This window comes from Anolis carolinensis, chromosome 4 (assembly GCF_035594765.1).
Source record: "Anolis carolinensis isolate JA03-04 chromosome 4, rAnoCar3.1.pri, whole genome shotgun sequence".
Taxonomy (NCBI): Eukaryota; Metazoa; Chordata; class Lepidosauria; order Squamata; family Dactyloidae; genus Anolis; species Anolis carolinensis.
Window position 1 is genome coordinate 144717917 of NC_085844.1, and position 288358 is coordinate 145006274.

The 288358-nt window shown below is 40.6% G+C and overlaps 1 protein-coding gene and 1 long non-coding RNA gene across 3 annotated transcripts; one reads left to right on the forward strand and one right to left on the reverse strand.

Moving 5' to 3' along the window:
* Positions 1 to 2232: 2232 nt before the first annotated feature.
* LOC103278637 (uncharacterized) lies at positions 2233 to 42001 on the reverse strand. Of its 2 annotated transcripts, none has more exons than XR_010005302.1 (5): positions 41857 to 42001; positions 40278 to 40483; positions 39776 to 39861; positions 39085 to 39140; positions 2233 to 3179 (listed from the first exon to the last, which is right to left on the reverse strand). It is a non-coding gene; the product is annotated as an uncharacterized LOC103278637 (long non-coding RNA). The 2 variants fall into 2 exon arrangements; XR_010005301.1 differs by lacking the exon at positions 2233 to 3179 and adding an exon at positions 26793 to 28263.
* A 9642-nt stretch (positions 42002 to 51643) lies between these two features.
* LOC103278639 (thioredoxin) lies at positions 51644 to 229481 on the forward strand. Its single transcript, XM_008109139.3, is given in 4 exon segments — positions 51644 to 51834; positions 139262 to 139334; positions 228740 to 229082; positions 229085 to 229481. Coding segments are annotated over 3 exon segments (510 nt in total). The 5' UTR covers positions 51644 to 51834; position 139262; the 3' UTR covers positions 229180 to 229481.
* Positions 229482 to 288358: the final 58877 nt, after the last annotated feature.

The following is a 288358-nucleotide window of genomic DNA, read 5'->3' on the forward strand; positions in this document are numbered from 1 at the left end:
ATATTATTAGCATAGCACAATATTAGCATTATATATTACTATATTTAACTATACCACTATACTGTAATATTATTAGTAATATTATATGTAATATAGAATATATAAGTAATATTATTATATGGTATTATTATTAGTGTTATATTGTATTACATTATAATATTATTATCAATATTATATGTATATACAATATATTATATTATAAAACTGAGGGCGGGGGCCAGGTAAATGACCTCGGAGGGCCGCATCCGGCCCCCGGGCCTTAGTTTGGGGACCCCTGATCTAGTTCCTCTTTTCATTTTCTTCTATTAAAGTTTATTGTCAGTTCTCTTTCATTGACTAACAAATCTCACTATTCTCTTTGTTTCTTTCTCATTGATTTCTATGGAAGATTCAGTTGATGTTCACCTGCCTGTGACTTTTGCATTTTCAATCTTATTGGCATGATATTTTCAGGCATTTTACTACCTGTCCAAGAGATGAGAACTGACGCATTTCAGACAGATGGGAAAAAAGTGGCTTTTTGCATTTAAAAAGGCAAACAAATATCATCTCTGTTATTTATAAACTAATAGGGAGGAAATGTGATAAAAGCCTGAGTGAATATAAAATGCTTGAAGGGTCTTTAAGGTCATGAGGAAGGTAAAATTGTGTTGTTGACTGTGACTGCATAAACAAAACATAAAGTCACCTGAAAGGGTCCTGTCTCCAAGGATATAAAAGAGATGGAAGCCCTTTTATACTAGATTAGTGATTCAAATATTGGTCCTTCACTTGCTTTGGACTTCAGCTCCCAGAATCCCCAATCAGCTTGCCCAATGGTCAGTAATTCTAAAAGCTGAAGGCCAAAACAATTAGAGGAAAAAAGTTTGATATGAAGATCCCACTAGTAGTCCTTTTCTTCCCAGATGTCATATGAAAGAAGTTCCCGGTGGCGCTATGGGTTAAACCCTTGTGCCAGCAGGACTGCTGACTTGAAGGCTGGGTTGCTGACCCTAAGGTTGTCAGTTCGAATCCAGGGAGAGCATGGAAGAGCTCCCTCTTTCAGCTCCAGCTCCCCATGCGGGGACGCAAGAGAAGCTTCCCACAAGGATGGTAAAAACATCAAACAATCGGGCATCCCTGGGTAATGCCCTTGCAGATGGCCAATTCTCTCACACCAGAAGTGACTTGCAGTCTCTCAAGTCATTCCTGACATGAAAAAAATGTGAAAGTTTTCCAGAGGAGTCATCTTGTTCAGTGATGGGATGAACAGGGAAAAAAAGATAGAAACATTGCAGGAGAAGAAAGAAGTGAGGAATGGGCAGCAAAGAATATATCAACATAAAAAGAGAACAAATGCAATGAAAAGTAGTGAACTGTTAGATCTAGAATAGACATATTCCTATTCATGTATATAATAGAGCAAACCACCACCAGTCTTTGTTCAATTATTCCATCCACAGAATCCTAGAGTTGGAAGAGAACCCAAAGTCCACCTAGTCCAACCAGTAGTACATAATAAACAAAACTCCTGAGAGACAACCATCCAGCCTCTGCTGAAAAACCTCCAGAGGAGCCTCCACCACACACCAAGGCAGCATATTCCACTGTCAAACAGCTCTTATCATCTGGAAGTTTCCTATTGTTTAAGGTGGAACCCATTGCTCCATGTCCTAGCCTCCAGAGAAGCAGAAAATAAGCTTGCCTCTTCCTTAACATGATACCTTTAAACATAGCTATCATGACCCCTCTTAACCAATTTCTTATTGTATCATTTAGATTATCAAACAAAAGGCAATAATTTAGTATTTATGTTTCTAAGCTTTCTGGATGCCTTTTTTGAGTTGAAAAGTGGGATGCCCAGGCTTGGTTAACTAAATCTGGACTGGGTGACCCATGCCTGCCATTTTCATTATGAGAAAAAGATCTGTTGAGATAAAAGCATCTTGGACATCTTGGATATCCAGGGTCCAAAGATAAATCAGGATTGATTTATCTTAAGATGCAAAATTAGGTACCACATATCTAACGAAGCTACCAATGAATAGATGAGGATGAAGACACATACCACAGGCAATGGTGCCACTGTCGTATTATAATCAGCTCTCTCCTCCCTCTCCAAACTTGGCAGAAACTCAGTCTATTTTCCTGTCCTTTTTTTGGAGGGACTCTTTATGAATCAAGAATTAATATGAGTTCCATTTTAGAGAGAAAATTCTATTTTGCTTCAGAGGAAATGAATACCCCCCCCCCCCCCCCCCACTGCTGCCTGTTCTTTGCCAGCTCCTTGGAGTCACACAAACATATTGACACACCATTCTGCCATTTCTGAAACAAAAAGAAATAGCTGGGGAAGCTGAGATTTTCCTTCCATTTGTTTTAGCTGTAAAAGAATACACAGCTTCACCTGGGGACTATGCATAATTTCAGCCAGCTCTACACTACTGTTAAAAGAGTGTACGTAATACCCCATAGAAGAGGCCACAGTGAATAAAGAATAGCGTTGGGGGCTGCAGTATTTCTTTTTTTTGAAATGATCAAGAGAAAGAAAAGGAACTCTGACAAAACAGAACAATAACCCAACAACTTCACTTCTTGTAATTATCTCTAACCAGATAAGATTACAGGTACAATCTTGTGTCTACTGAAAGTAAACCATATTTTGTTCAGTAGAATGTACTCCCAGGAATATGAGCATAATAGAATTCTAGCCTTATTTTTTTTTTAAACCTGCAGAAATTGTGGGGGCTCTTAATTCATTCCACTATCTTCTCTTGTCAGAATGATATAAGAAGAGCTCTTTAGATGGGCAGTTGCAAGCATTCAGCAAGACTGTTCAGCATTAGTCCCATCTTAAGACTGTCCTCAGAAATGGCCAATCAGATGTCTCTGGAATGTCATTAGCAGGACATAATAAAAAAAGAAAACTGAAAAAAAAGACTTTTGCTTCTCCTTCTCCTTTCCCCATTTGTCCTCAGCTTGCTTCAACTGATGCAAATGGAGTTTAAAGTGAAATAGCACTTTGCACTCAACCGATGTAGCAGAGAAAAAAGAGACGAGGGATAGTCCTTCCCAGTAGGCTTCAGAAAAAGGTAAACTTCTGCAGCCACTTCAAGTTTGTGTGTTCATTTCATTAATAACTTTTGACATCTTGATCATATTCTAATGTTGCTTGGTTAGATATATCCTGGATTTCACCACTGAAATGTTAGAAGGTTTAAAGTGTGAATATATGCATCTCTTGAACAGTTAAATTAAATTTAACATTAAGAAAAATAAAGGTGAGTGGGACTCTCTCCTAAATTATGTTTCATAAGCAGAGCCCATTAGCAGAACTGGAAAAATTCCCCGCTTTCCTAATTAAACAGCAGACAAATAAAATGCATGTAAAAAAGGTAAAGGTTTCCCCTGACATTAAGTCCAGTCATGACCGACTCTGGGGGTTGGTGCTCATCTCCATTTTTAAGCCGAAGAGCCTGCGTTGTCCATAGACACCTCCAAAGTCATGTGGCCGGCATGACTGCATGGAACGCCGTTACCTTCCCGTCGGAGCAGTACCTATTGATCTACTCACATTGGCATTTTTTCTAACTGCTAGGTTGGCAGGAGCTGGAGCTAACAGCGGCCGCTCACGCCGCTCCCGGGGTTTGAACCTGGGACCTTTCGGTCTCCAGCTCAGTGCTTTAATGCACTTCGCCACCGGGGTTGTAAAATGCATGTACAGACATAGAAAGTTCTCACATCTTCTTTTTAGACTCTCATTAGCCTTTCTCTTGCCCGGAACAGACCCTACACTAAATAAAAGCAGAAAAATGGAAAGAGAAGAATAATTTCAATGATATCACACAAAAATCCTTCCCACATATGTTAACAATACAACAGCGATGCTAGCAATTGGGGACCTGATGGAAAAATTTGTGGGAAGAGACATAGAATTCTTATTTGGGGGCAATGCCTTCATTTTTGCCTCTCCTTCCAATAGCTAACACTGAGGAAGGAAAGCTGTGGACCCTTGACTATTACTGGTTTGTAATTTCCGTCATCAGAAACCATTAGCTGCTGTCCGGTAATGAACCTCCAGATTTTTTTTTTTTGCTAGTGAGTCCAACAATTCAGAATTCTAGAAGCTTCCGTCTCAAACATCTGGATGCAGCTAGTCATTGCAGCCAAACATTGATGAAATTCAATAGGTCCTGTAAGATACTAGATTCCACCATTGTCCTCAGCTCTGTTATCAGTGGAGTGGGGAGAACAGCATTCAATTATAAGAACCTTTGCCTGAAATCTGACATTTTACAGTCCAAAAGGAGGTTTATCCCTCCCTGAGACGAAAGAGGCCTCTCTTCTGATTGTGCTTTAACACAAGAAAATTAGATCTGAAATCATAAGTGACCTTTATCCTCCCCACCAGTCACTTTTCACATTCACAGTGTTTTCCTTAAGGGATTGTTATTGGAGCCTTTTCCAACTCCAGGCGTTGTGCTGAATGCTTGATAGCCAGACCAAAATGCAAACTCAGAGGCTACTTGGACCTTAAAGATCAAGGTCAATAACAATTCACTGGTAAGTTACATTAAATTCCTATTACACATTCACTACTGTCATTTCAGCACATTTTTGATGAGGATGTGGAACTGCCTGCTATGAATGTCATTTCTGCTTGTTTTCTAATGGCTTGCCTCTTTCTATTTATAGCACATCAGAACTCAGAGCTAAACACAATCTGAAACCATTTTCATTTTTAAAAATACACTAGCTGTGCCCGGCCACGCGTTGCTGTGGCGAAGAATGGTGGTATGGGAAATAAAGTATTGAGGAATTGGTGGTAGTTAATGTCAAGGGTAAATGTTTTCCCCTGACGTTAAGTCCAGTCATGTCTGATTCTGGGGGTTGGTGCTCATCTCCATTTCTAAGCCGAAGAGCCGTCATTGTCTGTAGACTCCTCCAAGGTCATGTGGGATGACTGCATGGAGCGGCGTTACCTTCCCACCGGAGCAGTACCTATTCATGCACTCACATTTACATGTTTTTGAACTTCTGGGTTGGCAGAAGCTGGGGCTAACAGTGGGGGCTCTGTCAGTTCCCCCAATTCAAACCTGCGGCCTTTCGGTCCAGAAGTTCAGCAGCTCAGCGCTTTAACATGCTGTGACATCAGGGGATATTATTTCCTAAAGATTGTGAATATACAATATTTCTGATTGTTTTGTTTTGTTTTTTTTTGTCTGTTGGAGGCAAGTATGAATGCTGCAATTAGGAAAAATGATTAGGATGTAATGGCCTTGCAGATTTAAAGCCTAGCTGTTTCCTCCCTGAGTGATTTTTTTGTTGGGAGGTGTTAGCTGGCCCTGATTGTTTCCTGTCTGGAATTACCTTGTTTTCAGAGTGGTGTTGTTTGCGATATTTTATATGCTTCCACTGTCTGTGGCCCTGAGAAAACAGAGGATTGGCCAGACTTTGATGATGGGAATCCTTTGTTGGGAGGTGTTAGCTGGCCCTGATTGTTTTCTGTGTGGAATTCCCCTATTTTCAGAGTGTTGTTCTTTATTTAGTGTTCTGATTTTAGAGATTGTATTGTTCTGTTTTATTATACCACATTAATTTTTATATATTCTGATTTTAGTGTTTTTGAATACTTGGAGCCAGATTGTATTCATTTTCACGGTTGATCGCAACACAATAATAATAATAATAATAATAATAATAATAATAATAATAATAATAGTAAGGATAGTAATGATAGTAATAATAATGACTTTGGTAATACATAGTGCTTCACTGCCTTCTCAGCTTCCTTTCTGGAAGAATCCTTTCTTGGGAGGTGTTAGCTGGCCCTGATTGTTTCCTTTGTGGAATTTCCAATTTCCTTGCTTTATTTACTTTCATTATTTCTTTATTTCTTTATTACTGTCCTGGTTTTAGAGATTATATTGTTCTGCATTATTCTATCCTAGAAATTATTTTATATCAAAGTAGAATCTCACTTATCCAACATTCGCTTATACAATATTCTGGATTATCCAACACAGTCTGCCTTTTCATAATCAATGTTTTTGTAGTCAGTGTTTCAAATTCATTGTGATATTTTACTGGTAAATTTGTAAATACAGTATAGTAGAGTCTTACTTATCCAACATAAGTGGGCTGGCAAAATGTTGGGTTACCGAATATGTTGGATAATAAGGAGGCGTTAAGGAAAAGCCTATTAAATATCAAATTAGGTTATGATTTTACAAATGAAACACCAAAACATCATGTTAGACAACAAATTTGGCAGAAAAAGTAGTTCAATACGCAGTAATGCTATGTAGTAATTACTGTATTTATGAATTTAGCACCAAAATATCACGATATATTGAAAGCATTGACTACAAAAATGCGTTGGATAATCCAGAATGTTAGATAAGCGAGTGTTGGATAAGTGAGACTCTACTGTAATTACTACATAGCATTACTGCGCATGGAACTACCTTTTCTGTCAAATTTATTGTATAATATGATGTTTTGGTGCTTAATTTGTATAACGATTACCTAATTTGATGTTTAATCAGCTTTTCCTGAATCCCTTCTTATTATCCAATATATTTACTTATCCTGCCGGCCTGTTTATGTTGGATAAGTGAGAGTCTACTGTATATTGATCATCTTATATTATCTGCTTAGAACTGGATTATATGAGGCCCCTTCTTCACAGTTGTATAAAATGCACACTGAAGTGGATTATATGGCAGTGTGGAGTCAAGATAATCCAGTGCAAAGCAGATAATATAAGATTATAAATGGGTTATATAGCTGTGTGGAAGGACCTTGAGTCTACACTGCCATATAATCCAGTGCAAATTAGATAATCTGTGGAAGAAGTCTAAGTGAGGCCTAAATCTGCCTGTCCCCTAACTGAAACCTGGCTGTCCCATGGTTGCTAGGCAACGAAGTGGGCAGAGATTAGCCCTCTAAACTGGCAGCAATTGGATAAAAACAATTATTGCTCTCCCTCTAATTAGGACTTTATTTTTCTTTTCTTTTTGTTGTATCAACCTAGAGGCGTGGATGATGGGTTGTGTTGTCAAATTTCGAGGTTGGGGGGCCTGTAGTTTTGTTGTTTTGTCCACTGCCCTGATGCCATCACTCTTTTATATATATAGATTGTACTTGTCTTACTTTTACAGGCATTGATGAGAGATGCCTAGAGGATTAGAATGGACTAAGATCACACTGGATACTATTTTACAGTTGTCAGTAGAACCCATGTCCATGGGCAGTAATCCTACTCTTGGGTTTAGTTCTCAGTTTATAGGTTTGGCCCTATACCTAATTCATCCATTAAATAGATCTCACACCTAGGGTAGCTCATTTAAAATTTGGAACAAAACCCAAAGCAGATTCATTGTCACACTGACATAGAAGTCATCTGCTACCAGTGCATGGCTGGGAAGATGTAATTCCACATTATCTCCATAGGAAAATATGAATACCTTGTAAGCTTATATTAATCTCATCTTTCTTTTTCACATCTTTGAATCAAATACCCCCTCTTTTTCAGAAGTAATCATAGTTAGCTCCCATTGGAGCCAGCACAATACAGACAAGCTCCCGTGTTCTGGGGAAAGCTTACGGAGACTCTTTCACCCTGGTTGGGAGTGGGGCCTTTGCTGGAAGTCACACAATGTCATGAGGCTCTGTCCCAAGACAGGGTAGAAGCATTCTAGGATGCTAAATTTACCCCGTCTGATGAGAACCTAGTATACACAGTTCGGTCCTGCAACAGAAAGGAATAGTCAGGTGAGACAGGAAAAGCAGATAGGATAAAGCTGACTCCATATAAGTCCAGTTGCTTCATTTATGTCCCATGATACTGGCCTCCAACTGGCAAAAAATCTAGAAACTCCCTGCATTGCTTTGATGTGGAAATGAGGGGGCTGTTACGCTGAACTAAAAACCATGATTGTGAATTACATTCTTGATCGGAGTCATTTCTTCTGAGTCATGTGCTGGACAGTTGGTCTTTATATAACACATGGTGTCCCTTCTTGCTCTGCAGCAAAGTATGAGGAGAAGCTTCACATTGCTCCTGCAAATGAATTGGTTCTCTGTCTTTGGCAATCTTTTGGAAATACAACATTTGTTCCCATCTGTCAGGCTGGCAATCTCCCTGCTCCCAACTTCCTTGGACTTCCCTTGACATAGCAGTGCCAACGTTGAAGAAATCATGAGCTTAAACAAGAAGAAGACAAATTAGGAATGAACTGGCTGGAAGTCCTTTTCAGTAAAAAAAATAAAATAAACTAACAGCACATCAACAAGGGAAATCAAGGACAGACTGACACATTTAGTGGTTTGTGTCACCTCTCATGCATTGCCTGCCTTGCTTGTTAACCAGGCAATAAATAATGAAAATAAATATGCCTCTTCAGGATTCGACATTACTCTTCAACACTCCAATTAGGAGTGAAGCAGAATTTAATATGGGAGCTTACACAACTTTCAGAACCCGGCTCTTTTCTCTGCAGGAGTTTCCTAACATGCAGGGATACTGTAGAGATCAGCATCTGCTAAGTACAGATGGAGAGATTGGAATACCCTGGATGCCTTTATTATTTCAACTGGAGAGGAACAAAAACAAATCCTGAAGAAAAACTGCTGAGTTCTTCTAATGATTGCATACATATGAGTCTAGAGACAAAAACATAGATCTCTTACACTGTATTCATACTTAGATATATTTATTCAGCGATAAATCTCATTTAACTCTAGGGAAATTACTCTTTAGTAAACACTTGACTGCTTAGCACAATCCTATAGTTGTTGTCTTATAAATACATTCCACTGTGTGTTCAGTGGATATTACTCCAAGGACCGTGATGCAAAATTCGACCCTTAGTCAGAAATGACCTAACTCAGAAAATATTACTGACAATCCCACTAGTGTGTACAATGGATTCTAGATTGATCCTGATGACATCATCTGATCTTGTACAGTGATACAAAGCTGTAAATAAATTGCATGTAAATTCATTTCCTAATTTCTAAGGAAGCATTCACAGTCTAAGCTACATAGACCACAACAGGCTCTTTTGTTTTGTCAAGTGTTACACATCCAAATGACAATAATGAAGAAGCAGTTTTATTATGGAGCATGTGTCATTGCATTTAAAACTTGCTTGTGTTTCGATGTTTGTGTATAAACAGCCCCAGAAACATGAAATACTGTTGTTTAGATGGCATGGTTTAGAGCAGGGGTCCCCAAACTAAGGCCCGGGGGCCGGATGCGGCCCTCCAAGGTCATTTACCTGGCCCCTGCCCTCAGTTTTTATAATAGAATATTTTATATCAGTTTTAATAATATAATATTGTATATACATATAATATTGATAGAAATATTATAATGTAATACAATGTAATACTAATAATAATACCATATAATAATATTAATTATATACTATATATTACATGTAATATTACTAATAATATTACAATATAGTGGTATAATTCAATATAGTAATATATAATGCTAATATTGTTCTATGCTAATAATATAATATATTGTATATAGATATAAATTGTAAGCCGCTCTGAGTCTCCTTCGGGGTGAGAAAAACAGGATATAAATGTAGCAAGTAAATAAATAATAAATAAATAAAATTTTGACTTAGGTTCGCCCAAAATCTGAAATGACTTGGAAGGCACACAACAACAATAATCCTAATTAACTTGACTATCTTGTTGGCCAGAAGCAGGTCCACACTTCCCATTGAAATCCTGATTGGTTTGAGTTGGTTAAAATTGTTTTTATTTTTAAATGTTGTATTTTTCTTTCGTTGTTGTTGTTTTTGCACTACAAATAAAACATATGCAGTGTGCATAGGAATTTGTTCATTTTTTTTCTTCAAATGATCATTCAGCCCCTCAACAGTCTGAAGGATTGGGGAACCGGCCCTCTGCTTTAAAAGTTTGGGGACCCCTGGTTTAGAGAGAGCTATGAAGTGTTACAATTAGTTGGTTTGGGCTAGGATTTGCCACTGACCCTGAACTAGGTGACCTACGACCAGTCATTGTCTTTTTCTTGATGATATGGTTGTGTACCTTCAAGTCATTTCTGACCAATAGCAACATTAAGGTGAACCTATAACAGGGGTTTCTTGATGAGAGTTGTTCAGAGAGGCATTGTCTTTCCTTTCCTCTGAGGCTGAGTGTATGTGATTTGCCCAAAGTTTCCATAGCTGAGTGGGAATTTGATACTTGATCTTCAGAGTCATCGTCTAATATTTCAGCTGCCTCCATATGCAGGCTCTCTTAGCATGAGCCCTTTCACAGGTTTTCAATCTCACTAGAGCTGAAAAATTAGACAAAGTGTATGCATCCTACAGCGGGTTAAATCCTTGTGCCTGCAGGACTGATGACTTGAAGGTTGGGTTGCTGACCTGAAGGTTGTCAGTTCGATTCCAACCCAGGGAGAGAATGGATGAGCTCCCTCTATCAGCTCTAGCTTCATGCAGGGACATAAGAGAGGCCTCACCCAAGGATGGTAAAAAAATCAAAAACATCCAGGCATCTCCTGGGCAATATCCTTGTAGATGGCCAATTCCTGGCGGGGTAAGGGCGCGTGGGCCACAGCGGGAATGTCCAGCCAGCCTGGCTGGGCCTTCACCGCGGCCTAGAAGGACTTTCCTGCCGCGCGCCCTGGCCCCGCCTCTCATGCCGCCTTCACCACGGCCTAGAAGGCCTAGAAGGACTTTCCCGCCACCTCCCTGCCTCCCGTGCCATGCGCCCTGGCCCCACCTCTCGTGCTGCATAATCTAAAATTGAGTTGCCATCCCACCTAAAACAAGTGTGTTTAGTCATTTCCAAGTAAATGGGAAGCTCTGGACACAATTGCTCCTCAACTCCAAAAACCCTTTCTACACACTTCGGAAACGAAGTCCCAAGGGCATCTGATACAAAGTACTTTTGCGTAATTTGATGGGCTCTGTGGGACTCCATCTTTAAATATCATTAAAGTGTATAGAAATGGGGGAAAGCCAGTGTCTGATGAGGTCCTTACATCTATATAAAAATAGATTTCTTTGGGCCTCAACTTCTAACCCTCCTTAATAGTCAGTAGCTGTACCATATTAAAGAGGTTTGTTCAGCTGCTGATTGGGATGCTACATGATGTTTCTAGTTCCTCCCACCAGTGAATGATCTGTGATATGAAATAATCAGAAGGAAGACCCCTGATGCAATTCCTCATTGCAGCCTTGCTCCCCAGCAGGTGCTAGAAAAATAATCTTGCTTTGCCCTGATTGTCAGCAGAACAGATGTCCATTGCTTGGGGCAGCTGATGACTGTTAAGGAAAGTTTGGGAGGGGTAATTATGATCATGGCAATAGTGCCACAATTGTGAATTATTCCATCCTGGAGCCATAACTCCAGGATATGAATCCGTAACTGAAATACAAGATGCCAGCATATTTTAAAGCATAAACATTATTTGAAAAGGGTGCTAAAATGCTTCAAAAAGTGTTGTTTGTTTGTTTGTTTTTTAAAAAAATACCCTCCTTCATGCAAGTGCAACAGTTCCAGTTTGTGTGTGTGTGTGTTTGCATATAACAGTAAAGGAAGCCTAAGTGCACATTACATATTTAACACAGTGTGTAGTTTAGCTCTTAGGAGCACTTGCCCAGATGAATGAATGTAGAGTGCTCACTATGGGAACAGAAAATGGAGGGACATAAAATAAACATTTATTTTTAAAAGATCTGTTTAAAAAGCACCTGGTGGACCAGTACAATACACGCTTGGCTCATTTGGTACCTGAAACCAATACAGACTCTCTGTCTGCATTAACTTCACTCTCTGCCGTGCCCTGTGAAATGATAATTGGGTATAAAAACCAATGTAAAGTGACTGTCAGTATACTAATGTTGGGGGATTCGTGTACTCCTGAGCCCTTCCGTACTTGAGGAAAGCAGTTCTCCAAGGCCAACTGAGACTCACAGTCTATTTGCACAAGTTATACAGAGAGGGACATAAGTAAGAAAACAGATATGGAGAAGATGTACATATTTGTTCTATATTTTGCCATAGGGAAAATTCAAAGAAAGCACAATATAATGTTGAAACCATTAGCAATTCAGGGTTAGAAACTTGCTTTCCCTGTGGTTTCTGTACTGGTTTTATTTTTAAAATGGGTGATTTTTTAAAAAGTTTTTGAGATGTTTTACTATTTTTAAGAATGATGTCTGGGAAAGGTGGAATAAAATGGTTGAACCGCTGAGTAAATGAATGATTTAGCTCATTCTACTCAGGTTCAAGGTGTATGAATTACTAGCTGGTCTCTTCAAATGGTCTCTTCACATGCTCAGTGAGTGCATTTTTTAAACTGAAGGCATTGTTAACCCAAGCCTGGAACACATATTTTAGTTCATGCAGAGCTAGTATTTCCTCAAGGATAAGGTATCCCTCAAAAAGAATAGTTAAGACTGCAGGGATGGTTGGACAAGCCCTGTGGCATTTCTCAAGCATGGAGGAACTGGAGTTGAAGCAATTGAAAAAGGAGACTATACTTCTGGTTTTTAAATAGCTGTGTAGAATAGAATGCTTCTGTAGGGGTAGTTTGTAATGACATATCGCTCCTGCCAAAATACATTTTTTGCTCAACAGAGCAGCCCTGTCCTGTGTTTAACCCACTTCCCTGAGGGAAAAATCTGGGCATCTTCCCAATTCAATTCATACTCTCCAAAATTTCACAGATGGATTCCAGAACATGTGTGGCCAAGTAATATCAGAGTTTAGTCAAGATGGCAAAAGGAATTACTGTAATGATGAAAAACAAACAAGCTGAGAGAGGCTGCAGCAGACTGCTTCTGCCTGAGCCTTCAGGAAAGGGCAAGATATCATTCTTTCTTCTGTTTTTCTTCTTTTTTTTGGTGGAATTAACCAAATTTAAAGGGTTTTTGCACTTTGAACTCATGTACTTTGGGCCAAAGAGGAAGAGAGAAAAAAAATGGGACATTTGAAAAAGAGCAGAAAAGATGCCATAGTAAAGGTTGCATTAGGGTTGTCTATGTCAAATCGGGACAGTTGAAGATTATGTCAACTGCACACCTGAAAGCTTTCATAGCAAGCTACCATGGCTGACACTTAACATATCACAAGAAAGAAAGAAAGAAAGAAAGAAAGAAAGAAAGAAAGAAAGAAAGAAAGAAAGAAAGAAAGAAAGAAAGAAAGGGGAAAATCTCTTCATTTATTATTAATAAAATAAAAGATAACCATCACCAAATGTTTCAGCATTGCAACACTTACTATGTCCCTTTGCACACACTGAAAGTGTTTCCTTCCGCTTCATAGTATGAAAAGCAAGAGATCGAGCTTTAGCACAAAAGGAGAATCAAGGCATGGCCCAATTTTGCAGCAAGGGAAAACAAACCTGCTTATGTAAGCCTCTGAATGAAAATTGCACTCCAATGAGATGGTTTGGATAAGGATCAGCCAGTTGCATCTTTGCCTCCTTCCCAGCCTGGAAGCAATACGGTAGCAGCTCACACAGTCAGACACTTTGAGTTTCAAAGGCTTTATCCAGAGGGGTGCAGATGAACCATCCATATGTATTTTATGTCAAATGGTTTCAAAAATATAAACTAATAGAACCAACTTGGGATCTTGTACCTAAAAATAATTACAGAAATCATTCTCTCTGTCATCTGATGGGCCCTGAATTAAAAGAGCTGTCAGAAAGCATCCAGTCATGCTGCCACAGCTCCATCTCTCTCATAGAATTTGGGGCAATTTGCTTTGGCTTTCCCAAGGGATACAGTCGAAGGTGGCAGTTTTCTTCAGGGGGTTTATGCTGTCACTGGGAGAACTGTGGTATTCTGAAGAAAGGGAGACCTCTTGTTCACTCCAGCTCGTCCCTCTCTCTTAGGGAACGTAATGCCATAATATAGCACTGAGAATGTCTGTATCCATAGCATGACCTTCATGAAATATGTGTATTGTTGAATTCACTCTCTCATAAAGGCATGTAAATCAGTGCTGGTGCCAACCTTGTGTACCTCGGGCCTACACAATTCCTGCTCCAGCAATATAGAGACAGTGCTGTATCACTTCCACTTGCTAGGTACCTGCTTGGTACCTATCCTATTATCCCTTTTTCCCATCAAACTTACTTGAGAGGGTGGTAGGACAGAGAGAAGGACTTGCCTAGATGATCTTAGGGTTATAAAAAGCTCATAGAGAGAGATATGGTCCTTCAAATAACCTGGGCTCAGGAGCCCCCAGTGGTGCAATGGGTTAAACCCTTGTGCTGGCAGGACTGATGACTTGAAGGTTGGGTTGCTGACCTAAAGGTTGCTGGTTCAAATCCAACCCAGGGAGAGTACGGATGAGTTCCCTGTATCAGCTCCAGCTCCATGCGGGGACATGAGAGAAGTCTCCCACAAGGATGGTAAAAACATCAAAAACATTTGCTTGTCCCCTGGGCAATGTCCTTGCAGACAGCCAATTATCTCACACCAGAAGCAACTTGAAGTTTCTCAAGTCGCTCCTGACACAACAACAACAACAAAAACCCTGGGCTCAAGCCATATAGGATTGACGCAATGTGTTTTTGCTGCAGGAAGTAACATCCAACATGGTGTCCATGCTGACCCTGTTCTATATGAAAAATGGTTGAATTCTACATCACCACATAAAATGAGACAGTGTCCTCCAACATATCCAAGCTACCAGGCTAATTTAAAGTGACCAGGATAGTGACATATACAACTCCATCCTACAATAGAGAGGAACAGCTAAGGAGAACTCCTGTCCGGTACCGATGTCTTCTACATTTGGCTCTGTGACATTAGTATCACCCCAACTACCTCTAGGGCTAGCTGTGTTCATGGTTCCCCTTGTTTAATTTGTACCAAGTGAGCAATAAAAAGTAGTTTTCTCAGCCTTAGTCTGTATGCTGGGTTTTTTTCAGGGCAAGGCCATGTACCATTTTTGTTCCAGCCATAAGTGAACGTGTCTGTCAGAAACAGAGAGGCCTTCAACAGCCATATTAGGAAGGACTCCACAAACCTAAGGCTTCATCAGCTCCAGCTTGCTTTAGCTTGAGCATCATAACTTGGGTCACTGATGCATGTGCAGAGTCACAAACTATATATCTATATCTATATATCTCCAGAAAATTCATGTGTGTTCCATCTTCACATTTTATTTTAACATTTAGTTGAAGTCAGGCATTTAGAGAAGATGCTGTGGAGATCACTTGGAACATTTAAGTTAATACAGATATATGAAATCATATATGTTTCGCTATAGTTCAGAAAGAAGTCAGCACTATTGCTGGTATGTCAATTCAGCTATTGCTTCAGAAGGTTAATTTTTGTTAATTCATGCCTATGATTGACATTGCCCAGTATATAACTACCAATTGACAGTTCAATACCATTACAGAGACTGACATTTTTCAGTACTTGTGTTTGTGTTGATGAATTTGCTTTGGTGATTCAGAATCACCATTTTGCCTTGAAGGTAAACTGTAAATCCTTCATGTTTTACTAAACTTCTTTTGTTGTTGTTCAACCAGCCAACTATTAGCAGAGCCATTATGTTTCCTATTTAAATGCTATTGCATTTTATTGTTTACAGTCACAGTCACACCTTCAAGCATCATTTGATACACTTACTTATGCTTGAAATATATGACTTACAACATATTTTGTTTTACAGTCTCACTGTACACAGTGGAACTCATTTTTGTAGGAATAATTATCAGAATTTGAGAGATCTACAATATATCATCCCATTCCATTATTCTGTCTCCAAAGAAGCCTTTTTTGTCAGTTTGATATTACAACTTAGTGTCTGGTAAGATATTTTAAATTTATATTAAATGATGTAGTATAAGCCTAAATAAACATTGTTATTTTTTAAACTATTTTGAGATGTGCTTGCATACATCTTTGCAAATCAATAAAAATATTGCAGAGCATAAGTAATCTCCTCATTTCCTTTCCTATTTACCCTATCCCATATTATCCCAGTTGTCTCTCTGACACTTGTCCATGCACTTTATTAAAAAGCCTTGAAATCGTGTATTTTTATATGCCCGACCCCTTTTTATCTATAGCGGTTGATGTTTGTATCATTACCTCATTTGTCTTGGTTATTACATGTTTTTTGTATACTATGTTTTAATTGCTTATTTTATTTGATTGTTGTATCATTGTTTTTACTCTAGATCATTGTAACTGTTATAGTTTGTTTCTGTTTCGGGCTTGGCCCCATGTTAGCTGCCCCGAGTCCCTTCAGGGAGATGGTGGCGGGATAGAAAAATAACGTATTATTATTTTTTATTATTATCTCCCTTCACTGTTTACAGAAGTATAATAAGAACCCCTTATCAATAAACTCAATATCCACAGTTTCAGTTAAGTAAAGGTAAAGGTTTCCCCTGACGTTAAGTCCAGTCATGTCTGACTCTTGGGGTTGGTGCTCATCTCCATTTCTAAGCCAAAGAGCCGGCGTTGTCCGTAAACACCTCCAAGGTCATGTGGCCAGCATGACTGCATGGAACGCTGTTACCTTCCCGCTGGAGCAGTACCTATTGATCTACTCACATTGGCATGTTTTCAAACTGCTAGGTTGGCAGAAGCTGGAGCTAATAGCGGGCGCTCACTCCGCTCCTGGGATTTGAACCTGCGACCTTTCGGTCTGCAAGTTCAGCAGCTCAGTGCTTTAACACACTTCACCACAGGGGCTCACACTTAAAAAAATTCCTCTCCTTGAAAGTGTTTTAGTGCCTCTCTATATCCTCCAGTGTGATTCTATGTTTGTTTGTTTTTTGTACCAAGTAAACAATACAATGATATTGGAGGATCTAGAGAGGCCCATAAATGTGCTTCAAACAAAGCATAATCAAAACATAGACTCTATGTTTTGATTATAGTTTGTTTGAAACACATTTATGGGCCTCTCTAGGTCCTCCAGGATGTGAGCACATCTCAAAGTAGTTTCTATAATATACAATTTCAGGTATATATGGCAGCTCTTGGAATGTATCACCTGCAGATACAGGAGTCATACTGAACAGAGAACAAGGTATTATTTTTGAAAGTATAGGTGCTTTTCTCTCTGAAATATCTGGGGAATTCTGGAGAAGCCAGAAAGGTATGCCTTAAATGATGGCAGGACAATATTGCATGTCTGAGGGAAGAGGGAGAATTCTGTTCATGGCTTGGGGAGCTGTTAAACTTAATAAAATTATGTAGTTCCCCAATGTTGTTAAGTGCTCTAGCATAATCAGTGTTAAAGAATACTGGGAATTTCATCCCAATAATATCTGAAAGTTCATACAATTCTGGCCCTGATGTAATTTTGAGTTATTTCTTCAAAAAAATTTCACAACAAACCATGTTTGTTGTGAATTGGTTTGTCATTTCTTCTTTTTCTGAAGGCCTTTAACATCTGTGTGGCAGACAGGTACAACTGTGTTCTCACAACAGAGTAAATTCTTATGCCCATGGGATTTGGCCGGTTTGAATAAGAAAGAATGATTTTTTTTCTTGTCATTATCAAATGGTGGCTGTGAATAAAAGTCATAGATTTCTTCATAAACACAGCTGAAACAGTCTGAGAATTTAAATGAATAAAGGAAATTAAAATGAAACTGACAGATCTGCATTGCCCTAACATCGCCTCACTTACTTGAAATGTACATCAACTGATCAACACTGTAATTCGGAACAAGCAAGATCTTTATTTGATTTATTTATTGACAAAAATTGCCAACACTCAAACATTTCTCACACATGGGGCAGAGAGAACATGAAATAAAAAAGGAAATCAAAACTGAATTTACACATCCATAACAGTATTTCAGGGAAGAGCGTGCTAATGTTTCGCTGCTCCCCACTATTATGACTGCAATATACTTGTGCAAAAAAGTTGTCATCAGTTTGGTGGTCCTGACTTTTCGAACATTAAGGGTAGCAAATCCATTAAGCAAAGTTCCCTTCTTTTTCTCTAATGCTTGATGAATCAGTTCAGATAGCAGAAAGATAACATTAGCAGGTTATTACTTCCATACTTCACAGTTGCAAATTGGTCACTTACTCTTTTCTTTCAATTGCTTGGGCATAACAGCTCGCATGAAGGCAATGCAAGAAGAACCAGCAAAGTGACAGTAGTGATTAAACGGGAAAGTACTGATATATTCTAAAGCAGAATAATTGAGAAATTCAAGAGCTTTTCTCCTTTTCTTTTTCCCCAATCACTGTTCTCAAACTTCACTTTTGCTATCCAACTATCCAAGCTCAGTTAAGACTTTCAAGCTCTTCAAACTGCCCTTTTGGGCTGTGCCATTTTTCTAGCAGTTGCTGGCTAAAGGGAAAGTGAGTGGGGCAGCTCATTACACGCCATGTGCACGTCCCCATCAGATGGGAGAAAAGGCAGCAACATGTGGCAACGTGCATTGCTCAACCACTCTTTTCTCCATTATATGCAGAAAACATAGAATCATAGAATCATAGAATAGTAGAGTTGGAAGAGACCACATGGGCCATCTAGTCCAACCCCCTGCTAAGAAGCAGGAAATCGCATTCAAAGCACCCCCGACAGATGGCCATCCAGCCTCTGCTTAAAAGCCTCCAAGGAAGGAGCCTCCACCACGGCCCCGGGGAGAGAGTTCCACTGTCGAACAGCTCTCACAGTGAGGAAGTTCTTCCTGATGTTCAGGTGGAATCTCCTTTCCTGTAGTTTGAGACAACAAACGCGAGGAAAGTGTGGGTAGCTCCATTGAAGCTACGCAAAATACACTTTCCTCTCTGGAGTGGTGGAGGAAGCACATTTCAGCACTTCCCCTCCACTTTGGGAGGAATGTGGGTGGGGCCTGCCATGCATCATGTGATGGCCCATGGCAGGCCTCTTCCTTGCCATAATTAAAAGCAGCAAAACGGGGCAAAAATGCCCCATGTGAAGAAGTCCTTAGACAAGCTCCAACTAAAAACCAAGGTAATTCTGGCAGCACCCCCAGTCTACCCAACATCAACAAATGCAAAGGCACATCTTTCATGTGTTTTCCCCAGGAATTCAGCCAACAAGGTAATGCAAATTTTGATAATCCTAATAGTGTCTCCCAACATCTAGTGTAACCTGGGAGGGTATCATACAGAATGAAAGATAATTGAGATATCTACACATCTGAAGAGAAGCAGGTTCCAACTCTATAGATGCAATCATACTGACTTGGAGCCCTATTCGATGGCCTACAGGGGAATGAGGCCACCAGTGGGAGTTGGGCATAGGCTCCTGAGAGGGGAGGATGGACTGGGGGGAGCTATTTAAGAAAGGCAGCTCCCATTCCCTATCTCTCCAATCTTGCTGTTGACCCACTCACCTCTGCAGCAATGTAATTCTGACTAGTCACCTAGGGAATGGGTATGCATTTTTCCCTGTTAAAAGGGCTATTTTTGTCTATCCCACACTGTGAGCTGGGGACTGGGGAATTGGTTTTTGGTGTGATTTTTAATTAGGTTTGGGTAACTGGCAGGTTTTGGTGGTTATGGAAATTGGTGAACACCCATGTAGCCGCTTTAGGGCAGGAGTCCACTGAAATTGCCTCTTTGGTTCTTGGGACTAGGGAGGTGAGAATAGAGACCCTGAGACTTACTCTCCCAATTTTAGGGCTTGGGACATGGGAGTTGGGAAGGGGGAGACCTCTGGGAAACCTTCTAAGTGAGGGTGGTCTCGAAAACAGCGCAGGTTTGGCTTTACCTTGGAGCTCTGGTGTCTTTGCCCAGGGAGGTTAAGAGGATACCTGGGCAAATACCTGGGCAAAGACAGTAGGTATCCTCTACTGCTGGTACCTTCTTCATATCTGTTGTGGCTCAGCCATCATGGCCCAGGTTTCATCGAGAGTTAGAGTTAGAAACAGGCAATGGAGGCAATGGAATTTGAGGGCATTACTGCTTCAGTTCCAGGCCCCATGGCCTTGCAGGTGCCGGATATTGTGGAATCACAGGATCTGCTAATTGACCAACATTCCAAAATCTCTCCAGTGTTACCCATACCAGATGGTACAGACTTGGGGGAGAATGGAACTTTTAATCGGAGAGATTTTGTTACAAAAGACAGGAGCAGGAAACAAGGAGTAAGAAGAAGTCGGAGACTCACTCTCAAATTGGATAATGATTAAGTTTCCCATGGGAACTTTGTGGGTCCTGTACTTCCTAATTCTTGCAGATTTGGGATTCTGTTAAAAGTACTCCTCACGCTATTCTCATTGTGGTGTCAACTTTGCCTTTCCTCGGAAGAGGTTCCAGTTTCCAGTTCCTTGCCTTGTCTCCTGAATCCGTGCCGAGTTCCCAGTTCCAGGCGAGCCACGTTGAGCCACGACTCCTGAGTAGACCTTGCCTTGTTACTGTGACTTCCTTGTTCCTGAATCAAGATTGACTCTGCTTTGTTTACCTTGCTACCTTGATTTTGCTACAGAACTTTTCAAGTGGATTTGCAGCACTTTGTTCCTGCTATTGCTTCATGGACACACTTTGATCTTTTAAAGGAAGCTATCGAGCTTCACTTGTGGATTACAAACTGGACATTGATAAACTCTTTCTGAATTTTAATAGACTATATATTATGGACTGTTCCTAACTCTGACTTCCCACCTTAGCGCATATATATATATATATATATATATATATATATATATATATACTCTGCTTCAATAAACAGCTTGTGTGTTATATTGGTTCCTGCCTGGTTTTTGGGTGCTCGCACGATCTTGGGGTGCAACAATATCACTACATTCTCTCCCCCTTTTTGGTTATGGATATCTCTGGTTCACAGTTATAATAACTAGCTCAATGAAGATGGCCCAGTTCTCATATAGTTTCATTATTTCACTAGTGGATCATTAAAGATCAATGGCGGCATATACATTCCATGCTGATGACAAAGTAAATTCACCCCAAGCTTTAGTGTTTTAAAGAAGATTTTTAAAACAGGCTCAGCACTTTGGATAGCTCATTCAAAACCAAGAGTGACAAGCTAATCACTACTTTCAAGATCTGGCCTCAATAGAGGAGGTCCATTCTCAGATTATGTAAGTAAGTATATATGTAGTTCACAGAATGCTACAATTGGAAAACATAACAAGGGCCATCTAGTCCAACATATGCCACACAGCAATACACACTAGAGCAATCTTTGGGCCCTGTGCTGAGTCAAAGATCAAATTGACTAAATAATGGACAAATAATTGAGCAAATACATAAAATGTGGCTCCAAAATTTTATCTATGTCATCTCTTGAATACAAAAGACTATACTGCACTACTGTGGAACAATTGCTTTCTTTTTTTGTAAAATTAATTCTTCTTTTGCCATTCTGGCCATAACCACTGCTAACATGGTCTAGGGATCATGGAAGTTGTAGACAAAAGTATCTGGAAAATTGAGGCAGAGTGCTTTAAATACTTATTTTGACTGTGGCTTGTGGGATTCTGCCTCCCAAATTAAGTGGCATGGATGAGGTATTAAGGAGCTTTGGACCCAATTTATCTTAAGCCATGTTGTGTCAATCAATTAATGATGCAGCTAACCAATTTTAGACCCTATACTTTATTGTTCAAAAGTGTTTCCAACTGAGACAGTCATATCCATTACTCCACATAACTGTCAGTCTCTATTCCCAGTCACCCTGCAGAACATTGCCATTCCTTATTTCAACATTCCTAAAGAATCCAACAAAAATAGGCCAAGGTCCCACATTGTGTTTGCATCACATAATTCTACACTCACATGGTTACATTTTGGTAATGCTACACCATACTTCAACAGCATACTTAGCATTATGCAATTAATTGGTAACTACCAATGGGTTTGCTTATTGTTCTGTTATGTACTAGGGGATGTAAAAGAACCATGAATAAAGTGCTACAATGAAAGGCATTGGAACTATCCAAAACTGTGGAATATATGCCTGGAGTCCTGTTGCTTTGTTCATGTTTGCCATTGTGTGTGTGTTTAGTTATGACTAATAATTGCTCTATCATGGCATGATCTTAGCAAGGTTTATTAAGACAATTTTGCCATTGCATTTCTCAATGCCCCCATTTTATCCATTGATGGTGATCAGGGCCGGTCGGAGATAAATTTAAATATTAAGCGGGGGCGCTGAAAAGCGCCCCCCGCCGGCCCCGCCTCCTGCGCCCTGGCCCCGCCTCCCAACCAGCGTGCCCTGGCCCCGCCTCCCGCGCTGCGTGGGAGGCGGGGCCAGGGCACGCTGGGTGGAAGGCGGGGCCAGGGTTGGCCCCGCCTCCCATGCTATTCGCCCTGGCCCCGCCTCCCACGCAGCGTGGGAGGCGAGGCCAGGGTTGGAAAGAGGGAGGCTTCGCCGCCCGGGGAGGGGAGGAGGGATCGCCTCCTCCCCTCCCCGGGCGGCGAAAGAAGCAGGCTTCGCCGCCCGGGGAGGGAAGGAGGGATCGCCTCCTCCCCTCCCCGGGCGGCGAAAGAAGCAGGCTTCGCCGCCCGGGGAGGGAAGGAGGGATCGCCTCCTCCCCTCCCCGGGCGGCGAAAGAAGCAGGCTTCGCCGCCCGGGGAGGGGAGGAGGGATCGCCTCCTCCCCTCCCCGGGCGGCGAAAGGAGCAGGCTTCGCCGCCCGGGGAGGGAAGGAGGGATCGCCTCCTCCCCTCCCCGGGCGGCGAAAGGAGCAGGCTTCGCCGCCCGGGGAGGGAAGGAGGGATCGCCTCCTCCCCTCCCCGGGCGGCGAAAGGAGCAGGCTTCGCCACCCTGGGAGGGAAGGAGGGATCGCCTCCTCCCCTCCCCGGGCGGCGAAAGGAGCAGGCTTCGCCGCCCGGGGAGGGAAGGAGGGATCGCCTCCTCCCCTCCCCGGGCGGCGAAAGGAGCAGGCTTCGCCGCCCGGGGAGGGAAGGAGGGATCGCCTCCTCCCCTCCCCGGGCGGCGAAAGGAGCAGGCTTCGCCGCCCGGGGAGGGAAGGAGGGATCGCCTCCCCCCCCCCGGGCGGCGAAAGGAGCAGGCTTCGCCTCCCGGGGAGGGAAGGAGGGATCGCCTCCTCCCCTCCCCGGGCGGCGAAAGAAGCAGGCTTCGCCGCCCGGGGAGGGAAGGAGGGATCGCCTCCTCCCCTCCCCGGGCGGCGAAAGAAGCAGGCTTCGCCGCCCGGGGAGGGGAGGAGGGATCGCCTCCTCCCCTCCCCGGGCGGCGAAAGGAGCAGGCTTCGCCGCCCGGGGAGGGAAGGAGGGATCGCCTCCTCCCCTCCCCGGGCGGCGAAAGGAGCAGGCTTCGCCGCCCGGGGAGGGAAGGAGGGATCGCCTCCTCCCCTCCCCGGGCGGCGAAAGGAGCAGGCTTCGCCACCCTGGGAGGGAAGGAGGGATCGCCTCCTCCCCTCCCCGGGCGGCGAAAGGAGCAGGCTTCGCCGCCCGGGGAGGGAAGGAGGGATCGCCTCCTCCCCTCCCCGGGCGGCGAAAGGAGCAGGCTTCGCCGCCCGGGGAGGGAAGGAGGGATCGCCTCCTCCCCTCCCCGGGCGGCGAAAGGAGCAGGCTTCGCCGCCCGGGGAGGGAAGGAGGGATCGCCTCCCCCCCCCCGGGCGGCGAAAGGAGCAGGCTTCGCCTCCCGGGGAGGGAAGGAGGGATCGCCTCCCCCCCCCCGGGCGGCGAAAGGAGCAGGCTTCGCCTCCCGGGGAGGGAAGGAGGAATCGCCTCCTCCCCTCCCCGGGCGGCGAAAGGAGCAGGCTTCGCCTCCCGGGGAGGGAAGGAGGGATCGCCTCCTCCCCTCCCCGGGCGGCGAAAGGAGCAGGCTTCGCCTCCCGGGGAGGGAAGGAGGGATCGCCTCCTCCCCTCCCCGGGCGGCGAAAGGAGCAGGCTTCGCCTCCCGGGGAGGGAAGGAGGGATCGCCTCCTCCCCTCCCCGGGCGGCGAAAGGAGCAGGCTTCGCCGCCCGGGGAGGGAAGGAGGGATCGCCTCCTCCCCTCCCCGGGCGGCGAAAGGAGCAGGCTTCGCCGCCCGGGGAGGGAAGGAGGGATCGCCTCCTCCCCTCCCCGGGCGGCGAAAGGAGCAGGCTTCGCCTCCCGGGGAGGGAAGGAGGGATCGCCTCCTCCCCTCCCCGGGCGGCGAAAGGAGCAGGCTTCGCCTCCCGGGGAGGGAAGGAGGGATCGCCTCCTCCCCTCCCCGGGCGGCGAAAGGAGCAGGCTTCGCCGCCCGGGGAGGGAAGGAGGGATCGCCTCCTCCCCTCCCCGGGCGGCGAAAGGAGCAGGCTTCGCCGCCCGGGGAGGGAAGGAGGGATCGCCTCCTCCCCTCCCCGGGCGGCGAAAGGAGCAGGCTTCGCCTCCCGGGGAGGGAAGGAGGGATCGCCTCCTCCCCTCCCCGGGCGGCGAAAGGAGCAGGCTTCGCCTCCCGGGGAGGGAAGGAGGGATCGCCTCCTCCCCTCCCCGGGCGGCGAAAGGAGCAGGCTTCGCCGCCCGGGGAGGGAAGGAGGCGATCCCTCCTCCCCTCCCCGGGCGGCGAAAGAAGCAGGCTTCGCCGCCCGGGGAGGGAAGGAGGGATCGCCTCCTCCCCTCCCCGGGCGGCGAAAGGAGCAGGCTTCGCCGCCCGGGGAGGGAAGGAGGGATCGCCTCCTCCCCTCCCCGGGCGGCGAAAGGAGCAGGCTTCGCCGCCCGGGGAGGGAAGGAGGGATCGCCTCCTCCCCTCCCCGGGCGGCGAAAGGAGCAGGCTTCGCCGCCCGGGGAGGGAAGGAGGGATCGCCTCCTCCCCTCCCCGGGCGGCGAAAGGAGCAGGCTTCGCCGCCCGGGGAGGGAAGGAGGGATCGCCTCCCCCCCTCCCCGGGCGGCGAAAGGAGCAGGCTTCGCCTCCCGGGGAGGGAAGGAGGGATCGCCTCCTCCCCTCCCCGGGCGGCGAAAGGAGCAGGCTTCGCCTCCCGGGGAGGGAAGGAGGGATCGCCTCCTCCCCTCCCCGGGCGGCGAAAGGAGCAGGCTTCGCCGCCCGGGGAGGGAAGGAGGGATCGCCTCCTCCCCTCCCCGGGCGGCGAAAGGAGCAGGCTTCGCCTCCCGGGGAGGGAAGGAGGGATCGCCTCCTCCCCTCCCCGGGCGGCGAAAGGAGCAGGCTTCGCCGCCCGGGGAGGGAAGGAGGGATCGCCTCCTCCCCTCCCCGGGCGGCGAAAGGAGCAGGCTTCGCCGCCCGGGGAGGGAAGGAGGGATCGCCTCCTCCCCTCCCCGGGCGGCGAAAGGAGCAGGCTTCGCCTCCCGGGGAGGGAAGGAGGGATCGCCTCCTCCCCTCCCCGGGCGGCGAAAGGAGCAGGCTTCGCCTCCCGGGGAGGGAAGGAGGGATCGCCTCCTCCCCTCCCCGGGCGGCGAAAGGAGCAGGCTTCGCCTCCCGGGGAGGGAAGGAGGGATCGCCTCCTCCCCTCCCCGGGCGGCGAAAGGAGCAGGCTTCGCCGCCCGGGGAGGGAAGGAGGGATCGCCTCCTCCCCTCCCCGGGCGGCGAAAGGAGCAGGCTTCGCCGCCCGGGGAGGGAAGGAGGGATCGCCTCCTCCCCTCCCCGGGCGGCGAAAGGAGCAGGCTTCGCCTCCCGGGGAGGGAAGGAGGGATCGCCTCCTCCCCTCCCCGGGCGGCGAAAGGAGCAGGCTTCGCCTCCCGGGGAGGGAAGGAGGGATCGCCTCCTCCCCTCCCCGGGCGGCGAAAGGAGCAGGCTTCGCCGCCCGGGGAGGGAAGGAGGCGATCCCTCCTCCCCTCCCCGGGCGGCGAAAGAGGGAGCCACAAGGCCAGGGCGCACTGGTCGGGCGGCGGGGCACCGTCAGAGCGGTGCCCCGCCTCCCTCCCAGCCTGACGGCGCCCCCCGGGACCTGCGCCCGAGGCGGCGGCGTCACTGGCCTTTATGGTGGGGCCGGCCCTGATGGTGATGATGTTTTCACTACCTTCCCTATCGGGTCATTATGCTGTTTTTGTATTTTGTGTTTTTAATTTGTCTGTTATATCTGAGTGTTATGCTGATATTGTTTTTACTTACTTACATTGGTTTTAACTGTCATATTTTGTTTCTGTTTTGGGCTTGGCCCCCATGTTAGCCACCCCGAGTCCCTTTGGGGAGATGATGGCAGGATAGAAAAATAAATTATTATTATTATTATTATTATTATTATTATTATTATTATTATTAAACAAATGTGACTTGTTCAAATCATTAATTGAGTTTCTGGGCTGAGGAGTCATACTTGTTTAATCAATTGTTGAATGGTAACTCCACACATAGATTCAGTTGATTCTTAGGATTTCATCACATTGATGAGATCCTCCGTGCCAATTCACACCTCCACCAATGGGGCTGCGGGTCCTAGCCAACACCCTACAGGGCCAATTGGAAAACAGTGTGGCAATTTTCAGTTGTTCTGTACTGCTTCTTCTTTTTGTCAAATGTACTATATATAAGCCCATGTGTTCACCGTTGGGGTATGTCAAGTACTTTGAACACTAGCTCTGCTGATAATCTTTCTGGTCAGGAAGAATAAAAACCTCTGCTTTTGCCTTCATTCCCATCTGTGTCCTGATTTGATCTTCTGGCTGTTTAGGACTTCAGGCTTTGGAACATCATGATTTAGGGGAGCTGAAATCACACAACATTCAGACTATGAAATATCTGTCCATCAATCCATATCTGAAGTGTTTAGCCCTCATCTCATCCCACATCTGGCACAACCCAGGTCCCTGTCATTGACTTAGCAGTTATTTCAACCACTCCAGGTTGTGGGGCCTTAAATTTCACTCCCAAAGCCAAGCATTAGTTGCATGTTACCATTTACATCTTGTTTCAGCCTTTGTAACCATGGAAGAAACAACAGTGAGTTCAGAACAGACGCAGAACTTTATTTAGGTATAATAAAAAAGGGATCTGGGGGTAGGACACTTTTCACTTTGAGACCTTCCTCTCTTCATACAGAGATGGTGGCCCACAACATCTAACAACCCATAAGCAAGAAGTTTCTGATTCCCCTTCAGAAGTGAAGGAATTGTTCTTTAAGTGATGAAATTCCTTACGGCTCATTAAAGCTAATAAGTGAATGAGAGCATTAGGTTTTGATTCTGTGGGTTATTGTTTTCCTCGGCTTCCAAGAGGCTGAATAGTTTATGCAATTCACGAACAGTCAATAGTTATAGCAACTGTTAGAAATAGAGAAAGTGGGCAATGTTACATTATCTGGGGTTTTCAGTCCACCTTTGCAAGATGATGAGAACAGTGACTGCTTTGCTTATATCTGCTGAACAAGGATTAGAGAGAAAAATGTGGAATTGACTGGAATTACTGTCTCTCATTGTCATGTAGAATTGATAGACTACATTTTCAAAAGATGCAATCAACTGTAACCACTACTATATTCTCACTTAATTAGATTATGAATACTGGCAAACATAATTTTTAGAAATAAAATATGAGAGCTTTATGGATAATTTATGTAAATTGACATGAAAGCTCTAGCAATCAGCTTGACATTTTGAGCTGTATGTGTCGGTAGAGGACTTCCTTGGCTGATCTGCTTAGCTGGAAAGCAATCACATATGCAGCCCTCTATGTTCAGCTTGACTGGTTTATTCTCTGATAAGAACCTTTTATATGTCTTCTTTTTTCCTCCCTGCAATGACTGCTCTGATCATTTCTTAATAATGTATTAAAACACCATTTCATTCAAGGCATTTTTAATGGCTTAGGCTGGCTTCCTGCCCTGCCTTTACCAACTGGGTGTAGGTTCCCAAATGCTACAAAGATGTTCTCTGACTCAGTCATGAAATGTGCAAGTACTGAAGAAATCTGGTGCCTACAGGGCTAACCTAATCTGAGGGGCAAATTAAGCAGTTGCTTCTGATGCCAGCCTTTTAAAGATTCAGCTGTGTAAATGCCTCAGTAAAAGAATATCTGTGAATACATTTTTGAAGGGGAGACACAAAGGTAATTTATCTATTTCATTGACCAGATCAAGACTATCTCTAGTTTTTCTGAAACCCTCAGCAATGCAATAATATGTTTGTTCCCTTGCTTCATTTGTGGGACTTTGTTAGTAGGTAATGGCATCTTCTGAATCTGGTTGTCATTTGATGATCCCAAAATAGATATGCAGCAATTTAAACAATGAGAATTAAATCAGAACGCTGTGGTGGACACAATTATTGTGAAGGCAGTGATGAGCAGTAACTATTTCCACACCAGTCCCATTTCTGTACGAACTTCACCCTGGGTAGAGATTTCTAAGGACTTCATCAGACGGAGCTGGGGAAAATGGTGAAAAGCAGAGGAAACCGTCTTCTTTTCATGTTGTTCTCTCTTTAAAAGAAGAAAATTTACTTGCCCCCATTAGACAGGATCGCCTCCTCCCAAGTCAACCATCAGCTTAGAGGAGACAGAAAGTATCAATCTTTCCACGACACCACTTCTTTCCGTGGGCTCTTTTCCTTTCCCTCTCAATCTCCTTACTCTCAATTGTGGCAGTCCAAAACATACTAGGCACTACAATTCAACAAGGGTAAATTTGATAGATCTCATCCCATTTGCTTCCCCTCACTTCCTCCTATTTCCACTCACACCAAGACACTTTCTAACCAGCTCCAGTTCCCCCATTTCCCTACACTTCAGAGACAGTTCACAGACTAGGCAGCACAGACAAGAGGTGGAAGTCCCCTTGCATTGTATGATGGGATCTGTGTTTCTTCATCTATGAACTGCTTTAGAAGAGTGTGGAAACAGGGGCCTTCAGTATGATGAAGGACCTCGCCACACAGCTCTATCGAGCTGTGCCATTGTGCTGCAAAAAGGAAGGTCACAGGGCTACTCATGGCACTTCACACACACTTCCTCCTTCCTCCATCAAAGGATAGGGATGGGACAGGATGCATTGGCACCCTGTCCCTGTCCCTTGTTGGAGTATGGTTGTATTTGTATGAAATGTAAATCAAGTGTTTACTGCTGATGAGCTAGTGTGTGTATTTTCAGTAATGAAATAGTTAACAGCAGGCTAGTTTTGACTGACAGCCTGTTGTGATTGTTATGACCTATCAGGATTGATTTCCTGCCTTTGAGGGTTGGAACTTCCTCCGATCTGAGGAATGCTGTTTATCTTATCTTCTGTGTTCGGCGTGAGCTCTCTCGGAGGATGGACTGAGAACTGAATGGCTCCGTTGCCGAAGAGACACTGCCATGTGTCTGGGACTTATGGCAATTGACTTTGTTTATAGCTATGTAAATAAAGATTTATAACCGTTGTATTTCCAACTGAACCTCCGGCTGCTGGAATTCTGTTGGCCAGTGCTGTTTCTCCTCAAGAGAAGTCAGCCTGCAGAAGAAAGGGGGCGGTGAGACCAGAATGATGATTTTTGGAATCCACTCTGCTACCCATCATCCCCTGTCATCCCTACCAGATGGCAGAGAGGGCAGCAATGCACATTGCCACACCACCCTTTCTGCCATCATATGGCAGAAAGGGGAGGAAAATGCAGGTAGCTCAATTGGAGCTATCCAAACTACACTTTCCTCCCTGTAGTGGTGGAGAAAGTGCCTTTTGATGTTTGCCCTCCACTTTGTGAGGAATGTGGGTGGGGCATGCTGTACATCATGTGATGGTACACGGCAGGCCCTGTCCTTGCAGCAATTAAAAGCGGCAAAACAGGGCAAAAACGCCCATGTGAGGAGGTCCAAGGCCGTAAGTCTGTGCCCTGGTTCTTTTCTACTTTCTGTTTGCTCTTTTTCTCCACTAGCCTTGATTTTTTCTTTCTTTCGGGTATTTCCTTTCCTCCAGCATGGTTCTCATTTACACTTCCCAGGTGCTATGTACAGTACTCCTCTCCAGCTTTATCAAGCATCAAGTTTAAGTCTCATAGGAATGCCTATTCTCATCTTCCAAATCCAAACATGTTTCCATATTATACAAATAATCAAGTATGCTCCTGTTAATTTCCCACAGAGAATGCTCCTTTTAAAGTTGCTTTATACAGATAAAAGGAAAAAAAAGAATTGAGCTTTATTAAATATTCAGCCAGTTTTGAATATAGCCATGACCTCCTTCTTTATCATCATTTCACTATGATTTTGTTTTCCTCACAGAATTTTTATGCTCTTAACAGATGAGAGTAGATGTGGCTATTGATCTAGAACAGTTACAGGCAGTCCCTGAGTTACAAACAATAGTTAAAAACGGGGTGGGACAACAGGAAGTGAGAGAAATTACCCCTCAGAAGGGAAATTCACTCCTGAAAGTGTTATCACGGGGAAAAGGTATCTCCACTGAAGCTTTATCACTATCCTTGTTTTCACAACAAACCATAATCAAATTATCACAGGGACAGAAAGTGAAGTGAAATCCTCTGACAGGAGCACAGACAATAAAACAAAATTTGGCTGGAGTTAAAAATGTACCTGTTCTGACTTACATACAAATTCAACTTAAAAACAAACCTACAGAACCTGTATTGTTCATAACTTGGGGGCTGCCTATAATGGGAGGTCCACAGAGATCTTGCCTCAGACATGAATAATTGCCCAACTGCATCTATGTTAAACCTCATGCTCATAGCCTATCTACAAAATGGAAACAATCATATCGACCTAATGTAGGATGAAGGCTGATCTAAGGATTATTGAACTCATGCAGCAAGAGTGATGTGTATGCTTAAGAAAATACTTTTGAGGAACAAGTTAGTATTTGCAAATAGATCTAAGGGTTGCTTGTTTCTAAATGTGTGCAGAAGTCTATCATCTTTGACACAGATTTTTTCCCAAATAGTCACTTAAGAGTGCAGTGTTGCCTATTTCTTTTCAAACCTTATTGCTGAATGCAATGGGACTTATACTTGGTATGTGAATATAGTATGGACTGCAGATTGAAAGATGAAGTGACTCCAAGAGAGACTGTGTTTCCCTTCCAACTGCCTTTCTTTCCCCTTCCTTTCTCCTTCCATCTTCCCCCATCACACATGCAGACTTCCCTTCCTGCTCCCAATGCAAGGAAATGCAAGATCCAATTGCAGCAAAAAGCTACTTCCAGCCATGCTTGCTTGTGTTGTTCTAATCTTTTCATTTGAGAGCTGCCTCAGATCAAGATTGTCACTCTGATAAAAATGACATTTGATGTGGCAAACCTTGGTATGTATATGTGCAATTCAAAGATCAGTGCATTACTCTACAATACTGAATCAGTAAGGTTCATAATTTGATGCACAGGTTACAAAAATCATTAACTATGATTTGATTTGGTTTTAAAACATGCTCAGGATCCCTACACAAAGCATGTCAAATTTCAGGTGTCTAGATAATAATAATAATTATTATTATTATTATTATTATTTATTTATTTATTTATTTATACCCCGCCACCATCTCCCCACGGGGACTCGGGGCGGCTCACAATGTTACAGAAGTAACAACACAGAAACAATTAGCACAATATACACAGGTTAAAACTCAATAAGGTAATAAAACAAAAGTTAAAACAAAAGTTAATACAACAGTAATAATATCAAACAACCACCAATACAATTCAGTCAACCTCATAGGTGGGGGGACTGTAGCAACAATATAAAGATAGAACCATTAGATTAAAAAACCCAGATAAGAGGGACCTAGTAAATTCAGAATAGAATTATAATGAGGCTGGTCATCCATCATAGTCTTCAAGCTATGGTAGAATCTCTCAAGTAGACAGATGTCTCTATTGTGTCTTTCTCTGGTTCTTCTCTCCCTTTTGCATCTATCTACCTGTCTTTCATCCCAAGGTGCATCTATACTGTAGAATTAATGTAGTCTGGCACAATTTTAACTGCTATGGTTCAATACTATGTCATCATAGGCATTGTAGTTTGGTTAGGCACAAGAACTCATTGGCAGAGAAAGCAAAAGACCTTATCAAACTACAACTCCCATGATTTTATAACACTGAGCTCTGGCAGCTAAGTTGGAGTCAAACTGCACTAAGTCTGCAGTGTAGCTGGACCCCTCAGTTACATTTATAAGAACTGAATCCACAGTTCAGTATTTGGAATTCTATGAGTGTTACTCATTTTTACATATACACAGTAATTCAGGTCTGAGTGAAGCCCTATTTCTAATCATCCCATCACTTTCCATCATGTGCAAGTCCCTCAAGTTCAAGCATTTGCTTCAGTGCAAGATTGAGCCGTGCTGAAAAATATCCCTTAAAACAGTAACTCCAACTCTTCCTTCCAGTATTGCTTCTGTTTTAGGAAACTGGAAAGCAGACGAAGTAACTGGAAAATTGGAGTGAATCAGAAACTATGGGTAGACAAACTGAATAGAAATTGCAGGGCACTGGGGACTCAGTGACAGGAAAATTATGGAGAACTCAATAGAGGTCAGTGTTAGGATCCATTAACATAATTATTAATCACTTGGAAGAAGTAAGTTGAATTGCCATGTGCAGCCTATATGCAGCTAGACGATGGGGTAAGCTGACAATGTAATTTATGTAATATAACTGCTTCCATCATTTAAATAATGTAGAATTTAATGCATTTATTGAACCAGAGGTAACCCAGATTTGGGGGAGTGTACCAAAAGTTAAGACTAAAACTTTGAGCAGTGCTATCTGAGAACTGGGCTGTAGTTTTACTTCTACTCCTGTGAACTTAGAAATCAGTCACTACCCACTTGGACAGGTGATGGTAGGTGTCGTGGCCTGACTGTGGATGTTAACCAGAATCTTGCTTCCTTCTTCTCCTATAAAAAGTAACTGATATTTGCAGATTCCCTAGATTCAGCTAGCCATGGATTAAACCATTTGTAGTCACAGAATGGAATAACAATAGAGGTTTCCTATATACCAAAAAGAGCTTGGTCCAAATCCTTACTTAACAATGACTCTTTTAAAAAGTTTTTTATTGATACATCAATTTAAATAACAAACTTTTGCCATACAAGTCTTATCTTGATATACATTATTCCAAAAATAATTATATGTTACTTTATACAAAAAACTCTTAACAATGAAACTCATAATGCAACCATGAGATAGTTACTTTTTCTCAGTCTAACCTACTTCACATGGTTACTGTAGAAAAAAATTGGATAATTCTATTTATGGTGTTCACAGCTCCTGGAAAAACTTCAAAATATAAAGTGTTAAAGAAAAATACTGAGCACATTACTAATGAGCCATTAATTTCTAGTCCTTCTGCAATTAAAAATCAGAATGCTTTTTGAAAAGCATTTGTTGACGCTATATCTTTTACCTTATAATTGTAATGGAGATAAAAGCTTATGAGCTAACTGAGACACTAACTCAATCACAGGTGATTTTGAGCAGCATTTCCACATAGTATTATATTCAAGTACATGCAAGCTTCCCAAGATGATCTCTTTTTCCATGCAAAATTTTCAAAGTTATAAATCAAATTGTTTTCAGCAATGATTAGTCCAAGGCCAATTGCGTTGTAAAACCATTTTTAAGTATAGCAATTTATAGTTGATTTCAAAGAACACATCAACCCCTGAGTTGAGAATTTTTGTGAAGACAGTTTTCCTTTTGACTGCCCTGATCAAAGCTCCATTAAATAGCTTGGTGAGAAGACAGGAAAGCTTGGAGAAGATCATGATGCTGGGGCAAAAGGAAGGAAAAAGGAAGAGGGGCTGGCCAAGGGCAAGATGGATGGATGGTATCCTTGAAGTAACTGGCTTGACCTTGAAGGAGCTGGGGATGGTGATGGCCGACAGGAAGCTCTGGTGTGGACTGGTCCATGAGGTTACGAAAAGTCGGGAGCAACTGAACGAATGAACAACAAATACTTTGGTGTCCAAGGCAGAGCAACAAATGGCACATAAATACCCAAGCCAGTGCACAGTAGCAAGGCAGTTTATTTTAGCCAATGAAGCCAAAATATAAAAAATGCAAATAAATAAGAAAATATAAATGTAAAAAATACAAACAAGCAAGTAAATAAAAATACAAAGGAGCTCCATTTCATAGTTACCTACATCTGCTGCCTGAGAAGACCCTCCTCCTTTTCTAATGGTAGCTTGAGTGATACTCACAACTAGATTAAAGATTTCTATTTCTGCCTGTCAGTGGTGCATCTGATAAAGATACCATTTTACGCCCTCCATTTGTCAGCAGCAATATGCAATGAAACGAGAATATATGTGCCTGTGGATGGCTATCCAGCCTAGTATAAGTGCCTATACATCACATTAAGGAAAACACAAATGACACCTCGAAGTCAGCAGATACTATTTTCAGTGTTGCTAGATAAACTCACGAGAATGCCTCAACCTTCTGTTTGCTGACAAACATATCAAATCTGTGAGAAGATGTGGGGATTCTGTTGAAGTAGATTAGCATAATCATATCCTCCAATGGTGCCAATTTGACATGAACATTCCCAGTTAATACATCTCACTTTTTCAGTTATTTAATAAAGTCCCAGTATCTCTCTCTCCTTCAGTTCTTTGTCCTCAACAGTGGTGAACTGGGTCTAAAATATACTGGTAATATACATAAATACAAACTGTACTAAATGTAAAAATAGCTTGAATTGGGGATAGTGTGCACCTCTGAATGAATGGCTGAAGAATGAATGGGTTAGAAGACGAAAAGCAAATTGAACTGAATCCCGACCAAACAGAGAGGATTGCCAATAAGGGTCGTAATCTAGGGATAGAATTGTGTCAACCAGTCCATTCCCCCTGAAAGACTATATTCACAGTTTGGGAGTGCACCTGGATCTGTCTCTCCAAATGTCAGCCCAAGTTGATGTGACGGTCAGGAATGCTCACTACCAGCTTTGACTAATATGGAAGCTGTGCCCCTTCCTTGAATTGGAGGACCTAAAGATGGTAGTGCACACACTGGTAATCTCAAGGTTGGACTTTCCAATGCACTTTACATTGGGCTACCTTTATACTAAGTTCAAAAGATCCAATTAGATCAAAACACAGAAGCCAGATTGGTTAATTACATGGACATCCAGGATTGATTATATTAAACCTACACTAAAGTCACTCCACTACCTGCCAATTAGTTTCCAAAGTCTGAAATATTGGTGTTGACCTTTAAAGCCTAGTTGTTTACAAGATGACTTTCTCCTGTACAATCTACCCCAAACATTTAGTCCTCTGGCGGGCATTTACTCCAACAAGCCAGAACCCAACTGGCAATAGTCATCCAGGGGACATTTTAATCAATTGCCCCCAAGACTATGGAATGACCTGTCAGACGAGTTCTGTCAGCTAAATCATCTGTCAGAATTGAAGACACAATTGAAAACGCATCTCTTCCAGCAGGCCAGTGAATTTTAAGTTGTAAATTTTAATCTGGATTTTATTAGTAGATTTTAACTTGTATTTTAACTCTGTGTATTTGTGGTATGTTTTTAATGGTGTTTTATCTCTTGTTTTATTGATGTTGTATCCCATCTTGAGTTGCAAAGAGAGCAAGTAATAAATTTATAATAATAATAATAATTGAAATTGTAATTTTTTAAAAATTAAAATAGTGAATATTTTAAAATAGTTTACTCATACTGAACACTTTTCATGTAGTTCAAAGGCATATTTCATGCAGTCCACTAGATTAAGAGCAAAAGAGTAATCATTGCAAAGATGATTGTGCGATTTTTTTCAGTCATTGCTTCTACATCCGATTCTCCTAACAATTCTTTTTCAATGGATTGGACAGCAACATGTATGAGTTGCAAAACTATGGCCAATGCAATGAAAAGTATTCACTGTCTTTGAAATGTATGCAATAGTTCGATACAAAGTTCACTCTGGCTGCATGTCACAATACCAGCTGGGATGCCCCAGCTAAGCTTCATTACCCAGTCACAATAGTAAGAATCTAGGAGCCTCCGGTGGCCTAGGGGATAAAAGCCTTGTGACTTGAAGGTTGGGTTGCTGACCTGAAGGCTGCCAGGTTTGAATCCCACCCGGGGAGAGCGTGGATGAGCTCCCTCTATCAGCTCCAGCTCCATGCGGGGACATGAGAGAAGCCTCCCACAAGGATGGTAAAACATCAAAACATCCGGGCATCCCCTGGGCAATGTCCTTGCCAACAGCCAATTTTCTCACTTCAGAAGCAACTCCGGTTGCTCCTGACATGAAAAAAAGTAAGAATCTGAGACTATATAATGCATGCATTGGCATCACATAACAGAAATTAGAATTATTTATTTTGGAGTTACGTATTATATTCTTAAATATAAAGTATCAAAAATGATTTTTTAAAAATTAAAATAGTAATACAGCATAAATTGTAATTGTGTAAGTAGTAATATTAGCACTTCTATTATAGTTTCAAGATATTCAAAACTCATTAACATTTTTAACATATTGTCTAATGTTTATGGGGAACCATTTTTTATCAGGCAAGCTTTTTGTGTGTGTCAGGAGCAACTTGAGAAACTGAAAGTCACTTCTGGTGTGCGATAATTGACCGTCTGCAAGGACATTGCCCAGAGGACGCCCAGGTGTTTTGATGTTTTACAATCCTTGTGGGAGGCTTCTCTCATGTCCCCACATGGAGCTGGAGCTGATAAAGGGAGCACATCCGCACTCTCCTCAGGTTGGATTCGAACTGGTAACCTTCTGGTCAGTAACCCAAACATCAAGTCATCAGTCCTGCTGGCAGAAGGGTTTAACCCACTGCACCATTGGTGTTCCTTTCAGGCAAGCTGCAACTTTGGCAAGTCCACTACTGGTCCTCACGTTATTTAAATTGCTGCAAATTGAGCACTCAAGTTATTCAGTAGAGGGAGTTACTATTTGGGAATACAACTTCCCTGGAAGTATCCAGCATGGCCAGTTGTCACCAGGTATGTTGGGTAGTTTATAGGGAGTTTCTACACAAAAGGTCATTTTGGGCAGATTTGACTGAAACCACTGTCCAACAGCATCTGGCAGGGAACAGCTGCCATCCTGCACTCAACCAGCAGTGTTTACTTCTATCTATATATATATATAAGAGTGATGGCATCACGGCAATTCACAAAACAACAAAAGTACAGGCCCCCCAACCTCAAAATTTGACAACACAACCCATCATCCACGCCTCAAGGTTGATACAACAAAAAGAAAAGAAAAATAAAGTCCTAATTAGAAGGAGAGCAATACTTTTTTTTATCCAATTGCTGCCAGTTTAGAGGGCTAATCTCTGCCCACTTGGTTGCCTAGCAACCATGGGACAGCCAGGTTTCAGTTAGGGGACAGGCAGATTTAGGCCTCACTTAGAGTTCTTCCACAGATTATCTAATTTGCACTGGATTATATGGCAGTGTAGACTCAAGGCCCTTCAACACAGCTATATAACCCATTTATAATCTTATATTATCTGCTTTGCACTGGATTATCTTGACTCCACACTGCCCTATAATCCACTTCAGTGTGCATTTTATACAGCTGTGAAGAAGGAGCCTCATATAATCCAGTTCTGAGCAGATAATATAAGATTAGAAATATACAGTAGAGTCTCACTTATCCAACGTAAACAGGCTGGCAGGATAAGTGAATATGTTGGATAATAAGAAGGGATTCAGGAAAAGCCAATTAAACATCAAATTAGGTAATCGTTATACAAATTAAGCACCAAAACATCATATTATACAACAAATTTGACACAAAAAGTAGTTCCATGCGCAGTAATGCTATGTAGTATTTACAGTAGAGTCTCACTTATCCAACACTCGCTTATCCAACGTTCTGGATTATCCAACGCATTTTTGTAGTCAATGCTTTCAATATATCGTGATATTTTGGTGCTAAATTCATAAATACAGTAATTACTATATAGCATTACTGTGTACTGAACTACTTTTCTGACAAATTTGTTGTCTAACATGATGTTTTGGTGCTTAATTTGTAAAATCATAACTTAATTTGATGTTTAATAGGGTTATCCTTAATTCCTCATTATCCAACATATTCGCTTATCCAACGTTCTGCCGGCCCGTTTATGTTGGATAAGTGAGACTCTACTGTACTTTATTTACAAATTTACCACTAAAATATCACAATGAATTTAAAACACTGACTACAAAAACATTGATTATGAAAAGGCAGACTGCATTGGATAATCCAGAACATTGTATAAGCGAATGTTGGATAAGTGAGATTCTTCTTTAATATGAAATAATTACTGGGATAGAATAATGCAGAACAATATAATCTCTAAAACCAGGACAGTAAATAAACAGGGGAATTCCACACAGGAAACAATCAGGGCCAGCTAACACCTCCCAACAAAGTATTCCCATCATCAAAGTCTGGCAAATCCTGTTTTCTCAGGGCCACAGACAGTAGAAGCACATAAAATATCGCAAACAACACCACTCTGAAAACAAGGGAATTCCAGACAGGAAACAATCAGGGCCAGCTAACACCTCCCAACAAAGGATTCCCATCATCAAAGTCTGGAAAATCCTCTGTTTTCTCAGGGCCACAGACAGTAGAAGCACATAAAATATCGCAAACAACACCACTCTGAAAACAAGGGAATTCCAGACAGGAAACAATCAGGGCCAGCTAACACCTCCCAACAAAAAATTCACTCAGGGAGGAAACAGCCAGGCTTTAAAGCTGCAAGGCCATTACATCCTAATCATTTTTCCTAATTGCAACATTCATACTTGCCTCCAACAAACAAAAAAAACCAATCAGAAATATTGTATATTTACAATCTTTAGGAAATAATATCCCCTGATGGCGCAGCGTATTAAAGCGCTGAACTGCTGAACTTCTGGACCGAAAGGCCACAGGTTTGAATTGGGGGAGCGGAGAGAGCCCCCACTGTTAGCCCCAGCTTCTGCCAACCCAGAAGTTCGAAAACATGCAAATGTGAGTGCATCAATAGGTACTGCTCCGGCGGGAAGGTAACGCCGCTCCATGTAGTCATCCCACATGACCTTGGAGGAGTCTACGGACAACGCCGGCTCTTCGGCTTAGAAATGGAAATGAGCACCAACCTCCAGAGTCAGACACGACTGGACTTAATGTCTGGGGAAAACCTTTACCCTTTACCTTAACTACCACCAATTCCTCAATACTTTATTTCCCATACCACCATATTTCGCCACAGCAACGTGTGGCCGAGCACAGCTAGTTATATAATAAGTGAAGACTTGTATATGCTATTTTTTTCGGCAGCCTTACCTTCCCATCTTGTTCATCCCTTCCTTCTGCTCTCTTCTGGCAGTCAGCCTTACACACTGTTAAAAAGGGGTTGATGCCCAGAAAACAAAACAAAGAGATAAATACCTGCAATTTAGGCACACACAAATGGTGAAAGTGGTTCCTCATGGAGCTCTTTTGCAATTAACTCAAAACTGAAAGTGGAGCTGATTGCAGTACAGTTGTGGCATTCCTGAGAACACTTGCCTTCAAGTTGTGTGAGAATATGCCAATTTCAAACCACAAAGGGAGTGGATGTATAACAGGAGGAAATATGGCACAAGTAACATAAAAGGAAGCAGACAAAATCAATGCTTAATTTTCAAAAAAAATATTTGTTAAGGCTCATAACTAGCTTTTTGTTGTTGATGATGGGAATGGGTGATTAATGAAGAGAGGATGTGCACTGGCAGCTACCGGCTTGATGGAATCTGATGGACTATTGAGTACATCTGATGACCATAGAACAAGCCTGTCCAACCTGTGGCCTTCAGGATGTTTGGGACTCCAACTCGCAGAAGCCCTAGCCAGCCTGTCCAGTCATCAGGAATTCTGAGAAGTGAAGTCCAAAAAAACCTGGAGGGCCACAGATGGCAAACCAAATGTCTTATGCCTCCTTGAAAATCAGCATCATTATTTAGTACATCCAATGGCCAGAAATTCTAACACTTACTCTTTGAGTCATGACTTCCAGAACATTCCAGCAAGCATAGTCAGTAGCTCTAGCATTTCTACTCCAAAAATAAAACTTCTCTAGATCTGCAAATGACTCAATAGAAAAACAGAGAGACACCTGTTATTATCATAAAATTGGGTTTCCTCATTTACTCCTGATTTCAGTTTTGCACTTTTTAAGTCTCAGTTACTAAGCATTCAAATACATATGCTGCTACATTGATGAAAAATGATGAACAAGCCTGATGAAGGAATAGCACGTGCATATTAATGGGCACTTGGGGAATCACCACATTGGGCTAGAAACTTCTGGGATGGTGGGAATAAAAAAGTGGCTTCCACAAGGTCATCAGTTTTCTAGCCTGGCAATTTGATATACACACAATAGAGAATGAGTGGCATTCTGCATTGCAGTTATGGGTTCCTAATCTAGAACCATGATTCAAATTCTACCCTGCTAAGTATTCATGATTGTGGAGCCATTGATATCCACAACTCACCTTATCTTCCAAGGAACTTTTTCAGCGGATGGAGATCTTATCTTCCTTACACCATGTCTTCAGTTCATGAGGGGCTATTTGAGGCATCCTGAATAACTGTACTTGATTATACCAGAGACCATCACTCAAAGTGATTCCCTGGGCTTAAGGTAATTTTTTTTAGTGGATCAGTTCCTTAGGTCAAGAATGTGATGCACTGGTGATATCTACAAAACAAAGTTGTAAAATATGTATGTAAGCTCACATCTCCCCTGGGGATTTGAGTACTCTAGGGTTGCAAAGAGGGTTGGACCTAGGAAGGCAAAGCCATTGGCAGATTATGTCCCCTTCATTTTAAGACAGTAAACATTGCCATGTACAACAAGCTTAAATCCTGTGATCACTGGTTCACAAGTAAATCCCACAGACACCCAATAAGGATTCCGCCTGAGTGGATGCATGCAATCTCTGTTTGGACAAGCCTGAGCTCAGTTCCAAGAAAAAATGTTTATGGGATACAATCTGGGTCTCAATTTCCTAATCTATATATATAAAAGGGTAATGAAATTTTGGCCTAGGACAAAACAACAAAACTACACATCCCAGAAACACTAAACTTGGCAGCACAACCCCTCATCCATGCCTCTATGTTCATACAACAAAAAGAAAAGAAAAATAAAGTCCTAATTAGAGGGAGAGGAATAATTGTTTTTATCCAATTGCTGCCAGTTAAAAGGCTAAGCTCCGCCCACTTAGTCTCCTAACAACCCACTCAGCCCAGGGGACAGGCAGAATTAGGCCTCACTTAGGCCTCTTCCCCACTGCCTATAAAATACAGATTAGCATATTTGAACTGGATTATATGGCAGTGTAGACTCAAGGCCCTTCCACACAGCTATATAACCCATTTATAATCTTATATTATCTGCTTTGAACTGGATTATCTTGACTCCACACTGCCATATAATCCACTTCAGTATGCAGTCGGACACAACTGGACTTAATGTCAGGAGAAAACCTTTACCCTTTACCTTAACTACCACCAATTCCTCAATACTTTCTCTCTCATACCACCATACTTCGCCACAGCAACGCGTGGCCGGGTACAGCTAGTATTAATATATATTTTATTCTCCAAGAAGGAGTAGAGACAACAGCAAAAGAAGCCATGAGCCAGATAATTAACCCTTGTGAATCTAATTTTGTCCATGACCTAGAGAGTCTCCATCCCTAATACATCAGTTTGCTCTGAATCATTAGGAAAAAAATAGCTGTTGTAAATCAAGGCTATGAAATAAGTAAAGAAATTCAGAGTCAGCTCCAATCTCAAATTCATTTGCTTTGAGGCTAGATCTGATTATTTTGTCTATGTGGGAGGGGGAAAAATATATCTCCTTGCCTATGTTTATTCATCTCTGCTCTACTCAGGGCAGTTTCACACAGCTCTTTAAAAATGTGATTGTTCCTGAGTCCTAGTCCATGCCCCCCCCCCAGAAAGTGCTTGCTTTTCTCTGGGGGGGGGGGTTCACATGCTCTGCAGGGCACCAGAACACAAAAGAAAACCCTTTTAAAAAGCCTTTAGGAAAGGAAAATAACTCACTCTGCAGCCATGTCCCCTTTTCCAGCATCCTCCTGGCTTGAACCGATGACGCACCAAGAGAAGGGGGGAGGAAAATTACTTTGGGCCCCCCTTCTCTTGGTGCATCATTGGTATGAGCCAGAAGAGCTCCGGAGAAAGGGAAATGGCTGCCGGGTGAATTATTTTCCTTTTTAAAAGACTTTTTAAGGGGTTTTGGGAGCAGATGAGAGCTGTCTTGGGTTTCTTGGGCTCCAGCAGCCCAAGAAACTCAAGACAGATGTGTAGATGGCCACCGGAGGTTATACAGCACAATCCCTGGTCCCATCTACACAGTGCCTACAGCTGGAAAGACACAGGTCTTCTGAAAGACCTGAGTCTTTCTAGCAGACAAATTACCTTGGCACAAAGCAGGGTTTTCCTGCTTTGTGCCGAAACTATTAGTTTTTCTCTGCAATATCATCTGGATACCCCAAGGGGAAATGCAAGACAGCACATGTTTTGTGCCCTGTCTGGATGGGCCCTCAGACTGTCTCACTACCAACGTGGGATTACTCTATGAATTAAATGTCTAGACAGTGAAAAATTTCATTTGCATATCATGTAATAAAAACAACTACTGAACTTGAAAGTGAAAGCCATAGCCACTTCCAATTCTGCACCAGCACTACTAGATAGAATGGGGAGAAAAATACTTGATGCATTGACAGAGTATCCAACTGTTTTCAGCTCAGTCACACTGGTTTTTCACAATTTGAGAATAGACTTTGCCCCATATATCTAAGTTTCCTGAGGGCAAGCAGCTGTTGCAGCAGGTCATACAAAAGCTTCTGCTGCTGAAAATAGCAGGGAAATGTCACAGAAAAGTCACTGTTGATGGATGAACACTCTTCATTTGCCAAGCAAAAAGAAATGAGATTTTCCTCAGTCTCCAGAGGCCAGGCGATATGATGTACGCAGACACTGACCATCAAGAATATTGCCTATAAAGCAAGTTGAGTGGGACAAAAATACCTCTGGGGACAGAATTGGTTTAAGATATCATAACCCAATATGTCTGAATATCTATTCACTGAACATGTCCTGCCTTTCTACCAGGATAGGGACCTAAGGCAGTGTGCAACACAGCTAACAACCAACCATAGAAGTAAAAAAATAGTTTTATAAAATTTAAAAACTATCAGATCAAAAAAGCACTGTATCTTCCAATAGGGGAAAATCCTGTATAAGCAATAATAATAATAATCTTCATTTGCCATTAGAAGGACAACCAGGGTAGGAGTGAGTGGGTAAGCCAACTTCCCATTTGAAGAAGTTCCACTACTTGGGAACAGGTACCAAAATGGCCGTTTCCTGCATTTTCGCCAAAGATATATGTGCTTTTTGTTTTGGTTACATTAAGACCTAGTTTATAAGGCCTGTAGTGTGGTACCATCTGAAAAGATGCTTTCTGGTATCCAGCTTCATGTGATGTAGGCAAGGTTACATCATGTAATATCATGGCAACCAGATGAAGCCCCTGGTGGCGCAATGGGTTAAACCCTTGTGCCAGCAGGACTGCTTACCAAAAGGTTGGCGGTTCAAATCTGGGGAGCAGGGTGAGCTTCGTCATGAGAGAAGCCTCCCACATTCAGGCATCCCTTGGGCAATGCCCTGCAGACAGACAATTCTCTCACACCACAAGCGATTTGCAGTTTCTCAAGTTGCTCGTTACACACAAAAAAGGCAACCAGATTGCTCGTTGTAGAGGTGGCATGCTTTTTCTCTTGTTATTTTATATTGTACTAGCTGTGCCCGGCCACGCGTTGCTGTGGCAAAGTGGTGGTGGTATTGGTTAAAAATTGTTGTGTAATTTTTATTTGACGTTATTTGTATTTTTTAATTAATTTTATTGTAAGTTATCTTTTTATTTATTATATTTTATTATTTTCTTGTCTAATTTTTAGTTATTTTTGTTATTATGGTATTTTATTGTATTAATTTTTTAGTGTTTTTAATTTTTTTTAGTGTTTTTTATTATTTTTTATTGGGTTGCTAGGAGACGAAGCTGGAGGAGCTTAGCCTTTTAACTGGCAGCAATTGGATAAAAGCAATTATTCCTCTCTCTCTAATTAGGACTTTATTTTTCTTTTCTTTTTGTTGTATCAACCTAGAGGCGTGGATGATGGGTTGTGTAGTCAAATTTCGAGGTTGGGGGACCTGTAGTTTTGTTGTTTTGTGGGTGGCCGTGATGCCATCACTCTTTTATATATATAGATTAGATTGGGTTTTAAAAATATATACAATCTATCACCCAGGATTTCTTGTGTATGAGAGGCAGTGAGAGGAAGGAAGGAAGGAAGGAAGGAAGGAAGGAAGGAAGGAAGGAAGGAAGGAAGGAAGGAAGGAAGGAAGGAAGGAAGGAAGGAAGGAAGGGAAGAAAGGAAATGTTCCTCATGCCACCACCACTTTCCAATTGCCAGAATAATTTTTGAAAAGTAAGACTAAGCATAGATTACATCCAACATGAATGAATCAGGCTCAAATCCAAAGCAGTGAACTGGGAGAATCTTGGAAATAAATCTCAAGGAATACTAAGGGACTGAGAAGCGGAGTGGGCAGATCAAAAGACAATCTGGCAAGATGGCACTACCTGGAGGAATCCTCCACCTTGTGTGACTGTGGAGCAGAACAAACAACTCCGCATATGTATGCTTGCCCACAATGCCCTGCCTCATGTACGGAGGAGGAGTTGTTTAAAGCTACGGACAATGCGGTTGCTGTTGCCCGTTTTTGGTCCAAAACTATTTAGTTGCTTGTGATTTCCTTTTTTCCCCCCATCATTTTGAAATGTATTTGTCGTGCAATGCTTTTGACACGAAATAAATAAATAAACTAAGGGACCACCATATTATCAAATGAACAAATAAAAAAAAAACAGGATCCTGTGTCCCAGGATGAAACCCCCCTCTGCACCATCATTTCTTCTAAATATAAATAATATCTTTCAAATATAGATCGAGGGTTTGATATCAATTTAATTCCCATGACCAAATGCTATGGAATTCTGGGAATTGTAGTTTGATGAGGCATCAGCGCTCTTTGGCAAAAAAGGCTAAGATACCTTGAAAAACAACAATTCCCTTGATTCTATAGCATTGAGCCATGGTAGTTAAAGTGATGTCAAACTGCATTATTTACTTCTATAGTGTAGATGCAGAGAAGGAAAGAGAGGCTGGGGGGAAAGAATGAGTTGGGAGGGAGCCATTTTCCAAACTGTGAGCAACATGATGATGATGATGATGATGATGATGATGATGATGATGATATTTATTATCTGCCCCTCCTTTTGGATTGAGGCAGAGTACAACATAGTTAAATACATCTATAAAATCACATATTAAACATATTAAAAGCATATATTAAAACATACGCACATGTTTAAAAACCTGAGACAAAAGTTAAAACACACTCACCATATTAGTAGGATCAGTAGGAGCCCCTAGTGGTGCAATGGGTTAATCCTGTGTGATGGCAGAACTGCTGACCTGAAGGTTGCCTGTTCGAATCTGGGGAGAGCGTGGATGAGCTCCCTCTGTCAGCTCCAGCTCCCCATGCGAGGACATGAGAGAAGCTTCCCACAAGGATGGTAAAACATGAAACATCCAGGTGTCCCCTGGGCAATGTCCTTGCAGACAGCCAATTCTCTCATACCAGTAGTGACTTGCAGTTTCTCAAGTTGCTCCTGACATGAAAAAAAGGAGGAACTGAAAACTACCAACTAATTTTCAATTCGGTGCCTGGATTCATTTTTACTTCCAAATAATGATCTGTATTTATTTGAAGCGGATGTTTCTTTCTGCTGTCCAGAAGAAATACTTCCAACAAATGCCTTAGCTGAGTACAGTGGAGTGTTCTTGTTATGTTGTCAGATTAACAAGTAACAAGGAAATTGTATGGAACATCCAAGTTGTTTCCAAGCAATTTCATCATTATTTTCCAATACAATCCACAAACTAAGGGGGGGGGGGGGGAGCAAAATCAAAACCAAACAGTAATTCTGGGTAGAGTGCAACTGTTAACACTAATTCTGATCTGAAAAAAGAGTATTCTGGCAAGCTACATTTGTGTCCTGCTTCAGTTCAGAAAAGATGGATTATTTTTGTTCCAGTCCATGCTGCCATTTCTCTTACCAATCCATATAACTATTCCATCTATTGTCTATGTTGATCTATTTATATAAAGAAATAAAATCCTGTTTGTTTGCTTGCTTGCTTGTTACCTACTTTTCCTCACAGCTCAAGGTGGGGTACTACATGGTTAAAACACACATATAGAATGCAATGCTATTAAAATGCATATATTAAAATACACAGAACAAAGATTCACTAATAATACTAATAAAATGTAAAGTTAAAGTTCACAGCTTTAAATTGACTATTTGCATTTAAATTCACATTCAAATGCTTTTTTCCCTAACATTTTTCACTGAATCTATTTTTTTAAAAACAGTTTGAACTACAGCCTTCAGAGAAGTGCAAAATCTAACAAATGTTAGACACCACCACAAGTTCCTCTGAAAGAAATGGGGTCATACTGAAAATTACAAAAAGGTAGTTCTTCAGCTTAAAGGGCCTCTTCTAGGTAAGATCATTTGACAATGTTAGAATACTACTTAGATCAAGGCAGGTTTCAGATGTCCCATTTGTGGATGGCATGTGTCGAAAGATTTTCTAAATATGATTGACCTTGTTAAGGAAAGCATAGTCAAGCATTTCATGTATATAAGAGAAGTGCAGAGAGTCTTTTATATCAATACTTGCATCTTGCACTGTTGTCAAACCATTTCAACATATAGTTTCATGTGAAGAATCAATTGTACAGCCAGTCCAACCTTCCAGTGATCATCCTCCATCTTGGTCACAGGTATGGAAACTATACAAGGTCAAATTTCCAGTGGAAAACTGACAGGAAATACCAGGTGTTATGGTCTATTTTCAGAGGCAAACCTCACTGAAGACTAATAATTGCCAGGATCCTATAGTAGGATGGTCATATGTTGATGATGACTTGGAGAGACTGGATTTCTTCACATGGGGAGGCGTTTGAAGGCTTCTGTGGGTATAAGACCTGCAGGGACAGTCTATCTTCAACACTTGTCACATGTACAGCCTCTTCACGAATTTTGTTTGCAACATCGGTGAGGATGCGGAGCTGATTATGAGCCTCCATGATCCTGACCAACCCAAGTTCATTAGGGGCTGTCTGGATAGAGTATTTCAGGAAGTCTGCCCCCCCCCCCCACTCCACTTCTTTGGATATTTGCAACATACCCTCCCATCGCCTGAAGTTAAACCAGATAGGAATCCCCCCCAGTAAGTGCGATTTTTTTTGCCTAGCCCATATTGTGGATTTGAGATATTAACTCAGGATTGTGTCTATAATGTAAGGTCTCACTGGCAGATTATGAAGGAGCAGGTGATCAGTGGGCATCTTGGCAACCCCTTTGTGGGTGAAGGGTGGGCCTCTGGAACAGCCCCTTGAGCAGCTGAATCTAGCCTGGGCAGCTTTCTTTCGCTTGTAGAGTTCTGAGGCTTGGGAGGGAGCCTGAGATTGGTGTCAAGGTTAGTGCTGACACAATAAGGATGTGGATGAATGTTTATTTCTCCCAACATTCAAGTTGGGTTCAAATACAGAATGTGTTGACCTCAGACTGCCCCTAGACTATGTTTGTGTGCTTGGCTGATTTACAGAGACTCATTTGGCAGGACAACAGACTAGACTTCCAGTAAAGGCCTACCGGGGTGAGCAACTCAGTTGGATTGCACTCAGGGTCAAGTACATGCCCATGGATAGCCGGAGCCTGGAGGTGGTGATCATGAAGCGATACTTGTCCCTCAGATTAGACCCACACCAAGTTGCTCCCCCCAATCAACTTGGTAAGATCTCCCAGGAATTATTCAATAAAGTTGGCCGTAAATGGCATTTACTTATCCAGTCTTCTGTGTCTTGTCTCATGGGTTTCAAAAGGTCATCTTCTACAATATTTTTAAAATATTTTTTGCATGAAACTAAGGTTGTATACACTGAACCATCAAAAAGCAAATGTACCATTTTCTCAAGCACCCATTTGGTCAATTTTGAATTTTTGAATATTTTGAAATTCTGGATCAGGGATGTTCAATCTGTGTGTGTATGTATGCGTATACAAAACTCCACAATAAATTTGACAGATATGTACTATTCCAAAGGTGCCACACATCTAATCCAGTACCAGTGCAGGTCGTGAATGCAGGACTTTGATGGATAAGCTATCTATGACATACCCCACCCTCTGCATGTTCAAATAATGTATATGGAATTCCAAGAGAAGGAATACATAGTAGTAAGAGCAATATGAAAAAAATTACAAGGAGTTGTTGGAAGTATGAACAGTGCTCTGAATTCATACACCTATCCTGTTTTCATATTAGGCCTTTTTCCAGCTGCACTAAAGCAGAATTAAAATATGATTTAGCATTATTGAGGCGGGAGGTTAAAGAACCCCAGGAAATACCATATATGGGCAGAGATGGCGAGGGCTAGCGACCCGGGTGCATAAACTCACAGAAACATGTGATTTCTAGGAAATCATGTGTTTCTGAAGAAATGAAAGCTAAAGATAAACAAACAGCGCATGCGTACGCAGGCGCTCTGAATGATTGTGAACACGGCACAGAAAGAGTGCGGCCGGACCGCTGGTCAGCGCTGATTGGGTCCAAGTCAAGCAGCGTCACAACTCTAAGCCAATGAATTTGCTTGTGGGCGGGCATAACCCGAACCCTGTAGTGTGTATAAATATTTACTCAGCCCGCCGCTGGGGGTTCTCCCTGGGAAAAGCACTTATTTTGTGCGAGGGGGAACCCTAGTGGCCATTAGCCAAATAAAACTGCTTTCTTGGAATTATTCCAGTTGTTCGTCTCCAATCCCTCCACTGCGCTCAACAAGGACCGTAGCACAAAGGTTCCGCTACATTATTATTATTGTAAGTACTATACCTGCTGGGATTTTGTTCTAGCCCCTCCCCCAAATTTGTGGATGCTTAGGTCTAGTTATATATAATGATGTAGTAAAACAGTGTCCTGTATATAAAATGACAAATTGGATTTAAGTGTGTGTGTGTGTGTACAGAATCAGTTAAAAGGAAGGGCTTATTGTATGTGTTTGAAAGCTGATACCATTTTCCTTCTGTTATTTATAAACATACATCTACAAGGGCACCCATTTCACTCTTTGTTTTCTTAAAGAAACTTCTGTATATCTATGACAAAAGAGTTACATAGGATTTCGGAGGAATGGTATCAATCCCCATGGTATGTTATTGTAATATGTTCAGTTCTTAGAGTCAAAACTAACTGCAAATTGCAGCAACATGAGTAAAATGTAATTTAGGAAACTTTGTCCTCTCTTGCAACTCTTGTCAGTAAGATACATCTGGCAAGTTCCTAAGCAGTTCTGTGATTTCCACACAATTTAAAAATTATTGGATTTTTTTTAAAGAAAGAGGACAGTATAACTGCTCTTGTATCACTACTCTTGTGGACTTGTTTCTCCCTCCTCCTCTTCCTTCCCTCCCTCCCTCCCTCTTTCTCTATACTTTAAGTTACATATTTAAGTTTCATTTTCTCTTCTAAAAATTCAACAGCCTCCTTAAGGCAAGTGATATTTCATCTCTGCCATATACAGGTTTTTTTCTTCCTCTTATTTTAATGGTCTACTTTGGAAATCTTTTAAGCAAAAAGATCAATTATCTGAACAGTTGGTACTTGTAAGTAGTTTTAGGATACTGGCTGTTCTTTTTCATGAACTGAATGCTCAAATTAAAGAAACCTGTGCTAGCAAGCAATCTATGGAAATATAACTAACTTTTTACAGGTGTTACTGTTGGCTATTTCCTCCCCAGCTTTAAGAGATCGTATTTCTTTCTCTTTTTTTGCCTCATTAAGCCTGACAACTAACTTTTAACTTGGCATGTGTTGTGTTTTCTTCCAACTGTATGGTTCTATGATTCACTTGCAGTATTCAGATTAACTTCCAGTTTCCAAAACAATTAATGTATGTTTTAGAATAATAAGGTATTTGTCTTTTTAAAAAAAATATTGAAGTTTTACATATATACTTTAAAAAAGAAACTCTGATAGTGGGTAAAGATTTGTGGGAGAAGGGATAGGGAGATGTAGGGAAGAGGAAAAGTGAAAAAAAAAAACCCAAAAATTAAAAAATGAATTTTTGTCTTTAACTTCCAATCTTCCTTCTCATGGATTTATTTCTGTTACATCACTTATTTACTTTGTTGATATGAGCTTCTCCTATATCTGAGCCTCTGGTGGCTCAGTGTGTTAAAGCGCTGAGCTGCTGAATTTGCAGACCGAAAGGTCCCAAGTTCAAACCCAGGGAGCAGAGTAAGCGCCCACTGTTAGCTCCAGCTTCTGCCAACCTAGCAGTTCGAAAACATGCAAATGTGAGCAGATCAATAGGTATTGCTCTGGCAGGAAGGTAACGGGGTTCCATGCAGTCATGCCAGCCACATGACCTTGGAAGTGTCTATGGACAACGCCGGCTCTTCGGCTTAGAAATGGAGATGAGCACCAACAACCAGGGTCGGATACGACTAGACTTAACGTCAGGGGAACCTTTACCATATATATATATATATATATATATATATATATATATATAGAGAGAGAGAGAGAGAGAGAGAGAGAGAGAGAGAGAGAAATGCAACTGACTTATAATCCAAACACAATTCGCTATAAACTATTTAGTGTATCCAGATGCAAGATGGCAAAATTAAAGTACATAAAGCAGTGGTTCTCAACCTGTGGGTCCACAGGTATTTTGGCCTACAACTCCCAGAAATCCCAGCCAATTTACCAGCTGTTAGGACTTCTGGGAGTTGAAGGCCAAAACATCTAGGGACCCACAAGCTGAGAACCACTGACATAGAAGATATGTAGTTCCTAATTACTGCATTTTCCAAAAAGCCAGATCATTGTGTATATTAGCCACACCAAAAATGTAATTATTAGGCAAACGTGTGCTATATTATTGCCAAGTCCTGCTTTCAGCAAATGCACACCTTTATGTTAGAACTGTAACTAAGGAATGAAAGTGTTAGGATAAATCAAAACAGAAGATGGGAATCTGTTCTGGGTTGGTCAGGGAGATTTTATCTCAGCACAATAAGCCAAGACTTAAGCATCTGCTACTGCTTCAAGAAAGTACAAATCTCAGGATTCCATAGCTGGAACCATAAGAAACAGCAGACCAGCTCTGTGGCTGTGGATTCTAATTTCCCTTTCCTAAACTGTAAATTCCAGAATTCTCTAGGATGGTGTGAAGACGTGCCTCTTCAACTGCAGGCAGAGGATAATCTTGTCATCCCAATCACTGCCATTAATAGATATATGGAGGTCCCTCTTCACAGATTAATCTGTGAGATTCTCTTCACAGAGGTTTCTTCACACTCAAAGGAAAAACTTCTGTTTAACTCTCACCCAGTGTTTTAGAGTCACAGTCTTTCTCTTGAATGAAACAGTAACAAAGTTTATTTTATTGTTGTCTGGCACAGAAGCATGTTGGTTACATTGGAGCTTTGCTTTCTTAGTTGAAATACAATGTTACAGTATTGCTTTCTCTCACACAGCCTTGCAAACACAACAAGGAACACTTCTTAATTTGCAGAGGCAGAACTTTGACTATTCTCAACTTATTATATTAGTTATCCCAGCAAATATCTTCTGTTAACACATTCCTTAACCTATCTTCACTGACAACTAACTATCCTGTCCTCTCAGATAGCTTTCCCCAACCTAATTGCTTTAGAATGTTCAGCTGCTTCTCTAACTGCCAATTACACTTTTAAACTCTGGCACATGCTCATTTACATATGACCAATCCGGTCGCTGCTATGTAAATCAGCTCCTCTCTTAATATCAGATTCTGAGTGCTACAAAATGGCGGTTCACACACCAACCCTGCAAGGTAAGCTATGTCTTAACTATTACAACAAGTTCTAAATCTCCCATATAATTACGCATTTCGCTACAGATGGAATCAGAGTACTTAAGGTAGAATCATATTGCTATAGCTGTATAGTATGAATGAACTCATATAAAGCGGCTCTATGTGTGGCCAAAATACTTTGTCACCTTTAGGTTTACTACACCAAGATATGTTTATTTCACATATATGTGCCTATAGTAAGGTAAAGGTTTTCCCCTGACGTTAAGTCCAGTCATGTCTGACTCTGGGGGTTGGTGCTCATCTCCATTTCTAAGCCAAAGAGCCGGCGTTGTCCGTAAACACCTCCAAGGTCATGTGGCTGACATGACTGCAACGAGTGCCGTATATGTGCCTATACAGAGATATATTATAGTCAATTCTATGGATGAGAGGTGCACATTTATCCTTGGGGTCCAAGAGTACATCTTCCCCAAATATCCTTTCTCAAAACAGCCAGAAAATGTTCACTAGCAAACCAAAGTTTCTGAGGGGTACAATTTGTCACTGCAGATCATTTTTGTCACCATGCCTGTGTTAAGCCTGTGGGGTCTTTTTTTTCCCCCAAACCAAAGTGAGTTGATACAAAAATGCAAAAAGGATTGGGTCCTGTGGGTACTTTCAGAGACTAACTAAATACCTGGAGGGAGGCCCATGGGCTACATTTTGCTATCATAATGTTCAGAATAATAAAAAAATGTTACAATCAAAAGCAACAGCCCTGTATCCATATCCAGGATAAATTAGATTAGAGGCTGATCTGTGAAATATTTGATTCATGATGAATGATGTACTGCAGTGGGAGCTTCTCCTGAGATGAGGCATGTGTTTGCTTCTATCCTTTAAGACAGATAAAAAAGCACATCCGCATTAATGTCATAATGTAGATATTCATCTAGGTCTGCTCTAGTGGGCTTAGGCACAACTCACTATTAATGACATTGGATCTGATTTAGTCTGGGCCACATCACTACTCTTTGTTGAATGTTCTTGGGTAGCTGTCCTCCTTTTGCAATCCCCTCATCAGTAGGGAAGATGAATAGTAAAGTAAAGGTTTCCCCTGACGTTAAGTCCAGTCATGTCTGACTCTGGGGGTTGGTGCTCATCTCCATTTCTAAGCCAAGGAGCCAGTGTTGTCTGTAGACACCTCCAAGGTCATGTGGCCGGCATGACTGCATGGAGTGCTGTTACATTCCCGGCAGAGCGGTACCTATTGATCTACTCACATTTGCATGTTTTCGAACTGCTAGGTTGGCAGAAGCTGGAGCAACAGCGGGTGCTTACTCCGCTCCTGGGATTTGAACCTGGGACCTTTCAGTCTGCAAGTTCAGCAGCTCAGTGCTTTAACACACTTCGCCACCGGGGCTCCTTAGATGAGTAGTAGTCAATGAGGAATTGTGAAGATGACCAAGTAGTGTATTTAAGAGGCCACAAAATGTGGGAGGAAGAATTCCAGGAGACAAGGATAAATTACAAGATAAAAGGTCTATTACATGGAAAGATGGAGTCAACCCAGAGAAAAAGGGGCTTTCAATGGAGGACATGGTTTTATATCAGGAAAAAAATGTAGGACCATATACTCATTAATAGCCAAGGCATTCTACCTTATTCAAACTTTTAGCTAGCTTGGACACACAGACTCTACACCAGGGGTCCCCAAACTAAGGCCCGGGGGCCGGATGCGGCCCTCCAAGGTCATATACCTGGCCCCCACTCTCAATTTTAGACATAGGCTTGCCCGAAGTCTGAAGTGACTTGAAGGCACACAACAACAACAATCCTACTTAACTTGACTATCTCATTGGCCAGAAGCAGTCCCACACTTCCCATGGAAATCCTGATAGGTTTATGTTGGTTAAAATTGTTTTTATTTTAAATATTGTATTCTTTCATTTACTAATATTGTGCAATGGTAATAATATATTGTGTATACATATAATATTAATAATATTATAATGTAATACAATATCATATTAATTTATTTATTACAGTATTTCTATCCTGCTCTTCTCACCCAATAGAGGACTCGGGGCGGCTAATAATAATAATACAATGTAATAATATTGTATAATATAATATTAATTATATATTATATATTACATGTAATATTACTAATAATATTATAGTATATTGGTATAGTACAATATAGTAATATATAATGCTGATATTGTGCTCTGCTAATAATATATTGTATGTACATAAAACTTGTAAGCTGCTCTGAGTCACCTTCGTGGTGAGAGGGGGTGGGGTATAAATAAATAAATGTTGTTGGGGGAGGGTTTGCACTACAAATAAGGCATGTACAGTGTGCATAGGATTTGTTTTGGGTTTTTTTTTCAAATGATAATTTGGTCCCTCAACATCTGAGAGACCATGAACCGGCCCTCCACTTAAAAAGTTTGAGGACCCCTGCTCTACACTATTTGTTGAAGCCTTCCTCACCAAGACTGCTGAGGAAAAACTATCACTTAACCCATGGTAATTGCATGACTATCTTTCATAAAGACTAATCTATTGGGAAGTGATGAGGGGAGGAGAAATCCAGGTGAAAACATGATTGGAAAGAAGACAAAGTTCAGCTGGGAATGCTTATTTCCTTAAGTGAGGGAAAAGCTGCTTAATATACTCACCTGGTTCCAGAGGTGCAAACAGGTAGGAAATTGAAAATAAAAGCACTCTCGGGCTTATTCTGTGACCCATGTCATTATGGGTCTCAGTGGGAAGGATTTATTATGCTTCCCCTATCAGACAACCTGCCCACAACTATTCCAATTTTTTTTAAAAATCCACATGACAAAGTTATTTCCATCCATATAGCTGACTTTGCAGATGAAACAAAGTATTTATTGCTTGCATGTAAAAAGAAAGATGAAAACCTTCTAGGAAACTCTCTATTCCATCAATCAATGAATAGTTAATGTGCAGCAATAATAGTAAAACTGAGAAGGGGTTTGAGGGGAAATTCTCCCTCTTTATAGTTGACAGGGATAGAAAATATAGACCCAATGTTTTCTTTACACATTTCACGTTGCTATAAAAGTTGTTAGTATGATATAGGTAATCTGGCATTGTAAAAGTTACTCAAATGTCTCTCAGCTTGTACTCTTTTTTATATGCATTTTATTCATTCCTTTTATGATCAAAATAAAGCCAGCAACATGTAATTCAAAATGAGAAACCAACATTTTTTCTACAAGGAAAATGAACATTCTCCATTATAAGATGTACAAAGGAAAGCAAGGGGACTTCACTTTCTTCTGACTATATGTGAGAAAGAAGAGGTGGGCCCAAAAGCAATATCCTGGCCCAAAAGACCACAAACATCAAGCACATCACAGTTAGACATGGTTTCCAGCACTGCCTCCCTCTCATTCTAAATAGTTGTTTTGTTTTTGTTTTTTAAAAGAAAGAGTTAAATACATCCTGCAACCATCAAATACTATGGTGGCAGGATATCCTTTTGGATATTTGATGCTTACCTAAGTACTACATCAAAATTTGGCAACATTATTTTTGGGGACTATGGGTACATCTACACACTGAAGATGAAATGCAGTTTGACACCACATTTACTGCCATAGCTCAGTGTTATGGAATCCTGGGAGTTGTGGTTTGGTGAGTCACCAGTACTCTTTGGCAGAGGAGACTAAAGACCCTACAAAACTACAACTCCAATTAATCTTTAGCATTGAACCATGGCAGTTAAAGTGGGGCAAAACTGCATTAATTCTATAGTATAGATGTACCCTATACCACCTAGAACACTTTTTAAACAGAAGGCCATTTCCCGCCCCTTCAGACTGTTGGGGGGCAGGATTATAGTTTTTTAAAAATACGAACAATTATTTTGCACACTACAGACATCTTATTTGTGGTACCAAAAATGAAAGACCAATATAATTAAAATGGAAAAACAATTTTAACCAACATAAACTTACCAGTACTTCCATGAGAAGTGTGGGCCTGCTTTTGACTGATGAGATGCTGAAGTTAATTAGGATTGTTGTTTTGTGCCTTCAAGACATTTCAGACTGTGACCTTAAGCCTAAAGTTTAGGGCAGGGGGCAAGATAAATTAGCTTGGAGGGCTGCAACCGGCCCCATTAGATTTGGGGCCCCTGACTGACAGACAACCTTTCAGTAGACTTGTCAGTTGGGGAACTTTGAGGGTTGTAGTCCAAAATCGACTTTGCAATCTTTGGTTTCAGCTTAAGGAACTTGAGCAGCACAAAACTTCACAGCAAACACTTGGCATACAGGCAGGCATCGGTCCTGCCTTTAAAAAACACTTGTGCAAACTGAGCAATTTGCAACACTTTCCCACAAAGACTAATTTGATGTGATCATCACAATTCTCTTTTGGTGAATCGCCAAGGATGAAAAAACAATTGGAGACGGAGATCCATCAGGAATTTGAAGTGATTTTTTAACATTCATTGCAATCAGTAATGCACCCACTTATTCTGTCCTCATGCACTTTCTCTTCATCAGATACATCTAGATTACCTTCTTTAGATTGATTCGCCCCATAGCAGTATTGTTTCCAAAAAGAATATTTCAAAGTAAGCACATAGAAGGGGAAAAATGAAACCGGTTTCACATTTCAAATAACTTCAAAGTGAAACGGCTCATTTTCCCAAGCTATACTTTATGTGATCAATCATAGCACAAGAGCATAAACCCCTATTCAATATTCCTTCACAAACAACAAATGGTATCTAAGCTATCTAAATTGTTTCTGACGAGGTTTCTTTGTACATAGAATTCCCAATCCTCCATGTATTTTCTGAAAGTATTGACATTACAATTATCTTGTTAATCAGGAGTAGAAACAATTTTGTCAATCTCTCTGGCAAATAAAGTTGGCTCACCACATTCATGGGTTTCACTTTCATTGATTTGAATGATACTATTGCAGTATCATTAAGATTTTGAACTTCTTCCTTCATTTCTCCCTCTTCATTTTCCCATCGATACAACACCCAGATCTGAAACCATTTTCTCCATTGTTTCCTCCTCACTTTCCAATCAAATGAATCCGGCTTTTAAACCATTTCCAGCATTATTCCCTCCCCACTTTTCCATCAAAGCAATATCCATATTTGAAACAATTTCCTCTGTCACTCCCCCACCATCTTATCAAAATATTTGTTTCTAGAATAGTAGTTCCCTCTACACCTTCCCATTAAAACATCTAGTTTTTAAGCATTTCCTCTATTGTATCCTCCTCCACATCAAACAACCTCCAGTTTTTAAACCCTTTCTTTCTTGCTCTCTTTTCACTTTCCCATCGAACAACATTCAGTTTTGAAATACTTTCCTTCCATGCTCCCTCCTAACCTTTCTATTAAATCAAAATCCAGATTGGAAACTCTTTCTTCCCTCCACACTATACCATCAACGTGTCATTTGGTTTTTAAACGCTGTCATTGTTCCCACTTTACATTTCCATCAATACAACATCCAGTTTTTAAAATTTTTCCTCCTTGCTCCCTCTTTCTATTCAAAAACATATAAAAATTTTAAACATTTTCCTCTATTGCTCCCTCTCACTTCCCACCTAAGCAGCAATGAGATTTCCTCCCATGCTGCCTTCCCACCTTCCCATCAAAACAACACCCATCTCTTAAACCCTTTCCTCCATGGCTCTATCCCCACTATAACCTATGAAGAACCATGTTTTAAAACTCTTTCTTCTCTTGCTACTTCCACACTATCTTGTCATCTAAAATCTCAGGTTCTTCCTGGTATGTGGCTACAATGGATCAGCCCAAACAGATTCACAAGGCAGGAGTCAAAGGTAGGACAGAAAACCAGTTTATTCATCTCTGGCCAGAGTGGACACTAGAGCTAGAAGTGTGTGCAGTACCCATTTTTCCCATTTCATCTGTTCGTTTTGGGCAGAAGCATGAAATGGAAACCCCTCCCCGGAATGAAAATAAGCTCAAAACGAAAGAAAGCGGGAGTAGGAACTCATTCCTTGCCTGCTTTTCATGTCATGTGGCCCTGCTGAGAACTGCTGCCTACTCTTTACCTCAGAGCCCTGCCTCTTGGGCTAACTGTCTCCTCGCCTGCTGCCTGCCTCACCTCGCCCAACGTTGCTCGTCTCCCCTGCAGACCAAGGGGAAAGCATTATAGAAATAATGGTCTCTTAAGCTCTGTCTTTAAACCTAGTTATCTTCTGCAGACCAAAAGGAAAGCATCACAGGAGGAGTGGTATCTTAAGTATAACTCTGATGCTTTTAATCCAGGTCAGATTGCCAAAAATGATGGGAAGGAGAGGGGAATTCTCCCCCATTGCACAAGTTAATGAAGAAGTGGAGTAGTGGGGCTGGGCTCTGGACTGTCTATGTGTGGTGCGTGGAGCATCTTTGACATTTAGCAGGAAAGAATGGTGCCCTGCCCTGCCTCCCTCCTGCTGTTGCTCCTGGAGAAGTTAGAGGGTGGGGCCAGCAGAGGAAAGAGGAAATGTTTTTAAGGAGATTTAATTTATAGAAAGAAAAAGAATCCCTAAAAATCGGGGGATTGCACAAATGTTATAAAACTTGGTGGGCTAAAAGTGGTAGATGTGCCCTCCATATTTGGTGATTTTCAGCCACCTGGCCCTAGAACCGAGGGGAAGGGGAGCCTGGGGAAGCCCACCCATAGTGGCCAATTGGTTGAAAATTTTCAGAACAAAAACATTCATTCGGAAAAGAACCCGTTTTTGGGAGGAGCATGAAAGGAGGGGGGGCTTGCGAATGAAAAAACAGAAACAGAAATGGATAGCAATTCTATACAATTGCACAAGACTACTGGGGACTGATTTCCAAATTTAGCATGTCCCTCAAGCCCAAACATAAGAATTGTATAGAAAAATTACATGCATTTAGAAACCTGAAGAATGGAGGCAATTGGCAAAGTTTCAAGATGCATGGTCTCATTCGATATGGAGGCTCATCTGTGCCTGTCAATGGATTGGCTGCAAATTTTAAGAAGTGTCAATCTCAGTTGCTGATTGGCTGAGTGATCTGGTGAGGATTTCAAAAAAGCTGTCACTAGTTGAATTTGAAGCTTGTCTGGTGTGTCCGCCTCCCTGGGAAGATCTTAGAATGGTATTTGGTCATGGATAGGAGATAATGGGTGCTTGAGAGGATGATCCCTGAGGACACAGTTCCCAAGTCTGGGATAATGGGATTACCAGGCACCCTGATCTGTCCTGGGATTTTGATACAATGGGTGCTTAGGCACTCTAATAAGCTTTGCTGATGTGGCAAGGAGTGAGGAGTGGGTAAATGGGGTTATTTTTTGGGGGGGGGGGGGTTGGTTCCTGCTGGGCTTGGACCCTTTGTGATGCAGGAGGAATGGTTGAGACTGATTTCTGCTTATAGTGATGATTCAAGTATGGGGAAATGTTTGGTGCTTATGCAAACTTGGGGCCAGACCCCTGAGGCAGGTTCTATGTGATTTTTGGATTTGGTAGAAAGAGCAGAGTGGAGTTTTTTGAAGCAATTCATCCTTTTCTTATTTTTGGAGTCCATTTTCAATAATTGCAAGAAAACATCATTTTTTAAAAAATTTTAAATGCTTTCTTCCATTGATGCCTCCACACCTAACCATCAAAACAACATTCAACTTTTAAACACGTTCCTCTATTGTTTTCTTCCAATCTTCCATCCAAGCACAAACCAGATTTGAAACCCTTTCCTCTATTGCTCTGCTCTCTGTCCAACTTCCCATCAAAAGAACATCAAGTTCCTCCTCACCTAACATTAAAACAACATCTTATTTTGGATCCCTTTCCTCCCTTGCTTCTTCCTCACCTTCTCATCAAAGCAGCATCCAGTAGGGTTGTGCAATCTGGGTAAACTGCTATCAGTTTCAGTGTCCTGGATTTTGGTGGGCGTCCCAATCCGTTTTTTGAGAACTTCCAAAATTCGGGAGGTCAGTAATCCATTTTCAATCTGCAAAGCTGAAAGATTTGTTTTCTATCCGGGCCATTATGGGGGAGATTTCCCATGCTCTCTTTCCCGTCATTTATGAATTGTTTGGCCTTATATTCATAACTAAGACCAGGTTTAAAAACACCAGAGATAAGATACCACTCTTTCTGCAATCCTTTTCTGTCTGTAAAGAAGATCTGGATTTAATGCTTTGTTAAAACTGTTTCTACTCTAGAGGAGGCAGGAGCTGCAGATGCACACACCTCACAGCTCTCTCCCTGAAGGAGGAAGTTTTCCAAGGCCTTTAACAGAGGCTTCCCATTTCCCAGGGAAGGAAGCGGGATCAACCTGGAGGTATCCTGCCCTGGGCTTCCTTTAAAAAGCCCTCCCTTCTCTTGATCTGGAGGCCCTGGAAAGGAGACCTGCCATTGCCTTAGAATGCCTCTGAATTTAAAGCTGTTATCTTCAGATCTTCTTCTTTCCTCATAGACTCCACCAGCTCCTCACTACTATCTTATGCCCCTTCTACAGTGCCATATAAAATCCAGTGTAGTGTATATTTGACATACTTTCAGTTTTTTCACATTTGTTAGGAGTGCTGAATTCTTAATCCACCCTAGTTCAAATCTTTTCTCTGCCATGATGGCCTGAATTAATATATTTTCTAACCATCAGTCCATTTGTATTATGGGTAGGCTAATACTGGCCTATCTCACCATGTCATTTAAGGCATTGGAACAATATGTGAAGAGCTTTAACCATTAAAACTTTGCCTAACCTAAGTTTATAACCTTCACTGTAATGAGTACAAGCAAATTGCCCAAATGCTTCCCTTGCCATCATGTTCACTTTTCTTTCCACTCTGCCAATAGAGAGAATTTCATGGGAGGGAGATGAAAATATTAGCAATGGAGATGTTCATAGCTGCATGGACTGAGAGAATGAGAGTAACATAAGACAAGAGTAGTAATCAGAGCCGGTCCAACAATGAGGCGAATTAAGCGGTCGCTTGGGGTGTAAAACATATGGGGGCGCAGTTGAGACTGCTTTTCCTGTTGATTTCTTGTAAAACATGATGTTTTGGTGCTTAATTTGTAAAATCTTAATGTAATTTGATGTTTAATAGGCTTTTCCATATTATCCAACATTTTTGCTTATCCAATGCTTTTATTTTTCAGTGATTGGTTTGGGGGGGGGGGGCGCCAAAATTCTGTTCGCCTACACTTGAAAAATACCTAGGGCCGGCTCTGGTAGTAATATAGACAGCTGGTCTCACATCAGGTAGTAAAGCAAACAGAATGGCAATCCGTTCCCGACAGAGCCACTAAATAGTTTCTTCTGATCTGCACTGAGTTACAATCATGTGTAAACATTGGTTTGTTTGTTCACAGGCCTTGTGCCAGGATGTGGCACATTGTGCTGGTCTCAGGAGACTTTTTTAGGTTTACTGTTCAGGGCTAGCCCAAGATATTTTGCTGCCTAACTAAACAGATTGGATCTCCATACTGAGAAACACACAGCTTCAACAATAGTGAGGGGCTAGTCTACCACACCTGAAGCCATCAGGCTAGTCTAATCCATATGGACTACACAAGTCTATATTCCAACATAAGAAAATAAGAGGCTCAGGAGCAACAGTCAAGGGAATTGCTTCACTAGTCCATATTATAGGCTGTTCAAAGTGATTTCTTCACTATGCTTAATGAGGCTGACCATGCCATTCAACAAGTTGTCTGCCCAGAACAAATGAAAAAAACTTGATAGGAGCAACACTACATGGAGCTGCAGACCATGCATCAAAGGTCACTGGTCTGCCATCTTAATTACATCAATAGTCCCTGAGGATGAACTTGAAAAAAAATGTTTTTACAATTTTGAGAATCTCCCAATGACCATTCTGTTAGGAAAATTGTAGGTGTTGTAATTCAAGGAAGTAACTTGTCCAACTCTGGTCCTGGTCCAACTTTTATACTTCATGAGCAGTCTAAATAAGAAGTCTCAGAGTTGTATACTACAGCTCACTTCTTGTTCCACGGTTTCCTATCTGTTACTATATTTTGCTACTTGTGTACAATCTAGATCAAGGTAACTTCAGGGGGCTGGGAGTGGGACAGTTTGCCATGATGGCAGGAGTCACCATTTTTTGTTTACATGTCCTGTGCTACTTAATGGGACATATGCTTTGTAACATTACAAGTCCATTTATTTTTTTAAATACCATTATCTCTGCTCAGGGTAGAAGGTCATTGAATTACTCATGAGTAAGTGAGTGGAGGATCCTTCCTTCTCTTTGCTTAGACCAGAGTTTCTCAAACAGATGTTTTGGACTTCAGCTCCCACAATTCCTAACAGCTGGTAAACTAGCTGGAATTTCTGAAATGTCCCAAACACCCAGAGGAGCATAGTTTGAGAAATACTGGCCTAGACTGACTGCAATCTCATTCACTGCTGTCTCGCCTGCAGACTGCTTAACCACTGACATCATGCCCTCCCTGCCAGGTAAAACTCCATGCTCGTGCTCCTGTTCAAACTCCTTGTCTACATCCAGTGGCGGTGCATCAATCTTGTGACACAATGTTCATGGTGGGCCCAAGAGCTGGTGGCAATGGCTATGTTCCTTAGCCTGGAAGTCAGGGAAGATGAATATACCACCATCACGAGGAGGAAAGTATAAACCACTTATTTCTAAATAAACTGCTGAATATGGTGCTCATTTGAATTTGCGGTATTGAAAGCAAAACAATTAGTATATAGTAAGTGTGGTGCTAATGAAGTGAATTTGTAGCACCTTTGGAGCTGAATGGAAACTTCTTTTGCATTTTGAACCTGATTTGCATGAATTGCAGTTGGCTCAAGACCATGGTATCTGAAGTGCAAGCTACATTTAAGCAAGGACTTTTGACAACTAAGCTTTCCCCCCTTGCTTTTATTTAGGTTTGAGCTTTGACCTTCACAAAAGAAAAAGTATCCATATAGCGCACTTATTCTGTTGGGTTTTGATGGTTGTGCCAATTAGTTTCTTTCAAACTTCAGCATCTGAAAGTTCAGCAGCCATTGTGAACTCATTATTGTCATTCTTATATGGACTTCAAAGATTTACATGCTTGTGTAATATTGGCTCAAGCTCTCTGAGTGTAGTGGATACCTTGATGAATTACAAACAAGGAAGGTGATGGGCTTTCAGCAATTTCCCATGATCCTTGAGCACTAGAAGTAAGATACGGGATTAATCAATATTTTTAATCAAAGACTGTCATAGTTCATTGATGCACTTGTTTTTGACAAGTGTTAGGTCTCTGAGCTGTTGAAACCTGCTTTGCTACCATTTCATCATGCTCCTGCCACACCGATTACAGGGGATTGCTTTTTAGGCAGTATTGCATGTATACCGAGTGTCATTTTTGATATCAAGTGTGATTTATCTTATTTCACCGAAGGTACAACAATCTGTCCAAAATTATGTATTTATTTATTTATTTTGGGGATGGGAGATAAAAGGGCAGTAAATGATGAAAAATAACTAAACCTAAGAAAGGTCTCCAGTCAGAGAATTGCTTTTTTAAAAGGTTGAGGCTTTGCAAAGGGTTATTTTATTATTTGTTTTGAGAATGGAACCTCTTTTTCTTTGACAGTTTGTGTTTGTGTGTACAGAAAGATAGACCTACAGACAGGCAGGCAGGTAGAGACTCAATAGAACTTTCAAGAAAGCCCTATCAATTTCTGAAAGGTACAATTGAACCCAGCTTACATGAGAATGCAAGATGATCTCATGGGGAACAAATAGGTTAAAGTCATTTAAACAATATGAAATAAGGTAAAAGATCTTCTAACACTTGCTGATAGCACTAGATTAAGGTTGAATTACTAAGCATATGATTTTAGTTTGTGCTTTAGATATGTGTTAGGCTCCCACTTCGTTGTCCTGATTTGTAAGTTTCAAAGGACACAAAAAATAGGGGCCTGATGAACTGGCATGGTGTAGCAGGTTGAAGAGTGAAGTATAACTCCTCACACCAAGGTTCAAATCTCTGCTTGGCCATAGAAACCCATGGTATGACCATGGACAAGTCACACACTCTCAGTCTCTGAAGAGGGCAAAGAGGCCAACCTCTGAGTTAACAAGAAAACCAATAATAAATTCATCTGAGGGTGGCCATATGTTGGAAATGACTTCACTCAACAACAGTCACAATGACATCATAGAATCATAGAATCATAGAGTTGGAAGAGACTTAATGGGCCATCCAGTCCATCCCCCTGCCAAGAAGCAGGAAAATCACATTCAAAGCACCCCTGACAGATGGCCACCCAGCCTCTGCTTAAAAGCCTCCAAAGAAGGAGCCTCCACCACACTCCAAGGCAGAGGGTTCCACTGCGGAACAGCTCTCACAGTTAGGAAGTTCTTCTTGATGTTCAGGTGAAATCTCCTTTTTTGAAGTTTGAAAGGAATCTCCAAGTCTCCAAGGAGACTGCCTCATCTCCAAGGCAGCAGAAAACAAGCTTGCTCCCTCCTCCCTATGACTTCCCCTCACCTATTTATACATGGCTAGTATGTCTCCTCTCAGCCTTCTCTTCTGCAGGCTAAACATGCCCAGCTCTTTAAGCCGCTCGTCATAGGGCTTGTTCTCCAGACCTTTGATCATTTTAGTCGCCCTCCTCTGGACACTTTCCAGCTTGTCAACATCTCCCTTCAATTGCGGTGCCCAGAATTGGACACAGTATTCTAGATGTGGTCTGACCAAGGCAGAATAGTGGGGTAGCGTGACTTCCCTGGATCTAGACACTATACTCCTATTTATGGAGGCCAAAATCCCATTGGCTTTTTTATCTGTCGCATCACATTGTTAGCTCATGTTTAACTTGTTGTCCACAAGGACTCCAAAGTCTTTTTCACATGTACTGCTGTCGAGCCAGGCGTCCCCCATTCTATATCTTTGCATTCCATTTTTTCTGCCTAAGTGGAGTATCTTGCATTTATCCCTGTTGAACTTCATTTTGTTAGTTTCAGCCCAACTCGCTAGTCTGTTAAAATCGTTTTGAATTCTGCTCCTGTCTTCTGGAGTATTAACTATCCCTCCCAGTTTGGTGTCATCTACAAACTTGATGATCGTGCCTTCTAACCCTTCATCTAAGTTGTTAATAAAGATGTTGAACAGAACCTGGCCCAGGACAGAACCCTGCGGCACTCCACTCATGACTTCTTTCCAAGATGAAGACGACGCATTGGTGAGCACCCTTTGGGTTCATTCACTTAGCCAATTACAGATCCACCTAACTGTAGTTTTGTCTAGCCCACACTTTACTAGTTTGTTTGCCAGAAGGTCATGGGGGACTTTGTAGAAGGCCTTACTGAAATCCAGGTACTCTACATCCATGGCATTCCCTGTATCGACCCAGCTTGTGACTCTATCGAAAAAAGAGATCAGATTAATCTGGCATGACTTGTTTTTGATCATAAACACTCTGTAAAAGTTTGAGGGCTAATGCGGGCACCACCCTTAAGGGAACGAAAGCATACTCTTTAATTTAATGGAAAGATATACAAGTTGTGGTTAAGACATGTTGATGATCATCATCTGAGGAGGTGTGTGTCAAGGATGGGGCTGGGAAAATATCAAAAGGAAATATGCAGAAAACGATGGGGAGGAGAAAGACAAGAAAGAATGGGAGGAGGTGCCTTTGGATATTTTTGTGAAGAGAGTGCAATAAAATAATTATTTTGAGTACCTTGACCAGCTTGCCTGCGTTTGCTTGAAGACTGTTACACTGTGTTTACATACCCAAATTGCAGAGGAAAAGCTTTCAACATGAATGCCAAAGCTTATGCTGTTTCTCTCCCAATAGAAGAACAACAAAATGCTACACACACCACTTGAGTTACTTTTTCTCCACAGGAGTATGGAAAGTGATAAACTATAGGCCATATATATACCTTTTGGGCTCTTAGCATGTGCCACACCACAAGAGTTTTTTTTTAACAGTTGACTTTTTAGCCCCCAAGGGCCTAGAATACTATAAAATAAAACAATTAAGCCATGACCCTCATGGCTTTTTGATATTTCAAAAATTAGCACATTTATGCAAGAGTAAGAATCCTGCCTGTCTCGTGTGCAACTGATACCCAAGACTAGCAGTCCAGCTGTCTTTCTGGGTTAACATGAGGGTGGTGTTCAGTACAGCAAAAAAAAACTGACACATTCAGTTATGTAACAGGTTGTGAACATATTTGTGCACCTGGTAGAATACTTGCTTGCACAATCTCTTGCTAGACTCCTTTAACAAACACCTAGTACAATAGTACAATCCATGGGAATTGTATTTCTCAGAATATACGTGTACAACTCTGAATGGGTAGTAACATGTTTTAGTGTTCATATATTTGAAAGGAAAAAAATCACTAGAATACATAAGAATTTCTATATGGAAAAATAGAAAAGTCAAGACTGATAAAATGATCCCTGAGGTCAAAATCAGAGAGACTTAATAAGATGGACTTTTAAAAATTAAAGCAACCCATAAAGAGGTAGAAATTGAGATTAGTAATATCTTATAACTGCAAGATTGTGGCTAGCTGATTATAGAGAAAAGTCTTGGTAATGGTAAATGGGAAGACAATTTTAACTTTTTATTTTTGGAGGGAGTGGTAAGGGTTTTGTTGTTGTTGTTTTTTGTCTAAGGAGGGTGCCATTCTAAAAACTTTCTAGGAAGGAATTCCATAGCCTGAGGACGGTCACTGAACAGGTCTCCTCTGGATTTCCTGCCAGATGTACCCGTGAAGGTAGTAGGACAAAGAGAAGGGTCTCCCCATACAATCTTGAAGCTTGGGCCAGTTCATAAGGAAGAATATGATTCTTCAAATAACCTGGACCAGAGCCATATCAGCCTTTATAGATTAAAACTAAATTGTTTTGCCTGGAAATGGACTGGTAGCCAGTGGAGTTGTATTCTCCCTATAGCCAGCCTTAGTTATAATCTGGCCACAATTACACAATGATATGCATTGAAACAGAATACCAAGGACAATTGCTAAATTTGCGAACCAGAATCCAGGAACAAAGGCTTTGATAGAGATAGAAATGTAAGGCAGGAAATTACCAATATATGCAATGTATTAAAACTTACTATTTCATGAAGTGCATAAATATTTTAATATTTCATCAGGTTTATGGTCATTATTCCTTTCTGAATTTTGTAGCTTCCCTTTTCTACACTGCAACAACTGAAACAGAACAATCAGAAAGTCTGATTTCATTAGAAATATAATCTATAATTTTGTTACAAAGAATTGCGGAACAAAGCACTCTGTCTAGAAAATAGAGCAGTACCCTGCATATGTTTTTCAAAGCCACGCAAACTATTTATCAAGCAAAAATACTTGAACATAATAGTTCTTTCTTTTCTCTGTAATATAATTTAAAGTACCTTCAACAGCAAAAAGAAAAGCGTTCACAAATAATGTTGATTTTAAATATCAAAAATATGGACTATTAAGGAATGGACTTAGTGAAAGGATTTGTGGAAAGGACTTGAAAGAAAAATGGCATGTTTGTAATCTGTAATGAAGTGGGAGAAGAAACAATAACCACTGGTTATTGCAGGACAGAAATAGATGTAATTACAATAAAGTCCATCACAGTCTATTGTTTCTTCACAGATTGCTATTAACTTGGTTCTTTGTCTCCTCTTTATGAGATCTGGACATGGTAAAAATATGACAATATGGCTTAAAATTAATTGTTCTAAAAGTACATTTGGATTCCTGTAATTATCCAATATTGCCACAAAATAAACGTGAAGCTGATTTATACATTTCTTTTCAAGGGAAATGTCTGAAGAAGTCCAGGAGAAGCCAAACAGCTGCAGAGAAACAATGGAAGTTATTCTATATATAATCAGACGATTGATATATTCTAACTCATTGCATGCAGCAATGTTTTCAGGGCTACAACATGGAGTCTTTCCCAGAGTTCCTCAGATGGAAATTGGGACCTCATTCATTTAAAACATGTGCTCTAACTTTGAACTATGGCTATTTCCTTAGATGCATAACCATCCTAGGCAGGACTTGTCCAGGATTTAACCTAGGACTTTTTATGACCTAAGCAAGGACCATTGTTCTTGTGTGCTTTCAAATTGTTTTTGACTTTTGGCAAACCTATCACAAGATTTTATTGGCAAGATTTGTTCATAGGGCAGTTGCCTTTGCCTTCATCTAAGAGAATGTGACTTACACCTAGGACCTCATCACAAAGGCCCATGGAATCGCCATGCACCATAGCAAATCCATGTGCTACTGGCAGGGGCGTAGAGAATCCATCACTCCTTACCCCACATTGCACAACTTGCTTTTGCCCCTATCCTATTGGAAGAAACATTGCTGACAGGCTTCCCCCATTGCTGGTAAGGTAATACAGGAAGGATCTCATGTTACCACGATGGTGGCATATGCTGCTTGCTCTCCCCTTTCTGGACGGAGCGTGGCTGGAAGTATGTGTGTGCTGTGTAAAGGGCTCCATCCTGAAAGGGGAGAACAAGTGGCATATGATAGGCCAAGTAGCCTGTCTGATGAAGTAGTAGTCACCTAATGGATTTCCATGGCTGAGTGAGGATTTGAGCCCTATTCTCCAGAGTCCAATGCTCAAACCAATGTATCATTCTGGTTCTAGGAAGAATCATATACTCAGACAAATAGATCAGAAGGATGGAGCACATACTCTTTATAAGGCCTAAATTTCTTGAAGGCAGTGGCCAGTAGTACTTAAAATGAGCAGCTAAACCAAACTTGGTACATTTATAGCAGGGATGCAAAACATATTGACCTCCATATCCAATAAACTGCAATTCCCAGCAGCCTTTACTATTGGAATGCTGACTAAGACTGCTGCAAGTTGGAGACCAACAGCATGTAGAAGACTGCATGATTTTCTTCTTTGCTATTGTATGTTGTGTACACATTTTATCATGTGACGGTGCTGATGCTAAATATCAGGTCAGCTTATGGAAAGACAGCAGCCATGAAAGATGTGATGCAGGACGAAGAGCTCAGTCTGATTCACTTTCTTGACACTTGGGCAAAAATATTCCAAGTAGGATTTTCTTCCACTGGTAGTTTCACAGGAGCAATTTTTAAAATTATCATAATAAGGGAAGAAAGGGTCTATCTTAAATATACCTATTGCAGACCCAGTAATTATCTTGTTCTCTCATTCATGCTACTCTCTAAAATTGTTATTTGCATATTCACAAAGCAACAATGATATATTTAATGGCATGCGTAGATAAGCTTTCAGTCAGTTGGCTCCAATCCAATTCCGCTAGACCCAATAAAGGCAACTTCTGAGCTCTCAATGCTTGGCTGGATATCTAAAAGGAAGTCTGCAGTTGCAGGACAAGCTATATATTTAGGCAAAATGAGAGGACTACATTAGGCAGCGGATTCTGGGAGATACCAGTGACAACTCAACATCGTTCCTAATGAACTCTAACCTATTCCATGATATCCTTCTGTCTCAGGTATTTCTAAGGACATTATGCTATCAATAATTTGAAGTAAGATTTATTTATTTCGTGTCAAAAGCATTGCATAACAAATGCATTTTAAAACGATGAAAAAAAGGAAATCACAAGCAACTAAATAGTTTTAGACCAAAACCGGGCAGCAGCAACCGCATTGTCCCTAGCTTTAAACAGCTCCTCCTCCGTACATGAGGCAGGACATTGTGGGCAAGCATACTATGTGGAGTTGTTTGTTCTGCTCCACAGTCACACAAGGTGGAGGATTCCTCCAGGTAGTGCCACCTTGCCAAGTTGTCTTTAGATCTGCCCACTCCACTTCTCAGTCTGTTCAGGGACTTCTAAGTTGCCCCATTCTTGGTTTGCCCCTGGAGGAGGACCCTCATGGGGGGCCATCCAGTTGGAATTGTCTGGTTTATCTGCCCAGAGGGACACCCTTGCTGTTGCTGGAGGGACATCAAGAGGAGTGGTGGTTCTCATGAAGCCCTTCCTTGATTTGAGTCTGGTGGGAGGAGGCTGATAGTCATGCAGTGGATGGCTTTCACAATGTTCGACCTTATTTCTCTCAGTTAGCAGCAACTTCCCGTTGCACGTCAGGAGGGGCAATGCCAGCTAACTTGTAGAGTTTATCAACAGGTGTAGGTTTAAGGCATCCTGTGAGTTTCTGCATGTTTCGTTTAATGCTATGTCCACCTGCTTCGCATGGGCAGACTTTTGCCAGACAGGACCGGAGTACTCAGCAGTTGAGTAAGACAAGGCCAGGGCTGATGTTCTTATTGCTTGTGGGTCTGCACCCCATGCGCTGCCAGTCAGTTTCTGCAGGATATTGTTGCGTGCATCTACTTTGTGCTTGGTGTTCATGCGGTGTTTCCTATATGTTAGTGTTCAATCTAAGGTAACACCAAGATGTTTAGGATGGAAACACTGTTTGAGTTCTTGGCCTTCCCAAGTAACTTTCAGTTTCCTGTTGGCTTCACGGTTACGTAGGTGGAAAGCACACACTTGTGTCTTGGCAGGGTTAGGCTTCAGGTGGTTCTCTTTGTAGTAGCTGGAAAGATCTTTCAAGGCATTAGTGAGTTGGTTTTCAACTGTTTCAAAATCTTTTGCTTGTGTTGTAAGGTCAAGGTCATCAGCATATATAAAGCTCTTTGTGAGTGGTGGTAGTGGCTGATCGTTTGTGAAGATGTTAAATAAGGTCGGGGCAAGAACGTTGCCTTAGGTAAACCATTCTTTTGCCTCCTCCATCTGCTTCTCTGGCCCTAAAACTCCACATAGAAGCTGTGGTTTTCTAGGAGGGTCTGGACAGTTTTTGTAAAGTCAAAGTCCTAGGTGATATGGTAGACTTTTTGCAGCATTTTTCTATGTTGCACCGTGTCATAGGCTACCATAAGGTCCACAAAAACTGTTCCTGTAGTGCAGTCTTTCTCATAGCCTTCCTCGATATGCTCAGTCAGATGAAGAATTTGACCTGTACAGATTTTCCCTGCTTGTTGTAGTAAGATACAATGATCCCTCTTTCCAAAATCTGTACCTAGCCTGTGGAGAACCACCCTCTTATTCAATGTACTGTTCCCCTTGGGTAGTGAAGACAAGGTTGTTGTGCTCTGACTTGATCTACACACAAACTCTGGTTTAGCCTTCAGTATAAGCACTATTAGTATGAGAGGGTTATATCAGAATAAGGGTTTTATCTCTTTTTTTACCTACCTGGCAATAGAAGAACCCTTACTCTAGCACTTCTGAGCTTTAGTTACCTTTTTTGAAACTCAACCATTTCTTACCTCTTTCCACATTACTCAGCACTGGTTCGACCAGATTCTTTCTTCCACTGCTGACAAAGAAACAGGTTGCTTGACCCTAACTTGCCCTCAGTAGGCAGTCTTTTGGGGGAAGTTTACCTCCATCATATCTCAAGAAGATGGGTTAGGGTGCTTGTTCCTCTTCAGTATCCACCCTGGAATATCAGTAACACCAACATCATGACAGGTACAGGCAATCTTTATTTTCTTAAGGAGAATAGTTCGTTGTGGGTAATTTCTTGAAAGCTATATGCTGAAGGTTGGAACTTCCTTTATAAGCAGTAAGGGTGGGGTAATAATGGCCAATGAGCATCCAAGAGAAAAAAAATCAGAATTGTTATTTCCAGAAGGATGAATATGTGATGGCAAAATCATCCATAATGGAGCAGCCATTGGATGATATTTTGGGACTTCTGCTCAAAATAACTTCAAAATGACCATATACTGTACTCACTTTTCTGAAAAGTAATTTTCCAGCTTATAGCTGGGAGACCAGCAGAAAGCTGTTTCCACCAGAAGTCTGACTGCTCACTATAAGCAGGCTTCAAAGTTTGAAGCCCACTGCTTGTAAAGGAGAAATATGAGGAGACATGTGGCAACCTAATGCTCTCCTCCTGCAGTGGCTATGTATGAAGGGATAAGAAAAAATCAAATTGCAAATATTTAAATAGAAACTACATGCTTAGTAAATAGATGTTATTATAACTATCTCCATAGTCCTCTTCCCACAAAAGGAATTATTAGTGTCAAAGTCTTTAAAAAAAGATGCCATCTAACCTTTAGCTAATTTACACATGTAAAATATTCTGACTCAATTTGTACAAAAATGATAGGACAAAGCTGCCACTTTCATTATACAGATCATAACAACTACTCTCAAATGTTCTCTTGGCATGGTAATGAATGGCATTTAAAACAAAGATTCCTTAAGGTCATTTTCGGTTTAGTGGAGAATTAAATTAAGTTACCTTGACAGATCTCTGAGCAGCCAGTGAAGGTAACCCCAGTGGTAATTAGAAAGAGGTCAGATTCACTGAGGTCCCTTCATTGATCTTGTGTTTTGTGGAGGCTCAGCAAACCTTTGAAACAAATAATCACTTTAGCTGTCTTAATAAATATGCTCGGTGCATGCTTTATGTATCAGCCTCTCTCTCCAGCTCCATCCTATAGATCCGAAGATTAAAAACTGTAATAAAACATATAGACGAGTAGTAACATCCTCTGCCAGTTGCAAACTATCACAGTGAAAACAGGATTTCACTGACTCCAGTTGTTCAGTTGAGAATCCCAAGTGGTTCACTAGAGTACCAGTGGATGGTGCATTCATTAGGATGACAGTAAAAGAAATCAATAGCGTTTCTTTCCTTGGCTAATCTTCTGAAAACATTCATTGGATATAAGCCTATATTTCTTCTGAATAGACATGCTACCCCCTCCCCAACAAAACGGTCTCAGGTTATCGTGATGCTGGATCTTACGTCAGTATTGGAGTGCAGCTTGGGACTGCTCCCGGATCTGTCTTTCCAAATGTCAGTTGAAATAAATGTAGCTGTCAGGAGTGCTTATTACCAGCTGATATGCCAGCTGCGCTCCTTCATGAAATTGGAATTCCTAAAGATGGTAGTGCACACACTAGTAACCTCAACATTGGACTTCTGCAATGCAATGTACATTGGGCTACCTCTGTACCAATTTCAGAAACTCTAATTACTTCAAAACATGGTGGCCAGGTTGTTCTCAAGGACCATCTAGGAGTGAGCATTTTGCACCTATTAATACTAAAATCACTCCACTGGTTGCCAATTAGTTTCCAGGTAAAGCACAATGTGTTGGTTATAACATTTAAAGCCCTACATGATTTGGGTCCAGGTGATTTACAAAATTTCCTTCTTCCATGTAATCCACTCTATATACCTAGGTCCTCTGAGGGATGTTTACTTTAACTAGTCAGAACCCAACTAGCATCTGTTACCCAGTGGATCTTTTCATTGGCTGCCCCTAGAATATGGAATGGCTAGTCGGAAGAGATCTGGCAGTTAAATGATCTGTCAAAATTTAAGACACAATTAAAGATATATCTCTTCCTTAGGTCTACCCAGTCTATTTTAAACTATGAATGATAAATCTGAATTCTATTAGTATTCATTTTAATCGTTGTACTTTGTATTTGAATATATGTATTTTATGGGAATGTTTTATTTGGGTATTTTAATGTTGCCCCTGCCCCTCAAGTAATGAGGAGAGGTGGGTAACAAATAACATTTATTATTGTTGTTATTATTCATGTTCACAGCTTCTTCAGCATCCTGGACAGAACCCAGGCATACACTTGAACGTCCTGTAGTTACCAGTACAGTAGAGTCTCACTTATCCAACACTCACTTATCCAACGTTCTGGATTATCCAACGCATTTTGTGGTCAATGTTTTCAATATATCATGATATTTTGGTGCTAAATCCATAAATACAGTAATTACTACATAGCATTACTGTGTATTGAACTACTTTTCTGTCAAATTTGTTGTATAACATGATGTTTTGGTGCTTAATTTGTAAAATCATAACCTAATTTAATGTTTAATAGGCTTTTCCTTAATCTCTCCTTATTATCCAACGTATTCGCTTATCCAACGTTCTACTGGCCCGTTTACGTTGGATAAGCGAGACTCTACTGTACTTGAATCTCAACTCTTTCAACTTAGGTTTCCTCAACCTAGTGCTGCTGTATGCCTTCTAAGTTGCCCACAATGAGGTTCTCCTTCCATCCTTCTTCTGTTCTCTTTCATTTACACTTTCCCCACTGAGGATGAAACTCTTTTGGGGCACCTCACAAGTGCGTTGTGTTAAAATAATGTAATCCAATCACTTTTGACTTGGGATGATATATTTTGAGATAGGGTATAATGGAATGGGATTTTCATTTTGTCTTTTCCATTAGAATGCTAAAAAAATTATGTCTCTCTTCCTACACACACACACACACACACACACACACACACACACACACACACACAAGGAAAAAGACTCAATAATAATATCCCCACAAATAACATGATTTACACTGCAAAATACAAATACCGAAGTGGGAGTCAAGGTCTTTGCACTGACGCAATGAAGTATAAAAACATATCTATCTATTTTAACAGAAAAGCATAGTTACTTAGTACATGCTGTCAGGAAAATCAATGAGAAGGAAAGGAAATATTGCAGATACCAAATAATAATGCCACTCAACCTAATCATAACCCATAAAACATATGTGAACAAACCCAGAGAATATGGACAGTGTATTATTGCTCTGCTATAAACATTGTGTTTATATAAAAAGTACAGCATTTTATATATCTAATTATCTGCAAATGCATTCTGTTACATGCATCTACATTTTATTTAACACATTTCATAATTTTGCATTATTTGCATCCTTTGAAAGGCAGCATGATGATTACCACTCAAACTCTGTGCGAATTTAATTTTTTGGGACATCAAAGATAGGATACTACCTAGCATTAAAACAACCCCAAGTTTTATCTCAGTCTTGTTGGCATGCAGATAGTCAAAGGATAATTGGTAATAAATTGAAGTTAGTATCCTGGTTGGAATTATTTTGGGTAGTTGCAGCTAGACTTGCCTCATTCAATCAGCTGTGAAATGATAGCTCAACAAGTATATAAATCAATACCCTTCTCTCAATGGAACTAATAACAGCATTTAGGCCAACATAGGTAAAGGTAAAGGTTTCCCCTGATGTTAAGTCCAGTCATGTCTGGCTCTGGGGGTTGGTGCTCATCTCCATTTCTAAGCCGAAGAGCCGGCATTGTCCGTAGACACCTCCAAGGTCATGTGGCTGGTATGACTGCATGGAGCTCCGTTACCTTCCCGCCAGAGCGGTACCTATTGATCTACTCACATTGGCATGTTTTTGAACTGTTAGGTTGGCAGGAGCTGGAGCTAACAGCGGCCGCTCACGCTGCTCCCGGGGTTTGAACCTGGGACCTTTCAGTCTCCAGCTCAGTCATAATCCATTCTCAATGTCATTCTGAAAGGGAATAAGCTTCAGAGATTCCTTACCAATTGTCTCTTAAAGTTTCATTTCTAAATACTGCTCTTTTCTCTTATGCTCAGAATATTTGTTTGTTTTTGCAAGTATTTTGAGGAAAGTCATGGGACCCAGATGATACACCACTATTTTTCTAACTCCCCTTTATTCCATATACAGTGATTTAAAACTGGTTGTCCTCTTTACCATCAATTTTGGGAGGAATGTGTTTCTTACTGCCAGCAAGTATTCAGAAAGTTGAGGTTGAAGTACAATGGCTCAAGAGAAAGTCAGGAAACAAATTTCAAATACCAAGTGTTTGTTTTTTTAAAAAAACAAACAAACATTCTGTTGATGAAGGCTAACTGCAAACAATCTGGGAATCTGTTGTCGGGCTGTGTGGCCATGTTCCAGAAGTATTCTCTCCTGATGTTTCGCCCACATCTATGGCAGGCATCCTGGGAATCTATTTTTTTAGGGTTTTTAGATTTGTTTCTGAGAAGTTCTGGGAGTTGTTAGTGAAAAAGTAACTTTTCCAAGATCCCTATGACAATCTAATGAGTGAGAATCTATGCCAAATGCTAGGTCTTTGGCCTGAATCCTATGAATTTATACTAAGATGGTGTGAATGTATACTAATGTATGGTTAGAGACAATGTGCCTTCACCAGGGACCTCATCATACTGATGCCCCCCCCCCCTCCCAGTTCTGTTTTGCTGGCAATCACTGGTGAAACGGAAGGTGCACGTGGTGCTTCGCAGTGATCCTTACCTCATCACATGGGGGCACTGGGGCAAGGCACGTTGATGCCCTGTCCCTGATCCCATCAGATCAGGAAAGGGTGACAATATACATCGCCACATCACCCTTTCCCCCATTAGATGAGGAAAAGGCCAAAAATAGTGGGTAGTTCTGTTGGAGCTGCCCAAAACTTGACTTACCTCTCATTGTTGGCAAGGAAGTGTCTTGCAACGCTTCCTCGCCACTTCAGTCATCAATGGAGTGGAGTCATGGTTGAAGAGGAGCAAGGGGCCAAAAACTCTTTGTGTGATGAGGTGGCAGGTTAACTCTCCTCACAGAGCAACTGTTACTGGAGGAATCATGTATGCTCATAAACAATGACATTATATTTTCTTCAGTGGCAGCTTGCAATGCAATATATCAATTCCAGGATTTTTTTAAATTTGTTTTTATTAATTTATCAATCCAAATGTACAAGCTCACATTTTCCTCATTCTGCAATATCTCAAACAAATCACGTTGCCTACAATCCGACAGCAAAAAAAATAAAAATCAAGAACATCCCCAAGCATATTTCTTTTAACTTTTCCATTACAACTTCACTATACATCTCTCCTCTACACACTCTTCATCTACCTATACATTTTTTATTTTCAATATTATTATTATTAATTTATAATTCAAAATGTATAAGTATACATTCTTTCCTCATTTTACAATATCCCAGACATATCACATTGTATGCAATCCAACAATAAAGAAAAATCAGAATCAAAGCATCTTTATGCATATTTCTTATCAGTTTTAGACTTTACTACATATCTCTCTACTACACCTTTTTATCTACTTATACATGTTTTATTTATTATTATTATCATTATTATTGTTATACCTTTTTCCCCTCTTCCCTTCCCCTTATTTTGTGCCAGGATTTAATTCCAGGATTTAATCCAGACTTCAAAGGAGACATCAAAGGTTCTCAACATCCCCCCACACACACACACACGCACACACCAAAAAAAGATTTGCATGTTTACATTTTGAACTAAAATTCAGAGCAAATTCACTGCCCCAGTGACACAGGAAAACCCCTCACAACCTCTGAGGATACCTGCCACAGATGTGGGAAAAATGTCAGGAGAGAATACTAATGGAACATGGGCATACAGCCCAAAAACACACACAACCACCCTGTGATTCTGGCCATGAAAGCCTTCGACAGCACATTGGACATCCCTTTGGGCTTACTTATCCAGACCATTTTCACAAAAGCAGAGACAGGACACTGATATATTTTGCAGGCTTTTATCTGGGAAGCTAAATTTGTAAAATAGTGGTAGGGTTCTCCAAAATATAGCCAACAGGATACTAAACATAATTTGGTCATCATCCTCATAAAAATAAACTCAGATCATTAAATCACTAAATTCAGTAGATACCATACAAAACACAGTATAAAAACACAAATAGCAATGCCCCCATTTTAACTAAGTGTTCAACCTTTAGTATAACACTGCAAAATGGATTTCTAAAAGATAATTAGATTCTGTAACTATTTAGTTGTCTTTGAACTCCTTGCAGAAGCCTACATTGATTCCAATGATGATTGTGTCTCATGTCATAGTTGACAATCTGAAAGCAAAACCGTGTTGAAATCCTTATGCAAAAAGAGAGCGAAAATCAAAGGCATATTATTATGTTCTGATACTCCTCCTGAGTTTCTCCTGAAGCAGATCAAATTTTCTAGATCCTCAATTTCTTCCTTTCTGTTTTTACAGAGGATTTTTTAAAAAATAGAATGAATACATTTTGTGGATTAAAGCCTTAATCATACCACCACTTACATTCATCTTTTCTTCTTCCTGCCTTTCTTCCACCTCTAGAAGACTCCTTCTTTAATATCATTTCTAATCACTGTACTTAATGACTGCTAGAAGATTTTGATCACATCAAACAATTAGTATCTTTGCATTTTTCAGTACCTTCTGGAAATAATTACTCAGGTTGCCAATTTGATTCATGGCATTCGGCAGAATGTCTCTCTGACTTAATTTTCAGTCTGAAATGATTGCTTCTCTTCCGCCTCACATGCGCTAATGCTATTCAAATACTTTATTCTCTTGGGAACCAAAGTTCCGCATCAGGATGAGAAACGGAATCAATTACTCCTACCAGGCTGTATATTCTGGGTTTTTTCTGTGTGATGAATGAACTGTAAATAATCATCAGCAATCTGCTCCTTGTGAAAATGATTATCCAAATAAGGAAAAAAAACTCCCTGATAATGTTGCATCTCTTTAAAAGAGGGTCCATACGTTCATGAATATGCAGTGCTGATCTCATGCTACCTACATGTCAAGGAAGAAAATTAAAGGATTTGTACCATCTACATTTCACAAGTTTGGATTTAGGGGGTATATAGAGGCATTGAGCTAACTAGGAGTCATGTACATATGGAATCGGGATCCATTTATATATATAAAACATACAGCAAAGACCAACCAGAACCCTTGAGTCCTGCACCTAGAGAAAGATAGAAAGCTAAGGTTCCCTCTAGGATCCCCTCTACATCATGGAAATCCACTTGGTGAAGTCACATTATCTCAATTTTAAATTGAGGCCAAAAGCAGCCCCCCTCTAAATAAATCTTGTCAAGACATCTCCTTAATAGATTGATCTGACTTGAAGATTTACATCAATGAAAACCTGGGTTATCTCCACTCAAGCAGGAAATCCTCTGAACTCTGAGGGACCTCTCCAAGGTGCTGATTCTACTTTAGGCCTGGATTTCAGATCTTGAGGTAGTTCTTTTAGCATGCAGATGGAAACCTCAGGCAGATCTAGGCCCCATGTACACTGACCATTTAATGCAGTTAGAAACTAGCTTCAAACTGAAGCAGCTGGACAACAAACACTCAGGAAAGTACATGAAAAAACCCTTAATGCACATAAGTGTTCTGTGGTTTGTGTAATTATCATCCAGGCCTCAAACTGGTTCCATGTTTTCTTATGTAATCATCTGCACAACAAAAACCATTAAATAGTGTAAATGGGGCCTTAGTACTTCACTAGCATGGAAATCATCAGACACTGCTAAGATGTAGCTAATGTCTTTCTGGTATTTTCTGTCATGGGTTGACAATAGAGCATGTATATGTGTGTGTGTGTGTGTGTGTGTGTGTATTTTCAAGTAATCTGTCAGTTTATGGTGACTCAATGGATTTCAGCTCCATTAATTTCTTAGTCTCAAAATATTCAGAGGTGGTTTTGCAGGTTACTTTCTTTGTGATTCCTCACCTTTGTTGGCAGTCATCCCACCTAAGGACTAACCAGGGCTGAACCAGTTTATCTTCTAAAATCAAACAGAATCACACTGCTGAAGATTAAGGATTTTCACTTGATGGAGCTTTTTCAAACTTCTGCTATTAAATGATGACCTATTAGGAATATGTCAGTAACATATTTCCTGCACCAGTGGGTCAGACTAGGTGATCTATGGAGTACTTTCCAATATCTAAAAGAATTTCAAGCTATGGGGCAAAGTATTGCTATTTCTGAGTTTACCAATGCAATTATTTTTTTTAAGGACCACAAAGATGACATGAGTTACAAGACAATTCCAGGCTGTTCCGAAGTAGATTAGAGCTAGAAACAGCACAAGGCTGAGCCTGTCAGTTTTCAGAATAGATTGTGTCTTTCAAAATCACCTCCGAATCATCATGTGGATTATCGCGAACAAAAGCCATTGCAGAGTCAGAGTATCTATTTTCACAAAGGGGAATATTTGTACAGAGTAATGACTACTGGGAGGATAGAGGTCAAAAGACCTTTAGCTGAATATATGAATTACCACTTTCTGCAAATATTTATCTGAATGACATTTTATATTATATGCTACTCCTGGGAGAAACGGTGGGCTGTTTTGCTCAGTTGGATGGACACATACACATAACCACATCAAGATGAGATAAAATGCCTTGGTTTGGCACACACAGAGAAACATTGATAACATACAGCTTATTTCTTTTCAAACTTATATGAGCAGATGAGATAAGAAATGTAGAGTGTGTCATATCCTAGAAAGACCAATAGACATGATAAATTAGAAATGCTGTTCATGGCATCAGCAAACCTGTGGGTCTCTATCAACTTCTGATTAAGACTACTCATTTGGTTTATGTACCATGTTGTTATACTATTTTTCAATCAGCTAATTTGAAAAGCCGTTTGTTACATAAAAAGCCAAGTGCAATCCATTTAAAGCAACAAAACCAATAAATTCTAAAACAATTTATTGATCAATAGGTCAACAGCATGATCTTTTTTACTTGCTGTACATTCAAGATACTTTTTAATAACTTATGCCATCCTGGTGATTTTCTTGCCAAAATAATTTCATATAGTCACAGGCCGGGCTGTGGTGCAGGCTGATTAGCAGTCAGCTGCAACAAATCACTCTTATGGCATTGAATGTTTGCCTTATATGTGCAATGTGATCCGCCCTGAGTCTCCTTTGGGGTGAGAAGGGCAGAATATAAATACTGTAAATAAATAAATAGTCACATGGCTTTCCAACATAGTCTTACTGATCCATAGGAAGATAATATGTAACATATAGTACACATTATTCTCTTAACTTGGTTATGTTTTATTCTAAAGTAGGGATAGGGAATATACAACCTAGATAAGTTTTCTTATGAACAAGCATTCTGATATTGTAATCTCAGTGTTTGTACTGTAGTGTTTTTTAAAGTATTTGTTTGATTGCCTATTTGTTGGATAATGTTTACTTGTACAGATCCATGAAAATACCACATGATGTGTTGAGAGTGACTACTGTCTTATTCACAGGGGAAATGCAGAGGAAAGTAAGGAAAAAATGATAAATCATATATCCTTCTTTTGCACTTTGCCCCAACTTGTACCCACCTCTCTTACTCCTTCCTTTCTGCAACTCACCTGGTGACATTCTTTGGACAGACAACCACAAGTTCTGGCAACCCTACTGTGAGGCTGTGGGGCAAGTGAAACTTCGCAGACATATACAAACTTTCAGGAGAGTTTCTGCAGCTGGCATCATTATGTGATAGCTTCACTTAGCTGGGAAAAGCTTATGCCCACAGAAACTAACCCCCTACACACATGCCCTGCTTTAGCTACCACACAAAGTTTCATTCAGAGTTCTTCCAATGGCAGAGTCAAATAGTGTTCATCATTCTTGGCCTAAATAAAGTGTATATGGATCCAGTCTATACTTATGTGGGAGAGAAGCTAAACTTCTTCCCTTCACAGTCATTTTTCTCCTGAAACCCCTCTTGCCCAATATGTTTTCCTTTCTTTAATGGAGGTACAATGGTCTAGATCAGTGGTTCCCAAACTTATTTGGCCTACCGCCCCCTTTCCAGAAAAAATATGACTTAGCGCCCCCTGGAAAGGGGGCGTGGCTTAGAGGGGTGGGCGTGGCTCCTTCTCAAGAGGGCGGGGCTGAGCTTCTCCCCTAGTCCAAGATGCAGGGCTGGGAGGAGGAGTTGGGCAGGGCCACAAATGGGTGGCCAGGACTGGGATGGGCGGAGTTACGAGCTCTGAGGGAGGGCTGAGCTTCTATCCCTGTCCTGTGGTGCCTGCCAGGACACAGGGTGGAGCTAGAGGAGGGGGCGTGGCCTCTTCTCAAGTGCCTGACAGGGCTGAACCTCTATACCCTGCCCCCATGTTCTAACAAGTGCCTCAGGGGAGGTATACAGAGGCTCAGTCCTGTCTTGAGCCCTTGGGAAGAGGCCCCGCTTCCACCCCAGCCCCGCCCTGTAGTCCTAAAAGGCCTCTCAGGAGAGGTATAGAGTCTCAGCCCTGTCTCAGGCTCTTGGAAGGAGGCCCCGCCCCTTCCCTAGCTCCGCCCTCTGTGTCCCAACGAGCACCTCAGGAGAGGTATAGATTCTCAGCCCTGTCTCGGGCTCTTGGGAAGAAGCCACGCCCACTCCTCTAGCTCCGCCCCCTGTGTCCTAACAGGCACCTCAGGTGCTCAGCCCTGTCTCCGGCACTTTCGAGGAGGCCCCTCCCCTCCCCTGGCCCTGCCCCACCCCTCCCCTGGCCCCACCCCTCCCCTGGCCCCACCCCATGTCCTAATAGGTGCCATCACCGCCCCCCTGGATTGCTGCAGTTCTAGATATAGTCTAGGACCCTGTGTCGTTATTTTAGAGCAAATAAAAACCTGAAAAGAAGGAGCACAATATGAAAATGAAGTCATGTGCCAATTGATATAATGACCAAGACTCACTCATCTAGATTAGATAACCTATGATTGAACCCCTTTCCAATTTGGCCTCACAGTTCTAACCCTTGGGGCCCTATCACTCATATATTGCCCTTTCCCCCTCAGGATCTCTCCTTATATCTGATATTCAGCCCTCCAGGTGAAGAAGAGGCTGTGATGATAATGAGGTTCAGTATAGTAAGGCATGACCCACTCTTTCTTGTTTTTCTTTAACAAAAGGTCAGGCGTGTTTTTAGAAAACAAAACTAGTAAAGATTTATTATACGACAGCTAAGATGAATGTGAACTCCATGAACTTGGACCATTTTCCCAGCTCCCAAATCCCTATTCAGATCTTCTGCATTCATTTATTTCTAACCAGCCTTCACTTTCTCTCTGACTGACCTCATGAACTCTTTTACAGGCAAGTTTCTAGATTATAGCCTCTATGCATCTGACAGGACTCTGAAGACTGTGATTCATTGGTTATAACCAGGTTTGCTCAGCTTCCTTTTCTACAACTTGCATTCAATCCACACAGGCATTTTGCATGTTCACAATTGTACATGATAGGAGAGGTGGTTATCTCTAATGTCACTGGAGCAGTGAATTAACCCCAGGTTTTAGGGTGAATCTACACTGTTGAATTAATGCAGCTTGACACAGCTTTAAATGCCATGATTCACAGCTATGAAATCACAGGAGCTATAGTTTTACAAGGTCTTTAGTCTTCTCTGCCAAAGAGTGATAAGGTGTCACAAAACGACAACTCTTAGGATTCCATGGCATCGATCCATGGTGGTTACTTAGATCAGACTGCATTCATTCTACAGTGTAGATGGACCCTAAATCTAAACAGGAAAGGATCTATCCAAGGTTCTGAACCTGTCTTGAGGCTAAGCTTCACAGGCATGAATAACACTATGTAACACCATTTTTGTTCCTGGGTTATAAATGCCATTTCCTAATTGGCTCTATCATAAAAACATGCAACAAGTTTATTAAACTGCAAAAACTTTGTTTCTGCAAAACATCTAGCCGCAAATTTTGTTACTGTTTTTCAATGAATATCTTATAGAGTCTCAATCAGTTCAACATAAGTACTGCACAATTAAAAAGAAAATAACACTTCCAAGCCAGGAACAGATTTTTTTTCCCAAATTTTGTAACATTCCTTTAAAGCCTGGAGGAAACCGCAGAAACTATTCACCACCCTATTGAGATACAAATACAAGGGAATGTCTCTTTTGCAAGGTACTTCCTAATGGAAGTATCCAGTGCACATTGTTTTTACAAGCCCAAACAGACGACCAGCATGCAAAGAGTCAAGTTCAGGAGGATCATGAGATTGCACAGGAAATATGAGCTTCTTTTAAACAGACTTGGTTAACATGAGACAGATGTTCTATGCACTAATCCCTCCCCCTCACATAGGCATGAATATCCAGGGAGAAAGCTACAAGAATAAACTCACTTAAATGAACATACAAAATGATTTGGCTTTATAATGGATTAGCAGCCATCGGCACAATGCCAATTTCTTTCAGAAAACAGAATCATCTTTGTAAAAATAACTCTCGCTAATGCAATCCTCTTTTGTTTGCTTTGGTTTCTGTCTTCCAAGTAGCCTACAATAAAGCTCTGAGGAGGAGAAAAATAAACGGTTTAGTTACCATGAATAAGTATCACCACCTTGATTATAGTGCTGGAAACAAAACATTTTCTTAACCAATCCATGTCCATATGCAAATATCTCATTCCACATATGCCAATCACTCTGCAGCAGTATTTGCTAGAAGTCACGTGTCATAGGGCAATTAATCTGCTTCCTGATGTATTTCACATTGTCATGAAGCTATCCAAGGTGCTGATTCCTGTAATTGGCTAAGTGAACGAACCCAAAGGGTGCTCACCAATGCGTCGTCTTCATCTTGGAAAGAAGTCATGAGTGGAGTGCCGCAGGGTTCCGTCCTGGGCCCGGTTCTGTTTAACATCTTTATTAACGACTTAGACAAAGGGTTAGAAGGCATGATCATCAAGTTTGCAGATGACACCAAACTGGGAGGGATAGCCAACACTCCAGAAGACAGGAGCAGAATTCAAAACGATCTTGACAGACTAGAGAGATGGGCTGAAACTAACAAAATGAAGTTCAACAGGGATAAATGCAAGATACTTCATCTCGGCAGATAAAATGGAGTGCAAAGATACAGAATGGGGGACGCCTGGCTAGACAGCAGTACATGTGAAAAAGATCTTGGAGTCCTTGTGGACAACAAGTTAAACATGAGCCAGCAATGTGATGCGGCTGCTAAGAAAGCCAATGGGATTCTGGCCTGCATCAATAGGGGTATAGCGTCTAGATCCAGGGAAGTCATGCTACCCCTCTATTCTGCCTTGGTCAGACCACACCTGGAATACTGTGTCCAACTCTGGGCACCACAATTGAAGGGAGATGTTGACAAGCTGGAAAGTGTCCAGAGGAGGGCAACTAAAATGGAATGTGATCAAAGGTCTGGCGAATAAGCCCTATGAGGAGAGGCTTAAAGAACTGGGCATGTTATTCTGCAGAAGAGAAGGCTGAGAGGAGACATGATAGCCATGTACAAATATGTGAGGGGAAGTCATAGGGAGGAGGAAGCAAGCTTGTTTTCTGCTGCCCTAGAGACTAGGACACAGAACAATGGCTTCAAACTACAGGGAAGGAGATTCCACCTAAACATCAGGAAGAACTTACTGAATGTGAGAGCTGTTCGGCAGTGGAACTCTCTCCCCCAGACTGTGGTGGAGGCTCCTTCTTTGGAGGCTTTTAAACAGAGGCTGGATGGCCATCTGTCGGGGGTGCTTTGAATGCGATTTCCTGCTTCTTGGCAGGGGGTTGGACTAGATGGCCCATGAGGTCTCTTCCAACTCTACTATTCTATGATTCTATGATCGCCAAAATAAATTGAGTGTCTTAGAGAGCTCCTTTAACATTTGGACTGTAATCCAGAAGAGATTTACTCTTTCACTGGTGTGGATACATCACAACTGCTCAACACATACTGCCAAACCACTTATAATATTTGATGACCAGACACAGAAAGTTGAGTTAAATAGAGCTATTTTATTTTCTCTATATCCTATTTAGGTTAATAGGACCCAAAAGAAGCAAGACCTGGTCCAATTGTGTAGACATTTCCCCTAAACCACCACCTCAGCCTTTCCTTTGGAAATACACCTAAGCCTCAAGGAAAATCCAAGAGTTGGGTTGCTCTCCAGTTGGGTATTTACTAGGCTTGAGCGATCCATGAAAAAATTGATTCTAAACTCGCTTCAAAAGTAGGGGGCACTAGCGTTTCGTTTCTGATGTCATTTCCGAATTTTGCCCCTCAAAAATTTCGAAATTTAACGAAAATTCGTTAATTGCAAAAGTAATTCGTTAATGGTGGACGCGCATGCGCAGTGGCAAAAAAAGCAGGGGGGGAGACTTTACAGGTCTCTCCCGCCCTCATTTTTTGAGCTATCTTCTTCAAACCTGGTACAGTGGTAGAACACATTTAACACTGATAGCTCACCAGGACGCCCAGACCTCTCTCCGCTCATTCTGCAAAGCGGATTAAAGCGCCCCATTGCAAACAGCCAAGCACTCGAGAACGCCCAGACCTCTCTCCGCGCCCCATTGCAAACAGCCAAGCACTCGAGGACGCCCAGACCTCTCTCCGCTCGTTCTGCAAAGCATATTAAAGCCCCCCATTGCAAACAGCCAAGCACTCGAGGACGCCCAGACCTCTCTCCGCTCGTTCTGCAAAGCGGATTAAAGCGCCCCATTGCAAACAGCCAAGCACTCCAGGACGCCCAGACCTCTCTCCGCTCGTTCTGCAAAGCGGATTAAAGTGCCCCATAAGCAGTCAAGTAGTCCAGGAGCCCTTTGCAAATGCTTGCCCCCTCCGAAACATTCAACACCATTCGAAAAATTGGCAATCAAGGGTTCGATATCATGGGATACATACGACAGGATAACCTTTTTCTAAACACAGTTCAAAAGTGACAAAACATACAAATTGGATACGACATCAGAAGGATTCGAATTTTTTGCCCAACCCTAGTATTTACTAGAGTACTTTCACCCAAGTCCTACGAGCTTATGAGTGAAAGTAAGATCCTCATGTCAGCCTAAAGGATAAACCCCTTCCCATCCTACTGGTTCCTGACGTGTAGAAGCCATTCCAGAGCTCTGCCCTTCATCAGTATATGCCAAGGCATATACTGAACTCTTAATTTTTTTTCCCTCACTGCCTGCCAAATCGCGGCCTATTGAGAAAGCCGATCATGAAAATCTCTTAGATATAGCATAGTGTATGCAAAAGAAAATAAATAATAACATTTAAAAACAGGTAAGAGGTTTACTAACCTGAAGCAACCAGAAAACTCACACTGCATCAAGGGCCAGGCAGAGTTTGGGCTGTGATTCAATAATTCAAAAAGGCATGTGAAGCCCAGTCTTAAACAGCTTATGATCCTACTTCATCATGTGAGCATTCTGGTACACACACATAGAATCATAGAGTTGGAAGAGACCTCACGGACCATCCAGTCCAACCCCCCTGCCAAGAAGCAGGAAAATCTCATTCAAAGCACCCCCGACAGATGGCCATCCAGCCTCTGCCTAAGAACCTCCAAAGAAGGAGCCTCCACCACACTCCAGGGCAGAGAGTTCCACTGCCAAACAGCTCTCACAGTAAGTTCTTCCTAATGTTCAGGTGGAATCTCCTTTCCTGTAGTTTGAAGCCATTGTTCCTCATCCTAGTCTCCAGGGCAGCAAAAAAACAAGTTTCCTCCTCCTCCCTATGACTTCCCCTCACATATTTATACATGGCTATCATGTCTCCTCACAGTCTTCTCTTCTGCAGGCTAAACATGCCCAGCTCTTTCAGCCACTCCTCATAGGGGTTGTTCTCCAGACCCTTGATCATTTTAGTCACCCACCTCTGGACACATTCCAGCTTGTCAGCATCTCCCTTCAATTGCGGTGTTCAGAATTGGACACAGTATTGCAGGTGTGGTCTGACTAAGACAGAATAGAGGGGTAGCATGACTTCCCTGGATCTAGACACTATACTCTTATTTATGCAGGCCAAAATCCCATTGGCTTTTTTTTTGATGTGAGGCTGACTGGACAGTAATTGTTGGGGTCATCCTTTTTTCCCTCCTTGAAGATAGGGACCACATTTACCCACCTCCAATCTGCTGGGACTTCTTCCGTTCTCCAAGAACTCTCAAAGATGATTGCTAGTGGTTCCAAAATAACTTCCACTAGTTCCTTCAATACTCTTGGATGTAGTTGATCTGGCCGTGGAGACTTGAATTCACTTAGAGCAGTCAGGTATTCATAGACGACTTGTTTCCCTATTTGGGGTTGGATTTCCCCCAATCCTTCATCCACTCCATTTTGCTGAGGTTGAGGACTGCTTTCTTTTTGTGAGAAGACTGAGGCAAAGAAGGCATTAAGTAGTTCTGCTTTTTCCCTATTCCCTGTCAGCATAAACCCATCTCCTCACAGAGGCCCTATCGCCTCCTTGTTCTTCCTTTTCCTACTGACATAAGCAAAGAAGCTCTTTTTATTGTTTTTAATGTCTCTTGCAAGCCTGAGCTCATTTTCCTCTTTAGCCTTGTGAACCTTTTCCCTACAGGAGTTGGCTATTCATTTGAATTCTTCTCTTGTGATTTCTCCCTTTTTCCACTTCTTGTGCATGTCTCTTTTGAGTCTTAGCCTGGTTAGAAGTTCTTTGGATATCAATTCTGGCTTCTTTGCACTTGTCTTATTTTTATTCTTTGTTGGCACGAAATGAACTAGTCTGTGACCATGATGAGCATAAAAATACCCTTCACCACAACAATTTTTGCCATGTTTGTCCAAAATTATTTGACACTGATACAAAAACTATTTTCTATTGCATCATACCTTACATTGCATTGTACCAACTTTATTGAAGCATCTGTGGGCAATAATGTTGTAGTGTGTATCACATCTGCCTAGGAGAATATTCTTATATTTCCAAGGTGTTCCTTATATAGCACTGCTCTCAGGCATTATGAGAAATTAATGTAGCAGCTTGCAGATGTTCCTTAAAGTATCAAACCACTTTTCCCAAAGGACAACCTGAGAGTGATGTCAGTCATTGTTATTAGACCTTACATAGTCTCCAGAAGTGCTGTATTCTCCAACTCTTTTGATTTGCCTAGGAGAAAATATCACCAAATCATTAAAATTGTTGAGTTTATGGAAGATATATTCTCAAACAATAACACATTTCAAATTCTGAATAGAATTAAGGAAGGGGACATTTAATCTTTTCTTCTTCTACCATTTCCCTCACTTAAATAACTCCCTCCATTCCTGTTAGCCTTGTGGTTGAACTACTGCTCCAATCGAAATTGAAGAAGTAGTCAACACTTGAGTTTATTGAAACCAAAAGTGCTTTGAAACAAGATTGTTTGTACAGTATGCATTTTGAGCAGAAGAGTAAAGGGAAAAACATATTTTCAGAAAATTAATTGGGTAGCCATAGTTATAATATCTTTTACAGAAAACATTATCAAGAGACTGGAATGTATAACAGAAGATTTTTCATTCAACTGTTCATGTCTTACAACACAGGAAAGGATAGTGTTATTTGGACTGTATGTGGGTTCCAAGGCTTTTTTGTAGCCTCCCAGGAAGGCAGGCTGGTGGGCTAGCAGGCAAGTAAACAAGGAAAGAAGAAGGAAACAAAAGAAAAAAAATGAAAAGTGTCAATGCATCTTGTAATTTGGTTGTAGGAATCCTCTGCACCAGTAATCATTTCAAGAACAGAAATTGAACAAAACTGACTTCTATCCATTTTGGTCTCACTATTACTTTGACAATTTTTGAGGCTATTGAGGTCCCTGGTAGATCACAGAAACAGATAACTAGACCCTCTGCCCACTTCATTATAACTTAGCAAGGGCTAGGGAAGAAGGACACTTCTGGAATTAGCATTCTCTTGTTTTAGTTGGTGTAGGAATTTTTAGTGTGTAGATATTTCATGATTGCATTTTCTACTACGAACCTGCACAAACTTTAAGGTCTACTGGGGAGGCCCTTCTCTCACTCCCACCAATGTCTCAAACATGGTTGGTGGGGATGAGGGAGAGGGCCTTCTCAATGGTGGCCCCCTCGGCTCTGGAACTCTCTCCCAAGGTAAATTAGATTAGCCCCCACCTTGGCCACTTTCTGGACAGACCTGAAAACTTGGTTATTTCAGTGTGCTTTTGACTAAATCAGTCACGACTTGACTGACTCCTTCTACCTCCATCTTATACTCAGCTTCTGCACTTTATTACTGGCCCATCCAACCAGTGACCTTGCAATATATTGCACATGTATCATTATTGCTCTGCCTCCAACTCTGAACATGCCCATTGCGCTGGACTGTTGGTTACTTGTTGTTGTTGAGCTTATGCTTTTATAATATTTTATATGCTTTTATGTATTTATTCATTGCAATTGAAATGTATTTAACATTTTAATTACCTTGAGAAGTCTGACCTGGCCACCGTAGTCCATGCTCTGGTTACATCTCAAATAGATTACTGCAATGCGCTCTATGTGGGGTTACCTTTGAAGACTGTTTGGAAGCTGCAACTGGTCCAAAAAGTGGCAGTCAGATTGATCACTGGAGCTGCATACAGGGGGCATACAACCTCCCTGTTGCACCAGCTCCACTGGCTACCAATCTACTATCAAGCACAATTCAAAGTGCTGGCTTTACCCTATAAAGCACTAAATGGTTCTGGCCCAGCTTACTTGTCCAAACATATCTCCCTCTATGAACCATCTCGGAGTTTAAGATCATCTGGAGAGATCCTCCTCTCAGCTCTGCCTTCTTCGCAGGCGCAATTGGCAGAGACGAGACAGAGCCTTCTCGGTGGTGGCCCCTCAGCTGTGGAACTCCCTCCCTAGAGAGATTAGATCAGCTCCCTCCTTCCTGAACTTTCGCAAAAAAGTAAAGACATGTCTCTTTGACCAACCCTTCAAAAATCTAGTGCAATAATTAGATACAAAAGATGTGTAAATGACCTATGGAACAGCCCCAGACTATGCCAATAGATCACATGATTTTAACTTGTATGGATTCAAATGCTTTAATTGTTTTAATGGTGTGGTTTATTTTTATTGTACTATGTTTTTCAAGGCATTGCCGGTGTTGTGAAGCTGCCTTGAGTCCTCTCTGGGGTTGAGAAAGGCAGGATAAAAGATATATATATATATATATATATATATATATATATATATATATATATATATCTGATATATTTTATTGCTGTATTACCGGGCTTGTTTCCCATGTAAGCTGCCCCGAGTCCCTTCAGGGAAATTGGGTGGGATATAAGAAGAAAATTGTTCTTATTGTTGTTGTTGTTAATGATGATGATGATGATGATTATTATTATTATTTCACTACATCCACCCACACAGTCAAGCTTTCCATTGTCAAGTGCCCATTTTGGTAACACCAACACATCACAATTCAACCAAAACAGCTGCCTTACTGAGGACAAGCAACAAAAGCAAGGGTATGGTAGACCCACAGCCAAAACTCACAAGTGTGTGCAAGATCAAAGGTATTTTGTTGCTTGCGGCAAAAGACACCATGAACTGAGAGAATGTAACTGGACTAGCAATTAAATCTTATTGCAGAATTAGAGATAGGATAGCATTCCCCACAGCACACTGGTTTAGGGAAATATGGATAAGCCATGCAGCATTTACAAAACTGTCCTTCAACAAAGGGCAATGTCTGGAAGGTTCATGTAGGGCAGCCAGAATAATAGTGCTGCCCCTCTACAGGCATTGCCTCCTGCAGTAATCATCTCAGTTTGCCTATTGGAAGGACTGTGCATGAGGGCGAGAGAGCTGATTCATTTCCTGGCTGCCTATTTCTGTTGCATATATGCTTTAGAAACTGAGCAATCTTAACCCCATATCAATCTGGGATAGTTTTCAAACACAATTTCTCAAGATCTGAGACAATTGTCCATTGTTCTCTGTAGAGATATTGAACATGAAATACATGGGAAATTAAATCTGAATATATATATGGATTGAAACTGGGGAAATAAGTGAACTAAAGGAAAAGCTTCTCACTAGGCAGCTCCTGTGTTTAGGGGAAGAGACCAAAAGTACCAACCAATGCTACTTTAAAGGTGGTGTAATCAGATTCCCAATTTCAAAGGATTAATATAGGCAAGTAATGTCTTTTAAAGCCTTTCATGATTTAAAGAGAATGACTTTTCCACCTCTGTTGTTTTGAAAATGCTTCGCTATGAATTTTCCTTAGACAAAGCAAAATTTTGCAATGAAGCATCTCTTAACATTTTCTCACATTTCTTTTCTCCATCTCTCTCTCACACACATACACATTTTTTTATTTCCCACACAGAGAAGTGACATCTACTTGTTCATTTCAGTGGCCAACTATATAGAACAATTTCTTATATATAAAAAAGTTATTAGCATGAAATACTGTGACAGATGACTTGATCCTCAAACGTGCCATGTAAAAGGATCATTTTCTGCTGTGATCATAGAATTAGATATGTTATAAAAGCTATGAAGCTGCTGATAAACATGTTGATTGCCTGTTTCTTTTCTGCTATATGAGGTTCAATTTATTTGTGTCATAGCATTGATATGAGTATTAAATATTTCTCTTCCCCAACACAACCCCAGAGGACACTGATAATAGACTGGCAATACAATTTTCCCCAAACTGAAGGAAATACAGGTAGACTAGAAGGCTTGTGCTTCTTTTTCATAGAATCATAGAATAGTAGAGTTGGAAGAGACCACATGGGCCATCCAGTCCAACCCCCTGCTAAGAAGCAGGAAATCGCATTCAAAGCACCCCCGACAGATGGCCATCCAGCCTCTGCTTAAAAGCCTCCAAAGAAGGAGCCTCCACCACGGCCCCGGGGAGAGAGTTCCACTGTCGAACAGCCCTCACAGTGAGGAAGTTCTTCCTGATGTTCAAGTGGAATCTCCTTTCCTGTAGTTTGAAGCCATTGTTCCGTGTCCTAGTCTGCAGGGCAGCAGAAAACAAGCTTGCTCCCTCCTCCCTATGACTTCCCTTCACGTATTTGTACATGGCTATCATGTCTCCTCTCAGCCTTCTCTTCTGCAGGCTAAACATGCCCAGCTCTTTAAGCCGCTCCTCATAGGGCTTGTTCTCCAGACCCTTAATCATTTTAGTCGCCCTCCTCTGGACGCTTTCCAGCTTGTCAACATCTCCCTTCAACTGTGGTGCCCAAAATTGGACACAGTATTCCAGGTGTGGTCTGACCAAGGCAGAATAGAGGGGGAGCATAACTTCCCTGGATCTAGACGCTATTCCCCTATTGATGCAGGCCAGAATCCCATTGGCTTTTTTAGCAGCCGCATCACATTGTTGGCTCATGTTTAACTTGTTATCCACAAGGACTCCAAGGTCTTTTTCGCACACACTGCTGTCAAGCCAGGCGTCCCCCATTCTGTATCTTTGATTTCCATTTTTTCTGCCGAAGTGAAGTATCTTGCATTTGTCCCTGTTGAACTTCATTTTGTTAGTTTTGGCCCATCTCTCTAGTCTGTCAAGATCGTTTTGAATTCTGCTCCTGTCTTCTGGAGTGTTAGCTATCCCTCCCAGTTTTGTGTCGTCTGCAAACTTGATGATCGTGCCTTCTAACCCTTCGTCTAAGTCGTTAATAAAGATGTTGAACAGAACCGGGCCCAGGACGGAGCCCTGCGGCACTACACTTGTCACTTCTTTCCATGATGAAGACGACGCATTGGTGAGCACCCTTTGGGTTCGTTCGCTTAGCCAATTACAGATCCACCTAACCGTAGTTTTGTCTAGCCCACATTTTACTAGTTTGTTTGCCAGAAGGTCGTGGGGGACTTTATCGAAGGCCTTACTGAAATCCAGGTACGCTACATCCACGGCATTCCCTGTATCGACCCAACTCGTAACTCTATCGAAAAAAGAGATCAGATTAGTCTGGCATGACTTGTTTTTGGTAAATCCGTGTTGACTATTAGCAATGACCGCATTTGTTTCTAAGTGTTCGCAGACCACTTCCTTAATGATCTTTTCCAGAATTTTGCCTGGTATTGATGTGAGGCTGACCGGACGGTAATTGTTTGGGTCTTTCTTTTTTCCCTTCTTGAAGATAGGGACCATATTCGCCCTCCTCCAATCTGCTGGGACTTCTCCCGTTCTCCAAGAACTCTCGAAGATAATTGCCAGTGGTTCTGAAATAACTTCCGCTAGTTCCTTCAGTACTCTTGGATGTAGCTGGTCTGGCCCTGGGGACTTGAATTCGTTTAGAGTGGCCAGGTGTTCCTGGACAACTTGTTTCCCTATTTGGGGTTGGATTTCCCCCAATCCTTCGTCCATTCCATGTTGCTGAGGTTGAAGATGGCTTTCTTTTTGTGAGAAGACCGAGGCAAAGAAGGCATTAAGTAGTTCTGCCTTTTCCCTGTCCCCTTTCGCCATCACCCCATCTTCTCCTTGCAATGGCCCTATCGCCTCCTTTTTCTTCCTTTTTCTACCAACGTAAGCAAAAAAGCCTTTTTTGTTGTTTTTTATGTCCCTGGCAAGCCTGAGCTCATTTTGCGCTTTAGCCTTGCGAACCTTTTCCCTACAGGTGTTGGCTATACGTTTGAATTCTTCTTTGGTGATTTCTCCCCTTTTCCACTTCTTGTGCATGTCACTTTTGAGCTTTAGCTCAGTTAGAAGTTCTTTGGACATCCATTCTGGCTTCTTTGCACTTGTCTTATTTTTCTTCTTTGTTGGCACTGTTTGCATTTGCGCCTTGAGTATTTCACTTTTGAAAAACTCCCATCCATCCTTAACTCCCTTGTTTTTTAATATCGGCGTCCATGGAATGCCGCTCAGTAATTCCTTCATTTTTTGGAAGTCAGCTCTCTTAAAGTCCAGAAAGCGTGTTTGACTTGTCTTAGTTTCAGCATTCCTTTGTATTGTATTTTTGCTCTCTTCCACTGTTACAAAGTGGATGATTTTTCTTTCACTGCCTGTTTTCACGAAATTATTCTCAAACTTTTTAGGTCTCACATATTTACTTTATGGTGTGGCTCTTAAATGTAAGTCAGGTGGTGATATTCAAAAGACAGCTATAACAGTATACCTAGAGAAACAAGGTCTAACACTAACATGTCAACATTTCATGACTGGCCTGGAACAATACTTCCTTCACTCTTACACCTATGGACTCCCCTCTACCTAAGAGACATTGGTGATCTTTTTCTAATTTGAACTCATGGAGAGGATTCATGGTATTCCACCAGAACTTCAGTAACTTTCACACGGCAATCAATCATATAATGGGCATCAAAGCAGCATGCAATATTACAAACTCATTGGCCACTACATGTACTTACATGCCTCCAGTCTCCACCAAATAAATTATCAACTCCATTGTTCTTTGACAAGTTCTCCCCAACTCAATAACTAGATGGGCTTGCTGAAACTTTAAAGAGCCTTTTGGAAGAAAATTTTAAAGGGGTATGAAAATCTTATGGGGAGATGGAGAATTACAACATGGTTACTATGATATTGGATTTAGACCTGTGTTCTTCTTTTACTCAGGTCTCTCATGCATCAAATATTTTGAAAAAATCAAAATAGTAAAATTAAAGAATACATGTAAGAAGCAGTACACCATGTCTTTCATGATTTGCTGAGCACATATTTTTAGCAAATAGTTAAAAACATATCTATTTTCTCCATCCGTCTGAATAAATCTTTCCGGGCAAAACTTATGATAAGGACACCATAAGTCATAGTCAACCTGAAGGCACATAGCAATAAATGTAGCTTGTATCTAACATCATCTGTTTTGTGACAATAGGGACAGAATTGATTTCCATATCCAATTCCTGGTGCAATCCCAGTACACGAAAATAAATTTATGAACTGTAGGAAATTTGGATTACCAAACCATTTGATTGGCTTTCATCATGTATTGCTCTCTAAGTTTGTGGTCTGACCAGTACTGGTGCACCACCAAAATTCAGGCAAGCTGTTGAACTAAAAATAATTACTATACAGCATAAAAAGAGCAAGTCTAATCACTAGAACTCTATAATAGTAAATTTTCCAATGTGTTATGTCCTTCATAAAGCCAATACCATAAAAGCACAGTATAATGATTTGTTAGTTTTGTCCCTTTGGTATGAAACCAGTTAATTCTAGAGGAACATAGGAAGCTAACTTCTATCCAATCAATCTATTTTTCCATTTAGTCTAGGTTTGTTTACTTGGATTTGTAGCACTTCTTCATATCCTCTCCCAGGCATATATCTTCCCTTCACTGGTAGCCTCAGTTTTTAAAACCAGGACATTAACTGTTGAAGATTGAGCAAGACACATTTTTCACACCTTCCAGCACATTTGAGACCCAGGAGAAGCCTTTTTTTCTAACATGTGGTGACTCAGAAACCTGGGAAGATGTAAGGGAACGTTAAGGCCACAAAAATGGCAGCAGGACCACACTTTCTCAATTCCTGTTTTAAGTGAAGATTCAAGGGTTTGAACATTGAGTTTTCTACAGTCTTAAGCACATGCCTCCACTAATCAGTACTCCATCATCTTCTCAAGTACAGTACTAGGAAAGCAGTAAAGGTACTCAGCTGGTGATTCTCATGCAAAAGAGACTAGGTTTATTCCACTTTTTGTACCAATATGAGGGAGCTATCTAATATGCTACATCTGTTAGAGAAATAGGGATATGGTTCAGGACTCTGATTAATTACTGTAAAGGCTAGAGTAAAATCTAGTGTAAATTTGCCACATCATTGACATAGAATCATAATATCATATTATCTTAGAGTTTAAAGGGATAATCAATCTTCCCCCCTGTTTTGTAGAAATACATGACTAAAACATTCATGAAAAATTCCCATCGAGCCTGTTTAAAGACATTCAGGCATGGAGCTTCTGCCAGCCTCAAAGATAATCTATTCTACTGTCAGACAGCTCTTACAGTAAAACAGTCTGCCTAATGTTGAGATAGAATCTCTTTTCTTGTAATTTGAATTCACTGGTTCATGTTCCAGTTTGTGGAGCAGCAGAAAACAAGCTTGCTCCATGTTCTACATGAGATCACATTATATATTTAAAGATGATTGTCATGGTGTCTCTCAGTCTTCTCTTCTCCAAGATAAATCTATCTAGCTCCCCAAATCATTCATCATAAGGCTTGGTTTTTAGAATCATGATCATCTTGGTCACCCATCTCTGAACACATTCTAGCTTGTCAATATCCTTTTTAAACTGTGGCCAGGACTGTACACAGTATTCCAGTTGAAGTATAACCAAAGCAGAATCAAATGATGTCATTTTTGCATGTATTGAGTTGACGATGAACTTGAGATTGAGTGGACAGCTCACATTTCAACAAACAACTAGAAAGGGTATTCATTTTAGTGAGTTGTTATATTTTCCATAATAATGTGGCACGTTTTGGCACCACATTTAGTGACAAAATGTAGCTTCTGATCAACATACTTATTTGCTCAAGATATCAGCAAAATACTGAAAGTCTTTTTGAAAATCTGTTTTAATTTCTGCCCTCACCAGGAAAAACTTAATTTTGTTTTAAGCGCAGCAAGATATCAAAAGTATGTGGATTATTTTGTCCACTTTGTGTTTTATTTCTAGTTATCCAAGGAACTAATTGCCTGTGATACTTCTACAGATTGAGATCAAACATGTGTGCAAAAGAATATGAAAAACACAACTGGAGATACAGAGCTCTGACTTTGGTAATTCCCCAGTACTTTATGTGGGTTTTTGGTCCAATACTTCTAAATTGGATACAATGAAGAAGGAAAAGTAAAAGAAGCATTTATCTCCCCTTGGGGACTATCAGGAACTATTGACTTTTTCTCTTCCACTTATGATTCATTAGTGGCTATCCCACAGAGAATACATTCAATAAACAGACACTTGTATTGAACATAAAGATGTTAGATGCACCACAGTTTTGCAATGTCACTTATTTACTGCTTGCTTCTCCCATTGAAAACAGTAATGAAGGAATATCTCCTGCTGCTTAGCAGCAATGTATGTTACCTTTGTCATTTAAGAACACAAGGGGTTTTGCAGGCGGAATGGAGAAGTGAACAGGATCAATGACATAAAAGCAACAGAGTTCAAGGTAGCAACTACCGAAGGACTCCCCTTGAGACTTTTCTAGAAGATGAATGGGATGAAAAGTATGCTTGTTGAAAAGAACTCTCCATAGCCTCGTTTCACTGAAACGTGAAAGCTGTGTTTGGACTCTACAGCTTACAAATAGGGGTTCGCTTTAGTGAATACACTTCTTTACAGAAACAAAATAAACCCCAAGCATTTCAGATAGGAGACCAGCAAAGACTTCTTCTCCAAGATAATCTAGCTTTCTATGCAAATAGAAATCTTATAGCCCTGTAAAACCATTACTTCAATGAAACCTAGGCCTAAATGTTATAAGATATACTGATCTTCCACTACATATTGTACTCACAAAATCAGGGTTTGTGTTGGTCCATCCACTGCATGATACTAAATAATGAGGCAAGGAACAGGGCTATGATGTCACACCACTGGGTGGAATTTTATTGGTTAATCTCAATCAGAGAAGATCTAGTGAATAAATTGTCAAATGGCAAGTCAACATATGGCAAACCCACTTGATTCAGTGGATCTATTTTAGTTGGGACTAAAAATGGAATGTTGGCCATTACAACTAGAATGTACTGGGTGGATATGAACAAGTGATCTTTCAAAACTTGCCATAGATGTTTCAATAAAGGACTGCATTACGTTGACGTGCTTTGTGTAAAACTCACTGATCTTTGAATTTGAGTAAAGCTCCAAAGGTTTCCTCATTGACTGTAATGGAGGAATGAACAAAAGTCTTACGGTTTCAAAGACTAGCTGGTTCAATGAAAGTTTTCTTATTTGTTCTATTTTTCTGATGACTGATTTCTTGGGAAACACTTATTATGGATAGATTCAATTAGGTCACAGTTGCATATTATATGTTTGTATAACTTTTTGTGTGAATTTTCCTTTTTTGCATTCTACAGTATGTACTGGCTGAGTTTCTTTTGTGTTTCTAACACCACATATGTATGCAACTCATTTTAGCCTAAAAGTCAATGATGTAAATTTATTGTGACTACTGATTCTTAAAATTGTATACTTTCCCCACATCTTCCAGGTTTTCCACCTTCTGACTGTAATTGAAACTGACAGGGAAAAGAGAGAGAAACAATAGATAAAGATGCAGAGAAAGATTGTTTCATTTTCTTGCCTGTGAGCACTTTGAATGATAACCCATCTGTTTATGCATTTCTAAAAACCTATCTTATCTATCTTTTCTACACATTATTTTATATTTTGCAATGCTCTGAATTGCCTATAACATTGTAAATGGTTTTGGTGATGATGACTGTGACTTGGGGTCCTTTCAGTGTTGAAATGTAGGCACTCTTTCCAGTTCTTGTTTTAGTTCAATGATGCTGAAGGAAAACCCTACCAATTGCAATGTCACTATAACATGAAAAAAAAAGCTCTGCATTGATTTTCTTGCATGATTATCACTTGAAAATAGCAATATCTGACTTACTTTGGTATTTACCAACTTATTTATTTACATAGGGTGTCATATGAAGATGTTTGTCCAACTTTTGTCTATGTATATCTTTTCTTGGTTATTGCAGAGGCTGGTGTTCCTTTCCTTCATTTACAATAATGGCTTAGTGATGAGATGTTACAGGAAACCCTTTCCCATTCACTGTCTTATGGAGCAAGGGAAAGGATCAGATGAACATCTGGCTATGCTCTCTCCAGATGTGAAAAACTTACATCATCCAATAATAATAATAATAATAATAATAATAATAATAATAATAATAATAATAATAATAATAATTTTATTACCTGGAACATCTCAACAATCTCAGCAAATGTAGCCTTTTCATATCTGGCTACAGAAACATAACCAAATGTTTGGTTTTATTTTACCCATCCACCCCAGACAAGTCACAAAGCAGCCATGGAGTGGAAGAGATTCAATGGTAAGGCAAGGGATGCTGAATGGCCACAGAAGGCTCTTGATAAAGCCACACCAAAAATGTAAAACTTCAGTATTTACTCCAAAGATAACACTTGAAATACAACAAAATAAATTCTTAGGTTTACAATTGACCCATTACATTTGGTTTTGCCTTTTGCAGATTTGATGATTTCTGGATTTGATTAAAATATTTCTCTGGGACTCTCTAGATCTTCCAGTGAAATTCTATGGCAATTGTTTGCTAGAGATTGCTGGAGGTTGACTACAAAGTTTATTTATTTATTTATTTATTTATTTATTTCCCATATTTGTATCCTGCCCTTCTCACCCCAAAGGGGACTCAGGGTGGCCTCACAACTGGCTAGTTATCCTGGAAGATCCAGGGATTCTTAGAGAAGTGTTCTCTTTGATGAAAAAACAGTGTGCATTTTTCTTTATCCTAAACTTAATGCTGAAATTCTAGAGTATATTCCCATTACATAGTTGCAGTGGTATATTATTCCATATTGACTGCCATAGCAACATCCTTTGGAATTATGAGGCTTGTCATTTGGTGAAGCACTGGTGTGTTCAGGATGAGTATTCCAATGGACTCTCCTTACTGCCAATTCCAGGATTCCATAGGATGAAACCCTGATTTTGAAAGTGGAATAATAGTGCTGTTACTGTGTAGTATGAATATATCCCTAGTTTAGGAGAGAAAGAAGATGTTCTCATTGATCACTGTCTTCATATTGCTCATTTATTTACCAAAGTTGTTACCATCAGAAACCCAAAAACTCCTAATCACCCAGCCAAACAAGATAATCAGTTTTGAACAAGGAGTTTGACCATTCCACTACTTTCTGTTGATTTTTTTCACTACAAATGAGCAGCTCAGATTGAGTCTTCCATCTTTCATCTGAGCATTTCAGTTGCACATTGTCTACTCTTTTTCTGCCTTCTTTTTGTAAAGGGGTAAATGCATTCATTTTATGCCTGACTTCTTTTCCTTTCTCTGTGTAAGATATGAACTGTCGATACCCATTTGTGAGTTAATACAAGACTAGATGTTAAGAATACTTCACTGTGGCTTGTTATGTTCACAGGGTGTAATGTATAGATATCTGTAAGAAAATGGGCAGATCATTAAAATATATATAGAATAATATACAGCAAGAAGTGTAACAAAAATAATTAGAGATAAAAATGTGTTAACATCTGCAAGAGAAAATTACCAAGATATGTTAACCCAAGGAGCTTTGAGAAATTGAACAAAATAGGATTAATAACCCATCCAAAAATAATGAGACCAGATACAATTAGGACATGAATGGTTCCCTTTATTTAAATTATTTAAACTTATGATTTCATTTTAACTATTAAAGAGACAAAATTTAGTCAACCATCCAATTTCCTCCTCAATCACCCCTTGCCAAAGTACCTGAAACCCAAAAACTCTGCATCAAATGATGTTGTTGCTCATCCTGCCCCCTTTTTAAGGAAAGGCCACCTGAGGATCCCCCTTCCCTAAGTCCTATGCTTTAAAGTGGGAAGAAACCTCAAGTAAATCCCAGGAGTTAGGCTCCTTAGTCATATCCCAGGTCTTGTAGCCAAAAGGGTGATTCCAGAAGCCACCTTTTTACCAAGTGCTTACCTTTGATACTTACCAGTGTACCAATACCTCCCCATTCATCCAGTCACCCACCCACCATATCATTTATATATCACCTTTCTCCTAGGCTGGATCTCAAGGAGAATCAAGATTAAAACAGCATTAAATAACACCAGAATTAAAACAAATTAAAGCTTACTTTAAAACAGATTTTTCTTAAGTTGTCATTTTTGTTGTTGTTACGTGCCTTCAAGTTGTTTCTGGCTTATGGTGATCCTAAGGTGAATCTATCACAGGATTTTCTGTGTGACTACCTGGGATTGTTTAGAGCAAGGGCTTGCAAACTTTTAAAGCCACAGAGCGCTTTATGAAGGAAATGTTTCTCGTAAGTCTGAAGAAGGTTTTGGATACAGGGGCTTCATTCCATTTTAAAATTTGACAGATGAACCGGGCCAGTCACAGATGGATGGAGAATGTTTGTGTGAACTAATTGAAAAAACATGAACAAATTCTTATGCATACTGTACATGTTTGTAGTACGAAAGAAAGAATATTTAAAATAAAGAACAATTTTAACCAAGATACACTTCAGAGTATTTCAGTGGAAGACACCAGGGGCCATATAGCCTTTGCAATAATAATAATAGTAGCAGCAGCAGCAGCAACAGCAACAACAACAACAGGAGGAGGAAGGGGTGGAGGAGGAGGAACCCCAGGGGCCACACAGTCCAACCTGTTTATGCCTTGCAGTAAAAGCACAGATCAAAACACCCCTAACAGATGAATATCCAGCCTTTGAAATAATAATAGTAATAGTAATAACAATAGTAATAATAGTAATAGGTGCAACTCCAGGGGCCACCTAGTCCAATCTTTCTGCCTTGCAGGAAAATCACAGATCAAAGTGGAGGTGGGAAGACCCCCCCCCCCCAGGCCACAGCACCATCAGGAAGGTCCTGCATGCTGCACCAACAGCAGTAGAGAGGCCCTGCCAACAGTGGCAGAGAGGCCCCACAAACTGCAGCATCATCAGGAAGGCCTCACAGGCTGCACCAACAGCAGCAGAGAGGCCCCATCAACAGCAGCAGAGAGGCCCCATAGGCTGCACCGGTGGCAGCAGGGCTCCACAAACTGCATGCTTCCCAGGTAGGGGGACACAGAGGGGTGAGGCCCCTCCACAGAGCCTCTGACTGTGCTTCGAAGAGCCCTAAGGGCTCCGCAGGGCACAGTTTTAAAACCACTGGTGTAGAGGGCTTCCATGGCCAAGCGGGGATGCATGCCTGGTAAAGTCCACCACTATACCACACTGTCTTTCAGCAGTGTAGAACCACAAAATCCATTTAAAAATAGTTTCCAAAATCTTGCTGGAGAAGAAAATTCTCAATCAAACTATGGGAGAAAGGAAACAGCCCCTTCGACCTCACTGTCAGAATGATCCCACCAGAGGGAATGAGTTTAATTGGATACATTTCTGGTGGGAATGCATGACTCACAAGCCCAGACTATTAGGACAACTGAGGATATTTTTCTTACAGAGGAGGATAATGACTCATTCTGTGTCATTTTATGTTTCAAGTGCCAAAATAAGGTTATGGACCAGGACTCTGAGAGGTCATTGGATGCTCTATCTCCAAAATGTATTGCAAGATGGAGGAACATTTCTTATCTTTGAAACTGTGGCCTATCTTTCTTATTACACAGCTTTCTCCATCTGTCTGCCTTTAAGGCTTTGTGCTTCCAAATTGCATTAAAGGCGTAGTCTCAAGAAACTCTTTTGCATGTACACATGGCCTAACCCCATTAGGCTCTCTCTGGTAATTCACATTAAAAGTACATACAAATTCACTGCACTGATGCTCTAAGCTTTGAGTGTGTGAGTGTCAGCACAGCAGCTAAAATAATAATAAGTATGGATTTTCCTTTCTGAATAATGAAGTCAGTAAAGCACTCATAAACTCCTGAATATAAATTACCACTGCCTAAGGCTACAGTGGCTTAATCCCTTTTCTGTACAGGGGAAATAGAGAGAGAGAGAGAGAGAGATCCTCTTTGTGTGTATGTGTGTGTGTTTCATTTTGGCTTCATTGTTCTGTGTGCCTCTTAGAGGTTGGAGTTCACTATGCCCCCATCCAACATTGCTCAAGGCAAATGAAACACTCAAGCCAAGCTCCAACATAATGCCAGTGGAATGAAAAATCCTGCTGTCTCTTATGTTGAACCTTGGCTTGAAAAGAAAGATGGAGCCATCCAATGATAGTAAAAAAAACCAAAAAAAAAAAACAACAACGAAGTTCTGGATTAATTTGTCTTTTGATTTCTGTTCTTCTAGCTAAGCAGCCTTTGCCACTCCTAGCTCTAGACTGCCATATAATGCATTTTCAGAGTGCAGATTAGCTGCATTGAACTGGAATACATGGCAGTGTGGACTCATATAATCCAGGTCAGTGCAGTTAATCTGAATTCTGAAACTGTCTATGTTGAGCCTGAATTGCAGTGGAAGTCATATCCTTCCCCGAAGTCATCTTGAGAAAGTCCCTCAGAAAATGGAGATACAGAAGTGAAAGAAGGAAGGGGAAAGGGGTGTTTTAGTCATAGTGTTTAGAATCTCTTCCAATAGTTTTAAGTAAGGTAATGTCCATCAAGGTTGAGGCAGTGGATTTCATAATGAGGACACAGAATTGCTCATGCAAGGAGATCTCAGATACTACTCTGTGTGACTTTAAAGTAAAGCCACCTGCATCAGTGAGGGTTGTGGAAGCGTAGTGCAAATTACATTGACCTGACTTCCAGTCCTTACATACCATAAAATTGCAATGGAGGACCTGGAAATTCCTGGAAGGGTTTCTTCTTTGGGAATTTACTAGGTCTTCCGATTCAATTCTGTGGGAAGGATACCATAGAATTTCCTGAAGGACCTAGCAAATTCCCAGAGAGACAATTTTTCCACTATGGAACTATCATAAACATCTCAATCAAGGGACTATATTTGGTGTATTATAAAACATAGGGTGTTAATGTAAGGGCATTGTATGCATACCTATTGCCTTATGTAAACATGTGTAAGCCAAATGTAAGATGGGAGTTAGAATGCTGTTAGATTGTGAGAACAATTAAAGGAGTCTGCTATGCAAGTCTGATAAGCATTTGGGAGGAGGGGACAGTGGAGAGATGATACCAAGGTCATTTTCCCAAGCAAGTTAGTCTGAATACCATGATGTAATGTTTTGATTAACAAACCAATGGATATAGTATATACAGGTGGGCATATACAATGCTTGAAATGACATTATCCAATAACGTTTCTTTATAAACTTTTATAAAGTCATGAACTGGAGCTAATCCCATAGTCCTGACAATGAATAGTGTGAATAGTCCTCTGAAAAAGCAAGTGCATGATGCAATTTCTTGGTTAAAGGGCATACTGGAATACAATGTTATAACTATGGTTTTCATTAGGCAAGAGATACAGCCAAGGACCTAACAAGATGTTCTAGAGGTCATGTGGCTGTAGGATTGCATATGAATTCATCAAATTTGACAGTCATAATGAAAGTAGCCCTTTATACTTGCTTAAAACTAGTTGAGAGAAGAAATTCACCTTGCCTCAAGAATCTGAAATATGGAGCATTTCATACAAGGGAACAGCCCACAAGTATTTTTAAACTGAAAGAACTAAAATATGTGCAGTTGAAAATATATTCACAAACACACTTCAGTAAATGGGTAATTAGTACATTAAGTAAAATGAATTAATAGATGCATAGATTAGAAGGGGAAAGATACATAAATATACATATTAAACCAAATGCATTTAAAATGCACCCAGTGGGAAAAATATGTAGACATGTGCATACATTTCGATGCACAACTCAAAAACAAAGTCTCACAGCTCAAATTGAATTAAGGACCAGAAGGAAAAACGGGGGAGATACAGAGAAATGCAGCAACTGAGAGCCCTTTTACACAGCCATATAGCCCAAAAGGTAGATAATCCACAATGCCATTTAATCCTGTTCAATGTGAATTTTATACAGCTGTATGAAAGGGATCTGAGACTCTGGACTTGACTACACTGGACAAAAAACCCAGACTTACCGCAAATCTACTACTGTTTCCATGATGCACAGTGACTTCCAGCAAGTATCCTTTAGGCAAATCCAGGAGATACTCTGAAGTTTTCTGGAAACTCTGGAATATCCTATGGAATACCCCATGGCAGTATACACAGATGAATCAAGTGTATTTTGGTGTGATTCTTCTGTCTAGACAGACTCTGCTGCCATCACCTTTTTTTCCCTTTGCTGATCAAAACAAGGAATGATAATGGATTGCCCTCTGTCACTGTCACCTCTCACTGCTGGCCATGGACCTCTATCTGAGCTCTTGGGTATTAGGTCACATCCTCATCAGTAGAAAAAAGGAAGGGGTCCATTGATTTCAAAGCTGCCTATATTCTTACAGCCTCATCACATGGGGCTAAAGTCAGCTGGATGTGCTGATTTAATCCCAGTCACCCATGGTGCTGGCGGGCTCACATCGACATTGTGACCACCATGGAAATATGGCAGAGTTAGCATGTTGTCATTTATTTTAACGGAGGGAAGCCATGTGCTCCACACGTGCACTATGCTTCCCCCCGTGGGATCAGCTGTCGAAGGAGTCCAGTGATGCAGGGCATAGGTCAGCATCTTCCCCATGCCCTGTGGCAAAGTGAAGTGACCTTGGACACTTTTGGCAGCCATGTGATGAGGTGGATAGACTTGATCTATACTGCCATATTATCCAGTTTCAAAATTCAGAATAACTGCTTTGAGCTGGATTACATGAGTTTACACTTCCATATAATCCAGTTCAATGCAGTGAATCTGCATTTTGAAACTGAATTATATGGTAGTGTAGATCCCTTAGTTGGAGAAATCAGCCATAGCAGAGCACTTGATGAACCAACCTGGACACAGTATATTATTTGAGAACACAGAAATGCTTGACCACTCCAACAACTATCATGTCAGACTACACAGAGAAGCCACTGAAATCCACAAGCATGTGGACAACTTCAACAGGAAGGAGGAAGCCATGAAAATGAACAAAATCTGGCTACCAGTATTAAAAAACTCAAAAATCAGAACAGATGGGAAGAAACACTCTGAGGGCAGAGGAGCCCCAAGGACGGCTAATGACTCTGAACAAAGGATGTCCCCCAGGCAAGAGACAATCCTTTCCAATGCTAATTAGGGTGATTAACTGAAACATTAACACTGGCTTCCAAATGACAAAGGACTCTTGTCACACCCTGGACTCTCCACAGATATATATTTTTACCTTCCTTGCTTAGTTTTTCCATGCCTTACAACCTCTGAGGATGCCTGCCATAGATGTGGGCGAAACGTCAGGAGAGAATACTTCTGGAACATAGCCACACAGCTCGAAAGACATACAACAACCCTGTTTTCCCGGCCATGAAAGCCTTCGACAACACATTGATCCCTTAGTTGACATCCACCACAACATAACTCCTGCATGTGAATGCATAAATGTGAGTGGAATGGGGAAGACCATTTCTTTTCAAATGAACGTACAGCTACCAACTTCTTTTTTGAATGGACCTAACTGAATTTGGCTCAACCATTCCACTTTCTTCCCCCTTCACTTTGGGTACAACTCAGGTTACTCCCTATAGTTGTATCAAAAAGTGTCTTCTTGCACTTCTAGATAATCTCTAGTATTTCTAGGTTTCACCAGTACACTTCATGGTCAACTTCTGGTGGAAGCATGCTGCATAATTGCCCTGGATAACCTACACATTGCTTAGAAAGAATATTGGGGGGGGGGAGTAAAACTGTAGTCACTGTTACTACAAATATTGGGGTTATATTGTATATGCCTGCATAAAAACCAGAGTTTACTGAAAGGGGTCCCTTCTATGCCCCATTAAGGAGGTCAGTACACTGTGTGAAAATAGAAGAGACGGTCTTCCCAACTTTGGTAGCATGGTTGTGGAATTCCCTCTTCTTAAGGTGCTTTCAGATGGCAATTTATTGTGGGCGAAAACAGGTTAAAGTAGCCCATTCTTGCCTGTGTTGCTGTCTGCGTGGGCACCCAAAAGAAGTGGGCTTTCCCATCGCTTGTCCCCATTGCAACGCGGTAACTACTACTCTGCAATGAGGACAAGCCAAATCCCCCCCTAAAACGTTTAAAATAAAAGAAAAACTTAGCAAGCCACCATTATGCCTCTCTACATGCTTCCTAGCACACACCAAGGTTCTGCCAGGAAGTGGTGGAGGGGCCATAAGCATGCAGAGAGGCATAATGGTGGCTCGGTAAGCCTTTATTTTATTTTAAAGGTTTAGGGGGATTTGGGGAAGGGGGTGGGTTTCCTCTTTGCTTGTCCTGGTCCATGGGGCCCAAAGAAGTGAATTGGGCTGTGCTGATGGACCCTTCAGTAGTCCCAAGACTACTCGGGGGTCAGTCCCCACAGGGCCCATACTCCATTAGACCTGGGTCTTTCAGGAAGACCCGGATCTAGTGGAGTATCAAAATAATTCACAGCAAAGCAGAGTTTTGCTGCGTTATCATGAATTCTTCCTCTTTTACCCAATGCATTGTTTGAACACCTCAGATAAAAGTCTGACAGGGCCACATTTTGCACCCTGTCTGGATGGGCCCTCAGAGGGCATTCCACAACTGATACAGTTATACTGAATTATATGAGTCTACACTGACTAGTTTAATCCAGTTTGAAACCTACACTAATCCTGTTTGAAACCACATTATACGACAAGGTAGATGGGGCCTCAGCCTCAAAGGAAGGGAAAGGTAACGTCCCTCTGAACAAATTTTGCCAACAAAATCCTGTTACAGGTTTCTTTTAGAGTCACCATGTGCTGAAAATGGTTTGAAGGCAAACAAAAATAACTATGGATCACCCTTTTTTTTCTTCGTACAGCTCCATGCAATAGGTTAGAAAAAGGCATTTTGACTGGTTCAAGGTACCACAATGAACAAACTTATCCAAAGTAATGTTTAGTAAAATATATGTTGTGTTACTGTGTCACAATGAGTTTTTCTGGCCAAATCGTAGTTTTGATTTGCTTTCATTTCTCTTGCAATGGGTAGGAAACATTGAATATCATAATGATGCCATCTTCTCTTTCTCTGCCTCTCATACGGATAGTGCCATCATTATTAAATGATTACAGGGTTGTCACAACAAACAATATATCTTCATTGTAAAATCAAATAAATCCAAAATCAGTCAGTGTCAAATTCAATATACTGTGCCTTTTCACTATTTGGCTCCAATACATAGGGTCAGCTATTAATCAAAGGACAGGGTGAAAAAGAGTTTGTTTGTTCAAATATTTATATCATGTCCTGCATCATCAGATCTCAGGGTGGCTAACAAGTAATTTTGACATAAACATTAAAACCATTAAATAGAGTACAACATATTAAACAAGCTGACAAATTAAAAGCAAGTTAACATCATGTGTACAAACATTTTGAGGCATTTTTAGGTTCCAAGGGCTTTACGAAACAACAGTGTTTTAATTTGCAGCACCAAATAATGCAGTGCAATGCAGTTTAATGTACAGTTTAATATGATTATACATTGACCACACTGCATTATATGGCAGTGTAGATGGGGCCTAGGAGAATGCCACTTGCCTAAGGTCACCCAGTGGGTTTTCACGGCAGAGCAAATATTCAAACCCTTGTCTCTAGAGCCAGAGCCCAATGTTCAAATCACTACACCACACTGGCATTTTGGTGATGGGCAGCATATCCTAAAAGTTCAGCAAGGAAGGAAAGGGATTAGGAAGAAAAGCAATGAATATTTCTATTTGTGTCTGTCATTAGCAAATGTAGGAAGAATAGGGAGAGCTAGCATTGTAACCCTGTCCTGTCCTAACGTCAAGAGTCAGACGCCAATTAGCGAACAAAAATAGAGTTTATTCAGCAGATAAGCCAAAAAGTAATGTTAACACAGAAAAAACCTTGAAACACTTCACTATCAGTGCTTCAAGAGCAGTTCAAACAAAAATATAATTCAGCAACACAAGCAGGTAAAAACAAGCTAAACAAACTTAGTGCAAACTGCACTTTCTGAGTCCAAGCCCTGCCAGCCGGCTCTGTAGTTTTCAAAGGAACAGTTCCCAAAAGAAAACACCAAATTGGTCAGGAAACAAACAAACAAACTAAGAATGCAGTAGGCTGCTTCCACAATGTGGATAAAGCCGAAGGCTCCAAAAGGATGGTGAAAAGACGTCGTCCGGGATTCCAAGGTCAGGTCAGGAGATAACAGCGGTGTCCAAAGAGCAAGTCAGGAGTCAAAAGCCGATAGTAGTCATCAATCACAGGGCGAAGGCAGTAGCAAGGTCAAATTCCGATCCAAGGTCTGAAGAGGGTGCAGTCATCCAAAACAGGTCCACGATAAGACACAGCGAGAGCCAAGCTAGGTGATAACAGCAGATTCAAATCATAGTCCAAGTCCAGTCTTCATGGAAACACAGAGATCCCAATGGCGCCTCAGCAACACCTTGCCACACGCAAAGTGCAGTGGCCAAACATTCCCATTTTATTCCCCTTCCTCCTGGGTGACCAAACACTCACACCCAACATCAGGTGTCCCAAATCTACTCAGAGTCTGAACTCCACACAGCTAGAGCTCGTGGATCTGGAGTACCTAGCAATTCGTCGGAGTCCCAATCATCCTGCCCACACTTAGCCCCATGAACACTTAAAGAACCATCCTCCTTTCTCCAAGCATCCCAATTGGGATCAGCTCCTGCAGAAACCCCAGGTTCAGAAGTATCCATAAGCCCCAAATCCCCAGACATCTCCGGTGGCTGTGCCCATTCAGTGCCCGCTTCCCCAGCCACCACCTGTTCCTCAGCATCCATCTCCCCATCTGAATCTTCCTCAGAAGATCCCCCATATAGCTCTCTAAGTCGCTTCCTGCGCAACTCCTCCAGTGAACCCTCATCACGAGGGTTTTTTCTTCCTCTTCAAATTCCATCCCCATCAACCATAATCCCCGAAGGCACAGTCACAACACCTAATTTCTGGTTAGCTAGGTTTTACCTGGATTCCCCTCATGTCCATTTCCACATTCAACTGGTCCAGAAGCAGTTCTGATTCCTCTTTCAACTCTTGCCTCATGACCTTACAAGAATTTGTCCCCTGGCCTCATGCTTTGGCCCTGAAATCTCAAGGAATGGTACATTGCTGACATGGCAACCCAAGTCATAAGGCTCTCTGCAGGTGCTTATGTAAGCATTGCTGGGATTTGACTTTCAAGTGTCTCAGTTCCAGAGAAAAGGAAAGTGGATGAAGGTGAAAACATAGAAGAGTTAGAACAATGCTGCTTGACTTAGTATTTCATCTGAACAAGAAATAAAATAGATTCCCCAAATCTGGCTATTCCTTTGGTTAAGTCCCCAGTGTCTGTTCTATAAGGTTGGGTTAACAAAACCTAGTTGAGTCACCCAAATAAGGATAGAAGTCAATTTTTATCCTGGCAAGGCAAGACTGAGTACCATTAGGGAGACTTAAGACAGCCATCGCAGGAAGCAGGGTTGTCATGAAAGAGCAATTATGGGTTTGATATAATTTATCATTATTGAATAGTTGCTGCCAAAGGTGTGGAGAAGTGCTTCTGGGATATTATATCTCATAAGACAGAATAGCCTGCATGGTTTTCTATATCATAAAACATAACTTGTGTGTGAAATATGTGATGTATAGCTTAACCCCGGCAGCAAAATGTCTTGAGCAGTGTCAAGAACTAGTGAAGTTACCATTGACTGTAATCCCTTGGTTTGAATATTTAAATATGAGGAGGGTAATGCTCAGTAAGGTTTGAGGCAGTGGAAAAAAGAAATACAACATTGCAGATAAATTGATTCAATAAAAGAGGGCCATGGACCTGAATTTGCAAAATCTGAACAAGGCTGTTGATAACTGTGTCTCTTGGAGATCTTTCATTTATTGGATCGCCATAAATTGAAGCTGACTTAATGGCAAATGAAAATATCAACTAAACCCAATTTAATTCTGAAGGAGAGGACACCTATTGAAAGCCATGAAACTTACATTGATGTCAACTGACTAACTGGAACTAAAATTGATTTCCCTAAGGTGGTGTTACAATCCCAAAGTTCTTCTCGGGCTTGGATTCTGATATTACAATTGTTTGACAACATACACTGATCAATAATATTTTTATGTCTGCAGCTGAGGCTATCATTATCACCATTAGTAGAGTCATGGGGAAGTCCATAATCACAGAATGCTGGACCATTGCTGAACCTCTTTATCCTAGAGTTGAATCAAAATACGCCTTTCTTTTTCTTAATTGTTATGGGAGAGACTGGTTTTGTTGTCAATACTTATCTCTCTTCTCAACACCCTGGCCTTATTTTGGGCCAGGTTTTGATATTAGGCAGAATGAGGAATCTGTATGTGGAGTTCCAGCATGGATCAGGAAATTGATTATTTGATTAATCATTATTTTCACCACTAAGAGAAAGGGACACAAACTCTTGGGATGTTGTTTTAGGTGGCCAAATAATAACACACCTGGCCTTTGGTGCATCTTGACTTAAGTCATGGTGTTACTTGTGCTACTGCCTCAGACAGCAGAACATGGTAGGCCAGCCATGCTCTGAAAGCATAAACAAACTAATTTCCCACACAAAGGGTATGAAAGTTATTTCAAGTGATCATATGTTATTTTCTTTCTCTGTTCGAGTATTTTGGCATAAACTGTATACTACAGTGAGCTTCTGCACACTTCAAATTACATTTTCCCCAGCTTTCCTCTCCCCCAAATTGGCGTTCAGTGACCTGACATTGCCAAAAAGCCACATAGTTTATGTATATGTCTTAACAAACAGCAAAGAATAGTGAGGAAGGGCTACGACAATAAAGCTTGACAGAAAGATTGTATTAAGTATGGAACTTTCCCTAGGCAGAAAACAATGTTTTCCCATACAATGGTCCAATCATGCAAACTCCTAAGAGTAAAACAAATGCTGTTTGTAGTTGAACTTGAGGCCTCCTTGAAGGCATCACTGGCTTATTGCAGGGGCATAGCCAGTCAGTTCAGTTATGTTCAGCCCAATGATCACACATCATATTCCTAGCAGGCTTTGTCATGAACCTCCTTCAGACAAGCCAATGTATCGCTTGGCTTAAGTGTATAGAAAAGCTGACCTTACCGAAAGGAGAGGACAGGACCTGTCATGAGAGCTGGCTATTTATATAGAAAATGATTTTGACAGTTCTTTTAATAATCATTTTAAAAACAGAGTCTCTGCTAGCTACTTGCCACAGTATTTATATTAAAGTGAAAATCCAGAGTAGCCTTCCATTCCAATAGCCCACTTGTAAGTACAGTAGAGTCTCACTTATCCAAGCCTCGCTTATCCAAGTTTCTGGATTATCCAAGCCATTTTTGTAGTCAATGTTTTCAATATATTGTGATATTTTGGCGTTAAATTCGTAAATACAGTAATTACAACATAGCATTACTGCATATTGAACTTTCTTTTCTGTCAAATTTGTTGTAAAACATGATGTTCTGGTGCTTAATTTGTCAAATCATAACCTAATTTGATGTTTAATAGGTTTTTCCTTAATCCCTCCTTATTATCCAAGATATTCACTTATCCAAGCTTCTGCCAGCCCGTTTAGCTTGGATAAGTGAGACTTTACTGTAAACCAATTCAGCTGTATTTGATAGTGTTGCATGTTTGCTTTAAGCTTTCTCATTCCTGAATATGACATACTTTCACATAATTAAACATTGCTATTGTGGCACCTCTTAACCTTCATTTATCAAAGGCCAACCTAGTGGGAGAAAGAGGTTAAGTAAACAGTTGCCCCTTATGCATACTGGTGGGGTCAGAGGGAGCGGATTTTAGTGAATACCGATAGCACTCGTTTGGTGAAGAAGAATACTCTGGATCTGTCTCTTTAAGTCATGAAACCCAGGGAGCAGAAAAGATGGATTTCCTTGGGGTTGGCCTGCTGATTGAGCTCTCACTTTTGTCCTCATGTCTGGGATTCTTAAGTTGGCCAAGTAACAGACTGACCAGGGAGCAACTCAGCTTTGGGTTCTACTTAGTTGAGAAGGAAATTTGGGAAGAGACCACATGCCTCAGCTGATCAAACACTATGTGTTTCCACTCTTTTGCATATCTCATAATTTTTAGTTTAAGTAGGTTAATAGTTAAATAAACTGCCCTATATCCAAGCCAGCATTTCTGTCTGGTCACTTTATTTCCATGGTAGATCAGAAAAAAAGGTTTAATTGCATTTGCTTTCATTTTATGTTGTTTTTATTTTGGATTTTGGGGAAAGATCGGGGCAATGCTGCTACTGCTGCAGCTGATAATGATAATGATGACAGCTAGGCTTGCTCAAGGCTAATTAGAGCTGCAGTACAAAAACAACTGTAGGACCACAAGCTGGATTTGCTCATATATACAGTACATATATGCCCTTTCATCTGCAACAGAGATGTCTTGAAGGTGAATGCAGGGCCGGCCGGAGATATTTTTTGATGTAAAGCGGGGGTGCTGAAAAGCGCCCCCGCCACCGGCGCCCTGGCCCCGCCCAGCGTGCCCTGGCCCCGCCTCCCACGCTGCGTGGGAGGCGGGGCCAGGGCGAATAGTGAGGGGGCGGGGCCAGAGTTGGCCCCGCCCCCCGTGCCCTGGCCCCGCCTCCCACGCAGCGTGGGAGGCGGGGCCAGGGCACGCTGGGCGGGGGGGCGGGGCCAGAGTTGGCCCCGCCTCCCACGCTACCCCCGCTCGCCCGTCTGGCCTTTTGTAGCAGGCCAGACTCAGCGGAGGTTTCTCCAGGCCGCGATTGCGGCCTGGAGGAACCTCCGCTGAGTCTGGCCTGCTACAAAAGGCCAGACGGGCGAGCGGGGGTAACGTGGGAGGCGGGGCCAGCTCTGACGCCGCTCCCCCCCCCCCGCCCAGCGTGCCTTGGCCCTGCCTCCCACGCAACGTGGGAGGCGGGGCCAGGGCACGCTGGGCGGGGGGGGCGGCGTCAGAGCTGGCCCCGCCTCCCACGTTACCCCCGCTCGCCCGTCTGGCCTTGTGTAGCAGGCCAGACTTAGCGGAGGTTTCTCCAGGCCGCGATTGCGGCCTGGAGGAACCTCCGCTGAGTCTGGCCTGCTACACAAGGCCAGACGGGCGAGCGGGGGTAACGTGGGAGGCGGGGCCAGCTCTGACGCCGCTCCCCCCCCCCCCGGCCCAGCGTGCCTTGGCCCTGCCTCCCACGCAACGTGGGAGGCGGGGCCAGGGCACGCTGGGCGGGGGGGCGGCGTCAGAGCTGGCCCCGCCTCCTACGTTACCCCCGCTCGCCCGTCTGGCCTTGTGTAGCAGGCCAGACTCAGCGGAGGTTCCTCCAGGCCGCAATCGCGGCCTGGAGAAACCTCCGCTGAGTCTGGCCTGCTAGAAAAGGCCAGACGGGCGAGCGGGAGTAGCGTGGGAGGCGGGGCCAGCTCTGACGCCGCTCCCCCCCCCGCCCAGCGTGCCTTGGCCCCGCCTCCCACGCTGCGTGGGAGGCAGGGCCAAGGCACGCTGGGCGGGGGGGGGGGAGCGGCGTCAGAGCTGGCCCCGCCTCCCACGCTACTCCCGCTCGCCCGTCTGGCCTTTTCTAGCAGGCCAGACGGGCCAGGGCGCACTGGGCGGGAGGCGGGGCACCGTCAGGGCGGTGCCCCGCCTCCCGCCCAGCCTGACGGCGCCCCCCCGGGCCTGCGCCCGAGGCGGCGGCGTCAGCTGCCGCATGAGTGGGGCCGGCCCTGGGTGAATGTGTAAGCAGAAAAACTAACTGAACATTAGGAGAGGAGAGGACATTAGATTTTCAGTGATGTTCTTCTTTATAGGAAAACTGTTTCAGTGGAAAACTATCAGGAACAAGGTACAGAAATGTTAATGACAGAAATGTTGTCCTTTCATTTTGCACAGAATGTGTCATAAACTAAGAATAGCTTCAAAATAGTCTTCAGAAAGGTATCAATTGCATGGGGGAAAATGTTCTCACTGCATCTTCTATCTCCCACCTCTTCTTGAATCTGTAGGTAGGTAGGTAGGTAGGAAGGAAGGAAGGAAGGAAGGAAGGGAGGGAGGGAGGGAGGGAGGGAGGGAAGAAGGAAGGGAGGGAGGGAGAAAGGAAGGCTCAAACTAATTGTGTGCATATTTGCATCCAGTACTTAGAAGAGCCCTATTTTCATTCATTGAACAGGGGTAATATGAAAGTCTCAAGAACAAGAGAGTTTCTCCTTAGAGTTTCCAAATAGCTGGCAAGAAATAAAAAAAGCAGATACCTGGAATCAGCCCTAAAGCACCAACTATCAAGTCAAAAGGAAAAGGCAGAAAAGGATTTGTCCTATGTAAAGAAGGAAATGTATAGAAAATCATTTGTTAAGCTATTTCAGGTAAATTGGCATGCATCCTAGAAAAATCGTAGCAACCTAATATTAGATGAGACTCGGAAGAATGATCACATTTTCTGTCTGGAGCCAGTGCTTCAGTTATGTGTTTTCTATGCTTTGAGCTGATTCTGGCTCAGTAATTGGAAATATTGCAAAGCACTCTGACTAATATATTTATAAAGGAAGGAATGAAGTTTCACAAAGTCCCAATGGAAACAAATAGTCTTCACCTGGTGCTAAGAAGACCTCCCCCACAAAATGGAGCCAGGGAAGTGTCTCCTCTTTCATAAGGTACAAGAGTATCCAATGCCTCATTGGAACAAGGGCAATTTCCATCTAGCCTGAAACAGGCAACTATTAGACCGATTCTAAAAAAGGCATCCCTTGATTCCTCGATTCTATCTAACTACCGACCAATTTCAAACCTTCCATTTTTAGGCAAGGTTCTGGAGCGAGTGGTGGCCTCTCAACTCCAGGGATTCTTGGATAACACCGATTATCTTGACCCATTCCAGTCTAGCTTCAGGCCTGGTCATAGCACTGAGACAGCTTTGGTCGCCTTGGTGGATGACCTCCACAGAGAACTTGACAGGGGGAGTGTGTCCCTGTTGGTTCTCCTGGACATCTCAGCGGCTTTCGATACCATCGACCATGGTATCATTCTGGGGCGGCTCTCAGGAATGGGCCTTGGGGGCACTGCTCTACAGTGGCTCCAGTCCTTCCTGGAGGGTCACACCCAGATGGTGAAGCTGGGGGACACCTGCTCGGACCCCTGGCCTTTGACCTGTGGGTCCCGCAAGGTTCTATTCTTTCCCCCATGCTTTTTAACATCTACATGAAACCGCTGGGCAAGGTCATCCGGGGTTTTGGAGTTCGGTGCCATCTCTACACAGATGACACACAACTCCACTACTCCTTTCCACCTACTTCCAAGGAAGCCCCTTGGATCCTAGACCAGTGCCTGGCCACTGTAATGGGTTGGATGAGGGCCAACAAGCTGAAGCTCACTCCTGACAAGACAGAGGTCCTCCAGGTCAGTCGTAAGGCCGATCGGGGCATAGGGTGGCTACCTGTGTTTGAAGGGGTCACACTCCCCCTGAAGGTGCAGGTCCACAGCTTGGGGGTCCTCCTGGAGAAGGCCAGCTCATCAAATCAGTAAATAAGTAGAAGTGGTCAAGCAACCTGTCCCAAGACCTCGAAACTTCAGTAGGTAAAAGCACCAACATTGAGGCGGATAGGGTTTAGACACTTTCATTAATCTTGGAATCTGAGTAGTGACAGATTCAGTTGGCTTTTCCTTCATAGGACAAATATTTCATTCATAGGCTAATATGTACATGAGACGGGGAATTCTCAATAGTAAGGCCTTAGCTGTGGAACTCCTGTCTTCATCTCCTTTGAGCTTATGGGAGACTGGTGAGGTACCAGCACTCTATGGCAGAGGAGGCTAAAGAACTCATAAAACTACAGCTCCCATGATTCTATAGCATTGCACCATGCCATTTAAAGCAGTGTCAAACTACATTAAGTCTGTGGTGTAGATGCACTTTTAGAAAAGCTGTAGCAGATAGTACTGAAAAGATCTAACAGATCATTGTTTATTCTGACTTTACACAAATAAAATCAGCATTTCTACACATTTTAGAAATGGCAACCAACTGTGCCCTTCACATGACACAAGCTTCAACTGTGGCAGTGAGGTATTTTGCCGTTTCTAAAATGTTGGTGTTTCCAATGATTCCTAAGCCTGTTGGCAATCGACTTATTTTTAAATTCCCCATGTAGAGATGGGCAAAATGACAAATTTCTCCATATGATGTTAATCCCTGTTGTTAGCTTTTGTTGCCCGATTGTAAGTAAAACAATGACACTGTGTGTCAGAGGAGCTGAAATGCCAATTTCCCCAGATCACCAATCCAAAGGCTTGGGGAAAGATGAGGGTTAATTTAAAACCACTTCCTACAATCTGGGCTGATTAAAAAAAAAAGATAAATAATCAAACTCCTGGAGGGACAATGGGAGGATATCTCAGTGCAAACGACCCCCTTAAGAAAGATTCCTTAAATCTGCTTCAATGGAAGGAGCTTGAAGCAAAGGACCCCAGAGAAAGTGACGCCTTAAGGAAGGTGCTTAACTCTGTTTCAGTGGAAGGGTCTTGAGTGCAAATGACCCCGAGGAAAGTGCCACCTTAAAAATGTTGTAAATTTGCTTCAGTGAAAGGATCTTGAAGGCAGTGCTGCCTTAAAGGATACCCGTTTTAAAAAGTGTGCTGGTATCCTTGAAATAGGGAGGAGTCATCATCTGCCCATGTGATGGGAATTAAGTGGATGGTTGAGTTAGGAGCTCGAGGAGACAATCTTAGTGTGATGGGAGTGAGTAAATTACTTTTCTTTAAAGACAGAACACAATGAAACCCCACCCTTTCCCCCACTTTCCCTTGTTTCCTTCACTTGTGATGAAGTCCTTCATCTCCATCATCACAGAATCAGTCCCCAAAGGATAAAGCCATCGCCCAGATCATTTCTGTTCTTCACATGGATTTGCAAGATTTTCCAAAGTAAATATAGAAGATTCATTGGAAAGGATATTTCTTCAATGGCCTTAGTACAAACAAGCTATGAACCAAAAACGAAACCCAACACTTTGAGACTTTTTAAAAACAATATTGGAACTTGATTAGTGTTAAAGCAATACATTTTGAATTGTTGTTTCTATCACAGTCCTCATAACCATGTTCCAATGAAAGTTCAGAATATGCAAATAGACATATTGCTATAGAGCAACAAACTAGTTCAATAATTTCCATCTTTATTAGGATTCCATCTACACTGACTATTTAATGTAGTTTCGAACCGATGATGAAGAAATTGGTTTTGCTGTGCAAATGATTACTGGCTATACGGAACCAATTTGAGACCCAGATGGTGATTACACAAACCCCAGAGCATCAATGCACATTAAGGATATTCTTGCACACACTTTTTGTGGGAGTATGTTGTCTGGCTGCCACAGTTTGAAGCTAGCTTTGAACTACATTAAATTGTCAGTGTAGATGAAGTCTAGGAGTGGGTCTTTTGTAAAACTAATTGCCCATTCAAGAGTAACCACCTCATTATACAGGGCTTTTTCTGGTGGCTTATGCCGGTTAAGCCCTAGGTCATCCATGGAGCCTGCCGGCTCCCATCAAACTGTGATGACTCATGGGCCATGTAGTCCCGTTCCTAGCACTGTTGTGACAGATGAAGAGGAAAACTTAGGTTTCCCACCGTTTCAGCCAGAATTGGAGCTTTTTCAGCCAGAATTGGAGCCCTTGCACCTGCAGGAGATTTGCCTTCCAGAAGTCTGCCAAACAAGCCTTGAGCAGAAATCTCCCCCATTTTCTCGCCGTGATTATTATAAACAACAGAAAGGCGCTCAGGAGGCGTCTCGCAGGAGCGCTAGGATTGCTGTCAGGCATTCAGCTGATTAAGCCTGCTTCCCATGGGAAACTTTAGGGAGTCATGCATCTGGACACAGAGAATGGCTTTCGGTTCTGGTTCCCCAGAGAAATGTTCTTTGGCGGGAAAACGAGACCCTATTTAGGTGTTTTGCCCACGTAGGAATCTTGCGGAGTCAATTCGTCAGCTTCGGGAGTAGGTTGTGTGTGGACTACGCTACTCCCGCGACCAAGTCCTTTGCTCCCGTTTCCAGCCTTGCCTTGCTTCCCAGGACCTTGCCTTGCTCCACGGACCTTGCCTTGCTTCCCGGACCTCGCCACGAATTTACCACGGATCCTGTTCTTGCTCCTCGTTTCTTGTTGCCTTGAATTAAGCCTAGTGTTCCAAGAATCAAGTTTACTTCCTAGCCTTGCTTAAGTTTCATGGACTAAAGGACCTTGTCATCTCCCCTCACTTTGCTTGGCAAAGTGAGTGTTTCGGTTACTGGATTACAACTTTGGACCTTAATATTTCATATTGGACATTGTTTCTTTGGACTAATTTTGACCTTTCCTGAAAGGTCTACTTCTGGACTATTTTCTACACTTGTTTTTATTAACTTTATATATTTCCACAATAAAGATGTTAGATAGATTCTGGCCTCTGTGTATGGTTATTGGTGCTCTGCAGCCTGGGTCCTGACAGTTTGACTCTGCCACCTTAAGCACCAATCAACCTAGGCCAGAATGTCTACCGGAGCCGGGCCGGGAGACCAGCCACTCAGCTACACCATCGCCAAGGACGAAGTGGACAGAATCCGTGATATGATCCATGCGCAGGAGGGAAAAATACGGGGCTTGAAGGAACGCGGAATCCGTCTCCCTGCCCTGGCATTGCCAACCAAGTTTTCTGGAGAAGCTTCCAAGGTTCACGTTTTCCGTCGTCAATGCCAGGCATACCTAGAAGCCCGTCATGCCGAGTTTCCCCAAGAAGACATCAAGGTGGCGTGGATTTACAGTCTCCTGGACGGCCCCGCGGCCAATTGGGCCACGGCGCTGTTCGATGAAGCCTCCCCACACCTAAGTTCCGCGCATAACTTCCTAAATCACCTTAAGGCGACTTGGGGGATCGAGGACAATTTAGAGGCAGCCGGCCACAAACTCCGGCGCCTTTCTCAAGGGGACAGGCCCTTGTCCCAGTACATAGCCGAGTTCCGAGTGCTGGCTCAAAGCACCGGTTGGAATGACATAGCCCTCAGAGGACAGTTTCGGGAGGGTCTCAATATCGAGATGTTGGAAGAAATCTCCAAGGTGGATCCTCCGAACTCTCTTGAAAGACTTATTGACCAATGTTTACGAGCCGAAGTCATGCTTGCCAACAGAAAATAATGGCTCCGAGGCCAGAGTGGGAGAGCTGGGGCAAAACCTCCCGCTCCCGCCGGCGTCCAACCACGTCCAGTGTGGAGACCCCTGCCACCAGCCCCATACCCCAGAGAAAGCGGGGAGGTGCCAATGCAATTGGGCAATGTGCGTCCCAGGTTAGACGTTGCCGAGAAGGCCCGCCGCCAACGTTTAAACCTCTGTTGGTACTGCGGAGACGGGGGCCACTTTGCCAGAGAGTGCCCAGCCAAAAGAAAGCCCGCCGCTCGTTTGGCGGCGGCGTCCTCCGTGGAGTCGGAGACGGCCGAGGCGGCTGGCGCAAAGCCGGCGGGGGAAGCCAACGACCGGGCGTAGAGAGGCTCGCCAACCCGGTCAGAAACCCCACTCAAGAGCCACCAACCGGGGTCCTATTTCTCCTAGTGGTCACCTTGTGGTCAGCGAAAAAAGGACCCGTCATGATCCATGCCATGATATACTCAGGAGCAACAAACAATTTCATTGATAGAGAGTATGCCGACTCTCTGGGAATACAATATCACGATTTCAAGAACGCCCGGGTGGTGCAAGCCATAGATGGCCGCCCCCTAAAGACAGGTCCAGTAAGCCAATGGACTGAACCCACCAGAATGTGGATAAGGGAACATATGGAAGAGATTTCCTTCTTTGTTACCGAGGTTCCTCATTTCCCTGTGATTCTAGGGATTCCATGGCTGACACTCCACGACCCCAGCATCTCTTGGACCAACAGAGAACTGCAGTTTGCTTCTAAATATTGCCAAAACCATTGTCTTGTAGCCAAGGTCTGCCATGCCACAGACGCTGAATCCATCATCACCTTGCCCAAGAAATACTCAGACTTTTGGGATGTTTTCAATGAGAAGGAAGCCGAGAAACTGCCCCCGCATAGGCCTTATGATTGTGCCATTGACTTGGTGGAGGGGGCCCCGATCCCGCGAGGACACCTCTACTCCCTGACTGAACCAGAGCAAGATGCTCTCAGGGAGTTCATAGAGTCAAACCTCCGCAAGGGGTTCATCAGACCCTCTCAATCCCCAGCCGCTTCCCCAGTGATGTTTGTGAAAAAGAAGTCAGGGGACCTACGCTTGGTGGTGGACTATAGAGCATTGAACAATATCACTAAGCGGAACCGCTATCCCCTGCCTTTGATCTCGGACCTATTAGACCGGCTTCGAGGGGCCAAGGTTTACACCAAGCTGGATCTTCGGGGGGCTTACAATCTAGTTCGCATCAGGGAGGGGGACGAGTGGAAAACCGCCTTCCAGACTAAATTCGGATTATTCGAGTCCCTGGTCATGAATTTCGGTTTATGTGGAGCTCCCGCAACATTCCAGTATTTTGTCAATGATATCTTTCAGGATTATCTAGATCGGTTCTTGATCATCTACTTGGACGATTTTTTGGTGTTTTCTAGATCACAATCAGAACATGAGAAACACGTCAGAATGGTGTTACAACGATTGCGGGATCATGGACTTTATGCCAAGCTGGAAAAATGCGCTTTTGATCTACAAGAGGTAGATTTCCTGGGATACCGTGTCTCGCCACTAGGGCTCTCCATGGACCCGGCAAAGGTTTCAGCAGTATTGGAATGGCGGGCGCCAACCAACAAGAAAGAGGTGCAGCGTTTCTTGGGGTTCGCGAACTATTACCGCAAGTTCATTCCAGACTTTGCCCGCTGGTCTGATCCAATCACCAGCTGCATCTGTGGGAAACAGCCTTTCCGCTGGACGGAGCAAGCAGAGAAAGGGTTCCAGCAACTAAAGAAATTATTCACGTCCCAGCCAATCCTTCAGCACCCTGATCCTAAAACCCCTTTTGTTGTGCAGGCTGACGCCTCCGATGTGGCAACTGGGGCTGTACTCTTGCAACCAGTGGGAGATCATCTTCACCCTTGTGCTTTTTACTCCCGTCAACTAACAGCCCCAGAGAGAAATTACACTATTTGGGAAAAAGAACTTTTGGCCATAAAGGCAGCCTTTGAAACTTGGAGACATTGGTTAGAAGGGGCCAAATTTCCCATTGAGGTCCATACTGATCATCGGAATCTAGAACATCTAAGAACTGCCCGCAAGTTAAATCAGAGGCAGCAGCGCTGGGCTTTATTCTTTGAGCGTTTTGACTTCCAGATCCATTATGTAACCCCAGCTCAGACCAAGCAAGCAGATGCTCTGTCATGGAAACCAGAATATGCTGCAGGGCGCAGAGAGACCTTTGAATCCCAATTGCTGCAGCCCGAGAACTTTGCCACGCTCACAGTGGGGAACACCAAATCCACTCCAATTGAATCTACTTCCTCTACCCCAGGGCCCCTTTGCGCTCAGGAAATCAGGGCCAGTCAACAGGCGGATGCCTGGGCTCAAGACCAACTTCGCCAAGGACTACATTTTCTCTTCTCGCTTAAGGATGGGTTGCTTTGCTATAGAAATCACGTCTACATCCCTCCAGGACCAGGCAGGGAAAAGGCACTTCGTCTGTGTCATGACTGCAAGCCAGCAGGGCATTTCGGATTATTTAAAACCATGCACTTAATCCTACGAGATTTTTGGTGGCCCAAGATCCGCAAGGATGTAGAAAAATATGTCAACTCCTGCCCGGTATGCCAGCGTTCCAAGACAAGAAGGGAGAAGCCCTCAGGGCTACTGCATCCCCTTCCTACACCATCTCGTCCATGGGAAATAATTTCCGCAGATTTCATCACTGACCTACCACCTTCCTTTGGATTTACCACGATCCTAGTGGTGGTGGACCTTTTTACCAAACTGGCCCATTTCATTCCCTGCGATGGCCTCCCCACGGCCAAAGAGACTGCAGATTTATTCCTTCAGCATATTTTCCGGTTACATGGATTGCCCAAGAGTTTGGTCACAGACCGTGGATCTCAATTCACCTCTCGTTTCTGGAAAGCACTACAGGAACTATTGGGCATAGACTCTCGTTTATCTTCAGCTCACCATCCCCAAACGGATGGGCAAACTGAGCGCACCAATGCCACCTTGGAACAATACCTTCGCTGTTATGTAAACTATCAGCAGGACAATTGGGCTTCCCTGTTGCCGCTGTCGGAGTTTGCCTACAACAATGGTGTCCAGGCTTCTACTAAGGAAACCCCGTTCTTTGCAAACTACGGATTTCATCCATGTTTCTTTCCTCCTGTCATTGAAACCTCAGAAGTCCCTGCAGCGGAGGACTGGCTGCAGGAACTCACAGCGGTGCAACAACTTTTGCTCCAGCAACTAGACCAAGCCAAGGAGGACTATAAACGCCACGTTGACACTCATCGCCAGCCGGGCCCCGAGATCAAGGTAGGAGATCGGGTTCTTTTGTCCACTCGCTTTTTGCCCTCCCACCGTCCCTGCCGGAAGCTAGATGCCCGTTTCATTGGTCCTTATCCAGTGGTGGCGCAACTTAACCCCATGACTTTCAAACTTCAACTTCCGCGCTCCATGCGCATTCATCCAGTGTTTCATCGCTCCCTGCTCCTTCCGGCGGAAGGTGTGCGCCCTGATGCAGACCGGCCGGCCCCCACTCCTGTTTTGGTGGACGGGGAGGAGGAATTCGAGGTTCAGGACATTTTGGATTCTCGCTTCCACCGCCGCCGCCTTCAGTATCTCATTGACTGGGTGGGTTTTGGCCCTGAAGAACGCTCTTGGGAAGACGCTTCCACGGTCCATGCCCCCGACTTAGTCCGCCGCTTCCACCAGGCCTACTCCGCCAAGCCGCGGCCCTGCACCTTGGGAAGAGGGCCCATTTTGGAGAGGGGCCTTGAGGAGGGGGATAGTGTGATGACTCATGGGCCATGTAGTCCCGTTCCTAGCACTGTTGTGACAGATGAAGAGGAAAACTTAGGTTTCCCACCGTTTCAGCCAGAATTGGAGCTTTTTCAGCCAGAATTGGAGCCCTTGCACCTGCAGGAGATTTGCCTTCCAGAAGTCTGCCAAACAAGCCTTGAGCAGAAATCTCCCCCATTTTCTCGCCGTGATTATTATAAACAACAGAAAGGCGCTCAGGAGGCGTCTCGCAGGAGCGCTAGGATTGCTGCCAGGCATTCAGCTGATTAAGCCTGCTTCCCATGGGAAACTTTAGGGAGTCATGCATCTGGACACAGAGAATGGCTTTCGGTTCTGGTTCCCCAGAGAAATGTTCTTTGGCGGGAAAACGAGACCCTATTTAGGTGTTTTGCCCACGTAGGAATCTTGCGGAGTCAATTCGTCAGCTTCGGGAGTAGGTTGTGTGTGGACTACGCTACTCCCGCGTCCAAGTCCTTTGCTCTCGTTTCCAGCCTTGCCTTGCTTCCCAGGACCTTGCCTTGCTCCACGGACCTTGCCTTGCTTCCCGGACCTCGCCACGAATTTACCACGGATCCTGTTCTTGCTCCTCGTTTCTTGTTGCCTTGAATTAAGCCTAGTGTTCCAAGAATCAAGTTTACTTCCTAGCCTTGCTTAAGTTTCATGGACTAAAGGACCTTGTCATCTCCCCTCACTTTGCTTGGCAAAGTGAGTGTTTCGGTTACTGGATTACAACTTTGGACCTTAATATTTCATATTGGACATTGTTTCTTTGGACTAATTTTGACCTTTCCTGAAAGGTCTACTTCTGGACTATTTTCTACACTTGTTTTTATTAACTTTATATATTTCCACAATAAAGATATTAGATAGATTCTGGCCTCTGTGTATGGTTATTGGTGCTCTGCAGCCTGGGTCCTGACACAAACAACACAGAGAAACTTCCAACAGGACTCTGTGGTTGATCTAGAGTGGAGCCAGAACATGCCACCGCCGTGGCAACATGGAAGGCTTCCCGTGTTGCCTAGGAAGCAATGGGGGGAAGCTGTGCAGTCGGCACTTCCCCTATAGGATCAACGTCCTCAGGAGCTGGGAGATGTGGGGCGTGGGGTGGTGGGTTCCCCCTGCCCCCTGACAAGAGTCACCAAATTTGCCATGACTCGTGGCAATTCCAGCAGCCATTTGATGAGGTTGATAGTCAATCCCAAATTCTCTAGATTGTAACTCTGACAGCACATAATAGCAAGTCATTATTGATATACTAAAAGTAATCTGTGAGAACTGCAGCTAAACTCAGAGGTGACCAGAATTTTGAGAGTGAAGCTGTCAGGACCCAGGCTGCAGAGCACCAATAACCTTACACAGAGGCCAGATTCTATCTAATATCTTTATTATAGAAATATATAAAGTCAATAAAAACAAGTGAAGAATAAAGTTCAGAAGCAGACCTTCCGGATGAGGTCAAATATAGTCCAGAAATGTATTGTCCAATATAAGATATTAGAGTCCAAAGTTATAATCCACTTGACCGAAACACACACTTTGCCGAGCAATAGTGTGGGGAATGACAGAGTCTTTAAGGTCCAATGTAGCTTGACAACTAGGCTAGAAAATAACTTGATTCTTGGCTAGATCAAAGGCTTGGAACGAGGCAAACACGAAACATGAATAGAGTCCAAGGAAGTCCGTGAAAACAAGGCAAGGCTGGAAACTTGATCCGGGAAACAAGGAATTGGGGTTACGAAGTCCACACACGATCTCTCTCCTCAAGCTGAACAATTGACTCCGCAAGGTTCCCCTTGCGAGCAGCACCTATATTGGGTCTCGTTTTCCCGCTGACAGAACACTTTCCCTAGAGAACGAGAAGCGAAACCCAACTCTGTCCAGATGCATGACTCCTTAGAATTTCCCAAGGGAAGCAGACCTAATCATCTAATTGTTTGGCAGCGATTCTCAGGCTCCGGCGATTTGCCTCCCTGGCTCCCCTATCTCTATTATAATTGTCCCTCCGGGAAAACGGGGGGGAATTCTGCCCAAGGCCTGTTTGGCTACATTCTTGAGGACAAACATCCTCCAGGTGGAGAGGCTCCGATTCTGACTGAAACGGCGGAAATCCCATGTTTTCCTCTTCGTCTGCCACAATAGTACTAGGAACAGGACTACAAGGCCCATGAGTCATCACAGAAGCAGATGATATAAGCATCATAAAGTCTCAGAGCTTTTATGTTATGATCCATGATTCAATTATATCATTGGTCATGACATTGCAAAGACACAAGGCACTCATTCCCTCCCTAAAGCATCTAGGAATTTTAGAATTTTGTAAATTCACGCATTTGGAACTTTGTATGTAACCACCCCTCCCCCTCAATACAGCATATACACAGGGCCATTCATAATATGAAGTGGGAGCAGGTGGTTATTATTGCCCTGTTATAGAACTGACTCGTCCCTAAAGCATATTTGAAAATGTGCACATTTTGGAATTTTGTAAATGCATCCAGTTGGAGCTTTGTACATGAATCCCACCCCTACCCCACATAAATTCAGCATATGCATAGGGCCATTCATAATATGAACTGGGAGAAGGTTGTTATTATTGCCCTGTTATAGAACTGATACTTTTAAAAAAAATATTTATCTGCAAAATAAAATTGTATGTCAAATATATTCACTGAAGTCTTTATACAATGAGCCCTTGGTATGTGATAGGGTTTGGTTCCTCCCCGCCTTAAGTGGCTATCAAAACCCATGGATGCTGAAGTCCCATTATATACAATGCCCTAGTGAAATGGCAGTCTTTATCTTAAATAGCAAAATCAAGGTTTGTTCATAGATTTTTTTTTTGTTGGAATATTTTCAAGCTGTGGGTGGTTGAATCCATGGATACAGAATCGGTGGATACAGAGAGCCAGCTCTGCTTCATTCTGTATAACTGATGGTGACAAATTGCAAGGACACCTAATATTAAACCTCACTTTAATCAAGTGTATATGTAAATGTAATGTTACCTGGCTCATTCCTTCTATTAATGTGGATTATATTATCCTTCTTACAGTCTTGAGAGATGTGAACTTTCTATGAAGATTAATGCTACGTTCACTTCACTGCACATTAATGTAGAAGACACTATTACTCTGAGCTCCAGGAATCCCCAGTAGTAAAGGGCATTAAATCAAAACATCCATACAGAACCTTGCGAGCTATCCTAGCATGTTAGCCTTCATGCTGCTTCAAATTCTCCACTGATATTGCATTACTGCTCCATACCAGCAGTCTGATGGGCTTGTGTGTGATGGTCACATTTTTTTCCTACAGGGACTAAACAATAGAGAAACACTTCAAAGCTGAACCTGTTTTATTTTCATTTCATTATAGTGTTTCTATGGAAACCCACTGATACTACAATGCTCCATATTGAAACGACAGACAAAAGAGGATGATTAGTGTTATCCAGTCTCCTTATTTTAATACACTATTATTTTTGTTATAGCATATTGATCTGATTAACATACACATGCAGGCACTGGATATAAAGAGTGCATTAGTATTTTTAATGCATTCTGGATTTCCCTGAAATTATTTCATCCAATATTTGCTAAGTGTTCCTATATGTTGTTTATAAGTGGATAGAAGGTAAACATTGAGTGATTAATTGTGGACTGATGAGATGCTAAGCATAAGGGGTGGCATAATATGGAGAAACATCACTAGACTTCACTGGAATATTATTTAGAACAAAGATGCAAAATGTATGACATTCCAGATGTTAAGGGCTTCAGGTCGCATGTTCTGCACTATTGTCTGCAATGGCTATCATTGGAGTTGCAATTATAACATATTTAGGGCACTACATATCCCAGTCCTGAGCATTACAAAAATACATTCCTGAAGTGTCGGCAGGGATGTGAATTAATGAGAAGCATCATGCATATGTGGTAGAATTGTATTGTTGTCTCAACATTGTGGAGGGATATCTTTCAAGAAACATTACCAGTCAACAAGTTCTATTCATTCCAGACTGCTGAACATTTTCTCTGGTTTCTCAGTTATCACATAGGAAACCAATCATGTTTTTACTTTTAGCCACAAGACAGTTAATAGCATCACAGTGGTAATCAGGAAATGCCATGAACATCACCTCATGCTATGCAAAAATATAGCTTTCTCATAAAAGTGAACACAAAGAGTCGAGGAACCAAATAAAGAGATGAGGTGGATCTGCACTGACCCATTATCCCAGAGCCAGGTAGATCAACCCCAGGAAGGTGTTCACAGCCATCATCTGGCCATTGTGGAAGCAGGGGGGAGTTCAAACTCTTCAGTGGCACCATATCTGGTTCAACACCACTACCCAAGGTGTCAAGGGGGGAGGGGGAGACAAGTAATTGCCCTTTCTTCTTACCCTTTCCTACCTTGATTGTTCTGTCTCCTCGGCCAATATCATGGAAGGCAACATCTTACCAGCAGTGCCCATATTGCACCAGAGACCAATGGAAGGGGATGGCAGTGTAAATAGTTGTGGCTAGTTCTGCCTCAGAATTGGCCCAACTATTTACATGGACCCAAATTCTGAGCCAAAATTCAGAGTATCCCATGACTTTGGTTAATGCCGGTCAAGGCCACATTAAGATGGCCTTGCCTCGCATAATTCCAGATCAGCATTTGGCTTTTGGCTCTCTTTTATTTGTTAAGCTAATCAATCAACATATCCAAGAAGCTAGACCCAAAGCGCTCACTCATGCCCATATAATATAATGATTTACTTGGTTAAATTAGGCAATAACTCTGGGGATCAGATTATGTTAGGGATCCTCAAATCTTTTAATTGGAGGGCCGGTTCACATTCCCTCAGACTGTTGGAGGCCGGACTATGATGAAATAGTCCAAAATTAGGATTGTTGTTGCTGTGTGCCTTCAAGTCGTTTCAGACTTAAGTCAACACTAAGTCTAAAGTTTAGGACAGGGACCAGGTAAATGACTTTGGAGGGCCACATCCAGCCCATGGACCTTAGTTTGGGGACCCCTGGATTATGTACTATGCATTGTATTAATGCTTTGCAATGGGACTTGATTATATGTAAATTTTGTTTCTTTCATACATTGTATTTCATATTTATTTTCTTCAATAGAAAACAACATTTTTAAAGTTAGGTATAATTGTGTGCATCTGTCTTTGTCTTGTATGTCTAAAAACGGCACATCTATCTGTGTATTGTGATCTGCCCTGAGTCCCCTTCAAGGTGAGAAGGGCGGAATATAAATACTGTAAATAAATAAGTTTCCAAAGTAACCATCTGGCTTATAGGGCTCCACCCAACAATATGTGAGTGGACATCTTATCTGCACAACGGGACTGATTCTGTTGCCCACACACACTCCTTTGTGTCCTTGTTCTCCAGAAAAGGTTTGGGGAGCAAGGTTTGCTGCCCTGCAGACTAGGACACGGAACAATGGCTTCAAACTACAGGAAAGGAGATTCCACCTGAACATCAGGAAGAACTTCCTCACTGTGAGGGCTGTTCGGCAGTGGAACTCTCTCCCCCGGACTGTGGTGGAGGCTCCTTCTTTGGAAGCTTTTAAGCAGAGGCTGGATGGCCATCTGTCGGGGGTGCTTTGAATGCAATTTCCTGCTTCTTAGCAGGGGGTTGGACTGGATGGCCCATGAGGTCTCTTCCAACTCTACTATTCTATGATTCTATGAGCACAGGGAGGCTTACAAGAAGAGGAAAAATCCATAATAACAGCAAATTCTATGCTGATAGTACACAGATAACTTTAGGTTTAAGCATAGTAGTGGGTTTTTTCACCTACATTCATATTAAGTCACCACTTTCTAATATAGAAAACCGTGGGAAGGGCTCATAATTAAGTTATGAAAGACATGCTTTCATTCAAATGCAAAGCTCTTGGTTCAGTCCTTGGCAGCTTCAGTTAAAACACATCAAGCCTGAAAATGATCTCTTGGAGCTTTACTAACAACCAGAACTATTTTAGGCAATGTGCATTCATATGGTCAACACAGCCAATGGAGAGAGGGGGAGTAAGTTATCAGTCAACAGCGTCATTGAAATAACAATGTTCACTTGGTTATCTAGACAGACATTTAATTCAGCAGTAGAGTGTTGCAGTGGATAGAATGTCAGTTTTGGACCGAGGGATCAGATCCTTGCTTGTCTTGACCCAACCACAATCTCTCAGCTTAGATCAGTTGTTCTCAACCTGTGGATCTCCAGGTGTTTGGGCCTACAACTCCCAGAAATCCCAGCTGTTAGGATTTCTGGGAGTTGAAGGTCAAAACATCTGGGAACTCGCAGGTTGAGAACCACTGGCTTAGATTCTTGTATGGATACAATAAAAACAGCCTCTGTGGACTAGAAACAAATGTGAAGAATTGATTTGTTAATACTGGAAAGTGCATCACTAATTGATAGTGATCATTATAACAAAACTCCTTTCCTATAAGGACTAGGATGACTCCCTTGATCTCTTTTTGCCAGCAAGTCAGAACATTTGTATACCAACCAAGAGGATTCTAGCATGAAATTGTTGTTGTTGTTGCTTATTTTTATTGTCTGCTATTAATTGGTGTTTTAATTATATAGATTAATTACCTTTAAAAATAACAAATATTTCTACTGATGTATTTCTATATATTTTAATTTGTTTTTGTTTTACATTTTGTAAAACTCCTTGAATCCTAGTTTTGGGAAAAAGACAGGCTATCAATGAATAAACAGCAGTAGCAACAGCATTAGATTATCTTATTAAGGGTAGTGTCCTCTCTCAACACAGCAATTCTTGTTTGTAAAACAACTGGAGTGGGTGCATCTTTGCTTTGTTTCTTTGTGAAAGTGGAGCAAACAAAACTTTCTTGCCAGACAGAATCAAACTGACACCATTCAAATTGCCTGCTAATCCATTTGGGGTTTTGTTTACTATGAGTCAGCATTTGGAAACATGAGCAGATATGAGTGCTAACAGCACTACTCATCTGGATATATTGAAAATACCAGGCAGAGAGGGGAAAGCACCAACAACCCTTCAAGAGCCCATTATCTTTTTCCTGTATTGGTCATTCAAAAAGGCCAGTAGCAGTACAGCGGCAGAGAGAGTAAAGGTGATTAGGTTTTCTTTTAGCATCACCTGAGATACATTAAATTTTCATCTTTATCCATTTTATTCAAATAAAGGGATGGTGTATTTTTTATAAAAGCTAAGAAGGTACAGTAGTCACACTGACCTGTAAATAAGTTGACCCAGGTTTTTTGGGAGCTGTCTTTTTGACTAACATTTCTAAACTTATACATGGGTATATGTAGTAATTCCAGCCCAGATATTCTCCTTATCTGCCAGTTTCTTGTTGTTCCTGTAACATCTAAACTTGTTTAGGAGATAGGAAAGAGGTACACACATTGTTGAACATCTTGCAATCCCAAGCAAGTTTCAGTAAACTTTTTTCTGTATCTTGACTCCATCTTTTCTTCAATTATACTTTTAAATTAAACTTTGCCAAATGTTAATCCCCCATGAAAATATCCAGGAGGGCCATGAAATGCATCATTTGAGATGGTAGCATAGAACTATAAAATGGGCCATGGTCTTACATTGATTTGATGGAATGTAAAGTTCCCATGATGCCACCCACCTCCCTGCACACATAACCTCCCCCCCCCCCCCCCCCCCGCAATGGCCTCCAAATGCTTGGGAGCATTCAGCTATGTCTCTATTGCTGGATATACAGAGGCAGCATCCTCTAGAAAACCCTGAGAGGTCCCTCTCCACTGAGAAAAACACAGCTGAACATTGCTTCTTTGACTGTTGATCTCCCACTGTTGACCACAGGCCAGGATCATTGTGGAGTAGTGGTTCACAATGTGATAATCCCAGATGTTTTTGGCCTTCAACTTCCAGAAATCCTAACAGCTGGTAAACTGGCTTGGATTTCTGGAAGTTGTACGCCAAAAACATCTGAGGACCCCAGGTTGAGAACTACGGTTGTAGAGTGAAATGTGGACTCCTCCATCGATTCCAATTCTAAAAGACAGGTGTGAGTACAATGATTTTACATGTACCTTTGTGACTAAGGATTCCAACAAACATCTGCTTTAGTTCGCCTCAGCTTGGATTTCTTTCCAGACTACAAAAAGCCTGTATATCCCATACAAACCTGCCAGAGTTCTAAGATCTTCAGAGGAAGGCCGTCTCTCGGTCCCTCCACCAACCTAGTCTCATTTGGTGAGGACACGGAAGAGAGAAAGAGAGATGGCTGTTCCCACTCTCTGGAATAAACTTCTGGTAGAGGCTAGTCTGCATCCCTCTCTGTTTTCCTTTCATCAGCAAAGACATTTTTGTTAGCTTTCAATGCTGAAGCAGTGGAATATCTTATTGAGTTGTTTTATTTCTTTTCTCATTGTTTTTAAAATAATTTTCTATTGTGATTTTAACTGTCCTTTTAAAAAAATTAATTAATTTTTAAAATTGAGCAGCCTTAGATCCTACTCCGGGACAAAAATAAGAATAAATATATACATTCTAGTTAATTCTCTTTCTGCAGGATCTACCAGGGTTTATATACCTCTGGAGATGTTTTGTTACCATAGATGGGACTGAAGAGGGAAAGAGACTTCTCCCACTTGAAACCTGCCCAATACCATGTTCTTCTACAATTTATTCTATCAGATTCAAAGAATTAACTATGTGCTTCAATATTTTTGAGAGGTCTATTTATTTTTTGATTTATCAGATTAAAACAACTTAAATGGTTTCTATGTTATATGAATGGCATAGAGGCTTCCAGTTTTGACACTATTTAAGTATGTATTTTCCTCTGCAGTTTGATTAACGTTCACATATTGTCAACAAAGCTAAAATGCAGTCATAAAATCTGCATAATACATACTTCTATGTTGTTGTATAAGTAAATTATTGGATTTCAAGATGGTGTTTTATACACAGAAATGTTCCTGCAATTTCTTTTTGAAGTTAAACCAAATATATAAAATGCTAGGCATATGGATTTTTTTAAAAAAACAATTCACTTCCCTGGTAATTGAAACATTTTTCTTTTATTAAAATTAAGTCACATTAAATGCCAAACTTTTACTAAGTAAAAATCTCAAACCAAATAGCATTTTACCTAAAAAGTATGTATACCAAGTTGACACGAAATAGAGAATAGGGAAAGCTGTTCTTCTATGGATCTCTTGAGAGCTAGTAAACAAGGAGAAATATGATTCATAATATGTTGTTTAATGCCATTTCTCTTCAAAATGTAAAAGCACACTATTCTCCAATGTGTTTCATGTAGCCATTTGTCATCAGGCCAATACAGAACATGCCCTGAATGCAAATAATGAAGCAAACTCGCTAAAGCTGAGCTAAAGATGCTAGTTAGATTACAGACAGCTAAACATTTGAAAATTTATTTGAAAATATGAACCCAGTGTTTAAATGCTTTCAATTCACCACCATCCTGGACACTCTGTGGAAATAATATTTTGACTTATTCACCTATTACACCTTCTGCAAAAGCGGTTTTAACCTCAGAGATGCATGCCCTCAACAAGTAAATTTGTAAATCAAGCCCTTTTTTAAACCTTTCAGTGTCCCATTACAAAAGAAAGCAAGATATGTGGTCAAGTAAAGTCATGTGTTATGACAAACAGGCATCATTCAGTTCCTAAAGGAACATCACTTTTAAATATCTTCTAAATACAGTATATTGCCAAGGCTTGGAAGCAACTTATTACTTCAATGTGTTACTTTGGTAATGAGTTGCTTTTTTTCAGTAACGAACTGTCTTATTTTTCCCACTCCAATGGCCAGGACTATAATTCACTACTTTTCAGAGTAACACAGTGGGCTTTTTGTGTTTACGGATTTCTCAGTGCATTCTGGTTCTGTCTAAGCAATAAAAGAGGCAGGAATAAATTATATTTTTGTACTGAGCTGGTCAGCTAAGAAGGAGGAAAGAAAACATCTACATCTACAAAGGAGGAACACTTATTTTACATAAATGTTATGTGTTATGTTCCACTTTTTCGTATCTGCAAATCTGCTTGAAGGAATTCTGAATAGTTCAGATCCTCAAATTAACACCCATCTTCTCACCAGCTATTCTTGGGCTATAGGCTATTTAAAACTGCCTACTGAAATCAATGAAGCTTCTTATCTCCACTGTTTCAACCCTAAATATCTCAGTGTAATCTTAGACTGAATGCTAGGAAACACTGTGTGAACACTAAGCACAAAGTAGTTGCATGCATTAACATCCTGCAGAAACTTACTAATAGCGAATGGGGTGCAGACTCGAAAGTAAAAAGATCATCGGCCTTAGCCTTGTCTTACTCAACTGCTGAGTATGCCTGCCCCCTTTCGCATAGGTCTGCCCACGCAAAGCAGGTGAGTATAACATTGAATGAGACATATAGAATAATCACATGATGTCTTAAACTTACACCTGTTGATAGACTCTATAAGCTAGTTGGCATTGCCCCCCTGATGTGCAACAAGAAGTTGCTGCGAATTGTAAGAATATTAAGGTTGAACACTGTGAAAGCCACCCACTGTATGGCTACTAGCCTCCTTCCAGTAGACTTAAATCTAGGAAAAGATTTATGAGAAACATCACTCCTCTAAATGTTCCTCCAGAAACAGCAAAAATATCCCTGTGGGCAGCAAAATCAGGCAATTCCAACTGGATGGAATTGCAACTTGTAAGTCCCTGAAGAGACTCAGAAGTGGAGTGCGCAGGTCAAAAGACAATCTGGCAAAATGACACTGCCTAAAAGAATCCTCCACCTTGTGCAACTGTGGAGCAGAACAAACACCTCTGTATCTGTATGCTTGCCCACAATGCCCAGACACATGTACAGAGGAAGAACTGATTAAAGCTACAGACAATGCAGTCGCTGTTGCCCGTTTTTGGTCTAAATCTATTTAGCAGCTTGTGATACTTTTATTTTATCAGTTTTGAACATATTTATTATGCAATGCTTTTGACATGAAATAAATAAATAAATAAATCTCCCCTGGCTTTAATAATCAAATAAATAAAGGGAAATTGGATTTAAAATATCTGCTAGTGATGAAAGCCTGCTACTGTAAATCATTTTAGGAGATACATGGAACAGAAAATAAATAAATGCACTGCTGAACAGAAATCATCTATATGTACAGAGACAAGCAAAAATGGTATTGTCCTGTTCTATCTTCAGAAGTCTTTTAAGGTTGAGTGCACAACAGCATCATATAGAGAAAATAACCTGTTCTAATACTGAGAGCAATAGTGATATTTTGTTCATACAAAGTTTCCAATATTTTCAGAAACCCACTTTTTGTATCTGCAAAACTTAGCTCTTACTTATGCAAGCCTTTGCAAAAGCCATTGCACACAGATACTGTACTGGCAAGTTTTGTGTTTCTGTTAATTTGTTTCATATGCCATTGTAAAATCTGACTTATTGACCAGTGTATGAACAATTTCACAAACCAGTGTACTACACCTTTTTCCTCCTCCACATCTTTCCTATGAAACTATTTTAAACAGAAATACATTTTCTGTTACCTTGTACACTTTTTTGAAATGCATGAATTAAACATGAAATGCAGGTACCAGATCACATTGCTCTTGGAAGCTAAGCAGGGTCAGCTCTGCTTAGTTCTCGGATGGGAGATTGCTAACAAAATAAGATTGCTAACAAAATACCAGGTACTACAGGCTATATTTCAGAGAAAGAAACTGACAAAGCCATCTCTGATTATTCCTTGCCTTAGACTAGTGATTCCCAAAGTGGGCACTGCAGCTATCCAGGGGGCGGTGATGGCACCTATTAGGACACGGAGCCGGGGCTTGGGGAGGGGTGGGGACTCTTCCCAAGTGCCGGAGACAGGGATGAGCACCTGAGGTGCCTGTTAAGACACAGAGGGCGGAGCTGGAGGAGTGGGCATGGCTTCTTCCCAAGAGCCCAAGACAGGGCTGAGAATCTATACCTCTCCTGAGATGCTTGTTGGGACACAGAGGGCGGAGCTAGGGAAGGGGGCGGGGGCCTCTTCCAAGAGCCCGAGACAGGGCTGAGCCTCTATACCTCTCCTGAGAGGCCTTTTAGGACTAAAGGGTGGGGCTGGGGGGGGCGAAGCCTCTTCCCGAGACAGGGCTAAGCCTCTGTATACTTCCTCTGAAGCGCTTGTTAGAATAAGGAGGTGGGGTACAGAGGTTCAGCCCCGTCAGGCAGTTGGGAAGAAGCCCCCTCCTCTAGCCCTGCCCCCTGTGTCCTGGCAGGCACTGCAGGACAGGGATAGAAGCTCAGCCCTGCCTCAGAGCTCGTAACTCTGCCTATCCCAGTCCTGGTCGCCCATTTGTAGCCCCGTCCACCTCCACCTCCCCCTTCCAGCCCTGCATCTTGAACTAAGGGAGAGGCTCTTGAGCAGGAGTCATGCCCACCCCTCTAAGCCATGCCCCCCTTTCCAGGGGGCGTTGAGTAATTTTTTTTTTCTGGAAAGGGGGCGGTAGGCCAAATAAGTTTGCGAACCACTGCCTTAGACACTCATGGGATCACCGTAAGTTCATAGGCAACATTGAAGACATAGACACACACTCTCTCTCATGGACCAAAACATTTATGCACATCTTATTGAAATATATGCTAGGTTGGGATTTATTTATTTATTTTGCATATGTTCACATACATATCCCCCCTCCTTTTTTTAGAATTCACTACAAGCTCAGAAAGGTACCGATTCCTAGGCAGAAATAGCATCTAATTCCCTGTGGTATGGATCAAACAAATTTATTTTCTTTTTCATGAAATCCTCAAGGTGTCTCACATGTTCCTAAAAATTTCATACAAATTTAAATCTCTTGATGTTTTGAAAGACTCTCAGCTTCAGCTATCCATTGGGAATTATTTTTATTTGAAAGGGGGCATTTTTAAACTTTGTAGAACATGCAGAAACTGAAGCTGTGGATGTCTAATAAGGAAGAAAGGGAAAGAAAAAGAAAGGAGAGGTAAGAAAAGTTACAGTTATGGGTAGGATATAAAATAGCTGTATATTTAGAAGTATATTCTAAAATAGTATATATCTTAAAGGTTGGACAGGGGGGAGCAATGTCATTTGCCTGAATAGAAATGATTGATCTTTTTCAGCTATGTTATGATGGGACTACAGAAATCTATTTTAAATCTCTAAACCCGCTGATTCCACCCATGGCTGTGACTAACAGAGATGTCATGCTTATTATCTGTGCCAGATGTAGAAGCTTAAATTGAGCTCATTAGAACACACACTATGCAAGAGATATCATCCAATAATCATGGCAACAAATGACTGGGATACTAGTAAAGTTTAGCTGGCTGAAAATCTAAGTTGCAAAAACAGCAACAGACAATCAGCCACAAAGTAATAATTTCCAGCAAACCTACAAAAGCTAGATATTGAGATTTGCAGAAGTGACAGAGTTGTCAGGAAGACCAGATGAGAGTGCCAGCTTTGCTGCTTGACAAATTGGAGATAAAAATAACTATTCATGAGAAACCGAGTGCAGGAGGAGCTGGGAATGGCACAGGATAAGCAAAGATCTGATAGTAATGAAAGCTGAGGCAAATCCCACAGCACATCCAAAACACAATCCTATAAGTGCCAATGTCATATCACTCCATATATAATCTAGCCTTGGAGAATATATTTTAGCTTGCTTATCAAAGCTCTTATTATACTGAAGAAAGAAGCTCGGATAGCCATCTTCTCCTGTCTCATCATTCACCTTTTCCCTTCCTGAAAGGGAAATGCGATTGAATCCTAACTCTTTGGAAATTAAAATAACTGAGTGAGAAATTAAAATATGCTTCATCATTTTGAGTCTGTCAAAAAAACATGGCAAGATAAAAAGAACAGCCCAAAAAACTCAAAACAACCCTTAAATTATGCTGTTTGGTTTTAACCAGTGTTCATTTGGATTGACACAGCTATAAATTCCCTCCTATGTCACCAGAATGGATCCAATAAATAATACGAGTTAGTTAGGCATGGGGCAGAGAATCAGATCATTTCAGCATTAACTGAAATGTCTTGCAAGTTCTTTTTCTTTGGGTTTTGTCACATCCATAAAAAAGACATCATGCTTCCTACTTCTATTGTACTGTGCACAAACCACATTATTCAGTCACTCATTCTTTTTATCTTGCCATGTTTATTTGACAGACTCAAAATGATGAAGCAAATATAGACTTGCCCTGAGTTTTTTTCTTCTACATGCAGTCTACAATTTCTTATATTTGTGGTTTTATGTACTATGTAAGTATTGTATTTTCTACACTCTGTGTATTTGGGGAAAGTAATCACGCTGTTTTAAGGTAGGCAAGGCATGTAAATATTTATTTTATTCTCACACACAAAATTCAAAAATAAAAACATTTCTCCTTGCCAGGCAAGATTACCAGAATTTTTTTTTTTGCATATTTTTCAATCACTTTTTCTTATTTAAGGATTTTTGGTGAAAAGTTCAGAAAAGTTTTTTGCATATCTTTTTTGCTCAAAATATACTTTTATATACAAAAATATCTTTAAAATGTTTTTCAGTTAAAAGTGGCACATTTCCACAAATAATCCCTAAATGCTGTGTGTGCACATATTCATACACACATAGCAGCTGATCTTTGTGATACAGTAGAGTCTCACTTATCCAAGCCTCGCTTATCCAAGTTTCTGGATTATCCAAGCCATTTTTGTAGTCAATGTTTTCAATATATCATGATATTTTGGTGCTAAATTCGTAAATACAGTAATAACAACATCACATTGCTGCGTATTGAACTACTTTTTCTGTCAAATTTGTTGTATAACATGATGTTTTGGTGCTTAATTTGTAAAATCATAACCTAATTTGATGTTAGTATGCTTTTCCTTAATCCCTCCTTATTATCCAAGATACTTGCTCATCCAAGCTTCTGCCGGCCCGTTTAGCTTGGATAAGTGAGACTCCACTGTATGTGTTATTTTTAAAAAGAGAGAGATAGATAAGCATGTGAGGCCTCTTCCACACAGCTGAATAAAATCCCACATTTTCTGCTTTGAACTGGAATATATGGCAGTGTGGATTCAGAAAACCCAGTTCAAATCAGATATTGTGGGATTTTCTGCCTTGATATTCTGGGTTATATAGCTATGTGGAAAGGCCCTGAGTCTCTTTCAGCATAAAAAGAAAGGAATAAAGAAAAACGGTAAGAGAAGAAGAATCTAGTAGCATTTCTGAGACTGATTTATTTTAATAAGAAATCAGTTTCCGAGAAGAAACATTTCGTTTCACAAACTCTGAGTGACAGGTCTGTAATTGCTTATAGATATCTTCCAAACTAAACAACTATTCACTTACAACAGGATGAATAACATGGACATAACTACTAGGACAAGATTTTTCTACAAACCTTGCTGCCAACTCTGTTCTAGCCAGGTAACAATAGCATATTATTATTATTATTATTATTATTATTATTATTATTATTATTACCCCACTTTATCTCTTCTGAAGGAGACTCAAAGCAGCTTGACATAAAAGCATTAGCATACAATTAAAAATATACAAATATGAAAACAGAATTAAACATAAACAGTGTTTTAAAATCATTTAAAATCCATTAAAGCACATTCAAAGTTAAAAACCACAGCACCTCCTAACTAGATTTTATCATGCCACCTACAGCATCAGAGTTATACTCCCATATTCTTAAATGTGCTAGATGCCATCTTCTGTCAACAATAACCCTCTGTGCTCTCTGTTGGACAAAAGGCCAGTCTCTATGCAAATGTCTTTATGGCCCCAAATCCAACATTAGAATTGACAGTATTCCAAAACTGGCAGCAAAGCATTTCGACCTCCCTTGAAATCCAATCTCTCACTGAAAAGTAGCAATTTGTGAACAAAAGCACTTAAAGAAACTTTGGAATGAAAAAATTATTATTATTTACTTTATTTCTATTCTGCTCTTTTCACATTTGTAAGGGATAGAAATAAAACAAAACAACTGCACGGGGTATATTGACACATTCCAAATCATTAGTAGAGATGTGAACAGAGATAATGGCTTCTTGAGACACTTTGTACACTAATATCAGAGTCCTCATAATGGCACATATAAGAAAAAGATATATCCTCTGAGAAGGTTTCTACCACAAGGAAATGGACTGTTTGGCAAGCAGATTTACTGCTTTTGTATGTCAGTACCAACAGACCAGCTACTTGAAAGATTTGTAATATCTTTCAAAACACACTGAACATGTTTGACTAGTTTAAAATTTGCATCTATCTTCATCCTTTCTATCCTACTTCTTACCAACACATAATTGTGCTTACACAACTGTGATTTCAATATCACTCCTTCAATACATCTAAAAAATTGAAGTAATACTCCATCAAAATTCATGCTAACATGAATCACTTTGCCTCAAAGGTGTTTATAGAGTCTTTTCTTCCATGCCCTTTCTCTTTATTTTCCTTTCCCACTCTTTATGTTGACATGTTAAAAAACTTATCAAAGCAAATCTGTGAATATTTTTACATCCCACCTTTTTTTGGGGGGGGGGGGGGGAACAAAAGGATCAGATGCCACATCTTTGTTTCAGACCACAATTTATTAATCTTCAGGAGCACTCCTGTTTCTGGGAAGACATAGTTTTATGTTCATATGTGGTTAGCACGGAAGACTGTACATTATCTACTGTTGGGCAGCAGAAAGAGATGATCACTTCATACTCCTGATGTTATGTTTAAAGGAAGGAGATAAAATTGCTAATAATTTCTTGATTATTATTTCATTCTTACTCTCAGGTGAGAGAAGATGGGTCTTTTGCTTTTGTTTTTTGATGTTGTTTTGGTTTTGGTTTTTTGCTTTAGCTACAAAAGGGTGGCTATTACGCACATGGATTATGATTTCCGAAGAGTTTTCTCTTTGTTGCTGGCCATGGTGCTGAGCAAAAAAAAAAAAAATTAAACACAAACAATTTTATGATTTCCCCATTGATAACACAGTTGTGTCACCAACTTTTCAGAATTAGAACAATCTAGTGTTCAGATACATTTGCCTATATTTATAGAAATCATATTCCTTAAATGACCAATAATTTCATTAAAGGTGTATCTACATTCTGTCATTTCAGTAGTCTCCCTAGGAGTCCCCGGTGCTGCAATGGGTTAAACCCTTGTGCCTGCTCGGTGGTCTGAATCCAGGGAGTGGGGTGAACTCCTGTCTGGCAGCTCCAGCTCCATGCGGGAATATGAGAGAAGCCTCCCACAGGATGGTAAAACATCAAACATCTGGACATCCCCTGGGCAACGTCCTTGCAGACAGCCAATTCTCTCACACCAGAAGCAACATGCAGTTTTTCAAGTCACTCCTGACATGAAAAAAAGTAGTTTCCTTGAAATCCAGGAGTAGGCATAGTTCAGTGTAACTCATATCCTATAATGGTGCTTCTGGAAATCTGCTTTCTTTTCTCTCCCTGAAATTTGTCACTGTGGACCAAGGAGAAATAAGAAAAGGTTCACACAGGGATTAGGTTTTCTTCATCATCTTAGAAGCTCTTCTTCATTACTTTCATTGCACCTAAACCACAAGGGTGAGAAGATATCACACAGTGTGAAATACCCAGCTACACAGGATAGCTGTGTTCACATTCCCTTTGTCACTTTTACCATTATTTTCTGTAGATGTCTAAAGAAGAGCATTATGCATTAAAATACTGCAATGCTGTAAATATGGAGTGAAGGAAAAATTCAGAATTTCTAGATGGGGACAATGCTCTCATTCCCCTGTTGCTGTAGTCATACCCGTCATACTTTTAGTGTTGCTTTAAATGTTCCTCTCCAGTTTCCCCAGCGCAATTCAGTATGCAACCTAATGTCAGCCCCACCACACACACACACCTACCTATATTTTCTAATAAAAACAGTTTCAGTTATTTTTTTCCCTATTTGCCCTTCTACTTTGGAAGTATGCACATTGCTTGGAGTATAAGAGGTTTCTGCATATACACAGAATATTTCCTCTATCAATATAACTATATTGACATTCAGCAGGAAGGGTATTGAACAGGTGGACTGTTTTTAGACTTGACTATGTTTCTGGATCCAGGATTTTATACTGGGAATTGAGTTCATAAGGGCTTTCATGGACAAGTCTTTTGTTCTCATTCATGTTTAAAAATCATTTCTACATGGATCAGGAGTAATCAGTTCCAGAAAACTGTCTAACCAGGGATTGTTTGATTGATTAATTTCTCATTTTTATCCCAATAAGGGACCCAAAGCAGCGAACATTATAAGTTTAACAAAGGCCAGCAAAATAGCTTAAATGATATGATGTTGCAAATGTTTTGAAAGCATTAAACAATCAGTTTCATTAAAATATTAATTGAAAACCACTCAAGACACATTAAGAACACATTATACATTAAAAACAACACACCCATTGCACACTGTGGAAGCAGGGACAGGAAGGCAAGTGCCTACCTCTCTTGAATGAGCAGCAGACACAAAAGAAAGAGGAGAGATAGCATATTAAAAAGTGTGAGTCTGGGTATGAATCAACTCTTTTCCCCCCACCTCCTCCTTTGCTGATCTCATTTTCTTGAGTCCTCCATTTTCTGTACAATGAATGCATTTTTTCTGACAAAGAATGGTGTGGGTTTGTTAATTTTATAACACCATTTCTATGCAGTTCTTTAAGATTTAAAATTGTTGAGCATCCCTTTAAAAAACTAAAAAGACAAGACCTATAAGCCAAATGAACCAGATCTATGCCATGGTCAGAGGTGCCTCAAAGCATGGGGGAATAATTACATTTTAACTTAATGTCAATGTCATAACCATTCAGAGTTTCCAAAGGGAGGTCGCTCCACAGCTAGGATACCCTAGCAGAAAAAACTTCCTCCCAGGTCTTCACATAATGTATCACTTCCATGAATTCAACCGATGGCTTTGGATTCATGTTATCTTTGGATTCATTATCTTCTAGTACTCTTCCACAATCTCACATTTGTATGCAGTGGGATTCTTGATGCTGTAGATTCAAAAGATAGCTTTTTTTCCGCTTGGCTGTGATGTTTCCCTCCTCACTTCAACTTCCAGATATGCTGTTAAAGTTTATGGCTGAGATCCTGTGTTGTCATTATAACTATGATGATAGAGTTTCTTCTCCATAGGCATGACTGATGATACCTCTGCTCAAAACCTGTCTTTGCAGCCTGGCAGAAGAGATTCTCGGGCTCTGGAGAAGGGAAGAATGTCTGCATCACAAAGTACTTTACAACAGGCAACTTAGGAGACCCCTTAGAATCAAAGAATCATAGAATCATAGAGTTGGAAGAAACCTTGTGGGCCATCCAATCCAACCCCCTGCCAAGAAGCAGGAAAACTGCATTCAAAACACCCCCAACAGATGGCCATATAGCCTCTACCTAAAAGCCTCCAAAGGATGAGCCTCTACCACACTCTGAGGCAGAGAGTTCCACTGCTAAATAGCTATCACAGTGAGGAAGTTCTTCCTAATGTTCAGGTAGATTCTCCTTTCCTGCAGTTTGAAGCCATTGTTCCACATCCTTGAGGGCCTACTTCCAATAAACCCAGGAGCAAGCTGCTGATGTCATTTATCAGTCCTCCAATCTCCAGGATATCAGAAACACTTCAGTTGGAATGCTGCCAAGCTGCAAGTTTGGTTTTTGTGATCACATTTGATTGCTTATTTCTGTAAATACAAACAAGTCCCCAGCAACTGGGATATTGTAATGCCTGCTTGTGATATTTTAACTAATGATTTCTGATTGTCATGGATTCAATGGTGCCCACCAGTTTCACTGGTATTAATCCAACCAGTAGCATCTTCACCACTATAGTTGATGTAGGAGTCACTGGACATTAATAATAATAATAATAATAATAATAATAATAATAATAACAACAACAACAACGAGCCAGCTTAGCCTAGCGGTTTCTTCGCTTTCTCCGCAAGAAGCCACTTTGATATTCGATGTTCAAGTCCTGCGGGCGCTGTCTGGTCTTTTTTTTTATCCAGCATATCTATCCTGTTTGCTGTGTCATACAATATAATGATAATAATAATAATAATAATAACAACAACAACAAAAACAATGACAACAACAACTTTATTCTTATAATCTGCCTCCATCTCCCTGAAGGGACTTGGGGTGACTTACATGGGAGCCAAGCCCGAAAGACAAGTATTCAAGATACAAAAATTTAAACACATGAACAAACAATATAGTTAAAACCAATTAAACCATAGAATAAAAACATCATACAAAACATCTAGGATCAAGAGGAAACTGAAAGTGGAACTATTAAGAATTGCAAGGGAAAGGCAGGGCTTGTGCAGAAACGCAAGACAACAGGACCAGGAGTGGGAATAAAGTGCTGGAAACTGGAACAGTAAACAATTAGGACTGGGCAGTGATAATTACAGGCTGCCTGTTATTCAAGGCACATGGAAACATCCATGCCTTCAAGTCTTTATGGAATGTGGACAGGGTGGGGGCTAATCTGATTTCTCTAGGAAGAGAGTTCCAGAACCGGGAGGCCACCACTGAGAAGGCCCTCTCCATCGTCCCCACCAACTGTGCTTGTGACAGAGGTGGGAGTGAGAGAAGGGCCTTCCTGGCCAATCATAGAGTCCATGCTGGTTTGTAAGGGGAGATACGGTCACGAAGATAAGCATAAAGTGTGTTTGTCTCATAATGGCTGTTGCACCCCAAGGCAGCATGAGCACCCGAAAACCTGACCTGAGCTAATATAACACACACACACACACATATACACATTTATGGTGGAAAGTCAGAGTAAGAAATAGTCCATAATATATAGTCTATTGCAATTCAGAAAGAGTTTATCAATGTCCAAATTGTAATCCACTAGTGAAGCTCGATAGCTTCCTTTAGAAATCAAAGTTTGTCCATGAAGCAATAGCGGAAACAAAGCACTGCAAGTCTGCTTGAAAAGTCCTGTAGCAAAGTCAAAGAAGCAAGGTAAACAAAGCAAAGTCAGTCTCGATTCAGGAACAAGAAAGTCGCAGTAACAAGGCAAGGTCTACTCGGGAGTGCGGCTCGGCGCGGCTCTCCTGGAACTGGAAACTCAGCACGGATTCAGAAGACAAGGCGAGGAGCTGGAAACTGGAACCTCTTCCGAGGAAAGGCAAAGTTGACACCGCAACAAGAATACATTTAGGGCCACTTTTAAGGAGTCCCAAGCCTGTAAGATTAAGGAGTACAGGACCCCCAAAAACTTCCCTTGGGAAAGTTAGCCATCCGACTTGTGAGCTAATCTTCGAGACCTTCTCACTCCCTCTTTCTTGCTTCTATCTCTAGTAACAAATTCCTTCCGATTAAACATCTCATCTTTACCCAGGTCAACACCATCTGGTGTAGGTAATGATGAAGAGACTTCGAAATGTCTGCCAATTAGTGGTTCTTCTGAAATCACCATATCAGGCATTTGCAAGGTCATGGGACCTCAGCTTGAAGCAGAATTGCCTGCAAAATCCTCAGCCTCATCTGTTTCCAACTCCATCTCTTGATGGAATACAGGCCATGATGGCTGATCTACAACACTGGCATTAGTTGAATACTGGATTAAGAAGAGCAAATTATCTGAATTCCACATTGGTTATATTATCTAAATTCTACATTGTAGGATAAACTGAACAGTGACGACATCACCCAGCTTTTCCATTAAACTCTAACAAAATGCCGGGACTCCCACCTAGTCATGAACAAAGATATGCTGCTGATCCAGCATCTCGTAAAGAAATACTTTCTTTTCAGAAGTAATAGAAGGAGCTGCTTTTGTTATTAGAAGGAAATCCAAACCATTCATTACACTAATCATTTCCTTTCACTGAACTGTTTACCCTTCAATAAAGTGGTGAGCAGATTAAGGGACCTCTTTGGCTTCATTATGGTTGAACAAGGAAATCAATGCTGACAAAAGAGAGTGTGCTGTTTTGCAAAGAGCCAAAAACCAAACATTTAGGATGGAAGTTGTACTCTACAATCCTTCCATGACTGCTGTATAATTAGAAGAAAAAGCAATCGTGAAAACTGTAAATGTGCAATAGAGCTTAGTAGATAAGCATGTTTTTTATATAAACAGGCCACAAAGTGCTCCTTTTGTGGCAAGGCAGGATTGGTGAAAGGACTGTAATTCAGAGGTTTTGATCAGCTCTATTTGGATTGGATTGACGTTGCCCAAATTCTTTCATATCCAAGCAGATCCATGCCCTGAATACGAATCAAGATTGAGAATCTGGGTCCTATGTCTTGCTCTTTTGACTTACACCAGAAAGTCTCAAAGACTAAGTTTTTTTAATTATTTACATAACATTTGAGGGTCTAATGACTTCTAAAGAAAGGAATCAGAAAACTCAATTTCATATAGGTTGGTCCATGAAATTTTGTCCTAGGTGTTAAAATTTTAAGTACTGTAGTTCATCATTCAGTTACAGCAATTCATTCCATACTCTTCCTTCTCAGTACTGTTCCCTAGGAAATTAATATGCTAAGTCTCTTACAGATCACTAAACAGAAATATATGATATTCAGTCATCATATACTGAAAAAATGTGATGTTCAATTGGCAAGATCCAGTCATGCAACGTCAGAAATTGAATCAAGAAAAGATCATGCTCTATTGCCAGTGATTGAACTGGGAAGATTCCCCTTCTCTTGCTGATGGCAGACATGGGAATCTTCCCCCAACCCATTTATTTAAGAATTGCCTGTCCAAGGGCTCATCCATAAATACATTGAAAGCTGGGTCAGCTGGAGAGGAAACGGAAAACTATTTAGATATTCTGCTCCTGATCCACAGCAATGGCAGGAGTAGAGTCCAGACCATCCAGCTTTGCTAGATTGTTATGGTTACTGGACATTTCTTCATTGCCCAACTTTTACAGCTATAGATAAAAATGAGAAATATGGTGACAGAAACCTTCCTGTTACTATGAGATATTGCTTTAGTCTGAAAGGGAGAAAAATAAAATAAAACTGTAAGCAACCAACTTTAAAAAGGTAAAGGCTTCCCCTGATGTTAAGTCCAGTCGTGACCGACTCTGGGGGTTGGTGTCCATCTCCATTTCTAAGCCGAAGAGCCGCCGTTGTCCATAGACATCTCCAGGTCATGTGGCCAGCATGACTGCATGGAGTGCTGTTACCTTCCCACCGGAGCGGTATCTATTGATTTACTCACATTTGCATGTTTACGAACTGCTAGGTTGGCAGGAGCTGGGGCTAACAGTGGGCGCTCATTCTGCTCCCGGGATTTGAACCTGGGACCTTTTGGTCCGCAAGTTCAGCAGCTCAGCGCTTTAACACACTGTGCCACCAGGGGCCCAACTTTACATAGAACAATTTGTTCAGATGGTTACATAGACCTGTATGTTGCCTTTTGCCCCACTGTTATATGTATAAAAGGTAAAGGTTTTCCTTGACATTAAGTCTAGTCGTGTCCGTCTCTGGTGGTTGATGATCATATCCATTTCTAAGCCGAAAAGCCAGCATTGTCCATAGACACCTCCAAGTTCATGTGGCTGGCATGACTGCATGGAGTGGCGTTACCTCCCCACCAGAGCGGTACCTATTGATCTACTCACATTTGCATGTTTCAAACTGCTAGGTTGGCAAAAGCTTGGGCTAACAGTGGGAGCTCACTCCGTTCCACAGATTTGAACTACTGGCCTTTTGGTCAACAAGTCCAGCAGCTCAGAGGTTTAATGTTATATGTATACTACTTTAAAATGCTAAGTTACTGCTCTCGAAAAAGGACACAGGCTATAAGAGTCTACTTCCATAAATTGTGATGCACTGGCTGTCAACCTAGAAAGCTTAATACAAGTATCCCAAGACAAGTATTTTCACCACAAGCCACAATTGTGCAAGAAAGGATAAGATAATTAGATCTTTTGTCATGCTAGTTAAGGGTCTTCTGGCATTTGTTGTGCCATTATAAGAGTGTGATGTGTAATTTAATATCCCAAGTTAAAGTTAGAAAAATTAGGGATTTTCTAGTTCATAACCATTTATATGTGGCAAGCTATAATAGTTTTTAGATTGCTATTAAGACCTTTGTGCTTCTTTGCCCTGTAATGGTGCTGAAATTATTAGGGCTTGACAGCTCTAAATAAAGTTAAAATAATAGGCTTTGGCATCTCAGAGCTCCCTACTCCTTTTTCATCAACACCATTGCAATAATTCATAATGCCAGGCAAAAATAACTGCAATATCCTGGGATCTGTCACTTAGAGTTGCAAGAAAGGAGGAGTAAGCTATATTGTATGAGATGCTCACATCAGACAGAAAGTGAATGTTCAAGTTCAAGTTATCTTATTTCAGTATATTTCTCCATAAGAATTCACCCAAATTCAAGTATTTCTTTGTGTTGAAGATAGAAAGGATCTGATTTCTTTCTTTTTTTTAAAAAAAAATGGATATGGGAGAGAACAGCACTGACAGATTTGTCCACCCAGATTCAAATATTTTATCTTAAAAATCTGAGTTTTTAACTCTATGTATTCAATCAAAGTTCTTTCCTGTCTGAATAGCTTCACATTTACAACTCATTTAAATACAACATGGCACTTTCTGTGCTGTGGATAGCTGTACGTTTTGTAAATTTGGGGGAAGGGGTGTTACTTCATAAACCACTCCTTTGGAATAGAAAGACCGGGAGGGTTTTAAAAAAAAAAAAACATGAATATGAGAGAAATCAAAACTGGTAGTTTCCTCATCCTCTCAATAAACCTGTCTGGCATAACATTATCCCTGCAGAGCATCACAGCTGAGCAGTGGTGCCATTTCAGATTTAAGTGTTAGAAACATATTTGGAGTAATCAGAATTTACAGCAATGTTAAAATATACATGAGCAGGGGTGATAGTATATAATCCATTTCTCTCAGATTTGCCAGGCAGCAGGCTGGAACTGTCCTACTGTTATTTTTAAAGTGCTCTGGGAACCTTCTCATTTAATTGTAAAAAATCGAATGTGCCTCAATTTTCAAAACCCTGAAACTCAAAAAAGTATTTACCATATTATGCAACTCTAATGCGCACTTTAATTTTGGGAAGGTAATTTAATCAAAAAAGGTGAGCATTAGAATCTAGTAAATATGATAAATACAGTGTAGATCTTTGTGTATCAATGTGACAAATAAGTAAATGTTTCAATCGATGGGGATATCATTTTAACTATGTCTGTATGTGATTTTTTTTTAAAAAACAGCACTTCTCATAAGTTTGTCCAAGATTCCAGAAGGATTCCATTAATAATAATATATACAAGAATTTTTCTTTTTATCTTTATTATTTATTATTATTATTTGTGGTATTTATATATTGCCCTTCTCAATCAGAAGGGGACTCAGCGTGGTTCACAGTATTGGCAACAATTCAATGCACTCGATAAAAAACAGCACAAAACATCAAAGTTGACCCTCCTCTGATAAAACATTAAACATTATTAAATACATCACATAAAATAACATCATATATCACACAAAGCCATTATTTTCCATGACTTCAAAAAATATTTTGCAGTTAACCACTGCAAAATATTTCATCTTGTGGGCCTTTCTATGAAAATGCCATTTGTACAAGAATATTATTTTCTGTCCAAAACATTTTTTCAGACAAAACAAAAAGTGCATGCAGATAAAATTTTAACTCCAAAGCCTCAAAATATGAAATAAAACCCATTAAAATGTGTAAATGTTTACATAACTACACTCTGTGGGGACAGCATTTTAATAATCGTTTGTTTCAGCATAAGAAAATAAGCAAATATATGTTCCCCTAGCACAGAAATACATGGAAATAAAAAAGAAAAGGGATTTTTGAAGAGCATTTGTTACGACTATACCTGTATACTTCATAAAATTAACAACCAGAGGGCTAAGTACAGATAATGGTGTTTGAAATGTAAGAACAGCTATTCTTCTTGTCTGTCTGTCTTCTTTACATCATCTGCGTTTCTTGGTTAAATGGATCGGGAACACAAGCCAGCCATGACTCCTCATCCTTGCCTATTTTACAAATTTGTAGTGAGGATTGATGAAGATCAGTATGACAGATGAATCTGCAAATGCTACAGTAAATGCAGTCTTTTTAATCATGTTTTAACATGGCACCAAAACAATACTGGAGATGTATTATCTCAGAGGATTCTATATCCCAAGTAATTTTTTTATCATCCTTCACTAACTTATTTGGACAAATGTATAAGGCCTTTGTTCTTCTAGCACGGATCAGTATTTCTTGCCCATCTTGGTATTTGTGATCACTTGTCTTATTCACCAACTGTTCCTCAAAGACAATCCAGAATTTCCTTTAACTTCACTCTGAGCTTAATTTTCAACAGAACTACATTTTTTAAAAATACAGTCCTTTCCTGTTTCTCAGAAGTAACTGCAATAACTATTTAATTACTTTAAAAAAAACTAAAGCCTGCAAACTTCAGCACACTTGTATCCATTTCACATCATTTTCACTTTAAAATCCACAAGAGATGATGAAGTGTCAGCATAGAAAATGGTGGAAGATAGCATTTGAACATGTTGAAGTTGTATCCATATTAGTCTATTTCAGCATAAAAAGGTGCAAAAGAGTCCTGTAGACTGAGAAAAAAAAGCTATTTCTAGCAAAACATTTGTGGGCTCCAGTTGCATCTGATGAAATGAACTGAAGTCCACAACAGCTTATTCTAGAAATTACTTTTTCTCAAGTCATTTTCAAGGGTACTACAGGATTCTTTTATATCTTTCTTCATAAGCATGGCATAATGGTTTAAGTGTAGGACTATGACTTCTGGAGACCAGGGTTCGATTCCTCGCTCAGCCACGGAATCCATTGAATAGTCTTTGGTAAATCATACACTTTGAACCCTATAAAACCCAGTGATGGGTCCCCTTAAGGTTGCCATAAGCTGTAAACAACTTGAAGGCACACAACAACAAAAGCCTTTCATAGCTATAACAAGTAACTAAACCAGGTGCTATTCTACTGCAAAATAAGGGATTTGATCCCTTTCTTATTTTACATCTAACATGCAATGCAGATATTATATCTTTTCTAACTGAAAAAATAATTGATTATGAACTTGGCCAAGGAGCAATTCTGGCAGTTGCAGTTCATACAAAAAAATTGGAGTGTGGCATTTTGGGGGAAATAGCTATATATGAAGGAGACAGGTATTTCTTCAAAGAGGTTCCCTCTCTAATCAAGCTGACCACAAAAGCCTTTAATTTACTTTTGTGTAAAATTGAAGGTAGTCCAAAATAGAAATACAATGGGCATGCTAACAATTTCACAGCTGTGATAAAATAATTCTATTTTATTAGTAGATATCTACCCCCATTTCTTCTTAATATTATGTCCTTTCTGTCTTGTTAATATTGATGTGCTTATATATTCCAATAAGGGATCACTCTTTTTTAATAATTATTTCTGTATCAAGGCAACATTAACATACATTTATGAACAAAGTATTACATACAGTTGTGAGCAATGTATTACATAATAAAGAGATCCCAGACTCATGGAGGGAAGCTGATATAATTACTATCCCAAGAGAGAACATGGAAAAAACAGATGTGAGGAGTTATCGTCCCATTTTTCTCCTAAATGCAGACTACAAAATTTTTAAGAGCATTCTAACAGATTAAAATATTTTTTAAACAATTGGATTGGATCAGAACAAATGGGCTTCCTACCAGGAAGGAAAATGAAAGACAATGTTAGATGCATTTTAGATATAATCGAATACTATGAAACCAGTCACCAAAAAGAATTAGCGTTACTTTCCCTAGACACCAAGAAAGTGTTTGATAATCTAAACTGGACTTTTTTCAAACTGCTATTTAAAGAAATTGATATCGGCTACCAATTTATGAATGCTGTGAACACTATTTATGATTAACAAAGAGCCAAAATAATGATTAATGGCCAATACACACAAAGTATTAAGATTGGTAAAGGAACACGGCAAGGTTTCCCGCTATCCCTTCTAATTTTTATCTTTGCTATAGAGATTTTATTTAAAAATATATAAATCAAGACAAAAGACCAAAAGGGACTAAAATTACTAATAAGGAATTCAAACTGAGAGCATTCGCAGACGATATTATATGCATTATAGAGGAACCAAGATCACATATACAAAAATGGATAAGCAAAATTGAAGAATTTGGTGAATTGGTGGGTTTCTACCTAAATAAAAAGAAGACAAAAATCTTAACAAAAAGTATGACAAAGAAAAACAAAGAGGCGTTGAAAGAGAAGACAGGAATTACAGTAACATCTAAAAACAAATATTTGACAACATGGTTAACGGCAAAGAATGCACAATTACTGGAGAATAATTACAACACGAAGTGGAGGGAAATAAGAAATGACTTACAGAAATGGAATTTAAATATATCATTATTGGGAAGAATAGCAGTTATCAAGATGAATATATTACCAAAAATGCTATATTTGTTTCAAAATCTGCCAATAATTAGGAAATCTAAGGTGTTTGATGACTGGAATAAAGACCTCTCAAAATGTATATGGAAAGTTAAAAAGCCAAGAATTAAATATGTATTAATGACTGACACTAAAAACAGGGGAGGCTTTGGTCTCCCAAATCTCAAACTATATTTCGAAGTCTGTGTGGTAGCATGGCTGAAGGACTGTCAACCTTAAAGAAAATATCTTGAACTTAGAGGGCTTTGACTTGAGATGGGGCTGGCATGACAAAAGAAAGGTGGAAAAATTTTGGAGATCATTTTGTCAGATCGTTTCCAAGTAAAATATGGGAAAATATAAAATATATATTTATGAAAAAACACCATTATGGATTTCCCCTCTTGAAGTCAACAACAGTAAATTCATGAGCTGGTCGAAATGGCCCACCTATAAAGAAATTCTGACTAAAAAGAATGGTGGATACCAACTAAAAAGCCAAGAAGAAATAAAACAAAAATACAAAAAATCTCCCATGGTTCCAGTATGCTCAAATAAAGGAATTATATATGAAAGACAGTAAATTTGGATTTAACAGCACAGAAAATTTTGGGATAAGATTCTTCAAAATGAGAAAAAGGAGATAACAAAAATGTATAACAAATTGTTAGAATGGTCAACGGAAACAGAAGAGATTTAAAAATGCATGATAAAATGGGCAAAAAATATTGGATGCACAATACATCTGGAAGAATGGGGAAAAAATTGGAAGAAAAAAAATAAAATACACATACACAATGGACCTGAAGGAAAATTGGATAAAAATGTTCCGCATGTGGTATATTACACCAAAAAAAAATAGCAATCATGTATAAAAATACACAAAACACCTGTTGGAAATGTAATAGTCATGTTGGATCATACTTCCACACATGGTGGACATGTAATGAAACTACAAAGTTTTGGAAAACAGTACACACAGAATCTCAAAAAATACTCAAAAAATCTTTCCCAATGAAACTAGAATATTATTTATTAGGATTAACAGACATGGAAATAAACTTTAACCTTAACAGCAGCAAGAATAATTTTTGCTAGACAATGGAAAACAAAAGAGATACCAACAAAGGAACAATGGCAAGAAAAAATGGAGGAAATCTACGACATGGACAGACTAACCTTTTTGCTGAAGGAGCAAAGAGGACAACCTATAAAGAAGATGGACTGGACACAGTTTGAAGAATACATGAAAAAATTTAAGGAAGAAGTATAAGAGGAGGAGACCAGGAATGGTAACTAATGGAACCAACCAGGATAAAAAGAATAAAAGATTATGAATGAAAGAAACCCCCCAACGATAAGGATGGAAGACCAAACAATTCCCTACCCCCTTCCCTCCCCCCTCCACTACCCCCCACATCACTCTTCCCATTCCCCCCTCACTTTCTTCCTTAAACACCTCCCCTTCACCTCCCCCCTTTATATTCATTTTATGTATATTTTTTGAAAATCTTAATAACATTTTTTTTAAAAAAAACATACATTCTTTCACGTTCTTAAAATTTCAAGCAATCTTAATTTTTTAAACTCCTAAAATGCTTTTCTTCAAAGGAAATTAAAAATCAGGTTTCAGCCTACTAACTTTTCCAGAATCCAGCTTTTCCTTTTGCCTTCATTGGCTTGAGGCTCCTTGGAATATGCACGACATCCCATCAATTCAAGAGAATATGACAAATGCATCATCAGAGCAATAGAAATTTAATGAACTATGTTATAATACTTCATCAAAACATCGCTGATGGCCTTCAGTTGATATATTGTATTCAAGTTGTGGCAGCCGCTTCTCCTGTAATGAAGAAGTGGAGGTCGAGTTGATGACTGCTTTCCAGAAAGAAAGAATGATAAAAGCAAGCTAGAAGAGACCATGATGATTAAAGTTGGGTCAGATGTATTAGTTTTACAGTGTAGATGCCAATCCCCTATTTTTAGCCATGTGAGGGTCATGTGACTCTTTAAAGGCTTATTACACATTTTATTGCCAGTCTTTTACTGCCACTTGTCTGTAATCACCCCATGGCTATGAAGAAGATTAGCCTCTCTTCTGATCCCTCCAAACCATATTAACTGACAAAAAGGTTACATCAAAGGCAAGAACCAAGGTCAAAGAAACTGGTTATTTCTTCTGTTTGAATTGTGCATCACTAAAAATGCCAGTAAGTGCTTGTGTCTTTGCTGATGCCTGAGTCAAAGTTACTTGAAAATTTCCATTTCCTTTTCATTCACATTGGAAAATTTCTGGTGTCTTTTCATTACCTTTTTTCAAACACATAAATCACATATTAAATGCAATCTTCTAAAAGAACATTAAAATATATTCCTGAAAGGTTCTCTTTATGGCTAAACCCTTTGAAATCAATTGGGTGTGCATATATTTCTATGCTTTCTTGAACAATGATTTCCTCAAATGAAATAATATGGTTTTGTACTCTCAGAGGCAAACACATGCCAAATGGTCCTGATCATGGCACAGGCTCTTCAGGGAGGAGGATGAATATTTCCTGGCCATTCTGCCTTCTCATAGCTGTTGCTGCAAATTCACTGCCACATATCCAAGCGAGTTTTGTAGTTGTAAAAACACGTGAAAATTCTATCTGTACATAAATGTGTGTCATGCCTCCATGCATGTAGACCCATGGGATGAACATACTTGTGTTCACCAACCTTAAATGGGAATACTCTATTGGCTCGTATGAAGTCTAATGCTTTGTTTGCTATCAGTTTTTTTTTGGGGGGGGGGGGGGAGATCACTCTCCATTTATTTCTGGTACATAAAGGTCAGCTTGACCAAATTGACAGAGTCGGTTATTCTGAAATGGCAGTCGGGTACACTGGATTATTGAAGAACTAAGCATTTTACACTCAAGCTTTCTCCATAGAGATCTCCAGAGACAAATTTTAAACCAGTTAGCAAATCAACCTGTATAATACAATTACAAATGTGCAGAAGTTACAATGTCTATTTTATCTTTCTTTTTTCCATTTTTCTAAATGAGCAACATTAACATATGGAACCAGTAAGAGGGGGAAGGTTCAAATTGTGTTTCTTAGTTTTATGTACGAAGACAGCAAATACAGATCAGAGATAATGAAAATGTAAATAGAACCTCTATTGGACAGGGGCAAAGATACAGCCAGTGTAAAATGACAAATAGTAGGTGACCATCTTTGGTCCACAGTTTGCTATCAGTACTTGATGATACTATATCAGTATGACACTACTAATGATCATCTGATATATGACAGCTTATTTTATAAGAAAATTCCTAGCATAACAAAAAAAACAAACACATGATTGGCATTGGATATCCTCAATGAGTTTCAAAGAAATTACTTTCTAATATAAAGTGCAGCTTGTAGACCACATGTAATCCCCAGATACCACATCTGTGGACTCCTCAAGCCCATTTCCATTCCACCTGGCTCCCATTTTTAAAGAGCTGTTTTTCACATTAAAATCATATAAAAAGCTCCCAAAATGTGAAAATATTCCCCTGGACCCACACAGGAAGCCCCTTCAAACTTTCAGCACTTCTATTTTTATTACAGTTCTTCTCAAAATGACAGAAGGATGTGAGGAGACATTGTTCTGGTTGCCATGTGCAGGGCTGGAAAAGATAAAGGTGTTCAGGAGCACTGTTGGATGAAGTATGGCCCACAAGGAATCAACAGAAAATGGTCCCTGATCAGTTGTCTATCCTTACTCTCAGGAGTGTATGCTATGGTCCTCACCATCTTGCATGACTGGCTTATTTGTATCCAAGGAAGTTCTTACTGATTTTTTCAACACTAAATGGCCAAATGGTGTGGTTGAACTACATTTTCCACCATCCCTGACCATTAGGGGTGCTGTGATGGAAGCTGGTGTTCTGCAGTATCTTGGATTGAAAGGTGAGATTGAAAGGTGTGAAAGACTGTAGTGGTATTTAAAAGGCAAAAATAAAGAACTTGCCTCACTTCTAATTTGAAGGTTTTCATAAGTGTAGCAGCCAAGTCAGGTACATCAAGGAGCAGCTGCCATAGAATCATAGAATCATAGAATCATAGAATAGTAGAGTTGGAAGAGACCACATGGGCCATCCAGTCCAACCCCCTGCTAAGAAGCAGGAAATCGCATTCAAAGCACCCCCGACAGATGGCCATCCAGCCTATCAACATCAATAAAAACAATCATTAAAATCAACAAGCAGGATACAGTGTTAAAAACAGGAGACTAATTCGTAGATCCCAGGCGAAATGCAGAGTGATATGAAATGGGAAAAGGAAATTTCACAGTTGGACAATAAAGTGCAGTATAAAATGGCAAGACAACAACAATGGGACTATTATGGAATGGACAGATAGATCAATCCAGCAACAACTAAACATCGAAGGTCTTTTGAAACAGCCAGGTTTTTAAGCTCTTCCGGAAGGAGAGGAGGGTAGGGGCCTGCCTGATCTCTCTAGGTAGAGAGTTCCAAAGCCGGGGGGCCACGACGGAGAAGGCCCTCTCTCTCGTCCCCACCAACAGTGACTGTGAGGGTGGTGGGAGCGAGAGAAGGGCCTCCCCCGACGAGCGAAGAGAACGTGTGGGTTCATAGAGGGAGATGCGGTCTCTAAGGTAGGTGGGTCCCAAACCGTTTAGGGCTTTGTAGGTGATAACCTGCACCTTGAATTTGGGAACTGTCTTCCCAAATGATTGTGGTGTCCTCCTTAGTTGTTCACATTGCCTCTTTGGTTTAATTGGGAATGGCAGGTCACAGCAATTCATTGCATCTGTTGCTCCTTGGAAGATGGATAACAGGAAAGGCTATATTTGAAAAAGAAAATGATTGATTTTTTTGCAATTTAAACATGAAGCAAACATTCAATGACATGAATATCTGATGTTATATATGTCTTGGATTATTCCTACCATTGGATCACATCTGTTCACAAAACTTATATACATGTAAGTATGAGATTGCCCAGAAAAAGAAAAATTGCTAGATTTTTTCCCTTTCTGTTTTCCCCCTCACAACTGTTGCTACTCCTGAATAATTAAAGTCAGACATCATTAAGGTTGTAACCTCCATTAAGAAGCCATTGTTGTTGGATAGGAATGCTGCCACTAATTGCTTCTTAAGCCATTCTTTCTATTTTGTTGGTGTATGGAAGCCAAGGATCTGGCAATTCTCCAGAGTTCTGTATGGATAATTTCCTCTAAATGATTACTTGGATCTATTTTTATCTACTTCACCCTTTGTATTCTATGGCACTAGCCCCCTTTTTATTGTTGTTGATAATGGGGAACCATTTATTCCATTTAAGCAAGGTGGTTGTCAGATTTTTTGCTGTAAATATCTATATGTTCAGTCAATAAAATAGCTCAGCAAAGGAAAGTGAACACTGATTCTAAACATTTTAAGCTAAGAAACCCCTAAAGGCACCATTATAGCTGAGATCTGCTCGAGCATTTACCCTACAAAGAAAGTTCAGAAACGTTTCCTGGCATGCCTTGTAATTGAATTAGGAACAGAGTTATGATTTTCTAACACTCTTCATAAAACAGATTATTAACCATAGATAGGTAAACAGACAGATAACGTTATTTAGATATACACTTGGCTAATGTTTGGCTTCAATGCTCTTAATAATTGTATTCAATACGCTAGATCTTAACTAGAGCCCCTATATATGATATTATGGAAGATATCTCTGGGATCTCTTCTCTGGGGTCTGGGGAAAAATTTCTCCTCTCAGATTTCTCTCATCCTGAAATCACTGCCTATTAGCTTCTTCTTGTGGCTGAAGTCATCCCTCTGCCTATCACAAGTCATATTTTCAAGCAAAGCTCATAACAGAGGTGGGATAATATGCCATTGACAGACATTCACAAGGAGTCACAACTTCCTGGTAATACTGCTATGCAAGGGCTCTCACCAGGATTTTATGACATATAAATGTATTCTGAAAAGGTCACTGCATTGGTCAAGAACAATGGTACAGTTAGGTTAACTCCTAGACATAGTGGTCATATTAAGCTCCACTTTAGAGTGCCATGGTACAGAGAAGTAACCCTCTCTCAATATCTCATGTTTTGCAACTGATTCCATATTTCTGGTAAAAGTTAGAAAGTTAAAAAAACACCTGTTGTCTAATCTGTTCTCTTTTAAGGTTTATCTTTGAAACCACTCAACAGCTGCAAGATTAAAATAGATTGTTCTGCCAATGTACTTTAAAAACAAAAATCAGACCACGGGCAACTGTAATAAAATAGCTGCTGGGTGCCCACAACTAAACATTTTTAAAAAATGAGAAAGAAATGGTGCTGCAGTTTGCAACATCAGCCTTGCTGAGGCCCAAAACTTACTCATGGGCCTGTTTGTCATTGCCCCATCATCCAACTGAGTGGACAGTTGGGAGGATGCTGGGCTGTGAGGTCCAGGATGCTGGCCCTGAAACCCAGTCCTAGCTATTCCACTGGTCCGGAGAATATCTAATTTATATCTGTGCTATAAAAATGCATGTTGAGATATTTGCAGACCAGATATCTACAGACTGGAACAAGATGAAGTTCCTCTTCAAATTCCTCTAGCAAATATGCTCATTACCTTCAGAACTGTCACTGTACCTTTTGTCATTGCTTAATTGCCAATGATAATCTATAGGTTAATAATTAGGTGAATGACCCAGTCAATTGAAGTTCCATCATCTTCAGTGAGATAATTAGAGGTCCCAACTGGAAAATATATATGTGAAAGAATGTGAAGTAGTTGGCATTAGCACTGCTTGTGACATGCTGAAGCATTCTACCCTTATCACCATCCAAATTAGAATGTTCCTAACATGCTGCTGCTGGTGGTAAAATTATTATGCAATATTTTATGATGGAACTGTTAATGTGGGATTTGTGTATTGGTAGTGTTTAAATGCAATTTGTGTCTTGCCTGTATTGCATACTGATTGCATCATCCAGAGTGTACTATAGTCTGGAAAGAGTTAATTACTAAGAAGCTGTGATGACCTTCATGTGTGGCTGGAACTGGGGAGTGTCCAGACACAAGTGTGTGTGCATTGCTGATCTGATTTGTTCTGTTCTGAGTTGAGTCGAGTTCTGTCTGCCTGGAGTGAGAGTCCTGTGTTCGTCCATTGTCTGCAAACCTGTTTGTCTTGATTATTACTGAAGTCAGTAAAACTCTGTATATAGTTTTACTAAAGTCTTGGTGTCTCTTCGTTCTGCGTTCCACTGACTCCATCCAACTACTGCTGCGCTGCAAATTACTCTGACAGGAACATGGTCTGGTACCACATTGCTCAAAAATGCTAGAGGAGGAAAATGGGGATCTTGAAGCAACACACGGGAAATTATAAAAAGGACTATCAGACTAAATTGTTGATTTCAGATTCTGGTTATGATTGAACTACAGAGACATACACTAATGAAACATTTATCCAAGAGTTCAGGAAGAACTTCAGATCCATTTAGCTGGGCTTGTGTATTTGTGTGTGTGACTGATACTAGAAACCTAATGAAGTCTTATAAAATGGTACACTAAGCTCTAGAATTTTTTAGTTGTGAGAATTTCTCAAATAATGCACGCTGCCGAAATTTCTGCAGAGATCACCAGGGGTTCCATGGCATTCATTTGTTTCATTTTGTCAAAAAGTTTCATCCAAACCCAAATTTTAAAATCATCATGGGATTTTTCATAGTCATAAATTATCCTTTATCCTTTTTCCAGAATACATGGTTGTACTAACATGTGCTCTATTTATATGACACTGTCTCAGACTGCATGCAAGCCTTTACTTGTAAAGAAAAATATTTAAAATTTTGTTTCCCTGCATCAGTGGTTCCCAACCTTTGGGACTCCAGGTGATTTGGACTTCAACCCCCAGAATTTCCAGCCAGGTTACCAGCTGTTAGGAACTGTGGGAGTTGAAGTCCGAAACACCTGGAGGCCCAAAGGTTGGGAACCACTGCCCTACATGCATGCTGGAGAATACTAAAGAAGCCTCAGATCTATAGGCACATTTATGCAATCATGGAGATAGAATCATATGCTATCAATTACTAACAAATGCTAGCACCTACTCATAATTATTATCATATACAAATGTGATGTGCTTGTGGAGGTTCTGACAACACATATGAAAACACTATATTTTGGAATACTTGGGAGACTTGTTACAGTTTTGTATTTTTAAAGTTGCTTGTTCTTGGTTGTAAGGGTCCCTGTCACCTTCTCTTTTAGCAACAAATCTATTTTTAAATCAAACTTGTAATGATTGCATCCTTCATTCTTGACCTTAGCAGACATTTCTCTAGTGGTATACCATTCTGCTGCCTAGCATCAAAAACTGTTGTGAAGCTACTTTTGGCAGGATGTATTTTGCACCATCAGCAGACTCGGAGAGTGATCCCTTTTAGTGCCCCATCAACTGCCACCCTCTCTTGTTCAAACCAAACCTGACAGATTTAATTTATTACAAAAGGAGCATTGTTCTTATAAGTTACAGCTTCAATGAAGTGAACATATACAAAGCCACTGCATCACTGATAATGGAGGAAATAAACTCTTACAGTTCAGTCATTTTTAAGTCTTATTTGTGCACATAGTATTGGATATTAGATATCCTGACAGCGGGTGGTTGCACAGAGAGGAAATAAGAGAAATTCTGCTTGGATTTGGAAGAACCCCTGAACCAAGAAACCAATGAAACAGACTTGGACTTAAAGGGAAGTATCTTGCTGATGATATATTTACACATCAATGTGGTTAATGTATTGCTTCTGAGGCGGCACACAGTGCTATTCTCAAACCTCTCCCTTAAAAGTTTCTACAGTAGGGGAGGAAGAGATACTTCTGATGAGGAAGATTCAACTGCTCTGGGCTTTGAAATAAAATAAGGCTGCATCTAAATGTAAATACTCTGTCATTTTGTCCCAACTTTAAGTTAATTTCAGTAGCGTTTTTAACATTATCTTTTCAATTTTCTTTCCTATGGCCAGGGTTAGTGGCAAGCAACACTTCCAGGACTTAACAGCTGGCAGGGAAGAGGGAAGACCCAAAACTATGCACTTTATCAACTCCATACATTCACAGAATCATAGCAATAGGAGAGACCACAAGAGCCATCCAGCCCAGTCCATCAAGTCTAACCTGGTACCATGCAGGAACACACAATCAAAGCACCCTCAACAGATGCATAAGTCTAGACATTTTAATAAAAAGTCAACCCAAAAAAACTTGCATCACCTTGTCCATGGGTCAATGTAAGTACTGTAAATTAACTCTTATCATAAAGGGAATCCTCCCCTTCTCTGAGTAGAGTGGTAAAAGGTTAAAGTTGAGCCCATCCCAGAAGAATATAAATGACCCCCTCTACTCTATCCACTATGGGAGCACCCACGGACAGCTGCACCCCTGAGGTGGCATTAGTACTTTCCCCTCTCTGTAGAATGACCCTCAACTTGTCCATGGGTCATAGTATCCAAATCCATAACTTTCACCCTGAAACCTTGACTTATACATGAGATCAACGTATACATGTTATTTATGGCCATTAAGTGAAAAAATATTTTTGTTCAATACTCTGTACTACCCTCACCCCACCCCCTGCCATACCCTGCCAAACAATTTGTTTGGTTGAAAGAGCTTTTCTTTATTCCCATGTCAAAACATAGTATCTAGCCATTTTCTATAGGGCTTTTCTCCAAACTACACACTTTTTTTTACACTTTTTGTTTGTTGGTTAAGGTGTGTTTGTAATTATTATTTTTAGTTGTACATATGTTTTCCCTTCTACATTTTAGGGGGGCAAGATGCACTTTGTCTCACAAAGACTTCCAGAAGGCGAGAAATGGCATTCTCTCCATTTCTAGTTTGGACAGATTGTGGGAAATATCTCAAAGGAAGTGAAAATCCACCAAAGCATACTAAATCTGAATCTGCAAACAGTTTTGAAGATTTGTTTGTTTGCAAATCTGTGGAGAGGCATAGCATGTCGTGTTTCCAAAGTCGGATATTTTTCTTCTCCGTACAAAGAAAACATCAAGAGGGAGGAAGAAGGATGCAATTTTGTCACTGGCAACTCTTGCTACTGATCACAATTAACAAATTGATCAAAGATCTCCAGTCCTGCTGCTTTGAGGGAGTAATGTTACAGTAATATATTGTATAAATGATTCAGTGCTGTTTTTTTCCCGTTATTTTTCCCATGAGTGGGAATGTTAAGTGGTTTGATGTAGTCTATGACCATTATGCATCTCATCTTCACAACAAGTTCCTACTAAAGGCCTAGGGAACCAATATATCCTTTGTTTACCCCCCTGCAAACTGTTTTTGCATATAAGTCCCTGAAGCTCCTCTTTTTACAACTGACAGTCTTGATCTCCTTAGTATTCCTGCCAAGAAATAAAAAAACATGAATGGCAGTTTCAAGTTGACAGACAATGTTAATGTCACATGGCACATAAATTGCTCCATATATTTGTCTAAATTTTGGAAAATATAACTCATTCCTAAGGGCTGTTATACTTGAACCTTTCATCAGCTTCTTACAAAAAGCAAAAATCTTTGTTCCTCATTTTTCATTCATCATACATATCATTCTTAATTTATTTCCAGTGCAGGGCAAAGGAGGACACAAACATTTGAAACCCCAGACTGTGATTCCAAGATCAAGATTGAGTTGAGCAGCCTCTTAACACACAAATCAGTATATTTTCCAAATCATCAAGGTATCAGAGTCTGAAGCGAATTGTGTTGTTAGTATACCATAAATAAATGACGTAAATAAATAAATAGTTATTTCTATCTTGCCTTTCTCACCCAAGGGGACTCAAGGCAGCTTACAGATCTGGCAAAGATTCAATGCCAATAAAACATTACAGTAAAACATAAAGCAATTAAAAACAATTTACATTAGGCATTAAAATATATGAAACAATATACAAAACTTAAAACATATAAAGTGTCGAAGCTGTGAAAAATTTATTCGTTAAAATAGTAGTGTTGTGCTTTTGTATGGAATTGCTGTTCGTTTTGTGTAGTTTCATTGTCTTGTCTCATTTTCATATTTGTTCCCACTAACGAAAATGGGGCACTTATACGAACAGAATTTTTGTCTGGCTTATGAAAAAAGCGGAAATATTTGGACCATTGGCTGTAATGGGAGGGCTTCCAAGGCTCCCCCCCTTTGGTTTTTGGGCTATAGGGGTGAAAATTGCCACACACAGAGGGAATTTCGACCCCTTTTAGCCCACCAACTTATAAAATATTTGGGTCTTCCCCAGAGTACTATTGTTATTAATAATATTGTTATTATTAACACCCATTGGCACACATCAGCTGTCATGAGGAGTCACTTCTCTTTCAGACTCAGCTTAGGGTCCCAGAGTAACTATCATTATTAATATATATGATTAAGACCCATTGATACACATCAGCTGTAATGGGAAAGCAGCCCTCAGTTAGAACCTGCTTATTGTTACAGGGCCGAAATGAAAGGAAAACGAAAGCAAGCATGATGACTGTGTGGCTTTCATTTTCGTGTCACCTCTCATTTCCTGTTGTCTTTTGTTTTGTGTAGAAGAACAGCCAAAACAAAACAATAGCACGTAGGAAAAATTTTCATGCGCATCTCTAATAACTAGCTATATCATCTTGGTATACTAGCTTTGGAAATCCTCAAAACAAAGCAGAATAAAATCTAGCCCATAATGTAATCATGTCACAGTGCAGATTCTTGAAATAAGGCTTCAGAATTAATTGCAATCATACCTTTTACTTTTCATGTTCACTATTGCCATTTTGTCTTAGAATAACTTTAAGAATGCAGGTCTTAGATTCTGCCTAATTTCCGAAAGAAGCTGTCTGTACAAAGACTAAAGACTCCAATGTTCTCCTTATTTCTATTCTGTTCATTGATAAAATTGAATCTTCATTTTAACCTAAGTGAGAATATCTATCACAAACATCCTAAAGGCTATGTCAGGACCCAGGCTGCAGAGCACCAATAACCATGCGCAGAGACCAGAATCTATCTAATATCTTTATTAAAGGAATAAATAAAGTCAATAAAAACAAGTGAAGAATATAGTTCAGAAGTAGACCTCTCAGGAAAGGTCAAATATAGTCCAGGAAAACAATGTCCAATATGAGATATTAGAGTCCAAAGTTATAATCCAATAACCGAAACACACACTTTGCCAAGCAAAGTGTGGGGAAATGACAAGGTCCTTTAGTCCAATGGAGCTTGACAACAAGGCTGGAAAACAAACTAGATTCTTGGCATACAAGACTTGATACGAGGCAACAAGAAGCAAGAAGCAAGAACAAGGTCCGTGGCGAGGTCCGGGGAACAAGGCAGGCTTGGAACTTGGTCCTGGAACAAGGAACTGGAGTTGCGTAGTCCACACACGATCTCACTCCTGAAGCTGACGAATTGACTCCGCAAGGATATCCTTGCGGTAAAACACCTATATAGGATCTTGTTTTCCTGCCAAGGAACACTTTCCCTGGAGAACAAGAAGTGAAACCCAAACTGTGTCCAGATGCATGACTCCTTAGAATTTCCCAAGGGAAACAGGCTTAATCAGCTAATTGTCTGGCAGTGATTCTGAGAGAGCGGCGATTAGCCTCCCTCGCCCCTCTATCTCTATTATAGTTGTCTTTTCGAGAAAACGGGGGAGAATTCTGCCCAAGGCTTGTTTGGCTGGATTCTTGAGGGCAAACATCCTGCAGGTGCAGGGGCTCCGTTTCTGGCTGAAACGGTGTAAATCCCATGTTTTCCTCTTCGTCTGCCACCATAGTACTAGGAACGGGACTACAAGGCCCATGAGACATCACAGGCTACTAGAATAAAGACAGGAATAATCAACAGTTCTCAAGTAAGTTCTCAGGGATTTCCAGTATTAACCCAGCATTGCTAGTATATGAAACCAAAGACAAATAGACACACAACCTTAAATATCTCATCCATTATTCCTTCAGTCAGTCAGGATCCTTTTACACTGGTAAAAATCTTAGATTTTGTCCCCATCCTCAATCCGAACCCCTTTGGTTGACCCAAGATGGCATCCAGCCCCCCACCCCTATTTTCACGTGACAGGAGTACTCTGCAGAGGAGCCTGCACTGCCAGAAGGCCCTTCGGGTAACTTTAGGGGGAGGGATGTGGGGCCGCCATTCCATTCCTTTGTGCTCCAGGAGTCTGAAGAACTTGGATAGTTATAGGGATTGACCCTAGGTACTCTATCCCCACAGGACCCACACCTGGAAAGAGCCAGACTTTAGGTTAAGGTCTGGTTCTTTCCATTTGTTTTTTTTAGTCCAGAGCAAACTGGGACATCCCAATTTTCTTCAGATTAATTCAGTTTTATCTCAGTTAAAACCGAGACAGGCCCCGGGATATGGATTTGTTTGGAAGGGCCCACTGTCAAATATCCTAATTTTAACAAGTCATTTCCAATGCATGGTGACCTTAAGGAGAATCTACCACAGGCTTCTCTTGGCAACATTTGTTCCTAGAGCAGGGCAGTAGCTGGAGGGGGAGCAGGTTAAGGGTTCAACCCCCCCCCTCCTGAAATGTGTCAGATTTAAAAAAAACCTGGTTTGCTCATGAATTTTAACTGGTTGACCAATTCACGAGTACCCCCCCCCCCCCAGCTATGGCCCTGTCCTAGAGGGTTTGCATTTGCCTTCCTTTGAGGCTGTGATAGTATTTTTTTGCCCAAGTTCCCTAGTGGGTTTCCATGACTGAGCAGAGATTCAAATCTTGTTTTATAAGATCTTAGTGCAGCACTCAAACTACTATAACGTGCTGGCTTTCACAGTTGTGGTGTTAGTAGAGGTTATTGTTTATTTATGGGATATGTTTGAAAATTTTCAGGCTAAAATGGTCCAGAGGGTCACAAAATGGTGACAAAAATGCCCCCACACCTGCAGTGAATGCTTAGGGACATTTGGAGATATTTGTCCATACCTTGGTAACTTTGGGAACCAGCTCTGAGATAGGAGGAAGAAACCAGTAGCTAAATGAAACCTCTTCTCATGAACCATACAGCTTGGGGAATGAATGTTCTCCATCATGGATATATCCCACCCTTTGATAACAAGCTGAAAAAGCACTCATACAAAAATTATTTTTTTGTTGTTGCCCATCTTTTGCCTATTTTGCAAATCAAGGCAGCTTACATTGCACAGCAGCTGATTCCTCACTTATTTGAGCCAAATCAAAAGGGACTGTGAGTGGATACATAAGGGAATCATTTTGCCAGTGTCACTTCTATTATTCTCTCTATAGTAGAAATATGTTTAAAACAGCATAGGTGGATACCCACAGGTGAACAGAGATCGAGATTGCTAAATCTATGCAGTATTTCATTTAATCTTTCCTGCTGATACACCAGTGGGTACAAAATAGAGTGGGAATGGGAATAAATAAATATCTATAATTAAAGAACAGGAACTTTGGGAACATATAATTTTCCAAAGAATCCATTTTGAATCTCACAATTGAATTCACAAACATGTAATTTGCAGAAGAGAAAGAGAAAGAAGCATGCATTGTTGGCACAGTTACCTAAATCATGTTTTCTCCCATCATTCTGAACACATTTCAAGTGCATGCTTTCCTCTTGACACGTTTCTCCCTTTTGCCCTCCATTTGTGCCTCTTTGACTTCCACAGCACTGTTGGTAACAGTTGACCTCCAGCAAGACCGTTCAAGGGCCAGGGCTTCCCACTTCTCTGTGTCTATGCCACAGTTTTTAAGGTTAGCTTTAAGCCCATCTTTAAATCTCTTTTCCTGTCCAGCAACATTCTGTTTTCCATCCATGAGTTGTCTAGTAGGGTTCTTTTAGTCTACCAAGGTAGTTCCTAGAATACCTGGAAACCCTTAACATTCTGCAAGTGTTAGAGGTTTTTTATGACAATAAACAAAGATATCATGCCAGTGGAAACCTCCAAGGCATATGATTCTTGGGTAATATAAAGGATTGGCCACTGCATTCATTTTAACTCCCAAAGATCTTAAAACAAATCCAGAAGCATCCTTCTTGTCGCCTCCAGTTTCAGTAGGAAATGGAAGTCCAGACCACAGAAGATCACGGTGAGTAGGAAACAGAATAAAAGGAATCTCCCCACTTGGCTTCTTATTTCTGACACAGAAAATCCATCAGAGGTGAGTCTTCAAACATCCCAATTTACAAATCCCTAGAAGGATTTAGTTGAAAGTGGAATAGACCAGTGTTCTGATACCACATCTCTTTTGTTACTATAGCTCACAGATGTATCCTAGGCACTGCCACAACACATTTCATAGAATTGGGTTTTTTCCCCTCCAAACATGAAGCAGGAAAGAATTTCTCTAAATCTGTCCCCTTTATTTCTGAAATCATTAAGTTTCATCAGGCTGTTTCACAGCTTTTTTGATTGACAAAGATGGGTTTGCCACAAGACAGATCTGAACTTTGCTCCTGCCTATTGTCCAGCATCTTCTCAAAGTTCATTTTGATGAAAGGCTTTCTTCATTTGCCTCTTTCGTTGTCTCTCCCAGTCTGTTTTTAACTACCTCATAGAAGTCTTTCTGCACAAATTAGAGGCATTGTCTGACTACTGTCAAGTGTACTCTTAGTTTAATAACAGGGTGTCATGAGAAAATGCATAATGCTGAAATGGTGCAATTAGAGGAACATAATTATTTCTGGCTTGAAAACATATTCCCTCTGTAAAAAAAATGGGATTGCAAATAAGCACAAAAGGGCTGTCGGTACTAGCTAGTTCTGAGGGATCTAAGCAAAGTTGTTTGTATTCCACAAGTATGAGATTTCTATTGGATAAAGAGTTTACTGTCTTCAGAATCTTAGCATACATATTTGTTAGCTTGTATATTCTAGTCCTGAAGGATGAAAAAACAGATGTGATAATGTTTAAACAAAATATGTTGAAATCCCAAAATAAGGGAAGACGGAGCTGAACAAGATTTCTGGCCAATGGGAACAGAAACATAATCAAATACCTGAGGCTCCACAGCTCAGGGACAGAGCAGATGTTTACTCTGTTATTCCCACTCCTATCCAGGCTCATTTGTTTTGGAGGGAAGGAAAGATGCACGTGTTTTAACCAAAAAAAAAAAACCATTTTCACTAGCCTACATGGACTCCTTTTATTTTATTTCCTTTCTCTCCTTAGTTTACAGCATCCCACATAGGTCAGAAAAATGTCTCCTGCTTCAAAGCTTCCCTGGAGTGTGTGATGTAGAACTTGGGAAAATTTGGAGGTGAAGAAAATATCCTCCAAAACACTTTGTGGGATTTCTGATCTTTCAATAATTTTGCTATCATACTTCAATCATAGAGTGCCAAAGGAATTTGGGGACTAACACAAAACAAGGAACAATATTAACACACCCAAGAAGCAGGCCTTTCTTTTTAAACCTAGTTGGAGAATGTACATTTTGTTAGCTCTTTAGCATTACTTCTTTTTTAAAAATTCCATCCAATTAATGATGTAATTATGTAACTTTTGACTCTATAATTCTAGGTTTCAAATTCAAAATTGTGAGCCTAGGGTGGCGATAACATGAGTACAACAATGGATGGTATTTCTCAGGTACACTCTTGTCAGGCTTCTTGTACATGCATAAAACTTAAATTTAAGTAGCAATACATTCAAGTGAATTAGATTTTTAAAACTTAATAATGATTAGCTAAATGCATTCACCACTTTTACCACCGTTCCTGTCTCTGTGCCCCCTGGAAATTGTCTATTCATCCCTACTATTTAAGAGTCACAAGGATTGCCATCATAAAGAAAAAAATGTAGTAAATTTCTAATGTTGTGGGATTCATGCTTTCATTCAAGCCATCCTTCTCCATGTCTTAAGATCTATGAAAGCAAAATTGGAATACACAGATAGATAGATACATAAATGAAATAGCCTTTGATATAAGGAATGAACAATAAAAGAGCCAGTCTCATACCAAGCAAGGTGCGGTGAGTACAGCTTTCTCTGGGAGAAGCAACAAGCAATAATATCCGTGCACACTACTGTCTAAATGGAGTTTTTTTTAAAAAAAAAAATTAAAGACTTTTTACAATAGGATAAAAGTATTTAAAGAATATGCAAAAATAAAATAAAAATAGAATAAAAAGGAAAAAAGGAGAAAAGAAAAAGAAGAAAAAAGAAAAAAGTGTAGGTTGTTGAGATCTTCCAATCCTCTTTGTCGTCGTTGTGGTTCTTTCTCTGTTTCTATCTTCCTTTCTTCGCTTCCCTTGTTGCTGTCATGCTGGCTATATGAGAATATTTCTTTTTTTGGAAATCAAAAAGTCAGTACTGTAAGTGTTTGCCAGTACATTGCTTTTTCCAGTCTTCCATTATGTTTCTTTAGTAGTTGTGTTAATTTATCCATATTCATTACTTCTATGACTTTAAGTAGCCATTCGTCTGTGGAGGGTATTATTTTAGTTCTCCAATGTCTTGCATATACAATCCTTGCTGCCGTTGCCAGATAGTTTAGAATTACTTCTCTGTTCGATTCCATTTTCATGTCCAATATACCTAGCAAAAAATGTTCTTGTTTCAATTCTATTTAAACATCTATTATTTTTTATGTAATCCATGTATTTGCTTCTAATACTTCTTTGCATGTGGTGGAACAAGCCTACTTGTTTTTCACATTTTGTTTTGTGCAGCTCCATCATAAGCATCTTAATTCATTAAGACACTCCCCATTCATGATTACTCTCAGGTTGATGTGTGTGGTAATCGGTGAGCAAAACCAGAATAAAAAGAGCCAGAGCTTATAATGAGGAAAGAGAGGTACAATATAGACCAAAATTAGATTAGAAATCACAACACATCTTCACATTGCAAAACCTCGATGCAGTCAGAAAGAGAAGGTAGATACACTGGGAGTGGGGAGGGGCTATACATGAAAATTAAATTGGTTTAAAGATGCTATTATTGGAACTTCATCATGTAGTTATTCACAAGCTGGCAAGGCGGATTTATTTTTGTTATAATTCATAGCAGGATATTATTATTATTATTATTATTATTATTATTATTATTATTATTATTATTATTATTATATTAGCGTGAGGCCATAAACCTTTCTTGGAAGGGAGTCCAATATTGGAGTAGGACTCTGAAATCCCTATGCAAATTCTATTCATCCCTTGCTGGAACTGAGATGGACAATCGAAATCCTCCAGATGTTAAAGGCTTAGATCGACCATCAGCCCCTGCCAGCATAAACAACTGAAAGTAATGGAATTTCTCCCTCCCCTTTGAAAGCAATCCAATATAGGACTGTGCTCAAACATCTAAGGATTCTTTGATATAATTTTACCTGCAGCTACGCCTGTCCAGATTTCAAGACAGTTGAAGCCTGTATTCCTGTGCACATCTGGGTAGTACTAAGTTCAGACGGACTAACACAAAGCACTTCTAAGTATCAAAAGTAAGTGCATAACAACTTGGAAGTAGGTTTCACTGTACTACAAAGGGCAAAGCGTTTCTTTTAAGTGGTTTAGCTTACTCTTAGGATACTATGTGCACTGCAGTCTTAACTATATTTGCCTGGAAATAATCTGTACCCTGAACTAGGGTACAGATCGCTCGACCGCTCTGTTCATTGGCCATGGACTTCTGTGTGCTGTATTCCTTTTCCAAACTGATTGCACTCAGACATGTGAGGCATCTTTTCAGTAAACGTGATCAGCCTGTAACTCCTATACAATGTTGCATGGGATGGTAAAACAAACATAAATCCTGCTTTCACAAGTGGTTGCATTTTCTTAAATGATCAAATGAGGCCAAAGTCCTCACACACACACAAACACACACACACACACACACTTGAATAGTCAACATGGCATGGTTGGTTGGTGTGTGTGTAATTTCTTTGAACTTTCTAACTTGAGAGAGGTATGCAAAGGTATCTTGTAGCACCTTTGAGACTAATTCAGAGAAAGAACTTGTAGCTTAAGTTTTTCTGTAGTCTTAGACCACCCACAGTGCCGAATTAAATTCCAATGCAGTCTGAAGATTTGTACTTTGTTGTGGCACCAGAGCTCGCTGAAGATCAGGGAAAATATCTAGCAAAACTACAGCTCACAGTCAATTCCATAGCACTAAGCAAGTTTGTACTTCCTCAGATGCATAAAGTCATCTGAGAAAAGTGGGGAAGCCAATTGTTAATAATGGAGAGAAAGAAACTATGGAAGTCATCCAGCACATGGTGAATGACAGAAATTTGTGCTCAATATTCATATTTCCAAAATATCAACACGTTAGCACAACCTATGATTTTTTAGGGGACATTATCAGGTGTGTTGTCCCTTTCCCCGGGGATGCTAAAAATGATACACTCAAGATGTCCAATGCACTATGTACACCACTGAAGACAATCTCAAGGCACCATCATCACTGACCTGTGAAAAAGAGGATATCTAGCAGCATAATATATGTAGGATCATAAAAATGTCATATAGGAAATTTAAAATCAATACAGTATTGAGTGCATTTAGCTGGACTTCCTAATTCTACTTCAGCGATTTAAAAGCTATGATCATATTTTAAACACACTGCTTGTATTGTATATCCCTAAATGTACTTCCTACCATAGCTATGAATCCACTGATATTATAGAACTTGTCCAAACTCCCAAAGAGGTCAATGAGTCTGATTTCATAGCTTCAGACCAGTCCTCTAATGAAGTGTGTATAATTCATGTACAGAGCATTATATAGGATATTCCATCTTCCCTTGTCATATTACTGTAATGGATTATACCTTATTAATCCTTCCTGCATTCCAGTTGATGAGCCTAATGGATAGCCTTTTCAGTTTAGTTGCCAAGTTTACCTTTCTTCACTGGGCAAAAGTTCAGAACGGTTTTGTGAGTCTTTTAGTCTATATCAGGACATTGTAATTCAGACTGAATTTCCAGGCTTAAGGCCAGCCTCTATATCTCAGACTAACCTGTCTTGCAGGTTATTGGGCTAACGTAATAAGGGTGAACAATCATATATAGCCAAACCTTTTTCTTTTCCACAACTGTGATGTCTGGTGTGTTGTGTTCCAGAACTTTGTCAATCTGGATTCGGAAGCCCCACAGTATTTTTGCGTGCTCATTTTCCAATACTTTTGCAGGTTTGTGATCCCACCAGTTCTTTATTGCTGGGAGATGGTACTTGAGGCATAAGTTCCACTGAATCATTTGGGCCACATAGTTGTGCCTCTGTTTGTAGTCTGTCTGTGTGAGTTTCTTACAGCAGCTGACGATATTATCAATGGTTTCATCGGTTTCCTTGGACAGTCTGCATTTTGGGTTATCAGCTGATTTTTCGATCTTGGCCTTAATTGCATTTGTTCTGATAGCTTGTTCCTGGGCTGCAAAGATCAGGCCTTCTGTCTCCTTCTTCAGTGTCCCATTTGTGAGCCATAGCCAGGTCTTCTCCTTTTCAGCTTTTCCTTCAATTTTGTCAAGGAACTTTCCATGCAATGTTTTGTTGTGCCAGCTGTCAGCTCTAGTTTGTGGTGCAGTTTTCTTGTACTGATTTTTTGTCTGCTGTGCTTTGAGGAGTTTCTGATTTTTGACTTCAATCAAAGCAAGTTCTTCACTTTGCTTTACATATTCTGCCAGGGCATGTTCTTCTTCTTTGACTGCTTGTTTTACTTGTAAGAGTCCCCTGCCACCTGATTTTCTAGGCAGAAACGAGGGTGCAGTGAATGATGAATGGTCATGAGTTTTCTTGTTTTTCTGTCCAAATTGTCCAGTTCCGCCTGTGTCCAATTTATAATGCCAGCAGTATATCTTATGACAGGTATGGCCCAGGTGTTTATGGCCTTGATGGTGTTGCCTCCATTGAGCTTGCTTTTGAGAATTTTTCTGACCCTTTGTGTGTACTCTTTGCTGACCACAGTTTTGACATGTTCATGCTTGATGTTGTCCAGCTGTAATATGCCCACATATTTATACGCCTCTGGCTGGTGACACTTTATTGTTTGGCCATTAAGTATACTTATGCCCTCACTTTCAATGATTTTTCCCTTCTTCAGTGCCACTGTTGAACATTTGTCCAAACCAAACTCCATGCTAATATCAGTGCTAAAAATTTGGACAGTGTTAGTCAGAGACTGGATTTCAGTTTCCGTTTTCCCATACAGCTTCAGGTTATCCATGTTCATCAGATGCGAAATTTTGTGAAATTTTGTCAATTAATAACCGGTCTTTTATGCCCCTGCTTTTCCATTTGTTGCCTTTCTGTTCATCTGGCAAGATGTTTTTTTCTTCAAGATAGTCTTGAATTCTGTCAGCTATGATGCCAGTCAGTAGTTTAAACATAGTGGGAAGATACGTTATTGGCCTGTAGTTTCCTGGTGCTGCTCCTTTTGCTGGATCATTTCGTATCAGGTATGTTCTTCCAGTTGCATTCACTGATACTTCCTTTCTGCAGCATCTCACTGAATTGCTGGGCCATTTTTCCATGTAAACTAATTAGATATTTGAGCCAAAATCCATGAAGTTGATCACTACCAGGTGATGTCCAGTTCTTGACTACTACTACTACTACTACTTATTATTATTATTATTATTATTATTATTATTATTATTATTATTATTTGGGATAGAAATCTCTGTAAAATTTGGATGTGGCATGGGGATTTTCTACCATATACTGAAAGTACATTGTGAAGAATCAAACAACTATGGCAAGTTTTATCCAACTCACATCCATTTACATAAGTGCAATGTCACACAAAAAAACCCTTGAAAATCTCTCATTGTGCTTCTCCAAATCCACCCAGACTTTCTCCCTGTTTCATATGTGGTTACAAGACTGCTCTATCTTCCCACATCAAGGTTCTTATGGAAGTTTTAAATGCATTTTTCATAGACATTCACATTTTAAAATACCTGCACATTTAATAAATGCTTGTTACATTCCCCTCAAAAGTACCCCCAAGCCTCACTAATATGGTAATTCTTGAGCGGAAGCACATTTCTTCCTCTAGTTTTGGGATGTGTGAAAAGCCTGTTGAGTATGAAAATCTTCACTCATTTCATTTTCACATACAAGTCTTGATTTGATTTTCACATACAAGACCTGATTTTCACATACAAGACTGTAGAATTTCAGAAGTTTTCTCTCTCATGACAAAAGGTTTCACGCAGTCTGTGAATTGTTTTGCCTTATTTCTGGACATTTTAGCCAAAGAAAAGTTCAAAAAGGAATAAAATATTTGAGCAATTCCTCATAGGATCCATTAAAGATTACTTTCCCTTGAGATCTTGAAAGAAAAAAAGCATTACCTAATACTTAACTATAGATATGAATGCCAGCAAAAGGGCAAGGTGATAGACTTCTGTCTTTTGGGTTTATTAAGCCCTCATAATCTGTGGCAGGCATAGCCTTGGTTTACATCCTTCTAATGATGGATATATGGTATGTTTTGGTGAGTTAATGGTAAAAAAAAAATGATGAAAGTACTTCTGTCCCTTCTGTCCTTTAGCCCAATACTTGTCAATGTATAACTAAGCTATTCAAAAGAGTGTGTAGCCCAGTAAAGATAAACTGGATACTTTTTCATATACTTTCATATATGGTGGACTTGTGAGAGAACAAAGGCATTTTGGTATGAGATACACTGCATAATAAAGTTTGAATCTGCAGATTAAGGAAAAACCAGAATTTTATTTCTTGGGACTGTTAGATGATTAACATGAAAAATATGGAAAAAAATCCTGCAATATATTATTTATTTACAGCATTTATATTCCGCCCTTCTCACCCTGAAGGGGACTTAGGGCGGATCACATTACACATATAGGCAAACATTCAATGCTTTTTAACATAGAACAAAGACAAGATAAACATAGGCTCTGAGTGGGCTTCGAACTCATGACCTCCTGGTCAGAGTGATTCATTGCAGTTAATTGCAGCTGGCTTGCTCTCCCGCCTGCGCCACAGCCTGGGCCCTATTTATCCCAGATTTTTGTCTCTGATTTTCTTGTTCCATGGTTAGTGATCAATGTTTTTTTCCCCATTGAGATATGTACCTAGTAGGAGCAGCAGTCACCACATTTCCTGTTTCTGGTACTCCTGCTGCTGCTGTATTCAGTTCTTTTGTACAGCATCGCTGACTGAACTGGTGACTTCTGTAGCATGCTGGGGTATATGAAGAGCAAAAAGGCTGAAGGCAAAGCAACAACTATGATCCATCCACATAGGCTCCGAGCGGGCCTCGAACTCATGACCTCCTGGTCAGAGTGATTCATTGCAGTTAATTGCAGCTGGCTTGCTCTCCCGCCTGCACCACAGCCCAAGAACTGGACATTATTGCATTTACCAGACAATTCTATGCACAAAAACGGAGCAATACAAAAAATTGTCAGCAGAAAACTGGTTGATGAAGATATATAATTTAGCCAAGATGGACAAAATAACTATTTTTATAAAGGAAGAAAAAAATAAGCAGAATTGACAACCTTTTGTTACCTATTTCCGAGACCACTGGATGGAGTAATTACTTAGTAGTTACTTTTGAATATTAGTAGATATTAGAAGTAGAAACAAGCTTATGTTATCTAAGTATGAAGGATAAATAAAACGATAATAACGTATTAGAGCAGTGGTTCTCAACCTGGGTCCCCAGATGTATTGGCCTTCAACTCCCAGAAATCCTAACAACTGGTAAACTGACTAGGATTTCTGGAAGTTGTAGGCCAAAACACCTGGGGACCCAGGTTGAGAACCACTGTATTAGAGGATGCTGCGTTTTTGCTTTTGTTTATTCTATCAGTTGCTTCCAGATCTTCGTAACCTCATGGACCAGCCCACGCCAGAGCTCCCTGTCGGCCGTCGCTACCCAAAGCTCCTTCAAGATCAAGCCAGTTGCTTCAAGGATGACATCCATCCATCTTGCCCTTGGTGAGCCCCTCTTCCCTTTTCCTTCCATTTTCCCCAGCATCATTCTCTTCTCCAAGCCTTCCTGTCTTCTCATTGTGTGAATGTTAAGAAAATATATATTGCAATTATATGGCTGGTTGGTAGTCATGCCCTATTTTTATTCCGTGTTTTGTCTATTTTTAGTATATGTTTGAAGTTTTTTGTTATTTAGTATGTAGTGTGTTGGTATTGTTTGTACTATCCTATATGTGTGTTTTATAAATTATTAAAAATGGGAGATGGGTGTGTGTGCATGTTTAATAGTGATATTTTAAAAAGAAAATGAGTAGGTAGCACTTGTAAAGAGAAAGGAAGACAAAAACTATGTTTGATGGAATGTAACAATCTGCTAGTGTGATGCAGGATCTCAGCCTTATGTTCAGAAGTAGTAGTAGCATGTTTACTATATCTTTATTTGTAGCACCAGCAATGTCGACATTGAATAATCCAGGTTACTAACAGAAACTGAGGACTATAAGCAATAACCACTTAGACTTTAATTAGAACCTCTATAAGTCCACCAGAGAGATCAATTCCACTTACTCCAGACTGAATATTTGTTATCTCCTATGGCAGCATTACAATTTTGTCTCTTGCTGCTATATCAAGGGACAATTGCTGTATTTACTGCTAAGCAGTAGCTTAGAGAAAGTTCAATAGATTTTATTTAAACTAGGAATGGACTAGCTTGTCTGTCCTGCTTAGTATAATGTTCAGATTTCTCAAGCATAAGTGAAAAAACAGGTTTGTATGTTTATACAAATCTTCATATGAATTCTTGAATAGAACACCTTTTTGGAAAGAGTTTTTCACTGAAATGAGGGCGGGAGTCAGGACTTCCCTCCAAAAGTTATTGGAATATCCACATCCCTGTTGTTTGAGTTGTTTCCCCTAGTGCAGAGTTGTCAAACATGTGGGCTTCCAGATGTTTGGGCCTCTAACTCCCAGAAGCATTAGCCATATTGTCCAATGGCCACGAATTCTGGGAGCTGAAGTCCAAAACACCTGGAGGGCCACATGTTTGACATCATTGCTTGCTTATGGGGTGAGGGTTGTGGCGAATCATTTCTGAAGTGTTTTTCAATATCGAAAGAGGTCCATACCATAACTATAACAATATAACACATTTTTTTTTACTTTTTAATTTAGCCTCCGGTGGCTCAATGTGTTAAAGCACTGAGCTGCTGAATTTGCAGACCAAAAGGTCCCAGGTTCAAATCCTGGGAGTGGAGTGAGCGCCCGCTGTTGCTCCAGCTTCTGCCAACCTAGCAGTTTGAAAACATGCCAATGTGAGTAGATCAATAGGTACCGCTCTGGCAGGAAGGTAACGGCACTCCATGCAGTCATACCGGCCACATGACCTTGGAGGTGTCTATGGACAATGCTTAGAAATGGAGATGAGCACCGACCCCCAGAGTCAGACATGACTGGACTTAACGTCAGGGGAAACCTTTACCTTTTTACTAATTTAGTAAGTATGCCAATACGGAAACTTCAGGGGCTCCTTTTTTGCTCATTGTTAGAGCTAGCAGTATGAAACTTGCTACATTTGTAGAACACATGTACCACTGTCCCCCTCCCCCCCAGATTCAGAACATTTTACTCATCCACTGATTTTGAGGGATTTTAAAATGTTTTTACAAACAATATTTAAAAAATAAAATAAAAGCTATCTCTTTCCTTTTGTCTACAATGACACAAGATAACCAGGACATTATTTTCCCCAAATTTCATAAAGATTGGCACATCTACTGATTTTTGGGTAATTTTTTAAAAATTGACATTTTTTTTAAAAGCCACAACAGCTATCCCCTTGAATGTCTCTATATGATACACAACACATACCATATAACTTCAATTTAGGGATTTTCCTCCCAATCCAGCACAGATTTACTATTAGTCCTCTTTGCAGATTCAATAATTTCTTGGAACACTAAATTCAAAAACTGCATGGATGGCTGCTGCTACGGATGAACAATAGTTCTCCTCTATCTCATTGGGGTTTTCTGATGCGAGCAGAATTCTGGGAAATGTCATTTAGGGCAGACCTTTTGAATTCTCTGCTACAGGGGGTCTTCTCCTCCCAAACTATATTTCCCAGTATTACCAGCTCTATTGTCCACCATATGGCAACAGGCAACCTGTCTCTTCTTAATTTAAAGAGGAATGGCCTCTTTGGCTTTGCACCACTGGTACAGTTTGTTGCTTGTGCTGAAAAGGAAACTGACTTTGGGAGAGTTATGAGGTTTACTGAACCTTAACTAAAATTCATAGGTGAGTGGTTTGTTTCTTAATTTTTTGTGTGAGCACCCCTCGCATTTTTTAATATCATCTCATATGTCTGAATCTTACAAAATAAATACGACAAGTACGGTACCAATAAATTTTTGCACATCCCTAGTAGGTACGGTTGGATCATAACGCTATACCAGTATATTTTTGCTTTTAGGTCCCATAGGACCATTACTGGTGATAAATGCTGATTGGGAAGATTCAAAACATAACCCATTTGCAATTTTGCAGCCTGTAGGGGGGGAAAAAACCCGTCTTCCTACTAGACTTCTGAAAGTACCCTGGAGACCTGAGCCCCAACTACACAGTTCTAAAACGTGGACTAGAAAATGGATTAGCCTGAAGTGTACAGATGACGTTTCAAGCTAATCTGCTTCAAACTGGAGCAAACCAGATTTACTAGGTTTAATCCAGGTTTTAAAAATTCCTCTAAAGATCCAGGCCTTATTTGAAGGTCTGGACCTTTGAAGGTATAGGGCCTGTGGAAGCAAACACCCAGGATTACCTTCTGGGACCCCAGTGTCCACAGCCCTTTCTTCTCCCTAGACTTGGCCAGCCTGGAGAGGCGGGATGGCACTGCCAGTCTCACCTCCCCACCCCTCATTTCCCCCTCAATTTAGCGGAGGAAGTCTCTGATTGAGGCCTCAATACTGTTGTTACAGTAAATCTATTGAATCAATAGATTCAATAGATTTGCCTAACTTTTAACTTCCTGCTCAAAAATTGATTCATTCGGGAGGGTTTTAGTTGGGAGTAACCAAATAAATTCAGGCCATTGTTTTCTTCTGCTAATGTTATTTTTTTCTTTAGGCTAAGTTAAGATAAGGCTAAACATCCTGGTATGCATACTAGAAAGGGCATGCAGTGCCCTCTCTCCTGGCATGGGTGCTATCACCTGCTCCCTGATAACTATCTCACCTCCTGCTTGCCCACCTGCCCACTTGCCATCCTGCCCCCACCCCCCACCCCAGTTTGGGCACTCAGTTTTTAAAGGGTTCACCATCACTGCCCTAAAGGCATCAGATCCCATCTGATCTTGGAAACTAAGCAAGGTCAGTATTTGTTACCACTTGGATGGGAGACCACCAAGGAATGCCAGATGCTGTGGGTTATCTTTCAGAGAAAGGATATGGCAAACCAACTCAGAGATTTCTTGCCAAAGGAAATCTTATGCAATTGATAGGGTCATCATAACTTCGCACCTCCATAAAGGTACATATAGTCAAGGTAAGGTTTCTCCTTGACATTGCGTCTAGTCAAGCCCAACTCTTAGGGTGATGCTTATCTCCATTTCTAAGCTGAAGAGCCAGTGTTGTCTGTAGATGCCTCCAAGTTCATGTGGCTGGCATGACTGCATGGAGTATCATTACTTTCCCGCCCAAGCGGTACCTATTGATGTACTCACATTTGCATGCTTTCAAACTGCTAGGTTGATAGAAGCTGGGGCTAACAATGGGGTCTCACCCCGTCCATGGATTTGAACCACTGACCTTTTGGTCACCAAGTTCTGCAGCTTAGCAATTTAACCCGCTGCACCACCACGACTCCCAAAAGGTACATATAAATACACAAAATATGATAATTCAAGAAAATGAAGTAAACCAGAAGAAAAGAAAATGGCCAAGAACTACTGTCCTAACAATATAACAAGGAACTAACTCTACTTGTTCACAATTACAAACTCTACTTGTTTACAATAACAAATTCTACTTGTTTATAATACATACAAAAAATACTACAGGGAATAGGGGCCCTCTCTGATTCAGGATCATTTTTTTAATGAATAACTTGAATAAGAGCAGGTAAGATAATTACGCATACTCTTTTCCTTGGCTGCCTTGATGTAATAATACCTTGAAAGCACCGTAATCCATTAATGCATACTTTAATCATCACATATTCAGAATTAAGGAAGGAAAACTACTAATTTTACAAGATCTCTACAAATTAGGTGCTTCAAATTAATATTATTAGCATTCCCTTGGTGTCAATAGGGTGATAGCTAAAATTTCTAGGCCTGATCTCAATGCATAATTGCAACACTTTTAAAATGTAATTAAAATATTAAATATTATTAAAAATCACTAAATATCACAAGTATGTATGAATTGTTTGAGAATCATTACATTTATTTAAAAATAAATATATCTTATCTTTTTTTTTTAAATGATCTTTATTAGAGATTTTCATAACATAAAAACAGCTGTGATTTGTGGGGAAGGGGTGGAGTGAGTTGGGGGATGATGGGAGGGAGGGGACTGTGAGGTTGGAGGGGGGAAGGAAGGAATTGGGGAAGGAGGGAGGGGGGTTGGTCTTCCGTTGTCTTCCATATCGGTTAGTATTATCTAGAATTTATAATTGTTCTTTCTGAGTTTATTGTGAAATATAATTTCTAAACTTTTCCCAGTTTGTATGTTTAAAAAATAAATATATCTTATCTATCAGCCAAACTATGTATGTATGTATGTTCGTTGATTTGTACTACAAAGGCTCCTACGTGGCTTGATGTGTCTGAACTGAACATGGCATACATACCCTTAAAAAAGACACATTTGAGGCCAAGATCAGAGGAGGGGAAAGGAACAAAGTGAATTGGCTGTGGCTAGGAGACATGTGTTGAGGTTTATAAATACACCGTTATGGATGGGTTAACTGGAGAAGCATGTGTAAGAAGCTGATTGGCTGAGTCTGTGAACAGCTAGGAATCTGATTGGTCAATTTCTTTGCCATGCTACTGGGGAACCGGTTTGAGCAGATTTTACCTCAGTGTGTGTATGCTGACTGGAAACAGCCAGGAGAGAAGATAACTGCCGGCTCTCAGAGGCCCTGTTATTTCCAAGGCACTGAGGCAATTCTATGGATTTTAAAAGGACTATTTATTCCTACTGTTCTCTGTAAGCTATCAGAGAGACTATTGTAAATATTATTGCTCTGTTTGATCATTTTTAAGTCATTAACGTTCCTGTTAATTGTTCTACAAAGCTAAGTGGCACATCATTACCCCGCAGGATGACTTTGGTTCACAGGTGGATGTAAGAGCTTCTATTTAACATCATCTACGATCTTTAACAACAACATGAGACTGGGAAATAAGGGAGTAAAGCTGATTGGCTGTTGCTAGATTACATTTGAAAACAGGGAGGGAAGAAAAGGGGGAAAGGAAAGAGAGGGAGGGAGGGAAAAGGGAAAATGATATGAGAAGAGGGAAGAAAAAGAGAAAAGGGGGAAGAGAAAAGAAGGGGACAAGGAAGGGAAGAAAGAAAAAGAAGGTAGGAGAAGGAGGAAGAGGAAGGAAAGGAAAGGAGGGAAGAAGAGGGGGAAGGTGTATGGGGGAAAACTAGGGAGGGAGGGAGGGAGGGAGGAAAGAGAGTGAGAAGAGGAGATGTATGAGGGAAATGGAGGAAGGAAAGAAACAAAGACAGCATGCTCAAAATTGCCAGAACATTGCCATGGAGACATTGTGATGTAGGCTTTCTCAGAGCTGGAGAAGGGAGAAAGCAGGCAGACATCACCAACACTAGGACAACACCAGGTATATACACTAGTCTTCTCTCTATATATATAAAAGTCAAGAAATGTATTCATGTATGTATCTAAAGCCTTCAGTGGCACAGCAGGTTAATCCGCTGAGCTGCTGAACTTGCTGACCAAAAGGTCTGCAGTTCAAATCCAGGGAGAGGGGTGAGCTCCCCTAGTTAGCCTCAGCTTCTGCCAACCTAGCAGTTCAAAAACATGCAAATGTAAGAAGATCAATAGGTACCTCTCAGGAGGGAAGGTAACAGTGCTCCATGCACTTCTGCCTCTCTTCAACCACAGAGATCTATGCATGACAGCCAGAAGTAGTTTAACTCATTTGATGAGCTCATATGCTGAGCTCCCCATGCTTGAAAAGAGGCTGAAGTGTCCTGCGACTGGGAAATTTGTCCATGGGATAAGGTGGTTAGATGCAAAGCCTCTTAAATATAATTAGTGAAAATAAACATATTTGTCAAAACTGTCATTTCATTTTCTCTATGCTTTTCTTTTGTCTTATATGCTCAAAAGGCTTAAAAGAGAGATACATTGCTATTGCTCCATGTAAATGATATTTACTTGTTTTGGAACAGAACTGGCCGAAGGTGGTTTTCAAAGACAATAGGTGATAATTGCATGGGATTCTGAGAATTATAATTATAATCTTGACCTCCGGATTCCGTGCTTCTTTTACTTCATTGCTGGATGTTATTGACCACCACATGGTTAAAGCTACCTTGTTTGGTTTTTCTAAAGGGTATACCATTTTACATAGGATTATGGACCATTGCAGATTACAAATAGAAGCATTCTCCTGACTCTTTCTCAGGTTATGAACTTCATTCCCTTTGGCGTTATGAGTCCTTACTCTTGCTGCTTTTAGAAAACATGGGAAAATTTGGCTTTGAATATAATTTTATAGACTTATATTGCATGATTTGCTGTTTGAAAACTTTCCTATTCTTGTGGGATTGAGTGATCATGCTCTTATTAAAATGAAATCTTTTTGAGTATGCCTGCATGGATTTTATCCCCACCTTCCTTTAGTAACAGTTTCTTGCTAAACCAGTGGTTCTCAACCTGTGGGTCCCCAGGTGTTTTGGCCTACAAATCCCAGAAATCCCAGCAAGTTTCCCAGCTGTTAGGATTTATGAGAGTTGAAGGCCAAAAACATCTGGGGACCCACAGGTTGAGAACCACTGCACTAAGCCAATATGCAACAGAAAAGGCTTCTTGAATCCTAAAATCAAGTCAAATATGTGATAGTATAAAAGAGAGATCTCACAACATAGCACCATAGTTTTCCTGAGTATTGCTAGTTTTTACATTTGCTTCTTATTCTGCATTTTCCCCTTTTCTTTTTTTAAAGAAAAACAGGGGAAATGCAATTTCATTTGCAATTTGGGAGAGGGGTCTCCAGAGGAGAGTCCGGAGTAAACAGAGACACCTGTTTTCTGTTTGTTTGCAATGTTTTTCAAAGTTTAAAAGTGCATATTCTCTTGATGGGAATAAAAAAATTGCAGCTGGTGCCAGGAATTGCTAGCAAGTAGTCTGGGATAACAAAACACATCACCTGTTTATTTTTTTAAAAAAGCCCCCAAAATTAGAACTAGAACTATGGCTTCAAATAGTACAAACTTCAACAACAGACTGCTTTACATAGGATGTAACTGCTCTACATCATTACAGCAGCTTGATGCCACTTTTAACCAACATGGCTCCTATCCTAGAATTTGTAATTAGATAAAATACTTAGAATTCCCTACTAGAAAACTCTAGCAAATTTCCTTAGCATTACTGGAACATTTCTGCTAGAGAATTTTAAGTATTCAATCAAACTAAAAAATCCAAGGATTCATTAGGGTAGACCATGATTGTTAGGGCGGTACAACACAACTACAACAATGCAATGCACATACATATGCAGGGAGCAGCATGGGTGGAATGTCCTGTTCCATTTCAGATCGCAGGTGAAGACAGGGGTCACATTATACCTATGGACGTTATCCTATTTGGGGGTGGGGGGTTGGCCGATTCTTATCCCATGAGCGAGTACAGTTCCTTCCTACTCCATTTATTTTAAAAGTTGGGAAAAATTGGGATATTGGACTATGCCTCCAATCCTGCTGCTCTAGACATTATATTGAGAATACTGGGCATTCCCTTCTAATCCTGCTGCTCTGGAGTAAACCCTAGGCACTAATCTTAACTAGATACCACTTTGGGAATACTAGACTTTCTTCCCATTGTGGAAGTCTGAAACTTAAAAAAACTAGCAGTGCCGCAATTTCAAAAGCCAAGAATACTATGAAGGAGAAATGACAAGAAAAACAAAGATAATTTGAAATTTTGGTATGTCTAATGATGAAATTATATTTTTAAAAATACCATACCATGCTCATGAAGCAGAATTTTAGGAGAGAAATGTCAATGCTTGGTAGGTGATTGCCCATAGGAATTCCTTTTACTCCATGTCACAGAAGCAATTCAACATGGGCAAATTTGACAGATCCCATCCAACATGTTTTTTTACTGTTTTCTTCAGTTATATACTGAATTCTGAACTCAGAAGATGATCTTTGATCATCTTCTCCCTCCACTCCCATTTTCAAGAATTTCTGAGATACTTGCATAACTATTTTTGTAATATAATTTTATTGATAAGATATAAGAAATACGAAGGGGTACAGGAATAAATAGAGTAAGGACTACTTTAAAAAGTCTTATTTTATTGGCTCCTTCCATTGTCGTCTAATACAAAAAAGGTTTCTATGATGTTAAAATGAAGAAAAGAAGACAAAAATTCTTATAAAGTATCTCCCCCTCCCCCCAACCAAAAAAATTCTATGAAATTGAGTCCCATTCATCCACCTTCTCCTCTTGTCTTTGTCGGTCCACTTTGAGAGTTTTGCAATTAACAAAGATGGGTGAAAGGGGGATTTTGCAATTACTTACATCATGGGAAGCCTCCTTGTCAATATGATTAACTGGATACCTGAATTCCTGGAAGCAGAGAAACTAGCAAAAAGCTATCAAGCTCCTTACTTCAAGGTTTTTTTGGGGGGGTAGACATTCCCCCATGTTCCTTTATAATTATTTTAGGTTTTGCAGAACAGCTTGACCAATTTTAAAGGAGAAAAAAGTGACTCACAATGGCCTGCCCTCTTCTAAAACCACACATTTCTCCTTTGTGGATGCTCAATCATTTCTTCTGCATCCTGTCAAAGATTTGTTTCTGCGAGGTTTGTTCAAGATAGGGCATTATCTTTTAATTAGCCTTGTATACAACCCCAAGGAACTTCTTCCCCATCATCCGTTCCCAGGCACCATGTGAAATAGCCCCGCGCCTTCAGTTGGGTAATAAATACCAACACTTTTGCATGCACAGTGCTCCTCACCAATGGATCATAAATCTTCATTTATTGGATGAGAAAGCAGTAGAGGGAGCACATTCCTATACTTAAAACAGAGACTCTCATCCACATTAAGCCATGTAATCAGGAACTATTCTTTATATAGCTCTATGCCCATGCCACATTTATTAGATCTGTTCAAAACAGAAGCTCACAGTTATCTTACATATAAATTATAAGCTGAAGTATTATATGAGCTGGTATGGGTACCTTGAACAAGTCCACATCAACCTATGGACATCCGTCATTCTTGTCTGTTTCACAGGGCTGTTGTGAAGATAAAGCAGGCCACAAGAGAGGCATGTTTTAACTCCAGTGGGGAAAGGTTAGGATATACATGCAAAACATAAATAAAATTAAGTATAAAGTAATGGCACTTGGCTATCCAGGCAGCTTTGACATTATGTGAAATGATGGGAAAGTATTATGGTTTATTGTTTCTTTATGTGATGTATGTATTTGTGGTGGGAGAAAGCCTAAGCCACTTGACTTGCAATGGCAATCTAACACCCACTGTATACACAAGTAATAAATTTGCCATTTGATCTTCCCATGGAGATCAGCTGCAAATGTTCAGGAATTTGGAGCAGTCGTAAATGCATTCCCTAAGAGAAAGGATTACACAACAGAGGCATAGTGATGCTCTGATTTCATTCGCAAATTCTGAAACAAATAATTTTAAACATTTTCTTCCTGTTGTGAGAAAATCTTAAAAACCATCCAGTTTTCAAATGCCATTCACAGTTCATTGCTTATGTTGTGCAAAATTCTCACATAGGGGTTTTGCACAGCAAACAGCATTTTCTGCATAAAAAATAGTAAGGCTAGGCAGACATATTACTTTCAGTGCTGAAGTAACTGTTTTCAGCTCAGAAAAATCTCCCTTTCTGTACAAATTCTGTACAAAAAAGTCATATGAGAATTTTGCCCAAAAGAACTCTCAAATTTGAAAATATTATTGATAGTTCAGGATTCTCCTCATTAGGATTTCTGAACATTTTCAAGCATTCTTTCCATCCCTATGGTAATGTAATTAATTCCTGTAACTTTAATGTTTTAAAAGTAAGTCATGGTCCTTGATTGTCATAGCTCCTGACAGACCCGAAAAGGGGGCCATTTGTTGCATTGCTCATTTTTTCTTATTATTTTTCATTAGTTAGGAGAAAACACTGGTGCTAACAAGAGAATGGACTAGCCACTGAAAAATATTGTAAAACTGCCCCATGCTCCTATGAAATGTGATATTGTGATAGTTTGATTAACACCATAATTAACTAATTACATTTATCTATTTGTATCTCATTGCTTCTATTATCTGAAAGTCTAAGCTCCTTGCTATACATAGCATTTTTGCATTCATACAATACCCTGGAATACTTAACAAATACATAGAGAGAAGACTCATAATGAAAGACAAAATCAATGCAAAGTAGTGTTGAGTCTCAGATGCGATACCCCTTTTTAAAGAAGGCAAACCTTATAGAACCCCCCTAGTGCCGGTTTTCCAATAAAGGAACTAGGAGGCAGAGGAGATAGAAATACACAGATTTATTTGCAAATAGAGCTGTGGGTGACCATCATGAAAACGAGTGGCACACCGACTGATAGTTCACATAGGGTATTTATAATATTCTTGCAGGTACAATTCACTTCACAAACATCCTTGTTCTTACACACACACACACACACACCTCCTTCTTTCATCTTGTTTCATCCTGTACATAGCACCATTTGGTCAGACGTTTATCAAAACAACCAACAACAAATGTCCATCTATCAAAATCAAACTGAAATAAAACACCATCTCTGACCCTCACATCTATGGCTGTTGTTCCTCAGGCTTTTATTGCCCTGTCTGTATGTGTGAGTTCTGGATCAATTGATTCCCTTTGCATTCTCAAGGAAGGCAATGGGCTTGTTTATTGCTGCTATTCAGTGGCGTTTGTGGCAAACCCCTCTTCTAACACTCAAGAAGACTATTTAATCAAACTATTCTTAATATACCATTGCTATTTATGAATCAGATTGAATCAAATTAAATCAGGCCCCTTGTGTCCCTTCAGTAGTTACCACTGACATAGCTTACTCTGGCTGAAGGGAAGGGAAGTTTCAACATGATTACACTATGTATCATGATGTTTGTTCCTGGGTTATAAATGTCATTTCTTAATTGGTTCAATCATAAAAACACGGAAAAGGTTTATTAAACTGCAAAAACTTTGTTTTGCAGGACATCCTGCTGCACATTTTGATATAGTTTTTAATGAATATTTCAGAGAACCGTATTGCATTGACTACTATAATTGCCACACATCGTGGTGAATAGGTGAGGTCCTGACAGGGGGCCTGGAGCACCCATTGCCCTGTACCCTGAATTGCTCGACTCACGGCTGGCCCCATCTCACAGGGGAAAGTGTTTGCCACCCAGCTTCCCCCCACTATTTCAAAGGCGTATGCAGCTTGCTCTACCAGAAGTAGATGTGTGTCATGTAATGGTCTCCATGGCGAAATGGGGGAGCAAGCAGCGTATTACAGGCAAATTGTCCCATCTGATAAGGTCGATAGAGTTTCAACCAATTCAACATAGTTTGTGGCAGCCACAAAATGAAGTTTCTGGAGTATAACAATTACTTCCAAAGTAAGTATCCCAGAACTAAACTGGAAATAACACTTTCAAACCAGGAACAGATTTTTTTTTTTCAAATTTCCAAGTGAGTGAGCACAGAATTATAGCCATTTTTTAACTCATTTTATTGGGATAACATCTCCTGGTGTGGGGGGATAGTTAAGGGTGGTTGCATCATGCCCCTTTCATTTGCTAGAATATACCTGAAATTATCTTGACAGGCACTGATGCCATCTGGTAAGGCACAAATTTTCCATCCTTTTGATGACAAAAGGCGGTGTTCCTTGTTTCTGAAAGCCCACACATGTATTACAAATGCAGTCATTTGAAGTGGACATCTGGGCTCTATTTGTGCCAGCAAATATACCTAAGAAACTTCCAGAAAAAGATAATGGGATCTGTGCATGAATAACAGAAGATGGATTTGATGCCTTTAGGAAACACAGCTAGGGCTTGGGGCATTTCATCTTTCAATACCCAGGAGAAAAAACAGAATTATATCCACCCCACTGGCTGAAATCTCCATCAACATGATGAAAATGCGGTGGCTTGCTGGCTTCAATGAGTGTATTGAGCCATTTTCACAAATAGAAACAAGAAAACACTACCATGTTTTTTTGGTTACATTACAAAGAGAAGTGCCACCAATTGCCATTTGATTACTCAATAGTGGATAATGTACCATCTCTCGATAGATGATAGATAGATAGATAGATAGATAGATAGATAGATAGATAGATAGATAGATAGATAGATAGATGCTAAAGTCTGTATGCCTAGTTCCAAACCTGCAATTAACCCTACAAGAAAACATATGACTATGGTTCACAAAATGGAAAAACTTGGCTGTAGTTCTGTGCTCTACATGGGGGCTGCTCCTGAAAAAAACTTGAAAAACAACAACATGATAGATTTCTGGCTCAAAGGAGAAAATAATTTCCCTCTCTTTCCATATAAAGAGGCTGACCAGCCCAGACCATCAATAGATTAGCTGGTGAGACTAGGACAGCCCATGTGAAACATATATCTCTGTTTTCCAAAAAGTAGTACTTATTCTGGTTCCAAAGAACCTGCCAATTAAGAGTGATTGTATCACTGCATATATATGTATAATGTTAGAATCACTCCTGCTGTTACAAAACAGAGATCCCTGCTCACAGGTTTATGATATAAAAAAATAATAATTCAATATTGTAGCTGTTTTTAATGTATTTTTGAATGCTGAGTTCATAAAGCATAATAAAAATGTCACATAGTTCTTTCACAAATTTCATCATTCATTTCAATACTAATTTCATTCAGACACATTTTACAACCCAGAAACGTCAAAGCAAGTTGGGAAAAAGCTGTACATGATGAAGCAAATCTGATTGGATTTAGAAGACCAAATTCCAACAAAAGCGGCATACAGTTTTGAAATAGTTTTTACGGCCTGTGTTGCAAGCCTGTGTTATTAATTGGACAAAAACATTGCAAGGTAATGAGCTGAAAGCCATGGCATTTATTTCAAGTGCATTTCAATATGTGTCCTTTAAATATGATTCACCCACACATTTTGTAGTTCAAAAGTTGACTTAAGTTGCACTGAGGATGGTGCTGGTTGAGTATCCAAAATGCACAAGACCAAAAGTACTTTGGATTTTACATTCCCCCCCTCCATTTTTGGAATACCTATATTTGCATAATCTTGAAGATGGGACCTAAGTCTAAAAATGAAATTAACTGATGTTTTAAATACCAATATTTTAAATTGAGTGACAAAGGGTATGTATAGTGTACCAAATTTGGTCCAGATCTGTTATGATTGAGCCTCATGGCTCTGTTACTGACAGACGTGGGCGTAAGACTCCTCGAGAGTCAGATACTCTCGAGGAGCGAGAGAGAAAAAGACTGCGAGACATATTTGCAGCACCATCTGACGAGGAGTCTTTCGAAGGGTTTACGGAGAGAATGGAGGAGGGGCTGGTTAGCTCAGAGGAGGATGAGATGGATTGGACTCGGGTAAGGGAGGAAGTGGGTGCCACTGGCCATGATGGGACAGAAGATGAATGGGGACCTTCAGGATTAGACCCATGGTTTAGCTGGAGGGATGGGACGGGATCCACAGCTGGAGATGCTGTTGGGCGTAGTCAGAGGTGTTCCAGCTCTGACGAGGAAAGTGATGAGGAAACGCCCGGGTTAAGGAGGACAGCTGACAGTGATGAAGATTTGTAACTGGCATAAAATGGGGCTTGGGAGCAATTGCAAATTGCGTTGGGCAAGGTAATCTGGGCAAACGCTTGGGATCCGTGTGTGTGTGGGACGCTTCCCTGAAGACTTGTGTGCTTTCCTGTGCTGTGACCTTGACCCTCCGTCGTCTTCTTGACGGACGCCATCTCCTGCTTTGAGAACTCGGACTGAACTGACCACGGCTTGTCTTCCCCCCTTCTTGGACTTGGAAAAACTACAAACGTCTGCTTCTGGCTTTGATCTACGGAACGGAACTGGTCTACTCAACTGCTACAATCCTTGGCTGTTTTACTCGTGTTGGAGATCCTGTCTGCTGTGTGTGTGGGGGAGCGACGCAAGTTACTCTAAGCACAGTGTTGGCAGCAGAGAGGAATCTGCTGCCAATTAGTTGCATTCTTTGTATCTTTTGTTCCTTGGCTTTCGTTTCGTTTATACCCAGGCTGACGCAAGCAGTTTATTTTTACCCGGATTAAACTCCGGTTTAATCCGGTTAATCTTTTGAACATTTACTTTTGCCCCTTTTTGCTCCTAAAGGCAAAAACTGCCTGGCCCTTGTGTTTTACGGGCATTTTTGAGTTCTGTAATCTAATAAACTCTGTTACTTTGAATCTTGTGGCGTTCTGTCCTTGACAGATTGCCCAACGCCCATAAAAAGTTTATTGCAGCAATAAACCCGTCAGGAAGACGATGGATGAGTTAAGGGTCAAAGTAGACCAATTGCAAACGGCTTTTACCGTTAGCCAAACAGCTCAGGCTGTGAAAGGACATGTTTTGACTCCTGAACGCTTTGACGGAACCAGGTGCAAGTTGCCAACCTTTTTGGCACAAGTGGAGCTTTATTTTTCTCAGCTCAGTGCTCATGCTTTTCCTACAGACACTAGCAAGGTGGCCTTTATTTTGAGTTTGTTGACCGGTCCCGCAGGACAATGGGCCACTAATTTAATTTTGGGAAATGACCCAGTCAAGGACAATTTGAATAATTTCAAAAAGTTGTTAACTGATACTTTTGGGGATCCTCTCCGCACGGAGAACGCTGGGTGGGCTCTGTATCGGTTGAAACAGGGAAAGGGGACTGTTTTGGATTACTTAAATAAGTTTAACCTGTATCGCCACCAGCTGGATTGGGGGGAAAATGCATTCATGCTTTTATTTACTGCCGGGTTAAGTGATATGCTCCAGGATGAATTAGCACGCTTGGAGCCGGCTGAAAGCTGGGACGCCTTAGTAGCTAAGGTGCTGCGTTTAGACGCAAGGTTCGAGGCTCGTAAACACTCAAAAACAATGTGTGCGCCACCCATGCATGTAACCAGGGCACCTGTGGTGATGGGGGAAGAGCCCATGGAGCTTGGGGTCTTTAAAAAGCTGTCTACAGAGGAAAAGAGCCGTAGGAGGCAGCTGGGCTTGTGTTTGTACTGTGGGAATGCTGGGCATTTTGCCAAAAATTGTAATGTGAAACCTTCCCAGCTTTCGGGAAAAGGCCAGCCCTAGTGCGACGTGAGTCCAACGCACTAGGGCTCCTCAAGCAGTCAACTGAGGGGAGGAAGCATGTTTTCGTACCCATTACATTATCTGTTGGGGGAAGGGAACTTGTTTCTACTTTGGCACTGCTGGACTCAGGGGCTACGGTCTCCTATGTAGATATTGAGTTTGCTAAGAAGCATGGCATTCCTAGAGTGCGCAAGGCATGCGACGTGTGGGTGGAAGGAGCAGATGGGAGACTGCTGGAGACTGGGGTGGTTAACCATGAAACCTCAGCAGTAACGTGGGAGGTGCAGGGAGTAACGGGAACGTTTGTGTGGGATATTACGAGCTTGCCTAGATATGATGTGATCCTGGGGATGGATTGGCTAGCTGTAGTAAACCCACAAGTAGATTGGGCAACACGTAAAGTGATCTTAAAGAGGCAGGATTGTTGCACTCTAAATGTTACTCATTCTGATATGGAGGGAGTGCCTGCTGAGTATGGGGAGTTCTCTGATGTATTTTGTAAAAGAGAAGCGGACAAATTACCACCGCACAGGCCATATGATTGCGCCATCAAGTTGGCAGAAGGTGCGAAACTGCCAGCAGGGAGGCTGTATGCCTTGACTGTACCGGAAAGGCAAGCTTTGCGGGAGTTTCTAGATGAAAATTTAGCCAAGGGGTTTATTCGCCCATCTAGTTCTCCAACTGCGGCACCAGTATTCTTTGTAGCCAAAAAGACTGGGGAACTTAGGCTGGTCTGTGACTATCGGATCCTAAACAAATACACCATTCGGGATAGGTACCCGCTCCCTTTAATCTCGGAACTGTTATCAAGGGTGCAAGGGGCTAAGGTCTTTACCAAGCTTGACCTGCGGGGGGCCTATAACTTAATCCGTATACGGGAAGGGGATGAATGGAAGACGGCATTTAACACGTGTTTCGGATGCCACGAGTTCCGAGTCATGCCTTTTGGGCTTTGTAATGCTCCTGCGGTATTCCAGAGGTTCATGAACGATGTGTTCAGGGACCTAATTGACCAATTTTTAGTGATTTATTTGGATGATATCTTGATTTTTTCTAAGGACGAGAAAGAACATCGTCAACATGTCAAGCAGGTTCTGCACCGACTGCGGGCTAATGGGCTTTTCGCCAAGGCTTCCAAGTGCGTCTTTCATGTGCCTGAAGTGGAGTTCCTAGGTCATGTAGTGTCAGGTAGGGAACTTAAAATGGACCCACATAAGGTTGACGCCGTCAACTCATGGCAGGAGCTGAAGACTAAGAAGGATGTACAAAGGTTCTTGGGTTTCGCTAATTACTACCGGGAGTTTATTCCGAATTTTGCAAAGCTCACGGTACCTTTGACGCAGCTTCTGCGCAAGAAACAGCCATTTGTGTGGGGGCGGGAAGCTCACGAGGCGTTTCTACAACTAAAGTCTAGTTTTCAATCGGACAACATACTAACCCATCCTGATGTTGACAGACCGTTCGTGGTAGAAGCGGACGCTTCTAGCTACGCGTTGGGGGCTGTATTGTCTCAGAAGGATTCCTCAGGGACCTTGCGTCCCTGTGGATTTTACTCGCGGCAACTAACACCCTTCGAGCAGAACTATACCATATGGGAGAAGGAGTTGTTGGCGATTAAGGTGGCGTTTGAGGTGTGGCGGCACTGGCTTGAAGGGGCACGGCACCAGATCGTGGTCAGATCTGATCACAAGAACTTAGAGCACTTGCAAACAGCAAAGAAGTTAAACCAGCGTCAAATCCGCTGGGCTTTGTTTTTCTCCAGGTTTAACTTCAAGGTGCAGTTCGTGGAGGGGAAGGCAAACTTGCGGGCCGATGCTTTATCCCGCAAGCCGGAATTTAAGACCAATGAGCAGGTAGTATGTCAGACCATCTTGCCTACTGCCTCTCTGTGTGTTGTAGATAATGAGCTTGGGTTACATGACCAGATCCTTGAGGCTCAGAAGGATGATGTGTGGACTCAGGAGCAACTGATGCTGCTCTCTGCAGGTAACCGTACCATACTGCCGCATCTCCAGGATCAAGACGGGGTATTGGTGCGTAGGGGGCAGGTTTACGTACCAGTAGGGACCCTCAGGTTGGAGGTGATTAGAGCCCACCATGACGAACCCATGGCTGGGCACTTTGGCAGGTTCAAGACCGTACAGCTTATCACCAGGAGCTACTGGTGGCCAAAGATGCGGCAAGACATTCTGCGCTTTTGTGACAGCTGCGCCGTTTGTCAGCAGAGTAAGACGCCTGTTGGGCGCCCTAGAGGGTTGTTATCGTCTTTACCTGTTCCGGAGAGGCCATGGCAAATCATTTCCATGGATTTTATTTCAGATTTGCCTAAGTCTGGGGGTTATACTTGTATTTGGGTGGTGGTGGATTTATTTAGTAAACTGGCTCATTTTATTCCTTGTTCAACCATTCCGGCGGCCCCTACGTTGGCCTTACTATTTACAAAGCACATCTATCGTTTGCACGGAGCACCCGAGGTGATTATTTCAGATAGGGCTCCGCAATTTGTGTCACGCTTTTGGAAACACTTCCATGAGTGTTTGGGGACTAAGTTAAACGTGTCTTCAGCTTTCCATCCGCAAACGGATGGACAGTCGGAACGGGTTAATGGGCTCTTAGAGCAGTATCTGCGTTGTTTTTGTTTAGATCAACCCACGGCTTGGGTAAAGTGGTTACCGGTGGCGGAATTTGCTTACAACAATGCGGTGCACACGTCTAGTCAGCATACGCCATTTGAGCTAACTTATGGTTTTCACCCACGGGGAGGTGTGGCGCCGTCGACCAATGTGGTCTCTTCGGACCCTGTGTACCGCTCTTCGGAAATGGCTGCATTGCATGATGTTGCCCGTCGCTTACTGTTGGAAGCTAAGGCAACGCAGAAGACTCAGGCTGACCGCCACAGGCAGGCAGGGGAGGAGTTGGAAGAAGGGGATTTGGTGTGGTTATCTTCCAAACATATTAAACAGGCTGGGGGAAAGTTTGCGCCTCGGTATTTGGGTCCCTTTCCTATCGTTAAAAAGATTTCTTCTGTTGCGTTTCGTTTGCGTTTACCGTCTAGTTTAAAGGTCCATCCAGTCTTTCATCGTTCACTGTTGAAACTTGATACCTCTAGTCGTCGTGGTGCTATAGCGGAGGGTATCACTGCCACTTCTCCGCCATCGGGGGAGGAGGCCTTTGTGAGAGGGGATAGTGTTATGATTGAGCCTCATGGCTCTGTTACTGACAGACGTGGGCGTAAGACTCCTCGAGAGTCAGATACTCTCGAGGAGCGAGAGAGAAAAAGACTGCGAGACATATTTGCAGCACCATCTGACGAGGAGTCTTTCGAAGGGTTTACGGAGAGAATGGAGGAGGGGCTGGTTAGCTCAGAGGAGGATGAGATGGATTGGACTCGGGTAAGGGAGGAAGTGGGTGCCACTGGCCATGATGGGACAGAAGATGAATGGGGACCTTCAGGATTAGACCCATGGTTTAGCTGGAGGGATGGGACGGGATCCACAGCTGGAGATGCTGTTGGGCGTAGTCAGAGGTGTTCCAGCTCTGACGAGGAAAGTGATGAGGAAACGCCCGGGTTAAGGAGGACAGCTGACAGTGATGAAGATTTGTAACTGGCATAAAATGGGGCTTGGGAGCAATTGCAAATTGCGTTGGGCAAGGTAATCTGGGCAAACGCTTGGGATCCGTGTGTGTGTGGGACGCTTCCCTGAAGACTTGTGTGCTTTCCTGTGCTGTGACCTTGACCCTCCGTCGTCTTCTTGACGGACGCCATCTCCTGCTTTGAGAACTCGGACTGAACTGACCACGGCTTGTCTTCCCCCCTTCTTGGACTTGGAAAAACTACAAACGTCTGCTTCTGGCTTTGATCTACGGAACGGAACTGGTCTACTCAACTGCTACAATCCTTGGCTGTTTTACTCGTGTTGGAGATCCTGTCTGCTGTGTGTGTGGGGGAGCGACGCAAGTTACTCTAAGCACAGTGTTGGCAGCAGAGAGGAATCTGCTGCCAATTAGTTGCATTCTTTGTATCTTTTGTTCCTTGGCTTTCGTTTCGTTTATACCCAGGCTGACGCAAGCAGTTTATTTTTACCCGGATTAAACTCCGGTTTAATCCGGTTAATCTTTTGAACATTTACTTTTGCCCCTTTTTGCTCCTAAAGGCAAAAACTGCCTGGCCCTTGTGTTTTACGGGCATTTTTGAGTTCTGTAATCTAATAAACTCTGTTACTTTGAATCTTGTGGCGTTCTGTCCTTGACAAGATCCATCAAGTCATGTAGGTACCTTTGAGGTATACATAGACATACATATATATTTTCACTTTTATAAACAGTATATAGATAGATTTATTGAAAAACTTCATGTAACCATTCTCAATCAAATAAAACAGGCCTTGACGAACTGTTGTGAATGAATAACAAGTAAGTAGCATCAGATCCAGAGTGATCTTGGAAGATAAGCAGGCTCAACTCCAATTAGTACATGGATAGGAGACAACCAACAGATATCAAATGCTTTAGGCCAGAGTTTTTCAAGCTGTGCTTTTCCAGATGTTTTGAACTTCAGCTTCCACATTTCCTAACAGCTGGTAAGCCTGCTGGAATTTCTGGGAGCTGAAGTCCAAAACACTTGGAGGAGCACAGTTTGAGAAACACTGCTTTTGGGCCCTTCCACACAGCCATATAACTCAGAATATCAAGGCGGATAATCCAAAATGTCTAATTTGAACTGGGTTATCTGAGTCCACACTGCAATATAATCCAGTGCAGTGTAAATTTTATTTAGCTGTGTGGAAGGGGCCGTCGGCTATATTTCAAAGAAAAGAACTGGCAAAACCATTGCTGAGCATTCCTTGCCTCAAACATTTTGCCATAACTCAACAGGCCATTTGAACAAACACATAGCATTTAACCATCCAGATCAGCCAGCTACTGCTCATACTCATCTTTTTGATCACATTTATTTTTAGATGCAATCCTAAATTATGAGGGACATATTGTTAATGATAAGAGTTCTTTGGAAAAAATAAAGCTTACCATTATGGTCCTTTTCTACCTGGCTTCTCTATTTTTTTTTCTTGAACCAATTCTATAGGCAGTGCCATAATGAATATCTTTGCAATATCTAGGACTTAACAGTGAGTGGAGAGGGATTCGCACATCTTTGAGAAGTCAAAAGGCATGCAATCAAATCCTGACTTTACAGCACCAGTGGGCTATTACTTGTGTCCTTTTTATGAATTATGTATATTGTGTTTGAGAATACTATGAATGGGAAAGTAACTGCTCTACATGATGCTTTTAAGATGCAGAGTGCAAGAGGAACGGGGGGGGGGGAGAGAATGGTACCACATGCAATTTGATATTACTTCAAAGCAACAACTTACAAAATATGAAGAATTGTGGCTAAGACAGGATGGAACAGATAATACATTTTAAACCTCAGACATGAAACCTGAAAGCCAGTGTGAGATGGTGGCTAAAAACTTTTGCTTAGGAAGAGAAGCAGAAAACATAGGTTCAGTTCTTTACTTGGATATGTTGTTTATCTTTTCATTCTAACATATCACACAAAAGTATTGTGGAGAAGGAAAGGTAAGATTAAAAAGCCACAGATCATACATTTTAGTGACATCCCAGATTCACAAAAGATGCATTCAGTTCACAGTCCATTCACTTCTATAACATGTTAAACTGGTAAATATTGTTGAATGAAGAAAAATTATTCTATTGATCTTTGCTATCTATCTAGTTGCTGTTTAAACAAACAGCATGGAGAGATCCATAATCATAAACAAGATTACAATTTTCCTTCTCAATTCTAGAACAACTAAACTATAGGACCCATGGACATGTGTGTACATTTAATAATATCTTCAAGATCACAAGAATATCTAAGCTAACCAACTTGGTTATTTAACTCCTAGGTGTATATGTATGTTAAACTAAAAACACATCCCAAAATCACTTAGCACACATTAAGTCAGACTTTGTTGGAAACCCAAAGGTAACCTGGATGAGTTAGTGGAGATGCAATTAATTAAAAAAAATTGATTCTCTGTTGTTTAACCAAATATTAGAGTAGAGTGTGCATCTGTTTTCCTTTGTTACCTTTGGGAGCAAGTAATGGTAAGGGCCCTCCTGGCACGAAAACCCAGCTGCAACAAAAGCAAGTGGGAGCCGATCTCGGCTCCTCTTCCCCTATTTGGCATCACAGTTGAATCTTTTTTTGATTTCTGGACACCATTGCTGTCATTTTCCCATCCAGGCATTCCAAAAGGCTAGAAGAGACATTGCAGAAAAGAGAGTTGAGGCGGTCAACACTTCTATTAGGGTCTCCGGGGATAGACTAGCACCTTTTGTCATTCTACTCAGAGAAGGGTCTAGTTCTTTTATGAAAATAAAGTACCCACATTATGAAAAGAAGTACTCATATTGACCCATAGATAAGTTGACTGGGGGTTTTTTTTGCCGTTTTTGACTAAAAATTTCTAGAGTTATACACGTGTTTATAAAGTGGCAATGTTAGAAGACAGGAGGGAACAAAATGTGCAGAAGTTATTTGTAAAACTAACCTGTCCTCTCTTGTTTGCTGCCATAAATGAATTTGGGAACATGATAAAGCTACTAATTCGATACTGCAAAATGAAACATTTTGGAAAGGTGAAATATGTTAAATGGTTGAAGGTATTTTAATAGGCAACCAGATGCGATGGATCGTGGAGCTCTGGGACCTTTCATAATTTGATAGGATACCTATTGTCAGATGCAGCTTTTTTTCACTCCTATACACCCCATCTGGGAAATTTCCTATTATGCCCAGTCTTTGTCACCCTGTTGTTATTTCTTCTTAACTAGGATGCCCTGAGAAATTCAATCTATGCAAATTGCCAGAGATCTGCACTTTTTCAACTAATTTGCAGATTGGAAATTAGATGATGCCTGAATCTATCTGACAGATGCTGTCTTTCTCCAAGTACTGTTGTTTTGGGAACATTCATTAAAGACATTAAAGTTCTCAGATTAATGTGAAAATGGAATAGAGCTGGAGGTAAAAATGCATAAAAATAACACAGATTGGAAATAGATTCTTCTGTCACAAATCTTGACTCTGAATGTCTTTGTAAGCCTCTGAGGGTCACCAAGTTACCTTGAAGCTTTCAATAAAAAGAAGCAAATATTATACACCCATCTGTGTCCCCTCAGAAAACTGTATTGTGATGCCAAGTCATCAGTATCCCATTCTATGAGATTTCAGGGTCAAAACCTGAGACCAGGGGCATATCCCTAGGAACTAACAAAGGAGAGATACAGAAAGGAGTTGGGAGGGATGAAACATCGACAGGCCTTCCTCGACTTACAAACTTGCAACATCCGATTTACAAATGACTCATAGTTAAGAACAGGGATGAGACAACAGGAAATTAGAGAAATCTTGTGCCTCAGAAAGGAATTTCACTCTTGGAAGAGTTCGCATGTGGAAAACATATCTCCACTGAAACTTTCTCACCAATTCTTGTTTCCATAACAAGTCAATTTTTTTTCAAAATCCAATTATCACAGGGACAGAAAATGATATGAAATCTTCTGAACAGGGGCACAGACCACAAAACGAAAGAAAAAAGACAGACTGCCTGCATAACTGAATAGGGGTGAGAGGTTGTTGTTGTTGTTTTTCAGGATGACTGGAGATGGGAGACATTTGTCACAAAATCATGAGTAATCTTTCCCTTCCTGGCATCACAAAGTAGATCTATAAGTTACAAGAATTAGAGAGCTCCTCCTGCTTCTTCACTTGTTCTCACCTGTTACCTCCAATGTCTTATACATGCACATAACTGATGATGTGCATGTATAAGAACACTACACTGGGCATTTCTTTGCCCTGTATAATTATCTGGGAAGAAGAGGGAATTGAATGATGTAACAATACCATGACACACATGGAAAAGGGGCAAACAAATACAGAACAGCAAAGTGGTGTTCTTTTTTGCTACTTTACCCCCCCCCCCTCAAAAAAAATACAATCATATTTCAGAACCTCAGGGCAACATGCATTACATATTTTATACTAACAAAAAATTGGTGAGAATAAATTAGACTGACAGATAATATATACATGAGACACACTGAATCTCAGGACCTAGGACCTCATCACATTGAAGTCCCAAACATGAGCGACAGCATGGGGATTCGCTGGGCAACATCTATATATATAATAAAAGTGAAATCGGAGTATGTATCAGCGTTTTGATTGGCCTGGCGGAATATGTGCTCGCGTTTTGATTGGCCTCGCAGAATATGGATCAGCTTTCTAATTGGCCAGCCGGAATATGGGCCAGCTCTGATTGGCTGCCACTTTCACAGGCCACTGGGATCGCTGAGGGAAAAACTACTACCAACTGGCTTCGTTCGGCCTACTTCTCTCCTCAGAACGATGCTAGCTTTGGGACAGTTAACAGCCTCGGCTTACACTTTGGTAATTCAAAACACCACTGCCACCACCAGAAAGGCCGGACCTGGACCAAACCTGACACACATCACCCCATGAACCCACTGACAACGGATGGCCCCCTTTGGCCCCTCTGCTGACATGTTTAAGGCCTTCCAGGCTGGCCCCTCGCTGCTAGGCCGAAAAGGAAGACGCCATCTTGCCTCAGCTGTCAACTTCTTTGTAAGGCCCTACTTGCCTCAAAAGACAGCAGAGAACATTGTTATTATCTTTTTAACGATATGCTTATGAACACTTCTAGCCCCCAAAGCCCCAATCCAAGCCTCCTTTGATCATTTTGCTAACACGTTTCAGGCCTTGCAGCCTGGCTCCATTGTGCTAGGCCGCAAAAGAGGCAGCCATCTTCCCTGTTCCTCATGGTTCCAAACAGAGCAGCTTTTGCCTGTGTCTTTTGGATACAGCACTCTCCTTCAACAAGGTAAGGCGGCAGTATGTAAATACTATTCACAGCAGACTAAAGAGAAAATAATGACTATCTTTTTATTCTTTCCTTTTAAGGATCGTTCACTCCCCCCCCCCCCCAGTTTTTACTGAGGCAAAAAACTACCACAGAGCAGGCTTTGGCCTACTCACTCTAACAGGCCTGACACATACAGTCCCCATGGCCTACTATACATCCGGGCCCTGTTTGGAGTGGGATGGACCATGGATGATGGACTTGCATATGGGAGTTGTAGTTCACCTGCCCCCACTGAACCCAGCTGTCTTATTTATACTACTATTGCTTGACATTACTTTTATGTTTTATTTATATGGTGGATGTTAGCACGTGGCTTAATGACCTTGCAAGCCACTTTGGGTCCATTGCAGAAAGGTGGGGGAGAAATATCAGAATTAAATAAATACATAAATAAATAAATGTCTCAATGGTATGTATGGTTGGAATGACCTTCTGTCGGGAGGGCTTGAATGGTCTCTTCCTTTGTGGCAGAAGGGGCTGGACTGGATGACCTTCAAAGACCCCTTTCAAATCTAGGACTCTATCTATCTCCCAATCGTATGTATGACTGGATGGCCATCTGTCAGGAGGACTTGGATGGTGTCTTCCTTTACAGCAGAAGGGGCTGGACTGGATGACCTTCAGAGACCCCTTTCAAATCTAGGACTCTCTCTATCTCCCAATCGTATTTATGACTGGATGGCCATCTGTCGGGAAGGCTTGGATGGTGTCTTCCTCCATGGCAGAAAGGGGTTCAACTAGATGGCCTTTGTGGCCCCCTTCTAACTCTAGGATTGTATGGAAGCCTTTAAACCAGGCATGGGCCAACTTGGGCAGGTGTTTTGGACTCCAACTCCCACAATTCCAGAGAGCCTACCCCATGATGCGCTTTATGTCCTGGTGCCGTTTGCAGGATGATGGACCATGGGTGATGGGATATGTAGTACTTTCAATCGCTACGATTCCCACAGACCACTGCGATGCCCACCAGTGATGGAACTGGACCAAATTTGGCACACAGATGGGACATGCAGTACCTTCACTCGCTTCTTGAGACCACAGCAACTGCTACATATGACAGAACTGAACCAAATCTGGTATATATATCCCAAATGACACACTTTATATGTTGCAGCAGTTTGGGGGAGGATGGACCAAGGACGATGGGATTTGCAGTACCTTCATCCAATTCACCTCCCACAGGCCACTGTGATTCCCATGAATGATGAAACTGTACCATACTTGACACACAGGTGCAATGTGGCCCCCTTTACGCCCTGGTCCAGTTTGGCGCAGGGTGGGCCATGGATGATGGGATTTGCAGTACCCTCACCCAATTCACCTCCCATGGACCACTGTGATACCCATGAAAGATGAAACAGTACCATACTTGACACACAGGTGCAATGTGACACAATTTATGTCCTGGTGTGGTTTGCAGAAGAATGCACCAAGGATGATGGGATTTCCAGTACCTTCATCCAATTCACCTCCCACAGACCACTGTGATGCCCATGAATGATGAAACTGTACCAAACTTGACACACAAGTGCAATGTGGCCAGCTTTAAGTCCTCCTGCCGTTTGAGGAAACAACTGACCAGGGAAGATGGGATTTACAGTACCTTCACTCACTTCCTCAGACCACTGCAACCCACACCAATGACTGATCAAGATCAAACTTGACACATTGCGTCCCCATGACCTACTTTACATCCTGGCGCTATTTGGAGGGGCATGGACCATGGACTTACATATGGGAGTTGTAGTTCACCCATACCAATTGAAGACAACTGACACTAGATCGAGACTAAACTTGGAACAAAGGCAAACAATTCCATTCTCAAATAACCCGGGCACCGCCGGGCCCCCAAGCTAGTAATATATAAAAATTAATGTGGCATAATAAAACAAACAATATAATCTTTAAAATCAGGACAGTAAATAAAGAACAACACTCTGAAAACAGGGGAATTCCAGACAGAAAACAATCAGGGCCAGAAAACACCTCCCAACAAAGGATTCCCCCAGGCAGGAAACTGAGGAGGGAGAGAAGTAGAGTGTATTATCAGAGTTATTATTATTACTATTATTGTTAATATCATCATTATTATGTTCCTGTGAACCATGAAAATAAACACTATCTGGCTCCCAGTATTAAAAAAACTCTAAAATCAGAACAGTAAATAAAGAACAACACTCTGAAAACAGGAGAACTCCAGACAGCAATCAATCAGGGCCAGCTAACACCTCCCAACAAAAGATTCCCCCAGGGAGAAAGGAGCCAAGCTTTGAAGCTGAAAGGCCATTACATGCTAATCATTCTGTCTAATTATAGCATTCATACTTGCCTCCAACAGACAAAATAAAGTAACAACCAGAAATACTACATATTCACAAGCTTTAGGAAATAACATATGCTAACTACCACCAATTCCTCAATACTTTATTTCCCGTATCACCACACTTCACCACAGCATGTGTGGCTGAGCTCAGCTAGTAATAAATAAAATAAATGTTGCCCAGCGAATCCCCATGCTGTCGCTCATGTTGAGAAGGGCGGGATATAAATGTTATAATAAATAAAATAAATAACATTTATATCCCGCCCTTCTCACCCAACAGGGGACTCAGGGCGGCAAATCCATGGGGCAGCAGGGGAAACTGTTGCTCTGCACCCTGCATCACCCGCATCACCGCTTTCCCCATCACATAGGGGAAAGCGTCACTACCCAGATTTCCCCCACATTGGCCCCATTCTAAGTAATGAGAACACAGGAAGCCTCACATTTTCTTTGGGCTCCATCGTAGGATGTTTCCAGGATGGAGCCAAGATGGAGCCCTGCACAGTGTGAAGGGTTCTGATGGTCTGCATCCTGGCTCCATCCTGGAAGCATCCTAGGACAGAGTAAGAAGTCAATGTGGTGAGATCCCATGTTAGCAACCAACGCCTTGGTTCAAGTTCCACATGCTATACTTAACATGCTCAGCTTGAACATTACTGGACTGAATGACATATTGTTGATAGGATCACTTTGTTTTAAGTCAAAACCACTAATAGCCTCAATGTAAGTACTTTATAGAATTTTGAACATAAATATTTTCAGACTTGGCTTCCCATCTACTGCATCATACCCACCAACATTTCACAGATGAAAACTGGAACAGCAGTCCAAGTAATGTCAGAGTGTGGTCAAAGTGGGAAAAGTTATTAAATGTGGAAGCACACCCAAGCCAGGATAGGCTGTAGCAGTTTGTTTTTGCTTAAATCTATACTGAAAAATGAGATTTATCCCACTCCTCTCCCCTTCTTCCTCTGGGGACCTCATCATATTGATGCCCCACCCCTTCCATTTAGTTCCATTTTGTTGACAATTGCCAGCGAAACAGATGGCACCTCACAGTGACCCACACACATTCCATCACATTAGCACCCTGTCCCTGCCCCCATCAGATGAGTGAAAGGCCTGAAAAATGCAGGTAGCTCCATTGGAACTACCCAAAAGTCAACTTACCTTCCATTGTGAGGAGGAAGCATCTTGCAACACATCCTCTCTACTTCAACCATCAATGGGGTGGAGCCATGGAGTATAATGTAATTTTGCATTTTGGATTGAGTTTCCAGCTATTGAAGTTGGCTGAGTTTGAAGAGAAAGATGGGAGGAAGAGAGAGAAACTGGGATCTTAAAAGGAACTGAAAAGGTGGGACAACAGAGGATTAATCAGGACTGTCCCTGCCAAATCACAACACTTGGAGGGTATGCTTCAATTGACATGGCCAAGGATTGTGGGAACTGTAGTCCAGCAACAACAGTGAGACCACACATTCTCATTAATGAACTTAAAGGATAAATGTTTTTAAAGCATTCAGATATAAAATGTACCATCATTGTCATTTCTTGATAGTTCTCCCTGCCTCCTATCTGGCTAGCAGAACATTTAGTGAAATTATTGATTTGAGGCAGGTATAGTATAGGCTGACAGTTTCCAATCAGCCCTGAGGAACTCGATCAATGCAGTCTGTACTTTGACCATGACATGCACTCAATTTCCAGGGAGATGAGAGTTAGCAGTACACCAACTTCATACTGACAGTCCTCTCCATTTAATCAACATTCATAGCACTTCTAGTCCTGTGTGTGTGTGTGTGTGTGTGTATGTGTGTGTGTGTGTGTGTGTATATATTTTCAAGTGGCTATGAGCAATAATGAAAAGAGGGAAGAAGGAGGGAAATCCAGATGGGAAATGATTGATCCCTTTTGTGCCATACTGAAATAGGGACTGAGATTAAATTATCAAAGCCATTTTCACTTATGATCCATCCTAAGCTTAGATGTCAACTAGTGTATCTAAAGATGGAAAGCAAAGGCACTAATGCACCGGCTGAGGCACTCGCCATGAGCAAAGTGCTTTGGTTCAGCTGACAGTCACTAATCATAAGAAAACAAGGCTTTGAATCAGCCAGGATGGCAGCTAGCTTTACAAAGGCCAAAGAGAACCAAGGCTCACAAGATCTCTTGAGAAAAAATGGCTTTCAAGTACTGCAAACAGAATCAAGGAGTTAAAACCCCATGAAAGCAATAAATAGAAAAAAAAACAGACCAATGAGACCATACCATTAGCCAGAGTATGGGGAGTAAACTTAAGGAGTAGATTTGGGACTAAATCATGGGGAAAGATTTTTCACAGTTGGGAATGCTGTGCAAATAAAATAAAATAAAATGACAAAAGTGGGCAGTGATTTTCATTGGATATTCATGTACATGGGTCTAATCATGGGTAGGCAAAGGCTCTCCAGTTCCCTCCAAATGTTTTTTAATAGCAGAATTACTTTTAAATGTAGAAAATAGCTAAATGAAAACAAATAGAACAAGGCAGAACTTATCTTGCTTTCTGCTCATTACAGTACAGAGACATTTTGCCTAACAATAGAATGTGGGATGTGTATTTTAAAACTGCACCCACCTTACTTTCTGTTAAAGTACCATACAACCCTCATCTCCACAGGGGATACATTCCTGAACTTTCATTGCAAATAGGAAACAGCCAATAATAATGAACCCAATTGAAATGAACAACTTCAATTGGAAGTTCCCATACAATTATCCTGGAGGACCTAGAACATTTCAGAGAGGTAATTCCATTGTAAATTCTAACAGATGAAATACAAGGGAAGGACATTCCACTATACTAGACAAGAGGATGTGTGCTGCAGTCCTCCAGAGCCTCACTCTGTTTTAAGCTTGATCTTTCTGTGAGTAGACAGCGTTTTTTAGTGGTCTCCAGCACTGTTAAGGCCATGAGAGACAATGTGGCATACTAGTTTGAATGTCAACGAAGTACTCTGGAAGACCAGCATTCACATCCCTTCTCAGTCATGGAAATCTGCTTTGTGATCTCAGGCAAGTTGCAACATGTCAGACTATGAACTAATTCAGCACAATTTGACGGAGTCCTTATACCTCCACCTGTACCCAGCCACTGCACTTTATTACTGGCTCATCTTATTAGTGATCTTGCAATATTTTGCACATATATAATTTATTGTCTTGCTCCAATTTTTGAATACAACCATTACACCCAGCTATTTGTTATTGGTTATTGGTTGTTGTTGAGTTTATGCATTTATGATTTTTATAAGTTTTTATGTATTCATTCATTGTAATTGAATGTATCTTATGTTGTATTTTATTGTTGCATTACTAGGCTTGATCCCCATGTAAGCTGCCCCGAGTCCCTTTGGGGAGATGGGGTGGAATATAAAAATAAAGTTATTATTATTATTACTGTGGGCCTTTCCACATTGTCCCTATATCTCAGGATCTGATCCCAGATTATCTGTTTATCCCAGGTTATCTGGCAGTGGGGACTCATGTATTCCAGTTTAAAGCAGATAATCTGGGATCAGATCCCGGAATAAAAGGCAGTGTGAAAGGGATCTATGAGGAAAGCAATAGCAAACCTCCTCTAAATAAATCTTGCCAAGAAAACTGGATTGCAGGGCTGCCCTAAGTTGGACTTGCCTTGAAGGCACATAAAATTTATTTATTTATTTATTTATTTCACTTTTACCCCGCCTTGAGTCACCCGAAGGAACTCAAGGTAGCTTACAAATCTGGCAAAAATTCAATGCCAATTAAAACCAACAATACAATAAAAGCATAAACAGTTAAATGATTGATATTAAGCACTAAAACACATAAAAACAACAACAATGGATGAAGCCACAAAACAACAGTGACCTTCATGTCAAGGCCAAGAAGGTTATGCTTCTAGACCCTGCCTAGTTCCAGAATATTTTATTTCCCAAGACAGTTATATGAAGAGAGAACTGAAGTGATAGGGAAAGCAATTTTTGATTCATGACAACTACATTTTGCTCAAATTTGTATAAACCTGGTCCTCGATATATAAGGGGAGGGCCCATAGCTTCTAACATCCAGAAATGAGCAGAACCTTTTAAAACTCCATATCTTCAATTATAGGTGGTAAGATTCATCCCTACTGTTAGATTGTCTGTCTCTTCCCACACACCACTTGAAAACATTTTCTTAAATTAAAGCTTGAATCCTCCTTCTCCATATACTTGTCTGCTTTCTCTTTATATTAATTTCTCCCTTGTTGCTTTGTGGATTCAAATTGACTACTGTGCCTATCTGATTAGCATCTTCCCTCCACCCCCTCTACAGTCAATCCATGTAAGCTTTCATCTAATGCATCAGACTCCTTGGATGTGCCTTTTTAAATATTCTCTTTCTATCTGACATTACGCTTTTTTATGAAACTAATATTTTGAAAGGTCACCATACTGGGATGAATATGGGAACATTGCATGCTATTGCAGAGGATATTTGGAGGTCTGGTTTAAAGATTCCAGCTCAAATCCCTCTCCTCCAGGGAAACCACATTGAAGAAAAGAAAAACTGAATGCAGACCTTTGTAGAAAGTCAACTGAAGGACAAGTGCAGCCATATAAGAACCATGCATTGATAAGCTGGTGCTAAAATTATTCTCCTATGAACATATTCAAGACATAGGGGCATTCATCTGTCCAGCTTAATGTTGTCTACTTTGATTGGCAGTGAATGTCTACAATAAAAAAGTACTAATCTTATGTCTAGTCCTTTTGTTGTTTATTTGTTCATTCGCTTCTAACTCTTCATGACCTCATGGACCAGCCCACGCCAGAGCTTCCTGTCAGCCGTCATCATCCCCAGCTCCTTCAAGGTCAAGCCAGTCACTTCAAGGATACCATCTGTCCATCTTGCCCTTGGTCGGCCCCTCTTCCTTTTTCCTTCCTTTTTCCCCAGCATCATTATCTTCTCCAAGCTTTACTGTCTTCTCATTATGTGGCCAAAGTACTTCATCTTTGCCTCTAATATCCTTCCCTCCAGTGAGCAGCCAGGCATTATTTCCTGGAGTATGGACTGGTTGGAACCTCTTGCAGTCCAAAACACTTTTGAAATTTTCCTCCAATACCACAGTTCAAAAGCATCTGTCTTCCTTCACTCAGCCTTCCTTATGGTCCATCTCTCACATCCATAGGTTACTACATGGAATACCATTGCTTTAACTACGCAAACCTTTGTTGGTAGTGTGATGTCTCTACTCTTGACTATTTTATTGAGGTTAGTCATTGCTCACCTCCCAAGAAGTAAACATCTTCTGATTTCCTGGATGCAGTCTGCGTTCTGTGGTCTGTTCTTACTGTTGCTACTTGGTCGTTATACAGATTCCTCAGTTGACAGACCAAGTGATTTGGTATCCCCATACCACCAAGAACTTGCTCAATTATTTCTCTCTGTTCATGTTTATATACAATCGCTTTAGCCCACTATTCTGTTACTGGCATTTAATGCTACCTGTTTTAAACAATTGAGCTATTAAATCAGTTTTTTGGTCCAGGGATTATATGGATTAATCCAGGAGTCCCAGTTTTTCCCCTCTTTAAATTTCTGCTGAGGGAAGATGTGTGTGTGTGTGTGTGTGTGTGTGTGTGCATCATCACGGCATTAAAATATGAAGAAGCCACACAACAGCATCCCTGCCCAATCCATTTATTTTCCTCCAGAATGATAAAGTTGCTAAAAACAGCATTGGCCTGGGAACTTTCCTGGGTCAATCTAATCAGCTGGAGTGGTTTTTAAACATGCCAAGAGGGCGCCTTTACTACTGGAATTTAACACATTGATTGCTGCAAATACATAAGAAGTTTCTCTTCCTCATAGGAAGATCAGATGCTCCTGAGGATTCCAAATAATCAGCAATTTCAAAGGAGCTCCAGACAAATTTTTACTTGAGTGTGATAACTCAAGGGGGTCTATCAATATCTGTGTCTGCATCACATATGGTTTTCTTCTCTTTGCTCTTCTAATCCCATCTTTCTTTCTTTCTCTCCCCCTCTTCCAAATTAGTCTTACTTATCTCATGTGTCATTGCTCATGTTTATCTGCCACACTTAGCTGATGATAGCAGATGTATGAGATCTTATGTGAGACTAAATAAAAGGGCAACCATATATTTAGTGTTTAATATGTAACAGTGGTAGTGCTGTGGCTAAACTAATAGCAGTGGCAGTGCTCATGCTAAAATATACAGTGTTGCTATATGAATAAAGTATTAGATTCTGACATGACATATCAAAATACAGAATAATTAATCATCATCATCATCATCATCATCATCTTTGTTTATATATCGGCCTATCTCCTCAAAGGACTCAGGGTGGTTTCCAAGCAAAGGAAACCATACAACAACTTAAAACCATACAACTAGACATAATACAATAATGAACATAAGTATACAAGATATACAAATCAATCAACCACAAAATTAAAAACTTGTAACAAAATACTCCATCAGCGGACCAAGATACAGTGGCCAGGTAGTTCAACATTGGGGTGGCCAACTATAAGGTGCTAGGCAGGTCAAGTACAACAATATGGCAGAAACCTCCCAGGGCAAAATATATTGGGTAGTCACAGATCAGTTGCATTGAAATAAATGGAGATGTTTCAGTGGTCTCCAAACTTTGGTCCTTCCACTGACTTGGACTTCAAATTCCAGAAGCCACAGCCAGCTTGGACAAAAGTCAGGAATTCAGGGAGCTGAATTCTAAAACATTGGGAAGACCAAAGTTTGGGAAACACTAATCTAACTAATTTGCAAACCAAGTAGAGGTTGAATACTCCTATTTGACATGTATGAGACATGCCTGGAACCAGGGGTATTTTGGATTTTGAATTAATTTGGATTTTGGAATATTTGCATATACATAATGAAATATCTTGGCTATAGGACCCAAGTCTAAACATAATATTCATTTATATTTCACATACACTATATATGAATATATATATATATATATCTGCACAAAATTATTAAAAATGTATATGAAATTACCATTAGGGGAGACCTAATGGTAATTTCATATACATTTTTAATAATTTGGTGCATGAAACAAAGTTTGTGTACATCAAATTATCACTACCTCAAAGGATTCTTGTTGCACAAAACAAAGGATTAACACACATAGGAGTTTTGCATCTGTTATGGAAAATAGGTGCACATACCAGATTGCTTTCAATCTGATGAAAAAATCCAATAACATAGTAACAAAAACACAGAGAGCTCACCAGCATTACAATCCAGTAAATGCTAAACATCTGGTGTATTTCTGTATTTTAATAGTATGAGCTTGTGAAATATAGCTTGTAATATAGTTGTTTTTATAGTAAATGAACAAAAGATGGAGGTGTTACATCACTGAAGCCATTACACATTATCAGGGATCCTGACAAGATTAAATGTTTCTGGGAAGAGAAAATTGAAGGAATCCACTTAGTGTTAGGATTTACTCCTCTCTATGACCTGGCCCCATTTATCCAAGTGAATCTTTCTCAGCATTAAGCTATCTGAGTCCTGATGATAAAAAATGGCTGCTGAGATGCTTAGAAGATAGCCAAGAAGCTAATTTTATGAAGATGAAATTCCTGCAGCTATAAAATGCACGTGCAGGCAGGCAGATAGACAATTATGCTGGTTTTTCTGGAATTATTCTTTACTCTAATGATAATCATATATTTATTCTACATTATTTCACTGTCCTAAAAACCCACTATTTGATGTAGGTTGTCATCAATGTGTGGTCATCATAAAATAGGCCCCCCTCTCAAAACAAAAACAGCTAAAAGAGAAGAAACTATCAAAAGCAATTTCCAGATGCTCTTCCTGAAGCAATACAAGAGACATAGGCCCTCCTGATGTTATAGAGGAAGAGACCACAACGGACACATGCAATCAAAGTACTGTTGAAAGACAACCTGGATGTTGGACTACAACTCCCAACATTTCTCATTATTGGCTATGCTTTGGCTGATGGGAAATACAGTGCTCCACAGTTTCTACCCTGGGGTAGAACATTTCCTCAAAACCATTGTGCAGGTTCATCCCAAGACAATATTATACTTAAACGGAATAAGTTAATGTTGTCCCTCATAATTCTTCCTCCATAATTCAAGCTTCATAGTTCCCAAAACCATCCAAGTTACTTTGGCATACAAGGTAGAAAACCCCTGAAAGAACTCCCTCTATCCATGGCCATAAAAATATAAAATATGAAAATTAATAACAAATATTTTTCATAACACACCTAATCTGCTACTGAGATGACTGCCTCATTTTGTTCAGTGATACACCCAGGAAGGCATAAGGATTTACAGAGGAGAGAATGTGGGATCGGTGAGAACAACAGCTGGAGGAATTATGCCTCCTTTATAGGTTTCTCAGACATGTGGAAATGCAATGTCTTCATCTTAAGCCCCATCAATAACAATGCATTATTTTATGTTAGTTCCTACAAGTGCTATATAGAGATTTCTCTTTCATAAATGTCTTTTCCTACTTGTATTTATGTTTCTTTAAAAAAGAAATTAGCAGAACCATTTTTGAGCTTCAGAAAATTCCCTTTGTTTCATTATTTCTCACATGACTGATTAGATAATAAGATGTCATGCATTCTTCCCTGGAGTGATGAGCAAAAATTAATCTTTTTGTTTAAAAAGGGGCTTGTGTTCTGTTTCATGTAGAACATAATACTCTCTTATTTACAAATTACTAACTTGACTCTTTTTTAAAAAATATTACACATCAGTCACTGATTCATGAGCAATTTGTTAGTCACATTGATATGACAATTGAAATAATTTTAAAAGGTCTACACTCTGAAAGCTCCATTGTATTGAGTGTTGACTGATGACAGTAATTGTGTAATATTTAGGTTAACATGAGTTAGCAATGTAAAAGTCAATTCAAATAGGGGCTACTGAAAAAGAAGAAGCACAGAATTCAACTGTTATTAATATCTCTGCGAAATCAACATCCCCATCTATTATTATTATTATTATTATTATTATTATTATTATTATTATTATCTTATTATTATTATCTTTCAGACAGGAGTCTTTCTTTGTATACTTGTGTGTTGGGCCCAGGACTTGCAACATGCAAAGAAAGTGCTAGCTTTCTTTGACTCAGACTCAGAATTACAAATTTGACACTGATGGGAGATTCAAATATTTGTAAATATTCAAATTCCAGACAAAAGGGAGAATATCCTGTGGGGAAATCCTGATGATGGAGATATAGTGCAAGATTTTTTTTTTCTGCATGCAAATCTGCATGCAAATTTTTGGGGTTTTGAAATTGCATTTTCTGCATAAAATCAATTTTCTGCGGCAAAAACCCCCCATATGTGATTTTTAAAAAAAGAATAAATGTTAAATTATGAGTTGTTCTTGAAAATTACAGTTTTCAATTACTTTTTTGAAACTTGGAGCAAAAATCATGAAATCATTCATTCTTACTCATGAAAATAAAATTTGTAAAGATTTACATTCTTGCTGACTTCAGATGTCCGTGGAAGAGAATAAAGGGCTTTAAAAGAGACTACAAATTTAGCTCATTTAACTACACTTGCAATTTCCAGATGGTATACACTGCAAATCATAGTTCTGTTTATAAAAACCATGCTCACAAAACTCGTGGTCAAGGTATTGTTATTTCTCATCCTGATTTCTTGAGCACAATTTTAGTGCACATGAGTTTGATCATTTTACAAGCTCATATAGTGGCAATAAGAGATTTTAGTTATTCATGTTTTCCCTTCAATATCATATATGTAACTGGATAAAGTTTGCCATAGTCCAACTTTTGGCAGCTCAGGAACTGTTCTCTTATCTATATGACTATTCCATTATAAATGGCAGCTAGTCACAGCAAACATGAAGTTCTCATCTATAGCATTTACTTAAGCCCCAGAGCAGAAATGTGGTGATGAACAAAACATTACAATATTTGCCTTTGCCAGTCTATGAGCACAGTTTCTTCACCATGTGCTAGGTAGGCAGAATTTGCATAAATAGTTATCTGGCTGCCAATTTTTCTCTAGCCATATTGGCATCATCCACAAGTGAGAAGGAGAGGGAATTGTTGCCACATAGGGGATCTTCAAAGTTTGCAAATGCTCAAAAAGGTTTAAGCAGAAAATAACAGGTGAAGGGTAACAGCAAAAAAGGAACAAGGGGTCTTATGACCTCATCAGACAGGGTTTGGGAAACATCCTAGAATGCTTCCTCACCAGTCCCACAATGATCGTGGACTTCTGTGGAAGCATTGCATGATGCTTCTCTCCTAACACGGGAGCCTGCCTGTGTTGGCTGACTCCAATGGAGCCACATGTGATGGGGAAGCATCGACACAAGGGAGTGACACACAGGGCAACAGATTTGCCCTGCTGCCCCTCCGTTTCTTCAGCAAAGCTATGTGATGTGATAAGGTTGTTAGAAGGGATTCCTTTCTGGAATACCAGATGAGAAAAATACTCTGTTCTTGTGGGACGTAAGAGGCATAATTAACTGAGCAAATCACCAGCATCCATTATAATGAGTGATTGACTCCAATCCAGCTGAGGCAACCTACCTGGTAACTGTCAAGAAGTTCCATCTAATTGGTCAAAATTATGAAATTTTTCCATGTTACCTCCTGCTTGTCCTAATTGGATCAGAACTCATGGTTCAAGAAGCCACCTCCATTACAGGCTTATTTTCAGCTGCTTCTATTTTCTGAGCAATGGTGGAGTTATATAAATGTATGGTACTTTTCTCCACCCACCCCTGCAAACACATGCAAACCTACATCAAGAAGAAGCTCAAGGACTACAGTTCCTCTATTGTCATCCAGAAAACCCAAGCTATCGATTGCACAATTACTACTACAGCTGATCACTTGAAAAGCTGACTCATCAAACACACTGACTCTGAGAAAGGACCCTGTCATTTGAAATTCACTCTAAAAATGAGGAGGTGAGAATAGCATGGGACTCAGCCACTTTTAGTCTTCCCGTTGCAGATGGGTTGATTGCAAGATGAACAACAACTACATCACCTGCCAGAAAAATAAAGTAAGCTTAGGGAACAGTAACAGCTTACTTAGTTGTCATATTGGGCCTCCAATGTTCCTTCAAAGATTTCCATGAGACATTGCCTTCAGATTTAATCCTCGCAGCAACCCTGAAAAGTAGGCCAATTAAAAACACCATGATGCACCAATGGCTACTTGACAAGCCTCTTAGGCGAGCTAAAGTTGGTCTCTGTACATTATTCTCTATAGCATTGGCTCTAATTCTAAAAAAATCACTTTATAGTCCATTCTGTCATCATATTTTAATGTATAAAATACTCACAAATGGCTTTAAGAGAACAGCATTACATCCCACCAGGGCAATCTTTCCAGACAGTTCCACCTTAACCAGTTTAGCAATCCCACTTTGATTGTGATTGAAACCACACCATGCAAAACAAATGGTACAGCTCTCAGCGGCAGATGAAAGAAAAGCAAAAAATGAGGCCAGTATCCAGGTCACAATGCCAAGAGGATAACACAAGGCATACATCATGTGTAGCAAAAGAGAGCTCACGGAATATTGGAAAAGTTCATGAAGAGCACTGACCTTCTAAACGAGCCCCATTTTTTCATAATAAGTAATGAAAGGCAGCCGTATTGCTTTCATGTGGAACATTTTTAAGATTAGTACTTTTTTGTCTATACCTATGGTAATTATAGAAAACATCATTATTCCCATAAGACTCACATAATACATACAATCTAAAACCATCCTAATGTGGGATTAGAAGTCAGTGTGTATTCAGCACATACAAATCCAAGCACGGAGAGGCCAATTGTCATGGGTCACTTTCAAAGTCTGGGCACAGCTCCAGATTGCTTTTTAAGTGAGGTGAGCTCAGAACTGAAAAAATAGATTCTTAAGTCTAAAACACACCAGGTCAAGAGATTTTCATTTGTCTGATCTCTCTACCAAAGATGTGCATGAAAGGAGCTGATGCTCAATTTGATTTGAGATAGGGGTACCACTATGATGCATGGATAATCTAGTGAGAGAATTGGAGCCTATCCATTATGTGCATGTAGTTATCCGACACATACTAATGTTAATCTTGCCTGTTTTAGGGCATAGGTGAGAATCATGCAAGCCTCCAGCGGCTGGACTCCAATACCCACTTTGGTTCATTGTTGCCTATGCCAGATAAATCTGAAGGAAGCTGCAATTGAACAACATCTGGGAGGCTGCATGTTCCCCACCCTTGTTCAAAGGCTAAATCCATTATTAGTACCAATGAAGATGCACCTACTGAAATAAATTGGACTTAAATAAATGATGCGTAATACGTTTGTTTGTTTGTTCATTGACTTCATTTATAGCCTGTCTTTTCTCCAAGACAGAGATGCAAGGTAGCTCACACACCAAAAAGATTAAAATAAAAAAAATAAAAATCAGCATTAAAACTGAATTACTATTATTATTATTATTATTATTATTATTATTATTATTTTTTAACGGACACAAAAACAGTATGACAAAATCACAAGTCAAACACTTCACAAGCATTTAGGACTGTGTGACGTATTTTTGAATGATGCATGCAGATCCAAGTAAGGTGGCCTTTTGCAGTTGATTGGTCGTGATTTTGTCAATGTTTATTGTTTTCAAATGCCAGCTGAGATCTTTTGGCACAGTATCCAGTGTGCCAATTACCACTGGGACCACATTTACTGGTTTATGCCAGAGCCTTTGCAGTTCAATTTTGAGGTCCTGATAACAGCTGAGTTTTTCCTGTTATTTTTCGTCAATGCGACTGTCACCTGGTATGGCGACATCAATAATCCAGACTTTTTTCTTTCCCACAACTGTGAGGTTTGGTGTATTATGTTCCAAAACGTAGTCAATCTGGATTCAAAAGTCCCACAGTACTTTTGCATGTTCATTTTCCACTACCTTTGCAGGTTTGTGATCCCACCAGTTTTTTACTACTGGCAGGTGGTAAAAGTAAAAGACATAAGTTCCAATGAATCATTTGGGCCACATATTTGTGCCTCTGTCTGTAGTCAGTCTATGCGATTTTCTTGCAGCAGCTGAGGATATGATCAATGGTTTCATCAGCTTCCTTGCACAATCTGTATTTTGGGTCATCAGCTGATTTTTCGATCCTGGCCTTAACTGCATTTATTCTTATAATTCCTCCTCCTCCTCCTTCTCCTCCTCCTCCTTCTTCTTCTGATTGTAAGCCTCTTTATTTATTTATTTACATATTTCTATTCTGTCTTTCTCTACCCCGGAGGGGACTCAAGGCGGCTTTACATATAGGCAGCTATTTGTTGCCTTAAAAACAATATAAAATTAAAAAGGACATTTAAAATAGAATAATAAAATACAATTAAAACAATTAAAGACATTTAAAAACTATACAATCATACTTTGAGTATTATTCAGGAGAGATAAAGTGGGGTATAAATAAACATCATCATCATTATCGTCATAGCAAAGCAGGAGGCATTCTCACCTTGGAAGGGAGTTCCAAAGTGTAGGGTTAGACATCAAGAAGGTCTTTTTTTGTGTTCCCATCAATGTCTGTGAAAGTGATGGAACTGGGAGAAAGTCCTCCCCTGTGGATTTTTAGGTTCTCAGCAGTCTCGTATGAGGAGATATCAGGTAGCCTCAACCTAAGCCAAGAGTATTATAGGTCATTCCAATGTTCTCTGAAAAGAACATCAGATTTAGCTTTTACACCTCCTTTCTTTTTAATGAAGTCTACACCCCAGTCATCCCCATTCAAATGCACTGCATTCATTGCATGGTGCAGTGGCATTGTCAAGAACTATAACCTGAAGAAAGAACTACAACATATCCATCTCTGAAATGTTTCAGCAAAACAAAATCAAGTTCTCCTTATTTTACTTACCTCCCTGAGATTTATTCTATTTGTCAACATTTCTTTCTGAAAAAATCCCCAAGTTAATTACAGACCGAAGGGTCAATCTGTACATCATTGGCCTCAGACACTTGCTGTCTCTTAGCCTGCCATTCAAATAATATCCTTCATTTAAGTCTTCTTCTGGCATGACAATTCATGTGATGCCATCTGAGCGAAAGTCTACACATGGGATGTTTCACAGTTCTCTCTAAATAAGCAGGAACAATTTTGAATGAAACAGGTGATGGATGGTGTAGTACTTGCCAGTTTTCTAGGGGACATTTGATCTTTTCCTCTTGGTGTTAAATTTATGCCAAAAGTTTACAATTTTTGATGCTTTATAAAGTATGGGATACATAATCATAAATATAAGGAATGCACTTCTCCGATAATGTATATTTGAGTACAAAATAGTCCTAAGTCAAGATTCCAGTTTTTCTGTTATTATTTTTTTGATGTCCTGTATATCTGTAAACATTACAACATCCCAAACTTCCACTGCAACTCAGAGGACAGCCAAAAAGGCCTGAAGGCTCTCATCTTCCATAGAAGATGTGGGGTCCTGAGATTACAATCTTATGTATTCTTTCATTAGTACTCTATTGAGTAGAATGGGACTTCACAGGGCTGGCCCAAGATGTTTTGCTCACTGAGTTATTTCCCATTCTCAAAGTTAGGTCGGGTTAGTTAGGTACATCTTCCTCATAAGAACTCACTTCATTCTTGGCAGGAAAGTTATTTAAACAACAACAAAAATGACTAACCATGTGTTGGCCTTCCACGATAGCAGGTGCTAGCAATCACTTCTGTGCAAATGCAAATATTATTACTTGCACTGCCAGAGATTTAAAATCTATGAATCAAGCCACACATTTCTAAACACATTTAAAGGAATGTCTCATCACGACACACTCCAAATGAGACACCAATTACATAACATGATCTGCACATATCAGCTGATCTAGGGTAGACCTTTGGCTTACCCAGAGTTGGCAGTTCAGTTTTATTGACTTCAGGATCTGGCACAGAATTTGGTGTTGTGAGAAAGTGCAAGAGGAGACTTATTCTTCCTCTTGTCCTGGCTGGCATAAGTGAGCAAAATTAGCTATATGTAACAAAGAGATAGAGTAATGGTAGTATAGATATATTCCTATGTAGTGTGTTTCTAAGTAAGAGAGATTTTTTATCTGAGGAAAAAATCAAAGTTTCAATGCGCCTTCCATTTATTTGGTCCTTCATTGCCGAAGACTCTCCAAAGTCAAAGGATGGAGTTTGACCCTAACTGAATTTCCATCTGTAACCATGGCCCATAATTCCTTCTGGAATGGATCTAATTCTACCTGCCTCCTAATTATTCCATGCCACCATTTTCTCAAAAATAAGGAAAAATAAAAGAAATATTCCATACATTCTTTTTTGGCCTGAGTTTGGAGAGTGTTTACCAGCTAAAACTAACCCTTTGTGATTCAGATGTTGGAAGCTGCTCTGGTTCCTAGTCACAGTGCCCCCTACAACTAACCAGGTATGACAGATAATGTCAGAGGAGGAGCCCTGACCCCATATTCTTTCTCATCGTCTGCTCCAGCCCATCTGTCATAGTCATTTTGATTTGACCCAAGTGGGCAGGTGAATTGCCTCAAAAGTATAGTAACTGTCTTCCCAGTTGGAAAGGTTAGGATCTTATGCAAGGGAATATCTTCCATTCAACAAGATAGGGTCTGAGGCATGGGTGAGGCTAAAACATATTTCTAGACTACTAGCTGTGCCCGGCCACACGTTGCTGTGGTGAAGTCTGGTGGTATGGGAAATAAAGTATTGAGGAATTGGTGGTAGTTAAGGTAAAAGGTAAAGATTTTCCCCTGGCATTAAATCCATTATAAATGGGTTATATAGCTGTGTGGAAGGGCCTTGAGTCTACACTGCTATATAATCCAGTGCAAATCAGATAATCTGTGGAAGAGGCCTAAGTGAGGCCTAACTCGGCCTGTCCCCTGGGCTGAGTGGGTTGCTAGGAGACCAAGTGGGCAGAGATTAGTCCTCTAACTGGCAGCAATTGGATAAAAACAATTATTCCTTTCCCTCTAATTAGGACTTTACTTTTCTTTTCTTTTTGTTGGATCAACCTAGAGGCGTGGATGATGGGTTGTGTTGTCAAATTTCGAGATTGGGGGGCCTGTAGTTTTGTTGTTTTGTTGGTCGCCGTGATGCCATCACTCATTTATATATATAAGATTGACAGGATAGATTGGAGCTGTCTGCAAACCAGACATTTCCTTTCCCAATATGATTCACTTATTATCCAAAGCTTATTTTAAAAACCTATTGATAAATAATATTCATTTTATAGGCATCTAATAAAAATTGGCAAACAGTAATTTCTAATTTATCTTAATTTAATTTAAGCTCTTACAACTCTACTTGAAATTTTGTCATTTTGCCTGGGTAAATGAAATAAAACAAACAGTTCATTCAGAAATATCATTGATTCTTTTTTAAAAAAAAAAATTCAAGTCTGTAATATGTTTTGCCATTCAGTTTATTGAATTTTAGTTCAGGGTTTTTTTTGTTTTTTTTTTAAAGAAGACACATTCACCTTTGTCATTTTAGATTCAAACAGAAGTAAAATTACATGCAGCGAATAAATTAGAAGACCTGGGAACCATGCCAATCACTATCAATTTTACCAAAGGGTTTCAGAAACAGTTGTAACTTTTAATCTTCCACAGCACCCTTCGCCATCCCAGCCTTAAAGATGCTTTAAAGAATAACTGTATACTCCAATTATACCAGGGGGATGGGGACTGAAGAGCACCATCAGTATTGCAGTGTGTCAACAACCATTATATTCTGTAGTGTATGGGCTCAGTCCACACGGCTTTGGGAAAACACATACAGGTTTAGTCTCCTGTATCCAGAAATCTGAAATATTAAATAAACCAAAGCTTTTTCCTTCCAGCCATCCAATTCCACCTTTAGGAAAGGAGGCTAGCTACACACCCAGAGCCTGCCAATGATGGGGTGAGGCAGGGCAGGTGCCCTAGAGATGGAGCACAAGGGTGAGTGCAAAGCAACTGCATTGGCCATGCTGCATTCAGTCCAGAGATAATAAAAATGTCTCATAGAAAGTGGGGAATAGGGCTTGGACTGTACAATTTTCCCACCCCCAGCAACTTTGCTAAAGGTGTGAAAAAAAATACTGATATCCCACAAAACATCTGGAATGCCTGCTTTTTTTTTTTCAGGCGCCTTGGCAGTCTTGTGTAAGCAGAGTTTTCCCCCATTCCTTCCCCCTCTTCTCATCCTTCCATCAGATTTCTGGAAGTGGTATAGGTGGAGCTTCTTTTAAAAAAAAAAACAGAAGAGAAAGAAGTACAATAAGCTGTTTAACAGATTTCCATTCAGATCAACAGTGCACCTGTGGTCAGTTCGACTTGGGACTGCAGCTCAATACAGTATGGCCTTTGTATGTTCCAAGACTCCCCATGGATACCTGAAATCCTATCATTTGACTACATTTGGGTCAGAGGCAGATAGCAGAAAAGCCCACCAACACTTCCAATGGCTGTGGATATTTTTTGGAGTATGCATAACTGAAGCTGTAGATATCAAATCTGTGGCTAAGCAGTTTCTTACTCTACTTTCAACACTTTTGGAGCTATTCTTTCTATAAAGGTTATGTGATAAAAAATACACTGTATTGCCACAAACACTTCACAGATTTCAACAGTTTGTTTCAGGAAGGCAATAAAAGGAGCTACAGTAGAGTCTCACTAATCCAAGCCTCGCTTATCCAAGCCTCTGGATAATCCAAGCCATTTTTGTAGTCAATGTTTTCAATACATCATGATATTTTGGTGCTAAATTCGTAAATACAGTAATTACAACTTAACATTACTGCGTATTGAACTACTTTTTCTGTAAAATTTGTTGTATAACATGAAGTTTTGGTGCTTAATTTGTAAAATTCTAACCTAATTTGATGTTTAATAGGCTTTTCCTTAATCCCTCCTTATTATCCAAGTTATTCGCTTATCCAGGCTTCTGCCGGCCCATTTAGCTTGGATAAGTGAGACTCTGCTGTATATACTTCTCTAGGCATTGTTGTTTTACATTCATAAATAACTTTGGAAGCTCTAAACTCTTCCTTTGCCAGGGACACATTTGCTTTCTGCATCTTCCATTTGAAACATTTCAAATTTTTTTTTGTTTATTGATTTATATTGCATGGTATCTATCTACCCAGACATTTCATTTTGGAAAAGTTCTAAGTAAATAAATAAGAAAATAAATAAAATTAAATATAGTTGGCAATTCTATAATAGAAGCGTATATGTCCAAGGTCAAATTCATATTTACTTGGGAATATTGTGTCTCCTTTCATATAATTTCTTCCTATGTTATTCTTTACCTGTTTTGATACAAGAAGAACTATTAGGTGGAACTAACCACCTGCATGTGTCATTTAGGTGGTTATGTGTCAATTGACTAGGTTTGTTCTTTTATTCCATATTTTTCCCTATTGTTTTTGCAATCTCATGTCAACCGGGGGCGGGATGGAGGTGGGGCAGGATGACTACTTTACGTGCCATATGGACTACAATCAGGTTGGCAAGTTACAAGTTTTGTTGGCCTACTCCAATGGCTGTCCAATTAAAAATTTTGCTGCATTGTACAAGACAGAACAGAGATGCTCATAACTATGTGCTTACAACTTTTGTTGTGTACAGATGAGATCGGTCTTGTTTGTATTACCATGATAGTTTTCAGAGACCTTGGATCATTCTGTAAAAAAATAAAAAATTGGCATTTCTTACTCTGAATTATGCTAAAACCAATTTTGTTTTCTTTGTTAAAAGACCTTGGCTGCATAAATGCTCAACAGATAATAGGATTTAAAGTATTTAAAAATTCAGTTCAAGCAGAACCAGAGAAGGATAGGGGATTTGGAATCCACAAGGCAGCTAACCCTTCACGTAACTGAGACTTCCTTCATTTTTCTCACATTCTGGGAGACAAATTGGTACATTTTTTATTCAATATCTTCTTGAGGAAAGCTACCTTACAAGTAGTATACAGAAAAAGAATATGGCAATGGGTAACTATTTTAAAATTGGAAGCTATCAAAACTGTACACTAAAGGGAAAAGAGAAAATTTTCTATGCTGGTTCTACTGCTTTTATCTGGACATAGGAGAAACACCTGATTATTTTCATGTCTAATGAAAGTACCTTCAAGATATTTCTTACTTATAGAGACCCTCAAGCAAAATTAGTTTTCATTGGCAAGATTTATTCAGAAAGGGGTTGCCTTTGTCTTTTTCCGAGTTAGAGAGAACATGACTTTCCCAAGATTACCAAGCAGGTTTCCATGACTGAGTGGAAATACAAACCCTGGTCTCTAGAGTCCCAGGGCAACACTAAAATCACAAGGCTTGTGCATTTCGGCTGAACCCCGATCAATTTCTGCTAGACGGATACTGGTAGACCCTCAAACCTGTTTTCTGGTATGAGAGAATAAGTCGTCTGCAAGGATGTTGCCCAGGGAATGCCCGGATGTTTTGATGTTTTACCATCCTTGTGGGAGGCTTCTCTCATGTCCCCACATGGGGAGCTGGAACTGACAAAGGGAGCTCATCCGCACTTTCCCTGGATTTGAACTGGCAACCTTTACATCAGCAACCCAACCTTCAAGTCAGCAGTCCTGCCAGCACAAGGGTTTAACCCACTGCAACACCAGGGGCTCCAGCTAAGAAGTGAAGGATAGGTTAATATGAGGAGGTGATAGGACACTTTACTGCAATACACTAACACAGTTTCTGCCTGTCCTCAAACATTCATTGAAAAAGGTCTGGAAAATTATCTAAATAGTTTTAAAATTCTTGTTCAAATTATGCATTTTACACTTCTCAACGTGCATTGTGAAACAAAGTTATATTTTTGCTATGAAACTGACACATTTTCAAGCCTCTGGTTATGTATCAGAGAGAGATATAAAATGCATGCTAAGTGATGCATATACTTTTTAAATTATAAATGGCCAGAATTGTATAAAAATGAAAAATATGCAGAAACATACTCCAGGGAATGTAGAGTTGCAAAGAAAAATGTATACATAAAGAAAAGTGTGCAAATAAACACAGGTATGTGAAAAATGCCTATGGATAAGATGTAATAATTCCATGTGGGAAGAAAAAAATATTATCTTGCAACCTGATACAAACGAAGAATAAAACAAGAATCCTGGTAGTGTTCAGAGAAGTATAGCAGACTCGAATAGAAGTTTCACTTTTCTCATATATATATATATATATATATATATATATATATATATATATATTCATTTTAATATATCAGAAGTATAAAAGTTGGACAAAAAGGAAAAAGCTGTAACAAGGGAAGTACGTATATGATGAGCAACTGTGATATGATTATGAAACTATTGTTTGCTCGCCAGCAATGGAAAGAATCTTTAATATTCCTTCATTTTTCAGTCTTTATAATTTCTACCTGGATTTCCTTATAGATTGAAAGAGCCCCTTTGAAACTATATTAAAAAGGAAGCATGACAATGGGTGCATCACTGATAGAAAAACCCTGTAATACTGTCAATGATGATACTGGCAGTGAGATACATGGGCCATTTTCAAGACTGTTAAGCTCTAGCTATAGATTTACATCTTGGCAAGATCTGAATTTTTTTTCATGGTTTCTCAAGGATTTCAAGTAGTATGGAACATCAGGAGCTCGAGGCAGCACTTGATGCATTTCTGATGGGCTCTTATGCTCAATCCACTTTGCTGGAAAAGTTGGAGGGAATGGTTATATCGCAAATGTGCTCATTTTGAATTTCAGTCTGAGTCTCTGGAAAAAGATGCAGAAATTGCTCATTTCAAAAAACACGTCCCTTAGATTTGCATACCTATATCAAGTTTTCCCTTTTTGTGTCTCAGATAATAAAATGTCTGTCCACATGTTACCATCTATTTACTTTGCTCCACACCTGCCATCACTAGCCAGTGTTGTATACTGCAAGAGGGTAAGGCATATTGATTTCAGCCAGCCCTACCATTAGTCAGAATGAGGACATCACCTAGCCAGCAGATGCTAAGACATTTGGTTATTCTTTCTACTATGTTCCAATGTACATGAAGGATAATTCTGACAGATGAGTTTCCTTCTTCTCCTAGATTTGCATACTGCTTTTACATGTGTGAAGGATGCTATTCCACCACTAGGATTTGACTGGCAGTCCAGCCAGACTATTCTTCTACATTGCTAAGCAAGCTCTGAGAACAATCCCTATCACATAACTAATCATGATTATATAAGGTTAATGTTGGATGAAGACTATGAAAAGCAGTGATGTCATATCTATTGCTTCACATAACAAAATATTTTGAGTCTGGGGTGTAAGATTATGTTTGAGATGATCCCATAAAAGAGGCTTTCATTTTTAGGGCATGGCTAGGTTGGTATCATCATGTATATTGTTTCAAATAACCTTAGTCCATGTTGTATCCCAGGGCAGGAAAACCTCTGTCCTTAATCACCACACCAGTTCAGTAAAATCAGCAAGCAGTTTATTGAAGAATATATGTAAGCAAAGCAGTAAAAATGGTCAAAACAATATAGTCTAAAACAGTATAGTCCAAAGATAATAGTTAGTCCATGAACTTCAAAGTACAAAGGTAAAAACACAGAATCCAAGGATGCAAAAACCAAAGAAAAATAACAGTATGAAAATCCATGACACAAAACATGAACCTGGTAACTTGAACCATGAAACCATAAATTCCCTTGGAAGAAACTGGAATCAAGATGTTCATGAAAATCCAACATTGCCCAGACTGATTTAAAATCCTTTCCCCGTCTCATATAAAGCTTTTCCCTGTCTCATGAAATGATATTAAAACATTCCGTTTACCTCTACAACCAGATAAGGACCTCTTTTATCTCTTTTATAATAAATGGGCTGACCTTTGACAGGCCTGGAAACTTTCCCTTAGTTTACAGAGGTTTTACCTCCTACCTTCAAGCTCATTAAGCTCTGCACCTGAAAATTCATCCTCAGAAGACAGTTCCCCTGAGAAAGACTGCCATAGGCCCCTGTCAGGAATTTGACCCTCAGAATCTACAGGAGAAACACACCATTCATTCTCAAAACTAGAAACCTCAGGACTTTCAGCAAGGCCAGGTTCAGTCCTTTCAGCAAGGCCAAGCTCAGCAAGACCATCATCTCCAGTGACATCAGACACAATGACAAGCTGAACTATAATAGTCCATGATAAGGATTTGAATGTGTCCAACACTACTTTAAACAGGTTTCAGAAATACACATGAAACAAGAGTGTGATCAAGAAAATAGAAGAAAACTAGGACTTGGAAGGAACTAAAAAAGAGCTTGAGGTGTAAAGTTACATCATCAAATACTAAAGTTTCGATTATTCATGCTATCACTTTTTCCATTTTTATGTACAGTTATGAAAGCTGGACAGGGAAGAAAGCTAACAGGACGAAAAACTACTCATTTGAAATCTGATGCTGTAATCAGAATTCAGGAGGAAAAGAGTAAAATCACATTCCAGATGGATAGCCTCAGAGCCCTTCCAGACAGGGCCAAATCATGAAAGGAACGGGAATTTCAAATCCCTATTACTTTTGAGATTTAGGCTATACAGGGGAACCAAATCCCAAGTTTTTCCTGGGTGGTGTGTGGCTACATACCCTCCAGGGTCGATCAGAGGTTGACCTGGGAGGACATCTAGGCAGCCCCAGCCCCCCCGTTTCCCCTCTAAACTTACCAGAGGACCCTGGCTGCATCCTCAGGTCTCTTGGAATAAACTTCTGATGTATCAAAATGGTCCTATGTATGCAGTAGGCTTGCTCAAATAATTCGTTTTTCCCGTTAACCGTTATTAATTCGTTATTTTCGTTTGTTTTGAAGCAATATACGGCATTGGTTGTCCACACGTCTGGATATCGCGGTTTCGAATTGTGAGAGGCCGTTTTTCGTTATGTCGTCGTTTTTTTCGTTAGGAAAAAAAAGCTTTTGCAAATCACCCAAACTCCCACCATTCAGGCCCTTTCCTTTTGCCCCTCAGCAAAAGGGGCGTCACGGGCTCAGCCAATGGGAGGGGGCGAGGGGGAAGGAGGCCGAGGAGGAGGAGGAAGACGGAGGGGGGAAATGGCCACCGCCGCCTCGCCTCAACTCAGGCCTGATACTCAGAGGTTTTGACGTCTGTGCGAAGCTAGGCAAGTGGGGTTTATATATCTGTGGAAGGTCCAGGGTGGGAGAAAGAACTCTTGTCTGTGGGAGGCAAGTGTGAATGTTGCAATTGGTCACCTTGATTAGCATTGAATAGCCTTGCAGCTTCAAAGCCTGGCTGCTTCCTACCTGGGGGAATCCTTTGTTGGGAGGTATTAGCTGGCCCTGATTGTTTCCTGTCTGGAATTCCCATTTTCTGGGTGTTGTTCTTTTACTGTCCTGATTTTAGCTTTTCTGTAGCTAAAAATGCATATAAAATTGATTCTATAGGGAGGATAAATGATTGGATTTCAACTCCTACAGCTTAGCTTTCTCTGCCAATAATGGTACCATATCAAACTAAACCTCCCAAGATTCTGTAGCAGTGAGCCATCTTGGATATTGTAAGGGATTTATTATTATTATTATTATTATTATTATTATTATTATTATTATTATTAGACCTTGCTCCCAGGAAGGTGCCTTCGCTGTGGCTCCCAACTTATCTATCTACCTTTCCACATATTCTCCACATTGTGTGTATGTGTATGTATATTATATATACATGAGCCCCGATGGCGAAGTGTGTTAAAGCACTGAGCTGCTGAACTTGCAGACCGAAAGGTCCCAGGTTCAAATCCCGGGAGCAGAGTGAGTGCCCGCTGTTAGCTCCAGCTTCTGCCAACCTAGCAGCTTGAAAACATGCCAATGTGAGTAGATCAATAGGTGGCGGGAAGGTAATGGCACTCCATGTAGTCATGCCGGCCACATGACCTTGGAGGTGTCTATGGACAACACTGGCTCTTGGGCTTAGAAATGGAGATGAGCACCAACCCCCAGAGTCAGACATGACTGAACTTAACGTCAAGGGATACCTTTACCTTTACCTATATATATACACACACACACACACACACATTATGCAGGGACTATATATATAATATATATACACAGTATATATCACACACACACCAATTTAACAAAGTTTCAGCCACAAAAACAAAGTTTCTGAAGTAGAACAATGACTTTCACAGTAAAGACAACCCAATTTAACAGGAAATAAGACTTTCAAACCAGGAACAGATTTCTGCAATTATTAAAAAATGGTTTATTATAAAAGCTATGAAAATTCACCAAAAATCAGAGGATAAGGGAAACGTTCCAAATTTTGGTGAGCTATCAGTGTTAAATGTGTTCTACCACTATACCAAGTTGGAAGAAGATCACTCAAAAAATGAGGGTGGGAGAGTCCTGTAAAGTCCTTTCCCTCTGTGCTGTTTTTGGGAATTGCGCATGCGCGTCCGCCATTAACGAATTAATTTAGAAAATAACGAATTTTCGTTAATTTCGAATTTTTTGGGGGGCCAAATTCGGAAATACCATCAGAAACGAAAAGCTGCCCCCCTCTAGTTTTGAAACGAGTTTAGAATCAAATTTTTCGTGGATCGATCAAGCCTAGTATGCAGCCTTGTGGTCAGCTGCAAATGTAACTATTCCATCATCCTATATATGATGCACTCTGCTACCATTTGACTCTTCAAATTTAAAGCACATTAGTACACATTGATCTCTAACAAATATTACTCCTATTAGAGTTTAAACCATCCAGAATGCCATATTTAATAAAGTATTTCAAATTAAATATATAAAATGGACTGAAAGGAAATGAGGGAGGGGGAGTTGTTTAGTTGTAATATATGTAGTGCAATTGCTATCGCTAGTGACTTTTCTTCCAGTGTCCCTCCCTATGAATTTTAATCAGAACATATTGCCTCCAGAGCCTACCATTCCAGCGTGTTTTCCCAAACAGTGTTAACTATGAATTATACCTGAATTCAATACTTGGTTTCAAGGCCAAAGCAATCTTTAATAGACATAACTGTTTGATTATTTCATTAATAAATGGGAGTGATGCCAGTTAGTAAAGGCATTGCTCTTCTAAGACCAATCCATCTCTCACTCGTACTTGCAGCTGCTTATTCAAGGAAAACCTGTCTAAAGTCAATTAAATGGCACCTGCTTCATAATACCCCTTTTGAAGAAATATTTAGATTCAGATTCACAATTTAGCTGGGAAAAATGAGGCATAGTGCTTTTGAAATTTTATAACTGAAGGATGTATACAAAATATAATACCAGAAGTACATTATATGCATGTTAAAATTTACTTCACTAGGAGAAAAGCAGGATTTTTTTTCTTTTTTCCCCTCTTCCTTTCTTTTCTTTATATTTGTCTTTTCTTCATTTTATCTATATGATTTAAATGTTCATTTTTACCTATTTTTATGTGGTTCTGGAATGAGAGCCCGAAAGCAGCCGCTGAGGAGCCCAAGCTGGAGCCGGAGCCTGGCCCAGGACTCATCAAAGAGCCACCACCGGAGCTGCCAAAGAAGCTGCCCAAGACGAAGGGAGAAGCTGCTGCCAAGATGGTGAAGGTCATCGGAAACCTGGTGAAATTCCAATCAGAACTAGATAGTACTGCAGGGAAACTCATAGTCATTGACTTCTCTATCACATGGTGTGGACCATGCAAAATGATCAAGCCCTTCTTCTATAGTCTTGTTGAGAAATATAAATATGTCATATTCATTGAAATTGATGTGGATGATGTTCAGGATGTTGCTGCACATAGTGAAGTGAAGTCCATGCAACATTCCAGTTCTACAAAAACAAGGAAAAAGTGCATGAATTTTCCAGAGCAGACAACGAAAGGCTGGAAGAAACCATTAAGAAGCTAAAATAACCATTCTTTCTGGCTCATTAAATGCAACTATTAAGTTATGGCCTTTTCTACATAAACTGACGAAGTTAGCATATGTATCCAAATAGACTTTGACTCTTCAGACGATGTTGTTCTGGTTTGTTGTTGGTAGACATACATTTCCTTTTATCATTCAGTGGATGTTGTTATGTTTTATGGATATGATATTTAATAAACATGAAGCTGAAATGAATAATTTTATAATTTTTCCCACAATAATTGCAAACATTTTAATAAAGTATTTTGTGGCCTGTCTGAATTTCTCCTCCCAAAAATGTTTATCAGTCAGTTACTGTACAATACAGTGGAGTTATAGGAAAAGTCCAAATCCCACTTGGATCACATGTCAGCATATTTATTTATGTATTTAATTAATTTATATACCGCTCTTCTCCCCGGGGGACTCAGAGCGGTCTTACACAACAGCAGCATTAGATGCCATATGAGTCGGAAATGGCTATGTGAATGAAGAAGAAGAATACGAAATGTAGTAAAACCAAACATATATCCTTTTTTGCTTCTTACTCATTCTACACCCCTTTTAAAACAATTCCATACCATTCCAAATTATCTTACTATTCCTAAATAAGTGAAGAAAATATTTCTTTACATAAGGCCACTGGATAGTAGTTTCCATCATCCCCCAGTCATGGCTGTGTTGGCAAAAACTCATGACAAATGCAGTCTGGAAGTTCCTAGAGGGCCAAACATTGCTCATTTCTGGCATAAGGGGATCATATGAGATGACTCACAAATCACTGTATTTGTACAATGCTAAAAATTATACAATGACTCACACATCATCATATTAGCAACAATGCTACAAGTTAATACAATACTACTTCAGGCACCATACTAATGTTCACTGGGATGTTGATTCTGAAAAGAAATTCCTTCCCTCAATAACACCAGGAAAAATTAGAAGACCTTGTTCCAACTTTCTTGAAAGAAATACATTTTCTCCCACACCCTGAGAAACCTGAATCTGAATAGAATGAAGGTCCTGAGTTCAGAGTCCGTATATTTTTAATAGATAAGTTGACAGACCACCTTGCATTGCACATGTATACAATAACTTTCCATTCAACTATCATTCCTGACCAGATGCTTACATTGTTTTCCTAGGCTAGGTGTCAAAACTAATCTTCCACAGACTTTTTTCAAACTCCTTGCTGTCAGAAGGCCTTTAACTCTGATGCAGCTTGGGAGAAAAGACATTTTGGGTATAACTCTGACCATGTCTGCAGGAAAAGTTTGAAAAACCAAGGTATACTATGCTTCAGAATGTGAGCATGCATCTACGGCAGTCAAGTGAAGTCATATTAGTGCTTTGTTCTCTCCCTCCATTCCCCTCTTTTTCAGTTCAAAGAACAGAAGCTAAAGTCAGTTCTGTTTTGCTCAGCTCACTCCAGTTGTCATCAAAAACTTGTTTCCACAAAAGTTTCTGATTTGGAAACATAATTGCTCTCACGTTGTTTTTTTTCATCATGTCAGAAGCAATTTGAGAACATATTGCAAATTGCTTCTGGTGTGAGAGAATTGGCCATCTAAAGAGACGTTACCCAGGGGATGCCCAGATGTGTTATCATCCTGCTGGGAGGCTTCTCTCATGTCCCTGTAAGCTAGAGCTGACAGATGGGAGCTCACCCCATCTCACACATTCGAACCTACACCCTTCAGCTCAGCAACCCAACCTTCAGCTCAGCAGTCCAGCTGGCACAAGGCTTTAACTCACTGCCCCACCACAGCTCCACTTTGTAAGAATTAATTATTCAGTAGTTCTTCTCATTCATAGGAGACCCTGGTGGGGCAGCACCAGGAACTTACTGACCCAAAGGTCGGCGGTTCTAATCCAGGGGGCAGAGTGAGCTTCCGCTGTTACCCCCAGCTTCTGTCAATCTAGCAGTTTGAAGACAGGCAAATGTGAGTAGATCAATAGGTACCACTCTGGAGGTAACGGCGCTCCATGCAGTCATGTTGGTCACATGACCTTTGAGGTATCTACGGACAATGCCAGCTCTTCTGCTTAGAAATGGAGATGAGCACCAACCCCCAGAGTAGGGCCAGACTAGACTTAATGTCAGGGGAAAACCTTTACTACCTACCTTCTCATTTATGGCCTTATGTATCTAATGTATTTGTTAATATCTACACATAACACTATAGGAAGCTCCTGTTTATCCTACGGGTTAGAGACTGCAGCAGAATCAGAACGTGGTATTGGTTGAAAGGCAGAACCAATGAGGGGAACCTTATGGAGGTTCACTTGGGACCGACTAACACACTCGCAAAGTTTTGGCTTGGGATCTTTTTCCCTTATCGGTTCATTTTGCAAGCAGCACACATGCACAATGTGGTCAGACTCAAGTAAGCCTTCACAGACAGGAAGAACAGATGAAAGAGATTAGATCCCACATCAAATCAGTGTCTGTAATTTGCAAGTGCGGAATGAACAAAGCTTCAGAAAGCAAAGTGTCAGTCAGAAATATAATAATCCAAGAGCAAGTGTGATGTAGTGGTTTGAGCATTGCACTACAACTCTGGAGAGCACGAGTGCACCATGAAAACGACTGTGTGACCTTGGAGAAATGACATTATTTCAGCCTCAGAAGAAAGCGATGGTAAACCTCCTCTGAATAAATATTGCCAAGAAAACCTTGCAATAGATTAGCCTAAGAATCACCATTGGTCAGAATTAAGCTTTACGTGCAGCCACAGGCGCCTAAATACTCTGAAGGCATCACATCCTGTCTGATCATAAAATGGAAGTAGGGCCATGCTTGGGTTGTACTTGGATGGGGAAACCATCAAGAAATACCAGATGCTGTACAATATATTTCAGAGGAAGGCAATAAAGAGAAGACTTGTTTCTTTTCTTCCCCACCATCTCTTTACATGGGCTAGTTTTATCAGAAGGAGGCTAATGCCAAAGCTATCAGTTTTGGCCTCAGAGGGTTAAGTAAATATGGCACATCATTCAGAGCATTGAAGCAAAATCCAAAATGGCAAATCATCCCCTACCAATAACAAAATGAGCATCTGGCAATATCAGACCTCTGTTTTCACCTGCAGTTAAGTCAGTCCTTGGCCAACGTTTAATACTCCCTTACTATTAAATTGGAACAAGAAGCAGCTTAACCATAAACTCTGGCAAACACAAGAAAAACCATGAGCTATACTTACAGGCAAGCAACTAACATGTATTGACTTTAATAACCTAGCCCAAATGAAAAGGACGCGATAATTAGGAAAATACATATACAAACAATATAATGGGATTGCACAAACAAATATAACATTGTGTTAATTATAAATGTGAATGTTGATGAGTACAAGAACCCCCAAACCCTGTTCTTACATTTGCCTGAATGTGCAAGGACTCAAAAAAACCCTCAAAATACATCAAGGGTACAGGGCACCCATTAGCATCCCTGTGAGGTCTAGTTCCTCTTCAGATTATTGTAGCAAAACTGTGAATGCACACTGAAGCTTTTAAAAACACTTGAACTGAGGCTTCTATTAGCAAAATGCACTACTTCCAGTGTTTATACTAAACACACAAATCATCCATTGCTACCTGTCTAGAGCCCCATTCTACCCTTGGCTTCATCTCATGTGATTGTGAGCCTAAATTCAAAAGCAAAGAATCAGTTTATGTCAGGACAGGCTGTTCCTTTCCTGGATTCTAGAGAGGGAAAGAAAGAACGTAAAAAAAAAATAGCAATCTATCCTGGTCACGTATACCATAAAAACCATCAACATGCTTTTCAGTTTCATGTGGTCAGGCTAGCTGTTTGATTCTGTGAGTTGTAGTCCAAAAAAGTAACTATGGGATGAGGGTCATCTTCTTTATTGCATCTTCTACCACGGATTTCAATCTCCATTCAGTCATAGATATTCCTCGGATGACTTTAGGCAAATTACACTCTTTCAGCATGAGAGGGGAGGAGGAAATTCCCTCTGAAGAAATCTTGCCAATAATACCCCATGCCATATTTGCCTTAGGGCCCTTCCAGACAGGCCTCAACCCCAAGAGGAAATTGGATATTTTATTCCAGTTCATCTCAGGATTGAGGCACCACATCCACCCCAAACCCCAGGCTTTCCCTGGAGGCAGAGGCGGTCCAACCATAAGGCGAAATAGGCATTTGCCTGTGGCGCCATCGTCCCGGGGGCACAATCGTCCTGGGAGGAGGGCACCACTCTCCACCTCCTTCTCTTTCGGGCCTCCCACTGCCCACGCTGGGCCTTCCGGCCGGCGCAGACCCACCTTCGCACCACGCAAGCCCACCTTTGGGGCCTTCAGAGATTGTGAGGTCTGTAGGAACTTGGAAGCTAGGTATGTGGGGTTTATATATCTGTAGAAGGTCCAGGGTGGGAGAAAGAACTTTTCTTTGAAGCAGGTGTGAATGTTGTAATTAATCACCTTGATTAGCATTTAATGGCCCTGTGGCTTCAAGGCCTGGCTTCTTCTTGCCTGGGAGAATCTTTTTTTGGGAGGTGTTAGCTGTCCCTGATTGTTTACTGTTTGGATTTCTTCTGTTTTCAGAGTGTTGTTCTTTATTTATTGTCCTGATTTTAGAGGGTTTTTTTTAATACTGAGGGCTATCTGGGTTATCTAAGTCCACACTGCCCTATATCCCTGTTCAATGTTTAGTGCTAAATTTGCAAATATAGTAATTCCTACATAACATTACCATGTATTGAACTGCTTTTTCTATTGATTTGTTGTAAAACATGATGTTTTGGTGCTTAATTTTTAAAATAATAATGTAATTTGATGTTTTATAGGCTTTTCCATTATACTTCCTTATTATCCAACATTTTCGCTTATCCAACGCTTTTATTTTTCAGTGATTGGTTTGGGGGGGTGCCAAAATTCTGTTCGCCTACACTTGAAAAATACCTAGGGCCGGCTCTGCCTGGAGGGGTGGCTTCATGCCTTCCCAGGTCAACCCTTCTTCTTCGCCCACCCCCATTCTCCTGACATGTCATTTTGTCACACCAGGAGCATTTGTCAGAGAGGCCTAAGTATCCAGAATCAGTCCTGAAAGTCAATCCCCTCAGGACACATACCTGGAACAGTCCAGACCTTATATTAGGGTCCAGATCTTTCCAGCTGTTTTATTAATCTGGAGTAAACTAGGAAATTCCCATTTACTCCAAATTCATTCAAATTTACCTGAAGCACCATCTGGATGTGTCAGGTAAACCTGTTAAAGATCCCACATTATGGGCCTTTCTGGAAGGACCCTTAGAGTAACCATAAACCAGAAGCAACTTAAAGGCATATTCCAGCAACAGTTAAAGGACTGCAACACATTTCAACATATATATGTCACATTTAACTTGCTCTTCTTTAAGGTGCCATGAGATCTGGGGCGTTTCCACACTGTAGACATATAAGATTTCATTTTAACTGCCACAATTCCATGCTATGGAATCCTAGAATCATTACTGTAGAAAGGATTATATAAAAATCTCTGTCAGAGAGTTCTTCTAGTGTCCCACCAAAATGCAAATCATAAGATTCCTTAGGATGGAACAATAGCAGTCAAACTGGAATAATAGTGCTATCATTGTTTAATGTGAAAGAGCCCCTATTGTGTGAGTTTTTTGCTACTCTATTCAAAGTATTATTTGAGGGAAGCATCAAAGTGACTCCGTGCTTATATTATATCTGCAATGGAAAATAATATCGATGGCTAAATGCATATTTTTAAAAGGTATTATACCCACTTGATGTTACAAAAGAAAAATAATGTACTTAAATGTGAATTTCCCAAGTTCTCTTCTACATAGAAACTTGTTACAAGCAGAAACATTTTTTTCTGTATATTATAATACTATTTTGATCTTCTCTTCTACAGTTGTTTAGTACCTTTCATTACAATATGTAAGGAATACTTTGTGTGGCAGAATGCAGTTGAACTTCCGTATGGTGGCCCATCGCTATTTGTATTCTCCCTGCACTGGGCCACAACTTTGCATTTCATACATTATTCAGAACTTGCTGCAGTCATTCAGCAAGGTCACCACTACATGCATATCCCTAACAGAGACGAAAGGAAAAGGGAGAGAGACATTGAATAAAGCAAGACAGTTCTCATGAATTCATGAAAACTGCCTGGTCCTACCATCTCTCCTTTTAGATGTCATGTGTATAGAATTATTATTTGCATGTCTTCCTAGAACAGGGAGTTCACTAATAAGGAAGTTACGGCTGAAACCATGATCCTGCTTTGAAGTCATTATCTTCATCAAATGCAATAACATCTGGGAGCATGCTGGGTTACATAAAGACACAATTTATTTTTAATATGATTTTCTGATTTTGTTCTCTCATTTATTCACTTAAATATCATAAACATCTTCCGAAAGAGGAGTTTAGACTTTCTATTAAATATATGCTGCCAGTGTTATTATTCTCTGACAATTAGTTGGTTGACTGAAGTGGCTATAGCTCACCATAAAATAAGGTGTGTTTGGAATATACTGAAATTATTGGATCATACCCTAATAAACAGTTTAAGAGAACAGCTGAAAGGAATGTAAACCCTGATCTCCCTACCTGATATCAAGCCACTGCACCACACTAGCTCTGATTTTTTTTATCCAGTCTTACAAATCCTCTAGTCTTAAAAAGTAACTGCAAACTGCATATATAATATAAAAAATTCCATACAGATGTCAGAGTTAATGTTCTTTTTTATTGACATGGTAGTAATACCAAAGAAGTACTCATGTATTTTTCTTGTGGATGATAGTAAAGATAGCGTCGGGATTTATATTTAAAACTCATTTCAGTAATGCTGAATATTTGCTTCCCTCTTAACCTGCTGCTCACCTTACAAAAGGGGTGTGGGCTCCTTGGCACCCTAGAAGTTATAGGCCCCAATTCCATTAAGACCCAGCCTCCCTTCCATGGTAATAGAGTATAGGGAATCAAATCTCCTCCTTACTCCATAACTCAGGCCCCTTCTACAGTGCCTTTTAATCCAGATTAGCAAAGCAGATAATCCACATTATCTGCTTTGAACTTAATTATATGAGACTACATTGCCATATGAAACATATAATCTGAATTTATATGGCAGTGTAGAAGGAGCCTTATTAGGGATAGGGACCTCTTCACATGGGGCTTTTTTCACCTCATTCTTCCATTTGTTACAGGGCCTGCCAAGCTTCATCAGACAACCCTGGCTTGGCCACATCTACATTCCTTCTAAAGTGGAGGGTAAGTATCTCAAGACACTTCCTCCTCCATAACAGAGAGAAAAAATGTTTTTTGGGTAGCTCCAGCAGAGCTATCCGAACTTTCCTTCCCATTTCCCCATATGATGGGATAAAGGGTGACAGGGCAATGAGTGTTGCTGCCCTTTCTTCCATATGATGGGGACCAGGACAGGGCACCCTGTCCCATCCTCTCCATATGATAGGGGAAGGAGGGAGGATGCACGGGGCACCGTGAGCCACTCCGTACACCTTTCCTTTTGCCTGCAACTACCAGTGAAATGATATGGATCCAGGGGTCATGTTAAGAGGTCCAAAGGCTCCTCTTTTCAACTGATGTCTTCATTTTGGGAATTTTGAAATTTTCAATTCAAGATTTTACTCAAAACAACAATCCTCTATACCCAACCAAGATCATAGTACCAAAGCATCCATTTTGTTTTTACATCAGTAGATTATATTCTGGTTGTTTTCTATCAGCATTCCTATGGGGGTATACAATTTTCAGAAACAACTCTTAAAATGTATGCATGATTTCTTGAGGTAATGATCCTGAATTTTGCTACAGATCCAGGTTTAATGTTCACAGACACAGTCTTTGCAGAATGAAGGAAAAAGTACACGTTGATGGCACTTCCACACGTAACTAAAATCGGCATCAAAATGCGTTAAACTAACCCAATTCAGTGAGGATTCTAGTGCCCACCCCTTCCCACAATCCCGAGATTTCCCTCCTGGGGTAGCTACTAAGCATGGGTGAATTGATCGGAATATTCACAAATTGGAATAAAATCGGATCTATTTTGGGTTCCGAGGTGGTTTGGCACTTTGGAATTAACCTTTCAATTCGAAGCATTGGAGCCCATTTATTTAATGGCCTCAGAATACCTTCAGATATACAAGAAAGCGTTTTTAATTCAACCAAACTTCGTTTTCAGGGAGGAGCAGCCTAGCCTGCAGGGAGGAGCAGCCTAGCCTCCTTGTCCAAACAGTAGAGTCTTGGCAGAAAGGGAAGAACGTTTTCTCTCCTTGCTAGCATCAGGCTTAACAACAGCCCCATAGAAACCAAGCCCTGAGCATTTTTTCTCCTGGCTAGTATCGGGCTTAACAACAGCCCCATAGAAACCAAGCCCTGAGCATTTTTTCTCCTGGCTAGTATCGGGCTTAACAACAGCCCCATAGAAACCAAGCCCGGTGCTGGAAGAGAGTTTTCCCTCCTGGCTAGCACTGGGCCTTTTTGAGACAGCATGGTGTAGTGTACTGGTTTGAGAGTTCCCCATTCAGTTATGGAAACTTTCTGGGTGAATTTGGGCAAGTCACACACTCTCATCCCCAGCAAACTCAATGAAACAGGAAATAACACTTTCAAACCAGGAACAGATTTCCTTATTCAGAGGCTGATGGCCATCTGTCAGGAGTGATTTGATGGTGTGCTATGATTTCTGTTCCTGGTTGATAAATGTCATTTCCTAATTGGTTCTGTCATTAAAAACATGGTGAAACTTTATTACACTGTCAAAACTTTATCTTTGTGCAAGGGAAAAATAGCATATTATGGTTTGTTGAGTTTCTCTCCACCAATTTAACAAAGTTTCAGCCACAAAAACAAAATTTCTGAAGTAGAACAACAACTTTCAAAGTAAAGACAACCCAATGAAATAGGAAATAATGCTTTCAAACCAGGAGCAGATTTTTGTTATTATTTAAAAAAAAATTTTTTTATAAAAACTTTGAAAATTCATCAAAAATCTGAGGATAAGTCAAAAGTTCTTAGATTTGGTGAGCTAACAGTGGTATGTGTTCTACCACTGCAGCAAGTTTCATTAGGATAGCTCAAAAATGAGGGAGAGAGTTTACCCATTGAAAATAATGTTTTCCTCCATGCGCATGTGCATCCGCCATTAACAAGGTACATACAAAGATTCAGAAGTTTTGGAAAGTTTTGAATTTTTTGCCTTCAAAATTTGGAAATGACTTTAGAAACGAAGCACCAGCGCTCTCTACTTTCAAAGTGAGTTTAAAACCATTTTTTTTCCTGGATCGCACATGCCTATTAGCTACCTGCTGTCTCGATTGAAACTGGGATAGCATGAAGTTACCCTGAAATTTACCCCCTAAAAGGGTCCCTGGCTGCCATGGAGCTTGTCCTCGCATCCTCATGGCACAAGAAAATGATGCCTGAGGAGATGGGAGGGGTGAGGAGGAAAATCCCTCTACCCCGCTCCATCTCCTCACAGGTCAGGGCCCCTTTACAGTAAGTGTTAGGGGGTAAATCCAGGGCTAGGGAATGAGGTGGGCTTCAGTAGTCCAAAGGTGCAGATGGCTGTTTAGATTGACCCCCAGGAAACACTTGACGCATCCCGCCAAACTGCATCTATAATATATAGAAAACAAGTGATTATGAGCATGTAAAAAAGAGTAAAGTGATTTGTGAAACCAACAAGATTCAGGAGGAAATGAAAAGCTGAAGAAAAAAACTAGAAGTGTGTCCATTGAACCATCAAATGGCCCTATCTGTCCATCTATCTATCTATTCATCTATCTGTTAATTAGTTAGTTTAGATCAGAATTAAACTGATCAAAGCTCACAATAAACTACAGTTCTGAAAAGCCATTCTGTCTTACAGAAGTTATTTCCAGACCTATACGCGTGGGAGTTAGGGTAATAAAGAAGATAAAAATCCATGGAGAATTGAATCATGAAATAGCTACATATGCTTTTTATGAAAAATTTTAATACACTAACTTCGCAAATGAAGTTAAAATTAATGAGAGCGCTGAGTTATCAGCATGTGTTCTTTAAAAATGCTTGAACAATGTTAATGAGTAAGTTAATATTGTTAATGAAGCCCCTAGACACCTAAATACCCGAAAGGCACCAGATACGATCTGATCTTGGAAGCTAAACAGGGTCACCCGGTTAGTACTTGGATGGGAGACTTAACAATGAATACTGGGTGCTGTAAACTATATTTCAGAGGCCAATGCTGACAAAACCACCTCTGAGCATTCCTTACCTAAGTAAAATCAAAGAAATTTATGGGTTCGCCATCAGTCAACAGGGGACTTGAAGACCAATATACACACACAAATGAAATCCCTAAAGTTTTCACTGTCTGTAGCCAAGAATATCAATAGCCAGCTAGTCACACAATAGCTATACTCAGTGGTAGCTAGTGGATTCCTTGACAGTGAGTTGGTGAAACCATTTTAGTTTTAGACTCAACTTTAAAGGAATTATCTAAGGTGTTGAATCTATTTTTAAAGTAAAGTTCTTTGGAAAGTTGCTATAAAGTTCAGCCTAGAATAGAATCCTTGACATGGAATGCCTATCTTCATGATTGTATCCTCACCTATGAACTGGTGAGGCTCTAAGATCTGCCACAGAAGCCCTCCTCTCGCTCCCGCCTTCGTCACAAGCATGATTGGTGAGGATGAGGGAGAGGGCCTTCTCGGTGGTGGCCCCCCAGCTTTGGAGCACCCTCCCCAGGGAGATTAGTCAACCACCCACATTGTCAGCCTTTCATAAGAACCTGAATGCCTGGCTCTTCAAACAAGCTTTTAAGAATGCCTAGTCCCTAGTTGATCTTTGCAATTTGTTATGCAACCTTACACTTCATCCCATGCCTTCATCCCATGGTTACAGCATTGCACTTATCCCATTCCCTGTCTGATGGTTTACAGCTTGTCCACGTTCACAGTCGCCTACCACCATTAGCTGATGAGCGCTGTGTGCCATGTGTAAGCTGCCGTGAGTCCCTTCAGGGAAATGGTGGGAGGATACATAAAAGGTTGTTGTTATTTTATTCTGTGACACAGCAAACAAGATAGATATGCTGGATTTCGTATCACAAAATCACAAGTCGAACACTTCCCAAGTGTCTAGGACTGTGTGATGTATTTTTGGATGATGTGCACAGATCCCAGTAGGGTGGCCTTTTGCAGTTGGCAGATCATAATTTTGTCAATGTCTATTGTTTCCAAATGCCGGCTGAGAGCTTTTGGTATGGCACCCAATGTGCCAATCACCACCAGGACCACCTGCACTTGAGGTCCTGATAGCGGCTGAGTTTTTCCTGTTGTTTTTCGTCAATGTGACTGTCACCTGGGATGGCAACATCAATGATCCAAACCTTTTTCTTTTCCACAACTGTGATGTCTGGTGTGTTGTGTTCCAGAACTTTGTCAGTTTGGATTCGGAAATCCCACAGTATCTTTGCGTGCTCATTTTCCAATACTTTTGCAGGTTTGTGATCCCACCAGTTCTTTACTGCTGGGAGGTGGTACTTGAGGCATAAGTTCCAATGAATCATTTGGGCCACATAATTGTGCCTCTGTTTGTAGTCTGTCTGTGCGATTTTCTTACAGCAGCTGAGGATATAATCAATGGTTTCGTCGGTTTCCTTGCACAGTCTGCATTTTGGGTCATCAGCTGATTTTTCAATCTTGGCCTTAATTGCATTTGTTCTGATGGCTTGCTCCTGGGCTGCAAGGATCAGGCCTTCTGTCTCCTTCTTCAGTGTTCCATTCGTGAGCCACAGCCAGGTCTTCTCCTTGTCAGCTTTTCCTTCAATTTTGTCAAGGAACTTTCCATGCAATGTTTTGTTGTGCCAGCTGTCAGCTCTAGTTTGTAGTGCAGTTTTCTTGTACTGGTTTTTTGTCTGCTGTGCTTTGAGGAGTTTCTGATTTTTGACTGCAATCAAAGCAGGTTGTTGTTGTTGTTATTATTATTATTTTATTTTATGACACAGCAAACAAGATAGATATGCTGAATTTCGTATCACAAAATCACAAGTCGAACACTTCCCAAGTGTCTAGGACTGTGTGATGTATTTTCGGATGATGCGTGCAGATCCCAGTGGCTTTTTGCAGTTGGCAGATCGTAATTTTGTCAATGTCTGTTGTTGTTGTTGTTGTTGTTGTTGTTGTTGTTATTATTATTATTATTATTATTATTATTATTATTATTATTATTATTATTATTATTATGGAAGTCCCCAGCTATTGTGGGCTATATTGGACAAGAACTGGAAGTTGTATCCATCTAAATGCAAAGTATTAGAGGACATCGGTGGGCATCTAGCCAACTGCTGTGGGAACAGAATATTGGAGAAGATAGGGTTTTGATCTGCAAGTCATAAATGCTCTGCCTCTGGCCCCTTCTACACTGCCAAATAAAATTCAGAGTATCTGCTTTGAATGGGATTATATGGCAGTGTATACTCATACAATCTAGTTCAAACAGATAATGTGGATTATCATCTTTAATAATCTGGATTATATGGCAATGTAAAACAGGCCTCAATTTCAGAGGAAGGAAAATTGAACCTTCCTTTAAAGAGGACTTGCCAAGAAAACCTGTAAATTAGAAACAACTCAAAGGCACATAATAACAAAAACAAATCCAAACAAAACTTGTTGAAGGTTTGAGTGTGTGTGTGTGTGTGTGTAAGTATGTACAGTAGAGTCTCACATATCCAAGCTAAACGGGCTGGCAGAAGCTTGGATAAGCGAATATCTTAGATAATAAGAAGGGATTAAGGAAAAGCCTATTAAACATCAAATTAGGTTATGATTTTACAAATTAAGCACCAAAACATCATGTTATATAACAAATTTGACAGAAAAAGTAGTTCAATACGCAGTCATGTTATGCTATAATTACTGTATTTACGAATTTAGCACCAAAATATCACGATATATTGAAAACATTGACTACAAAAATGGCTTGAATAATCCAGAGGCTTGGATAAGTGAGGCTTGGATAAGTAAGGCTCTACTGTATATATATGTGTGTGTGTGTGCGTGTGTGTGCATGTGTGTGTATGTGTATGTGTGTGTGTGTAATTGTTGTAAGTTTTGTCTATGGTGTAGACAGACAAAAACACCATGTGATAAAGGAATTCTAGAGAAGGAATAACAGAATATGTGGTTGAGTTTAGATGTTTATTCTACAGAGTTGAAAAGAGAAATTGCGCTTTAATGCCCCTTTTCCTAGTGTTTTTCTTCCTCTCTTTCTTTTCTTTTCTTCAGCTTTTCAGCTATTTCTCCAATCCTGGGCTGTTTGCATTCCCACAGGGTTTCAATGCACACACAAAAATCCACACAAATATTGGGCATTGTCATTCACTTTAAGGTCAGAAAAATGTGTTATGCATGATTTTTTATTTTATGTATGTAACATTCTCTTGATCCTGAAAAGGTGTAGAGAATTCCATGCACAAATGTATATGGAGATGAAAATATGAATACACATCATGCATCACCTCTACATACTGATTCTGTTATTTGTATAAAGTGTGTGCCTCCATTAACCATACATGCATATCCTCTGCAAGCACAATCTTTAATCTATGGGTTCAAAAAACGACTTGCCTGTATCCTCCAGAAGACAGACACAGCTGATACAAAAAAAAACAAACAAAAAAAAAAAAACGACCATGGCCTCACTGGCACACATCACACATAAAGGGATGATTGAATTCTGTTAAGTTATGGAATTGAGTAATTGTTACTTTCTTGAGATTCCCCATTCCTCCTAGACTGAGAAAGCTTTGCTTGTGAAGACATTAGAATGTACAGTTCTAACCAATGCATTCATTCATGAGATACTCCAACACACACGGCCGTGCTAGATGAAACCTTGTGGAAAATGTTCCTGAGTATTCTCTGCATACCTGTGGATGCTCACTACTCCCTTCTCAAAAATCACCTCCTCTTCACCTTTCCCCTCTGCATAGTGCTTGGGGGCTATCATGCAATTGGACTACAACGCTGGAGAGTAGAGATCAAAGCTTGATCCCTACTCAGCCATGAAACCCAGATGAGGTGAGTAAAATTCTCTTTTCACTTCATCACATGGGCTTTTAGACTTGTCGTAGGACGCTGAGAGCACAGTTCCTGGACAGAGCCCACCAGATCCCTTCATACAATGCATAGCTACCGTATATACTCAAGGTTAAGCTGAATTTTTCAGCCCTTTTTAGGGCTGAAAAAGCCAGCCTCAGCTTATACTCAAGTGAGGGTCCTGGCCATCTTATATTTGGGTTGGCTAATAGTAGAGTATATAGGTAATCAGGGTTGGACAGTCTTATCTTATTAAAGTCTTATTATTACCTTAAATAACAGTTTTATGTAAATATTCAAAAACATTTAACCTACTGGGTTGCTGTATGTTTTTCGGGCTGTATGGCCATGTTCCAGAAGTATTATCTCCTGACGTTTTGCCCACATCTATGGCAGGCATCCTCAGAGTTTGCCTGCCATAGATGTGGGCGAAATGTCAGGAGAGAATACTTCTGGAACATGGCCATACAGCCCGAAAAACATACAACAACCCCTTTGACAACACATTTAACCTACTGATGCCTCAATGTAATTTTATTGGTATCTTTTTTCAATTTTTATTTTTGAAATTTACCAGTAGCTGCTGCATTTCCCAACCTTGGCTTATACTCGAGTCAATAAGTTTCCCCAGGTTTTTTGTGGTAAAATTAGGTGTCTTGGCTTATATTCGGGTCGGCTTAGGTGAGGCATAGGTGACATCTTGAAATGTTTAAAAGCAATGCTTTTGGGTGTGGAAAGATTAGCCGTTTACAAGAAACATTGCCCAGGGGACACCCGACTGTATTTACGCAGTCTTCGAGGAGGCTCTTTCCGTGTCCCCCGGGATGCTTGGCCACAGTATCCTGCTTCATGCACAGAGGAAGAATTGTTTGAAGCTACAGACAATGTGATCGCTGTTGCCCGTTTTTGGTCAAAAGATATTTAGCTACTTGTGCTCCTTCTATTTTTTTTTATCAGTTTTATACTTATTTATTATTTAATTAATTTATATACTGCTCTTAATATGAAATAAATATATAAGGTGACATCTTTGAAAATAATTGCAGACTAATTTTAAATTACTCACATAAAGCTTATGATACAATCTTTGAAAGTTAGAACAAAAGTATAACTACAGCAGTCCCCAAGTTACAAACAAGATAGTTTCTGTAGGTTTCTTCTGAAATTGAATACGTGTGCAGGTTGGAAATGTATATTTTTAAAGTGTAACTCCAACCAAATTTTAAAAATTAGCTTTGGATAACATAGGGAAGTGTTAACATCCCTGTGGTGTTTGTTTTGCTGCCTGTGCCCCTATTCAGAAGATTTTGCCTTCATTTCTGTCCCTGTAGAATTTGCACACTTTAAGGCCACTTTAACTGCCAAGGCTCAGTGCTATGGAATCCTGGGATTTGTTGCTTCATGAGGCACCAGAATTATTTGACTGAGAAGACGAAAGTCACTGTAAAACTATGCCTCCCATGATTCCATAGCATTGAGCCATGACAGTTAAAGTGATTTTAACTTTTGCATGTTTTAAAACTACTAGGCTGACAGAAATTGGGGTTAACAGCAGGAGTTCACCCCGCTCCCTGAATTCGAACTGCCGACCTTTCAGTCAGTAAGTTCAGCAGCTCAGCGGTTTGACCCGCTGCACCACCTGGGATATCCTTTTTTAAAATGCAGTGAGAAGAGGATTGAGGACTTTAAAAACTGCAACACACGCAAAGATTTTTGGTGGATTTTTTGGGAAATGTTTTGTGGGTAGATAATTTATAGATGAATATATATTGTCAGTCTACTAGGGAAGTAACCATTCATTAAACCTCATTTGTCTGATTTTCAGAATTAAAAGCCATATAGTCAAAGTTCAGTTAATTAGCTCATTTCATCTTAGGTCATTTCACTATAAAGTTCATCCAGGCAGACAGTTCTTTTAGTCCCCTAGAGTCACATTTTGTTTGAGAATTCACACTGTACCAGATAGACAAGGTAGGTATTTTATGACATTGTCACCTAAAGAGTTGTAAACAATGTCCCAGAGTCTCAGCCACCTGTCATGCATGGTTTGGCTTCCCCCGTTTACTTCAGACAAAAACTGACTGGGACAGAAATTGTCTCAACAAATCTATTGCATTTGTGTTGGTTCTTCCCTTTTTTTTGCAAATTAAGCCTGGCAGTTGCTCAAAACAAACATTCCACCCCAAAAGAGTATGTATTTTTCCCCTGGCTCTGGGTACTTGGGTATTGAGAAATAATCCTTGCTTTTGTGGCCACAAAAATCTAATGGATTCAGGGCATTTTAAAAACACCTGTATATAGAATTTGGGTTAAGAAAACACATAAAATTAAGGCATTCAGTGGAAAGTTGTTTATTTTTTTTAAAACCCTGCCAGGATGAATGTTAATTCTATAAAAAGTGACCACTTTTTCATCTGTGTTTAGGATTGTTCTGCTGATTTAGATCTTTCTCCTAATGGAACAGTATCTGTAATATGCTCCCTTTTCAGAAGCATTGGAATTAACTCTAGGTCAATTAAATACAGAAAATTCAATTTCATATAATGGAACTATGACTTTTTCCCTAGAATATGTTATCTAGAAATGGTAATTGGGTTCCTGAGAAGACCAAGCTTTTATAGCAGAAACCATACAGCAAGTATGTTATAGGATGAACAATTTTCTCAGAGTTTATTAATCATATCAGAAGAGGGTACAGTTGTAATATATTTAAAAACACAAAGGTAAAAAAACTTGGCATTATGCTAAATGTCCTTTGACCAGTAGCTGGCCACTTGGAGGGCCTCTGATGTTCTTATAAGAAGATCCTCCATTGTGCATGTGGCAGGGCTGAGACTACATTGCAGTAAGTGGTCTGTGATTTGCTCTTCTCCACAGTCGCATTTTGTGGACTCTGCTTTGTAGCTCCATTTCTTAAGATTGGCTCTGCATCTTGTAGTGCCAGAGCACAGTCTGTTCAGCACGTTCCAAGTCACCCAGTCTTCTGTGTGCCTAGGAGGGAGGTTCTAAAATGCCATTTTGGACTCTCGCTTGCTGAGATGTTCCTGCTAGTATCTCTGTAGATCTTAGAAAACTGTTTCTGGAATTAAGGCATTGGCGTACTAGCTGATATCTAAACAGAGGATCGGCCAGAGATGTCACTGCCTAGGTCCTTTCATTATTGGCTGCTACTTCCCAGCAGATGTCAGGTGGTGCAATACTGGCTAAAAAGATAATTTCTTCAGCAGTGTGGGGCAGATATCCTGTGATAATGCGTCATGTCTCATTAAGAGCCACATCCACAGTTTTAATATGGTGAAATGTGTTCCACACTGGGCATGTGTACTCAGCAGCAGAGTAGCAAAGTGCATGGGCAGATGTGTCTGGTTGTGATCCACAGGTTGTGCCAGTCAGTTTTCGTATGATATTGTTTCTAGCACCCACTTTTTGCTTGAGTCAAGCAGTTCTTGAAAGACAGAACACATTCTCAGAGTTGGAAAATGTTTAGGAATATGCTTCAGGGCCTGTATATCAACAGAGGAGTAACTAGAATTTTTGATCCTGAGATAGTACCATGAATGCAAGCATAGGCTTATGTTGAATGGTGCATTTACACTGTAGGAGTATACCATTATTACACTGCACTTTATTGTCCATTTTAACTGTGAAATTACCTTTCTCCATTTTGGTATTTTCTGCACTTTGCCCGGGATCTATGAATTTAGTCCCCTGATTTTAATATTGCATGATTCATGTTCATTTTAATGATTGTTTTTATTGATGTTGATGTTTTTATTGGGTTAATTGTGTTATGGCTTTGTGCTTGATTTCTGATTGTTGTATCGGGCATGGCCCCATGTGAGCCACCCCGAGTCCCTTCGGGGAGATGGGGCGGGGTATAAAAACAAAGTTATATTATTATTATTATTATTATTATTATTATTATTATTATTATTATTATTATTATAGGATTGATGCAATTTGATATCATGTGAACTGACATAGCTCAATGCTATGGAATTATGGGAGTTTTGCCAGGTCTTTAGCTTTCTCTGCAAGTACTGATGCCTTGCCAAACTACAAATCTTTAAATTCCATAGCATTGAACAGTGGCAGTTAAATAAATATCAAACTGCATTAATTTCATGGTGTAGATATAGCTCAAGGAAAGTTTTATGCCAGGAGAAACTTCCAACAGAGAGAAGGTTACTTCAGCAAGTCTCTCTCTTTCTGCTACTCTACTATCTTCCTAAATCTGCTTCAGATATTCTAGGGACCTTCAGAATTGCATGAAGGCAGAGGAGAAAGTGAGAAAATCTTAAATCACTTTTCTCCCTCCAACTGGATTTTTAAAGTTTTCCATTGCTATGGGGACAGAATTGCTTTGGCTGCAATCCAAAGTGAATATGCAAAATACATCAGGTCTATTAATATTTAATATTTTCATACTATGGGTGCATCTACACTGCCAAATAATGCAGTGTAGAATCGCATTAGCCTGTGTGCATCCACACAATGCACACAAACTAATGTGTTCTAACCCGGGCTAAGCCCTTAATGTGGCTTCACTCTGTGTTAAAAATTTTACAGGGGAAGGACTGAATCCTTCTGTATGATTCAGATATTCTCCTGTGTTGGGACAGTGGGAACATCCATCCCAAATTCCTATGCTAGATCAAGGATCCCTGTCTCCACAGCCATCTCACGCTCTCTGGATTCAGGCAGTCCCTTCCTGTCATCTGTACCTGAAATTTTCTCTGGGTGAAGACACAAAAAGCACCAACATGAGATTGGCAAAGGAAGCTGGGAAGAGCAGGATGCGGCTATGCTCTTTCCAGGTTCCTTTGCAAGTCATGCAGCATGGAACAAGGAAAGGGAGGTGTCTAACATGGGATGTCTGGTGCTTTTTCTTTCTTCTCTGGGGGAAAATCAGGAGTGCAGGGAGGGTGGAAACTGAGTCCATGCAAACTCGCTTCAGCATAGCTAGGCTGTTGAACCTTTGTCCTGTTGCTGAGATGGCTCACAACACCTTTATGTAACCTTAAAGCAGGCCGAAACTGACATTTTTCATGCCAATTCTGAGCCGCATTATGTGCCTTCATAGAAGAGCCCTCAAATTAAGTCAATGACAAATTTGTATATAAGGTAATTGTTCATAAGTGGAATTTGTGATATTTTAATATTATTTTCCCCATATCTATCTAACCTCTTTATTGGGTTTTACCTTTATGATATAGTTTTATATCATTTCAAGAAGTGATGCATTTTGAAAACATCCTTATAAACTAGGTTCCCTAAGTGCAAATATCTAATAATTTGAAGCAAGAGAATCATGATCAATGTTACCATGTTACATTATATTTTATGAGGCATTTTACACTGTGCAAGTAAACATCTTCTGTAGACTATCATACAAAATCCCAGCTTTCAAATCAGATTTGAACTGTAAACATTTTGCAATTGAATAAAGAGTCTGATAAGAGATAATACAGAAACAGGCAAATGAAGACTTTCACAAAGCATGATAAAATGGAGAAAGGGATCACAGAAGCATAGACTCATAGAGTTGGAAAAGATCACATGGGCCAGCCAGTCCAACCCCCTGCCATGCAGGAAAAACACAATTAAAGTACCCCTGACAGATGGCCATCCAGCCTCTTTTAAAAGACTTCCAATGAAGGAGCTTCCACCACACTCCAAGGCAGAGTGTTCCACTGCTAGGTAGCTCTTGTCTGGAAGCTCTTCCTAATGTTCAGGTAGAATCTCCTTTCCTGTCATTTGAACCCAATGCTCCTAGTCCTAGTCACCAGGGCAGCAGAAAGAAAGCCTGCTCCTTCTTCCTTATGACATCCTTTCAAATATATATACATGGCTATCATGTCTACTCTCAACCTTCTCTTTGGCAGACTAAACATATCCAGCTCTTTAAGATGTTCCTCCTAGGGCATGGTCTCCAGACCCTCAATCATTTTAATTGTCTTTTTCTGGACATGTTACGGCTTGTAACTAACTATCCATCTTGAATTGTGGTGCCCAGAATTGATCTGACCAAAGCAGAACAGAGGAGCTATAATGAAATTGTATGTTGGTTTGAGCTGGGGTTGTGCCATTTTCTTGTCTTAAAGATTGGCAATCCATGTTACTCAGCCAATAGTAACACTGTTACTTACTTTTCCATTTTCAAAATTTCTCATTCACTTAGACAGATGGTCATCATTTGGTCCAGCACATGTAATATCAGCAAGGCAAAATAAGACAACTCCACCCCCCCCCCCCCCAGCCAGAGTTTGAAAACAATATGTTGTAAGTAATGATATTCTGCACAATGCATTTTTATTTTTTAAAATAGCTTAAAGCAGTGGTCCTCAACCTGTGGGGGCCCCAGGTGTTTTGTCCTATAACTCCCAGAAAACCCAGCCAGTTTACCTGCTGTTAGGATTTCTGGAAGTTGAAGGCCAAAACATCTGGGGACCCACGGGTTGAGAACTACTGGCTTAAAGGACATGTATACATAATGAACATGTTGCAGTATTGTTAAAGTGATAATCTGCAGGTGCCACCAAAAACTTTCAACAAGAAATAGCACTGAACTTTTAAAAAAGGAAATAACTCTTAGCTCTAAGGGGAAGGATCACTCACAAGAGAACTCTGAAAGGAGAAAGATGTCACATTCCACTTTGCCTCTACCAATCCCACCATTCAAGAGGGCAAACCGGGAGGCACCAGGAGTGAGGTTGAGGAGAGACAATGGCAGAAAATATGCTTGTGTGCACTTTATTATATCCACACCAGCACTGCAACAATGGTGAAATGCTTTTAAGGTTCAGTGCATCTTGGAGAGTCATTAAGGAAAAAATATAGAAAACTTTCAGCAAATGTCCCATCATAGCCTTTGCGGTTCCATTCAATTTGCGTTAACCAGACCTTTTGTGGACGCCATGGGACCATTTGCCAGGATTAATGGATGGACTCTCCTTCAGGTATCAGAATTGTTAAGCCCACTTGGCGAATCTGTGTAGAAGGGCCCTCTGTTGATGAAAGCCTCCCTTGCTTTCATCCTTTTATGAGGATCCTTACTAGGCCAATCAAAAGTCAGAAAATACATAACAGCACATTAGCTTTCAAAGCTCATGGATTCTTCATTAAGCAAACACAGTTTAAAAATAATGCAGGCAGGGGAAAACATTGGAGCTGAAATTAATGCAATAAATGTAGATGCTTCAACTCCAATACCATATCTTTATTTCCCCAGCATGCTTTTAAAATAATATTTGTCTGATGATGGAGCCTGTGATCTTCAAAAGCTAGCATGATGCATTTTGCCCCTTTGGTTGACCTATGAAAGATAATATCAGAAGACAGACATCAGATTTGTTTTATTTGGTGGGAATAGGTTTCCATGGTTACTTCTGTAATTTGCTTGTCTAAAACCTTGTTTTAGCCTTGGGAAATCTGCAGATCTCTGCTCAAGGTCCCAAACAGTTGGCCAACCCTAGGAGGCTTCACCGCACAAGCCCTTGCTCTCACTTGCTATGCTATGCCTCTCTGAATGTGACAAGATTTGGCAGGTCTGCCAGAACTGCTGTAAAATGTGTGTTGTATTCTCTCCAAGTCCATTCCTGATGAGGAGGAATTTGGTTTTGTTCTTCTTAATAGCCCTCTCTTAGCACCATATCCTAAACTGCTACCTCTTCAAAACAAAATCAAGATTGCCTGATCAAATAATGTTCCATGCATGAGACAGTGTGATGTACATAGTAGTTTGCATGTTGGACTAGGGCTGCATTGTATATTACTGTAGATCCAGCCTAGACACTGAAGACCAGGGTTCAAATTTCCATGTATCCCTAGAGAAGCCTAGTGTGTGGTTTTAGGTAAATCAACTTCTCTCAGCATCAATGGAAGTTAATGGCAAGCTTCTTCTGTAGCTTCTTTTGTGGCAAGCTTCTTGCCACAAAAACCCTGTGATACAGTCACCTTTGGGTTGCAAGAATTCAGAAATGACTGGAAAGCACCCAACAACAATCTTTCAGCCTCCGTCCTCATTTTTGTAGCCTAGTGTACATTCTCTTCAGCAAAACCAACCATTTCTACACATTCAGGAAAATGGTGAGGTTGAATAAAATATACACACACCATATACTGGCTTCCTTTGATTATGCCCCAATATCTCTCCATAATAGTCTCCAGAAAAGCTGTGAACAATAGCTGATAAAATGTGAGGCTCAATGCAACAGAAGCACTGATGAATGCTGATATAATATGCAGAACCCTCAACAAGAAAACAGAGTTATAATTAATAGGGCTGTGCGATAAATGAAAAATATGTTTCAAAACTCATTACAAAATTAGGGGGTGCCAGCATTTTGTCTCTAAAGTGTTTCTAAAATGTTGTTAGTGAAAATTTCATTACTATAACTTTCTAGTTATAGTAATTGCGCTAGTAAAGAAAATTGAGGGGCTCCTTTCTCCCCCAATTTTACAGTTATGGGGACCTAACCTGCTACAACCGTAGAACACATTTACCACTGTTAGCCCATCAAGTTTCAGGACATTTCACTTATCCACAGATTTTGGGGAATTTTCAAAGATTTATAAATGTATTTATTTATTTATTTACAATATTTATATTCCGCCCTTCTCACCCCGAAGGGACTCAGAGCGGATCACATTGCAGATATAAGGCAAACATTCAATGCCTTGACATAGAACAAAGACAAAGACAAACACAGGCTCCGAGCTGGCCTCGAACTCATGACCTCTTGGTCAGAGTGATTGGTCTCAGCTGGCTGCAGCTGGCTGCTCACCAGCTTGCGCCACAGCCCGGGCCTGTGGCACAAACAACATTTTTTAAAAACAACATTTTTTCAAAAAAAAACTACAAGAGCTATCTCTTTGAATGAAGGGACAAATCTCTCCCCTATCCTGATTGGGGCTTTCTGATGCTGAGCAGAATTCTGGGAAATGTAGTTTAGGGCAGGGCCTTCTGCATCCTCTGGCCTAGGGCTCCTTGCCTTCCCAAACTACATTTCCCAGAATTCTGTGCTTTCTCAGTCTCTTTCCCAGCGAATTCTGCTTTCTCACTGCCGCTTCCCTCTCCTATTGGCAAGAGGCCATTAATTTAAAGAGGAATGGCCCGAGCACAAATAATCAACCCTCTACTAAGAAACTTACCAGCTGGTCTGGTGAAATTTTATGTCAAGTTTTTCCTTGGTGATGACCTTCCCCATGTGACCTTAGTGGTTGCCAAGTTTCTTTCTAAGGCAGCCAGGATTAGAAAAGTCCCAATTTCAGAGACAGGCTGAGATATGCTGACATTTCTTGTAGTCTTTTACCTATGTTTGTAGCCAACATATTTTATTTAAGCAGTTTTTAACTGTTGTAAATTTTACCCATTTGTGTGTTGTTAATCTCATTATTCTGCATATCGTGTACACCTATGGCACAATAAGTGTCTTTGGACCATAATAAAATGTTTTTTTTAAAAAAATAAAGAGGAATGGCAGACTTCTTGGCTTTGCTTTGTTTGCGCTAAAAATGAAACTGACTTTGGAATGCTTCCGAGGTTTACAAAATTCAAATGAAAAAGTATTGGGTAAGTTTTGATTCTTATGTTTTTGACCCACATGTCAGATATTGCATCATAAGTATGAATGTAATGAATCTGATCTGACTTACGAAGACTAATTATAATTTTACACAGCCCTAATAATTAATCTAGGTAAAATATAAACATAAATACGCCCATTGTGCCCAGCTGTTGGTTACTGTTGCTGAGTTTATGCTTTTATTATTTTTATATGTTTTATGTATTAATTCATTGTAATTGAATGCATCTTATGTTGCTATATTTTATTGTTGCATTACTGGGCTTGGTCCCCATGTAAGCCACTCTGAGTCCCTTCGGGGAGATGGGCCAGGATATAAGAATAAAGTTATTATTAATTGCTAGAGGCTGCTATATTTAAAAATGAAATAAGTAGAAGTGCAATATATGTAATAAATCCAAACCATCCAGTCAAAGGAATGCTTAAAAATGAATTAATAATATCCAGAAACCTATGATGGATAAAGCAGAAGCAATGTCTTTTATTTAAAAGTGTCAATGTTTGAAAGGATCAATCTGAGTGACATTATTTGCCCATTTCATACTGAGTAAAACAACTTTTGACTTCTAGTATTTGTTCAAATTACTTTGGTTACTTTAGCACAACAAAACCCAAAATCCCCAAAAGAGTGATATCTTTATTGGCCTACTGAAATGCACATAATACATAATGTAAGCTTTTCAAGCCCCGCTGGCTTTTTCATCAGGCAAAATATATATTTTTTAAAATCATACAGGAGATGAAAAAGCTAGAGTCACAGGTCTACCTTTTGTGCTGATTTTATTGTAGTTCAGTTGGTTTGAAGGGAGAGGCCACTCCATTTCTGGGCCATGTGAGGATTGAAATAAAGGACAGTAAAATTTAAAATATATAAATCTTTATGTTCTTTATACAGGTTTGAAGGGTTTCCTAGCTAGTTCTATGCCCTACTTTGCAAAGAAAAATTCCATGCATCTTGGGTTTAAACCCAGCCAGAATGTATATAAGGGGTTGTCTAAAGGTTTGTTTTTAATTACACTCTGATCTGAAAATACAGTAGTCTCACTTATCCAACATAAACGGGCCAGCAGAACGTTGGATAAGTGAATATGTTAGATAATAAGGAGGGATTAAGGAAAAGCCTTAATCAAATTAGGTTATGATTTTACAAATTAAGCACCAAAACATCATGTTATACAACAAATTTGACAGAAAAAGTAGTTCAATAAGCAGTAATGCTATGTAGTAATTACTGTATTTACAAATTTAGAACCAAAATATCACGATGTTTTGAAATCATCGACTACAAAAATGAGTTGGATAATCCAGAACGTTGGAAAAGTGAGACTCTACTGTATAACTAAACCAAGTGCACTCTCCTAAGATGTGAACAGGGGACAGAACCAGTTTATTTTAATTCACTGAACTGGTTATTATTATTGGCTAGCCTGTTTTGAAACACTCGTCTATATTAAAAAACAACAACAAAAGAACAAAATGAAATTTATCCATGCACTCATTTCCATTTCAAAATTCCCCATCTTTTTGTCTGATATTATACAATCCCTTTTACTCCCCTAGAACTCAGACATATCAATGCCATCACACTCTGACCCTCATATGAATCTAAGCTGTCTGTTTAGCCATGAGATATGAGCGCTGACTTACTATTAGACAGACAGCACTGTCAGAAGGTGGCTTTGAGTGCCATGAAAGGGCAGGAAATCCTTATTCACTATTATTATTGCTCTGCTGCTGTTTTCTTTCCAGGAAGAGGGAAGGGGAGTTTCTGAGAAATTCACTGACTGACCTAGGGCACTATGCACATTGGGCAGCCAGGCAGGTTGGAGTCCATTCACTTATTTGTCTCAGGGTGCATCTACAACGTGGAATTACTGCCATTTGACAAAGCTTTAACTGCCATGGCCCAATGCTATGGAAGTATAGGAGTTGTAGTTTTACAAAGACTTCATCCTTCTCTCTCTCTTTTGCCAACCTAGCAGTTCAAAACCATGCAAATGTGAGTACATCAATAAGTAACGTTTTAGCAGGAAGATAACAGTGCTCTATGCAGTCATGCCGGCCACATTACCTTAGAGATGTCTAGGGGCAATACCGGATCCTTCGCTTGGAAATAGAGATGAGCACCAACCACCAGAGTCAGACATGACTAGACTCAATGTCAGGGGAAAACCTTTACCTTTACCTTATCTTTCTCTACCAAAGAGTACTGGTGCCTCACCAGACTACAAATCCCAACATTTCATAGTATTGGGCCATGGCAGTCAGTGTAGATGCTGTCAGTGGTTTTATACAATCATAAAACAACTGATAGAATCATAGAATCGTAGAGTTGGAAGAGACCTTATGGGCCATCCAGTCCAACCCCCTGCCAAGAAGCAGGAAAATCTCATTCAAAGCACCCCCGACAGATGGCCATCCAGCCTCTGCTTAAAAGCCTCCAAAGAAAGAGCCTCCACCACAGTCTGGGGCAGAGAGTTCCACTGCCGAACAGCCCTTACTGTGAGAAAGTTCTTCCTGATGTTCGGGTGGAATCTCCTTTCCTGTAGTTTGAAGCCATTGTTCCGTGTCCTAGTCTGCAGGGCAGCAGAAAACAAGCTTGCTCCTCCTCCCTATGACTTCCCCGAAAGCGCCATGTGAGGCCCTAAGTCTGAAAAGACTTGAAGGCACACAACAACAATCCTAATTAACTTGACTATCTCATAAGCCAAAAGCAAGTCCACACTTTCCATTGAAATACTGGTAAGTTTATGTTAATTAAAATTGTTCTTTTGAATATTGTATAGTTCTTTCAATTTTTTTGTACTACATATAAGATATGTGCAGTGGGCATAGGAATTCGTTCATGTTTTTTTCAAACTAGAGTCTGGCCTCCAAACAGTCTGAGAAATGGGAAACCAATCCCCTGCTTAAAAAGTTTAAGGATCCCTGCTTTAAAATGAGGAACCAGTGTACCACAGGTTTCAGGGAGAGAAACTTCATGAAACTCTACTCACAGCTAAGATTGCATGAATGGTGACCACAAATCTTCCCTATATGACTAAAGGAGGAAGGTTTTGTATATCACCTTTCCAGTCTAGCTTGTCATTTTAAGAGCTCTGCAGAGTAATTACTTCACATCTTGTTAAGAAAATTGTTACATATCTAGAGGACAGATAATACCTGTTGGGATGAAGCTTGGCTTCCCAGTTCACAGGATAAAAGCCCTATTTGATACAGTATTGAGTCACAATTTCCACTTCAACATTATACTGTTGTCTTCACATACAAAAAAAGGAAAGAAAGAAAAGAACAAGTACAAATGGGCTTTAGTTCTTTGGAGCTAAGCTATGCAAATCATGTCATTTATGGACCTCTCTTCTTGGGGAACTTATTTAAATGGAGCATCGGTAATGAAGAATGAAAGATTTATATTAAATCAGTCAGGCAAGTCCACGGAATGGAAGAAGACAGAAGGGGGTTATTGCCTAGATAATAGTATGTTAATTAATTGTAAAAGGTTAAGCCTGTAGGGTAATCTCAGCTCCCCTACAAGAATTTACTTTACTATGCAATTGCTGATAAATGTCTTGTGCCTTTTTTTAAAAAAAACCGAGACGGTGATCAGAAAGTAGAGCTCTCTTGATACTTTCTTTTGGAGTATGTTTCAAACATAGTCTTTGGTTGCAATTGCTCTGTACTTGTAGTATGCTGTGATGCAACAGAAGCCCCTTCTACACTGACATATAATCCAGGTTATCAAAGCAGATAACTCACATTCTCTTCTTTGAACTGGATTATATGAGTCTACACTGACATATAATCCAGTTCAAAGCAGATACCGTATATACTCAAGTATAAGACAACCTGAATATAAACCGAGACACCTAATTTTACCACAAAAAACTGGGGAAATTTGACTCGTATTAGACGAGAGTGGGAAATGCAGTAGCTACTGATAAATTTCAAAAATTAAAATTAAAAATAGATACCAATTAAATTATGTTAATTGAGGCATCAGTCAGTTAAATGTTTTAAAATACTTACATAAAACTGTAATTTAAGATAAGACTGTCCAACTCTGATTGCCTATATACTTGAGTTTAAGCTGACCTGAATATAAACCAGCCAGGACCTTCCCTCGAGTATAAGCCGAGGGGGGATTTTTCAGCCCTTAAAAGTGGCTGAAAAACTTGATTTATACTCGAGCATATGTGGTAATCTGGGATCAGAAACTGTATTATATGGCACTGTAGATGGGATCTACATATTACCAGAGCAGAAGCTTAGTCTGGATCTACACTGCCCTATATCCCAGGATCTGGTCCCAGATTATCTGGCAGTGTAGACTGAGACTCATATAATCAAATGGAATATAGGGCAGTGTAGATCCAGCCTTAGAGCTCTTCTGCACAGTGTCAAATCCTGGGAGGCACTGGGATAAATTATCCCAGGATTCAGGGCCCACATCCATCCCAAACCCTGGGCTTTCACTGATTGCATATATCAGATTTTATGTCTTATTCCAGAATTTCCAGTGAGTTTTAATAAGATGTTTCTGACTGGATGTGTGCTACATTTTGTAGACACCATAATGGCAAAACAGCTTTGAGCTGCAATTTAATACCTGAGTGGAATCACCCAGGAATATGATCCAAGAACCAGGGGCCTCATCAAATGGCTGGCAGCTGGCTGTAGCGGCGCTCTTTTTAATGGCGAGGCATGAAGGTGGTTGTCTCACCTTGCTTTGTCTCAGGTTGCTTCACTGGCCGGTCAGTGATCCCATGGAGGGAAGCGAGGTGCACGGCTCCTTGGGAGGAAGCTGCATGCACTAAATGCACACCTTTCTTCCCTCCATGTGATTGCCCCGCTGACTGACAAGGAAACCCATGATGAAGCGAGGCGAGATTACTGCCTCCATGACTCACCATTAAGAGCACCACTGCTGTTGGCCGCTAACTGTGTGACAAGGTCCTAAAATATTATCTGGATAGCACAGCATTTGGATATATTATACATTTTCTCCATCAACTTCTCCATTTCTACTCCCAACATTTTTGAAAGGCAGATGATGAGATGCTTAAACATTTGGAGGCAGGTGTCAACTTGAAAGGACTTCGAGAATGGTAACGTCTGTTGTGGAAGGACTGGGGGGGCGGGGGGGGGGGGGGCGGGGAGGAGAATTAATATTTCTCCAAATCCAATCTTCCTTTTCCTTCAAATCACAATATTATCAATAGTTGATCAAGAAAAGTGATATGTCATCAGGAATGACAACTATATCTCTACTGTTGACACCTCCAATCTAAGTTAAATTTATTTCACACTTTCTGAGCCAGAAAGGAATGCAGAAGCTTTTAAAGATTACATCATATTTGAGTTGCTCTTTTTTGAGCCATATTTTTTTTTCTGAGCCCAATTAGGAGGAGCTTTAGGAAAAATTATTCCTCTGTGAAGTGAGCTGAGTGTACCTGGGTGGAGTCAGTCAATCAAAACTCAGGGAACCCCATGATGGGAAAGTCTATAGTGAAAAGAGAAAAAAAAACCTGGGATTTTAAAGGGTCCATACATAGGGCCATTTGAAAATAGATTTAGGCCCAGTCAGGAATAGAGGATTGATAAGATCTGAATAGGATTATTGGGAGCTGGCATCAAATTAAAGGCAGATGTATTCTGGGGGAGACAGAAGGGTTGATATTTCAGTTCTACCCAACATGAAGAGTTTAGAGAGAAAAATATTTCAATCTGAAATTAAGGGCTTACTTTGTACTTTGCATGGAACCAGGGTAATGCTGGATTCTGTCCGTTACAATGAATCTCCAATAATTTTTTTACAATTCTTTTTTAAAGTTTTAATATAATTAACATAGAAAATTGATCACATTTTTCAACACTAAATTCACTGATCAAAGCAGCAACTTATACATTATAGTGGACAACATGAGATAAGTAGATTCAGGGACGGATCTCAAAAATAAAAGGATGTGGTAAGTTGCAGAAACCCAGGAACTGGGACCTCTTCACACTTAACTTTTTTTTTTGTTGGCATGATGGGTTTTTTCTATTCAGCCACAGAGCCCGATAGCTTCCATCGCAACCCAGAGGACTACTTCTGGGGTGGCTGCAGGGCTAATGTGCCGCTGCCAAAAAAAGGCGGATAGCAGCAGGCTCCCCGTCTTTCCATGGGGAAAGATGGGTTGAGCTGCCAAAAAAAGGATTCCCCCCATGTGATGGGGCAGGAGGAAAGCTGCGATGGAGTGGGGCACGAGGCAACAGACGCATGTGATGGAGTCCTTGGAACCACAGGGAATGGGAGTCACATTCTCTCCCCAGGACTTTTTAATGACAAAACTGTCAGGCTGAGTGAAACGTTTTTTGTGTTTAATGTGTAATTAAGCCTTTGGCAGCTGCAGTTAAATCCAAAGAATCAGGTTAGGTCAACAGGCCAGCTCAATTTTCTGTGCTCCAATTCCAGACGTCAGTCAAGGAAAAGAGAGTCATTTTACATCCTTCCCTCAGGAATGGGTCTTCTCTGCTTCATTATAAGAACATTGGTTACTACACCTCCTTACTGGTAGATGCAGTTGAAACAGATCTCTTTGGCCTGACAAACTGCTAAGCTATACTGACCTTCCCAGATAAGCTATAATTACACAGAAAATTGGTGCAGTGCAGTGATTTACATGTAGAATCATAGAATCATATAGTTGGAAGAGACCTCATGGGCCATCCAGTCCAACCCCCTGCCAAGAAACAGGAAAATCACATTCAAAGCATCCCCAACAGATGGCCATCCAGCCTCTGCTTAAAAGCCTCCAAAGAAGGAGCCTTCACCACACTCTGAGGCAGAGAGTTCCACTGGTAAACAGCTCTCACAGTGAGGAAGTTCTTTCTAATGTTCAAATGGAATCTCCCTTCCTATAGTTTGAAGCCATTGTTCCACATCCTAGTCTTCAGGGCAGCAGAAATCAAGCTTGCTCCCTCCTCCCTATGACTTCCCCTCACATAGTTGTACATGGCTATCATGTCTCCTCTCAGCCTTCTCTTCTGCATGTTAACTGGATGATCCAGGGTCAAGTTCATACTAACCCATAAACTGACTGGGTCATTTTGAATAGCCATGTCAAGTCAATCTGACCCATTTCCCAAGACAAAGAAGGGAAGACATGTAACACCTTGAGTACGTTGGAGGAACAAATGAGAAATGTTGTGCCTTCAAGTTATTTCTGTTGCTTTTCTGTATCTTGAATATAGCCTTCTTAAAATGATGCACCCAGCACTGAGCAGGATACTCCAGATGAGTTCTGACCAGAGCACAATATAATAGGACTATTGCTCTTATGTTATCATCTTGTGTTTAAGGACCTCATTACATTGAGGTCCGAATCTGTGGGGCGGCAGGGGGAAAATCATTGTCCTATGCCCCGCATCACCTGCTGCACCCCTTACCTCATCCCATGAGGAGAAGTGTCACTGCTCAGCTTCCTCCAGTTCTTCTTTAGAGAACACAGGAAGCCTCCCATGTTTCCAAGGAAGCATCCTAGCATGCTGCCATGACATTTCCTCTATGAAGTAGCCAGCAAGCTCAATGGAGGTAGTGTCCTGGCAGTGTCTAGTCTCAAAATATATGATGCACTTTTCCATATTTGAATCATACCAATAAATCTTTGTGCTTACAGAAAAAGAAGAACCGGAGATTTTGCAGCAGAAGTTTCAGGCACTCTTTGGCTTGTTGAGATGTCAACAATGATTTTGTAAAGTTTCAAGCTCTGCAGGCCCAGATGTGCTTCCACCTCCCTTATTTCTCAGCCTTGGATCCAGTCTAAAACCTTTCTCTTCTAACAAGCATTCTTTCCAAGATTTTTTAAAATCTTCAGTTTACTGTTTCAGTTTTGATTTAACATTTTCATACTAGTTTATTTGTTCCCATTGTAAATTCTGTGTGTGTGTTATCATTTATTAATTCAACCTGAGGGCATTTGCTTGATAGATGGTAAATATATCTATATTTATATACATAAGAAAAGTGAAAAATCTATGTGTGTATGTGGAGGAGGTGTCTACTTACACAGACAGCCTCCCGCCTCCACAAACAGCTATAGTTCCCACTGAGCAGGAGACACCAATGGCCCTTCCTCCACTGACATGCAGATTATAATAAGCGCCATGAACATGTAACCCAAACCTTGCCAGTGTCCTCCACAAGGACTATTCTGCCCGCCACCCAAGCAAAGGCTTTCACGTGGGGACAATTGTATCCTAGATGTTCTGTTTTTCCTCCAGAATGGACATCCCAGGGTTCCTTTAGTGACCCCACTCACTGTCTCTACCTTAACCCTTTCCTACCCCTTCCTATGGTAACGGAGGAATTGATCAGTAACTGAATAAGAGGTTTTGGGAGAATTCACCATGACTTAGAGGAGTTGTACTTGACCTACATCCAGAAAGCACTGTTAACCTAACCAACGTTGAATCTGGACTAAACTTGCCACGGATAGTGGGACTTGCAGTATCTTCACTGATACTGTGACCCCTACCAACAACAGACTGGCACAGAAATGCCCCATGTTAATGACCAACTGAACATACTGCAGGAGTTAGTGGGAATGGACCTTGATTTTGGGAGTTATACTTCACTTGCATCCAAAGAAACTGTGACATCCACCAACAATGGACTGGGATCAAATTTGGCACAAAGAAGCCCCATGATCAACTGAACATACTGTAGGGCAGGGCCGTAGCCAGAAAAAAAAATTTGGGGAGGATTTTGAAAATTTCGGGGGGGGGGGGGGTTGAACCTCTAAACCACTGAACCCAGCCAAGGATGGATCTGGACCAAACTTCAGTGATATTACCTAACATGCCAAAACAAACAATGCCTTCTTCTAATAACCCGGTCACTGCTGGGTCCCCAAGCTAGTCTCTTAAATAAATAAGAGTACATATACACAGAGTAAGGAAAAGGCCCAAAGAGTTGTCTGGGTCAGCAATGCACAATGGTGCAGACCTCAGCTGAAGCCCAGTAATGCCAGTGTCAGATCCTGGTCCTGAGTTCCTGATAAACTGTTAACGGTAATGTCAATTCAGTGACAGAATTTAAATGGCAATGTTTGGGCATCAAACCAGCTTCCCTGTAATGTGCTTATTGATTCTAGTCCATTTATCTTTTCCTGCTTTGCATTACAGTAGACTGATATCATAGATTGAAAGGCTTGTTTTCAATGAAGACAGAGATCTGTAAGGCAACATCTTAACATTACCCCATATGCAAGTTTCAAAATGATGATAGCATTCTCACAGAAGAGAGTCGTTATGACTGTTTTGGCAATTTCCTTTACAAATACAGTTCTCTTCAAAGTGTTTTGAAGCTGGCCATTTTTTAGTGTAACGACCAAATATCAGTGCAGGCTCTATTTCTTTTTTTATATTTCTATGTCTGTTCTTAAATAGTTATTCCCCAATGCAATTTCATTTAAGTGGCTCTTTGTTGTACTGAAAGAGCTAAAATTGCATGGGCTGAAGTTTGCTAACACCTTTGTAGTTAGTTTATATAATTTAATTTCTATGCCACACTATTCCACACATTTGGGACAGGCTACAATATTAATAGTATTCAGTTCAAGTATATTTGTTTTAAACCACTGTAAGCCACAGCTAGTTTGACAACACTACACAGCCAGCTATATATCTCAGAGAAAATAAATGATACGCAAACTGCAACAACCACAAACAGCAAAACCCCACTTCAATGTTCTCTTTAAAAATTGTAATTTTTTTCCAGTTGACCTGTGGGAGCCAGATTGACATGTAGCCATATTGCACCTTCTTCAACTTGTACAGAGTACCTACCAATAGCGACCATTTGAAGTATCACCTGTTAGTTCCACCTAGAACCTATTAAATGAATATGACTTACGTAAGTGTTGAATTCTGCAATGAAGTCCTTACTTTATTTGGAACTATGATTTGTATGTATGCCTTTGCAAAGGAAGCCACCAAGTCAAGTACTATGAAAGGAGCAGTGATTGTCAACCTGTGAGTCCCCAGGTGTTTTGGCCTACAACTCCCAGAAATCCCAACCAGTTTACCAGCTGTTAGGATTTCTTGGAGTTGAAGGCCAAAACATCTGAGGACCCAACCACAGGTTGAGAACTACTGAACTAAGGGAAAGTATATCATCCAGCAACAGTGCAAATGCTGGATGTAGATGCCATTTTAAGTTTTAGGAAAGGTAAGCCAAAGGTTTTTTAAAGTCTCATTAAGAATGAAAGTTTAATTGACCTCTTATATATATACAAAATTTAATTATAACCAAAGCAGTGCTTTTTCAGATGTTTATTGTGGTTATTTCCTTGCTCCAAATAATCACCAGGACAAGAAATGCTCCTAAGGTACACTTGTCTAACACAGTGATAGGTAAGTCTGCTCTACTCATTCTCCCTTGTATTGCATGCCTGAGGCATTCTGAGTAGAATTAAAAAACTATTTCCATGGAATCCTGATAGTGTTAAAAGGAATAAATTGGACTTGTCGTCAAAGCTGTCTTAGGAACTAGTGTTCCTCTAGTATGTAACAATAGGCGAGCTCCTGCCAAGAAAGAGAGGAGAGGGAGGAATATGTGATCAATGTGAGATAATCATATTATTTTTAGAAGCGAAGAAATATATAGTGTATGACAAGTTGGTGCTGGCTTGCTAGGACTGCTGAGGATAATCTGTAGTGGCATTTAGCACCCGTTGGCTGTAAAGCTAAGCAAAAGGTAGAAACTTGATCATTCTGTATTTCATTTTTAGTAATAACACAATACCTTGCAGGTAAAAGTTTTTTCCTAAGGCAAAAATGGACAGATGATTCCTCCAGCTACCAAAAAAGGTCCCCCCCCCCATTTTGGGGGGAGGGGAGGGCAGGCAACTATTATTCATATTAGTGGAATAATGTATTTAAGAAGCATTTTCATGATTTCTATGAATTAAATATAATTGTAAGTTTGACAGCACTTTCCCAAATATTAATCAAAGACAATGTGCATGGTGTTTTGAGGCTGTTATTACAGTAAGTAACATTTAGAGGTGGGAAACTGGTGGCTGGATGATACCACTGTGGATGAATGAGTGAGCAAGAGGAGGTGAAACATCCTTGCATGTATTAATCATGTCAGGGACAGGGGTTTCACCTAGGTTTCACCTACTATCCCTAGGTATTGTAGGTAATATATCTGCCCAGTCTAAGAACATTCAGCCATATTATCCTCTCACATCCAATTTGAAGTCATTCAGCCCAAACACATGCTTACCATCTCCCATTCTATAGGTGGAATCCATGTTCCTAGGATCATGAATGGTACTAGGTTCTTTTCATAGGTCCACAATCACAATATATAGGTGATACAAAAGCTCTTTTATAGCAATTTTGTGGTGGGTGTTATTTAGAATCATGTTACCTTTGACTAATGGCAACTATGAATGAGCCTTGGTCATCAACTGCAGTCTTTGGGTTTTGCAGACTTAGGATCATGACTTCCTTAACAGAAGTAGTCCATCTAGAATGCAATCTTCCTCTTTTCTTTTTTCCTTCTGCTTTGCCAAGCATTATTGCCAATGACATGTCCAATTATACGTCCAAAATGTTACAGTCTCAGTTTCTTGTCAATCTAGGATTCTTATGATTTGAAATTTTCAGCACAAAAACCATGATTTTGACCATTTTTGCTGTCCAGACTGGGCATCGGTGCCATTACCACTTCCCTGCACTCCTCAGTGCAGGGAAAGAGGATTGATCATGGCCATATCACTGCTCTTCTTAACCATCTGCAAAGCTCTGTTTATACTCCTGGCTATTGCAGAACCATCTGCTGACAACAGAATTGTATGCATAGTCAATCAGCACATGATCATGTGAGCACCCTATTCTGACATCATCAGTTGTGCCCACACAGCCAGATGATATCTTCTTCTTCTTCGTCATATAGACACCTCTACTGATATCAGAACAGGGCACCCATGCAACAAGGAAGAAGATTTTCCTTGTTGCTGAGAGGAGACATGATAGCCATGTATATGTGAGGGGAAGTCATAAGGAGGAGGGAGCAAGCAAGCTTATTTTCTACTACCCTGGAGACTAGGACGCAGAGCAATGACTTCAAGCTACAGGAAAAGATATTCCACTTGAACATTAGGAACAAGTTCCTAACTGTGAGAGCTGTTCGGCAGTGGAACTCTCTGCCTCAGAGTGTAGTGGAGGCACTTTCTTTGGAGGCTTTTAAGCAGAACCTGAATGGCCATCTGTTGGGGGTGCTTTGAATACGATTTTCCTACTTCTTGGCAGGGGATTGGACTGGATGGCCCATGAGATCTCTTCCAGCTCTATGATTCTATGATTACGCCCCTTCATGTTGGTCATCCAGCCATCTCTGATACCAGCAGAGGTGCCCATGACACCCAGGTGGTCACACAGAGCTCCATAGCACCAGCAACATGGAAGAGGCAAGATGTGAGTTGGCACAACAGAGCAAATGTACTTCCCAGATGTGTGAACAATGAATATGCTGTATTTGGGGCATATTTTTAAAGTGGGTCAAATTGCCCACTATAGACACACCATTAGATGCAGTGGAAAATAAATTTTAATTTATAGAGTCACAAGGCTCATGCCAACTTATTAAACTAATACAATAATCTGAATATTTACCCCTTCCCAAGGGTGCTGGCTATTGTAGTGTGCTTGTACACTGTAACTAGTTACTGTGGAAATAGCAGTAGCTCCCATGCCAAATGGAAGGTGAATCTGTTCTATGTTTAAGCCTGAATTTTAAAGGAGCTAAATTGGGGGGGGGGGGGGGATCCACCACCTGCTGATATGTTGTATGACGCTGGTCACTTCCTTCTATACCAGGAGCACCTGAACAACCATTGATCTTTGGCTTGTGATTTATTGTGACAAGTGAGCCTGTTCGTACCACAACAAATAAAAAAACTAGATCCAGGATTTGTCCTCTGCTTACTTATCCAGCTTGTTGGGAGGGGAAAAGATGGCCATATAGGTTTCTAAAAAAAAAGTTATAAATTCTAGTCTGCCCTTTGTAGAAAACAATTGGTAAAATGTGAGTAGAATGAAGACTGATTGTGAACTAGTAATACCACTTTCCATGTGAGTAAGAATACTTTTGAGCTTCTCTCACACTGTTGATATGTCTGGGGGATACAGAGTAAAGCAAGTCTAAATGTAGTGCTCTTAGCTTTTTAAATTAATCAATGTCTATGGTAGAAAATAGTTTTCCTCAATCGATATATTGTTAAGCTTTTCTTTTATGGTGTGTATAAAGGATGTCTTGTAGAATCATAGAATCATAGAATCATAGAATAGTAGAGTTGGAAGAAACCTCATGGGCCATCTAGTCCAACCCCCCGCTAAGAAGCAGGAAATCGCATTCAAAGCACCCCCGACAGATGGCCATCCAGCCTCTGCTTAAAAGCTTCCAAAGAAGGAGCCTCCACCACAGTTTGGGGGAGAGAGTTCCACTGCCGAACAACCCTCACAGTGAGGAAGTGTTAGAATTGTGTTAGAATAGCTTGTGATAGTTTTACTTCATTTAAACTTTCATGTAATTTTTGTATAACTTCTGAACTCTGGCCTGTCTTTTTGCTTAATCCTTAATTTTTAAATAATTGTACACATTTGGCAATAAGAATAAAAATAAAATCTGTCTTTGATCGTGATTAGAGGAAAATACAAAAGAGGCAGCAGAAAGAGAAAGATGCATTCCATATCTAAAAAAGAAATGTAGCCGCAACAGTTGAAATTGGCATGATTCCCTGGGGAAATATATATATAGCTTTACAGACATCATCTTGATAACACTCTTAATTAGCAAATTTAAAACAAAAAAAATCATCACTGAAGATTTAATTAGAGGCAATATGTGACTATTCCTCTGATGCCCACTTTGTACATCTGCCCAGATCTCTCATGAAGCATTTGCTCCCACACAGGTACAATATTGACCAAAATCAAATTTAGAATACAATGATGCCCCTCCAGAAATTGCCGGACTACAATTAGTTTTATAGTCAATGGTGTGGGTTGGTGGAAGTTGCCATCCAAACGCAATTCTCTAGGACTGCACAGAACTAAGGATCTTTATCCTCCCAATATCTGACCAGCATTTTGGCATGCTTGAACTAGTACAAACATCAATGGCCACCACTTGGTTTTGCTTTGGGGGAGGTTTGGAGGTGTTGGTGATTCAACAAAGCAAAATGTCACATTTTCAGGCAGCTTTGGAGTGGTTTTCTGGCAACAAAAGCCCCAAATTGACCTGTTTTTGTTTCAAAAGGAGCCCCTAGTGGCGCAGCAGATTAAACCGCTGAGCTGTTGAACTTGCTGTCTGAAAGGATGGTGATTTGAATCTGGGGAGTGGATGAGCTCCCACTGTTAGCTCCAGCTTCTGCCAACCTAGCAGTTTGAAAGCATGCAAATGTGAGTAGATCAATAGGTACTGCTCCGGCTGGTAGGTAACGGCGCTCCATGCAGTCATGCTGACCACATGACCTTGGAGGTGTCTACGGGCAACGCCAGCTCTTCGGCTTAGAAATGAAGATGAGCACCAACCCCCAGAGTCGGACACAACTAGACTTAACATCAGGGGAAATCTTTACCTTTACCTTGTTTTAAAAAATTAGGGGTAGTGCCTGGGACCTTTGAGGGACTCCAGGGGACATAGTTGAGACATTTTAAGGCTGTCCTTATCCCATCCCATCCCTAGAAGATTTTAGACTTACCAGAAAAATGGGAAAAACATAAAAACTGCCACAAAAACCAGGAGATATCCTTGTTATCTTTCTATTTTAAAGTTTTTTCCAAAGAGCACTTTCCCCAAATAGGCTCAGTTATATTGTATTGTTATGCCATGTAACACTTGCAGATTATTTTTTCTTTGAAGCTTCTAAAAACACAGGTGTGCAGTGCTTGATGCACAAGCCCATAAAGTGTAACAAGGTAGTTGGGCTAGTTTCTTTCTCCATTTATGAGCATACAAATATGTGATTTACCAGCATAGGTGGTGCTCGTGAAAACGACTTTATTTAGTTGACCTTTCCAGTACAGCCCATGAAAGGTAAATTTCCTGCCACCTTTCTACTCACCTAATTAGCCCAGAGGTAGGTTTTGGATGATTAAACAACTCTAATAAAACAGTGTGATCTATAACCAAATTAAACACTCTTTCTTCCAAATAGACTCTTCATGACCTTGTTGGCACTGGGTTTTCTTTTCTCTTTACACTTTCACTTCTTACACTGGGCTGTTTTCTATGAGTTTAGGGGAAACGGTTCAAAAAGGAGATCATTTCTCAGGGAAGGAAAAGGTTAATGAAACAGTTTATTGTAGCTCCTAGCACAATGTGGCTGCTTTTAGTTGGAAAATAACTCTTTTATATTGATAATGTGAGTTATTTGTTGCTTATTTACCTGGTAGATGAGAAACACCTTCCCTGTGGGTGAGGGAAACCGTATCTGGTCTCTTCCAATTTATCAGGTGCACACAAGGGATCTCTGCAATATCATCGCTTTTATACTAGGATGAAACCTTCATTGAAATGTTAAAGAAATATTATTGATTGTGAAAACAATGAATGTGTGTATAAGTTGACGATGCAGATGGGGAATATGCAATAAACAAGACTAAGGGAAAGGGAGAAGGTAAGTTTTTTCTCCCTACATTAAAATTTCAGACAAGAATTGTCTCTCCAGACCTGCGAGGTACTTCCACATTTTTGATAGTGCTGTTATCACACATTAAGTGCTATGGCAACATCTTATATCCTGGGATTTTCAGTTTAGGAAGAGATATTTAAAATTCTATTGTACCACCAAACTACAAATCTCAGTATTTCACAGGGTTTTGACATGGCAATTAAAGCTGTAATTGTGTGGCATACTGTTAGATTGGAAGGGACTGCATTAGTGGAAGTAGATACTGGTTGGATGGCCATCTGTCGGGGGTGCTTTGAATGCAATTTCCTGCTTCTTGACAGGGAGTTGGACTGGATGGCCCAGGAGGTCTCTTCCAATTCTACTATTCTATGATTCTACCTAGAGATACGTGCTAAGAGTCTGTTATCCAAAATTCAGAAATCCAAAATATTCCAAAAATGTCCACATGGGTGACTGTTATAGTGACACCTTTTCTTTCTAATGATTCATAGACACAACTAGCGCCATGTAAAAATTATTTACAATATTGTATAAAACCAGTGGCATAGTGGGTTAAATCACTGAGCTGTTGAACTTGCTGACTGAAAGGTTGGTGATTTGAATCTGGGGAGTGGAGTGAGTTCCCGCTGTTAGCCCCAGCTTCTGCCAATCTAGCAGTTCAAAAACATACGAAAGTGAGTAGATTAATAGGTACTGCTCTGGTGGGAAGGTAACAATGCTCTATGAAGTCATGCCTGCCACGTGACCTTGGAGACATCTACGGACAATGCCAGCTCTTTGGCTTTTTTGTTAATTTTATAGTTACTTTTGTGACCTCACTAAATAGTGGGAGAGGCGCATTGCATGATTCTAGGCAATGATTCTCTCTTTACTCCTTAATTATTTTATTTATTAAAATATTTCTATCTTGCCCTCTATTGCAAGATGTAAGGGTGGCAAACAATTAAAAATACAGACAGTGTAAAACAGTTCCAGATAATTTAAATCAGACTCTGTTTCATGCTCTCATTTTTTCTGCAAATGGCTTTTTGCATTTTTAGTTTGATCCATTCACATAGTTAAATTTCTTTGCATGATGGAGCTGACTATGAATTAGTAGCCTACATTACGTAACACAATTTTTGTTACTTTGTTATAAATGTCATTTCTTAATTGTTCTATCATAAAAACAGAAAAGGTTTTTGCGGGACATCTTGCAGCACATTTTGCTATAGTTTTTCAATTAATATCTCATCGAGTCTTAACCAATTCAACATAGTTTGTGGCAGCCACAAAAATGAAGTTTCTACTTTCAAAGTAACTCCTGCACAATTAAACAGAAAATAACACTTTCAAACTAGGAACAGATTTTTTTTTCTAATTTTGTTATATAATGTTGTCAGTGTCCAGAGGTCCCCCAATAGCTCTATTAATACATCCCCTTGTCCTTGCTCTCCCCTCTTCTGGCTGAAATAAGGGGAAATTTACTTTTTCACTTTCAACTCAGACCATATAAAATCCAGATTATCTTATTTGAACTGGATTATATTAGTCTGCACTACCAGTTTGTATCAGTTGAGATAAACTGGGGACAAATCTGCAAGGTGGAAGAATGGAAGAAAAACTGGGACATATTAAAAACAGCTTAAAAAGTGGGAGGATTAATTGGGAATGTTCTTACCAAATCAGGAGAGTTGGAGGATTCTTTCACTTCAGATGGAGGATGCTCATTCATGTCCTAGTTTTCATTCCAGCTAATTCGAGAAGTCTATATTCAAATACACCTGCCCACAACACATTCCTATTTGGGGCGAACATCTTCTGTCACACCTGCTATTTCTCTGGACCAGTGTGAATGTAGAAGAAATATGCTTTTCAGATAAATTGAGATTAGAAAACTGTCATTAATAGAATATTTTGCCCAACAGCCCTAAAGAGTTTGTAAACCAGTAGTTTGTTTGTTGTTGTTTTTTTATGTCAGGAGCAACTTGAGAAACTGCAAGTCACTTCTTGTGTGAGAGAATTGGCTGTCTGCAATGATGTTGCCCCCTTGTGGAAGGCTTCTCTCATGTCCTGCATGGAGCTGGAGCTGGAGCTGGTAGAGGGAGCACATCCACGCTCTCCCCGGGTTGGATTTGAACCAGCAACCTTCAGGGCAGCAACCCAACCTTCAAGTCATAATTCCTGCTGGCACTAGGGTTTAACCCACTGAGTCACTGGGAGCAGTGGATTAAAACAGCACATTGTGAGTACAAGTTGCTTTACATGGAACATTTTATCTGAAGGCATAAGGAACTATTGTTATTTTTGTCAAGTAACTGAATAACTGTCATGTGGGTGTGCCTTCATGTTGCATGTGGATTTATGACCACATCACAAATTTCATAAGGTGTTCTTAAGCAAAGAATATCCAGAGAGGGTTTTGCCAGTTCCTTCCTCTGAAATGTATCCTGGCATTCATTGGTAGATTCCCATCCAAGTACTAACAAGGGCTGACCCTCTTTAGCTTCCAAGATCAGCTGGATCTAGTGCCTTTTTGTTAAAATTGTTTTATCATAATAATAACGCAAATGTACTTGTTATTTGTAAAATATTCTGAAGGGATGTGATTTTTTTCTGTTCGATGTTTGACGTTTATGTCTGATATAACAGGTTGTGTTTTTAATTTAATTTTAGTTGTTAAGTCATTATTTGTTTTTATATGTTGTGTTGTCAATTTTTGTTATTATGAGTGTATTGTTGTTGCGTGCAGGTTTGCCTTTAATGTTTGGAATCCACCCTGAGTCCCTCTGGGGAGATAGGCTGGAATATAAATAAAGATTATTATTATTATTATTATTATTATTATTATTATTATTATTATTATTATTATTATTGACACAACAACATTGAAAACAAGATAGATATGCTGGATTTCGTATCACAAAATCACAAGTCGAACACTTCCCAAGTGTCTAGGACTGTGTGATGTATTTTTGGATGATGTGCGCAGATCCCAGTAGGGTGGCCTTTTGTAGTTGGCAGATTGTAATTTTGTCAATGTCTATTGTTACCAAATGCCTGCTGAGATCTTTTGGCACGGCACCCAATGTACCAATCACCACCGGGACCACCTGTACTGGTTTCTGCCAGAGTCTTTGAAGTTCAATCTTGAGGTCCTGATAGCGGTTGAGTTTTTCCTGTTGTTTTTCGTCAATGCGACTGTCATCTGGAATGGCGACATCTATTATTATCATTATTATTATTATTATTGCAACTGAAACAATTTTTGGTTATTTTCTTACTAGCTGAGAATATTTTTATAGAGGAAAACTAATGGAGAATGAATGTGCAAATAGTTTATTACCAACACATTGCTCATAAAGTAGCGGTGCTCCATGCAGTCATTCTGGCCACATGCCCTTGGAGGTGTCTACAGATAATGCCAGCTTTTCGGGTTAGAAATGGAGATGAGCACCAGCCGCCAGAGTCACACATAACTAGACTTAATGTCAGGGGAAAACCTTTTACCTAAACAAATGACATTACAGATCAAGGACCAGTTGGCTTGACTTCCCATCACTTATGACAGGCAGTAAAAAACCTGTCCTCATGCTGTTGAAAAAAGCATTGTTGTTGTGGCAATGTGCCATTCAATCTGTGATGGCTTATTCACATGGGTATGTAAGCCAGCACTTCAAATCCTGTTTCTGGCTAATAGTTAGCCTACTACTAGAATGGATTTTGACAAGCGAGTTGATCAGCCATCACAGTAAAGCATCAATCCACATAGGAAACCTGTCAGAGTGGGAAAAATGCTCTCATTATCGCAACTGAATTAACCACATTTATTCTTCTCCCCCTATATTGTTCAGATCATATGCATGGCTGTTGGGACTGGAAATAAATCTGCAGAAAATAAAGATGTGACTTCTTCCTCCAGAAGTGTGAGTCTTTGCCAAGAGAAACAGGCTTCTGGTTGTGAGCTGTAAAATTGAGAAACCGTCATAAGAGTATATGGCAAGCAGCAACTTGAAATATCTCATATATCATCAGGCAAAGTGGAGGGAAGTCACAAATTTTATTGTGACTGCGATTGCGGCTGCCTGATTGACATGCTAGAGAGAGAACAGAGACATCTGTAGCCAACAACCTGTTTTGAGCAAAAGAAGCCAGCTAGGCTCCCCAGCTTGCTGTAACCAGCTGATTTGTATGCTGCAGACAAAACACAAAAGGAGGGATGCTTAGCATCCCAAACTCATATGGATTGCATCGCGTTTGGCATTACACTAAAAGCAATGTGTAATTTTCAAACTAAAAGAAATAAAGCTTAATTTCCCCCTTTTTTTCTTCTCTGGAGAAAAACACAATGCCTTCCTCAATCTGATCCAAAATGACTTTCAATCAGAGGCTCTTATAGCAAAGCAGTAGGAAGCTGTTTCAGAACTGTAAAATTAAAATACACAGCCCTCGTAGTTCCCAGATTGCATTGAAATGACTGAGCCACCCATGGGGTGTCTTCGAAGGAAAGAGTTTCAGGATCATAGCTTCATTCGGGGGAGGGAGAAGTCTGCAATGTAAAAAAAAAGGTTGAATGTAAGAAGCTGCCTTATACCTGGGAAGACTTTTATCTATCTAATTCAGGGACACGGAATCTGTGGTTCTCCAGGTATTGATGACCTACTAGACTTATCATCATCTTTGACATTTCTTGTTGCTCTGTCGTGCTCATTTGAAACAATACATTCAGACACCACTGATGGTTCACTTAGCCATTTACATAGTGTTGGAGAGGAAATCCCATCTTCCCTTATCGTTGTGCAACTGACAGTACTGAGTAGGAACTAAAGTTCAACAACATCTGGAAGGCAATGGTTTCTTTACCTTCATCAAGCCCAGGTCTGCACAACCTGTGGTCCTCCATGTGTTTGGGACTCAGACTTCCATAAGCCCTAAACAGTTTACCCAATGGTCAGAAATTCTGGGAGCAGAAGCCCAAAACACCTGGAGGGCCATAGGAGTGTCTACTCTTGCAGTGGCTGACCAGATTTCAAGTAGAACTCCTACTAATCTTTGCTTTGACCTTTTTCCTATGTTTCCAGTTGGGTGGAAGAGGTGGTACTGGTCAGGAAACTAGGTGACAAGGAACAGTTGCTCGAATTCCCTCTTCTACACAACCATTAAAGGCCAGCCTTCGCTTTGGTGAATTTCTCCACAATGGACTCCAAACCCATTTTTAGATCTTTTCCAGCTCCTTTTGATTTGAATGCTTCTTTAGGGGGCATTGTCTAATATAACATATCTCTTTAAACACTTTAAAATACATTAAATTTAAAGAATACTTCTCTATAATTGTTCTGTGCCATTTTCCTATAAAGGTGTGGTCATAAGACAATCAGCATGATTGGTGACTTCAGTTTAATTAAGGTGTTAGGTGGGATTCAGAACTTATTGAGAATCTGAAACTGGCCTTACTGAATTATGCAGGATCCAATAGGGCCAGTTACAGAATCTCATTAAGTTCTCTAACTCCCTTCAAAACTCTAGTTACTAAATTTCAATTTGAAGGGAGATGTTGACAAGCTGGAATGTGTCCAGAGGAGGGCAACTAAAATGATCAAGAGTCTGGAGAACAAGCCCTATGAGGGGTGGCTTAAAGAGCTGGGTATGTTTAGAATGCAGAAGACAAGGCTGAGAGAAGACATGATAGCCATGTATAAATATGTGAGGGGAATTCATAGGGGGGAGGGAGCAAGCTTGTTTTCTGCTGCCCTGCAGACTAGGACACGGAACAATGGCTTCAAACTACAGGAAAGGAGATTCCACCTGAACATCAGGAAGAACTTCATCGCTATGAGAGCTGTTCGGCAGTGGAACTCTCTGCCCCAGATTGTGGTGGAGGTTCCTTCTTTGGAGGCTTTTAAGCTGAGGCTGGATGGCCATCTGTCAGGGGTGCTTTGAGTGTGACTTTCCTGCTTCTTGGCAGGGGGTTGGACTGGATGGCCCATGAGGTCTCTTCCAACTCTATGATTCTATGATTCTGTGAAGTGTTTCATAATGTTTACACCAGGGGTTCTCAAACTTTTGAAGCCATGGAGCCCTTTTTGAAACAAAAGTTTTTTGTGTAGTCTCAAGAAATGTTTATATATAGTAATATATGAGTGTGTGTGTGTGTATGTATATGTATGTATGGGGATATATATATATATATATATATATATATATATATATATATATATATATGACATGGGCATCGAGTCCAACCCCTTTCTGCCATGCAGGAAAAGCACAATCAAAGCACTTCTTGAGTGGTGGAAGGGAAATAGGGATTTGGAAGCAAGCAAGGTGAGGGGAAAAGGATCTGGGCAGGAAGGACGGAGAAGGAAAAAGGCTTTTGGCAGAAAGGGAGGCAGAGGGAAAGGCTTTTAGTATGAGGTGCTGGGAGGAAAGACTTTTGGTGACAAGAGGGGTGAAAAGCTTTAGGCAGCAAAGGAGGCAGGGAAGGGAAACAGGAAGAAGGAAGAAAAGCTTGGAGGGGAGGAGGAGGAGGAAAGCCTGGAGCCACTCAGTATGATTCGCAGATCCCCATGGGCTCAGCGGAGCACACTTTGAGAACCGCTGGCTTAGACCAATACTGTATTTTGCTATGGGTAGAATCCCCAGACTTTAAGCCAACACCCCAATTCTTAAGGTCTGGCCTTTATTCCAGTAACAGACACTTTAACTACATTCTGAGTTTTTCAGATATTACGTAACTCTTTAAAAATGTACTGTTCATTATTTTCAATGCCCTGATCCACTTTAACCCAGGCTCTCCAGCAGTCCAGACCCCAGGAATTTTAGCTCCACACCACCCTCTGCCCTGGAAACATGTAAAACATGCACTAAATTATGCTTCCCCTCTTTCCCGTTTTTCCAGATGGTTGTCATGAAATATTACAGATGGCAAACAAAACAAGATTTCTTTCTTTTGTTTTATCTTTAGTTCTCTATTCCTACTATCCTTAAATTTATATGTTCCACCACTTTTATCGTAAAAGAAAGACAATTTTCTATTCTATTTTCTTCGATGTCTTTTTATTCTCAATAAAAATGAATTCAAAAAAACAAAAACAAGATATCTTCTTGAATGATACAGAAAGACCCCCCCCCCCGCCCCATTATATGACTTCATTTTGCCATGAATTTTCCCTGCTCTTGATCATCCGATTGGCTACCAGAGGTGAAGAAGCTAACACCATTTTGACATCACATGATGTAGACTCATGTAATTATATTTTCATTGTGCTTTCAGTCTTGACAAAATAAGTAGTACTGGTATCTGAAATCTAATTTTTCTTGTTTCTGTGTAATTTAATTACACTTCCAATGATTCCATTCACTTTGGAACAAAAAAAACAAATTGTCTCATTCCTTAAAATACACATTTTAGGATGTCTGAGATCACTATGATCATTCTCTAAGCACAGATTACAAATGTCTTTAATCAAATGGCTTAACGTTTCTACAGCACTTTTCATATTATACTGAGATCAACTCTACACTTTTGAGCTTTCACTTAAATATGATGGAATCCTTGACATGTCTACTGAAATCTCACTTTTGAAAAGAAGTGAAGTGACTTATTAGCATTGGGGTGTAGATAAAATTGGGATTTTTTTTAATTCATCCCTACAGGATTATTGGAAGTTCCTGATGCATGAGCCAAGTTCTCCATTAGTAAAGCATAAAAATGTATTCATTTATTAGAATTATACCCTACCTTTCTTCCAAATATCAGAAACACGAAAAATACCTGGCCTGCAGGTTTAATTTGAAGGATGGTAAATTTTCATAAGTATCCAAAGAACACTTCTCCCCACGCTGATCTTCCACCTTTGGAATAGGCTAGATTTCTCTCCCCCCCCCCCCCCCCCCCGATCCCACTGCCAAGCAAGGGAATCCCACTATAATCACTGATCAGAAATCATAACAACCAATCCCACTACATTAACTTCCTATGGTTATGGAACTCTACGTACCACTGAGATACAATTACTGAAGGCAACCACTGAGTGAAAATTAGATCCTGTTCCATTCCAAGTTCACCTGATGTTCTAACTATTGTTGAAAAATCAATCCCTTCCAAAAAGAAACATCATATATATGTAATGTGGAAGTTATATTAATCATACACACACACACACACACACACACATATATATATATATATATCTCTTCCACAGCTGCAAAGATTCAGTGGTCCAATCTTGCACAACGACTCATTTCGGAAACTGCCTGGAGTCCGGAAACTTCTAAAACATTAATCTAATCAGTTGCCAAGCACAAAAAGCCCCTTGGAGGTAAAAGGGAAATATTCCTCAGACAATAGGCTGACTCCAAATCTACTCTCCTTAAGAGTTTCACCTGAACAAAAGCACTCTGAAGCTTCTCATATGTCAGGATTCATGGATATGATTTGCTGATGATAAATAAACTAAGACAGACTCATACATGTATTACACGGGATTGGGGTGCACTGGCAGAGAGCAGCCACAGACATGCTCCAGCCCACCCAAAAGAACTTAACATTATATAATGTATATGTGAAATTGTTGGAGTTTATACATCCGGGAAACTGATCTGGTGTCCTGTTGGGAGAAAATTCCCTACAGGAGGCAAGGCAAACAGGAAAACCCCCTTTTAAAGATGCAATTACGATGAGGCTCCGGGGAACATCGAGATGTTTCAGGAATACCAGATATGAGCTGCACCTCAATAGGATTTGTATTGTTCTGTATGTTTTCCACTGAGTTGTCTATATTTACATGACCCCCCCCCCCCCCATTGTCTCCACAGTTGATTCTTCTGTATATCAACTTAAGCCTATCACAGATTATTTAGATTGCCTCAAACCATATGATTAAGCCCAAGCATGGGCAGAGCTCTGAATGGCTCCGGCTTCAAATGGACAAATAACAGCTCTTCTTTTTTCCCACCACAAAGGAAACTTCGTCCACCTCTGACATAACAGGCAGTCCCCAGACAACAAAAATTCAAATCCTGGCTTGATCATCTCTGAGCCAGTCAGAGGAGGGAGTAGGTATTTTGAATGACTGTCAAAGGGGAAAACATGGCTTGCACTGTACTGCATGATTATTGTCATTTCTTTTGAGAGGAGACTGAATCAGACATCCTTTCAGGCCTGAACATAAATTAAACCCCTGTTATTGCCTTCAAACCCAGTCTGTGAGATGCCAGATGCTGGACCTACACCACTTATTAAGCGGGCAGTTGATTTCGGATTCATAACCACTTCACAGAATATAAAGTTCACAATGTATTTCCATGGAAGTCTAGGCACAGAGTCTCTTTTGTCATCTTTCCTTCAGTTCCTAATGTCTTTGGATAGCCTCAACGTATTCTCCTCCTGCATAAAAATGCTAAAATTGTCAAGATTTCATATTTTACCTCTAGAATCTTACATTTGAGCAATAACCTGATCTACCAAGAACCACACTGGAACATCGGGATCCATGAAAAATCCATTGGCCAGTTAGGTTCTGATCTACCCAGCAATTTGGGAAATGCCATTCAGGCACTTTATATTGGAATTCGGAAAGATCAAATTCCTCAAGCATCCCTACTGGGTGACTGCCAAGAAAAACATCAGTACTGAATGTATACATCAGGCAGCCCCCAAACTTGGCTTACTTATCTTAAGCTTGCATAGATCTCCGTACATGATTAAAGCTATCGTTGAAGTCATTAATTACAAACACTGAGGATTCCATGGCATCTGTCACAAGTGCAGTCCCACAGTACAATTTCAAAAGAACCAGTCTGAGTATTTATATTCAAAGGAACATGCTCAGGCAGTTTGAAAAAAAAAAAAAAAGATTTACCGTGGTACCTAGTATTTAACATTTTCATTTTTTTTTTATTTGTTCATTAATCTGTCGAGCAATGGGAATTGTGTGGCAAAAATGCAAAAAATATTTTGTTGGGCATTGTCAACCAAATGGTTCATATTATATATTGTACTAGACATTATACATATTATCTCAACTCTAACATTCTCTGAAAAGCTGGCATTGATCCACTGGTGTCTAACACTTCCATTTCCAGAAACTCTATCCATCATGGCATGCGGAAAGGGATTGTGGGAACTACAGTCCAAATATCTAGAAAATCAAAAGTTCTCTGTCTCTGCTATAAATTATGAAAGCTATTATCACCACCAGCTTGCTACTATGCGTATATATGAGCATGACCTGAGAATAAATTCACGTCTCCTAGCAGTGTTGTCCATCAATGTGTAGCTGTGAGCGAAATGCATAAACAGTACATGGATTCACAAGTAATCTAGTAGCAAAATCCTATATATGTTTACCTGTTGGAATATACCCTAAGTATATTCCTAATACTGTAGGCTTACAGAATAATCTTTGCAGTGAGACTTCATTTATGCAATTAAAGAATATTTTGTATGTCCACATAACTTATTTTTTCCTAATTCTTCTTCTGGTTTAATAGTCATGGATTAAAAGCAATTTATTCCTTTTGAAATGAATAGGAGTATTCTGGAAGAATTGAAGAGCTATGCCTTAACTATGTTGTGAATCAAAGAAACATACTGTTTGTTCTTTGTTGAACACATACCAATAAACAGATCTTTATCATAAGAACTGAGTGTATAAATGATGTGTGCTATATTATTTTTTTACCATACACAGGAAAAATGTTCAGTGCCTGCAAGGATTTGCAATTTATCTGTTTTACAGACAAGTCTTCTGAGCTATGACACAAAAGCAATTGCATACAGAATTTGCTTCCAGTGATGAAGCAACCAGAACTTGTCCCAATCACCTCTTTTTCTCAAAGAGGATGGAAATCCATTTCCTGTTATTGTATCCTAAACCAATCCACAAGATTCAGTTAGTAAACACTGGTCCTTAGGGTTCCCATATCAAGATGTAGAAAGCCTGGAATTCATTCTGAGTTTTTGGTGTGAAATTTAAAGGTGCTATCTGAGGGCCTGTCTACACAGGCACTAAAATCTAATTTAAAGCGGCATTATGTGGCACTATGGTCTTAAAGTCAGAGCATCTACAAAGCGTGCACCCCCAATGTGGAAATTCTGGATCTAGCCATAAAATCTGCTGAAGCTGATCATTGTATATCCACTGCATAGCAGGAATCCAAGACCATAATACCGCATGCTTGTTGGAACAGAAGCATACCGAGAAAGAAACTGGATACACAGCTCAGCTGAAAGGTAAAAAAAAAAAAAACCCTCCTCCTGAGAGAAAACCATAGGAGCACCTGCTTTCCCTTTCTTGCTTTGCCCTGAATTGCTCTAACACTGATTCACTGATAACTCCTTCTTTTCAGTGCATCTCAATCGAGGAAGTCGGAAAAATTATGATTCCTTGGATCAGATCAGTCTGCACTCAGAGATCTTTGTGGCCACCATCCTAGCTTCAAACTGCCTTCACAGCAAACTGGTTCTCTTTAATCCACATCCAGATTAAATGGCTGTGTAAAAGCTGTCTAAAGTAGCCCATTTTAAGGATAAGTTTAGCATCTTGGTTCAGCTCATATTAAAGCTATGTTTCAGAGGAATAAACATAACCACCTCTGTTGTATTCAGTGCCCCCACAAAAAAACAGATAAAATTGATGGGGTTCTGAAAATTGACAGACAAATTGAAGGTGCATACACCTATGTATTGATCCAATATCAGGTATTTGGACCTATATACATCTAAACCATGTTATTTAAATTTTGACTGAACCATTTGGAATAGCTAGTCCTCTGTTGCTTGATTAAGGAGCAGGTTCACTATTTGTTTCTTAATACTGGGAATGAAGTCTGCAACATGGAGTGGTTTATGTGCAAATCATCTGTTTTGTCACTGAGCCAAGGCCTTGCTTATGTCTCATTACTGTTGGCATTGTCACCTAATAGTTTGTTTTGTTTTGTTTATTCTACTATTTCTATGGTTTATATTTGGACTGGAGTGTATTGAAGACCATATAAAGAAGAAATGTGAAAGAATTTTTAAAACCAATAACAGCCAAAAAAAGTGATCAGATTTAGGATGGTATTCATTTATGTATTTCACTAAAAAAATCTACCTTTTCTTTTTATTTTTTCTCAATGGGAAGACTGAACATTATTTTTATAGATCTTAATTCTATTTGTATCAACAGCTAAACAAAAGATCTGAGAAGCTGTTCCCTGTTGAACTATCATAAACAACATTACCCGAATAATAGAACAGCTCAGTCAAAAAAGAACGAACTGCCTGGATTAACAAACTGTTGAATGATTGACGTGGTTACCTGGCAATCGATCAAAGAGTCTTTTCTTATAAAACAATGGAAGCCTAAAAATAGCTAATAAATATGAGAGCTTGATTATAGTATCTTTGCTGTGAAAAGTTTCTTCTCTACAAGAATACTATATATGTGGAAACCAAAAAGGTAGAGTAAGACTTTCAGTGATTATGAGTTTTTCATCTCTTATGACAATATAAATGAAATGATGACATTTTTGACAGCGTGCTCTGTTGTTCAGCTCTCCATCTCCATGAGTCAAAAACTTCATTGCACAATAAAATTCCAGTGTCCTAGAATACTTTCACCCCAATTTAGCCATGGAGCCCCATGTCACCCATCAGACAATGCAGGCTCACTTCTGGTGGGGCTCCATGGCTCGACCAGGGTGCAAGCATCCAAACTGCTATGCTGGCAATATGGAAGCCTTCCCATTTTCCATTAGGAATAACGGGGATAGCATGGAGGGAAGACGTACGGCGACAATTCCCCACATTGATGGGGAAGCATTGCTGCCGGCTAGGCAGGGAACGACGTGCTGGGATTGCCCCGCTGATTTGCTACAAAGGCTGATGAATTGGCACAGGGGACCTCATCAATGTGATGAGGTCCTAAGATAAGAAGCTATATTTAAAAACAATAGGCTTTAATAAAGCTGGATGATTAACACCATCCCCTCCACCTGCTATGTCACATCTACAGTGAGGCTGGGAGATGTAGAATCTCAGATGCAATGGATCTTGCTTCAAATCCAAAAGCCAAAACCAAGATCACCACAACATCTATTATAGAACTCCAATATGCCGATGACAACGTAGTCTGTGCACATTCAGAAGAAGACCTACAAGCCACTCTAAACACCTTCGCAGAAGCATACGAGAAGCTCAGCCTCTCACTGGACATCGAGAAAACCAAAGTGCTCTTCCAACAGGCACCAGCTAATCCCTCTGCAATGTCAAGAATACAACTTAATGGTGTAACATTAGAAAACGTTGACCATTTCCGCTACCTTTTCCGCAGCCACCTCTCCACAAAAGTCAACATTGACACTGAAATACAACACCGCCTGAGCTCTGCAAGCACAGCATTTTTCAGAATGAAGCAGAGAGTGTTTGATGACCGGGACATCTGTAGAGATACCAAAGTGCTTGTTTATAAAGCCATTGTCCTCCCAACCCTGCTCTACGCCTGCGAAACGTGGACAGTCTACAGACATCACACCAAACTCCTGGAGCGTTTCCATCAGCGTTGCCTCAGAAAAATCCTGAAAATCTCTTGGGAAGACAGGCGGACAAATGTCAGCGTGCTGGAAGAAGCAAAGACCACCAGCATTGAAGCGATGCTCCTACACCATCAACTCCGCTGGACTGGCCATGTTGTCCGAACGCCCGATCACCGTCTCCCAAAGCAGTTGCTCTACTCCGAACTCAAGAACGGGAAACGTAATGTTGGTGGGCAGGAAAAGAGATTTAAAGATGGGCTTAAAGCCAACCTTAAAAACTGTGGCATAGACACAGAGAACTGGGAAGCCCTGGCCCTTGAGCACTCTAATAGGAGGTCAGCTGTGACCAGCAGTGCTGTGGAGTTCGAAGAGGCACGAATGGAGGGCTTAAGGGAGAAACGTGCCAAGAGGAAGGAGCATCAAGCCAACCCTGACCGGGACCGCCTTCCACCTGGAAACCAATGTCCTCACTGCGGGAGAACAAGCAGATCAAGTATAGGTCTCTTTAGCCATCTACGGATCCATCCCCAAGACACTATAATTGGAGGACCATCATCCTCGGCCTACGAGGGATCGCCTAGTAAGTAGCTTCAAATCCATAACAGTGTTGTCTTCAAAGATTAAAGGATCTTTAAGGCAAAGGGTACATTGGGATCTATTAGCAGATATCTATATAATTTTCAGTAATTCAACAAAACTGTTCATGTCCCAATTTTATGAAAGTAGCAAGAGTTACAAGATTTCTTTAAAGATTACAATAGTGAAAATCACTGCTTCTGGAAAAAACATAAGTGGATTTTTGTCTAAATGTACTTGTTACTAACCAGAAATTTCTGAGCTGAACATGTTCCTAGAGACGCTCTATTCCTTCAGTAGCACTAGTCAACCTTTATAATTCAAGTAATTTAGTACTAACTGTGATGATACCCAGGACATGTTTGTTTCAGTTCTCAAATTGGATTGTGTTTCTTCCAAACCAATACACAGCTTCTCAGAATCACTGTAAGAACTAGCAATTTTTCCCCTTCCTGTAAAAGATTGAACCAGAATTTCCCTCCTCTCTGTTTTACGAAATACCTGATTTATAACCTAAATTTGTGGTTAGACAGTACAGATATATCTTAGCTTGCACTTGCATTGTCCTTTATTATTATCTAACACACATAAACAACATTTTCTACTTGCATGGGAGCAGAGAGCAGGCATGTTTCCCTTCTGCCTTTTATTGTGTTACCAAGGACACTTGTGATACAGTCCAATCCAATTAACAAAGATCAATCACACTTACTCTTGTATAAGCACCCAGAGGGTCACAGTCCTAATCTCAAAACATTAGCTTTCCATTCCTAGATCACCTCATAAACTCTTCTTCCCATTTACCCCAGTCAAACTATTGCTTTTAACACCAATCACCCAATTTCGCCACAAAGAATAATAAGAATGCCTTTTACAGTGGCTTCAAAGAAAGGTAATGAGACTTAGGTTTGTTTACTTGGTAACATTTCTATTGGTTGTCCAATCTTTCATATGAAAAATATCCAAAGACGTGTATTGGACAATAAAAATGCTAAAATAGAAAATAAAGGAATCCACACACCCCATACAAATGCACACATACCATAAAATTTAGAAATCAGCAATAAAGTTTCACAAAGACTAGAATCATTTAAACCTTGTCTGGCAAAGAGTGAGCAAACATGAACCCCTTCACTAAGCATTATTCTATCCCATACTCCACCCATAAATGGAATGAAGTCAGCTTTTCATGAAAAATTTTCCTTTTTTTCATCTCATTGAATCTATGCCCTTCATTGTGATGGTTTTCATCTCATTGAGCATACGTCCTTCATCATGATGTATTTACAGAAGGTACTGACATGGTAAAGTAGGAGAAAGAATGTGTTTGCCTCCACTGCTTCCTACCACTACTGTCCTAATGCAGTCCTTCCTGCCATCTATATGTGCACAGAGAGCACAATGAGTACAAATGTTTGCAAATAAATGATCTGTCATCAGCCACTGTAGGACATTTGCTGAACATAGCTGTCAAGGTAGAACTCCATGAAAGACATAATGCTGGACATAGGGCAGGCTTTGACTTCATCTTCATAATATGATCACATGTAGGTGAGTAGTTTGTGACAGGTGCTCTTGTCTATTACACACATGCCAAACTCAAGGACCATGGACCAAATCTCACCCCACCATGTCATTACATGTGGCCAGTGAGGTACAGACCCATTTCAGAGATTGTAGCATTTTGAATGGTCGTGCTTGCATTTTGTTTTGTATTTGTTGTTATTTTCAGAACATGATCAAAGAATAAGGATGGTGCATAGCATAGTGTCTTAAGTTATTTAACAATATGTTAAGGAATACAAGGGGTGTTCATTAAAGATTTTCCCTGACCCACTTCCTGTGGACTGAGAGCAATGAAACAAGGCACAGATACTAGTCCTTCTCTACATAGGTGCCACCTCGGGACACACACTTCTTCCATCTTTTTAAGCAGCTGTATACAGCTTGTAGAAGTCGATAGGTTGCTCCAAAAGCCACGTTATGACTTTGAAAATCAGAGTCTCATCACCTGAAAAATGCTTGCCCTTCAAAAAAAGCTTCATTCTTGGAAAGAGGTGGAAGTCCCATGGTGTGAGGTCATGTGAATAAGGGGGATGTGGTAGAATTTCAAAGCCACAGGAACATAATTCCATTTGGGCAACATGTGAGTTGTGAACTGGTGCATTGTCTTGCAGAGGGCTTTGGTGAGCATGCCACATCTCTTGGTTTTGATGGCCTCCCACAATTTTGGCAGCAGTGAAGCATAGTATGGCCCAGTGATCATGGTACCCTTTGCTAGGAATCCATCAATACTATTCCGTGCTGGTCCCAACTTCTGTGAGCATGACCTTGCCTGCTGAGAGTTGGGCATGTGCCTTCTTTGGAGGCAGTGACATTTCACTTCTGAGAAGGTGGAATCCAGGATTTCTGTGTTTTATGCCTTCATTCTTTAATCTTGGATCAAAGTAACCATAACCAACAGTAAAGCAAACCGTCAGTAACAATTGAAGGTGTGTCATCTCCACTCATGACCTCTGCCTCTTTATGGTATTTCAATTCCCATTAACAATTTGACAAAAAGCTACCAGTCTTCAGCAGTTTCCCAGTGACAAAGGACTCTTGCCACACCCTGGACTCTACTCAGATATATATTCTTTCCTTTCCTTTCTTAGTTTATCCATACCTCACAACCTCTGAGGATGCCTGCCATAGATGTGGGCGAAACATCAGGAGAGAATACTTCTGGAAGATGGCCACACAGCCCGAAAGACATACAACAACCCTTCAGCAGTTTGTTGAAATGTTTGCACACAACAACCCAATTATTCAGATTAATCCGATACCCATAACACCAGATAGATTTTACACCAGTTCAACTTTCATGGCTCTTTCCCCCATTGTATCCTGGAATTGTAGATGTTATAAGTAAAGGAAGTCACGTTGGAGACCTCTCCTCTATCACAGAACTATGATTTCACAACACCTTGCAAAAATTGAATTTCCACGAAAGCAGTTTAAGGCTGTGTGAAGTATGTTCTGTTCTTGTGAGACCAATAAAATTACCAGTACACTGAAATGCTTCTCTTTTTTTCTGAATGTTCTCTGGAATTTTACCCCACCTTCCTTTTTCTCACCATCTATTACCATAGCATCTTGCTAGCAACAGAAATCAAGTCAACTCATACACTCTTCATGTCTTTCTGACTGGTTTGTATCTGCAAAATCTTGTTCATGTGTTTTCTAAAATGCTGTGTTCATACCTTTGGGGAAAACAAGTAATCACTGGTTCCACAAAAAAACAATCAGCAGTAACACTACTGACTTTACAGGGATGAACCCAGCAAGGGAGTTTAGGAAATGAAAGGGAGACATCAATCTTATCTCTGTTATAGTAAATTGTCCACCAGAATAAAGCAAACTCAGCCTTTGGAGGTTTTCTCTAAAGGAAAGCTTACAGATAAGAGGGTGTGACCTCCAATGTGGCATCAGGGATAGAATGTTAGACTTGAGAGATACAAGATTCTAGACTCCACTGATCCATGAAACTCATTCTCTTTCAACCGGCCCACTTTGAGACTGAGAGTAAGAAGTTTGTAGCACAAGCTTTGATAGATTCAGGCCGCATCTGCATTGCAAAATTAATACAGGTTGACACCATTTTAATTGCCATGGCTATTTTTAACTGCTTTATGTTTTATTCTATTGTATTGTTGTTTCTTGGCACTGAATTTTGCCAGATTTGTAAGCTGCCTTGAGTCCTCTCGGGTGAGAAAGGCGGCATAGAAATGATGGAAATAAATACATAAATAAATAAATGCTATGGAATCATAGGAGTTGTAGTTTAGTGAAGTACCAGCACTCTTTGGCAGAAAGGCTAAAAATCTTGTTAACTGCAACTCCATAGTATTGAGCTATGGCAATTAAAGTGGTGTCAAACTCCAATAATTCTACAGTGTAGATGCATCCTTGGTCTATGTCATCAGATGCATGAAGTAAATTATCTGTGAACAGACATTTATACAAATGGATAGTTGGGAAGCATGTGACCAATAAATGATGTGCAAAACATATGGGTATTGTGATGGGGTGACAAGTTTTCAACGATAGTCATAAGGAGTAGTTAGAGGACAAAGTTAGAACACTGGAAAGACATGATGTCATCATCATTATTAGGTAAGATTATGAATAGGGGAGGAAGTTTTTGATATGGGCTCAGGACCAGATGATTTATTTATCATATCAGAAGCAAACCGAGGGGACAGTTGTAATATATTTAAAAACACAAACAAAGTTAAAAACTTGGCATTATACTAAATATCCTTTGATCAGTAGCTGGTCACTTGGGAGTGCCCCTGGTGTTGCTTTTAGGAGGTCCTCTATTGTGCATGTGTCAGGGCTCAGACTGCATTGCAATAGGTGGTCTGTTGTTTGCCCTTCTCCACACTCACATGTCATGGACTCCACTTTGTGGCCCCATTTCTTAAGGTTAGCTCTGCATCTGGTGGTGCAAGAGCACAATATGTTCAGCACCTTCCTAGTCTCCCCGTCTTCTGTGTGCTCATTCGGTATCAGCCATGCTTGAGATTCTGAGTTTTAGCCTGCCACTTTTGGACTCTCACTTGCTGAGGTGTTCCTGCTAGTATCTCTGTAGATCTTAGAAAACTAATTTTTGATTTAAGGCATTGGTGTGCTGGCTGACATCAGAACAGGGGATGGGCCAGAGATATCACTGTCTTGGCCCTTTCATTATTGGCTGCTACTTCCTGGCGGATGTCAGGTGGTGCAATACCAGCTAAACAACATAGCAGCTAAACAATGTAACAATGTGATAATGTAGCAAGAGTGGTACCTATTGCTAGGTTGGCAGAAGCTGGGGCTAACAGTGGTCGCTCATTCTGTTCCCCTGATTCAAACCTGAGACCCTTTGGTCCACAAGTTCAGCAGCTCAGCGCTTTAACATGCTGCACCACCGGGGGCTCCCATGCGCAAAGTTACCATCTCTGAAAATCTCTCTCAGAAGCAATTCCTCTTAAAGCAGAAATCAAGGCCTCTTTCCGTTGGAAGTTTGTCCAAAACTTTTTCTAATCAACAATCATCTGCTTTGCCTCAAAAGCTCCCTTTCTTTTCTCTGTTGACATCTAGCTTTCTTTCTGTCAACCTCATTAGTCTTATCACAACTGAAATGCCCATTTGGCCTGGGAAAGTTCAACCTAGACTCTCCCATGGAATGAGGTTCAAGCTGCCTGCCTGAAACCATTGTGTGCCTGTTCCTAGAATCCTCAGGGGCAGCAACCTCCCCTAACTCTGGCTGTCCAGGGACAGCAGTCTCATCTGGCTGCATGGGAATCCTAGGCCCCAACCCAAAATCTTCTGACAGGTCAGGTACAGGTACAATCATAGGCTGAACAGGCCCAACCCAAGGCTCACAAGACTCACCCGACAGCTCAGGTGCAGGCTGGGCTACAACAAAAGATAAAGGTAAAGGTTTCCCCTTGACATTAAGTCTAGTTGTGTCCGACTCTGGGGATGGTGTTCATCTCCATTTCTAAGCCGAAACAACTGTGTTGTCCATAGACACCTTCAAGGTCGTGTGGCCGTTTGTAAAGGTTTAGGGTTCAAAAATATAATCCTCCTTCAGTAATGAGCTGGACACAAGCCTCCATAGCAGAACAAGATTTCCAGTACAATAATTCTTGTGGTGCAAGCTCATTGTGTTAGATATCCATCAGAACGTTTTAATACAAACTA